This window comes from Colius striatus, chromosome 7 (assembly GCF_028858725.1).
Source record: "Colius striatus isolate bColStr4 chromosome 7, bColStr4.1.hap1, whole genome shotgun sequence".
Lineage (NCBI taxonomy): Eukaryota > Metazoa > Chordata > Aves > Coliiformes > Coliidae > Colius > Colius striatus.
This window is the reverse complement of record NC_084765.1, coordinates 36963605-37251962: the sequence shown is the minus strand read 5'-3', so window position 1 is coordinate 37251962 and position 288358 is coordinate 36963605. Positions and strand designations below refer to the sequence as shown.

At 39.5% G+C, this 288358-nt stretch overlaps 5 protein-coding genes and 1 long non-coding RNA gene across 8 annotated transcripts; 3 read left to right on the top strand and 3 right to left on the bottom strand.

Annotated features, from left to right (window-relative positions):
* Positions 1–104925: 104925 nt before the first annotated feature.
* TMC3 (transmembrane channel like 3) lies at positions 104926–126896 on the top strand. Its single transcript, XM_062000107.1, has 22 exons — positions 104926–105035; positions 106330–106473; positions 107784–107859; positions 111174–111255; positions 111930–112036; positions 113034–113132; positions 113225–113367; positions 114811–114958; positions 115873–115916; positions 116080–116227; positions 117006–117115; positions 117210–117288; positions 117751–117990; positions 119557–119685; positions 120381–120448; positions 120690–120818; positions 121638–121748; positions 122271–122396; positions 123761–123839; positions 124059–124101; positions 125018–125315; positions 126056–126896. The coding sequence occupies exons 1-22, from the start codon at positions 104926–104928 to the stop codon at positions 126894–126896; spliced, it is 3354 nt and encodes a 1117-aa protein (XP_061856091.1).
* Positions 126897–128143: 1247 nt separating this feature from the next.
* Positions 128144–133209, top strand: STARD5 (StAR related lipid transfer domain containing 5). Its single transcript, XM_061999828.1, has 6 exons — positions 128144–128248; positions 128323–128372; positions 128496–128628; positions 129922–130039; positions 131073–131166; positions 131797–133209. Exons 1-6 carry the CDS (start codon positions 128159–128161, stop codon positions 131942–131944), a joined length of 633 nt encoding a protein of 210 aa, XP_061855812.1. The 5' UTR covers positions 128144–128158; the 3' UTR covers positions 131945–133209.
* Positions 133210–135276: 2067 nt separating this feature from the next.
* IL16 (interleukin 16) lies at positions 135277–172710 on the bottom strand. 2 transcript variants are annotated; one of them, XM_061999676.1, is made up of 21 exons: positions 172662–172710; positions 167798–168210; positions 158203–158339; positions 157389–157509; positions 155075–155168; positions 154301–154443; positions 152014–152124; positions 150585–150699; positions 150206–150279; positions 149899–150115; positions 148719–148836; positions 147460–147592; positions 146526–146613; positions 145312–145787; positions 142773–142917; positions 140531–141599; positions 139845–140028; positions 138231–138332; positions 137326–137578; positions 136325–136450; positions 135277–136072 (listed from the first exon to the last, which is right to left on the bottom strand). In XM_061999676.1, exons 1-21 carry the CDS (start codon positions 172708–172710, stop codon positions 135879–135881), a joined length of 4362 nt encoding a protein of 1453 aa, XP_061855660.1. In that variant the 3' UTR covers positions 135277–135878. The 2 variants fall into 2 exon arrangements, with proteins under 2 accessions (XP_061855660.1, XP_061855659.1); XM_061999675.1 differs by having other exon boundaries at positions 142773–142914; positions 149899–150112.
* Positions 172711–197460: 24750 nt separating this feature from the next.
* Positions 197461–203809, bottom strand: CFAP161 (cilia and flagella associated protein 161). Its single transcript, XM_062000307.1, has 7 exons — positions 203747–203809; positions 203504–203593; positions 203106–203341; positions 201732–201816; positions 200794–200952; positions 198507–198580; positions 197461–197647 (listed from the first exon to the last, which is right to left on the bottom strand). Exons 1-7 carry the CDS (start codon positions 203807–203809, stop codon positions 197461–197463), a joined length of 894 nt encoding a protein of 297 aa, XP_061856291.1.
* Positions 203810–212301: 8492 nt separating this feature from the next.
* On the bottom strand, positions 212302–223064 carry LOC104558683 (tubulin polyglutamylase TTLL13). Its single transcript, XM_010203362.2, has 13 exons — positions 222839–223064; positions 221529–221647; positions 220850–220980; positions 220021–220177; positions 219588–219731; positions 217604–217689; positions 217244–217469; positions 216573–216757; positions 215396–215584; positions 214768–214942; positions 214289–214480; positions 212955–213333; positions 212302–212582 (listed from the first exon to the last, which is right to left on the bottom strand). The coding sequence occupies exons 1-13, from the start codon at positions 223062–223064 to the stop codon at positions 212302–212304; spliced, it is 2490 nt and encodes an 829-aa protein (XP_010201664.2).
* Positions 223065–223678: 614 nt separating this feature from the next.
* On the top strand, positions 223679–283097 carry LOC133625847 (uncharacterized). Of its 2 annotated transcripts, XR_009819107.1 has the most exons (5): positions 223679–224294; positions 236181–236324; positions 239252–239383; positions 279860–279996; positions 283018–283097. It is a non-coding gene; the product is annotated as an uncharacterized LOC133625847 (long non-coding RNA). The 2 variants fall into 2 exon arrangements; XR_009819108.1 differs by lacking the exons at positions 279860–279996; positions 283018–283097 and adding an exon at positions 247081–247336.
* The last annotated feature ends 5261 nt before the right edge of the window (positions 283098–288358 follow it).

The window sequence follows — 288358 nt, the reverse complement described above, 5'->3', positions numbered from 1 at the left end:
TCTGTAGTATATCTGCACTAGCAGATGTTATTGTAGTAGTAGAGCTTAACTCAGAGAGAATTTGCAGCCATTGAGTAGTGAAGCAGCTCAGGAGTCTGCATTGTCAATACAGGATCATGAGAAAGTCTGCTTTTTTGTGGTGTTCAAAAAAAAGTTGCTTTTTTAAACCTGGAAATGATTTTTTCATAAATGTAACTCCATTTGCAGAGCTGATTTGCTGTTTCTGTAAAACAGCAGTGCCTGCCCTCTTGCTTACAGCTATACAACCTTTTCTGCAAGTCCTCAAGGGGTGGAGGCTGCAACTCTACACATGTAATGTGACTAAAAAGCAGTTCTGTCCCCATAACTGAATCACAATTTACTCACAGCATGCATATGTACATATGTGTAATAGCACAGGACTGACAGCTTGCTATGGGTTCATACTTTTCATATGGTCAGTCATCACCTGTGTATTAAAATGCACATTGGAGATGGTAGGCTCACATTTGGGATCATATGTGTTCCTGCCATAGGACTAGAAGAAAATTCATTATATATTGGCAATGCCTGGGTTTTGTTGCATAAAATGTTCACATCTGGTCATCTAAATGAAGAGGGACATTCTAGGTGACACTCCATTCCATGATGTGAACGCTGGTGAGACTGTAATAAAGGAAGAGGCTGTAATGACACAAAAGATCAGCCAATGCAGCATATAGGGGGAAAGCAGGATCAAATGACATGACAAAGACAAGCAGAAAGATTTAACCTGCTAAACCTGAAAATAACTCAGGGAGATGATAAAATCTACAGCATGGGTATTGGGGGAGCAGAACTTAAAGAGCAGTCAAGACCACAGAAATGACTGTAGTCCATTTTTATTTTAACCACTTACAGGAAGGTGATGAGTCACCTCTTCCAGAGCTTTTTCTTTTTATTAGTGAGGTGAGCTTCCTGCTATGGAAATTAGAGCCAGCAGAACTGTCAAAGAGACAGGAAGAGTGTGCACAGACATCTTTGTCAGAAGGAGGTGGAGGCAACCCATTTGGCTGGGAAGAGAAACATGCCAGAGGCACACAAGCCAGGGAAGGAGACTGACATTAGCCTCAGAAAGTGAAAAGTAAAAATATACTACCAGAATTTCAGATTCAGAATGGACACAAGTAAATGAAGCAGTTTGTATTTAATTATTTTCATGGATTTCTGAGTGCAGAAAGTTTAACTCGTGAAGCTATTGCTCTGGTAGGTCACTGGAAGGGCAGCTGTTCAATAATTTAGAGCTATGTTAATTTGTTCCCCATTGGGCCTGAAGCTTCCAATTAGGTGAAACTGAATTTTATAGAAACCTCTTTACTGAAGTACAAGCTCAGATTTTCAGGTCTGTCATCTGTGTGCACTTTCTGGATCAGTAGTCTTGCCAGAGAGCTTGGAAATCTGGTAGAAAGACTTTGAAATTATTATTGGTTTTTATATGGCTTTGGTTTTAACACAAGTTTAGGGTTTTTTTTTCCTGTTTTAGGTTTGGGTTGATTTTTTTTTTCAAATTTTCCCACTTGACAGTCATCTCAGAAGTTGTGATAGTTAAGCCCAATAAAAGGTTAAAACACTTGTAAGAAAAATGCAGCCCAGCAGGCTGCATGCATATATCTGCCTGTGTATTGTTTGCCCCTCTGGGGAAAAGGACGGGTCACTTAGAGGCAACAGACTGTCTTCCTTAGCTGAAATGCTTGAGGCTTTGAACTGAAGTGTTTTTATATGTAGATGTGTGTGTTACAAATAGAGACTGTTTTGAGCATCAGCAGTCCAACAGGATAAAGCTCTGTGTAAAACAGTATTGAATAATTGCACATTTCTAAATAAGATTGAATGTTCTCCGTGTCCACATTCTCAAATGTCCTAGAAATTGTTCTCAGAAAACCAACTCATGACCACCTTGTAAATGGTTTTTTTGAGACTTGACTAGGGTTCAAACTGGCACCACGTATTCAAATACTTCACTTTGCAAGAAGCTGGTTTCCATTCTGAGCTTTGCAGATTGGGCCAGCCAAGTTATTGGCCAGGCATTATTCATCCTGACTAACTTAGATTAAACTTGTTATGTTGACTTAGTTTAAGTTAATTTTTTCAATATCCCCCGTTTCTTCAATAACTGCTTAATTTCTTGCAAGCTTTAATTTGAAACTATATGAGTTTATTATTTCAGCTTCCAAAGATGATTATTTAGCATTGAGTAAACAACCTTAGCTGTGCACTTGCTGACATTCCTCCATATTAACTCTCTGGCCCTATTTTATAATTTATAGAATTGCTTTCTAATTGTTTTCATGGGTCTTTTTTAAAATAGCTTTCTTTGTATAATAGATAATAACATTTGTTATAAAATGAAAGTAAATCCAATTAAATCTGCCTTATTGTACTTAGAAAAGATTGATGTGTGTAAAGTCTAACAGCTTATTTGGGGATTTTAATCTAAAAGTGCCCCGCAATAATGTTCTCTTGTGTTCTGGGAACTGGCTGTAATAGAGAAGCTACTGCCTGCAGAGATGCTGAACTAAATTAAAGTATTGTGTCCTTGTATTCTAGCATCTGCCTCATACGTTAATCTCTGGAAAATGCTTGAAAATACCCTAAAGTTGCAGCCATTTCTTTGTTTAAGTTTGAAAGCTTTTGTATCTATTCTCATTAATGCTGTAGTGCAGAAGAGTCACCGTTCAGTAAATGAATTGAACAGAAGCTTCTGCAAACCAAGAACAGATTGCAGTTTTCCCATTTCAGTCTCCATTTTAGTGTTGTTGTTTGTAAAGGATTTAAATTTGAGCTCTGGGGACCTAGGTTTTACTATCCTTGCTTCAACATATGTGTTCTCTGCTAGCAAGTAGCAAAATAGTTGGACTTAAATGTACACTGCAAAAATTTAAACATTGTCCTGTCTGAATGATTGAGGATTTCTTGCCCTACCTTAGTTTTTCTTTTGTTATATTTGCATACGTGAGACTTAAAGCCCAGAGTTTCTTTGAAAAGTGAGTTCTGAAAATGCTTCATCTTCATTGTAAAGTCTCTCATATTTCTTCTCCTTTATAATATTTTCATTCATTCAGCCCTGGATCAAAAACAATACCATGTGCTTTACAATTGTGTATGACATAAATAGTTGAAGCTGTAAGAGCAGCATGTAGTAAACAAACAGACTGTAGGCAGTAATGTATTTGAATACAGAATTTTTATGCATGAATAATCCATGAGTTTATAAAGATCAGTCTGTTAAGAGGTAATCTAGGAACAGAAGAATGCTTTAATTCATGAAATAACTTCTCTTCTCCAGCCTAAAATACAATTCCATGAAATGCGAGGAAAAAACTAACCATGACGTACAGATTTGACAAACTTAGCTCTTGCTATTTCAGAAAATAATGTATAGATCCAGTAGGAAGAGGTCTGCAAATAGAGTATGTCTCACCGAGAGCCTTCTCTTAGCTGCTGATCCGTGCAGTGGTATGTAAGCTGCAGGTGGACATCCTTGAACACAGTTACAGCTTCGCTGATTGAAACTGCAATGGTTTCCAGTTGCTTGACCCTTTCGCCTGCTTGGACATTATACTCCTTTTAGAGCTGCTGGAGGAGCTCTTCACCCAGCCACTACTCAATCCATTTTTGATGAAGTGAACTGTTTAGCAAAAACCTGTTATTTTGATTGTTTAGGAGGTTACATAGATGAGCAGTTTCACTAGTAGACCTGAAGGGACAGTTATGACTGTAGGAAGAATATAATGCGTGTCCATCTTGCTCTGTTCACTGGCCCAATGAATAATTATTGTCATGCCAAGTAAGAAGAGAAATGTCAGGATGTTCATCCTTGGAGTGTCTGGGCAATCAGGGCAGAGTACAGGAAAGCCTTCTATTATATGAGAGAGACCAGAATCTATTTATTAACCAAGCCTGAAAAAATGCAGGTGTTTCAGCAAAAAAACTATTATGATGTTGCTGAGCCTCTCTTCATTGTTCTTCTTCAGCCAAATGTTGAATTTGAATTAAATTCTATCCATAGTTTATGACTGATTTGAAAATTATTGTTATAAGTAATTTTCTTCTCCAAACAACAACAAAAAACTGTCCGTCACCTTCCGTCTCATCTGAGCTCTTTTCTGCCTCTGATGCACATTTCTTTAATGGTTTATAACAATCTCTGTATGCCTTTTACCTTAGGCCTTGTGTACTTAAAAACAATACTTGCAAAGCAGCTCTATTAGGATAAATTAATATTCTAGAGTGCTTGCAATAAGAAATCCTTTACTAGTTTTATGTAGGAATAGTAAAAGCTTGTCATAAAGTACTTACAAAGGAAACAATTAGAAATGTGAAATCAGAAAAGGACTGTGAAGAGAAAGTAATGAAGGGATTAGAAAAATGTGGTGGTGTTTCAAACTGAAGCTCTTTGTATGTATTTAATTAAGAGCCAATAAAGTGGGATTTAAATGTACATAAACTAGACACAGAAGAAACTTGTTAATTTGCAGTCTAATAATTTGCAGATTTTATAATTCATGCAAAGAAAAAAAACCACCTAGAAGCTTTCTCTGCCTCCTAGTAATGGTTTAAACCAGAGGCAATAGTGCAACAGCCCATTAACACTTTGTTTCTTTGACAAGTATACTGGAAAGCAGTGGCTAACACAGAAAGAAACTGACTACTGGATCGTAGATATTAAAGCACCATTTTATCTTTCATATTTATTTTATCTTTTCCTTATCTATTCTTACTCTTTCAGAAAGCAGCCAGTGCAACTGCCTGAGATTTTCACTGATTTGGTGTTGGTAATAAATAAGCACTTGTGCCAGGTCATAAAGGCAGCGATTTGCAGTATCTCTCTGGCATTAAAATCACAGTTGTCAACATCGACAGGCCAAGGACCCAGTCACACAGCTTTTGAAAGTGTGCCTAGAAATTCCTTGGGGTTGTTTTAATTTTTCTCTTTCAGGAGGTTTTAGTCAGTTGTGGTGGATGGCAGGAGGTCAACTCTGTTGCTGTTGGAGTTGACTGTCTGTGAGACAGTTCACAGCATTAGCACATCAGTACAGGCAAAGGAATCAGGAATGATCTGGTTTTTGTTGATGTGCATTTTTCTAGGGTGAATCCTGATATCTCAGCTCCTATCCATTGTTATTATTATTTATGATTAATCAGTGTAGATCTGATTTTATTATCCACTCTGAATTGCACAATATATCCAGATCATATTGTTCAGTGATGCAGTTTTAATGTTTCTTCCTTTAGACCTATTTACATAGCAAGTGAATTGAATTTGGTATTACCCTGTGATATTACAGTTGGTGGTAAATATTTGACTCTGATTTTTCAGTTACTTTTAGCATGTCATTCTCTTGTGCAATATTTTCAACTTTCCTGGGTGAAAGTGTTTATAGAGAGTCTAAGAAATGAAAATCTAGAGAAATTCCAAACATACTTCATATATTTAATTCATTAATTTAGTAATTGGAATGAGATGTTAAATATGTTGTTTTTCTGAACTGATGTTTACTTAAATGAACTATAAATCAGTGTTCATTTTTTTACCACCAGATGTGATATTTTCCTTTGAATTCCATTTTGTATGAATTGACCTTGATGCGCTGCGTTAGCTCCACACTAAACCAGGTAAAAACAAAGAAAATTGCAATGTGATCTTGTCAGATGAAGATGATCCAGTCTGCTTTAATCCTGACTCCAGTTACTGGAAACTGTCTATCCAGTTATATATAAAATCTTGGAGGGATGGTCCATTGAGCCAAATTTCATTATCTGCCAGGTAATTACAGCCCTTGTTATCTTCAGGAGGGAGTTATTCATGTAGAGCTCTGGGCAGAGTAGGGCCCATTTGTATTTGTTCTTCTCCTACAGTGTGTTTGTTTAATCAAACATACTTACCTACAGCTCTCATTTTTCAGCTAGAAAGCCTGTAGCAAGGTAGAGGAGCTGGCATTTGCATTGTGATTCCAATTAAGTTGAAATTAGCATGAACTTATGTTCAGTAGCTGGTGTTTACTGTATGTTGGTTGAAGTGGTACTTCGATAAACTGACTCTGAGGATTGTTATGACATTTCTTGTCTCCATCCTACAATGTGACTAAAATACAATAGTACCATGTGATTAATAGTTCTACCTTGTGCTGTATCTTTTGAGCATGGGGAACAAACCAGATAAGCTTTCAAGGCAACTTTCTTAAAAAAACCAAACAAATAAACCCTCAAAACCTAAAACCTCACACAGAGTAGAACATATACACACACAAAAGTACCCCCTAGATAATTTGAGCATCTGTTGTGGTAAATAGCAAGAATCAGAATAAATTTTAAATGACAGTGGAAATTATTTTTCTCCTTTATTTCAATCCATTTTGTATTTTGTTGAAACAAGGGGTCTCTTGGAAATAGCACACATTAGGAATGCTTAGAAAATACTTGCATTTCATCTTACTAGCAAAACCTAGCCAAAAAAAATCAACATTAAGTATTTCAGCCATGCCATGTGTTTCAGGGATTGACAAAGACTCGATCCTTCACAGATCCTGCAGAACTGAGTCCCTAGCAAGAAATCAATAGGCTTTGGTGACTGAAATGCTTACATTTTAGATGGTCTGTGTCTCTAAAACACATCTCATGTGACACATTTGCCAAGGCTCATTTAAGCAGAAATTGGTTTACTTGTTTATGGAAGCATTTTCCCCCCAAATAAAAGAACAGCAGTTCATCTTGTCAAGAAGTTTTCTTCTACTACTTTTGTTGAAAATGACACTATTTCTCTTCACTGTTCTGCTTTGTCCTTTCCTCCCAAGGCCTGTGAGTGAGTCGACTCAGGCTAAAAGCAGGAATCTGTTGACAATGTAGAGATGCCCCAAAGGAAAGTAAGCCAAGCCTTGGGAATTTACAGCAAGACTTGCTGGCCAAACGATGACAAGCAATAAGAGTAAAACGTTATTCTGGCAAGAATATGCTCAAGGATGTAATTAGTAACAGAAGAAAATATGAGGTATGGAAACATGAAATTGTATGGAACTAAGTATGCAAACCTGGCCTTGCTGTGGGTCACTATTGGTAATTTTTGGTGACTGGGTAGCACCAACTTCATTTTATATTTAACTGCTGGTCGCAATGGCAAATACCATTTATCTCCACTTTCAAAAAAATACTCTTTTGCAGGTTGGCACTGAAAAGGCACAGGGCCTTTGCTGTCTCAGGGTGTTCATCTATCCTGGAAATTCAGCCTTCAGCAACTTCATGGGGACTTGTGCCACAGCTGAGAGCGCCATCTGTGCCAGGACAAATCATGCTATGTGCACGGTCGTATTCTAGCCTTCCTCTGTCGAAGCTAGGAGCCACCTTTGTGCTCTAGTTTTAGAGCATGGCTGACAAGGTAATTTATCTTTTATATATTTCACTAGAGTACTTGTTCAGACAATTAGGTTTTTTTATTGCACAATGTAATTGAGCTTGTGTATCCTTGAAAAAAAAAAATAAAGGTTTACATTCTTCACAGTAGTCAAGGTATTTTTCAGTCTGGTTTTTAACCATTTTAAAATTTTGTTGCCTCATTGGTAAATTTCAGTCACTTGAGATTTATAAGTTTTATTCATTTTCACACAAACATTTACCCTAGGATTAAGCTGGAAATAAATTGCTTCATGTTGTTGCCCATTACTTGCATTCATGAGTAAATTAAAGTTTCTGGTTCCCTGTCACTGATTTTTCAAACATTAGTAATTAAAATTGCAGAAGCTTTTAATGCCAAAGACACATTAGCTTTAGACACAGATTTGGCAGGTAAAATTTAAAGTAAGAATGGCTGTTTCTGTAGTCTTTGATTTTAATTTTACCTTTCAGGTGTGCTTAAAAGCAAGACAGACTACAAAGGTGTTTGCCACTATTTATTAGCATATATATTTAAAACAGGAATGTATGAGATGAGAAACTCTTCAGCTGGAGAGATCTGTGTAATAGCTGATATAAAAAGCTGTTCATCCATCCTCTGTGATTATAACCTGAGAGCTGTTACTGAGTTCATTACAGCAGCTGAAATGACTCTCTTCCAGCCATCATCTGACCACTTTGGTTTTTTTATTTGCACTTACTCTGAAGCTCATTCCTTATGCTGATGAATGTCTTAAAATGGTCTTCAGACTCACCATTGTCCTGTATATCTCCCCATTTCTCTTATGTTGCTACCTTGTGAGTGATTTCTCATAATTACAGCACATTTTTTGTGAAGACACATTGCATCTTCTATCCTGCCAGACCCAGTCCTTGGAGTCTCTGTAGCTGGACAGCAGCCAGACAATATGTTGCAGCTGCTTTATGAAAATCCCAATGACTGAGAGCTCAGTGATGTTAGGACCTTCAGACATATCCAGATGTTGAGAATTCTTACAGGGCCCTGAGCTGCAAAATATTCACCAATTCCTGTGAGTAATGGGTGCAGCCTGTTTAAAGATCATGCCTGTGCTATACTACTTTGATATTTATTCTGTCTCCAGTCTACATACTCTAGCATACACAAGTTTAGAAGGAAAAAAATTCTCTGAGCAATTTTATACTCAACTAAATACAGGCCAAGATGCATCTTGAAATAAGAATAGAGCTGATTAAAAGCTGATGAGATGTATTTTTAGCTGTTTGAGATATTGTTCACATACTGAAGGGCTGGTTCTTGCCATACCCTCCTATACACATAGCTAGATAAGGGCTAGCAAATTGTGGATTTAATAACATAACATGTCATGTGATGGTTTCTCCACACTTGAGAAATTGTCTTAGAAGACTTGAAGCTTGTCTGAAAACTGTTTTGCACTGTTAAAACAGTTTAAAGGAGCTGCCTACCATCAGTGAGTCAAGCCCATTGCGTCTAACAGATGTTTGCTCTCCTGTCTTAGCATTGCATGAATTCACATCTGAGTCTTAATCTGACAAAGCACATTTGATTGGAGTCCTTTGCTTCACATCATTTGCTTTTCCACCCAATTTAGTCTGCCAGATTATGTGCCAACACAGAATGCTGTGTGCAGAGATACCTTCCAGTCAGCATCCAAGTGTCTGAGAGATCTCTCGGCCAAATGGTGTACATGCCTCTTCCCATAAATTTTTCTAATCTGACTTTTGTTAATAATACAGAGCAGGTCAGGAATATCAGTTTGATCTAGTGGAAATGACAGGTTCCTGCACTGGAAGTCAGGACTTTGACTTAAATTCTAGAAGTAGAGAGCTGCAAACTGCTGCACTAGTCAAGGGAAGTTATTCTTCTTGGTGCAACCTGTGCTCCTGTTGTTTACCTGTTTGTCATCTTTGACTATAGGATGTTTGAAGCAAGGTGATTTTTTTTTTTCCCATTTATAGTAATCTGAGAGGTGAACCTGTCCTCTAACAAGACCTTTGGAATTTTATGCACTCCAATAAAAACAATTGAAAATGTGTTGTAAGATACAGTATACTGTAAACACCATTTGCTTCCATGTTCTCCCAAATTTGTGCATCTCATTGGTGATTAAAATGTAAGTCTATATTCTGATATCACTTAAATCTAACAATTTTTATTTACCCCGTGATTTTGTCTTCTTCCTTTTCAGCGTTCCTTAGTGTTCTAAAAATACTCTCATCTTTCTGTTTTTCATATAAACTTTTGGATTGTCCTTCATTTTCAGAAAGTCACCTGGGGGCTCAGTGGCTAGAGGAGCTTTGGGAAGACTTCTGTGTCTGTTGCCCAATCTGTCTTTGCTGTCAAGAAGTGGGCAACATTTATGGCTGATGATGTGGAAGCTATAGGCTGGTGTCCAGGAGGGATTAACTGTATTTGAGTATGTAGCCCAACCTTTTATTCTTTGATGTGATTTTCAATTTCTTTCTTACTGAACACACATTTAATTTTCCTTTGAACTCTCCACTACATTTAACAGTTGGAAACAACTTTCATTTACCAACTCCAATGAAAGATGGCATCCATCTTGAATTCCATGTCTTCTTATCTTTACAGACTTTTTGAAACTATTCAAACTATTTGCCTATTCAGGCTAGATGAAAAAAAATCTCTATGATGTTTGTGAGAACATTTGCTTTCTTAAACCATTCGAAGCAATTTTTATCAGGCCATTTTTCTAGCAAGTTTGTGATCTCATCACTTATTAAACTGACCTCACTAGTTTACAAAGGTCAGACATATTTGTTCCCTACCTTCTCTTTAAGCAAGTGCACCCACTGATGCTTCTCTCCTACTTTCCTTCAAGCTGCATGACTGCATTTTAAGGAAGACAGGTGAAAATTGATCAATCTCTGAAATTCACTTCAGGGTCTATCTGTCTCTTTATTTTACACAGAAGATAACAGATATGTCTCTCAGAAAACTACTTGCCACATTTGGAAATCAGTGCTGAATGCAAGCCTTGGCTGGTACTAGTCTCCGCAAGTTGATTTCACCAACTGAGAGTCTTTCAAAGTCCCCTTCTTTCTCACCTCTGCCATGTTAGTGAGGTGGGGGCTGTCTGTTCTCAATTCCTATTACCTTGTGGTGGGTGAGATATTTCTCTTTTTTTTCCTTTAATTGTTCTGCAGACTTACTGAACATTGCAGAAGAGCTACAGGAGGTAGGTTCTCAGAGGTGAGAGTTGCAGTCGCCTAGGTGTTGAGGCTTAGTTGGTAATCATGGAGAACCTACGAGAGTTGAACTTTACATTTATTAGAGTCTTACTGTCTTCCCAAACACAGTGCTTTGTTTGTTTTCCTTGCTTGGTCTAGGCAGATATCTGAAGTAAGTGTGATGTTTCTCTCTTCAGTTGGGATACGGCTCTGGGAAAAAGGAACATTTTTATACTTTGCTACCATTCTTATCCTAGGTGTGGCCATGTCTAAACAGGAAAGGAAACATCTGTTTGCTTTTCCAGCTTAATTTCCAACAAGGTAATTTCTTTCTTGTTGAGAATTTAGAGTGTTCTATAATTTCTTTGAATAAAACAGTGTCTACAACTATGTGAGTTGAAGTTCCCTCAGCATTTCAGTTTCTTCTCCTGAAAGATATAAGTCCTCTTTTAAGAATCAGTCATCTGTCCATTCCCATTGATATTGGGACATAGTATTTGTTTGTCAAATCTATAAAGCCTGTTGGCTCTGTCAGAAATGTACACATGCAGCTGCTCCTTGGGCCTCATCTGATCCCTGAGCCCATCCATCCTGGAAATGTGTGTCAGTGTGTCACTGCTGTTGACTGGTGCTTTCCTTTGTTGCAGTCTGTGCATCTCTCTATCATTCATGTTGTCTTGGGTTAACTCTGTATCCTCACCATCACCTTTTCTGCTTTTTCCTATCTCTTTTCCTTGCTAGTTATGTCCTATTCTGGCTAACTTTATTGCTTTTCCTGCTGCTGCTGTTTTTATTGAGGAATGGCTCATATCACCTCAGGCCACACAATCACTACTCCTTCCCTTGCTGAGAACTTGAAAAATGTACTTGCAGAAATATTTGAGGATGGGACACTTTGTGCACTTCAGGCCACATTAGAGGCACAAATCCCATCATCTTTAATAAGGTGCACATCTAATATTTCATATAGCACTTGGAAAATTTATGTCCCTGCCTCTCTCTCTCATTTAAGTCACAAATTATGCCTTATTATATTAAGGTTACTGTTGTTTCAGTGCTGTGTTATTTATTTCATCCCACCTTTCTTTTTAACAGCTCTTATCTTTCCTCTTGCCTGTAATGGTTCTATTATATGTTATTCAGTGGCAAAATCCTTGCTGCCTCCGTTGGGCACAGGATCAGTTCTGTCTCTGTCTGTGGCTGTTTATTTCCCCTTGGGGACAGAGGCCTGTGTGCTGTAAAGACTCAATGGAGGGGGTATGGGCATGTTTGCAGTTTCTAGAAATACTGCCTAGGCACATGCTGTGTCTAAATATTGCATTTCTGTAGGTTCAGATAATCAAAACAACCACCTTCTCCCAGCCTCCCAATATGAGTTAGGTAAAGAAATTGCATCAATGCCTCCTTCTTGAGGCATAAGTGTAAAAACACAAGAGCGAAAGTAGTTCAAGTCTGCAGAGTTCCACAGTCCATTTATCTCCTTCTTTGCATTTTTCTTGAAGATAAATTGAAAATGTTTCTTGTATGATTTTGTCTGCATTATCCTTAATCAAATCTATGTAGTTTTCTTATCTTGACTCTAGCTTTTAACCTCTTAAATGACTTTCCAGTTTCTATATATTTCACTGCTCAGCTTCATAATCAGGCAAACAAATCTTCACGACAGGATGTTAAGGTACCCTTTATGTCTGTATACTGTGAGAATCTGTGTTTTCACTGTTAGCACTGTACTGAGCAAATGCTTCAATTCTTGATATTAAAAAGCTAAGTGAAAAAAAGCCCTGTTCTAACTTATGGTAGGTGATGATTAATATGCTGAATGAGGCTACTGCTGGTTTATGAAGGATGTGGCCAAAGTTTTAAAACATGACAGTCTGTCTTTGGGTTTTGTGCTGGTTTTGGTGGCACGTTTGGAGTCACACGACACAGCTAACAAAGAATACATGATTTTGTATCTCAAGTATAACAATTGATTCAATAATATTCAAACTTTTCGTTTTTTCAGGTGTCATTTGGAGCTGCTATTAACTGATAACTGACTAATACAACCCCATATACCAATACAGTTTGGGGAATGAGCTCTTAGAGAGTAGTGTAGCGGAAAGGGACCTGTAGGTCCTGGTGGACAGTAGGATGATCATGAGTCAACAATGTACCCTCATGGCCAAGAAGGCCAATGGCATCCTGGGGTGTGGTTAGTAGGTCAAGAGAGATTCTCCTCCCCATATACTCTGCCCCCTTTAGACCACATCTGGAATATTGTGTCCAGTTCTGGACTCAAGAAGGACAAGGGAGCTGCTGGAGAGAGTTCAGCACAGGGCCACAAAGATCATGCAGGGAGTGAAGCATCTCTCTTATGATGAAAGGCTGGGGGAGCTGGGGTTCTTTAACTTGAAGAAGAGGAAAATGAGGTGTGATCTCATTAATGTTTACAGGAATGTAAAGAACCGCTGTCAGGAGGATGGAGCCAGGCTGTTCTCAGTGATGTGCAATGGTAGGACAAGGGGCAATGGCTACAAGGTAGAACATAAGTTCCAAAGAAACACAAGGAAAAATTTCTCCACTGTGAGGGTGATGGGGCACTGGAACAGGCTGCCTGGATGGGTTATGGAATTGCCTTCCCTAGAGATATTCAAAACCCACCTAATCGAGTTTCTATGTGACCTACTCCAGGTAGTCCTTCTCTGACAGGGGGATTGGACTAGATGATCTTTTGATGTCTCTTCCAATCCTTAAGGTTCTGTGATTCTGTGATAAAGGGAAGGAGTGAAGATCTACTGGATTTACACAACTTCTTTTCTTCCTGTTCCTTTGTTGTAGGTTTGTGTCTTATTTTCTAGAGAGGACAGGGTTTTTTCCAAAGATCAGTGCTTTTCAGTACCAATCTCCTTTGCTGAGTTTCTCCCTTCCACTTCACAACCATTTTTATGGATGCAATGTGCTTAGATTGCAAGCTGTCATTGCAATGTTTGAGTTGTAATGATAGTCCTTGTCACACTACCATCTCAAAGGCTACATTATGGGATTGCTAGTAGTTTTTTCATTCAGACAATCTGATCTCAATTAAGTTACCAATTGCAGCACAGGCCATGTGTAATACACAGAGATGTCAAATCCTAGCTAATACGCTTATATTATTTTATATAGTTTAATCTAACTTCATTTTTCATTGATTTCACTGAAGCTTTATAATTAAACCTGTATCTGACATCCTGGGAATGAAGAAGTGTCCTCTAGACATGGCCAGTTGGATCTTGCATGTTTTAGAATGTGTTTCTGCCTGTCATTATAAAGTTATGAACTGTTTGATCCAGTTGAGTGGACGGCGTTATTCAGCTGACAGCATATTATATGTCATGGCCTATTTGTGAATTTTTGTTTAAGACTCTTTGGTCTGATTGCCTTCAGTGGTTCTTTTCTGTCAAGTCAACAAAAGCTTTTGAGACCTTTCTGCTTTATTTGTATGTCATGACCTAATTCTTTGCACACATTAAAAACTAATCAACTGTATGAAGATAGTACAGCAGTAATACAGTGTATGTAGATAGCTGTACAGTAGACTCAGAAATTTAAATGCTCAAAAATTAGTGATGGTGCTCAAAGGCTAATGATGTAAAATCACCAGGAAGGAAGCTTCAGGATTAAAATTCCTACATGTAGGCAGATGTCTTCCAGGATTTTCATAAGGGTTGTCTAGCTTCTGTTGAAGCTTATCTAAACCAGGGCCTGAACCACTATGTAAATGGCTATTTTTGAAAATCCAGCCAGGTATTGATCTGTATTTTTTGGTATCTGTATATTTTCAAAAGTGTCTGTGACAGGTGGGAAGCCTATATTCAATTGAATGTCAATGAGATTTAGCCATTAGTGATTTTGTATTAGTATTAAGCACTATATACATGTAAAAAAAATTATGTACTATCCCACTTGTCAGAAAAATGGGCTTTGTTTGGAAGTTTAGGGGATTTTTCTCTAGAACCCGAAACAAGTTAATTGGAGTGACTCAAAGTATATAAAGTTTTAAGTTCTTCACAGAAGTGAGGTGCATTAATGCAAAGCTATCAACCATATAAACTTGTTAAGAACATAAAAAACAAGTATTCTTTTCTTTAGAATGTTTTAGGCTACGCATTTCCCTCTTTTTCAATGCCGAGCCAAGTTTTTGCTCTCTGAAGATGTCATTAAAACTACCTCAAAGTGTTTCTGCCTCACACAACCTTATTTTCAGGAACAACTTAAAGGTAAACAGTAATATAACTTGTTATAAGGTGAGTAATTAAAAAAAACAAGAGAAGAGAGGGATTCATGTGCTGTCTATGAAATTATTGTTCTGATAATTGTTTGATGTGTAATTACACCTAGTAATACCTGGTTTAATCTGAAAATAATATTCAGAAGTTGTGGCTTTTTAAACCTTCCTTTGTTAAGAGGAAAACTCCAATTTGTTTGACACAATTCATTTGTGTCCAGGGTTTTTTTGCTAAACTTTGAATGAGCTCCTGCCTTGTGCAACTAGATACATTAACACGGAAGACAAAGTCCTCCATTTTAAGAAAAGAATGGGGAAAGAAGTTGAATGTGTACTTTTCCAAAGTTAATGGCTGTACAATGTATCTGACTACATTGTTATTGTGGTCTCAGCAACATTTGAGCTGTTCTTGAATTCTTCAGAATGTAGATCAGTTCTGAGGTCTGAAAGGGGATAACTACTCTGCATATTTTATTACTGATGGCCCTTTCAAATGACATGTATGTGCTGCCTGACACCTCCATGCTTTAAAGCCTAAAGACCTCAAATATGCAGAAATAGAAACTGACCTTGCCTAGCCAATGTGTTATGGTGGGCTCTTTGTTCCAAGGAACAAACTTCTAATGAGCGTGAAGGAGTCGTAGTGATATGTTTTCCATCTGTCAGAAGTATTTCTGATTCTCAACTGTTGCTGGAATTAAAATTTTGACCACCTGGCACTTCATGTGTATTTAGGAAAAAATACCTTAAGTAATTTAACAAGTATAAATTTTTTCCTAAGTACTTGTACACTTGTAGGAAAGCAAGAGTTTTATGGACTTGAACATGCATTTGCACTTTTTAAAATTTTCTCTGATAATTTCAGGAGACAGTTTAATAAAGTTTAGCTGTCATTTTCTATTTTTATACAAGTGATGACAACAGCGGATGCTGAGGTACTATAGCAGCAGGGGTCTAGAGGAACACACAGGAATAGTCCCATTTAGATTTTAAATGACTATTTGAGTGTTTAACCTTTGTCATCTTTTTCCTTCAGCTATGGGTCTATACGCTATCATTTATATCTCCACAACTGCAATTTGAAGGTGACTCTAAAATGCTGCCCTTTATGACAAAACAGTATGATAATTCACTAATTATTAATCTCAGTATATGCTAAAATGTATACATCTCTAGTATATATATATATATATTATATATATATAGTTTAGGAAAACTCTGAGAGACAAGTAGTGTTAATCTTCTGCAGATTTCTAAATATCAGAAATTACTATGTTCCACTAACAAGTAGGATAACAAGCCTTGAATAAGTGTTTTGATTGAAAAATGACAGGATGTTTTTTGGCTAGCTAGTGTCCTGTTGACCAGGGATCAAAGAATGACAGAATCCCAGAATGTTAAGGATTGGCTTTAGGACCTCTCATGTTATCGGGTGAGGGACTTGGAATTCCACCATAGGGCAAGTATCTTAAGCTGGTAGATGGAGTCTGAGCTTGTCTTTCTGCATTTCTGCTAGAATGTTCCAATCATTCAGTCAGTAGTTTATCCTTGGCTTCCCACATCCAAGGTGACTGCACTAGCTCCCTGGTTTATTTTACCATTACTGAATATTGGATATTTGTGCAAAGGGGAACAATCTGGTAGAAAACATCGCCCAAGTCTTAACCAAAAGAATCCGAATCCAGCAAATAAGGGACTGGAAGCACTTGTTTCTATTTAGACCAAATCTTTATTGGGCTTTGTGCTGAAATTAATACTATTGTCACAAAAAAAAAAGTCTGGACCTGAGAATTTCCTTTTGGAATGTATAGGCTACACAAAAATTCTTGATTGACTTCCTAGTCATAACAACACATAACGTCAAGTGATGAATAGAAAGACACCAGTGTTTTTTGCTACTTTCATTTAATTCTTTCTTTATGAGATATTGCCAACAAAACAAATCTACATGTTTGAAAAATGATAACCTAAAAAAGTTGATTGATTGGTATGTAAAGAGAGGGCTGTAATCTTCACAAGTCACTAGACCTGGAAGCAAATATTTTAATCCGTGTATTGCTGGATATTTTTCCCATCTGTAAACTGAGGTAACAAATTCACATTTTAAAACAGCAAGTTATAGTGTTTCTACTTAACCATTCAACAATTTCACATAGAGAATTCAGCTGTACTTAAATAAGGATAGTGATATCCATAAACATTAAGCCAGTGTTGTTTGGTTATCGACAGCAGATGAATACAATCAATCCACACAGTGGGAGATGCAAAGGGAAAATGTTCTACTAGTTAAGGTGACTTTCTAGTGTTTCTGTTAGACCTTTTAACTGTGATCTTTCTCTCTGTATGTATATATAAAACGTGATTTTCTCTAAATGCAAATTGGTGTTGGCAAAAGCTGTTTTCCCACTAATCTCACTTTGAATCATCTTTGTTTGCTAGAATTTCCTAAAACTCGGATGATTTTTAGATAGTTGCTATTTACAATCACATGGCAAAAACATTTGGTAGTGATTGACAGAAAGTGGAACACATCTCACTACATTTCATTACATTGTTCAGAAAGCCTTACTGCAGATTTAGCTTCTTGTGTAGAGGATGTGTAGCATAGTGTGAGAAGAACACACCCATACCCTTGTTAAATCTTTCTCACGGAATTTTGTGTGCACAATGCAGGAATGAGTGTGATGAACACGGGGTAACACAGTCATCTTTGCACAATGAAGCTTCTTACATTGTACAATCATTAGTTCTGTTGATCCAGTGCACTGCAGTTTTTTGCCTCACCAAGCTAATAATTGGATTCAAATGTTCATTCTGATGTCAAGGTCTGATATTTTTACCTCTCCCATTCTCATAATTTTATTGATTTTTTTTTTTTAAGCCAAGCATGCCATAAATTAGTTAGAAGGCTTATTGTGGAATGTGATATAATTGGCAACTGATTGTTGGTGTAGGAGATTTATGTCTACCTTACAGTAATAGTTTCTTATAATTGGAAACATATGTGATTTTTAGTGTCTAGACTTGGGAACTTTCCCAGGAAGGAGTTCCAGGTGGTTATCTAAGCATAACAGGCCAAATGGCTACCACTTAAAGGCTGCAGACATGGGAAATATGTAAATGTTGCTGGCAAAAGTCATTATTTCATAAATTTACATTTATAAATTGCAACAAATCCATTTACGTTGTAATGACTTGACCAACTGATTTATTTTATAGATTCATGTTAAAACTAGAAATTTGCTTTTCTTGATTGCTTTCTATACTGATACTCCCTAACACAGAGATGAGAAGCACTTCATATGCCTGGATATCAAAAAAAAACTTGTAACAGTGTCATATGCCTAATTTAGTTGCATTGAACTATGAGTGCTTAACTTGAAATAGCAAATAGTTACCTTGTCATACTAATTAAATTAATTCTATGAAATTTGGTTTAGAGTAGTTAAGTTACTTGGCACCTTGAGTTTTGTCTTCATTTACTAGTAGGCTAATTTCTGGAAGGACCTTAGAAAGGAAACATGTCTGGAAGTTGTACAGCCTATTAAAGCATGTGGTGATTTGATATTTTCCTGATCCCAGTTTGCCTTGAACATGTTCTGCACGTTAAAACATCCCTAGAGAAGGAAAGCACAGTTGGCCATCCCAGCATGAATAGTCTGCAAATATTGTTCTGGGACCTGCACAGGCTGTGACTCACAATGAATATTTTCAGCTCTGGTTCTGTACAATAGGAAATATAAAAGAAAAGAAGTAATTTTCTGAGGCCTAACACGGTATGACTTAGTCACTGTAGTTTACACAGAGAACACAGAAGAGCTGTACTAGGAGATGTGAAAAGTCGTCTCAACTCAGTTTTCATGTGCCAGATGGCTGTTGCTTGTTCTTGTTGAATTTTTTTAATCCTACCTGTTAAGATAGCAAAGAATGACATACGTTATCTGGCTCTGTAGCCAAGTGTGTGGTCCAAATTATTTTCACAGAACGCCTGACAAAGTCTGCTTGCTTGCCTGCCTGTCTCAATCATTTTTCTCAACTAATTAGAAAAGTCTGCCAAGCATTGTTGGGCTAAGGCACTAATTATTCTCAAACAAATGTTTCAATTTTACACAAGTTAGGAAGTGTTTCTATTTTGAATGACTACATGCCAAAATGCCAGAGTAGTCAGACCAGTTTAGTTTATCAATATGTCTGGAAGTCCCAGAGGGCCAAAGAGATAAAACCTTTTAAAAGCAAACAACAGTATGCTGTCTTAGGTGTTGTTTGAGGAAATAATGCTGTAATACTGCTTTTAGTATTTCTTACTTTTTAATGAGAAGTAGCAGGTCTATTTTCCTTCTGGAATTGTTTCTTGTGATATTCCTGACTGCACTGATCCTCAGATTGTCTTGGTTTTGGCACAGAATTAAAGGAAGTTTTGTTCTTAGTCAAGCAAGACAGACCTATGTAATCTTTTCTCAGATTTTATACTATGTTCATCAGACGCTTATTTAAGTGTCTGTGGTAGCAACAACATTGGAAAGTCTTTCCTTATAAAACTTTCAGTTGAATTTGGCAATTGGAAGAAACTTAAACAGTTTAAAGGAAGTTTACAGCTTCTTTTTCTAAGTAATGGCACTGTACCTGAACTCCACTCAGAAGTAGTTGTGAGCTTCCAGAGTGCTGTCATCCCATCTCTGATCCTGAAATGTTTAGATCAGATCGATTTGTTTGTGACAAGGTTTACAGTCTGATAGTTTGGTGTGCCACTGAGATACGTGCCTCTGATCTGCTATATGTTTGCTGAGACATCATACTCTGTCATCCCTCTGCCTGTCATTTCCCACTGTGTGCCCTCATCCCAAAAGTTCCTCTGTAAGAAGCAGAGATTTCCATGTTTAGAAGTCTATTTGGCTTCTGTTGGATCTACCCATGTAATAACCAGCAAGTATCAAAGTTTCCAAGAACTGGCACCTTCTCTTCCTTGCAAGTAAGGAGCAACATGTTTTCAGAGAAAAATGGGGGGTTTATATTTCAAAGATGACAAGATAAATTCAACAACTTCTTTCATAGAGATAATTGGAGTGGTTCACTTATGAGCCAACTCTAGAGTTTGCTTTGTAGATACTTGCTGTTAGTTCAAAATTGATTTAATTTTTTAAAGTATATATTAAGAGTAAAGGAAAAATTAAAGAATTAAACTACCAGAATGGCAGCAGAACTTGGAACATTTCATAACTTGATTAGTTTCCAGCAGCCACCTGTGCCAAGGAAGAAAATGTACCTAAATATTGCAGTATTTGTATCTCCTTGAACAGTTACTCATACAAGGATAAATGGGTAGGTATGGTGTGTATTTGAGTAATGGTTTATGTATGTTTTCTTTTTAACCTCCCTCCTTTCAGGGGGAAATATGGAACCTGGTACCTGGATATTTTGTATCATTAGTTGCTGCTTGTCTTTATTTGCACCCACTGATTTGATTACAAATTATCTACATGAATTTTGAGGAATTATGTGTTGAGAGATGTACTACATGGGAAAATCTACTTATCCTGAAAAGAGTTGCCTGTGGACAGTGTTGGCAACTGCTGGCAAAAGCTGTGTTGCAAAGGTACAGGCAGGCAGATGATCTCAAGTGAAGACTTTGCAAATAAAACATTCCTAGTTCTCAAGCGTGATGTAAGGCAACAAGATGAATGAGCCATGAATCCCAGGATATTCCTCAAAGTCCATCCCAAAAAGACATCTTGAAGGTAATGGTGTTATGTATTTTGAAAGAATTTTCCTTTTCTACTTGTTTCTACTTTTCACTGTGCATTCAATGCATTGTTATTTGTTAGATAATTATCCCTGCTGATTTTGAGGGGCTCACTGTCCTCGATGAGGACACAAATCTCAACTGTGACATCAATTACCTAGTTTTAACCAGAAAATACACATTAAATGTACTAGACTTTTGGTAAGCCTTTGTTTCCCTTTTGACATTTGAATGTTTCTGCAGATTCTGTCCTCTTCTGAGGCTTGCAGCAAAAACGAAAGTTCTGGATTTGTGATGTCTGTTGGTGTCTATGCTCCAAGACCAGTAAGGACTTGGTGGAAGGGAGAGTATCAGGATACCTAATCCGGTAAGGACTGGCAATGAGTCTAGGATCCTCCTAACGATGCAATGCCTTTGTACCATATGACATATGTGTCACTGTTCTTGCATTTTAAAGATGTTTTGCACATAAAAACACTGCCAAGCATTGTCAGTGTAGCAGGACATCCTGTCCCATACATCAGGTTCATTATGCTTAGAATTCAAATACATTTTATGCATCTTTATTCATATTTAGGAAGTGATAAAGATGCAAAAGGGAAGGATACATTTTAATGTACTACTTGTCTTATAAGTTAAAGTGAAGGTCTCATAAGTTAAAGTGAAGTTTTCATAAGTTAAAGTGAAGTACCTTAAAATCAGATTTTGTTACAAATGAAATATTGGGTAGAGCGCCTTATATTTCCTCATAAATGAAAGAGATTTTCTGGGATTGATTCCACTGGTATTGATATTGGCACATTTAGGCTAATTCCTAATAGTAGTCCCTGTACTTATCACAGGCCCTTCTGTTTTCATGAAAATGTCCTAAATGACTTGGTTCTCCTTTTTTTATGGGTGTAAAATTTAAATTTATGAATGATCCTCAGAGTTCAGGTTCATGCTTTTGTGCCATATAAATCTTTTTACATGGAAGCTCTTCGTTTTTATGGACAACCACATTTTCTTTAACTGAAAAGCTATACTTTCCATCCCAGAACACTTCCTATTTTGTATATCTACACATGTCAGTCTGCAGAAGTGCGATGGAAATTCAGTAGGAGCAGCATTCTGTTATAGCTATATAAGTATTACATTGTTTTAAATCAAGCAAATTTTATGAGATAAAACCTATTACTCTTCTTTTTCATAATTCTTTGTACAGTTACACTTGAGAGAGACTTAATTGTGCTTTATTTTTTAATTTTATCTTTTTGAAAGAGTTTATTTAGCATTTTCTGATTCCCCTCCCCCTCAAAAAAAAAAAAGTTAAAATATGTACAACTGAAATGAGTTGGAGGAGATTTCCAAGTTCACAATTTTTTCTCAAAATAAAGGTCTTTGAATTGCTCCCTCAGCAGCTTGGCAGTTTCCTCCATTTGCACTGACCAATTAACCATAAACAACTGATTTAATATGGCTTATCATTTATATCTGACTTTTTTTTTTCCCTTAATGCACCTAAATGATGTCCTCATTGAATGTAAGGGGCTGGGCCCTTGATTTGTTTGAGTCTAAGGAGGAAAAATCAGCACTGCCTAGGAAAACAGTAAATTGTTCTTTCCATGGTGCTTGGAGGGCGATGAAGTATCGTCTCAAGGGACTCCCTTTCACTTTGATTGTCTCCCAATGAACCAGTAAAGTCTATGTATTGCATAAAGTAATTTCCACATGAGAAAAGGGTATTCTCTTACATAGGTTAGCTGTAAGCTCACCCTAAGGAGCATGGAATGCAATGAACGTGAGATTTAAGTTGTCAGGTACATGATTGCACATAATACTAATCTAATCACACTCCTTATGATGGAAAAAAGGGTAGACACGAAGAAGATTCAGTGTTCCAGAGAGAGACACTAGCATTGTACAAGCAGCAGGGATAATTCTTTCTGCTTTCTGGTATATTGGTGCTGCTATTGTTGATCTTGTCAGAAAGCATTCAGTCTAAAAGGTTGTAAAGTTTATAGCTCTTCACACTGTGTCAGTGTGCTGTGTACCCCAGTAGGGCACAGCTATGAAAAGTAATTTCTGGAAGATCTTGTCAATATATTTTGTCATTTCATGATTGACCAAACTGCAAACATTAGCTGTGTGTTTTAAAACAACACTTTTGTCTTACAAAATTACAGTGAGGAAACTGAATTTTCTGCTTGCTATAGATGTTTCATTCTACTCCAGCAATGGTTCTTCCTTTTTCTTTAGTAGGACTGTCTTAGTCTCTCAACCTACAAAAGAGTCAGTGTGACGTATGCGATTTCAGCTGAAAATGGATTTGGTTGCAATATATAATTGAACAGTGAAAAGAATTTTTAAATTATGAACTTGATTTTAAAAGTTGACACTGGCATTAACTGTTCTATATTTGGAGCTCCCTCTTTACTGTCTAAAGCGGACATTTATAGATAGAAATAGTGATTTGAATTCCCCTTGTGGGTTTGGCAGATAGATTTGAAAGTTGTTTCATTTTTGCGTGTAATTTTCTTTTGGCAAGAACTTGCGCAGGGGGTGGTGGAGAGGTCAATTTGTCTATGTTTATAGGTGCTGACAAGTTTTCTGAGATTTATTTTTAATTCAGCTTGCTTTAAAATTGCACGGCAGTGAGGTTTTCGAAATACACTGCTGCCAGAGTTTTTCCTGTTAACTTGTATATGTATGCCTGCCTTTATTTTTGTGACTGAAATTGGCTTTATTAATGTGTTCTGTGTTAGAGTTAGACAATAGCTACTTAAATCTGAGCTTTCAAAAGTTCAGTCATCACCATATCTAATGAATTTATACTTTCTGTCATTTTTATCTGTCAGAAGAGCTAACATATTTTAGCAATGAATTCAGTTAGTAAGGTAATTACTTTTTGGATATTTTTTAAAATGTGAGTTTGATATTTGATGATAGTTTAGGAATTTCTGTTTTCTGGATCTGCTTTCAAGGTGGGCAAAATGATTGTAAAAGTCCTGGTTAATTTCAAGTAAGATCAATTTTCCATGTGTTTTTTTTTTTAAAAAAATAAACCCAAGTTTGAGCTGAAGAGCTAATCTTTAAAGCTCTGATTAGCTCCAGTGCCTTCAGGCTGTGTGGACTATTACCAACATGGTTTTATTTGTCATGCAGGTCCTCAGGGAGGGTGAGCAAAGGAACAGGCAGAGCGCTCTCTCACTCTGGCTGTTCATTTCTTAGCCACCATTTGAGGGTATCAGTGCCTTCTGTTGTGTGGAGTGGTAACGCTTTTCAAGCATATCGTTGATAAAGAAAATAGCTGTGGTAATATGTTGCTAGTTGGACCTTCTCTTGGCTATATTACTCTAAAACCAAAAGAGAGTCATTATGTGTAAGGGAGAGCCAATGCTTTCGCCACTGTCCTGCTTGAGTCAGCAGTGTAAATTCCAAAAGACAGTGGGTCAAGTATTGCAACTTCAACATTTCTGTCATGCAAATGCTCTCTTATAATGAAATCCACTTGGATATTTTTCTGATGCAAAATGACTTGGGATGTGAAGTAATTAATGTTTCTGTAGATGTAATTACCCATAGTAGCCTGCACTGAAAAGTAGTTTTAGCCTTTAATCTTTGTTTATACCTTTCCTTTCTGAAATAATACCTCTCCATCCAAAATTAGAAGTATCACTTGACTATGAACTGATAAAAACCAAAAAGCTTAGATTAGAACAGTGCCAGTAGTAGTGGATGGTTACGCTACAGGAATCATAGCCAGTTAAAAATTGGAATTTCTGAAAGGGGGGCTAGAGTCTTAATCTTAAACAGCTCTGGAAAAATTGCAGTCCTGATCTCCATGGGGGAGGAGGAGGGGGAAACATTGATTCAGAAAACATGTGCTGCACTCCACTGTATAAATCTGGATTTCAAAAATAAACTTTTTTTAGCATGCTTGAAAGTTGCTGCTGACTACTGCCAACTAGAAAATTTAATAAAGAGTTTAACTTTGCATGGCCCAAGCCAGCTCTGCAAACACATGCTTTCCAGCTGAGATCAGAATGAATATCTAGTGCAGTGTGCAAGAGCCAGACTGTATGAGCAGGCCTGTCTACATGCATCCCTCATCTGACTTCAGTTATTGTTATGATGGGCATAGTTCCACGGCTGTAATCGCTGTGAAGAGTGTGTCTAAAGCTCTGCTTCAAATTCTATCATGCTGCTTACATTTTCAATTATTTTAGCAAGGATCTCTCATCTGCAAGCTTAATCTGTTTGGTAAATGGATACATTTACCTTCCCAATTATAAATCTTTTAATAGAAGTTATCTTATGCTCTCCTTACATATCTTCTGGTGCAGGATTTTATACCTCTTGGAATTTAGCCCTAGCCATTTTTTAAATAGCTTCTTAATAAAAAGAGAGCAATCAATAGATTGTGTAAAAAGACACATAATTTTCATTAGTTCTTTTTGAGAAGATTTTTCAAATCTAAATTTAGACAGTTGAGTCAGTATAGAATAGGGTAGATGGGGAAAGGAATTAAAAACATATTTCTGTTTTCAGTCAAGAATCCAGCTTTTGTCTAGTGATGTGTGGTAATGAGAGAGGACTAAGTTTGTGCCAGCAGTACATCAGGCTGCATGTCAGCATTTTTGTTTTCAGCCTAGACCTTTATTCTTCTCCCAGAAGGGACTTAGAGTTGGGAAAAATACTTTTGCTTGGCTTGTTTTGGGAGAAATGAGACTTATGTAATGCTGAGTAGCTCTGATGTGGAGACCTGTCAATCCATGTCCAAATCTCTTTAGCCAGTTACATTGTGACTGAGTGCAGTCAGTAAATAAAGGAACTGTTGATACCACAAGCATGTGAGCAGCATTTTCATAAAACACTGTCTCTGGCTTTCCTCCTTACAAAGAAATCTTTCCCAAGTGGCAAACAGGAAGAATATGTTTTGTTTGTTAAAAGCTAAACAGACTAACATGATGCCAAACTGTCAAGAAAAGCTGAGGGAAAAGACAGTATCTTCCCAAGATTTTGGTAAAAGAGGACCAGGAAACTCTGGGAATAGTAAGGAGACTTTGAAAAAATGAGAAAGAGGACCTTAAAATAGAAAGACTATCAGTGATGGCATAGGATAGGAATGAAGACCCATAAAATAGCATACTTTGTAACTTAGGATAGTTCTGCCAAGTCTTTGAATTGTCCAAATGGGAATGAAAATGAATATAATTTTGCTTCTGTTCTTATTGTTTATTTACTTATCAAGTTTTTTAAAAAAAAAAAAAACCCAATGTTCACAAAATGACAAAACATTTGTCCTGGGGGATTGGACGAGATGATCTCTAAAGGTCCCTTCCAACCCCTACCATTCTATGATTCGTCTTTTGCTTTGTGGTCCCAATGCCCTCTTATTCACTGTGAAGGCAAGAGTCCAAGGGGTGAGGTCATATACAGGTATTACTTGGGAAGACTATATGCTGACAGTTCTTGTATGAAGTGATTGTTTCTCTACTGTAAAAAGAACCACTACATACAATGCTTTTGTCTAGAGACAGTCTTGGCTTCTCTGCTTTATGGGAATCATACATCTCCTCAGTGCACAGAACACGTTCTTCTCATTTCCTGTATCTCTGATTACAGGGCACAGGTCTACCTGTCTGGCACATTGAGCACTTCTGGCTTGATTGTAAAAAACACAAATTGGATTACCTCACACAAGCTCTACACCAAAGCACTGCCTGCCCAGTCAGAGGTGGCCTATAGTTGGCCTTTATCGTGAGCCTCCAGTGTTTTGTTTCTCTGGTGTTTGATCTCTATGTTCATCATTCTGACTAATGCAGAGAAAATCTGGACTCACACTTTCATGTCTCTCTTCCAATTATGTTTGTTTTTCTGAAATGAATGATACTGTGGCAGTGGTTTAGTGCTTTAACAAAGTAAATAATGTTTTCAAATGGGTAGACAGAAAACTAACTTGAGCCAGCAATGTATCCTCGTGGCCAAGAAAGCCAATGACATCCTGGGGTTCATCAAGTAGAGCACCTCAACAGGTCGAGGGAGGTTTTCCTACCCCTCTTCCCTACCCTGATAAGGCCTCAACAGGAGTTCTGTGTCCAGTTCTGGGCTCCCCAGTTCAAATCAGAGAGAGAACTTGTGGAGGGAGTCCAGTGCAGGGCTACCAAGATGATCAGGGGACTGGAACATCTCTTATGAGGAAAGGCTGTGAGATGTGGGGCTGGTTAAACTGGGGATGAGAAGATTGAGGGGAGACCTTATCAATGCTTATAATTACCTGAAGACCAGGTGTTGAGAGGAAGGGACCAGTCTTTTTTCTGTAGCGCCCAGTGATGGGACAAGGGGTAATGGGCACCAGTTTCTCTTGAGTATCAAGAGAAACTTCTTTACTGTGAGGGACCCTTGGCACAGGCTGCCCAGGGAGGATGGGGTGTCTCCTTCCCTGGAGGTTTCCAAACCTGCCTGGATACATTCCTGTGTGACCCGATAAAGGGGAACCTGCTTTAGCAGGGGATTGGACAAATAGTCGCTAGAGGTCCCTTCCAATCCCTACTATTCAATGACTCTGTAACTGAAAACCTTATCTTCTTTTATACCTGATGACACAGAGACATTACTAACTATATGATAGTTTTGGGTAGTGCTTTCCAGCAATGTTGTCTTTCTTGTTCTTTATTATGCAAAGTGATGCAATGTGTTTGTATTAAATTCTAGTAAATATTTACACCTGTCACAAGGACCACCATTTGTTGCCACAGCAATCATGGCAGTTGAAGAAGCATTGAAGGAAGTGTCTTCATAGGATCAGCGTAGTGGGTAAGCCTGAAATTGCTCATTCCATGCATAAACTGAATAATCCTGTCTCTTTTCTATACATGTTTCTAATTCAAATGTCTTTTGGCAAGAAGCAATAGTAGAATGAAAAATTAACTAAATGCATTAGGGAAAGGAACATGGATAAACATTAATGAGTTTTTTTCTGAATTAAGTTTTGGGATGAATGGTAGTTACCTTTGAGTAAATCAAGTGTAGTGCATGGTAACAGCAAGACGTACAACATAAATTAGTGGCAGATGGGTAAGGGTAGTCCTAGAGTACCTAGGGGAAGGAAAAATATTCTCTATCCTTATCCGAAATACAGGAAAACCAAATGTTTTTATGTGGCATTTTCTTGGAAGTATTTTGGGTGATCAATACAATTTGAATTAATAACTTTGATTTTAAGTTTTGTTGAATAGATTGTGCTCCAAAACAGAGTATTGCAATGCTAAGCTTCTTGACTCCTGCTTCGACTAGTTTAGACTTCTTTTTATTCATCTTTTTCCTGTCATTCCCTGTTTACAGGTGAGATATAAAAATTTGTCTTCATTTTCTTTCCTATAAAGCCTCACCTCTTCACAAGAACTAATACTATAGATTCATAGATAAAATCCTGCAAGCAAATGCATTCTCTGTTACCATGGGCTTATAGAGATATGGGTGAAAGATTAAGCTCCCCTGAGAAACAAAGTCCCTTTTCTTCATGGAGACTTCAGCTGGAGTCTTATGTGTATGTTGCTGCTTGTGTTTTCACTCCCTTTTTTTGGTTTGTTTTGGTTTACAGTCATGATGAAAAAATGAAATGAAAATAAAAATGAAACAAGCACTAGCCATAGCCAATTGGTCTGTGCACCATTTGTGTGAGATGTTTTGAGGTTTAGCTTTATTGTGTCAATCTGAAGCATGAGGCTGGTTCAAGGAAACAGTTGGCAGTAAGTGTTCTGCTAACAACTAGGCAATTGCATTAAAGTAACACTAGAAGACTGAGAAACCAAGAAAAGAAATGAAATTCAAATGCAATGTCTGCACAACATTCAGAAAAGGGAGGAGAGTTTGCAGATGCTGTGGCTTTGCTGCTTGTTCCTGGAGCTCCAACTGTGTGCTGCTGAAAAAAAATATTTGCCATGAAGAAGAATTTTAGACGTGAACTAAACTATTTTGAAATTCCCATTTTATAAGAGTTTGTAGGGAAAGAAGGAAACATAATAGATGAAGTTTAATGAATTGCCCCATTTTTCAGTTACTCCCAACAGAAACCAACACCCTGGGAACTTTACTTGCCACAGCCCACTACAATTTTAGCTATGGACTTTAGCTATGCAAAATCTACCCAGGAAGTAAAGCAAGGTATAACTTTAGCTATTCCTTGTAGAGTTGAGACTATTCAGATGGAGAGTGTCTGTCTTGGATTCTTAACTGCTGTTCTGTTCTCACATAACTTCAGGTTGTTTTGTCCTAGAAATTCAAAATCCCAGAGTCATCTCACTTAACTGAGTTGTTAAATTTAGCATCATATATGTCCTAGATTCTCAATATAGTCAATGAGATAGAAACATCTCGGAAGGGTAAATTCACCCCTGCACGAGCTGAACCCACCCCAAAGGTAACTCTTTTTTTGTCCACATTGTTGGGAGAAGTGCTTATGACTAGTCTCACAATTTACATGCCTAACTTCCTTAGCTGTATTTAAGATTGTATCTGACCTGACTTAGCTTTTCTTCTTTAGGCAAGATGCCTTGTGGTGTTTTGATATATAAACATTTCTCTTAAAATGTGTGAGAAGTGTATAGACAATGTTTCTGAAGCTAAAATTCTGACTTCAGCTGACTTCAACTAAGGCAGGGAGGGGCAGGATAAAGAAAAGCAGCAATAGATACTGTGCTGTGTATATGTCTGAGAAGTTTGTGAATCTTGGGTGTGGGGACAGACATTCTCCAGTTTTGCAGAGATATGGGTCAGAAAGCTTGCTGTGTAGTGTTTGAGGTTAGAAGAAATTGAGGAACATGAGAAAGATGTGGTGCTGACAGAGTATTGATGAAGGGATGTTACAAAGCCATAGGGCTGTGCTGAGGACAAAACATGAATAAGAGAGAGACATACTGTGGCAGTTGAATAGGGGGAGTTGAGGCATGCTATAAAATGCATTAAGGGTTATAAATGATGTTGTTAACATTTTCCACATTTTCAACAAAATAAATGGTGCAGCCTCATTTTGAATGTTGCACTTTGTGCAATTGTGCAATTCCAAATGTTCCATCTCAAGAATATGATGGAAGTTGTTGAGGTACAAAAGAAACACAGAGGGGTGTGATGGCTTGTGTGCGAAGGATTAGTTTCTAGAAAAGGTGACTAATAAGGGGGAAGCAAGATGTGTTGGAGCTACACAAAGTCAGGAGTGACATGAAAAAAGTGAAAAGCCATTGATTTTTTTATGATTTCTCACTTGACAAAAACAAGTGAAACGATCAGACAACACGTAATTAAATTGTGGAAGCTATTGCTACGGGACTTTGGAGATGCCAAAATACAAATGGTTTCTTAAAGTGATTAGATAAACTCATGGAAAAATAGTTCAGAAAGAGACATTAAAGATACTGGTATAGGGCTGGCCTCTAGCTCAGGAAGTTTCTAAACTAAAGGTTTGCTAAGAATTGGCAGAACATACTCTGTATTTGCCCTGTGTTCTTACTCTTCCCTTAAGCATCCGTTTGGGCTGTTGTCAGAGACAGGATAGCAGGCTAAATGAATCTTCAGTGTAACCCGTCATGTGGCTTCTTGCTAAATGACACAATAAAGGTCTGCCCTAAGTATCTGTACTGTAGCCTGGATGTAATTTAGCTCTGAGAATTCTTATTTCTGCATATATTATTCTTTCATTTAATCATGTGCATGTAAACCAATCTATTGAGCTAAATCCAGGGGTGTAATTATGATTCTTTCTTCCTAGTGTGCTGCCCTGCATTGTATTCTATGTATCATCTTATTTTGCCACTGGCCCTTATTATGTGTATTTTAAACTTGTCTACACAAATCATCCTTTGGTATTTCACTATAGCTGTTTAATAACAATGCCAACCTAGGAAAATTGTCTTTATCTAAAACATTTCTTTTTCTTATTACTATAGCTCTAGAAAATTACTACTAATATGTAGACTCTCATGTATAGGTCTTGCTGAAGGCCATTCCACAAGCCATCAAAAAGTGAAATATAATGAAGCTGATAGCATCTTTTTGGAGTTATTAGTCACATCATTCAAAATACTGTCTTCTCCAGTCCCATTGCTTTACCTTCTTTAGATTAACAATATTTGCAGTCTTCTTCTGGAGTACTGCTGAGAGAGTCAGAAATAAATGGTAAGAACAGTGGGATGCTGTATGCATTCTGTAGCTTTTCTAGGGTTTATCCCAAGAAGGTTTTCATATCCACATGACAGTCACTAGCAGGCCAAGAAGCTTTTGTTTAACATTCAGAACATAAATTGATCTTTAACTTAAAATTTGAGTGGTATTTTCTCTGAATGTTACTCATTGGGAATATCCGCCCATCCCTAAGCATGTTTAGTATATATGGGTTAGCAGTCCCACTGATGCAAAGTAAATTAGTTCTGTCAATACTCTTAAATTTTTATTTCTAATGTGAACTCCCTTGTAGAATTGCTTATACAAATCTGTAGTTATACAAGTGTATTTTCTGCATTAGAGACATTTCATGGGTTGTTTATAAGCAACTGAAATAAAATATTCAGAATTCTACATTCCTTTTGAGGAGAACGAGGATTCCTGTGTCTTGAAAACACAAGAAATAAAACTTCAAAAAAAAAAAAATTTTCAAAGTAAAAAGTTACCATCTTGGTTTATTGGACACTCTGAGTCCCAGGAGTCTGGAAAGCATGAGAATCCTTAAGGAATCAAGGTAATCGTCCATCATTGCTTGCCATGAGCGAATCTCAGATTGAGCTGAAACTCCCACAGCTCCCAACTTCCTGGTGCTTGACATAAAAGCGACAGGATCTGTAAGCACAGTGTTATTTGCAGAACAGGGCAATCCCAGAATTTAAGGTCATGTAAAGCCAAGCTTTTGCAGAAGTCTGAGAAGTAGCCTGGCAGGAAACCAGGCACTCTTCCATTGTGTCTGCTTGTTATTCAGTAGAGATTTCTTGAAATAGATGTTTCCATGACACATAATTGTTTCAACAAATTGGCAGTTCCCAAAAAAATACATGTCCTGTTAGAATACCCTAACCAGCTCTAATTCGGACATCAAAGAGGGTGAACGTATTTCTTCATTCTGGGATTATTACCATTCCATTCCCTTCTCCCTTTTCCTCTGTTTCCTTTTCTTTTTAACTTATTTCCTCTGAAAGTAGGTGCTGTGAACTGCTGCTGCAGGAGGGTGCTGGTTCTGATGTCTTTTATATGCTGCTTTGATCTATGTTGGTACAGAAGAAATCGCAGAGATTGAAAGCATTTAGTTTTTAAAAAGTAAGTCAGATGATTATGAAGACTAATTACTCTTGTTACATGGTTTCACAAGTGACTGCAGGAGCTGCCTGTACTTGCACTTCACATACTCTCTTAATTCTGTTAACACAGGGTCAGCCTCTTGTACAAGCCCATTTTGCAGCACCAAGATTGTGCTTTATAGGTGGAAACTGGGATTTTTAAAAGTTTGTTTTAAAGTGTGTGTAGCCCTCCCCCATTACCTCTGGAAGTGTAGAAGGGTCTTGCCTAGATACTATTTAATACTCACATTTAGCATTTGCTTTTGAAAATCTTGGAAGACTGCCAAGCCAAAGCAAACACTTCTTGTACAATCTTCTCTGAACATGTAGGGAAACCCCACAGAGTCTTTAAAGCTGCAAAGTGTCAGGAAAATCAGGGACATTCATAAAGTTTGTGTTATGCTACAAATATGGTGATATGTGAAAAGCTGACATATGAGGGGGGAAAAAAAACCCAACCCCTCTCTTCATTTATCCTATTCTGGAGTTAGGTGCTGTGAAAACATGAAGAGAGCAACTGTTTCCCAGAGAAGAGAAGTGGGTTACAGCTCAGGGAAGGTTGTTTGTAGGGGACAGAGACCATGAGATTTGATCAAATGTCAAATTAATTTGTTGAAAGTTGGCTTGTGTAAACAGACATCATCTGAGACCTAGCGTGTCATTAAAAGGGTAATAGCAGTCATTTCTTACAGATGGGAAAGTTGAAGAACAGAAAGATTAAGTGACTTCCCTGTGGTGTAGAAACAGGGCACTGACAGAGGTAAGAGAACTGAAGCTTCTAGAATCCCTTTTTTTTTCCTCTGTTGGATAATGTTGTCTCAATTACAGGGGTGAGAACACTAAGAAAACTGAACCCAAAGTGCTCTCTGAGTTCAACCTCATTGCACGCTATTCCTCTAAGAGAATTACTTCAAGGATTACAGCAAAAGAACGTTCTTCTAAAAGCTGTTTTTGATGAAATCCCAAAAGTAGCAGCAGCAAGCAAGCCTTTCCCACTTTCCAGCTTGATAACAAGCCTCACCAGTTGACAGTTTATTTTCTTCCCAACAATCAAATCTTGACTGCAAGAGCACTTGATTCTTGAGTAGGCAATAACAAGCGTAGGCATGGAGTTGTTGCCACTTGTACTTTCATTTCAACAGAAAAGCAGAAAACCAGATTTGCTGAAAATGAATTGAAATGTTTTCCTTAGCCTTCTTCTCCATGTACATCTATTTTCTGTTCGATTTTCTTAAATGGCATTCGCAGAAGTTGACAAAGATTCCCACTTAGTTTTTTTGTCTCTTTCTTTTGGCTTTTCACTTTAGGCTTATATAACAAGGGACAAGGCTTCTCTTTCTTTCCAATTTTTATAGTGAGGTAAAAGTCTTGACTTTATATCTAGGTATGGAGGTGGTGAACAGAGGATATGAATGTGAAACAAAATGTTAAACAGTGAAGTTCTTATAACCTTACTATATCCAGTGAACATAAATGAGGAGGTCAGGGAGCATCACGTAAGACCATGCCCTTAGAAATTAGGTTAAATCAGAGGATGCATTGCTTTGCCTGTGTCTGTGGTATCTAGAGGTCGGAAAAGACCTCTAGAAATTAATGTCAGAAAACACATAAACTACAGACTTACCAGAGTATCTACTTTGAAGGTAAAATAGTACTTCTGTGAAGCATTTGTCCATTCCTATTTCATGCAGTCATTGCCTGTTCCCAGAGTTAAACTGGAAACAAGACTAATATACAGAGATGCTTGCAAGTTTGGAGTTCTGAGTCAGGCAGGGATTGTCACTGTTTTGTATACAGACAGAGGCGCTGAAGTATTGGCCTTGGATCCTGAGGGGTTATTGTGAAGTATGTATGTATGAAGAAGTAAGATTGTGGAAATACTACTAGATGTGTCCAGAGAGATGTTTCCATTCACTGAAGTAAGATACAGTGGTTGGCAGCTACCTCACAAAGCTCCCTTTTTAAAACTATCATGTTTTATGGGTTGGTTGTTTCCAAAAACTTTATAGAAACTTAATCAATAATTAGTTTAAACCACCATGGCTCCATTAATTTCTTAATTAGTTAATTTGCATTGGATGTCGCTACCAACCGAGATCCCAGAACTTCCATAGTGTTTGAATAGAGACAGAACCTTTAAATCTCATCCTTCATTGAAATAAAGCTCTTTTTTCTTCTGTTAACTTGTGTAACAGGTGTTAACATGAGAAATTGATTTACTCTTCCCACAAATTCTTTGAATGCTTCTTCTAAAACTCTTTTTTGAATCATATCTTCTAATATCTCTTGGGGTTTTGTGAAAAAAATCATTCTCTTCAGTATTACTCAGACATTGACTGGGAAATTTCTTTCTCAGTGGTTGGAATCAGAGATAATTTTTTTCCTAGAATATATTTTAGTCTCCAGTACTGCTGGTTCTCAGTGTGAAAGAATCTATTTAACTGCCTGCTTTTTTAGATGGCTTTTAGTGTTGTTTTTAGATTTATACAAGGAGTATTTTGCCAATGAGCCTCTTCATCTTCACCACTAGAATGGTTTTTAATGGACATCCAGTAGTTTTATACTAAGTAGTTTCTTTCAGCTTTATTCTCCCTAGGGAGGAACACACTGAAAGGCTGGAAATGTCAGCAGCTGTATTCACCGAAGGGTTTAGCTGCTACCACCTCCCAGATAAATTTTGCCCTTTTAAATTTCTGTGCTTCTTACTGTTTCCCTCAAACTAAGAGAGCCAAAGAAACTTCCTCTCTGGCATAACACAGATTAGAAACTAAATTAGCAGCTATTATAGATGGGCATTTTTCTATTGATTTCAGGGTGAAATCCATTAAAATTGGCAGAAAAGTTGGCTTCCTTTCTACAGAGCCAACAAAATAAAATAGAAACATGAAGCTGAGAAAAAAGAATAAATGTGTGCAGCTGTGTGGAGTACAGTCCAGCTCAGCCTTTGGAAAGTGTAAGGAGGACCCGGATTTCCCAACGGGGAAGGTATGTATGGCATGGGCATTGCCACTTCTCTTGGCTAATAATTGACATGCATATGAGATCTAACATAACAGTAAACTAGCCAGGATACCCCTCCTTTCCTCCAGAGCATCTAATCACAGGCCTAGTTGGAGACTGGAAAAGAATTAGGTGAATCTTTGGTATTATCCAGCCAGGCAGCTCCTATCTTGCCCTCATAAACTGATAATGTTTGACATTGCTGCTGCTTAGTCATGTGTTTCATCTGAGAAATCACACAGTCAAGTCTGTTCCCAGGCAGATGCATTGCTGATATTAATTTTTATACTTTTCTTCATTTATATGCATCTTGCTGTGACTAAAGTTAACATCTAGATTGTCGAAGAAATTCTCTTTGTAGTAAAACACACCTCACAGCGTATTTTGTTTGCTAGTTGACCTCTCAGGACAAGTTCATCAATATAAATGATTTGGTTTTTTCATGTAATGGGATGAATAAGTTTAGAAACCTGTTTGCATCATTCATTATGTTACACAAAAGTATTACATATTGTTCCTTAGAATATAGCTTCATCCTTCATCCAAGTTCCTCATAGAAAGCAGAGGTTGTGCTTCGAAGTGATAGAATTACACACATAGCTGCTTGATTATAACTGAGATCTTGTGTTCAAAGTTCTTGATATTTAACACTGGAGTCAGCACATCCCACAGCTGTGCAGTTATTTCCAGTGTCAGAAATCAGAGTTTTAGAAAAGAGATTGTATGTCTTGAGTCATCAGCATGGATTAGTCCCCAGAAATGTTATTTAGTGTAATGGGTTATCAAAGTTCATGGTTACTTTCAGAATGCATGTTTTTAAAGCTTTCTGGTAAAAGTGTAATTTGAGATCTTATTTTGGGGACTGATGAAACACACTGACCACCTAATTGCCAGCCTGCATATGTTGTTAATGAGAATATTGAAGGATCTTCAAAAAAAACATTGAAACTGTTTTTGAGTTAGTCAGACATTTAGTCTCACAAGTTTGTTCCAGTTAGAAGGAGAATTCAATGCTGAAGACAAATGTCTTTCATGTAATCCTGTTTATTTAAAAAGATGTGCCAAGTACCTTTTCCTTGAGCATAGGAGGATCAAACAACAGGAGATTGTTTTCAGCTGGTACTCAGACTCAAAATCTCTGTCTAGCATTTTCTCAGTGCTGCATCCCACATTTGCCCAGGCTACATCTGGATTTTCTTTCTAACATTCTGCCTGTCTGTGGCGTTTCTGTTGTCCTTTTTGTCACACCCACACACCAGTCAAATAATCTTTGCATAATTCAAATTCCTGACTATTCTTTTATATTCCTGTTTTGGCCTCTGACAAGCTGTATATTTAAGATCAAGGCTATTTCCTTTACATATATATATATATAAGAAAATGTATTATATTGGTTACAACAGCATCTCAAATATTCTGTTTTTTACTGTAATTTATTTAACAGTGATAAAAGTTGTTTGATATTTTGTGGGCAAGTTGTAACAAAAAGATCTTTTGTGCAGAAAAGTTCTAGAAGTGTGACACTCCCCATGCCTATGGCTTTTGTGAGCGCAAGGAAGGCTGCAGTGGGAATTGTTTGTTCACTAACTTTTGAGTTTAACATTTATATTATCTGAAAGTGAGTGTTTCATAGCTTTGAGAAAATACTCCACTATTCAGCCCATCAGAGTGTGAAATAATAAATGCAAAGGGGAAGCAATGGCTTTAGGTCAAGGTCTAGAAATATTTATACCCAGAGTATTGTCTCTGACATAAGCCTTTTCTTCTTTCAGCCTTTCTCATGGGAGTAATAATACACTGTTGACCAGTGACAGAAAGTGTATCTCAGCTATGAAGAGAGATGGAGTGCTGAGGCTTGTCCACATCCTTCCTGCACCAGGTAGTTTCTGAGAGGTGGGGATATTGCTCCCAGGAAGGGATGATTTGGCCACCAATTGGATGTAAATACAGGTCATTTACTATCATTCCTGTATTCAGGTGTAGCTTCTACAATGTCACAAATCCATTTGCCTTTTGTTAGTAATATTATTGTTAAATAGGTTAGTAATATTACTGTTAAACAGTATTCCTCTGGTTTGTACTACCTGTGAATATGTCCTATCAATCTGCTTCTTGTAGGACAAAGCAGCTCTGTGGACAGGAGCAGGTGTATGCAGTATAAAGCTAAGGTTGTCTGCCCCAAGTCATTGTAGAGCCCCAGGAATATGTATGAATTGTCTTCAGTGGTCTTTCAGAGATTAATTTCTCAAACTTTCTCTTTTCAGCAGTGAGGTTATAAAATAGATGAGTCAGAATTTTAGAAAAGAGAGATTATAGTGATGATGATAATAGATTGTGGCTAGAAACTAACTAGTTCAGATTCTGTTTCATTATTTACAAATCCCAAGCATATTTTAACATAATTTTGTCCAAACAGCAATGTGTTCTTTTATCATGTTCCTTCCCCAGACCATCTTTCCTTCTTATCTAAATGTCCCCAGATTCTTTCATCTCCCTATGGGAAATTGCCAGACGGTTACATAAATCCAGCAGGCAGGATAAGTTTTTCAGTGGCACTCATAACTCTGAAGGCAGGATCCCATCTTGCTTAGAGCAATCCTTGGACTTGCAGTACCAGAATTGAAGTTTCAAATTGCTTTTCCTTGGTAGTTTTAAGCAGAAATAGACAAATATGGCACAGGGCTGAATTTGCTGCATCCATACATACTTATGGATAACTTACTTTCAGCATATCAGATTAGCAATAACCTAAAGCCATTAGGAATGGTTCATGAACATTCAGGCATGCATACATAATTCATGTTAACTGAATACACTTATGTGTATGCTTGTAAAATGGAAACAGGTTGCAACTTATTAGTGGAATAAATGGAATTGCTTCTGTATAGAGTGTTTTATGCTTCTTTCTAATTTAAAGTTAGATCATTAAAATATAAAATTGGCTGATAATTACAATAAATATTCCTAGAATATTTCTACTTTCCAACTAGTACATCTTCCTCTTTTTTTTCTCTTTGAAAACAGTTATTCTATTTCAGATCTTTCAATATGTGCTATAAGGATGTGCTTTTGGGTAACTACTTCTAAATGAAGGCTTGAGGTAAAACGTTGAGTTTTACCCAAGTTAAATCATTTTTAATGGAGATTCAATGAAGGATTGAATTCACTTCAAAATGGCTGTTGCTCTTAGCTGAATTCCTTCTACAATATTATATAGCTTTGCTAATGCTATGTTATTTGAGTCTAGATGGAGAAAAAAAAACCACCAAAACATCACTTTCTATTGTTGTATTGAGTAAGAAAAAAGAAGTGGAAACAGGTGTGTTTTCTGTATAAAAATACGTATGTTTTACAATCAAAATCCTGAAATGGAATAACTCCCAATCATACTTTTTGACCTACATGAAATGATGGACCAGATCATGTGCACCATGTAATTACACCCATAAAACTGTTGGGAAATACAATATATGCCTCAGCACTGCTACAGAACGTGTGAAGATCTTAATATTGGTTTTTTCAGCATTTAAAAATGAAAAATTCTTACACAGATATATTTCTGAGTTTCATTGCAGACGAAAAGAATTATTCCTGTATTTCAGAATGAATGTAGGTTTCATGGCCTGAATTTTTAGCAGACTAATAAACCAGCACACAACTTTAAATCTTATTACAGCCAGTGAAGGAAAAGGGGTACTGTGAAACTGAACATTCACAAAGGTTTTAGTGTCTGACAGTCTTGTTTATCCACAAATTAAAATCTGATTTATTTCAATTTTTTATGTAATTTTTAAAAAATAAGTCATAATAGCCATTTCAGATTTAATTTTTTATTAGATTGACTCAGATGATGTTGATTTAAAAAAAATGTTCATTGGTTACTCTTCAGTTCTGTTCTATCAGTTTAGTACTATTTTATTTTTGTGATTAAAGACCACCACACAGAGGAATTCCATTTCCAAGCCCCAGCTTTTGCAGAGAGTTAACTAAAGTTAAAGCATTTGGAATGACTTCTATTGATTTTAAGATGTATTCTTTTATTGCTTTTCCTCAAAGTGAAACAATTATAAATCTTAAATCTATAAACATTGATATGAGATGCAATACTTTCTATTCTTCTGATGGTCAAGCAATCCTATTAACCGGATTTGATGCATGAAGTTTCTTATATCTCTGTTCTCCTCATTTTGAGTTGAAATAGCAATGGAAAACAAGCAGAAGAGAATTATTTTTGTTGAGACCCACACAGTCTGACAAAGTCTTCCCTTTTCCTTATGTGAAATTACATCTTCAATATTTCCATCTTTCCTGTTTCTCCTTAGAGTAAAAATGTTAACTAATGATTTCTTCCTTACTCAGGCCAGCTTTATGAAACCTGACAGCCAAAACTCCATACTACGTAGCTTTCATGTTTAGAAATGCTCTGAGACATCCTTTTGGGGTACTAGTGTTTTGTGGGTGTTTTATTTAGGTTGGTTTGGGGGTTATCTTCTGGTTTTGTGTTTGTTTTTCTCTTCTTTGACATGAATCTATAAGTTTACAAATGCTTTCTCATGTTCTATTAATGAAGTCAGCTGACACAGGTGCCTGGATGCTACCCGGACATGGCAAAGACAGAAACATTTACAGAAACGGTGAACTTCGAAGGTTGGCTCTGACTTACAGTGTAACTAGCAATCACTGTAATAATCACCCCAATTTTTCTTTACCAGATTGGTTAATAACAACCTGGGATTACAAGGCAATGAGTCTCATGTCTAGGTCAGACTACCCAGAATGGTTAGAACTTTACTTTTTTTATCCTTTTGATGTATGTCATGAAAGTATAGCCTGTAGCTGTCAAATTACATATGCACTGTGAGTGTAGTCTGTTTAAGTTCAGGACTTAGCATCGTGTATTTCAGTTCAATTTATTTTTATATCTCATCTTTCACACTGAGGGTCTGAAAATGCTCAACAGTGAGAGACAGAATAATGAGATAATGCATTACAGAACTGGGTGAGGTGACTTGCATATAGATAGTAAGGAAGGCAGAGGTTGGATTTGAGTGAGAGAAGACAGCTGGATATTAAAAGCAGCAGTAGTATTGATACACAGCAATTCTGATAGGAGAAACTTTAAGGATGTATGGGAAGGGTTTGTGTTAATGTTAACTTCTCATAGGACTCAACAGTAGAAGGAGAAATCTTCCTACATATATGTGCTAAATAATAATTTGCATTACAGAAATTTTTTCTATTATTTGTGTTACTCATGGGAGAAATACAGAATGGATGGAAACATAAAAATCTTATGATAACATAGACCTCACGACAGAGTTCCTACTGAGGGGCTTTGAAGGGATAACATGATTAAACTGTGTGAAGAAAGTAAAGAAATCAAGAAAGGGAGATTTAAGGCTAATTTTAGGTAAAAGTAATCCTGGTCTGAGCAAGAGTAATAGTCACAATATGAAAACAGTGGTAAGCCTTCTGGCAGGGAAGGGGGTGGGGAGGAGAATAAAAATATAGGAGTCTGCTGAGTTAGGTGTCTGGATTGGATGTTCATAACCATGCTGTTTCACATCAAGGACATGGGACTTCTCCTATTTCTCAGAAGCTGCAGTATACAGCAATGCAAATTAAAAGTAGAGTTTCCTGTCATGGGATTTTATCCTGGTTTTGGTAAAATGTGGCCTATCCTGGTCTTGCAATCTTTAGTGAAGTAGTAAAACTGAGTTCTTATTTGAAGAGAGTGGTAGCAGAATGAGGCAGAATATTCTATCTTTGAACTGTTTGATAGCTAAATAGCTGCACTTTCCCCATGTTCCTGAACTACTTTAGTTGCATGTACATAACTTATAAGGTATAACAGATTTGAGAACTATAAATATATTTGCATTAATTGATGGGCCAAGCTGAAACAAGCATAGAAGTTCAGGAAAAAAAAAGTAATTGAAAGAACAGAGCCTTAAGCAGTGAAGAATGGACAGGATTATAAAGGCTGAAAGTAGAAAAAAACTTCAAATATAGAGCTTTTTTCTTCGAAGACAGAATCAAAGGCTGATTGTTGGAACTTTTGGGAAGAACATACAAAATAATCAGTGCTATCACAAGGAATATGTATATATCAGTATCAAAAAACAGTAAGAGTGATATTTAAACACTTAAAATATGGAAGTGTCTCAAAGCTGGGCAGGGAAGATTTAGGAAGAAGATTTTGTCTCCATTGAATATTCAGATAAATAGTCATAGAGAAATGAAATGGTGATTATCTAGCCAAGGGCATGTTGTGACAAGAAAGAACAAGTAAAGGAAATGGGGAAAGAAAAATAGAGATGGAGAAAGTGGGATAAGCAGGATGATGTAATGGAGAAATTTGCAATAGCAGATGGGATGGGCAAGAAATATGTTCAAAATTAATTGTCTCTCCATCTCATCTTTTTGGGACACAGTTGTGCTCATTCTAGAAACAAAAAGCAAAAGTCTTCCCTCTCCAGTTAAAAGTGGTTTTAGAATTAGACCAAGACCTCTGACAAGATACAATCCATCTGTTGAGAGAAATTCTAACAGTTCAATATTTTAAAAGCAATGAGAATCATGTTTATGTCTTCAAAACTTGATGGTGAATTTTAGGATTCTGCTTTTGATTTTTTTCTGCATCAACTTGAAGAACAAGTTTGGACAAGAGGAATAAAAATAGAGTTGTCCTGATTTCAGCTGGGACAGAATTAAGTTTCTCCCTAGTAGCTGGTTGGGTGTTGCGTTTTGGATTTAGTGTGAGAACATTGTTGATAACACAGGATATTTAATTTGTTGCAAAGTACTGCTTACTGTAAGTGAGGGACATCCCAGTTTCTCATGCTCTGCCATTGAGGAGGCACACAAGTTGCTGGGAGCATGGACAGGACAGTTGATTGCTGCTAGGGCATTGGTGTGAGAGGGTGATGAGCAATTGCATTGTGCAGCACTTAAGTTTTGCTTCTCTCTCTTTGTAATATCCTTATTCATTACAATAATTGTCAGTATATCATTATTACTTTTATTATCTTTTCTTTTAGTTACTGTTCTATTCTCAGCACACGAGTTTTGATGGTTTTTTCCAGTTCTCGTCCTCATCCCACTGGGACTGTGAACAAAGTGAGCAAGCGCTGCATGGTGCTTACTTGCTGGCTGGGATTAAACCACGGGGTTTATAGCTACATTAAGGGAGTGTACAATTTTGCTTTTATGGAAAAGTGGATTGTCTCCTTTTTACTTTCTCTGTCTCTATCAGCTGAACATATGAAGACCCATCACAGTGACAATGCCATTTTTTATGGATCTGCACAGAGACTCAAGCTTTTCAGCTTTTTTTAATGGCAAGGCTGGCACTGATCCTGTGAAACTGTTTTGTGAGATCAAGCATATTCCTGGTGGTGCTCTGTTGGTGGCTCTATTGATTGCTAACCTCTATTGACTGCATGTAAGTTATAGTCTGAAGAGTTCTGTTGCTTGTTTTCCATGAGATTGAGTCAATAATTGCTTTTTAGATAAAAAAGCAGATGTCAAATAATATATTATCATGTGGTTCTAGGTCAAAAGCACTTGGGAAAAAAGACATGGAAAAAAGATGAGTTTATCACAGTGGGAGAATACATAATAAGCAACGTACCAAGAAAGAGCAAATGGATCTCTTCATTGAAGAGGAGTTATGCTTCAAAACACACCAAGAGGTTGTTTGGTCTTTGCTTTTTTTTATTCCACTTCCAAAAAGACTTGGTTTTACAAGACAACCTCACTCTGATTTGCTGAGACATGAGTATTTGTGTACAGCTTTCTGCAAATTTTTAATATACACCTTAATATGCAGTGTAGTATGCTGTAAAATTGAATTACTACAGAAGTTGTTTTATTCCCAAAGCACCTTTTATATAAATGAGCTGGCTAGAAATCTTAGACAACTGTGGGGGATTTTTCCCAGTGATGAATTTGTCATAGGACTATAACATAACCAATTATTAAATATTGCTAATATATTATCTACTAATAAAAAAGTCAAACTGTTTAACATCATTATGCTAAGAAACCACAATGACCCCTTAACATAAGTCCTGACATAAATTATTATTGTTTACACAGACTTCCCAGCAGTCCACTAAATGCAGTTTGCCACTCAAAGTTTTACAGCTGAGTCACTTGTGATAGACTATTCTTTTACGTACAGTAGTGATCAGCACACAGATTATCAATGTAATAGTGCATAAATAACTCCTGCTTTCTGCACGGTTTCATGGTGCACCATGTGTTCCAGAAACAGAAAATACATTTGAGATAGTATCTTCTCAGATTACCTGTGCAATCTTGCATCTTCCCTCTACCCTTTATATCAGTAATTTTCCCTTGGTGTAAAATTGTACCATGCTGAGAAAGGTTTTGGATCTAAAAGATTTCATCACCTTTAAATGACATTAAATGGTTGAGGTTAGCTAAAGACATGCACTTTTTGTTCTATGGGGTAGTTAATAAAATATTAACTTAGCACACAGTCTAATATTGATTTCACTGAGAAAGACTTGATTGGTATTAGATAATGATGTTGCATATGGACAGCAAAGGACTTAAAATACCTCCATAGCTTTTTTATATTCATACTGCATTTTCAGCATGTTCTGCAAGTATCTGAACATTTTCCATCTAATCAAAAAGACTATGCCTCATCCCTATCAGAAACCTTTCAGCTTTCCCAGTAAAATGCTTTGGGTCACTGTTTGCAACATCTGTGCTTGGTTAAAGAAAGTGGTGACATATCCTTTGATACTCAGACAAGAGAGCTCTCTAACATACCTTAAAATAACAAAGTCTTGATCTCTTTATCTTCTGGAGAGAGAGTTAAAGAATGCTTGGGACATCCTCTGGTGAAAGCAAAGCCTTGACTTTCTGGGATAGCATTGCTAGCCCAGAATCTGAGCTGTACCTCTACAAAAACATGAACATAGTCAGGAAACTGTCAGGGAATACCAATACTTTGGCTAATGTTAGGTTTGGGAAAAGGAAATCAGAAGAGCAATGTCAAGGTCCAGAGTGTGGTGAGTCAGTCTTTAGTGTCTATCAATGCTGAACTTCTTTTTAGCTCTTTTGTCTATTAAACCACAGATCTAGTCAAAAGAACACATAGAAACAACTTGTCTTTGTTAATTCTATCTCTTTATTGAGATTTTAAGTACATTGTATGGAATAAAGATCTATATAACTGAGGTTTCTCCTAGTTTTAGAGCTTTGTAGTTTTGCAGTAAGCCTCAGCCAGCATTAGGGTAAAGTGGTCATAGAAAATAAATGGTTTACCAGGAGATAATGAAAGCCTAGTGATGGATGGGAACAGGATGGAAACACAAGCAAGAGGCTGGAGATTTCCTGTGTGGCATGTGGTATACAGAGGGCCATAGTTAAGACTGAAATGAACATTGGCATCGGGAGTAGCAACAGAATTCCATAAATAGTGGACTGAATAACTTCCTTCAATAAAGCCTGATCTCCTTGTGAAGAAGTTACCATAGCTCAGTCTGAAACTAAGGGCCTGGTGCAGAAATAATTGAAAGAGAATACTCGGCTTATGCTATATAGCAGTTAGACTAGATGATAGGAACTGTCCCTTCTGGCTTCAAAAATATGACTATTCGTTTCTCAAGGGATCTGCTCCATAAGCTGGAGAACTCGGGGTTTTTTTCCTTTCTCTTGTGGATAGACATGTTTGGAGTCTTCTAACACCTAATTCTTAAAAAAATAAAAAAGATTTGCAAAATGATCAATCAAAAACCTAAAAAATGACAAAACCTAGGCCTTTATTCAGTGTTGGGAAGCCACTGTGAAAAAATAAGTAAAAAGAAAAAAACTATTCTTATCCATAAATCATCCTCGTGGAACCAGTTTTTCTTGCTAATATTAGTAATAGTAACCACATCTGATTTTTTGTTTTCACTGTAGTTAACTGTATACAGTTAACTGCATACTTACCACAGATCTGTGATGCACAAAGTAATCTGGAATTTCTTGCCCAAATTCAGATGTGGTAGAGTTCCCAGGTAACATTTATATGTATTGCAGCTTTCCTGAACTTTACCTACAAGAAGCAAGAGGCCTTTGCTTACATTCAAGTCAGATAGCAAAAGAAAACTTTATTATAAAACTATATTTTAAAAATTTTCCTCCAAATGTAATGAGCTGCACATACTACCTATACACACACACACACACATTTGTTAACTTTTCCTTAAAGACTCAAGGCTTAAATGACTGTTCATTAAGTTTATTGTTTTACAGATGAAGACTGAAGTTTTTTGAATAGAAGTCTACAGAGAAAGAGCTGCCAGTTGATTTAAACATTGGCAGAAGCCTATAGATGGTGACTATCCACAGTGTTTAACTTTTTTGAATGCTTAAGACCACTTTGTGCATTATGATAGATTATCACATTTATTTCCAACTTTAGGCTTTCATCTTCCGTGCGGTGATGTAAGTTCAAATGTTTTCCTGATTCCTTCTGAAAAGTAGGTTGTTTACTTACCATTTCTTTAAAATAATCTGAACTATCTTTTCAGTGATTGGGATGCTTTTTCTGAAAAAAAAATCTATTTTATTTCCCTTTCATAGTTAAAAAACTAATATAAGTTATGCCATAAGGGATAAGGTGAAGAATTCATTCAGGGATATATTCACCCATAAGAAATAGTTGTGACAAATCTTTCCTTTCACTAAGGGTTTCATCTAGTAAACCTTGAAGCTTTAGAAGTGATTACATTCTCCAGGAGGCATGTGCTAATATTGTCCTGATTCGAAGAACCTGAACTGCAGGTATCTCCTGCTCAGGAAAATCAACCCTTTTGTTATTTGCAGCATTGGGCTACACATATGAAACAACTCTTTACTCTGCTGAAACATCAAGAGGAAATCTGATGGGTTGAGACTGGCAAAAGAGAAGTTTGAACAGGGTGCTATGATTGCCACTAATATTCTGGAAAAGGTACTTTGGAATCTTTGACCTTGTGCGATTAAAGGTCTCTCTTTAATCTCTACTTCATTACTTAACATCTCTGGAACTTAATAACATGGTGCTTTGATTCAGTATTAACTCCAAGAGAAAGAGTGCCACCTACTGAACTACGGATATTGTTTCCTGCAACATCTCTATTTGCCAATTTCTCACTCAAATTACCGACCAAAACCTGTGGCTTATTGCAAGAAACATGTGACACTCAAGGCCTTTATCTCCCATGGCCATACATAATGTTGGAAATCCAGATCAGATTATTACTCTTGCTAACAATTTTTTTTTTCATTGTGGGCATTAGAACTTTTATTTTGACAAGCTAATTATAAGAGACTGCAGGAAAAGTGAAGTTAGCAGTCCACACAGCACTACTACTATCTGACCCTGATTTAAACTCTTCTCTACTATAAGAGTGAAAATATACCACTAATGATTTCTTTAGAAATACAGTTATAATTGATGTGATGTTTCAATCTGTCTCATAAAAATTAGAAATGTCTTTAAAAATAATGAAGCCAATAAGACTGTTCATGCTCCTCACTAGACAGTCCAGTGCGTTTTATCAAAGTCTCTCATGCAAAAAATTTCAATTATTCTTCCATAAATATGGATGAAATAAAGTATATTTTTGTGCCATAAACTCTTCTATTCATTCCAGCATGACTGCAATTGCAGATCTCTTGATGATTTTTCTTTATAAAATCTTTCTTTTGGCAAAGCAGAGGGAAAAAATTCCATCTTTAGAGATATGCGTGTTCATTTCCAAAGGAAAACAGGACAACTTCAGTTTTGCACAAAACAGAATGATTTTTGTGGATGCCTTACAGGTAGAAGTTCATTTTTTTGTTTAGAGTTGGTAATTTGGCTTCTCATGGACCATTTGAATTAGAGAATGATTATAGTAACTTCATGGAGCTAACCCAAGTATCTCCAGAATATAAGGCTTTATATTTTAACATGGCTCTGCTACAAAAAAGAAATACTGAAATAAAGATTAAAGTAAGAGCAATGAGAGTCTTTCTGATTGGAAAAAACATACTTGAATTTTATTAAAGTGTTTGCTAAGATTTACATGAGAGTCTTTTTGTGACCTTGTACAAACCAACTGCTTCCTTTGACAGCTTGAAGTCAGCTCCCTCGAGGCAGCTGATGGTCCATTTGTGAAGTTAAGACTGTTCACAGCTCCTGTCACACTTCATCAAAGTCTGCAGACACACCCTCCAAATTTGGCAGAAAATAAAATAAAAGACATGAAAGCAAGTGGAGGAATAATACATAGAAAAAAATGCAGAAGCAGTAAATTACATTCTTTACCTTTTTTTTGTTTTGTTTACATTACAGGATTTAACTGTTACTGTGTAACTGGCAGAGCTGCTCTGTGCATCCAACCTGACAGAAAATGGTCTCCAAGCAAAATCAAGCCCGAACTTGTGTCACTGTCTCCTTACTTCTGTGGTCTAACAATACTAGGAGCTCTTGCCCAGAAAATTCTCACTATTTCAAGAGTTACACATTCCTTTTTATTACGCAGTGTATTTTTTAAGAGCTATCAAAGTTTTCAATTGGCATACTTGAAGAGGAACTAAAAGTCATTCTGTGTGGCAAGTGGTTCTAAATATTCCACATGTTGGACAAAACAAGTTATGACTTAGCCATAACAGAATCTACTCTTAATTCTCTACCTTACTTTTGCACCCATTTAAAGGAATCATCTCATAGATCCACTCTTATTCCTCCCAGGTAACAAGAGCTGCTGCTGTAGCTCTCTACTTTGAGGAGAATTCAAATTAACCAAAATTCTCACCTTGAGCTTGGAGGTCCTGGGTAAATAGGAATTTAAGTTCTAATCTAGTTCTGTTTTTAGATTAACTACAATAGCACTGCTTCAAGCATCCTGAACTGGTTGTTTAGCTTTGGTGAAAGAGCAGCTGACATAACCATTTTATTTTGTGATGAAGCAGAAAATTCAATGCAAAACAAGCTGTTGTAATATGCTTTTTATTCATTTTTTCTTTGTCCTCCTCCATAGTTTCCAGGCTTGGGTTCTCTTCAGGTGAATTCTCCCACTCATGAGAGCTGACAGGTTTCAAATGATGCTCAAATAGCTGGTTCTGATGGAATGGTTACCTTTTCTGTCAAGCATTGACTTGAAATGCACCCTGTCTCAACTATCTTCCATGAGGATCAAGGGCTCAATTCCAGAAAACATTAAGGAATCCAAACACTTGTGAATGCAGTGAGATTACTCACAGGCTTAGTGTACTTAGTACCTGGCTGATTCACGCTCTAATAGGAGGCTCTTTGAGGAGAGGAAATTAATAAGAGGCTTGACTCCAACCTTTGTTAGGTGAAGTTCACTTGTAACACTCTTATCTCTAAATAGTCCATATTTAGGGGATGATTCTATTTATAGAAGAAACTCAGTGATGACAGCAGGAATTTTAATGCATACATTCTTTGGTTTATTTCCTTGTATTGCTTATTTGGAGATTTCTCTTTTCTGATTATCATAAATATGTAGGTTGTTTGAAGTGCTTTTGTATGTCATGCTTCTTACTCTATGCAAGAACAAACTGATTCTTTATTGTTTTTGCAGCAAATTGTTGCTGAGTATAGATAGTGGAGAGCACAGAGTTTTGTGTGTTTTCTTTGTTTCTTTGCAGAAAAATGAAGTGACAGGTGCTTAGCCTCATTTTTCATGCTAGCTTTGCCATGCCATTTTCACCAATAATGAAGGCAGCTGCCAGAGCTTGAGGAAATCAGGCAAAAAATTCAGCTGGCAGGTAGAGCCAGTCACTTTAAGAAATGTAATCTTATGTTAGCAGATGGTAATTAAAAGGCAGAAGAAATAAAATTTTGTCTCAGTTTTCTGCACTGTTACATCAATTAAATCTGCAACAGAAATGCAAGTAGAAAATACGATTTATTTTCATGTGGCTACACAGTGTGATTATATGCAAATCTAATGATTTGTTTGGCAAAGACAATTGCAATTTTTTAAACCTAAATAGAATAATTGATCATTTCCAGAGAGTATGTGTATGCAGTAAATCTTCAGTCTTCAATATGCCTAATGCAATGAAAAGCTTCTCCTCCTTGTTTTCTATTCATTGTTAAACCTCAGATTGGATGCTGCTATCTATGTGCTTCCAAGCTTTCTGTAACACTAGTTTAAATGCTAACAGTTCAGTAAATCTTACTGTGGAGAACTAATAGCTTAGACTTCAGCAAGGGTGCATCCTGTCAAAAGAGAATATCCAGAAAGATTGAACCCAGTAAGAGTTGTTGTGATCTTGCAGGAAAAATGATGTTTCAACTCTTACAAGATTCCTAAGGATTTTCTGTTGTTCTTCTTACTTGCAGGCGTCTGGCTTTGAGGACATAGCCTTATCATTCCTCATATGTTACTACTTATGGCTGCTAGGATCATGAACAACATGTGCAAATCAGATAAAGTGTGAAATAATTACATAATTAAAGCTCATTATGGTAGCAGCAAAACTGAAATACTGGTGCAGCTATGTCACTGTTTCTGTAGCTAGCTTTGATTTGCAGGGCTTTTATGAGTCGTGCATAAATATTCACCCAAGTTGATAGAAATTCACCCAATTTTGAATGTTACTGTGTAGTCAAACTTGAATGATATTTTAATAAATGCCGTTAGTCATTTTTAAGAGATGTGAGGTAGTTTGGTTTAAAATTAATTGAATGACTAGATGTTTATTTTGTGTTTCTGTAACTCCAAGCCGGGTTTGCCACATGTCCTTTCTTACCTCTCTTTCACAAAGTCTGCATTACAGACAATGAGAAATAACTAAGATATGTTGCTTAAAAATGCAGTTCCCAGTTCTTTTGTCCTGTTGACTGATTGCTGATGCCTCTAAGCATAATGGAATTTTTATCACTGAAGCTCCCATTCTATTGAGACTGGTATAGCAAGCAACATTTTTTAAAACAGTTTTTCTTAAGTGCTTAGTTGAGTAGAAATGCAAACACACTCCAAAAGAAAAAGCATTATTTCAGATCAACTAGCTAATGCTACTTTAGTCTTGTGATGTTCCTGCTCATATAAATATATAAAAATAGATAATCATCTAAAAATGGGGGTTTTTATCTGTTCTTATGAGGAACACGGAATAGCAGTTTTGAATCTGAGTTCACGTTTATTTTGCATTTGCCCATGGACTATATCCAAACTTTTGCATTTAACAAAACATGCCATATTTCAGTGCAAGATTTCATATAAATGGCTCTACTTAATAGAGAGAAAAAAACTATGGTGGGATGGGGAATGGGCAAATAATTTATTGAGAGGCAACCATACCTGTCTTGCCAGGCACAAGTTTTCATGAGTGGAATCACCGGTTGCAAGAAGTGGGTGGGTGCCAGACTCTTCATTAATGCAGCATAGCACAGAGAAACCTGTAGGAACAGAATAACATAGAAGGCAAATATGAGGTCACAGCTTCAGATCCAGATTAGACTGGTAGCAACTGGAAATACTTTTCTCTCTTAACATGGCCTGGATTCTGCTGGGTTTATTCCAGGTCAAAAATTTTGCCTTGTACTCACTGGTGATGAGTACAGATGTCCCTAGGTACAGCCTGGAGGTAGTGGCAGAAGCAGAGACTGTAGTTCCTATTACCTGCCAGGGAACTAAACAAGTAAGGTGAGTAAGGATGAACTTCATATTCTTCAGGGCTCGAGTTTTGGCTTTTTTAGCCAAATCAGGTAACAAATCACTTGGCACGTGACTGAAGGAATTACAGTTGTGGATGAGCAGGAAGCAGAGCGGTGGAGTTTGACTACCAGAAAAGCCTCTGTGGTGCCTGGAAAGCAATGGTTAGCTGAGCCTGTGCCTGGGGATGCCCTCTTGCTTTGCTCTTGCCACCATCCTGACCCCACAAACTACTACTATTCCATGTGGTGTGCTACTTGGATGTGTCGGTATCCACAGAGGCTGCAAATACTTTTTACCTAGAAACCTAAGGCAGGGCTGATTTTTGGACTTGACTGAAAGGTTAGGGCATTTAAACCCATACTCCCAAATATCAACTTTGAACTTCCTAGCTTTTGTCATGTTGGCAGCACCACATTATTGAGCCTTAAACATTTTTGAGTGTCAGAGTTCGTAAGGTAAAAATACAAGCATGAGAAAACTTCTTTACTCACTCTTTGTCAAATGGGGGTGCACTCAAATATATCAGTTACTATCTCTTCTTTTCTCAACAGCCTTAACATTGTTCTTGGCAATGTACTCAACCACTGTTAAGACTTTTGCTCTCTCTAGAGACCAACATTTAACCTCTAAGTTGTTTAGCCACAGGTTTTAGATCTGGAAGCTGTATTTGTACTTGGCTTTGCCACACAGCAAGTCTGTAGCAGACTGAATTCCTGGAATACCTGGGGATGTTCATTACTGTCTGAGAAGCCAATACTGTTGCTTTTGATTTTTATCTGTGTCCTCTGAGAAAGGATCTTTTTATATACCCAGAGGATCAAAACCTTTCAGCTAAGGCCTTCCAAAAAATGAATGCTCTATTTCTCCTGCTGGGACTTTGTGTTGAAGAAGGAAACAGATGCTTCATTTGGTTTCTCCTCTTATACAGAAATCAATGAAGAAGTTAACATAAAGTCAAGATTTTGAAAATGTGCAAAGCAAACTTCTTGCACTTACACTGGCAATTCTTTAAAATACTTACACAGCCATAGGAATTTTTTTAGTCTTAATACACTCAATTCGGGGCATTTTGAGGGCCCAACAGTCTTAAAATACTAAAAAGCCTTTCTTGACAAACTGGAGTTTCTGGGTGTGTTGCATCCTTTACAGACATCACTGGTGGTAATAAAGAAAGAAATAATTATTGGGTTCAGTATTTATGTCCTGTCCCTTATGAATTTTCTAAGCAGTTTTGTGCATTTTCAGAATTAAGACAAGAGTGGGAGTGGTGTGGGAAATGGCAGGGGCTGTTTAGGCTGGGAAATGCTGTGGTCTGAAAATAGTATCAGAGGAGTTAAGTAAGATCTTAAAGAGAAAGGTGAAAAGTAAGAAAATAGTTTGGATTCAGTTTGACATTTTCTTTTATAACACTTGCCCTCAGTCAGCTCATGCAGCAACAGTCATTTCTCAGCACAATGTCAGGTACATAAAGAAATGTGACAGCCTTCCCTACTAACCAAGGCTGCCTGCTAGAAATTATCATTCATTATCATTATTATTAAAACTAACTACAAGTCTGATCCCACTCCGGTGGCACTGAAATGGCAAAAGTCCCAGTCACATCATCAGTATAGGCTGAGGCGTGAAGCTTAAAGAAATCCAGTGGTGATCAATGACTATAGTTCTGTTATCATACCTGGGATTTATGTTATGGTTTTTAATGGAGTGTGTTAGATGAGAAGGTGTTAAATAGTAGCTACTGTGAGGAAAATAGTTTAATGTGATGTTAGAATTTTGATATAATGTGTTACCAGATGCAGCCAGTCAGTCAGTAAAGCAGCTTTTCTTGGACAGCATTCTGCTGCAGTGGATAAACTTCCATAATTACCCTGCCACCACAATTAAGAAATATCTAGATCCCTTCCTTCTAGTTTGTTCAAACTGATGAGCAACTGATAAGATGGAGTTTCAGTGCCTGTGACATGTTGTTATCACTTGGCAACGTTCAAATGCAGAATATTTCCAAATCAAATCTGTAAGTCTGAGCATTACTTTGAGGAAATGTGTCAACAAAATGCTGTCAGCTCCTTGCCTCTTGACAAGTTGTACAGATTTCAAAGTACTGTGAACCGTAGCTTGTCCATCAAATCAGCAGATGTCCTTTTTGGCACTATTGGTAGTACAGTTAGGTTGGTGGTTGGCTTTTTTTAAAAGGCAGGAAAGAGATCCTGGTTGTAACTGAGGCCTAAGATCTGGTCTTAATGGAGTCGAGTTGAGCAAGTGGAGCTTCTTTCTGACGTATCTGGCAATGGGAAGAAGGAAGCCCTGAAGATTTTCGTGTTTTCTCGTTTGATTTCAGATAGGGATGGGATGTCCTGAATGACAAGAATGACTAATTGGAAGCTGCTTCTCTCAGCCCTAGAAAAGGAAAGTGTTTAGAATGCTTACTCGGATTATGAAGTGTCACATGTCTTGATGATTCTTAGTGCTGTCATTGTAACATGTAATTTTCTACCATTTCAAGAGGGACAGCACCGAAATAGCATCCATTTTCCAGTCTGAGAAAATCCTCCACTATGGCTAATATCTCCACTTGTTATGAATTGGCTTGGATGGAGAGGTTCAGCTGTTTCTAGTTTACATTAAAAGGGATTCTAATACACAAATTCATCAGGTTTACTGTTTTTACATCCCAGCTTAATAGACTGTTAGACAGAAGCATCTTGTCGTGAGTTGAGAGACAGTAGAGTGCCTTTCTCAGTTAACTACAGGTTTGAATGCGTCTTGTGTGCATCCTGATGCTGTACTTACCTAGTCCCTTTTTAAGCCCACAAGATGCTTTTATTCCCTAAGGCCACTGTGCATGTGCTTCTCAAATAACACAAAACTAAAGGCTCTTTTGCAGGCTTCCTAGTAAAGGTTTGTAAAAAAGACAGTTGATCTTTTCCTCCATATGGATTCTTAAGTATTGCAAAATTTAAACTGATTGAAAGGCCTCTGAATGGTTGTGCCTGCAAGTATATTTATTTAAAATGAATGCACTTTGACTCTATCTTTTGTTTGTAAATTTAAATCCAAGTTCCTTATGTTCTGTAAGAGCTTGCATTTTATTTTTCCTGGTACAAAGCTATTTACGTTTGTCCTTCAGTTAGTCAAAGATAGAAGTCTCTCCCTGAGAGATTAGTTTTTCTCACTGGAATTTCATACTGCGGGATGACAGTCTTCTCTGGCACACAGTAAGCTCACCACCATCCACAATATACATGAAATCATAATCAAAAACAGATGCCTTTGCCTGTTATAAATAATGAGTGCTGCTTGCATAAACCAGGAAAAATCCTTGTTTAGACTGGTCTTACTTTCTCTCTTGGACCTCTCAATTTTCTTTGGCCTTTCGTTTTCTCATCTCTTCTCTGTCTCTTATTCTAGATATTTGCCTAAGGAAATAAAAGGAATGGGGAAAGTAGATCTTGGCACTCTGAATTCTCAGTGGATTACTCTATGGAGTGAAATTAAATACACATGATGTATAAAAGGGAATGGCCTTTTAATTTATAGCAAAAACCCCAGTTCACAATAAATCCACTCTTTCCTGTTTGTTCATGTGCATGATGAGAACATGTCATATGCTTCTGTGAAGCTGATATAAAAGCTCTTTGTTCTGTGCAGGATTATTTTTTTTTTGAATTGGTGAAAGGTTCTATGTCAGTATCAAATAGCAATTGTGGATACACTTTTTAATTGGTTATCAAATGTACTTGCTTTTCAGTACAGTACTATTTCAATAGCTTCTTTTAAAAGTCCTCCCGACAACAAGTTGTCCTCAACTGTGAGATTTCTGAGATGTCAGGACTCAGAAGACAGCCTCTTTTGGAATAATATTTTCAGATCTCTTTGGGGGAAAATTCTGCTCTAGAGATAGATGCCATTATGAATTTTTAGCCCTGAGCAATGCACTTTGCTGGATTTTATAAAAGATTTTCAGCTGCAGTCATCATCATACCAAAACACTTCTTATTTAAATTTTGTGTGCTCTTCCTGACTAAATAGCATATGTGAAATGTTTAGCTTTGTATTCTAAACTTCCAAATTTTTGTGCTGTTCTCTGTTTTTCAGCAATGTATAGTATGACAAGGCAGCGATTGCAAAAAGAGCATTGCACAACAGACAGGTTGCTGCTACACAACCAACATTAAGAGCTCTAGTCCTTTAAAAATGTAAGTACTGCTGGGTTCAAGTTCTTGTCTGAGTTCTTACTGGAGATTGGTAAAGATCTGCCATTAAGAGGCAAGAAAAACACTTTGCTTTTGAAGGAGGGTCAAACAATGTGCTTGGGGTTAACAATTTTACTCCATTAGGGTGTTTTGTTGTGGAAACATGCTTGCGAAGCACACTGCAGTCTGATATCATTAAGACGGAGTTTGATAGCACACCACATCTTGATCATTCTTAGACCATTCATCAGAAGGGCCTTCTAATGAGGAAAGTAATTTATAAAATACCAGCCTAAGAAGGATTTTTGGGATGGGACAGCGAGATTTTGATTTTAAAATCCCAATGGTTTACTGTGAAAAAAACATCCCTTTTTAAAGAGAACTAGCATTTTCTTGACAAAGGTCAACTTTGCCTGTGATAAAGTGGAGGTTGCAAAGCTTTGAGGTTTTCTCTCCTCTTTTTATTTCTTAACTATAAAACATACAGGCCAATTCTAGTACTAGATACTAAAACTATTATTTTACTGTGTTAAAAAAATGATATTTCTTTGGTTTCCTACCTATTAATATTTATTGTTTTTTCCTTTAATGAATGTTTTCCTTCTCTGCCCAAGATCATAAATACATTAGGGGGCAAAGGAAAGTATGATCAGTTTGCCTTTTACTCTCGAGCTTGTTAACATTAGTCACATTAATCATTTTATACAATCTCTCTATTCTTAACAGAAATGTCATCCGATTCAAGCCATTAATCCATTCATCTGAAAAAACTCCTACTCCTGGCATTAAAGTGACTTATTGATACCTGTTGCCACAAAAGAAGAAAAATCAACTTATGCCAGATAGGTCAGATGCAGTTAAACTGGCTCTTAGATTTCCACGCGTGACAGTCAGACTTTGCCTGTCATAATTTTGTCCAGTTTTTCACTTCTCTGGGAATCATTTAAGAATATAATAATACAAATCTAATGAACTGAAATCCCTCACCTTTAACTGCCTTAGTAATCTGGTTTTTTTCCTCTTCAGCAGTGAGAGGGATCTGACTACATTCAGCCATTTATATTTTCCTCTCATTGAACATACAGATGGTTAGCTGGGCAGGGCATGTGCAAGGAAAAGCACAAATTAGGCTGTCTTCACAGACTAGCCCTATTTTTTGTAGCACATTCAACTTTGACACCATTCTCTGATGATCTGATTCTGGGGAATGAAAATCCTACATGCTCAAATAATCACTGAAATTCCTGCTCTATCGGGAAAGCCATAGAGTCTTTTTTAAGCCTTTGTGCTAGAAAGCAGCATGTTTCCTGATAGATGATACCCTTTGTTTTGAATAAAGTCATGGCAGAAATATCACACTGAAAAACTGTCCAGTGGATATCTATACCCAATTAATCATCCATTGGAGAACTGATGCACACGTCACTGGTGATATGAATGCTGTGATGACTTTCCAACTCTACTGGATGTAGCTTAACCATATGTTGAGGTTAATAAAACCAAAACACAAACTGTGCTATTCTCTGGAAGAAGTTTCCCTTTTTTCCCCCTTCTTTCATTTTTTCCTTCTTTTCACTCTGTTGTTTGATTGCTCTGCCTCTGATAAAATGGCAAATTAGCATGGAAGCCAGTTAAATCACTTTATAAGGGAATACTGAATCGAGTCATGGTTGCAACCAGAATCATCTTGTCTAAAAGCATGAATATCACTACAATTTTGCATAAAATCCATCCAGTTAAACCAATCCAAGCTATTTAAATGTTTGTTGTTGCAGATAAATTAAATGCTGCTGATAAATGTTTTTAGGAAAATATCATGCAGTTACTAGATTTAAGTAAATTGCTAAAGGAAGTTTTAAAGGAAATCTATGCTTTTGTGGTCCACCAGCACAAGCTACTTCACTGTAAGCCATCTGTAAACACAGTCTGTTCCTCCAGCGTTTTTGGAGGCTCTCTTCCATCAAAACTAGGCACTGTAACAGCATTCTTGATGGTGCACTCTGTGCATAAATAAGACTGTTGCCATTGAAGCAGTCCATTAGACTGATTTTGTGAGCACACAAAATGTGTAAGCACTTACTTTCTGGTTAGTAATTGTATATTTTACCTAATGCGTTATGTTTGCAATCCTTTCAGTTAATGTCACTTGAAACCAAGTCTAATTCCTCCCAATGCAGTGTAGTTGTAAACCAAAACCCATACAACTGTGGATTTCATCTTAATACATGTTACAGCACTGAGAAGCCTGGCTTAATGTTGCTAATCAGTAGCCAGCGTGGCTGCATAGAGACAGTAAGTGAAGAAAATGAATTCTCTGTTTGTGCCCAGGAGTGTAATGTTGAGAATTTCAGTAGTGATAGCGTAAATAAAAAGCTTATTACAAAAATGACCATTTACTGAGGTATCTAAGGACACTATATTCTCAAGCATGAGTTTAGTTAGCCTCTAGTAGTACATCCAAGTTAGGATGTCTAGGACAATGTAAGCCTAGTGTGGATTCTATGACATACACAAGTTTACAAAGTTAATTTCAAGAAAGTGGATTTGGGGGCACACAATGTGGGTGGCTGGTAGTGCAGAGGACACCTTCAGCTTTATTTTCTGAAAGGTGGTTGTATGTACACGTATAAATGTATGTATCTATGCTTTAGAGGCTGGTGCAGCGAAATGGAATTGGCCAAGAGCAAGAACAGAGACACTACTAGACTGGTGAGGAACAAAGATGGAAAGTAACACAGAAGCAAAAAACCTTGGAGCTGGATCTGGACCAGTTTTCTTTTGTAGTTTTCTGGAGGAATTAACTCCAGCACATCTCATTTTACATCATCTCTGCCTTTCTTTTCTTAAGTCTGTCTTTGTCATCCACTTACTTAGTTGTCCTTCTTGTTGGCAGTTTCAGTGAGGCTGTCAGGAAAACTAAAACCCTCTTCCTTAGTTTTCTAAAGCATAATCAGGGAGCTAAGAGGCCGGGATTAGTCTTGTTAATAAACATGTACAAGAGAACTCCTTTGGAGAGTTTTGTTTTCCTAACTACTTGCTTTAAAGCATTTTCAGCTCCTGCCCTCCCCCATTGAGACTGCTGGAGTTTGCCTCGCTCTCCAGTATGTTGTGGAGGGGAAGAAAAACTAAACTATCAGCCTGCTCTTTGGCTTTCTGAAAGACCTTTTTTTCATGATTTTTGCAGTTAAATTTTTTTGCTTTGCAAGGGCACTACTGAGACATTTGCCATCCCCAGAGGAGCTCTAGTCAATGCTATCTGTTTCCTTCAGGGGATAATATCAGGGATGGTAGCTCTGTCAAATTAATGCACGGCTAAGATCATCATCCCTCGGGCTAGCTAGCTGGCTGGCTTGCCTTGACAAAAGGGATGAGGTTCTCTAGGTAAACAAAAATCCCTGTGTGATAGTGAGCTGACATTCATACACAGTCAGAATCCTTATTTCAAGTTGCTTTAGGCTGTGTGAGAAAACATCTCAACAGATCTTTGGTCGATCTTGACTGGTACACTGGAAAATGAGCAGACATTTGAGCAGGTCTGGAATTTCCACCTGAGAAGGGAGAAGCTACACACCAGCCCATCATGCAGCACGTTAGCCTCTGCCAAACAAGCTGAATGGATTCAGGCTGACTTCGTGCTGCCTGCAGTTACTGACTACTCTGAGACCATTCATAAATCATGGTCTAAACTGTAACCTTTTTGGAGATCTTGAAACTATTAGGTGCACAGATTAAAATAATGCACTGCCACAATAGTTCTACATTGTGTGTCTTGAGGAAAGGATATTTAGTCTTTGCTGGTGGAAGCCTCCATCTGTGCAAACATTATAATGGATGCCATTCTGAAAGAAGTTTGATGAGACAGAACAGAAATAAGTTAATTAGTGATTTGGTTGCATATATAGACACATAATCCCTGGTTAGATGCATTCATAATTTTTTTTTTTTTGAATGGTAGATCTTCAGATATCCAGTTACAGGCCTCCTCCTGATTTTGTAGTCTTTTGGTTTGGTTTGGGTTTGGGGTTTTTTTGGCAGGGGTGGAAGGGTTGGAATAGGGTAAGGGAGGATGTACAGCATCTCTCTCCTCCTCTTCTATCTCTGTTTTCGTCTTCAAGAATAGAAACGATCATTACAGCAGAGACCCTTTGGTTTGCTTTGATAAAAGCATTCAAAAAGATCAAAGAGAAAGTAAGACACAGCTGGTGGCCTTTCCTTGTAAAGCAGTGGCTTTTATGCCATGTCTATGCTACAGATGTTTGCTGGCAGGGCCGTGTCAAGCCAGGTTTCATGAGGAGTTTGATCTCCGTCAGGCAGATTTCTGTAAGGAGAAGCCCTCAGACCAGATGCAATTTTTCTGGCTATGCTGTGTACTTACTTGAAAGGACCAAGCAATAAACAGACCTGAATATGCTCAGTGGTGCAACTGCAGTTTTGTCAGTTTAAAAGGCATTTTCACATAGGAGACCTTGACCTTCCTACTGCAGTGGCACTGACATCCCCACAGTGCGTGGCCAGCACGACCTCAGCCCATGCTAAACAGTTTTCATCTATGTAGCTGTGCTGCAAGAGAAGCAAAGCAGCTAAGACTAAAATGGTTGTATCTCTAATGGCAAAGGTGCTGAAAGAAATGTGGTACAATCACTCTTGGTCTTGAACTAGCTTCTGTTTTAGCTGCTAGTTTAGTCTATACTGGCATAGAAACTCTTGCTGAGGCAGGCTTTTATTTTCAGTTGGAATAGGTTTATCCTCTATTGTTTATCTCATTTGCTGCAAAACCTTTACATAAAAACAAGGCATTAGTTTTTCCCCTGTAGTTGACATTTTAGTCAGTAGAAATCCTGCTGTGAAGATCAAGAGAGAGGAGATGGACCTCTAAAGGCTTCAGAGGCCTTTCCATTTTTGCTGGAAATGCAGCACTTCAGTTTTTGCCGGAATGGATCATAATTCCTCTGTTCTTAAAAATATTTCCCCTTGGTAATGACTTGGCCATATCAGTAATTCATGCACTTAAAAGAATTCCTTTCATTTTCACAATGTTGTTGTTTGTAATACATTTGGGGGAAAGCAGCCTCCAGCTGAAACCCTAAAACACTGAAATGGAATTATGGGCTGCTGAGACTGTATTTGCCAGTGGTAGTGGTCAGGATGCATGTCTGTGGCTAGACTAATACTCAGAACTGCACCTTCTGGAACAGAAAAAGAAATGACTAATTTTTGTAATGAGAGCTGCTCTAGTCTTGCTTATTTAAAATGAGATTTAGGATGTGACATCATTCTCTCCTGCTACAATGTAGACTAAATTAATTTGCCTTTAAATTCATCTCTTACTGTTTGGTTTTTTTCTTGTATAGGCACTAAAGATGGTCCAGAATGCTGATTACATGCTAACTCTAATGCATATTACTGAAATCCACTATTGTGAAATCAGGTAAGAACTCACTGGGTTTGTTTGTTTGGGGTTTTTAATAGGAGAATTGAGTTTTACTGAAAAACAAGAATTTACTGGCATTCAAAAATGCCAGCATCTGTTTGAATGAATCTGGAATTTACCCCTTTCCTGAACTATATTTGCTTTTATTTTACCTAAGTTTTTAAGGTTTCCAGTGTTTATAAGTTTACCGAGCTTACAGTAAAGGATTTTTTTTAAATAATGAGTTGAAGATGTGGTGGGGTCTATTTTCCTCATATTAGTTTTTGCTATCTTTAAAAAGCATCATCTTCAAGCCTGCTTTTGCAACAATATACTTATTTGGGAGACCAATCCAAAGCACTCTGAAATCAGTGAAAAAGCCTCTAGTAGGTTTCATGAGGTTTGGCCAAGGCTTTTTTGAGAACATGAGAATGAAGGCTTTTTTGGTTTTCACTATTGCATTCTTAAATCTGAGTAAGTAGAAAAATGGATTTATTTCTCATAGAAGTGGATCTACAATAACAAAGGACCTGTAGTTCTCTACTGTAAAGGATATAGTTTGGCGAGATGTCTAGCAGGTAACTCTTTCAACATGAAAAATGTAGACAACCGGAATTAACTGCAACCAAATGTACCCTGGAACCAAGGCTGTAATTTATAATACAGTCAAGAATGCATTGCAGACTTCTCAATCGATAAGCTAATGAGAAAAAGGTCTGCAATTAATTACAAATCAACCGGGTCAATATCCTGTAAATGAAAGATATGAAATTGCTAACATTTGGCTGAAACTTCTTTGCCAAGTATATTTATAAACCTAGTATAAAATACAATATTTATAAAAAGAATAAAAGCTCTTTCACTGTTCAAAGGCAGCATTGTAAATGCTTGATTTCCTTTTGCTCTGAAAAATTTGAGACCTGACAGTGACGCATAAGAACTATAAATAGGACTCCCTGGGTGATGCTACTCCTGACTTCATGGGCAAAACCTCTCAAATGATGAAAGTTTGTGGTCAAATGACTCTTCTAGTAGACAGCAGGACCTGAAGCATTCTAATCAGTGGTTTTGGCAATCCAACATCTTGTCACGTTTATGGTGTCAAAACGAGCAGTCGGGGAGTGAGGAGATGGGTTGATACTGGCACTTGAAAGGAGGTCGTCCTCTGTGTGGGTCTCTGACTTCAAACAACTCTATGCCTTTATAACTTGCAAAACTGGGAGTACTACTTACCCAGAATCCTTTTCATCTGGCAGTGATGACTTTTTTAATATATATTTTATAATACTGGTTGTTATTAAAAAGGCAGAGGACAGTCATTTCCAAGAGGGAATAATAGTATGGAACATGTGAATCTGGACCTTTTTTGTAAGATAAATTTATTTTATTACCTTGCCTCATACTTTTTGCCATCCTTTTTGTGAGGGCAACAAGAGTCAGAGGATTGTATTGTAATTATATACAATATTAATGAGACGTTAATTGAATAATAACAATTCTTGAACTGTAACATAGTCTTTGATATTGGAAAATTTTTTTCAAATCGATGGATAAAATGCCCTTAAATACATTGACAATGAAGGAAAAGGTTAGAACTTTATTAGTTAGTTCCTTATCCTGTATCTTCACTGTAGAGGCTGCTGGATTTAATTTTTATCATCACAGGATTTCACAGAGATGTTACTAGGCTTCCCAGGTTGTCTAGGGTTGGTTGGTCCCATTAAAAATATACTAATTCTGTTTGTTGTTACAGAGAAAAGTAATTTCTTTCAATGTGCAAACAAAGTAAACTCTGCCTACACAACGTTCCTGGCTTCACCATGGAAGTCCAGAACCGAGTAACCATGGAAGTTGCTGAGACTTGATGTGTGAACAGAGTCCCTTTGTTTACTTCATCTTTCAGGGTAGACTGAGGTTGTACTTTCCAAGTTAATGAAAGAAAATATGAAAATGTGAAAAGAGAGAGGGTCTGGAAGAGCGTGTAGAAGTCGATGAGCACTTACCTACTGAAAAGAGAGACTTTTCTTTACCAGAGACAAATGCCTGGAGCAACACTTAGCAGTAACTATAAGAATAAGGGTATTTACTAACTTTTAAACTTTCCCAATTCAGAAGTACATTGATGATCAATTTTTCTCTGCCACTGCTGTATTCATTTCTCTTTTTTAAGGAAGCCCTTAAGCCCTTTTCGTTTAGTGATAAAACACTAATAAATCAAGGTCTTTTCATTTTTGTTAAAATGTTAGTATTCATCATTTAGACTACTGTCTGCAGGTTTAAAACATCAGAATGTTTGATACAAAAATATAAACTAAACGTTGAATCTTTTCTTATATATTGGGAAGGATACATAGTAAAAAATATAGCTAAAATATGCAGTATTGTATGATTTTGGAGAAAACCTATTTGACAGCCTACATTACAAGAAATTATAGGAGTGATATTTGGCCACCATAATGATAGCTTCAATTGCAGCTCCAGCTTAGTGCATTCTCTGTCTGACTTCAATGCCACTGTCATCACAATTGAAGTCAAGAATTTTGTGCTAATCATCAAGTTGTTGCTTTTCCACTTCATGAATCCCGATGTCTTTTCACCTTTCTTTTTCACCTTCTTTTCAGGTTGTAATGATTAAGATGCAGTGTCCCCTATGTACCCAAGCCTTCAAATCCATAGAAGTAGTCCCATGAGGACAGCAGTGAAAGAAGTCTTCTTAGACTCTCAGCTGCTGAATGGGTTTCATGAGACTTCCATGAAACCTCTTCAGTCTGGGCTGTGGTTTCCTTTAAGTAGCTCAGTGCTGAGCTAGGCAAAATGTATTAAATCACCACCAACGTAGCGTGTTTTTAAGTGAGAGAAGCATAGTTTATCTCCACAGGAATGCAATCCTTGACTCACAAAACAATTTTGTTACTTGGAAAAAGTGTGGGATTTGTTTCCAGTCGTCTTTGTTCTTTCTCGTTGAGTAGACAGGAACCTCATGAAGTTCAGCAAGGGCAAGTGCAGAGTCCTGCACCTCAGGAGGAACAAACCCATGCACCAGGACAGGCTGGGAGCGATCTGCTGGAAAAGCTCTGCAGAGAGAGACCTGGGAGTCCTGGTTGATAATAAACTAGCGATGAGCCAGCAATGTGCAATTGTGGTCAAGAAGGCCAATGGCATCCTGGGATGCAGGTCTAGGGTTGTTCTCTCCCTCTACTCTGCCCTGGTGAGGCCTCATCTGGAGTCCTGTGTCCAGTTCTGGGCTCCCCAGCTCAAGAGGGACAGACAACTACTGGAGAGTCCAGTGCAGGGCCACCAAGACAATCAGGGGACTTGAGTATTTTTCTTATGAGGAAAGGCTGCAGGATCTGGGACTGTTTAGTCTAGAGAAGAGGAGACTGAGGGGGGGACCTCATTATTACTTACAAGTATTTGAAGGATGTATGTCAAGAGAGTGGAGCGACAATTTTTTCCGTAGTGTCCAGTGACAGGAAAAGCAGTAATGGACATAAACTGGAACACAAAAAGCTCCACTTAAACTTAAGTAAAACTTCTTTACTGTTCAGATGAGGGAGTCCTGGCACAGGCTGCCCAGGGGGGTTGTGGACTCTCCTTCTCTGGAGATTTTCAAAACTTGCCTGGACATGTTCCTATGCGACCTGATCTAGGTGGACCTGCTTTAGCAGGGGAGTTGGACTAGATGATATCTAATGATCCCTTCCAACCCCTACCATTCTATGATTCTGTGACACGTGTTTTCTCAGTCTCTTCCAACAAAATCTTCAGGTTTTTATAATGTATAATGAAATACAGATATTTTAGAGTATTGTAATAGTTCCATTAGTCTAAAAATAGGATGTAAGAAAACAGAACTATTCATGATTTCACCAAAGAAAACCCTTTTTGGCATGGAAAATGTGTGTCACGATGACTGTGTGTTATCACAACAATTAGAATCTTCTGTATCATTTAGCTTTCAGTATATTTTTTTATCCAGCCAAGAACTTGTCCTGCCATGGGTTTTTCAATGTCTTGGTCTTTTCATCTTTCTAAAGTCTCTGATTTAGAGATTTCTGATTTGAGTTGCTATTTCTCACTTGCAGTGACAGAAATATCAGTCAGCGTCACCTGGAAGAGGAAACTATTATATAAATGTCCAAGTATAGATATTAAAAAAAAAAACCATAAAAACCCAGAAAATGAAAGGAAACATTCACAAATAAATAACAAATAAATAAATGAATTATTCTATTTTAATAGAAGGTAATATTAACACAACACTGACAAATATTGGTTTAGTCAAAATGTTAGTGACATCACTGGTGGTGATACAGACATCTGCAAATTACTAGAGGAAATGCCTACATTTCATATTTATAGTAGTAGCACCGCAAAGCTAGGACTGCTTCTATTTCAAACACATTGCAGTTGCTCAGAGAGTTGCAGATGAATTAGAAATGTCTATGAAATCTGTCCAGAAGATTAACATTAGCTGATTTCCATTCAACCTGGAGAAGCACAATCATTTTTTGTCTGCATTTTCTTCACTAGATATTCAAATGAAATTTAAACATATGAAATCTGTATTACTATGAATACATTTTTTTCATTAAGCTACAGAAACTAATTGGCATTGAAATTAGATTTCTCATACAATTCATGAAGTTAAGTCTCTTCAAAAGTCAAAAATGTAAACCAAACACAACAAAAAAACCTCAAGGAAATAAAAACCTGATAGCAGTTTTACATAAAGATGTCTGCATTTTTAGTCATATCTGCATTTAGACAAAGAATTCTGCCCCCACAACTCCACGCTTCCTTCCTTTTGACTTTCTCTTCAGTTAATCACTGAGCTTCCTGAGTACAAATGCATTATGGCAATTACCAGGTTTTAATTTAAATGCATTCCTAATGTATCAAGCCAAGCAGCCTTCCCTCCTTCTGATGCAGCTTTTTGCAGGGGGGAAGTAAGGATGACATCACAGAATATTTTTCTACCTTTGAATTGCATTGCTTATTCAATTATTCTTTTAGAGACAGACTATGAACCTTTTATAGAGTCACTAGCCTGGTAAGTCTATTGACATTGATTGGTCTCATGGCATGAATAAGTGGGAGAAGAAAAGGGTCTCAGTATCATCTTTATATGGAGTTTGTAAGTGATGCAGCACAGATGAGTTGAGAGAGCTGGGAGAGGGAGATGTCTTGAAATAGGAAGCTCGAAGTAATTTGTTATTGTATGTTACATATTGCTATTGCAAGGGTTAGCAATGGTTAGTTAAAAATAAAAAGGAAAGAAAGAGAATACTTATCCTAGTATCAGGCTTCTTATATTTATTTGTTCTGACAACTAAATATCTGTTGTTACTTTGTTCTATCATCTTGGTCAATTCGGTTTAGTTTACCTGGTTGTAAAATACGTTCCACAGTATTGACTTTATTTACTATGATAAGTTCTCTCTTATTAGTTTAGATCCCTTTTGTTCTAGTTATTGTACACTTTTGTAAGAAATTAAAGTCTCTGATTTAGGGAAGGTATTACCTCCATAAATACTGTAAGTAGAAGTAACAAGAAATTCTAGGATGAATCAGGGGAAGTTGGGCAGCTGGGAACACAACTAAATAACATGGTCATTCTTGCAAAGACAGTTGGGAGGTGTTGGGTATTGAACCAATGTTTAGTAATTTATGAATAAGTGTCATATCAGCTCTTTCCTCTAAAGGGATTAACTAACATTTTTTTGACAATTTGTTACAGGATTTTTGGAAATCTTGCAGGTTTCAAAAATAATTGTATAAACTATCTATGTTTTTTATGTGAAGAGGAAAAAGTAAGCCATATAAAATAGATATTTATTAAGAGTGGGCTTTTTTAAAACATGTATTTTATCTAATTGACAGATGGAGAACTTTGTGTTTTCTAAATTAAAACAGCAGCTAACTTGTCATGAATTTTAGTGTAAATTAGCTTTTGGACTTTCTTCCTTGAATGCCCTCACATAATTTCTGGAATGGGTTTTCACAGCTATGTAGATTTATTTCAGTGCTGTATCTGGAGTCAAATACTGCTTACAATTTAGATTTGAAGCTCGAAATACACATATTCATGACTCATACTCAAGTCAGCCTATGACAAAGCACAGCTTTGTTGTTCAGTTCTTATAAGACATCAGTGTAACAACTTTATACATGAGTTGCTTGAAACTAACTACAAAAAGATTTGCTGTACAGAGCACCCTCCTGGATTTTTAAAATTGTTTGGTGTTCTGACACAGCATCTCTTTGGTATAAAATGCTGCCAACAGTAAATATAAATTAAGTGTGTCCCTAGACTGTTTTGTGAAATTACGGCACAACATTTTGAAATGATGCCAGTTTAAGATGAGAGCAAAAGTACTGCTGGCTCTGGATTGCTACTGTAAATGTAAAACATTAAAGTGATGATGAATGAGAAATGGATGGAATTCTATCTTGCCCAGGAAATTCAAAGACTCAACAGGGAAAGGAGGCAGAAATATGTATTGTGGCCCTGGAGTCTGATTTCTTTTCTTTAAATTTGATTCTCCCGTCTGAAATTTGCTGGAAATTAGGGAAGATCAGTAACATTGGTTTGTGTGCACTAGGAAGGAAGGGATTGCTGTAGGTGGTGCTAACAAGTGGTAATTTGGTTTTGGCACTGGTTTTCCTTTGCTCTCTTTTTCCATCTGCTAAATCCCTTTACTTTGGCACTGTTTGGTCTGTGACCTTTTTCTATAAACTATTTTGGGGGTTTGTTAGTCATTTTCTTTCATTGTCCTCATCATCTAACCTGAGTGCTTGACACTACTTAGACATCTTTGTCCAAAGGTAAGGACCATCATCCAAACTGAAGAGAAAACACTTGGCCAGCATTAAAAGCTAAACATCAGCTATTGAGTTAAAAGTAAATAGACTGAAGAGATGGCCAGCACCAGCTTTTTTCCAGTTTTTGTTAAGTGGTAGCTTGGAGAGCCCTCATGTCACAAGGAGACATGAGACAAGGAGAAGTCTGTTTAGAGTTTCACTTTACAGTCTGAAAAATGGTACTTACTCTCATTTTTTCCTTGTATTGATTTCATCCTTCTTCCAAATGTTTCTATTTCTCTTCTTCTAAACATTTCTCTTGCTTTCCTCAGCTGTAAATAGCAGTAGCATGTCAATCTAGCTGCTGCTTAAGTGAGTGATTCAAATTTTTAAATCCCATCCAACACATAAAGTACAAGGCATTATTACTTATCTGTTATTACTTATCTATTATATTCCTAGCAGGATTCCATTTGAGACATTCATTTTAGTTTCTCAATATATTTATACTTCAGAAAGTCTCTCTCCTCTGTAGTCTGGAAATGCAGATGCATCTGAATGACATACAAACAAAATCTGACTTGGGATATATTGGACTGGTACCATTCAATATATTCATTAATGATCTTGATGAGGGAACAGAGGCACTGTCAGCACGTTTGCTGACAATACTAAACCAGGGGGAGTGGCTGACACATCTACACAGGCTGGAGAGTTGAGTGCGGAGAAATCTAATGAAATTCAAAAAGGGCAAGTGTAGAGTCTTGCTTCTGGGAAAGGATCACCCCATGGGGAATGAACAATTAGGGAGTAGTGTAGGAGAAGGGTACCTGGGAGTCTTGGTGGACAGTAGGATGATGATGAGCCAGCAATGTGCCCTCGTGGCCAAGAAAGCCAATGGCATCCTGGAGTGCAGGAGGCCCTAGGAGGGCTGTGGTTAGTAGGTCAAGAGAGGTTCTCCTCCCTCTCTTTACTCTGCCCTTTTGAGACCACATCTGGAATATTGTGTTCAGTTCTGAACCCCTCAGTTCAAGGACAGGTTGCTGCTGGAGAGAGTTCAGCACAGGGTCACAAAGATGATGCAGGGAGTGGAGCATCTCGCTTATGATGCTGAGGGACCTGGTGCCCTTTAGCTTGGAGGAGACTGAGGAGTGATCTCATTAATGATTACAAATAGGTAAAGGGTGGGTGTTAGGAGGATGGAGCCAGGCTGTACTCAGTGATGTCCAATGACAGGACAAAGGGCAATGGGTACAAGCTGGAATATAAGAGGTTCCAAAAAAACACAAAGAATTTCTTCACTGTGAGGATGAGGGAGCACTGGAAGGGGCTGCCCAGATGGGCTGTGGAGTCTCCTTCTCTGGAGACATTCAAAACCCACCTGGATGAGTTCCTGTGTGACCTACTCTAGGTGGTCCTGCTCTGGCAGGGGGGTTGGACTAGATCTTTCGAGATCCCTTCCAACCCTTCAGATTCTGTGATCTGGATAGATGATATACTGATTTGTTCTTTTAATGCTATATTTATATGGCAGGTGAAGTCAAGAGAAGAGAACAGTTTTGTCACTTATGCAGAATACCCTTCAAAACAAAATCTTGACTAATGCTGGTAGAAATACCCGTAACTTCATTCTGATCACATTTGGGTAACTTAATACTTCTGTAGCTGGTACTTTTCCTGGTTGTGTTGTGCAACACACAAAAAAAAAAGTAACATATTTGGGGTGAACTTTATGCCATTAAGTTAGGTGTATCATTTCCTTAAAGTTAACATGGCAAGAGATTAAAAATGTTAATTAATAGATACAAATTACTGCAATCACATCGAGATATAAATTACTGTAATCATGTCCACTTAAATCTTTCAGTGATTATAATGCCATCATTTCAGTGTCATGTTTCTAACAAGATATTAATTTCTTGTTGCAAGTAGTTTTTGAACTGGAATAAAAAAGCTCCTCAGGGAGACAAATATTGCTTTCAGTGGCAAAAAAAAAAAAAAAAGATCTATAAAGTCAAGAGAAGTTACTGTAGGTAGATGTGTAAATCAGGAAACTATGAGTCCATCTTGACTTAACGACTGAAGTGCCATGCCCTCACCACCTCTTTCTTGAAAACAGCTGTGGAGGTTACACTGGGAAATGAGAAATCATGGAGGCACTTATGGCTAGCATTGACTTGTCCCAACCTAAAAGGAGTAGGGGAAGTTCAGAGTTTTCAGAAGAGGACAGCTTGTTTGTACAGCATATAGAGAGCTCAGAGGCAGTATGTTTACAAAGGGTTTAAATTATCATTTTCTCCACTGTTTTATTAGTCCTGGTTTGCACTGGGAGCTTCTGCACTGTAGTCAAAGGAGGGCATTCACAAGTTACAGAAGTTTACTGTGTCAGAGATTGCTTTTGGGACAATTTTAATAAAATAAGGGTTTAAATTAAAAAAGTTCTTCCTAAGTCTAAACTGATTTCCAAACTTCTGATTTGCTTTTACTCAACTCTTTGCTTGATACCATCTCTGACCAATGGTCATTGTCTGGTGAAGTCTTTTCCTTATTTCCTCTTAATGACTGGCCTTGTTCATTGAGAATATGTAAAATAATATTATCACCATATCACCAGGATGGAAGGTGGGAGGGGGAGGTTCACAGACTTTTAATGGCTTAAATTCTGTGAACAACCTTGCCCATGAGAAACCCCTTACATACAATAGTCCTGGTAAACTCAACAGGAGTCCTTATGTGTTTGTTCTCAAACGCTTCATAAGTGAGAGCAAAATGTCAGTCAGTCAGTGTACCTTTCCTACATTCCTCCTATTATTCCATGAAAGACAGCCAGCACATGAACATCAGAAGGTATTTTTAGTTTAATATGTCCTAAATAAGGATTTACTCTAAACAACTGTTTTCAATATTTTCTGTAACTATTAATTATTGAAAACATTTTTAATTTTTCTATTCATGTCCCAGCTTTTAGTTCTTAATATAAATCATCCATAGTGTTCCTTTTTAGTGTGTTCACTTAGTTTTTAACATTTAGAATATCTGTTTATTTCATTTCAACAAGCTCTACAATTAGCTGCATTACTTAAAGTAAATTTATTGCTCTAAAAAGGTTCTGGAATGAATGATTTATCAAAGAATCAAAAATAGCTTAAACTTGTGTCCTCCTAACAAGGCACTGCATATTTGTTTAATTGCAAATGCATATTCAAAGCATAGACAATACACATCTAGGATATTTAACCAAGACATAATGTCTGTAAAAAGCTGTCATTTCTGTCTAACATGAGGTTACTTCACAAGTCACAATTTCCTCCGCAGGTAGTGAAGTTATCCACTTACATTTCTCATTTATTTATTACAATTAGTGTTTTCTTGGTACAGCTGTTTCATGGATACTTGTTTTAATTAATTGATAAAAAAAGCTCTTTTTCTGAAGCAGTTAGTTAATGTGATCACAACAGACCTGTGAGGTTTTATAAGCAAGAATACAAAATTTCCCATGATGTTTTGGGGGGATAGTGGTTTGGTTTTCTTTTTTATTTTCTTAATGGTAAAATAAAAACTAACTGCATTTAATTTAGGCTGATTGTAAGTCAACTCTGTTCCCGTCTACAGCTGCTGAGTCAGTTAGCTGTTCACCCTATAATTAGGTCTCTTCAGCACCTTCCTCCTACATAAATGGGCAGATGGACTTCTGGTTGCTTTCCTGTGGTCACCAATGCAACTGAGGGACCCACTGGAGTGACAGGTATGTGCATTCATTTGGAATTTTTAATCATGGCTTAACACTTGTCAGCTTCAAAGTCCACCCTGTTGGGAAATTAGTGTCACATCATGTGATACAGCGGTTGTAAGTCTGCAAAGAAAACATTGTTTGATTTTATTTGGGGTTTGTTTTTTCTTCCATAGCTAAGGTTCACTGTCTGGACAGCTGTGAGTCAAGCCTTCAAGACATGCTACTTTATCTGATTGGTCTCAGTCTTGATCTGGCACATGAAAGGAAACGTGAGGAAGTTTCAAGCAGAGACCATTTTGCAAGTCCAAAGATGAGGGTGAGGTCAAGTTTGCTTGCATTTTCACAGTGTCTCATTACAAACATAAAACAAAGTGCCACACAGACAATATAAGGTTTAGTGTAGCTGTGGTTTTCACCTTCAGGAGAAGTGCAATGGAGTATTTTTCATGTTCTGTTTACCAGCATCAAGGAAAAAAACCACAGACAGAGCAGTGTTATTTTTTTAAAGGTGACCCTTCTACAGAACAGACATATGGTGACTTTAAGTTTTGACGTTTAACATGAGCAGGTGTTGCCAACATCCTGCAGGAAAATCTTGGCATTTAGTTAAGGAGCAAGTTGTTGTTATTCATGTTACATTAATTTAGCCTATAATGTTACTGTAACTGCTTTCCTCCTGTGGGAAACTATGACTTTCATGCATTCAGAACTGTAGGGGTTGCTACACAAATCTATGGGGTGGGAAAGTACAGGTTTGGGGTTTGTCTTTTTATTTTTAACAATGTCCTTATGGTTATTGTGACCTGTGCGTGAAACTTAAGAATTTCATCCTGCAGGGGGGAAGGAGCTGACTTTGTCCCATGAGGCTCACCAAAAGCATTTCCCGAGCTACACATGAGCATTGTCTTACAAAGCTAATCCTGCCTTTCCCCTGGGTAAACTCCTTTCCAGTCTCAGGGCTGGTTCTTCAGTTTGTAAAAGTTGTCTTAATTCCACCAAGGTCTTGATGAGATTTCCTAATTACTCATTTCTCTTAAAATTTCTGGATCTTAAATGTGTGCATTGTTATGCTGCAATGCTTTATGTAATCAGTTTTTCTTAGGAGAGAATTGTTGGTTAGCTGTACATTTCAGTAAAACCACAGCTTAAATTTTTTTTAGCTGTTGTAACATGCAGTAAATTCTGTGGTTAGAGGAAGCAACATGTCAGGCAAGATTGCACTCTTCAGTGTTGGTTTGTGTATGCAGTTCATGAGGAACTGGTCTGCACGCATGTGACAGCAGTCGGTGTAAATGTTGTATTACTCAAAATCTATCACAGAGAAGCAGAGCTGGGGGAGTTTTTCTCTCCAAAAACACAAATGCGGCAGAGATAAGAACAGATGTGGTCATTGGTTTCAGCTGAGCAACTTCCCTGGAGTCACTGGGTATTTTTGCCACTGGTCAGCAAGGGCGTTTTTGCACTGTGCACGTTCAACTCTGGGTGGAGGCCTTGTGCATACAGTCATGGTAGATGCTTAATGTGATACACACCCAGGTAAAGCACTTTGTTTCCTTAAGCATTTTCACATTTCAGATTTTTATGTACAGCTCCTTCAAATGTTGGGATATAGAAGGTGATGCAGCTGTTTGATGAAGAGTCTTTTTTGAGGTCTTCAGATGTCTTGATCTGAGATTTTAAAAATAAATGTCTGTCATGTAGGTTATTCCATCACTCTAATCAGGTACAAAAGCACAATCTCCATGTTATGTAAATGGCCACAATAACTGACACCTTTCTGAATCTTTTTGGGGATCTCTTCTCAGGGACATAATTACAGTAATTCAAATTGAAATGTAACAGTGAAATTCAAGCGAAGTGAATGATGTGCTGCTAGACAAAACTGGAAAAGATAGAGCACTGATCTGTTAGAAATTAGCTATGGTTTTATTTTATTGTAAATTCTCCAAGATTTGAGTCTGTTTTGGATTTGGTGATGGGTGGGTGGTGGTGTGGTTCTTTTGTCCTCAGAAAAGTATCCTTTATAATCAAAAGGGCACAGTCCTGGGATGCTCTGATCACTTGGATGGTTATTAGGGAAAGCTGTGTACAAGCTGGAACTAAACTAGACCCTCGGTGCAAATCCCCACTGAGAGGAGGATAATACAAAAAGGAGCATGATGTCCTCATGTCTCCTTTGCTTGCCTTAAGAAGAGCTGGGAGGATTTCACAAGGAGTAATGATACGTGCACATTCGGCTATCCTACAGCAGTCAGTACAGAAGTGCCTTCCCATTAGGTGGCAGTGTGTGTTCAAAGGGCTCAATGTCAGCTCTTAGGGTGATTCCTGCATTATTTTTATTGGTCCCTTTAAAAACCCTTTCCTTTACAAATTCTGAGTGCCTCATCATATTCCTATGCTATTCTGTGCTGTTTTCATCATTTTTTCATAACACCGTGAAATCATTTTTAACTCCATGAGGTGTTTTCTTCCAGGGAGGGATGGTCTCCGTACAAACTTATTGTGATTAATCTGCGTCCAGTCTGTTACTGGCTTAATCAGATAGAAATGGATGACATCAGTGAAGCTACTGTATTGCTCCTAACACTTTCTGATGGGATATTCAATACCTGGAAACACCAAGTATCTAAATTTAAATGAAGATCTGTAATATCATTCTCACCTTTCCAAGAGAAAGGGGCAATTCCTATAATATTTGCTACCGTTGGATCTTTATTCCCATTTAACTTCTAGGGCATGCTATATTCCCCCAAAATATGCCACTAGCTTTCAAATTTTCCTCATTATTTTGCAATTTTTTTATAAATAAAAGTAATGAGCTTTTGCCTTTAAGCAGACTTGTTTTTCCTTTTCAAGGCAATCTTTCATTATTGACTTTCAAAGAGTGAATCAATTCCACTAAGCTGCCACACTTCTTATCCTAATTATTTTTCCATTTGCTGTGTTTTTCATTCCACATGTGCATTAATATAACTTTGGTTTTCTCCCTGTTAAAAATAATATTAATACTCATTTATGTCACTTTACATTCCAGCTTTATTAAAGCACTATTGACTCTCACCTTTGTGAGTGTTTGCCCTTGAAGTTGTTAATGTTTGTGATAAACATGCACTTTTGCTGCTATCATTATCTGGCATTACCCATAAATTAACTACTTGAGCTCCAAACCATCTCCCAGTTCACCTAAGGTACTGTTAAGAATCCTCCTCTCATAGCCAGCCTTACATCAGAGGAGCAGGGAGACCAATTCCAACATTTTTAAGAGCTGCATCTCACTATAATCTTGTTTATAGCCGAGAATATCTTCTCTTTAGGTATTTTCTTACTCTTTCTTGGCTGATGGAAATCCTTTGGATATTTCTGATAGTGTATGACCCCTGCATTAAAACATCCCAGCATTCCAAGACAATGGTGACATGATCCTGAATAATAGCTGTAGGAAATTTTTGTGGGTCTTACTGCCTTTTTAGTTCTTTGTGGCAGATCTAATCTTTAGTCCATGCAATCAGACCCTCCTCTGTTGTCATGTCTGTGACTGTGTACAAAAAGAATAGCTGACCAGTAACATAATACTTTTCAGTGATGTATACTTGCGACTTTGCTAGTTTTGAGGTGTGATTACTGACCAGAAAAAAAGTTAGAGGTTCTTATTTTGGCCCTTAGATAAAAATGGCATGCCTTCATAAGCATTTGATGGACTACATGGAAGGCAACATTGTTTGTGTTTGTCTGATAATCTGCATTTTTAGATTATTTGATCAAATGCTCGAGTTTGAAAAGCAAAGACAAAACCAAAAGGAGAAAGTTTTGGAGACAAGTGGTAGCCAGTCTGTGACATTACTCCAGAAAACTTCAGTGGTGTCATGAGTCAATTGTAAGCAGGTTTTTTTGGTTTGTTTTGTTTTTAATATAACAAGGTCTTCCATGTTAATGAAGTTTATATAATAGGGATTCTGTATATTCTGTTGTTGATCTGTAATTGATATTATCCATATTCATACATTTTTACCAGCTCAGCAACACGAATTGTTTGTGTCTCCTAGAAAAGGCCATTTGTTTGACATGCACCATGAGGTTTTACCTCAGTGTAATTTAGCCTTTTTATTCCTTTCCTCTCAAGTTCCTATGGATTCATCATCTGCTGATATTTGTGCTAATGATATATAACATTTTCTAAGGTTTTAGAAGACTAATACTAGTATCTTTTCACTGGAACAGAGGAGATATTTGTCTGCATAACACATTGGGAAGATCATGTAAAAGCTGCAGAATAAGATTTAAAAGTCTTGGCCTAAGGGGGAGAAGGAAGGGGTCATCCCAGAAGATTTTACTTTTGCTACAAAAGGACATGTTGGACTCACATCAGAAAACCACCTATCAATAAGATTTTGTTGGGTCAATATGTGGGGAGATGGGTAGTGTACAAGATGGCAGAGTTTCTCCCTCAGCTATCTCAGAAACCCAAATGTTTTGTTCCCTGAATTCTAATTTTATTTTGTGTTGTATCCAAGATATTAATTCCTTTGCTAAAGTTGCTCCCTAATTTACACATAGATGTGCCAGCCCCCTCACGTTTCTATCTGTCTTAGAAGTAGCACAAGAAATTAGGTTTTTCCTCACTTTTCAATAGAACACAGTAATAGTTATCTTTTAAGCAGCAAACAAACTCATACGAGGGATCTTGCATTTTGGTAGGCAATATTTTAGAAATGAAAGACTAAGGGTCTTATAAAGTGCAATTAAAATTGTTCTCAGTTGGTCTGGAACATCTTTTTCTAAGTATAAGCCAATTTTTTTTCCCCTCTAGCTTAGAGAGAAATATACACTAGATAATACAATACTTGATGCATAATTTCTTGCTCACTGTGAGATGCCTCTTAAATATAGATGTTGAATACATGTACACTAGATAACAGTAAGAAATCCTAATGCAGTCTATACTGGACAGTCATGCCTCTTGTACATTAGTGCACAGAATCAAATAACTCGTCGTGATCCTACAATGATTGTAGAGCAGCTGATGTCTGTGTGGTGAAGGCTGTTACAAATACATATCTATCCTGATGGTTTTACAAATACTGTTTCCCAATTTTGATGCTGTACCTGTCTCTTCCATTTTAATAAGATGTAAATGTATTTTTAAACAGCAGTTGCATTCAAGGTGCTTCTTTAAAGGGTTTTCCCTTGTCTTGAGGGTCTTCTGTTAGGCTGGTTTAGGTGAATGTGGACTTCCAGGAGGAATGTTCACATGTGTTTCATATTCAGCAGTAAGGACTGGACATAAAAGTGTAAAGAGGTGTTACAGACAAAATGCTTAACTTGTTCCTTTAAGCCAGTTGTAGGCAGTAGATACTTCTTTAGCAGCCTTTAAACAGGACTGACTTCTATGTGGGATAAGGATGAATCCTGGGGCCTGTCTTTGTGGCAATATAAATTCATTGTGGCAAGAAAAATTAATTCACTATATTGCCTTCTAGGTCTTTATTCCATCTCTGTAGCAAGATGGAGGATATCCATGCAAGAAAAATCCATCAAGAGATATTTAACTAAATTATAACATCTGACTTGAAGCCCCTGAGACAGGAATTTGTGAAAGCTGCAAGAGGTCATCTGGGTAAGTATTGCTTACTCCCTTATTATTCTTCTGTATTTATCTTCTATCACACAAGATAATTTGGCTTTGCCCAGTACAGCTGTTCTTATGTCTTGTACTCATATTTGTATGAATTTGTTGACACATAGTGGATATTTACTGGTCCACTTTAGTTAGTAAGTTGCATAGCTTTTGTAAATCCCTTATAGAACCAATGGGGAGTGAAATATTCCCACAGGTGTTTCAGAGGAAGAAACCCAGCTTGGGTTCTTTCTCTATCCACTAATAACAGAGGGAGATAAACCAGCTGAGCTGGTAGATACAAGCTCATAGTGATGAGTGGTTCCTCCTCACCCTGGCCTATCCATCAACACTGCACTTTGTCTCTTAACACAGAACATGCAGAATCTGTGGCAAGTCCTGTGTAATGTAAATTTGTGTTGTGTTGTGTCAAAATACCACATCAGATTTAACAGAGAATAACAATCATCATGCAATTACTCCATTTCATAACTACACAGAGAACAAGGCACAATGGGGTTTTTTGTTCGGCGTGGGTGGGTTTTTGTCACTATTAAGCTGCAGTGTAGAAATCACTACATCTCTAGAGCCCCCAAGGGATATCTCTTGACCCTTCTGACTGCTTCTCAGCATGGTGGATTGGGCAGCTCAGCATCTCTGTGAATAGCTGTCATTCTGGTAGCATATCCTTTTGCTGCCAGCATAGTTGCAAACTGAGAGCCCAACAGAGAAACAACGTGCAAAGATTTGACCATGCAGAGTGGGAGGAGCCAAGGACTATGGTAGGTGGGGTGAGGCAACCTCAGTTTGGAGGCACTGGGGTAAATGTTGGTAACTGAACATGCCCTTTGAGCTGTGCTGGAGCTGCATGGTACCTGGTCCCATGGGCTTCCAGCCCTGCCTGTGTTTTCTCACTTTATATGAGAGAATAACAAAAGACTATTTCTAACACATTTCAATGTGGTGTTTTGGTTTTTTTTTTTCCACCTCTCTTCTTTGTCTGGGATTATTCTGAACATAGTTTAAACCCTAGTGCCCTCTTCTGATTTTGAAATAGGAGTCAGCTCTGGGCACACCTGTCCCTGCAGCTCCAGCTCAGCAGACTGTGGCAGTCAATTGAAGTTAGGCAAGCATTTGGGAACACAGATTTTAATTGGTAATCAGCTTTAAAGCCTTCAACGTTTACTCTGATCAGAAACAGGAGCTTAGGCAGAAATCAGTCTTTCCTATTTATAAAAACCACTTTTTTCTCCCCTGGCAGGAGCTGTAGGCTTGATCTGCAGTCCACAGAAGTAAAGGGATAAACTCTTATCAGCTCTGAGCCAGCCCTTAACACAGTAAGTTCATTGGCCAGTAGAGTCACTTGGGCTGAAAAAGGCATGCTATTACAAGATCTTTGAGGAACAAATACTAATTAAGGATAATCCTGTAGAAAATGTTACTTTTTTGAGCATACTTAACGTGGGAAATACTGGTAAGTGATAATTCTACAATTCCTTACTTTTGGAAGGCTTGTCAATGCAACTAAACCAAATTTAGTTTATGTGTACATATATCTCAGCAGATGTATGCAATGTATATTAGGGATCTCTCTTGCACTCAGCCAGCTACAGACTGTATGAATCAGTTAATTCATCATTTCTAGGCCGATGCCTCTGGGACGGAATGCAGCAGCTGCCAAGGAGCACACAGCAGTGCCACACAGAAGTCCCAAGGCACATCCACAAACTCTGCATTCAGTTTCTATTGTAGGGTGATTCCAGGCAAGGCAAAGCAGAAACCTCTTCTTTATGAAAGTTTATGTTTGTTTTCTTAAATTATCTTAAAATCATATTTTTTGCTGATCACCATTTACAAAAATGCTAATAAAACATTTGCCCTTAAGGCACTTGATATTTCCAAAACATGCTAAGTGTTGATAAATCTTCTAACATGGAATTTACTGCAAAATAAGGTTATGAATTTTCATACTACTGACTTTTCTAGTCTGTGTCTGATTATGTTTGAAGCAGCTAATATTCTGCAAAATGGGAGTTGTGCAACTGCAAATAAACATTCTCTACTGAGAAAACTATTTGTTGATAATTTTAGATGGGAATCGTTGAGAGGCTGATGGGCAGATTAACACTAGAGGCCTCTCTAGCAAGAGGTTTATCAACACATTAAGCAACAAAAGGGATATTTATAGTACTTTCCTGGAATATGTATTTTCTAGCTCTCTATTGCCATCTTGAGTCTCTTGCTGCCTCCAACAGAAAATCCAACTTGGGGTGTAAACATATAGAGACAAAGGGAAAATAGATTTCCAGTCCTGATGACTAGAGCCCTCTCCAGTCATCAAATGTAAGAGAAAGAATATTATTTAGCTTAATTAAGATCGTACACATAATAATAAACTGTAGCAAGAGTTTTAGAGGAACACCAAGGCAGTGTGATGTTAGTGGAAATTTGTTGTAAGGTGTGGCAGAATAAGGTTCTTGGAAAGCAGATGAACTCAGGGAAATGTGACTCCTTCCAACCTCTACCATTCCATGGTTCTATGATATGTTCATCACACAGACATCAATGGCAGTGGTTGTTGGAGGAGCCAACAGGTGTGTAGAGAATATTTAGAAGGGGCTAGAGAAATAATGAAAGCACTATCCTACTTGTTATGCAGATGTTTTGATGCCATTCTCTTTGTCATGGAATCACAGAATCTTGAGGGTTGGAAGAGACTTTGAAAGTTCATCTGGTCCAACCTCCCTGTATTTGCCCTTCACAAATTTTTCACCTTCTGAAAATCAGTAAGATAGGACAGGCCAGGTGTTGTGGTTGCTATAAATTTAGTTATGCACTAAAGAAAATCTATAGATTTCAGTGTCCTCTGGGATAGATGAGAGAAAAAGTAGAAGCCTGAGGCCTTCCTATGTGGGCATTTCTCCTCCTATATGAGCTTTCTACTTTGCATTGTTTGGGTTTTGTAACTTTCAGAAGTCTTTTTCTTATTATTCCCTATGCTTCTCCGCTGCCTTATTTCACACTTGGTGACAGTGTTTTCAGTCACTATTCAGAACTCAATATTTTATAAGTAATCAGCATCCCAGGCAGCAGGAATATGATTGTGGGGTTATTGTTACTAATTGAATAAATGGTGAGGGATCTCCTTCCCTCCACTGACTGCTTGACCTATGCTAAAAGTAAGTTGCTAAAATTTGATTCTAATAAAATCTACTGTCCATAGCCATTTTAGAGTCTTGAGTGTATTTGGGCATAGTATTAACAATCCCAGGTACTTTGCTTTTCCAAACAAGAGATACTGTTTTAAGGCACCATTTACACTCCTTCCTAATACATCTTGTAGTAGCTGACACTAACACAGTTTAAATCATACTAGCACATGGTTAAATCTAAACCCTGATGAAAACAGCCAGAGCTGGATTTTCCACCCTGCTTTCTGCTACTGCTCTGCTGCAGTAAATATTGGTACTCTCTCTTAGCTTGTTGATCTGGAAGTTTCTGCACTGTGTGCCAAGTCAACACAACCAGCTTCTAGGCCTTCATGAGTGTTACAGAGGATATGCTGTGGTGAAATATAGACGTATGGTTCATTAATGACAAAATGTAAGCAAATCTTTGTGGGAGGGGGGACTAAATAATCTCTAAAGATCCCTTCCAACCCCTACCATTCTATGATTCTATGATATTGGACCTCGAGACCATTGCTCTGTAGAATAACTGTCACAAAGGCAAAAATGTATGATTTCTAGACTCTGCAGCTGAACAAATAGGTATTTCTCCAGTCCTCTGGAAAATTCTGTTCACTATTTCTTTATGGTTGTGTACTCATTTCAGTGTTTGTGTTGCCTTCCCTTCCCAGGATCTGAGAGGTTCTTCGGATACTGGTTATGATGTATCAGCATTTCTTCAAAAGAAAAGCCTAATTTATTGAATTCTGCCATCTGTAATCTGATTGCTGGACATGGTCTCCCACAGAGGTACACAGAGGTAGTTAGGCACACCCATCTTAGGCTGTCAGAATTCATAGACCTGATTATTTTCAATAACATTCTTGGGAATAATCTTTGGATGGTGTGTATTTGCACTTGTATTGACGTCACCACACTGCTGTAGTGCTGCCTTCAATGCTTCTTTTTATGTATATCCTGCAAGTGCCACATTAAATGATCACAGGATTCTTGGAAAAACAACAGGAAATTACATCATGGTGCCCACAAGTTCTGGGTATTGACTTTTCCACACTTGCTAGTCTGTGAGCCTAAAAATTGTTTGTAAAATAAAAATATTTGATCTTATTATCTGTTTTTGATTCTTGCTTGCATGAAGCTCTGGCCTTGTGCCATTTGATTATGGGCAGAAAAAAAGAGAAACAGAAAAAGAACTAATTAGTGATTTCTGTGATTTTGATTATAGGGATAGTTGTTTGATTTATTTGCTTTATATTCCTAAGTAACTATTAGCAGGAATCCATATGGTCACACTCTGTTATCTGCAAGTTAGTTACAACTTGCATTGAGATACAGCAGAAATGTGTGTATAATAGACACAAAACTTTGGTATTGTTGGACATGGAATAAATAATTGCCTTTTAAGTTTACCTTGGTACAACAGAACCATAAGGAATTACCTATACCAATGGAGAAAAGCTACAGGGAAACCTGTTATCTGTGGCACTGTTCCTTGATAGCTTTACAAGGGTCATCAGCTGTGGAGGACAAGACAAAGACTTCAGTGGAAAATTGTAGAAAATCCCACAATGCCAAGGTCACAGAAACAGGAAGAGCTGGAAGGTTTGTGCTTTTGGCCATCTCTGGGGGGATTTCAGAGGGCTTCTTGGAAGATACTGAATATTCATAGCTGAGAATTCAAAATACTTATCTCTTTGTTTTGCCTGAAAATAGCTTTGCTTTTGAAGATGTGATGACTCTTTCTGGGGTTTTGTGGCTAATTTACCAAATAACTTTCCCCTCTTATGGGTTTAGTTTCCATCTGAGGGATAATTTATCCCCTGGATGCCAGCAATAAACAAGACCTATTATATTATTTAAAGCCTTTGAGCCTCATTTGGATAATTCCTTCAGAAAATTCTCTCCTCATCCAGGATGATTCTTCAGCAAATTCCCCAGACCAAGTTGGATTTTCACCATATTCCTTTAAAGACTCATCCCTGGATAACTCCCAATAAATGTCTTAGTCTAGCAAAGTGTCGGGATGCTGAAACTGTACATCCTTGCCTGGCAGGCAAAGTGCTGTCTCTTTAATTGTGCCATGCTGTTGACAGTGGCTTGCTGTGAGTCTTTGGTGATGCTCCTACCCTTACGCATTCCCCATATATGTTACTGTAGAAGATACAAATACAGTTTTAAACTGATAGTCACAAACCCAAAGAAACGAAAAGAGCAACCTGCCTACTCTGAAACCTGCAATGAGGTCCTTCACTGAGTTAAAATAACTCTGGTACCAGGAACAGTCTAATCTTAACCAAGATGGGGTCAGAACGTGTTATTTTACCCTAAAGCAGGATACTTTACTCAAGCAGTAGATGAAATTAATCTCTCCTGATCTCTCCATTGCGACTTCTGGCTTGCTTCCAAGACTAAAGCAGGCCCGTGTAGCACTAAATTGGGTACTTCAGAATTCCTGCAGTCTGAAAAAAGACATGTCCTATAAATCTTGTAAGTTCTTCATTCATGGCACTTGCAGCTCTGTAATGAAGCAGAGAACAGAATGCGGTGGCAGACCTTGGCAGTCGCATATACTGAACCGTTCAGGAGGATTCAAACCAAGTGCAGTTGCTCTAGTTATAGGGCATGGCCTAGACTTTACCCTCTCTAGAACAGAGATAGAGACAGTTGGACTAAATCTTTAAACACTTCCATGATGTTTTTTTAAAAAAAACAACACAAAACTAAAAAACTCAACAAAAAGTGACCATCACACCCCCTGAAAAAAATCCACCTCTTGAGATGTAAATGCTGTGTATATTTTGTCTTCACAGACACGAGATGTTCAGTCTCACTGTGATTCCTGAGTTTCCTACTTCGTAATTAATTGAAATGGGTTATGGATTTAAACCTTCTGAGTGAGAACAGCCCCTCTTCAACATTTATTTTGTTAAGATAGTCAACATGCATCAAATTCTGAATATGAAACTGATATCAGCTCAATATAGTAATGCACTGAACAGAAAATTCACAGAAATGTATTTAATTCTAGTCTCTCCAGCACAAAAATGCTGTATTTCTGTGCAACTTTGGATATTTGCTTTTTTATTGCTTGTGAGTTTATTTTTGAGAGTTTTCAAGTGAAAACAAGAATTAGTGGAAACTTCTACTGTATTTCTTGAAAAAAATATATTACTTTTTATTAGTTGTTTGATTAAATCTTTTCCCACAGTAGATCTTTTTAGCTGTGTTATATTACCAAAGATTTGATTCACTTGAGGAGATAAAAGAGATCAGTGTGTTTAGTCATAATTGAGAATGAAAAAAAAAATAAGCCTATTTCCAGGGTAAATACTCATGTGTCAGGCAAGGCAAAAAATTTGCTTTGTGAGGTGTTTACAGTGGAAACACTGACTGTTCTTTAGGTAGTCAGAATGTTCTGAACATTGTTGCTAAAACTTAGTTACTTTCTTCTTTGTTTCATCACAGATTTTGTGAAATGTCAGGTGAAACTCCTTCAGAGAATGAACCATCATCCTACTTTATTGTTTTAATCATTGTGAAAGGAATTATTTCATTCACTATCCAATTAAATTTCTGAATGTTCACATTTTAATAGGCTAATTATTTTCCTAATTTATCTACCAAACATTAGAAACACATTTGGCTTCAGTTCAGAGACTATGTCCTAAGTTTCAATCTGAAACAAGTCTATGTAATGGAATTAGAGTGTTTTGCACACACTCAGGTGAGAACATGTAGAGCTGATTATTTGTATGCTCAGAGTTGTTCATACTCATCACCATCTACACCCATAAAGGTCAGGATTTTCACTGGTTAATGGAATTTCCTTAGCAGGATTTAATTGACAGAAATGAAAGTTGCATGCAATGACAGAAGAGTCAGTTTATCATGTAATTAAATTGGTCTTGCACAATATATATTTTGCACAATATAATATTTGTGAGCTGGGTGAATAATTGTACATACTTTCATTGTAGCTCCTGTTCTGTAAATAGGTTCATGTATTTTCCCTGAAATGTGGTGTTCTGAGAATTTACCACTTGGCAGGAGTCAGGAAAGACAAGATTAACTTCTAGCACTATTATGAATCTGTTCAGCACAATTCTGAAAATTTTATCAATAAATCAGGGATTAGTTTAGTTAGGATCCTTTCCCCACACCAAATTAAAAGCCTGAAAAGCATTCCTCATCTTTCTTATCTAACAGGCAATAATAAAATACTTGCTTCTTTATGGAATTACAGATCTTATTTATTTCTACAGCATTATCTATGTAACCAAGCCCAGGCAACTAAATTAAGAGGATTTCTGAAGATGTCTAAAATTTAATCATGTTTTAATTTGGACCTGTAATGAAGATGGTACCAACAAAAAGATTTCTACTAAGTATCAAGGCATGCTGCTAAATAGGAACTTGTTTCAAAAGTAATGTTTTAAAATATGATTCAGTCATTTCATAAAATGTTGAGTCTCAGTTTCAATACAAATGGCTTGGATATAATATAATGTTCTGTTTCCTGTTGGGCTATTATTAGACCAAGAAGACCAAGCTTCTAAGACCTCCCCAGAAATAGGCTTAATCCCAAAAAGAAAAACTGACAAGAAGAATTATTAATGCCCCCTAAAGCTAACTCCTACCCTACAAGACAAACTGAAATAATTCAACCATCTGGAATACTGTCAGTAGTTAGATAACTTATGTAATATCTGGAGTCAAGCAAAAAAGATAAGGAAATAATTAAGTCATCCTAGAGACAATATAATACTTGGTGACAGCTGTGATGTTTAGGAAAGTACATACAGACTAAACATAGCTTTGGTATCATTCCAGGACACCTACAAGAGAATTTTTGTAATTTTAACAAAACTCCTTTAACTGTGATGAAAAGTCTGGTTTGATCCCTTCTGAGAACCACATCTTCATGTTCCAGGATGCACTTGTTAGTCTTAGCTTTTTATGTTTCTAGTTATGCAGTGTGAGTTGACTAGCAAACAGCAAATGTCATATGCCTCCTCATCACCCGGTAAGCAGAAGGTTTGGGTTAAAAGTGGGAGGGAAAAACAGGAAAGGAATAAATGAGAGCATAAGAAATCTGGCAGCATCTGAAATCTGTATGTACAGTAGAGTGTTGAATGACACATTAAGGCAAAGCACCTTAATTATAAATTTCATGTAGTAAATTAAAAAATAAAAGTATTTTGGAAATTAAATTCATCCTATATTGGCATGTTGCATTATCCTGAAGTGACCCTGGGCAGCCAAATGTTCTTGCAGTCTGTCCTTGGCTCCTTTTGCATTATACAGGTTTCTAAGCCAAATTTGCTAAGTTAAACATCTGAGCTGTAAATAAAGATCCCCAAGCCTACTGTGCTCTCCTTGTTCTAAGAGTCCCTTCACAGTATGGCCCCAATTCAGCTAAGTACTTAATATGTACTTAAATCCCACTTAAATCAATGGGATTTAAACATTTGCTTAAATGCTTTGGTAAATCATGACCTATTAAACTGTCTATGTTGGAAATCAAATTGTAATTTATATTGCTGCGATTTCTTTTTCTGGTGTATTACCTAAGACCTCAAACTATATTTCTCTGTAGTCTTCTTTGGACTGAAGCTGTAACTGTTTAAAGGGAATGTGTGCAAGACTCATATTTATCATGTTGAAGAAACAGGTTTTAATTATTTTGGGCATCAGCTTGTGTTGCTGGTAAAGTGAAGTCAAATCAGCTCAGTAAAGAGACTGAATGTTTTTCAAGCACCATCATTTTACCATCATCAAGATTAGTAACATGATATTTTCATTTCCAGTAATGATTGTAAGCCCTGGTAAATCTGGAAACATACAGTTTTTACAGAATGGAGATATATGAAAATATTTGAGGAGGAAGAGAGTTAGAAGTCTTTTCTTCTTTCGATGATTTGTTGGCAATCTTGTCTTGGCTATTTTTTCTTTCACAAATGCAACTAGGATTCACGAGGAAAACAGTCTTTTGTAGCAGAGCAGACATCAAGAAAAGTTGCCAAAAGGGCCATCAAAAATCCCCACTAATCTGATATGTAGGGAAAATATGTCAAAAATAATGCAACAGTATATACTACAAATTTTTTAGAAGAGTCACATGTCACACTACGTCTAGGATGCCCAAAGAGATTATTCTGGCCTTATCACTGTGTTTTTGGAGAAGAGTGAGGATGGATGGTGGGAAAGTGAGGACTCTTCTTGACTTCTATAATGCAAGCTCTCTGCTTACAGTGGAAGTCAGCCAAAAGACAGCTCATATGCCAAGAAAGCCCAAGAGATGAGTGGAAAATATCAGATGCTTAAATTTGGTTTAGATTTTCTCAAAGCTGCTAATACTGATTTTCTGTCTAATTAGTCAAATAAGGGCTGACTTGTGTATAAGAATGAGTTAGCCACCTCCAGGGCACCACTGTTCGTGTAAGAGGATGAGCTAGATGTGGGCTTCTTAAACAACATCAACAAGAGATAATTGCTGTAGACCACATCTCATAATCCTTACCCACAACACAGCGATGCACCGGAATTGCCCCAGTATTGGGATTCCTGAGACAGTATGTTTGAAAGTTACTTTAGGTTTCTATTCTGGGAAGAAATTACTCTCAATGGCTATATTTTCACAACTATGTTTTCCAGTCAAAATGCTATGTCTTTTGTTCACTGCTTTGTTTTTCCTTTCAGTAGCTAGGCTTTTTCAAAGAGATGTCAGTACTTCATCTGTGACCTCGGGAGTATGAGTGGATAAATAAATCTCTTGTGGACATGAAGTGATCTGTCTGTAAGTGATGTTTTTCATGGGCATCTGTAAGCATTCTTTAACATTTTTATGCCTCCTGAAAGATGAGAATAAGTCAAATATGCATTGAGGTTGTTTAAATGTGCAGAATAATCGGATCATATAGAAAGTAATTTGAAGTAATGAAAAGACAAGACTCTCAACTGGGAATAACTTTATGGCACTGATCAACTGCAGAATTGGCAAAAAGCAAACAGGTTCTAGAGAGGAGTAGGTGGGATCAACAAATCCATCAATATTAGGTATCAAAATCATTTAAAGTATACTTGTTCTTTGTGTCACTGGTTTTGCTGCATAATTACAAAGCCTAAAGCCTTTTATTTGTCTGCCATATATATCTGAAGTGGCCTTTTCAGACAGTGGTCTGAAACACATACAGTCAATGAATTTATATAACATACACATATATTACATACATTATTCATATAACATATACAGATATATATTGACCTGTACGTATAACTTACAGAAAAATTAAATACATGCAGGACAGTTTTCTTAAAACAAGTGGCTATAAAGTTAATGTTTTTATCCTTACTATAGTTTAATAGTAATTTAATATGAACATTTTTACCAAATGATGATGCATGCATTTTAATACTACTTTGAAATGTAAAACATTCAAAACAATTAGAGTTCATCTCTGATTGAAAATGCTTGTTATGTTGTAATTGATATGTATAATAAAATTATAACCAGGATTTTTTAATATCTCCAGTGAGCCACAGCAGGATCTGTGAAAGGGGGGAAACTGTAATTTGCTGAGCAGTGAAAGTAACTCTCTTCTTGTACATAACTTGATGATACAATTTCTTTATATTTCTGTGTTCATTAAGGAATCTTTCTTTTGTAACTTCCTTTGTTCCCAAACCTGGATAAAAATTATCACTTCTAAAAATATTGTAATATTGCAGTGTACTTTGTTTCACCTCAAAGGCTGATTTGTGAATTGTACATGAAAGTGTTTCCTGTTTTCATGTTGTTTTTTGAAGCTTGACTGTTTCCCCAAATATTTATTACTCCTCACTTTTTTCTCACAACTCTGAAGTGTAGGTATAAAAACAATGCCCACAGCAGTTTTCACATTCTTTATCACACATTGAATTAAATTGGAAGGGAAAATGGAAAAGAAATTAAATTGCAATTACATGACTTCCTTCAAATGATCATAACTTGATTTCATTTCAAATAGAATAGTAATAAAATATCCCTTTTTTTTCTTGGTGGAAAACTCCATTAATGGAACTGTTTCCCAGGGAAACAAAGTGATTAATTGTCCTTTCTGTTTTAGTAACGAGATATTTCTAAAACAAATAGTTTTGGCCAGGTTAGCATTTGTGTATTGTGCATTTATGCACAGATCTAGGACCTCGACCTACATACAGTATATTCTGAACCTTGTTTTGAGGTGTCTTAACTCTAAGTCTCACACTTTTTAAAGGTTGTAAATTGCAAGGAGGCTCCAAGAGAATCTCCTTCAGATACTATAATTAAAAATAGGAGGAATGTTATACACATCTAGTTTCAGTGACACAGTGACTGAGAGTATTTTTAAAAAAAACCCTAATGAAAAATACATCCAAATGCAAATTTTCATGAAAAGATTCAGAGTTTCAAAATTAGATAATTTTAATATACTGTAATGGTTGGTTTTCAGTTAGAAAATTAAACTCCAGAAATGTCCCCTCAGCTAAACAAGGTTTCTGCAATTTTGAGATTAATCAATCAACTCTTCAATAGGAGCCAAACCTCAAATCCACAAGTATGAAACAGCTAGTAATGGCTATATAAATTGATTTCAGAAGGTTAAATGTGCACATTCAGGGCTTACAGAACAAAGTCTTTATGGCCTTATCCAAATGGCTATCTGCTTGACTCACATTGCTTCACATACACTGTAATCATGCAAATTAAGGGACTGGGTTTAGATGAGGCCGTGAAGTTTGATTCATGCTGGAAAGTTGGATCAGGGAGGTGTTTCTGATGAATGAGGTCCATGGAAGTCTGACAATGAATTGTTTTGTTCACTGTTGGGATAGAAAGGAGGGATATAAAAACCCCAAAGGTATTAAGGATGTGTATGAGGGTAGATTTTTTTTTTGTCTGATGGAAAGGCACATTTAAAGGAAAATAATAGGATTTCTCATTAGATATAAATGAAAATTAAAGTCAGAAACAATATCTGACTTCCACATTGAGGTTAGCATCAGTACTTTGAATAAACTTTAGAAGAATCAGTATGAAAAATGGATGCATGGTAGGAAGGGGATATAAATCTGTAAGTAATCATGCCTAAAGCCTGACTGGGTAGAAATAGGTAGACTTTGGTTTACTATTTAACCAATAGATTTCTCCAATATAGGCATATCAAATGGATTTGAATAAGTGTAAGAATTCTGAATGGCAGAGAAACCTGATAAGAGATGGATTTCAAGCAGGAAAGGGACAGACATGCATTTTGGGTAAGTCTTTTGTAGATTTCCTCTATGGACTTTCCAAACTAAGGCTGTAATTAGATACAGGGTAAAAAAAAAAAGGGTCCTGGGCTGTGTTGACATTTATTATCTGTTACAGAAGAGGTTTCCAGGCTAAAATCAATATTATGTCCACAGAAAATGACAAATAGAGTAAGGGTATATAAATCTCCCTTGATTAAAGTTTTTGCCATACCCAAGCTAAATCTGTTTCAGGTAGGATGAGGTAGAATTTGGATTGCAGATGTTCATAGTAAGACAGAATGAGAAGGAGTCCTTGGCTTAGATTTCTGTTAGGTGGTGTTGATCTCCCTTGTCAGGACAAAGTTTCCAGGGCTAATTGACTGGCCAAACCTTTCATACTCAAGCTTATGTTTGGATTTATTCTTGTGTTCCTTGGCTGGATTAGAGCTTAAGACCTACATCCAGTGTCAAGCTAGGGAGTTGGAATGGCCAATTATCAAAAAATAGAAAATTAAAAGGGATAGATGGTATAGTGACCAGGCACCATGAACAGTAATCAAACCAGCTGAATGACAGTCAAAAGCAGGAAAGATGAAAGGTTTGACAGCTTAATCAACATAAAAAGTAGTGGCTTCAAGAGGTGTTCCAAAAAGCATTCATTTCAAAAAAGCAGAAAGCAAAAAAAAAATCTGATGCTGATGATTTGAATCATCTGCAGCATAAAACTAAAAAGTGAGAAAAACAACATGAAAAATATGAAGGGGGAAAAAAACCTCAAGGAAAGAGGGAATTGTTAAACTTGTTCTAAATTCTTTTTAATAAAGTTTTGACAAATATCAAAGGATTTGCTTTTTTGAAAGGAGCAACATCTTAAGAGTGTTCATGTGCTTTTGAAATGCTTTGAGTGCTTTGACTGAGGCTCTCCTCCTTCAGCCCTAATGCTGCAGTCTCTGCAGCCATCTTGCGGGGAGTCTGTGCATGTCCATTGAAGCAGAGCCAGGGAGGGGCAGTCTTATAGTAAGCAGCCCATGGACTTGGCTTTACTTCCTTGTCACAGTGATTTTTTTACTGGGTCAAAGTGAGCAGAGTCCTATGGCATACATCAGCGAGTAATAACTGTAGGCCCTTTCTCCTTTACATTTAAATCCAGTGTCATGCTCTCCCCCTACTACAACAGTAAGTATGCAGAGATGGGGCACTGGCTGCAGAGCAGCTGAAGGTCCCTTTCATGCTGAAGGTAAATCTATGGTGTTATGGCACAACAATCATTAGAGTTGCTGTTGACCTCCCTAAAGAGCCTAGGAAGAGTGAGCTATGTTTGAGAGCAGCACTAATAGGCTGAAAGACTGAACAGCCCATTTCTTTTTCCTCCTTCTGCCAACTTAGATGCCTTCTGTTTTCCTGTTCTCTGTGATTATACTCATACCATTCCCATCCTGCCAGCTCAACCAGCCAAATTTGACTTGGGAATGGCATTTCTTTTCTTTTCATAACTGTTTCTTCTGTCTTCCCCTCTGTGTTATCTTGGCAAGTTATAGGCAGGCAGAGACCAAGCAAGCTTCTTTCAGAAATAGGTTTGTCCTGGCAGGATGAAATAGTGGAGGAACAGGAGATTCAGTTCACAAATTCTTCTGTAAGGACAGTTAAGGCTTTTTGATGGTGCTGATCCCCGTGTTCTGCTGCTGTAGTGCTGCCAGTAGTCAGCTTTTGATCCAGCATGCATTGTTACATGTTCCAGTTGATGCTTCCTTTTCTCCTCCTAGTATTTCACTGGCAGTTTGGGTCAAAAAGGTAGTCAGAGGCTGTTAACCCAGCCAGATATAAGTATGTTCACTTAGAACACTAAATCTGTTTTTTCTTTGACTTCCTTAGGTGAACCTGCCTACCAGCACTATCCTCTCCTCATGTCAGTTGGACATGTTCCCCTATTCACTTGCCAATAGGAGGATTGCAGTCCTCAGGTTTGTCCCATAGTGCTCTTATTTCCTTGCTATGGTGGGCAGTATGGAAATGGTTTCCTGGTGATTGCTTGTGCTTTTGTTCTAAATATAGAAATGGTTTATCATGGGTAAAGTTCTGAACTGGAAACCCCTATTATCTGTGTGCCATTTGGGGCGGCTGCAGCAAAGGGCTGCCATGAGAACTTCATGTCCAAATCTTTGTGAAGAGCTGAGTAGTTGGAGAGACTGTGGCCTCTGCTTCCTCCTAAGGTTCCTCTGCCTTATGTCCACAACTGAAGGTAGCTCTATCAACTGTGCTTCAGAAATGCATGAGTAGAAAGGATTAAAAGAAAAAAAGCCATTTTCTTGCTGTTTGATAAGGGAATTGCAGTTTACTGTAGCACTCATTTATTAAATGCTCACAGATCATTATCCCCAACAGATGATCTTGCAATGAAAAGGATTAAACAGCTGAACCACCTACGTTTGGGTAAAAAAGCAACACAAATTGATTAAGTAGTTGTCAACCAGACCTGATATGTGGGATGAGATGTGAGAACTAAATTGAACTGTAATTACTAAGAGTTCAATTATTATTGACATGGCTATCTGGATTTTGAAAGATGTTTGTTACTAAAAGAAAATCTACAGACATCTCAACACTTCCTCTGTAACTTATGTTCCTAGGAATCTCTCAAGAATATCTCCTAATCTGATGATTCAACTTAATTTGTTGCTCATATAATTTTTTGAAACATGGATGGCTCATAAACTGTCAGTGAAGATCATTGCTAATTTGGAGATACTCAGATATTCTGAAATCTGGATTTGTGGCACATTTAGAGATGGCAATGTGCTATTTATCATCACAGTGTCAAAGAGGAATTCCTTTCAGATTGGTTTGGATATGGTATGAGTCATAGTACCCTGAATAACTGAGGCCCAGCATCATGCCTGATGCTCTTCCCTCCTAGTTCTTCATGTTGTTGTCTGCTACCTGATGCATTGGTGCATTTTCCACTTATAGAAAATTGTCCCTTAGACACACTTCCCTTAATCAGGAGACAAATGCTTAGGTGTTGCTTTTATACCTTTTCTTTCTATTATGGAATGTCCCATGAGGTGCTGCATTGGCTGGAATGAGAATATTACCATCATAAAGGCATAACTGGCTGACTAGATGAGAGAGTAGAGGAGAGGCATGGATGTCATCTACCTTGACTTCAGCAAGGCTTTTGACAGTGTCTCCCATAACATCCTCATCAGAAAACTCAGGCACTGTGGCTTGGATGAGTGGACAGTGAGGTGGATGGAGAGCTGGCTGAATGACAGAGCCCAGAGGGTGGTGATCAATGGCACAGAGTCAAGTTGGAGGCTTGTTGCCAGTGGAGTTCCCATGGGTCAGTTCTGGGGCCAGTCTTGTTCAATATCTTCATCAAAGAGCTGGATGTCATTGGACAGAGTGTACCCTCAGCGAGTTCCCTGATGACACCAAACTGGGAGGACTGGCTGATTCCCCAGAGGCTGTGCTGCCATTCAGCGGGATCTCGACCAGCTGGAGAGTTGGGCAGAGAGAAACCTCATGAGGTTCAACAAGGACAAGTGCAGAGTCCTGCATCTGGGGAGGAACAAACCCATGCACCAGTACAAGCTGGGGTTTGACTTGTGGGAGAGCAGATCTGCAGAGAGAGACCTGGGAGTCCTGATTGATAATAAACTGAACATGAGCCAGCAATGTGCCCTCGTGGCCAAGAAGGCCAATGGCATCCTGGGATGCATCAAGAAGAGTTGCTGTGGCCAGCAGGTCAAGAGAGGTTCTCCTCCCTCTCTACTCTGCCCTGGTGAAGTCTCATCTGGAGTCCAGTGTCTAGTTCTGTGCTTCACAGCTCAAGAGGGACAGGAAACTTCTGGAGAGAGTCCAGCACAGGGCCACCAAGATGATCAGGGCACTGATCTTCTTTATGAGGAAAGGCTGTGGGAACTGGGGCTGTTTAGTCTGGAGAAGAGGAGATTGAAGGGGGATCTCATTGATATTTACAAATATCTAAATGATGGATGTCAGGAGGTTGGGGCATCCCTTTTTTTCTGTTTTATCGAGTGACAGGACAAGGGGGAATGGAAAGAAGCTGGAACACAAAAAGTTCTGTTTTAAACATAAGGAAAAACTATTTTACTGTGAGAGTGAGGGAGCCCTGGCACAGGCTGCCCAGGAAGATTGTGGAGTCTCCTTCTCTGGAGGTTTTCAAAACCCATCTGCATTCATTCCTATGTTGACCCAATCTAGGTGGACCTGCTTTAGCAAGGGGGTTGGACTAAAAGGTCCTTCCAACCCCTAGCATTCTATTATTCTATTATTTTATGAGAATTTTCACCTTTTAAAATAGAGATCTTATGATCTGAACTTTTCCCTTTCAGGTATTCTTGGTTCCTAACTCATCTATGGCAAATCCTATTAATGTTAAATATTCCAGGAAATTAGTGCATGTCATCTCAAATGATAGAATCCTATTTTGTTACATGCACTTCAGATTACAGTTCTTTTGTCTCTATGTATATCTCTGGATTTATTCTGTTGGCTTTTTTCTTCAGACGTGCAGGTGCCTAATCTCATTGATCTGGTTTCTTTGTATTAGGTCATGTTACAAATTCCAAATCAGGTTACAAAAAAATTAGATTACTTTCTTGTTCTTAAACAGAACAGTTTAAATGTCTGGACCTGGTAGTTAAAAAATGATATTTTACAGAAATTGTCTACTTTGGGCGTGCAGGAGGAGCAGTACATTCAGCATTGGATGCATTATCCCCTTAATTTTATTTCAAGAAGACTTTCCATAGTAAGTAAACAATGGATTAAACTAATAGCCTGAGAAAGTAGCTTTCAGAAGAATTCTCTGGCAGTCGAAGTGTCGCTGTTGGTTCCCACTGTAAGTTTCATTTACCTTCCTCAAAAACTGCTATGAACAAGACATACCACGTGGTGTGTACTCCAAGCTTGTTTTATGATCTGGCACTTGCAATTTATTGATTTTATTATTCATCATTATGAGAAGAAAGAAATGTGTTCTATGACAATTAGACAATGGAATTGCATTTCTAGGAAACACATTAGCCATCTGAATCAGCTCTTTGGTATTTGATGTGACACTGAATATGTTTGCTATACTGAAGAAGTAGTGCTTAAAAAGTTCGCTGAAGACTTAAACAAAAAAACCAAAAAGTAAAAAACCTTCTATTCCTAATGCTTCTGATGGTTAAAAATAATAACCCTACAACCCTAGATGAAAAAGTGATCTTCATATCGGTTTCCTGTGACTTTAGTGTTCTTGGGCTTATTTTAGATTCTCAGTGTTACCTATTCCATGCAATTAAACTAGACATACAAAACTGTATCTGGAGTTGTCTTTCAGCTAGAAGTATCTTGTTAAAAACCATACTGCTAGGAAGTTAGTGGAAGAAACAAGAAGGGGAATAAGGAAAACTATTTAAGTCAAGATTATTGTTATTTGAATGGACTGTACATCTGAAGTCCAAAGTCATACCAATTACTAGTTCAAGAACTGTAATTGTGTCAGAGTTGTTAATCAAATGGCCAATGATAACATTACAAATCTTCCAATTGAAATTGTGATTGTTGAAAAGAAATATCCAGATCAGAACATGTCCTGATAAACTATTCAGGTTTTTTCTTGTTTAGCTGAAATTTCTTCTTTTCAATGTTTTGATTTGGGTTTTTTTACCAACAGATAATCTAATTTTGTGTTAAAGATAAAACATATTTACCCAAGGAAGCAATTGACCCTGACAGATGATATACCAGGCAGGCCCTTGGCCACACGGTGGAGCTTTCTGCTCTCTCTGCAGGAAAAAAGGTCCAAAAGCTCTGGATTGCCAGAACCCTGCAGCAAAGAGAGAGATATTCCGTCCTGTAAGTTCTTTATGGCTATTTATTAGCCAGGCTATTTTCATTGATGTCCAATGACAGGACAAGGGGAAACGGGTACAAGGTAGAACATAAAAGGTTCCAAAGAAACATAAGGAAAAACTTATTCACTGTTCAGGTGAGGGAGCACTGGAAGGGGCTGTCCAGATGGGTTGTTTAGTCTCCTTCTCTGGAGACATTCAAAACCCACCTGGACAAGTTCCTGTGTGACCTACTCTAGGTGGTCTTGCTCTGGCAGGGGGCTTGGATTGAATGATGTTTCTAGGTCTCTTCCAACTATTAAGATTCTGTGATTTATACTTACATGTGTAACAAGAGGTGTGGATGTTGTGCTTTTCTTTGTTCTTTTTCCATAGGTCTGGAAACTGCATCTAACAGTGAAATTAATTATCAATGCATTTCATTTAGACCAACAAACTCTGGTTAGCTTCCAGCATCATGGTTGTGCTCTTAGCTGACTGTGGCATACAGAAAAAGGGAGTCTTCAGCCTATCCATCATCCCTAGATGCATCAAATTCATCAGACATATACATTTATTTTACCACTAAAAGCAGTATACTATCCTCACCCTGTTTTCTCACTGGACTTCTGCCTACAAGAAGCTCATCCTCCAGGCTCATCTTGTATAGTACTTGACTCAGATCACATTGAAGGAAAAGGGTAAGAACCAGCAGCAGATGCAGAAAAATTACTTAATAAATTGCTAATCCTTCCTCATTAACAACAAAGTCCTTCCAGAGTGGATATTAAGACAAAGAGCTTTTGGCATTTATGCATACTTAATGGAACATCTGTGTTTGTGATGGCAGAAGATTCATTGCATAATAGAAACGAAGCCTCAAAGGAAAACCCTTTCACTGATTAAAGTAAGACTTTTTTTTCAGACCTGACTTTCACTGATATTCTTTTTTTAATATTCAGATTTATTTTCATCATTTCTTACCTGTTGGTGGACAAGTTCTCCCTTTAGACATGATTGCTCATGTTGAAGTGATTAGATCATACACTAATAGTTTCAGTGGTTCTATTCTCTTACTTTTGTGCTCTTGAATTAGAATACAAATTTTAAGTTCCATCTACACATACAAATTACAGAGGTTGACTAACTTGGAATTGGTTCAGTTTAGCTCTAGCATTTAAACCAGTTACCCAATTAAGCAAATCAGTATTAGTTACAGCTAATTACTTACAGCTAAGGTGATTTACAAGGGGATTGAACTTATTTAATTAAAACTAGAAAAAAATATTTCATTGCATTGATATAATTTCTGTGTTTAGGTTTCACCTTGGAAACATTTTTAAAATGTGCAAAGAGCTGCATACATTAAAACCTTGAGAAGAAATGCATTTTAAAAATGTGTGAAAATTAAATTCTATGACTAGAAGACAACTTCATGATTATGCCATAAGCTGTAAAAGGACAAGACAGGAGAGCAAAACTAAGCTGATCAGACAAAATTTGTTGTGCAACATTACTGCAGAACTGAATATTAATAATAGGTTGTGAGCCACAATCCTATTATCAGGAATTAAAATGCTTTGCATGAGCTGGACCTTAGAGGCTATCTGTATGCATTTTTGTATAGATGAATTAATTTAGCAAAGCCCATGCTGCCTAATATAGAGTTTTCTGTAACATTCCACCTACAAAGTATATAAAAAAATACCAAGAGACCAGTAAACACAATAGACAAACTCTAAAAAACCCAGTATGTCTCTAACGTGTGCTAGTAGTAAAGAGATTGTTGCCACAATATCTGGGAAGGTCTCTATACTGCTTATATCATTTCAGGTTTTTCTTCTATCTTTTGTGCTCAGTCAATGTCTGTAACCTTGATAATAACATTTAATTCAGCAGCAAAATAAGGCTCATGTATTTGCCTCATGAGGTCCTTGGAGAAAAAGACTATCTGAAATAGATATTACAATTTTTTTAGTATTTACTTAATGTTTGTAAAACATATGTTGGTATTTTTTTGCATTGTTTTTATAATCCTTTTGCACTGAGGGTGGCACACACAAAAGCTCCCCAAATCCAACCACTCAAAAAATCCAAGATCCTCTCTTCAGAAAAATGAGTTTAGAAAGCATCGTCCTTTGAAGATGTGTGTTCTGGGCTCTCTTCTGAAAACTAGGCTATGAACATTTAATGCAAAGGCCATGGATCTGACTTACCATTTTCTTCATCGTGGCTGTGTTCCTCCTGTTCAGTGAATCACATCACAATTCAGAATACTCAAAAGCTCTATAGCTGAGACTTTTCCTTTAGAAACTAAAAAGCTATTATGACAGAATTTGTTTTGTTGACAAAACAAGGGTGCTAATGGATTATTAAATGTCTGGCTTAACCTTACTAGAGATGTTTTCATTGGGATAACTCAATTTAATATAGTATAATAGAATTTTCTAGTATATGTTGAAGTCCAAATGGTGATGTGTAAAAGCAAAGAATGAAAGTCCCTTTGCGAAATCTGCTTGAAAGCTGATTATGTGAATTTGCTATAACCTTATAACTCCTTACTCTAGTGATGAGATAATGATATAATTTAGAAGCAGATGGCTTAGTGATATATGTTTCATTTAGATTCTTCCTAATAGGTGACATTTATTGAAAGCTGACTCTTGAACTGTGTTCCATGCCTTGTGCTATCTATCTGCCTTGGTGCTGTTGGACACTGTAATTGCATTTTGCTTCATTTCCTGTATAATTTATGTGAAAATCCTTCCATGGTAGGAAAGTACAAAGTCCAGATAATGAGAACGTGACAATGTATAAGATTTAAGATGGTTGTTTAGATTGCTGCTTGAACTGCCCGTGACTCAGACACTTTCAAGGTCATTCAATATGTAGCTTAGGCAGCATAGTGCTTTTGAGACTGCTTTAAATAAAAACAGATTTTCCTACTTTAAACAAACATCAGTCTTGACATCCTTATTCCTAGAAATAAAGGTGTATATTACAGGTAGAGTAAGAAGAAATGTTAAATCTTACTGTGTTGAGTTACTGTAGTATTTAGCCACTAGCACGTTGTCTTTGTGTGAACAACTTAAAGAATAGTTTTCTGACAGAGTGGAATGTTTTGAAGTCTCCAAAGCTTTGCTGTTTTGTTTTATTACACTTTCAAAGTTTCCCCTTTGGCAGTTTCTTGATGGTACTTGATGCATTTTTTAACTAATATGTTTCTTAATGACAATTTTTTTTTTCCAATTTAGAAAGCTCTTGTAGCTAAATCATTATGGTGCCAGCTCCTCTGATCACCAGACTGGTCTACATGGCATCTAGAGATAATCAGCTGGACTTCTTTCCAGACTAAGGATATTTAACATCTTCATTATGCGCTGTTGACTCCGAGGGTTTGTGGACTTTGTCTAGGTAGGATTTCTGAATCCTGCTTCAATATTGCAAACACTGTACATCCTTGTGTGTCCTTTCTTGCCATATATTCAATGTGCTAAAAACAGAACTGGGCCACAATACAACAGCCAATGACTATGTTGGCCACTGAAAGGGACGTTTAGTTCACTTTGCCTCCTTGGTCTAAAGAGAGGGAATGTTTCGTATTCCCTGTGGGAAAGCTAGAATACAGTGCAGCTTTCCCCGGAGGAAAAAATCATCCCTCACAGTAAGGATTATGCTGTTGAATGGTAGTTAAAGAACTGATCTGCTGGAAACTAACCTGGCAAGTGGAGAGAGGCAGGGGACTGTCAGAAGTATTATGCAGAGGTGCTGAATTCAAGTGACCATGTACCAACAGCCTGGTACATCTAGCTTTTCTAAGTACTGTGTTGATGCAATATCCTACAGAGCACATGGAACAAGCACATCTCTTGGCAAACAATAATGGGAATACCTGTGTTTGGGATTTTTCCTTGGCGAAATGATGATTGTTGTTTGCTAATGAGTTTGCTGGTTTTAACTGAACAACTCCTAGGTGATGCAGTAAAAGAATTAATAACATTCCTTATGCAATGGATTAAGCTGCTCTGGATTTCCTCTTACATTTTCGCGACCATCTGGTTTATGAAGAGGTTACACAATAAATGCAGGTAAACTAATCTTGCCATTTCAATGCCAAAGGCCCTCTAAAATTGGAGTGCAATTTTAGGCTATAGAATTGAGTGAACGTTACAAAAATATAATGAAAACCAACCTGAATCGAACCAGACTCAAACTTTTTGCATTTCAAAAGTTGAAAGTTCTTTGCTTCCTCATCCTGAGGAAAAAAAAGAGACAATCTTATGGTAGCATGTGTTCCCAAAAGACCCTTAAAAGCATTTATGCAAATTCAAGGTTTTATCTCAGTCCAAAAAGCAAAACTAACTCCAACTCCTGACTATCCAGTTGCTTTTTGTCATTGTCAATTCCTTTAACTTTTCTGCTTAAAATATGGGGAAAAAACATTTATTTATTTATTGAATGTTTTTAAATTATCTTCCTCATTTTCACTGAATCCTAGGTCTGTTTTGTAATGAGTAACTTAAGTCTGGAAAATAATTTGGTTATAGTGCTTTCAGAAAGGTCTCTGTTGAAATGAATATGCCTGTAAGATGCACATCATATTGCTGGATAGACAAAGCTGCACAAAATAGAAGAAGTAGGTACAGCCCATAATACTTGAAAAGTAATTCTTCTTCTAGTGACTACTTTCTTGCTACCTGAAAGTAGAGAGCTACAAGTCACTGGCTATAAAGGCTGCTGTGGCCTGCTGTGCCCCACCATGGGTGCTTTGCTCAGCATGTGGTTTCTTCCTGTGTCTTTAGCCCCTCTCTGCTCTCCTGTTTATCTTTAGCCTCTGTCTTAGCATTAGGCTGTAAAATGCTCTTGACACTTTTCTGAATTCGATATATTCTGTTGTGGATTGTACTGTCACAGAAATCTATATTTTAATAGTCATTACACTCATCTGTGAACAAAGAGTCATCTTATGATGACATAAGATCAGTTAACTGCACAAGAGGAGCTTTTCAAATGTGGAATGTGGAATTTTTTTATGTGGAATGTGAATTTACAAAGACGATTGAAACACAGTGGGAGTATTCCCCTTGATCCAAGTCTGATAAATGTTGGCAAAAGTTATGAACATGTTGAAATTGAAGAGCAAAACTTACTATATGAAATTAAACTGTCCAAACAATCTTATGGGGAAAGAATGATTTAAGAGAGTTCAGCAGATTAATTTTACTCTTATTAAGTGAAGATGATGGCTTTGGCATTGATACCCTGGAAATCCCATAACTGCTCTCATGTCTAGCTGCACATCTATAATATATCTGACTAAACAGGTGAACTGAGATTGTAATTTGGGGGATGGAATGTCTTTCTTTGAAGTCCAACTGGGTTGTCCTTTGTTCGTAGTTCTTTCATCTGGAAAGATCCTCAAACTAAGAGGAGTTTCAATGCTTTCACACCAACTTGGAGGCTGTACAGCATCATTGACTGTCATTGATTTCTGTGGAGTTTAATGTTTTTAGAAGTACTGGTAATTAGCTCATTTAAAGATGCACAAGTCTCCTTCTTCAGTATTTCTAAATATTTTTTCTCTATTTGTTTTATGTACTTAAAGGTCTAGAGAAATAATACTATCTTTCTGGGCTCCTCAGTTCAAGAAGGATAGGGAGCTGTTGGAGAGAGTTCAGTGCAGGGCCACAAAGATGATGGAGTGATGCATGTCCCTTATGATGAAAGGCCGAGGGACCTGAGACTCTTTAGCTTGCAGGAGACTGAGGGGTGACCTCATTAATGTTTACAAATATGTAAAGAGCAGATGTCAGGAGAATGGAGCCAGGCTCTTCTCAGTGATGTCCAATGATAGGACAAGGGACAACAGGTACAAGCTGGAATATAAGAGATTCCAAAGAAACACAAGGAAGAATTTCTTCACTGTGAGGGTTGAGGGAGCACTGGAACAGGCTGTCCCAATGGGTTGTGGAGACATTCAAAACCCACCTGGACAAGTTCCTGTGTGACCTACTCTAGGTGGCCCTGCTCTGGCAGGGCTGTTGGACTGGGTGATCTTTTGAAGACCCTTTCAACCCTTTTGTAATTCTGTGACTGGAAATCTCAGTCCTTCCTGAATTTGCACCTTGGAAATGAGATCAGTAGTGTTGTGAACATTCTAAACAGGGAGATTTTGAAAAGGTATCAGAGTTTAACCGCAGTGGTGGAAAGATAGGTAAGGCTGAGACATCATGACAATGGACAAGCATGGAGAACACAGCCTACCGTTTGCCTGAATTTTCAGTTCACCAATCCAACTTTTTCCTGGATAAGGTTTGAAAATGCAAAATGATCCTGTGGCTCAAACGCGAGGCTTCTTATTACACACGGAGAGCTGCCACTATAAGCTTTGCAGTAAAAGGTTAATGTCTTGTTTTACGTTCAGTTAATGGCAATTGAAATCAAATCTACAATCCCTGTAGTATTCATTCAGAGTAAAAGAAACCTCAGTAGAGCATTTTTAAATGGGCAGCTGGGTGTTCTGGTTGCTAAACTGCTTGCCGAGTGAAAAAGCAAAACCAAAACTCTCTTTGTGACTCAATTCAATGCTTGAGTTCTTTAAAGAGGTCATTGCAGGGGTCACAGGTGACAGAGGATGCCACCAACCTCAGAGATAAGCTCTTGAAGACTGCTTTCTGTTTTCTCTTAAAAAGCTCTCTGCATCCTTCTGTCAGCTGGGCTTTGGATTCATGAGTCTCTTGCTGCTCGTTTTGCTTTTAGTGTTTGGTAGTAACTTCAGATTATGTATGTCATTCCAGCACTGGCAGTTTTAGAGCTATATAAATGTCAGGCTTAAAGTGTCCCTTTGTTTCTAGGACTTTAGGCTTTCTTCTAATAAACAGAAACAAAACTAATCCTCCTTGTTGAAATGTTAAGATATACTAGCTAATTAAATCTATGTAAATCATTAATGTTGGCATTTTAATGGTTTTGGTAGTGTTATACCACCATAATATTAAAGGATATTGCCTTATCTGTGAAATATAGTACTTTCTGGGAACTGCTAAAGATATTAAGTCTTAATCTCTTCAGTATGGTTCCTTCTAATGAAAACTAGAGCATCTGAAAGCCCAGGGAAAAAAAAATGAGAAGTAGGAGTGGTAATACAGGGGGAGAAATAGCTGTGTTTCTCTCCTGTAGTTTTTAGAGTATTCTCTGTGGGATTTTGGATGCTACTGTGTCAAAACCTACTTTCTGAGTGTATGAGAACTTTCCTTAGTGAGATGTCTATCTGCATCATAAGCTTAACATTTCTGCACGTAACTGGAATAAGCAGGCAGCTAATGGCCTTTAGCACATTGGCCTGACTATAGAGGCACTTATTCTCACAGGCTCAGGCAGCAGAATCTGTCCCCCAATACCAATACTGCTGGCCAAGATGCAAAGGAATACATACAACTATAGAAATGTATTTGAACCGACTTATTGTTGGTTTATAATTATATAATAGAAACTACTTCTTGCAGCAGGTCAAAAAAGAATGATGTGGTACAGTGACTTGTTTGAGGTGATGTGGGTACATCTGCAGTACATCTGAGCATCAAAGCTTTAAGGTGGCTTTCAGAACCTCCGTTCATTTTTCCAGCTGGGAAGAGGTGATAAGCCTTCTAGTGGAGATGTCGTTTTGGGCTGATACTTGTTTCTTTTAGCTGTTTGCTTTCATTTGATAAATGGTCTGACATAAAGAGAGGAGAGTAGGATGCTGCTTCTGCCTTGTGATCTAGAAGCCAAACAGGAAAGCTTTTCCAAGGCTGGTGGATTTAAGTGTATACAGATAGTTTGATCTGTCAAAGCTCTAACAGCTTCTATTTTACAGACTTCACTGTGAAAACAATATAACACAGTGTAGAAAAAGTAGAATTGTTATGGTTCATCCTTCTTGGGAAAATGCAGTCCACGTCTTTTAGTCTGCATTGTGGCCAAAGGAGGTCTGTCTGAGAGGTGCTCAGAATGGAGTTGGGACCAGCAAATACACAGGAAAATCCATGCAGTAAGTAGAACATGGCTAACTAGTGTTTCCACCAATGGTTTTTACTAGGCTTAAAAGTCTGCATATTGTGATGAAAGAGGTGGTGCAGAATACAGCTGCCTGGTTTTACTGAACTCTGGCTAGGGTCTTAGGGGCATTTCTTTACCATTTTGATGCTCTTCTGCCTTGTGCCAATGGAACTCTCAGATTTTTAGGGAAGTTTCAAACAAGATACATCTGGGGCTCTGGGCTTTACTATTGTCTATATTTTGGAAATGTGGAGTCATTTTTATCTCTGTTGTCATCTAAAAAAGTGTGGAGTGAATTACATCAAATGGATTTACTCTTTCAAAATTGAAAATCCATGACACTAGCTCTCAGGCTAAAATAACAAGGCTTGTGACTACTGAGCTCTAAAGTTGTTTAACTAAATAAGTATAGTATAGTACAATGGACACAACTATGATCATGGAAAAGTAAAATTTCTTGACAAGTGGTAATATTTTATATTAATTCAGAGCAGAGAGAAAAAGCAGCCAGTGCTCTTCTCTACAGAAAATTCAACAGAGAACTTAATGTTCTTTCTTGTCAGAGGCTGCAAATAAAAGTTAACTACAACAGACCATTGATTTATGTAAATGAAACCCTTGCTGCACTGTGCACAGAGCTACTAAGGAGAGAAAATACCAAGTTAGGAACAAGTGAAAACTCTCTGTAAAATCTTGTTTTCTCTTCCAGGTTCTGAGCATCAAATTGTGTACATAAAATCTATTCATATCAAGTTCTCTTGGTCTGTTTTGCTCTGTTTTAATAATGTGACTCAGAATATACATAACTTATACAATGGAGAAAGGCACTGGAAATTAACTTGACAACAGATGTGTCAAATTATTCATCTGTCTTGGTCCCCCCCAAAAAAATGGAGCAGTCTAGCTTGTCCCAAAAACCCAACACCAGTACTAAAGAGATGCTGATGGAGAGGTGATGTTGGAAATTACTGAACTGTGTCAAAGGACCCTCCACCACGAAAATATGACTGCAGACAAGTACAGCATGTCAGTTTCCTAGAAGTTAATCTTGGATTAAATGGATGGATTACTTTTTGAGTAGACATAGACTGAGATAATGCTACTGTATTTTCTTTGGGAGACACTTGAAACTGAAAACATGTTTTACTCAGTTTCATCATGCACGTGAATACTTTGAGTGAATTTGGAAGTTCATGCCCATATGATGACAGTTAATGATGTAACAATACGTAAACATCATAAAATAGGTACTGAATGCAATATTCCTGTCAAATGCAGAAATGCTATCCTTCTTTAGGGATGAGAAACGAGGCCTGAGTGCAACAGTTTGCCTCAGACTGTAGAGAAAGTGAGAAAGAATAGTTATTTAATAGAGGGTTCTCAAGTTCACAGCACAGGCCCATTTTTTTGTCTTTTAAAGTGATTCTCTGTGTTAAATACACTTTTAGTATCTATTAAATTAATTTCTCAATAAAATCAGTTAAGCAGTACAGCTGAGGAAATGGGAAATGAGCAACAGATGGTGATGTCTTCCTGTGTTTTAGCTCTAGAAATAACTATTATCATGATCAATAACCTAGGCAGTGCTTATTGTCAGCACTAAAGATGATACAGTAATTAATGGAACTGAGCATAATTAAGATATCACAACTATCAAGAAAAAGTGAATTTCTTGGTACTTCCAAAAGAAAAGCCATAAATTTAGGTATAAGGAATGGAGATCATGCAGAGAAGTTGTAGGCCCCAAGAAAGCTGCTGCCATGTGTTCTGCTAGGGCTGTCCTTTGGGAGAGGATCTGGAAATCCTGCAGAACAACATCAAAGTTTTCTCTGTTAGTAAAGGCCAAAATGCAAACTGTCACTTTACCCGAGCAACAACATTCTCTCAAGCACCTGAAGCAAAATGTGTCAATGGTACATCTAGTGTATTCATGGGAAACATCACCCAGGGCAGGCCAGAGTAGTGTGGTGGGACGGTGCTTTGAGGGTATGATTCATCTGCAAGAAGGGAAACTTGGCTTTCAATTAAGGCCCACAGCTGGGCATCTGGCTCAAAAGCACCCTGTGCTGTGCTCTGTCGCTTTAAGGCATGCAGGCACTGCCAGGCAGGGTCCTCTCCACTGCCGGAGCACAGCAGGCAGCAATCCTCTGCTCTGCAAGGCTCAGTCGCTCCCTGCTCTCCACCTAATGACATTTGGCTGCTCACGAGACATCTGAGTGGCGAGCTGAAGGCTTCCTTCCAGCAGGGCAGTTGCACCTGGGGTGGGTGACAGCTGCCTCCATGGCAGCAGCATCGGGCTCAGCTGCAGCAAAAACTGCCAAGTCCTGCAAGAAGTATCGAACAGCGAAGCGGCACACGGGCATCTACACCTACCAGGAGCCTCCCCACAGGTATGACACGCTCCTCTCTCCTGGAGTGCAAATCTGTCTTGTCTAGCACAGAAGTGGGATCTCAGCTTTTCGCTTTCATTTAGACAGTGTGGAAACATGGCAAGGAGAGTGAGAAAAAACACTCTTCTATGTTTAGATGTATTTCAAACCTCTTGACTTTTTGTGTTCTCACAGAAGTCATATTTCATACTGCAACATAAACGCTGCATAAAACTGTGTAATTGCAGTGAGTTCAAGGTATAGCAGGGTAAGAAATCTCTCTATAGTCTTCCTATGTAATTACGCATTTCCCTTGAAAGTTCCCTGTGACAGAGGGAACAAGATTGAAGACCAATGGGTCTGTGGTCCTTTGAATGTTCTTGCAAGGCATGGTTTAGGTTACGACTCATTTTCAAGTGATTAAAAGGTATTATTTTATCGGCAAAATTGCAGGGAACTTTTCTGACAAGCACATAGCAATACAGTTATAAAACTTCCCAGCTGGTGGTTGTTGCAGTACCTCAGATCTCTTGGTTTCAATCAGGGGGAAACAGTCACCACAGGTTTTTAGACCTAAGCCTCTGCAAGAATGAGCGTTGCTGTTGTTTCATATATACAGTACCACGTTTCAAACAGGAAACTACAAGAGCTGTAGCTTAGCAAATGTGGTGACTGCATCAGAAAAAGATGATTAATTAATCAGCCACAGAAATCTGCATCAAAGCACATGAATCTTTTTTACAGGGACGAGTAATTCCTTGGGTGCAGGGTCCCATGCTCCCGTCCTCCTCAGCAGGGAATGGGAACAAAGGATAACTATGATCTAAGCATCATGTTCCCCTCATTCTAACAGGAAAATATTTTACAATTATTGCAATCAAAATAAAAGGCCAATACCATGTGGTAAAAAAAAAACCCAAAAAATAAAAGGATTGTTAAGTGCTCTTTCTGGAAGTGTTTAGACAGTACTTTGTCCCTGAAAAATATACAGTGTCTTGCTAGTATGATGCACAAGCTGGATGGCTGGAAATGCTCAGAGAGGAAAGACTGGGATTTGTTGTTGGGGAGCATGGATAATTCATGACTGAGCAGCAAGCAGTGGGGAGGAAGAGAGGCACATCTTGGAGATGGGGAAATGATCCAAATTATTCATCAACTTTAAAATATTAAGGTCATGAGAGTTTCCTAGCTTGCTGCTGTTCTGTTGCTCTAATAGGCTGGGTCCTGTGCAAATCAACAGTTTGCTGGGAATCTGAATTTTCTGGGAACAATTTTTCTCCTTTTTCCACTCATGGGGCGTATGCTGGGCTGCCAGCAACTCAGACGATGATATTGGTGAAGAAAAGCCTGAGAGTCATGACCCAGAGCAGATATTTCAGAACATCCAGTACCAGAAGGAGATTATGTCCAACATCCGCTGCCGGCCGTGGCCAATGAGGCAGAAGCTCAAGGCGCTCAGGTAAAGATGTTTGCACAAAAGCTTTCAGGCTCATTGACTGTGACAGTGCTTACGGCCTCAGAAGTTATTCAGAAGGAATTGCACACTGAAACGATTAAGAGCTGCTGGGAAAGCAGGCCATGAGGATGCTCGAACAAGACCTGAGAACTGGCTGAAGGTAGCAGGCAGAGGGTGGAAAGTCTGCAGGTGAAGTTGTAACCTGACCATGCCTTTGGCTCCCTGTAGACAGTTACTGCACAGGAGAATAAGCTAGAAATCACTCTTTGACTATTAACTATTAAAACAGCATGTCAGCTATTCAGTGGCCTACAAAAAGGCTGTTGGCAATGCTCAGTAATACATTTCGAAGTGAAACTGTTTTGCTCTGTCCCAAAAAGGAAAAAACAGTAGACCTTTTAAAAGGTAATAATATGTGACAATTGCATGGTATGAGACTAGAAGCTGGTCATAATCTTCACATAATATATTGCAAATGACAGCAAATACTGGACACTTGTAGATTTAAAAGGTACATTCAGTGCAGTAAAAACATGTTTTACACCTTAAGATTGCAATTATTGTAGTAATTATTTCTAAATGTACAAGGAAAGAATGGATATCTGTCTCTTTGGGCCACATGTGTAAATTGTGTCGGGTCTTTTACAGCATGATCTGAGGCCTGCTTCGATTTTTCTTTGTATCTGGCATCTTTCTCTTAAAGTCCTATATGATGCTAGGATGGCATTTTTATTGTGAGGAATCCTCATCAGCACTGGAGCCCTTGTGCAAACTCGTAAGCAAAGGTTGATTCCTCTGTCTTGGGTAGCATCTGTGACTTTCTGCCTTCTGGCTCCATTGATGAGATTTTAGTGGTCCCCATCCATCTTCTGCAGAGGTCAAAGCTGCACGTGACCAGATGAATCTGTGTCTTACAAGAATGCTACACCATATTTGTAGAGGAGGTGTTAGTACCCACATGAGACTAACCAGACTGCAATGGGGATCTTTTTATTTTAATCATTTGGGTTGTTCCATTTTAAAAGGAAGGCTTTGAATTAAAAGGACAAAGAAACAGGAGGAACAGAAAACTCTTTCTGCAGTCAAACTTTTGAATGCTGTGTTTTCTCAGGCAAAATTTTCAGTTGTTTTAAGAAAAAACCTTGAGAGGAAAAGGGAAAAAAAAAAGGTTTGCCTGGATAAGGATTTTATGGTGGGGCAATCCACGACTGCATTTCAGAGCATTTGACAACTTTGCTAGTTGCTGCCTGTGCAGAATAAGAGGCTCCAAGTAACAATATCAATGTTGAATGAACTGTCACTTTCTTGTGCAGACAGGCGAAGGAGATCGTGCTGAAGTATGAAGGGAGGCTCACCAGAACAAGGGGTTACCAAGCTGCTGGGGCAGAGGTACGGCTGCTTTTGCTGAAATTATAGTTCTTTTCTATGCCAACAGTCACCTGCAGTCCTCATTCACAGAAATATATATGCAGTCCTGATCTCCAACTCAGAAACTCTGTACAGGGAGCAAAAAGCAACTAAAAGCTCCTTTTTTGCTTTTTTTTTTTTTCTCCTCCTAATGTGAGTTTACTAATTACATTTTTGCAGCCTAATTTGATGTGTTGAGGGATGGATGTACTTCTATTAATGCACTATAAGCTTCCTCCTCAAATAATCTACATGTATCGATGCCTGCTAGAGGGGATAATGGGAATGGGATACCCACAACACAATGCCAGTATTCTCTGAAGAGCTATTTCACCAGACTCTAGGGCCACAGTTCAATAGTTTAATATGAAAAATGTGTCTAGCTTTTAGTTTGGGAGACAATCCTACAATAGCTTATGGTAAATACATTGTTAAAGAAGGTTTTGCTTGCATAATACTCAAAGAATTTGAATCTAATCTTAGCAAATCTACTTACACCACTGAAAATAGACACTGGCATGAAGTTCTGGAAATTAATAACATGCAGGAAATCATCCCTAATATGCAAGAAAAAGAGAAGAAATCATTAGTCATCTTTAGTCATAGATCTCATCTGGAGTCCTGTGTCCAGTTCTGGGCTCCTCAGCTCCAGAGGGACAGGGAAGTGCTGGAGAGAGTCCAGCACCGGGCCACCAAGATGATAAGGGGCCTGGAACATCTTTCATAGGAGAAAAGGCTGTGGGAACTGGGGCTGTTTAGTCTAGAAAAAAGGAGACTGAGGGGAGATCTTATTAATATTTACAAATATCTAAAGGATGGATGTCAGAAGGTTGGGACATCCTTTTTTGCTGTGGTATCTAGCAACAGGACAAGGAGTAATTGGATGAAGCTGGAACACAAAAAGTTCCATTTAAACATAAGAAAAAAGTATTTCACTGTTCAGGTGAGGGAGCCCTGGCACAGACTGCCCAGGGAGGGCGTGGAGTCTCCTTCCTTGGAGATCTTCAAGACCTGCCTGGACATGTTCCTATGCGACCTGATCTAGGTTGATCTGCTTCTGCAGGGAGGCTGAACTAGATGATCTCTAAAGCTCCCTTCCAACACTACCATTCTATGATTCTATGATCTCAGCAGTCAAGAATATTTTTCTCATGATAATGAGTGACTTAATTCAAAAAGGCAGGATTATAACTGTAAAATAGAATACCATGCATTTTATTCGTGTAAACAAGTGAATGGTTGCATATGTATCTGTTGTTCTGTGTTGGCCCACAGCAAAGGTTAAAAGCATTACTTTCCAAGGTAGGAAAGAGTCATTTTCCCTTGTTCTGCCTTTGCATGGGTGGCAAATGCAGTTGAAGTAACAAACACTGTGAAAATAAATACTGGATTTTGCCTTTGATGTGAGTGGAACTAGGATACTATCTAGAAAGAGTTCTAAAGGTCTACAACACATGTCAGTAAATCAGATATTTGGCTCATTACTTGTTCAAATTCCCTTTGCTGTTAAAAAAAAAAAAAAGAGGCTTTCATTTTAGAGTTCACAAAGAATAAAAGTTTGTATCTAATCTAATTGCTTCTACTGTGTGTACTTGCTTGAAGATATTCAGCACAGGGATATAATTCAGCAGTTAATTAGCAACAGTCATTATGTGTATTCTTTTTTCCTAGCTCAAATTAGGGATGTAGCCATTACATCAGGGCTAAATTCAGCAAATGCAACAGAATGAGCTGCTTGCTTCTTCTTTTTTTTAATTCTAAGAGCTTCATTTTCATGTATTTTCTCAGAAAATAGCATGATGACCAAGAAGACAGAAATTGTAACATAGCAAAACAAGCATTGCGTCAGCAAAATTAAGGACTTAATGGTTGAACTTGTGCTAAGAACAAAATGCAGCTCTAAGTGTACACATTTTTAAACAAGTTTTTAAAATTGGCAAAATACAATTGGGCCTTTTATTGTTTTGACACTGAAAGCACTTTTTCTTTTCAATTGTTGTATATTGTTTATATTTCATTGTAATTTTTTACATTTGTCATTACTGCCAGAGGCCCATGCTCCAGATTCCAAGGCCATAAATTATCTCTTCAAGTATGCAGCAGGCAAGAAAAGAGGTGATAGCTATCTAATTATAATTTTAACAAATATTTCTCCCACATGAACACCTTTGTACACTTTATAAATATGCAGTACAGCCGGCAGAAGCTGTTTGATTCCTTTCTTAGCCTCGTGAACCCTATTTTCAATTGAAAGTAGCAGTCACAGTAATTCCCATGCAATCCACAGCATCTACAACTTCTTTGTTTAATTAAAGTACTTCCTGTTCTTGCAATGAAAAATCCATATCATCATAAAAATTAATTAACTTTGGCCAAGGAGATTGATGATGTAGTCAGTAATTAAAATGTTATTTACTCCTCTTTCATTTTAGGAGATTAGATTGCATGATGTAATACTGACACTGCTGCTGCATATAATATAGTTGGTTTTTTGATATATATCTGTACTAAAAAAACTTTATAATGAAAGATATACAAATATTATTTTTGAGTTGGTACTGTAAAGTTATAGCTTACTCAATTTGGCACACGTAGATTTTGGTTCTTCTGCCACATGGGTGTGCACACCCCAGTGTATGCAGGAGGAGGCTTTCCTCTGACCATACAAAAAATGGAGGTTGCATGAAGTGTCTACAAAATATAATCAGAGGTTTTCTGCAGGTGCCAGCTGTAACATACAGATCTTTGTTTAATACACAAATCTTATTTTTTTCTACTAAGAAGATTTCCTCTAAGGTATTACATTTCTCTTACATTTGCAGTTAGTTGTCTGTTCATTTGTTTGTCCTAGAAATCAAATGTATTATCTATAATGCAGCAGAGTGCTCTCATAACTTACACAGAGCTTAGGAGTCCTGGCGATACCCAGGTTGGATGAACTCTCCTGCCTGGAGTCACTGCCCATCTCTGCAGGTCCTCCCCTCTCCAGTCATAGAGAAGGCAACAGGGAATGGCACATATTGGCTTCCTTCTATTGGCTTCTCACAGTCTTTATGTGTAAAATATATAGATTGGTGGCTCCTGACTGTGCCTTCAGAGGTGTATAAAGGGTGCTCTGCCTCACCTTTGTTGGCATTTGGCCGGTTAGGAGTGTCCTCCACATTCTGTGTGTTTCTAAAACCCACAACGGTTTGCTTTTACCCACCTTACCCACAAACGTGCTCTAAGATCTGCAATTCTATTTTTATTTTCTACATTAAGAAGCGTATTTCTCATTTCTCTCCTCTTTTTCTCAGCTTTGGAGGAAGTTTATTCGTCTTGCATATAATTTTGTGGTAATCTTTATTCCTTGGGAAATGCGAATAAAGAAAATAGAGAGTAAGTATAAAGGTTTAATGATATTGAACAGTAAAGCACTTGCTAAAATGATGAGTCTTAGGGTTTATTTTTTAATTTACTGAACTAAATACTATTTGGGAGAGAGTCCAACACAAACTTTCAGCAGAGATGTTTCCATTTCAAACTTTACTGTTTCTTCTTTTCCTGGTGCCTTAGACACTGCACATTTCTCATTTATTTTCTTGGGAGAAGTGACTTTAAAAAGTCAAACTTTTCTCATTGTAGTTCTGAAAATGCAGCAAGATTTGAGTTTATCACAGTCCATGAGGCAGCATCCTCAGGCCAACATCACCAGATTTGCCCAAGGTTACATGTGGTTGTAATCCACATCACTAGCCCTTTAGTCTTCAAATTTAATTAAATCAGCCCTTAATATTACATCAGCAGTCAGGTCATACTTCTGTGCTTCACTGGAAAGGAAAATGGATGCATAACATTACTCAGCTTAGCAGCTTCTTGTGTAAATGCTGCTGGTAAGTGTGAGATTTCCTCAACAGAGGTTGTGTCATTTTCCTCAATGACACTTTAACATTTGCTTTGCTGTGCTGCATGAATAAGAAAGGTTTTTCTTTTGTTCTGTTACTCAAATCTGGATAAATGATATGAGCTTTTATAGACTGTATAGCTCAGATAACTACTTTCTGTGGTTGAAGGTCATTTTGGGTCTGGCGTTGCCTCTTACTTCATCTTCTTGAGATGGCTATTTGGAATCAATATTGTACTTACCATAATGACAGGAGCATTTGTTGTCTTACCAGAGGTAAGCATGAGCTGTTAATATTTACAGAAGAACGCTTACTGTTGCACTTTCTGAATTAAACAAATACCACATTTAAAGGCATACAACAATTTGAGATGTACAATTTAAAATTAATTATTTAACATAAATTCCCTTACTAAGAGGAGTTTTCTCCTGCCAAAGGATAAGAGATATTTGCTATTAGTGTTAGAGATGTCATTTTGTCAACACGGTACAAATGCTTTTACAGAATATCCGATTACTAAAATGCAGAACTAAATCCTGAAAGCTGTAGTTGGTGTTGAGTACACTCAAGTCCTGTTGGTGTCATTTACAGTCAGAAAAACATACCATCCTTCTCCAGACCCTGGATTACTGTCCATTAGAAATAATTTTCTAGAATTGCTGAACAGCCACACCTTTGTTTAGCTCTCGCATGCAAACAAGCCTATTTGTCAACTTTGTAAAATTATTCATAAATATTATTCTGCCTCACCTGACCTGTGCTTTAACAATGTTATCAGAAAATATGGGAAAATCCAATTTTTCTTCTCACTGGCTAAACTAAAAAATAAATAAATAAGTACCCCCAAAACAAAAAACTAAACTGTAAAGGTATTCACTTTCATCTTTTAATGACAAGTAGATATAATCTTGAAATACTATTTGGAGATCAAACACTGTCATATTTCATTTCAAAATGCTTTCATTAAAACAAGCATAGCTTTCAAAGCTATTTTGTTAGTGGTTTCAGTTGATCTCTGTTTTCATTTCTCAGCCATTTTGAAGATGACTACAGAGCACTAAATTTCTTCACAGGTGGACCATAGATAGCGAAAAAAACCCCTCAACTGGTTTAGTGGAAAAAGAATACAGAATTTCTCATGGAGTTTCTACTTTGAAATGGGAAATGACCCAACACACTCTCCCCTGACAGTACCATCTGTGTGGGTTCTGCTGTGCAGCCTTGGGTCAGATGGGCTGGCACAGCTACTGAGACCTTGTTTCTCTTTCCCAGCTACTAGCCGGAGCACCGTTTGGCAGCACAGTCAGCAAGACCATTCCCAAGGAGCATATTGCATCTGCTCAAGACCTGGACACCATCTGGTCACTAGGGGCAAGACTAAAACCACTCTTTATTGTTTTGCTGTTGCTATGCTGTTGTAATCACTAGTTAGTGCTCTTACTGACGGGCTCTGGTCTTTGCAGGGCTATCTCCAGTACTCTGTTTTGTTTTATGGCTACTACGGTCGTGACAGGAAGATTGGGAAAGCTGGATATCGACTGCCTCTTGCCTACTTCCTTGTTGGAATGGCAGTGTTTGCTTACAGCTTCATCATTCTCTTAAAAAAGTAAAAATTTCCTATTTATTGCTGTTCATAAGCTTATGTGTTCAGGCAATCGTTAACGGTGTATTTATCCCATGTCCTCTGCATTTGTTCCACATAGTTCTATTAATCTCTCCAAGTCTGCTGTTATCAAGGAGGCAGACTGAGATGAATTCTAGCTTGCTCTTTATCTTGCTATCATTTATCTTCACTCTCTTTTCAGTTTCCCAGTCTATAAAAGGAGGGCAGCACAGAAGATGATCTGTATGCTTTGTGTTTGTACGGTGTAAGGTCTGACGCTCATGGAAGTCCTTTCTGTTTTCCTCATTACTGGTATAAATATTGCTCTGACAGAAATCTGTATTTTAAGTGTAATGCTTTCAGCATTATTATGCCCATCTATTGAAATATAAATACAAAAAATTCACCCTAGATGTAAAATCGTTAGCATTGTTTCAGCCAGCATGTGGCATTCCATTTGAATGTAAGCTTCATTTCTTTGCCATTGAAGGGCCAAGAGTAGCAGTTACTCAGGAGAGAGAGCAAGACTGCTAGAGCTGACCATAAATCCAGGAATGCACAATGCTCAGAGAGGGGCAAGGTCACTCTATCCTCTCCTGATTTGCTTTTCCTTTCCCTTCTGGATACCTATTTGTCTGCCACGGTACAGTCCAGGGACATTTTTAGCACTGCCTGTAATAACTCAGTTTTGAATCTGAACCTTCCCTTTTTCATCTATTTTTACTCTACCCACTGGTTTGTGCCAAGGGTCACTGATGTATTTGACACTGATCTACACTTCTGCAGTTTCTGGATGTGATTAGCTCTTCTCCTCTGACTTAGTTCACTGACTCTTTGCTTAGCTGCTTACAGTTCCCCTTTTAACACTGTCCTTTTGCATGCCCTTTCTCTCCCAAGCTATTAATCTTCATTTCTTACTTATTCCATTATTCTGCCAACTTGCCTATTTGAGATGAGTAAGTGGGGTTTTCTTTCTTTTCCCCAAAGTCTGTAAAATGGCACTGGATTTCTATTTGAGAACAACATGTATTTTGAGTGTGAAAACAAACAGATCTCCTGTATGATCAGTAGTTTTGCCTAGCTAGCTTGTAATCACAGTCATAGCGACCTTAATGATAACATCTTCCAGTTGGATCCCACCTGGAGATGGTAAAATGGAAATGTGCTTAAGTCCACAGCTCTAGTGAGATCTGCTTTATTTGTCAGATGTAGAGAATGTAAATATCAAAATGCCCTTCCACAGTGAGTCAGTTCTGCAGCAAGACAAAAGGGAAGTTCATGCTCTGAACCTCACCTTGTTTTATTTTCTTCAGAAAGCTGCCAACAACACAAATTGCTGCAAATCTAGAGGTGTAGACATCTGAAAACTATCATCTAAACCAGTGATTTCCCTCATATTCATGTTTACACACTAAAAACAGTTGAATATCTATGGTTTTTTTGCAGAATGGCAAAGAACTCAAGAATGAGTTTAGCAAGTGCCTCTGATGAAAATTACACTTTCTGTTGGAGACTGTTCTGCGCTTGGGACTATTTGATAGGAAACCCTGAGGCTGCAGAGAGCAAAGCTGCTGCCATAGTTAATAGCATTAGGGTGAGCAACTGACCTTCAAATTATTTCACTTTTTTTGTTAGTCTGTAAGCCATGGAAGTCTCTCCTCTTGTTCCCTTCCATTTCCTATTGTTTTGGTATTCAGTTACAGATGTTTGCCTAGGGGAGGGCGGGTATCATGTCTCTGTTGTATTGCACTCGCATCATACTTGCTGACACTCATTCTGTCCTAGCAAGGCCATTGTATTCTTCATGAGAAGAGATTTATTTAATGCCACTGCATGTGTGACAAGAAGTTAGATAACTATAAACAAATTTGCTTGGGATGAAATTTCATTGAGTGTCAGAATCTAATTCACATTAACAATGTGAAAACAATCATTTATTTCATCTCTCCATAACAAATGGTCCACAGACACCATACAGCTCTCTCAATATCAGAAAAATTGTTTTAAATACAGATGTTTTCCATTTATAGCTTCAGAACAAATGTGGTTTTCATCAAAAGTAATTTATTTCTCAATTTCGTGTATTCTCATTCAGCCATTGAACAAAATTACTTCAAATTATGTTAAGGATACATTCATAAGCTACGGTATTTAGTTATTTCAATGACTGAGGAGAATTTTTAGCAGTTCTGTATCATATTACTGAAACGTGGATTCTATAGGCATGTCCTGCAAAAAGATCTCATGTAAACTTCTGGTTGCACCCCAGTGAACATGCATGAAAGTGCATAAGTATTTGATTACTGTGTATTTGTTTCTCAGAAATCTCCTTCCCTATTTAAGCTCACTTATCACTCCTAAAAAGCTACACAGGACAGGAAAATATTTATTTACTTGCAGTGCCAGGATGTAAAGTTGTTTTGTGGTATATTTGATATTTTCTGTTAAAGATGTGTACATTATTTTTACTGAACACTATTGAAATGATAATGCTGTGTTTCTTTCAAGGAAGCTATATTGGAAGAGCAGGAAAAGAAGAAAAGCAAAAACCTGTATGTATATAAGATCAGAGATGTTTTTCAAAGCACTGCTTCAATGCAGATTGCACTATTAATCTGCTTGTCTCATACTACTAAAACCCATATTAGAAAAGACTCCTGGTGCCATAAAACAACGTACTGTATTGACTGTCTGGTTTTGTTTTTATTTTTCCAGGGCAGTGACTATCAGCTTAAGAATTATTGCAAATATCCTTGTGCTTCTCTCCCTTGCTGGAAGTATTTACATCATATATTTTGTCGTGGATCGATCCCAGAGGTTGGAGCGCACCAAAAAGGAACTGACTCTTTGGGAAAAAAATGAGGTACACTCTCTTTATGCCACTTTTGTGTCAGAAACAGGATTATTATCTCAGGGCTATCTGTAGAAACAGTGTGCACTGAGGTGTAAATTGTGAGAGATTAGATGGGATAAATGAGGAAGATGAGGGCAGAGTGGCCTTTACCTGGATCTGTCTTTGCACACTTGCACCCTCTGCGCTCTGCAGGTGTTAGCAGAGCTGAAATGCACAGAGCAATGCTGCAGGTTCTCATTTTTCACAAAGACCACAGTTCTAGCTAGTCCCTAGGTAGTGAGGACAAAGCACACACTCTCTTGCCACTTGCAAATCTACTTTTGTGCCCAGGATTGAGCTGAGGAAACATTGGGCCACCAGACTACAAAGGAATTGGCTCTGGCAACAGCTGTTGATTTCAGATGGGGGATACTGAATGTTCTATGAAAATTTCCTTTCAGAAGAATGAGCAGATATCAAGAGTAGGAAATTAATAAGCATGGAAAAGCTGGTCATCCATTTCAGAGGAAGATGTTGGCTTCATATTTCATACATATTAAGTTTTCTTTTTAACTAACAAAGTAGTAATGTTAAAGCTACATCTGGAATAAAGATTCCTGAGTGGTATTCCAGATCTATGATTTTGGATTATAACTATTGTTATTAATAATGTCAATAATAACTTTTTTAAGCATTTCCTCTAAGACCAATCACCAAAGCGTGTGCATCAGCAGTATTTCAGTCACCATTCAAGGTGCCACAGAAGGTCTACAAGGCTACAGAAGTGCTATGTCTTTCTGTTCTGTAGGTAAGCGTAGTTGTGTCACTGATTACAATGATTGCCCCTTCTGCTTTTGAACTTGTGGCAGCTCTGGAAATGTACCATCCAAGGACCACTCTTCGCTTCCAACTTGCCAGGTATGAGCATTATGCAGTGCAGAAAATACGTGGAGAACGTATGAGAAGTCAATGGGATAACAATGATGAGAACACCTCTTATTTTTGTTTTCAGGGTTCTTGTTTTATACTTGGGAAACCTCTACAGTTTAATCATTGCTCTCCTGGATAAAGTGGACAGTATGAGTGTCACTGTAAGCATAACTCAATGTTTTCTGATGTGTGAAGCTAGTAGGCTTTATAGATCTAACTCCATTTATTGTGTTATATATGAAGTCGGATGAAAAATCATTCAAAATTGATTAAAACATATTACAGTTTGATTGGACTGTAAGGCCTTTGTAATTTCATTTACAACTACTCATAGTTTTTTAGTATAGCTGGGTCCATATAATGGCTGATGCAACACGATAAATAGATTTCTGTTCATTGTTTAACTATTAAAAACCAAAAAGTCATCTCTTTAGACCAAATATTTCCAACTCCCTGAAATCAACCTTCAGTCCTATCCTTACAAGTCCAATCTGACTCTGTACATTGACATCTACTTAAGTCACCTAACTGCAGCTTGAAAATACATTTACATTGTAGGATGTATAGACATCTGCGTATATGTTCAGTTGAAATAGTAGCTTTCAGGATATCTATTTTTTCAGGACTCTGATGTTAACAACGATGCAAGTAATTCTACCACCTTCCTAGCAACCAAAACCCTTTCTAAAGAAGAAAATTTATCTACAGTTATTCCTGACGTACAAATTAAGCAAAATGGCATTGTCACATTGGGAGAGAGTCACACTCGAGGCTTGATGACCTCTGACTCATTGACTAACAAAACAGTTTCCTTTAAGACCCAGAACCCACAGGATCAGTGCTGGGAGACATATGTTGGCCAAGTAAGTAACTGTTTTATTATGTCATCAATTTATTCCTAATCCATATTTGACAAAAAATTGCCATCGTGTTGTGCTGTGTTCCATTTTAGAGCTTTCCTTTGTATAAATTCCAGAATTTACCTAAGGATTGTGTAGAGAGCAAAGACTACACAAAGTGATATGGCCACAGATACGAGCTTTGTTTCTTGTTCAGGATCTACAATGTGTTTAGTGTTGTACAAATATTATTTTGCCAGGCTTCATCCTCTGTCTTCGGCTCTGCACATGCAGATCTCTACAGATGCATGATACAGAGAAATATGACTATGAAATTGTATAAGCAGTAACATGCACCCTTGTACAGATTCAGATTGCTGCCTGGATAGATGGGGATGGAGACCTGACCCAAGCATGAGATTGTGCTCTTGGTCATTTGTATGCTATCTCTGAAGTCTCCATTCTGCCTCAGTCAACCACTAGAGAACCAAGTGTTCTTCTCTTCTTCAGAGACACAGAACACAACAACAAAAGGTTTCAAAACACTGTCAGTTCTTAGAAATGGAGCCAACTGGGGGGTGGCAGTCCCAAGTACACCTCTTCCCACAGTTGCAGGAAACAATGCAGACTTACTATGACACTTTTGGCTCCCTACACATGAAGTGCATGACATTGTGGCCCTTACTTTGAGTGACTAGCAGTGGTACTAACACCTACAGAGAGCAATTTTCACCGCATCAAATTCAAAAGATGCCATTTGATCCCAAAGTACTTTGGTCTCTGCCAGTGTTGCACTTACATCTTGGGCACTAGATTAAAAATTCTGCCAGTGGGTTTCTGGTTTGCTGACCAATTTGTTCCAGAGTGAGCAATATTAAAAGTCTTGTTTGATCATCTGGAGCAACAGACTGCTCCTTGGTTTATTCACCTGACTCCTGTTCTTGTATGCCTCTCTCCCTATTGCACAGTCATAGGGAGATTTTTAGAATCTGTGGTCATGGGGTTTTTTGATTGGTTTTTTTTTCCTAGAAGGGGCTAGAGATGTTTGGAACTGAATCTGTTCTATCTAATTGTATGTTTTTAAAGCTCAATTAAATGTAGGATAACCCTATTCATTTATAAGCACTAAACAGGTCTCATGACTTGATAATCTACTGTCACTGGGGTTTGGTTTTGTGTGACTAATAAGCATTTCTCTTTATGAAGCTCTTATCAGGTATGTATTACAACAGCTAGTATAATAAAGGATTGGGTATAGCAAAAAAGAACCCCAACCTGTTTCCATTTATCTAGATAACTTTTCAGAAAAGTCATTAAAACAAAAGCTTGACACCATCACAACCAGAGTTTTATTGCTTCAAGCAACAGAAGGCATGCTGGATCCTTGATTATGTTTGTTCTCTTTGCTAGAACAAAGACAAGTAAGGAAAAGTCAAACAGGAAAAGATTGAAAGGAAATAATTTATATATCCAGATCTTATTTTAACCAGATAATAAGCCTGAGCCAAAAATCTAAGTACAAATGCAAAAGAGCCATATGCAGCCCATGTGCTTCCAGAATGACTCAATATGTGTGAATATGTCTTTCAGGAGATGTTAAAGCTTTCAATTATCGACATGATTTTCACAGTCGCGAGCATCCTGCTAATTGATTTTTTCCGTGGACTGTGTGTCCGATACTTAAGTGACTGCTGGTGCTGGGATCTAGAAAGCAAATTTGTAAGTACAGACTTTATTTTATCAAACTAAGATGATGAAGATGGGTAGGCTCCTTCCCACAGTAATGAACAATGGATAGGCTCCTTCCCTTAGTACTGAACATTCTTAAAGCCTTTCAACAGATAAGTTATTTCTTGGTAGCACATATCTATAAAGGCACAGCTCATACCAAGTTTAAATTGGAGAGCACAGACTAAATGCTACAATTGGATGTTTTTCTCAAGTCTGCTCCTGTGGCTGTGGTACAAAAATTTTTGTCTTTCCCAAAATGAGATTGTAGAGCAGTCCCAGAGTCAAAGATGAGAAAGAGAGTATGCAGTTGCTCTCCCCATCCTCTTTTCTGTAGCTGTAATATCAATCCATAATGTAGACAGGGGTCCAAGAAACAATTACCAAAAGCACATAGCCATTTAAGAAAATTATGGTGAGTAATATTTGATTAGCAAGAAGCTGTTGGCATGAAAAGCTGGGGACTGTTCTTTGTCCGTAACTAAAGAAGTGAAGTAAACTACAGAGGAATTAGTTTATTTACTCCTCTGCTGTCTTACTGTGTTCCCACTGCCTGCCAAAAGCCAGTATTTGATCTGGACATATCAGGCTGTGTGCTGTCTGCAAACTGATTCAGTCAAATGCTTCTAATGAATAATCTGAAAGAAAAACCAATACATATTCATCTTACACTGTGTTTCTTGTAGCCAGAATATGGAGAATTCAAAATTGCAGAGAATGTGTTGCATTTGGTCTACAACCAAGGGATGATCTGGTACGTAGTTGATAAGTGATTTTTCTGTTCCTTTGTTGGCTGATGACTAAGTCAATCTGATGATTTCCAATGAAACCTATTCAAGTAGGGGATTAGCAATGCAGTCTTTTATACTTTATTATAATAAGAGCTTTTCTGTTGATAGTAAGCTGTTGTTCACCTGCACGTGTTCTTTTTCTATTAAAAGCAAAAAGTTAAGCTTCTGGCAATACTAAGAACTGACATGGTATTATTGTTCCAGGATGGGAGCTTTCTTTTCACCTTGCTTACCAGCATTCAATGTACTCAAGTTGATTGGACTCATGTACCTGAGGAGTTGGGCTGTGTTAACGTGTAATGTACCACATCAGCAGGTTTTCAGAGCATCTCGGTAAGTCAAAATAAGAACAAAAGATAACAAATAAATCAAATGCAGACAATGGAAGTGTCTTCTGTGCATGGGAATAAAATGCCAAGATATTTTAGCTCTGAAATCGACACTCAGGTTTGGCAGTAACATTGATAGCAAAGGTCTATGAAAAAAAATAGTTACTGAGAAATTGGAGGGTTTGTGAAGCAGGGTAGTGAAAGATACACAGGAACTGAAAAATATGTCAGGGAATATTCACAGACCAATATATGTGGCCTAACACAAATCTTTTTTGTCCAAACAAATCTGACAATAACCTACATGTGTTAACTGTTGCAAGTCCTATGTATTGATGTCTCTTTGGAAGCTATGAAGTACCTGCTTTCGTTTGTTGCACTGCACAACAGATCTCCCTATCGTTCTCCGATCATGACAAGGATCTTCATCATTTGCTGAAAAATGGAAGTAATTTAGGGCATTTTTAATTCTTAAGAATCAGTTATTGCAAAGGTGTTTTGAAGATAAATCAGAAACAGATGCCACTGTTCTGTTTCTCCCACAACACAATCAGGCAGTATGGTCAGTTTTAATAGAACGGTGCTATAAGCCATTCTCTGGCTGCCACAGTGGTATCTGGAAAGCAGTGCAAATAAAATTTTGATCATTAAGAGTCTGTTTAAACTGGCTCTGTTCAGACTTTCTAATCACAACAGAATGATTCTGATCTTTCACAAATGTAGGCCTTGAACTTGTTAGGTAGATACAGTCTTGCACCTTTTATCTTGCCTCTGTTTTTCTCTCTGATTAGTACAATCTGAAACACGTTACACCTTCTTGCAGATCCAATAATTTCTACTTGGCCATGTTGCTGTTCATGTTGTTCTTATGCATGTTGCCAACAATTTTTGCCATCGCCCGATATAAGCCATCATTAAGCTGTGGTCCCTTCAGGTAAGTTCTAATGAACTAATGAAAACTGCAAGGATTTTATTTCACCCTTTCACAACAAATTCATCATATTCAATAACATCCAAATAACCAATTTTAAGAAGTTTATAGATGAGACCCTGTTTTTCTGCTGCCAATGTTTTCCATTTTAAGATTTAATTGGTTGAATATGCCAACATTCCCAGTGAGGCTTGGCATTTTGCTTTATATATATGGTTCAGTTACTTTATGTTTACATAATGTAATGTACCACTGAGTAATCTAGCACATATCACCATCTTGCATCTCAATTCAAGCACCCTTCAAGCCTGGCTAATGCTTTTGTGTGTTTAGAAAAGTTGTTGAAAAACAAATTATGAACAAGTTACTTGTATTTTTTCTCCCTATTTTTTTTTTTACTATTCACTGTGCTGTTACAAAGTACTTTTGGATAAAATTTCTTGTTTATTCAGTGCCAACACTGTTTACCAAGTTGTTCTTTAGATTTCTGACAACTTAATTTTACCTTTTTTTTCTCTCGTGTAGTGGACAAGAAAAAATATATGATATTGTTTCTGAAACGATTCAAAATGATTTTCCCACATGGTTCAACACAGTGATTACTTACATCAGCAGTCCTGTGGTTGTCCTCCCTGCATTACTACTTTTATTGTAAGTACGTTGTTTCTCACAGGCAGGTTACATGAAATTTATTAATACTGGCCTTATCTCTGGCCAGTCAGATGTTGATACTGAGGAACAAGCACTGCATTATTGTAATTTTTATTAAGCATATCTGAAAAAAAAAACAGAAACACCTTATTGAATAAATGGTATATGGATCAGATGGAAAGGGAAAGTGTGTTGAAAAGAGTGCCATCACATTTTCAAAAGGAGTTTCCTGTTTTGGGACACAGGGTTAAAGAAAGTTCACTATATTCTGTCAAGGCTTGCAGTGCTGTTTGTTCCAGGAAGTTTTAAGATCCCTCTTCCCATCAAGAGCTCCTCAGAAAGTAATTTTCTGTTTCCTCATGGTGATTAGCTCAGTTTATGACTGTGAACAGGGCTTAGTCCATCATTCACAGAAGCTACCCAGTCATCTTGATTTCTGACAAGATAAATCAATTACGAGGGTCTGGTCTTATGTGTTAATGTAATATAACTTGCTACAGACTTTCCAGGGGAAGTCCTTTCCTACACTACCTTCTAAATAATTGTTCACAGCTGGGAATTAATATCTTCTTTGAGCTGTTTAAAATGCACTTTGCTCTATGAAGTATCATTTGTCTTGTACTTATTTTTTAATCATTTTTTGCCTACAAACTACAGATAAAAATGCAGTTTGTCCCACTAGTGAGCTTTTCAGACAAATCAAAAAGATCAAAGCAATACCTTTTATTTGTAACTTTTTCCCGTAATGCCACAGCTATGTAAACATGATCATATTTACAAATCTAAGTAGATCCATCGACTGCTTCAAACTGATATCTAAACACATATGTAAATGTTTGTGGTATGACGTCCAGACATAGGACTTTACTTCATCTGAAAGACAGTGTAATCCACTAAGTCAGGCCAGACCTGATTTTGCCCGTGTCAGAGTAAACAAGGTGATATTTCAGTCAACAAAACTGCATTGGTATGAGTGTGCAAATTCAGCTGTAATTGTGTCTCTATTCTGAAACCTTGGACTGGGAAAAAAAGAGAAGAAAGTATTTATCAAAATTTTCATTTTGAGTGTGTCCCAAATTTAAACAAAATAAAAACTAAATATGAGCACAGGGTTACATGCACAATGAAAAGACCTGCAAGAAACACAGGCACAATTAGAACTGCTGTTAAATCTGTTTTCAGTCTAATTTCTTTCTTTAATGTTTGTTTGCTTGGAAGAAGGCTGTGATCCATTATCACAGTATAAAGGAAATGCTACAAAGCAGCAACTGAACCTGTACATCATTTCAATGACCTATAAACTCTCAAAGAGAAAACTGTCAAGAATATTTAATGTGGCTCATAATCACCTCTTTCACTTCTAGCATGCTAATTTATTACCTGCAAAGTATTGCAAGATCATTAAAATTCACCAACAATCAACTGAGAATGAAGATCCAAACAGTAAGTACAGTTCAAAGCACCTTTACATGCAATTTGGTGGGTCTTGAGGAAAGTACCAATTAAATCTCTAAAGTCGCTTTTGGTGTTTTTAAAAAGTAAAACCAATCTTGTATTTATCATCCTTACACAGCAGTGAGGTTTCTCTCTAATCCATAATAATCTACTGCTTCTTATTCCTCTAAAAATCTCTTGCTTCTCATTCATCTGAATGTATTTTAGGAAAGAAGTGAAGATAAGAAAAAGGTGGTTCAGATGGCAGTGGGTAAGTTGTGAACTTTAGAAATGTCACTATGATTACAACACTTGGGCACAAAACCATTTTGATTTGGCACACAAATTGAACTAATATTTGTTTAAATGTATTTCTGTAGAGTCCTTTTAGATGGCTTTCAGCTCAGCTTGGCTTAATTTTGAAAACACTGAAAGATGAGGTGTGGAGTCCCTACCTAATCTCTGCTGGGATCTTTAGCCTGGGAATTTCCCTGATTTACTACCAACCTGGAAGGCATTTCTGATGATTCAAATCCCGTGTCAGACCCTGTGCAAAATTCAGGGGTAGTAGGCAGAAGAGAGGGAAGGGAATGCCCTCTATTCTTTTACCTGAGTAGGTTGAACATTTCATGGGCAATGACAAGATTTCAGACTTGGCTTCTGTATCTGAAAGAAAAGACTTCCCAATTGGCTTCTATATCTGAGGGAATCTGAGCCTTCTGCTTCTTAGATTTTAGCCATAAGGACTGACCATTGAGGGCAATGACATATGTGTCCTATGTGGTTTTTCTTTGTTACAGAAACCAAATTCAGCCTTTGTCTGTGATCAGCCCATTGGAGCCAGCTGGCTGAATTTGGTCACCTTCATATTGGTAGGGGCGTCCATTGTGAACTAAAATGAGGGACTTGAAAAAATGGCTTGTTGCCCATTATGGAATTCTATAGTGCCATGTTCAGAGGTTTTTCTGTGTTCCTCAGCACTCTGTCTGCCACGTATTGTAGTTTGCTGATCCACCTCTTCATTACCATGTCTCCCAGGGTGACACCAGTTTCTCTTTCCTGAACATAGTGGGGTTCTGTTAGCATTGGATCCCCTGAGTAAAGGGTACATTTGAACCACTGCATTTACACAGCAGCTTCTAAATTTAGAGGCCTGGACAGTTCCTGTGCTATTTTCTGTTTTCCAGCCAGAATCCAAAATCTGGATGGGAATGACAAGAGACCAGAGCAAGAAAGTGATATGATCAGCCAGGAGTCTTCTGTTCGCTCCTCAACTCCCCGGAAGAATGGCAGTGTCTTGAACTTTGAATCTCCTGTGGGCAAAGGCGCCAGAATACAAACCATTTCCCAGTGTGTACCCCAAACCGTGCCCTCAAGCGATGTTGCAAGACCTATCAACTCAACTACCACAACTTCAATCTCTTTAACGCCAGCTCCCTCATTATCAAGTGTACAGAAACCACGGAACCATCGCATCACAAACAGGCAAGATTGGTTTGGTTTTGAAATGGCATCTATTCCAGCAGCTCTATGGCATACCATTGTGTGTATTTACAAAACATTTGTGTACTCAGACTGTCTGGAGCAGTAAAACAGCTGGAGAAACTTTTAAAAGTGGTTTCATAGTGGGCACTATTCAGGTTGCTGATGACACAATCTCCTTAATTCTCCCTTAAGAGAGATGGGATTATAAACGTTTTTGAAATTATCTTGTTGAATAAGTTTACACACACCTCAAGCAAAGGTAAATGCTGAGTAGGATACAAACTGATGCACAGTTTGTGCAGGATACTGTTTCCATGAACAAGACAGACACATTAAGAGTGAAGAACCTCTGTGTAGAATGCCTGCACAGGTTCAGTTGTAGGACAATCCATTTTGGACATCAGCAGGCTGATGCTTTAAGCTATCTGATGAGTATTTTCCAAGTGATCAGATAAAGAGCATTTCTAAACTGCTCTCAGAACAATAAGAAAATAGAATGGGAGTGTAACTTGAGGGGCCAATTATCTGCTGCTTTTCCCCAGGAAAGAGAAAATATATCCCCTAATTTCTAGGGTGTGTTTGTCAAACTGGTTCTAAAGATTTGGAACAATGTAGAATCTGCAGCCTCCAGCTTTACAATCTAGTGTTTGACTTCCAGAGCAATGCACGTTTAATACATTTAAATTACATTAACAAATAAGAGTGTATCTCTATTTCCTTCTCTTTTTTCCTTCCTAAAGGTACCCAAGTGTTGTGCATGGCAGCGCGAGCGAACTCTGTAGAACAAAGCCCTACACACCAGTGACTTTCAAAAAGCACAGCGAAGACATTCATTCTGAGCCTCTCTTCAGGAAAGGCATTCGGCAGGTAAATCCGGATGCCCTTGAGGCAGGGGCTCCTGTTTTTGTGGGACGTAGACCATATGCTAGCAGGTATTTTATTATTAATGAAAACGAGTCCCGCAAAAAATCCCTCCATTCGACCTCCCGACTCCAAAGGCACTTCAGAAAGGACGAATCGAGTGACATTATTGAGTTGTATCCACGCAATGTCAGAAGATACGTGGTTCGAACACCACACCAGATGTATTCCCCTCATCCCAGTGACGATGAGGAAGATGAAGAGGAACTTGGGAAAGAATTTAGGAACAGATCCCATCGCCCTCGCTCACTGTCTGATCTTCGCCCAGCACCACGATTTTACATTGGGGAACGTGCCGATGGCCACATTCTTACAAGCAAGGATCTAGCCAGAGTGCATTGCAAATCCTGGGATGATGGTTTTGAGTTAGACCTGGACAGGCCTCCATACGCTTACAGGAAAGTGCACCTGAACTATGCTGAGCCACGCATGAAACCAAAATCAAAGCAAAAGCTGGAGCAATCACTAACAGAATCTGATTCCATTTCCATTGAATCCAGCAGCGATCCACAGAACAGCAGCAATGACCAGTACATTCAGGTCATTCATAGCAAGGAAAAGTATTCAAAATCGGGGACAAAACTCAGCAAAAAGAAATCAAAGAACAGTGTTGATCTAAATATGTCTGAGCCAAATGAACTGGTGTGCTCAAACGTCTGAGAAAATGCCTAAACCTTTTCATGTTTTGAATAGGTGTACATGCAATTGTACTAGCCATTTAAGGTCTATTAGAATCTACAGCAGTCCTTGCAACAACAGTGTATGCAACCACCTGAGGCAGGAAAAGCACAGTTAGCCTGTACCTTGCTTTAATATCAAAACTAACACTTTGCCAAATTTGGGAAAGTATTCCAATTGATTACTTACTGCTATGCTGCTAAAAAACAAAACCTCCACCTACTGGAAAATACAAAGCTATATACTTGGGACACTGCAATTAAACCAGTAAAAACATAGGTCAAAGGATGCTCTCTTTTGTCTCTTTGACACAGCCACAGGTAAAACTGCTTCCATTGAATAGGTTCGTCAGGCAGTCAGCTTCCTACAACTAAGAGTTGTTATTTACGGTACAATTTATGACATCATGGTGTGCTTAGTTTGAACACGGTGTATCTCAAAGCAACCAGCACTAGATAGTTCTGAAGGATTCTAAGGTTATTTAGAGAGTACTGCATGGGCAATGGAGTTGCTTGATTGCAGCAATACGTGCCAGCCTTCTAGATGAAATCCTAGATCTGTTTTCTGGTGAGACTCTAAGCCCAGGCTGATAAGCATCACTGTGGAAAAGTTTCTATCCATAGCCTTTAGAAAACTTGCTTTATTACCTCCTGATTTAATTCTATTCGGTGTTTCACATGCCATTGCAATTTTTACACCTTTTTAAGCCTAAAATTGCTTCCCTCCCACCGTGTCATTTATATTAAAAGCATCCTGGGCGTTTAGCCCCGAACCGCGCTGTCTCTTTCCACGGGGTTCCACCAAACCATGTGGCCAAAGGCGGGACGGACGACTGCAGCCTCGTGTGGCCGAGTAGGGTGGCCGTATTTCGGCAGCAGAACAGTGGAGTCTCCGCCCCGGCGGAGTTACGTTTCCTCAGAGCTGCCTATCGCCTGGCGACTCTTTTCCCCTCAGGCTGCTGCCCGGCGGCTGCCGGAGGGGGAACCGGCTGTCCGGACGAGCCACACCACAGCCTCCGCGGCTGCGGGTTGGCCAGGATGGCCGTGCCAGCCCCTCCGCAGGCCGCTCCTGCCACGAGGCCGCGCTCCATGCAGCGCAGCACCGCCCTCCGCAGCGGCGGCCGGGCCGGCATCAAGCCGCGGCCCCTCAGGTGAGGGGGCGGTGCTGCCATGAGCCCATGGGGGCGGGACAGCACGACGGCCTCATAGGCGGCGGCGGCAGCGGCGGCTCCGCCCTGCCCGACCATGGACTACGCGGCGCTCGCCGAGGCGGCGGCCGAGAAGATGGGGCTGTACCGGCGGGACCCCGGCGGCTGGCGCGGCTGCCGGAGCACGGTGAGCGGCCGGGGCGGAGGAGGGGCAGGGGGGGCTGGCGCGGCGCGGCGGCTCAAGCTTTCCCCTCCCCGCAGAGCGAGGTTTCGGTTTCTTGGAGACCCTCCGCGGAATTCGCTGGGAACGTGTGAGTACGGCCGGCGCCCTGCCGTCGTTTCCCGGATGCCGTTGCGAGGGTTTCCCCCGCGGGGCGTTTGGGGACAGGCGATGTTAGAGCAGCGGGGTTTGGTTTCGTTTCGTCCCACCACAGGTACAGGGGCGAGGGGATGCTGACTGCCAGCCCCCAGGATATCTGGGAATGCATCAAGCCGGTGGCCGGCGGGCTCAGGACTAAGTGGGACCAAAACGTGAAGGACTTCGAGGTGGTCGAAGCCATCAGCGATGTAAGTGCCTTTCAGACTGCGGTGTTGTGTTCAGATACATCGGGCTCTGCAGACAGTTGTTGTGATGCATCATCAGGCGGCCAGTGTTGTGTGCAGGCAGGTAAAAAGCTCTCAAGAAGTCACTCAGCCTCTCTGTCGGGATCAGTCTGACAGTACTGGGATTAAGATTCTTTTTCTTCTTCATAAATTGCATATATTCTCTAAATAACAGCATACATTTCTGAAAGCAGCTGCGTATACATGCTTGGCTAAGTACTACGTATGTAAATGTATAACATTAAAGATTCCTGCACTATGTTTTGTTAATGCTGTAAGAAAAGCTGGGCATAAGATGTTTGTGAGGGAAGAGGAGGTTTGGAGTTCAGCAGCAGTGTTTGCCATGGGCTGTTACCTCAGGCTGTGTGTGTCTCTCACCATGGCAGCGTGTGAAGCTCAGCACTACGCCTGTCACACTACGCCTGGCTGACCTTGGGACCCAGAGCTTTACCCCAGTGTCTGTCATTGAAACAGAGATGATGTACTTGGAGAGTTAGAGATCAAAAGGGCTCTGTATGAGCAGCAGTTTTCGCTGCTGTGGTTATGCAGGCTTTTTTTTATGAAATATGACAGAACCTTAAAAAAAGACATTGAATTTAGATCCCTAAATCTGAAGTGGGTATAGGTGCACAGAGGCAAGCAGGTTGCAAACAGAATCAGTCCCAGAAATGTTTTTGGATGTCTTGGAAAGATTATTTTTCATGGGGATATTAACTAGAAACTGTGATTTTAAGAAGGCTGTAACCTGCCACTTGAAATTCATAGACTTTATCAGGCTTGGCAGCTCTGACCAATGTGGTAGAAACCTCTGTTTTGGAGACCCTGTCACAACAGAGCCTCTTCAGAAGGGGATGGTAGGGTTAAGGTTTCTGCAGTGTATTAAATCTGGTTATTGAGTTGTATCTCATGTGATGTGATCCAAAGAAGTTTTCTTTTTTACCTTCCTGGAAGGGAGAAGTGTTTTATCTGTTCTGTGAGCATAGATGTGCGAGATTTGCTTTTCAGCATACCTTGTAGTACTTGTCTTTAAACAACCTGGGAGCAATTCATTATCACTCATTTTTTCTCCATTATACTGTCTTCTGTCAACACACCATAGCACCTTTTGAGTGTGCTGATGCATTTTGTTGAACAAAGGGTGCAACAAGAATCCTTGATACAGTTTAACTGAAAAGAGTACCAAAAAGTAGAGGTTTCTTTCTGCTGTGCTTTTGAAAGGATCAGCTGACATACATAGCTCTAGTTTTTTGTTTCCAGACTGTCTCTGTGTGCAGAACCACAACCCCTTCAGCTTTCATGAAGATTATTTCACCGAGAGAATTTGTGGATGTGGTCATAGTGAAGCAATATGAAGATGGGACAATGCTATCTGCTGGTAAGATGCTCGTGTTCTCAACTGTTCACATTCTATTGGGAGATAACCAGCAGCTACTGGGAACAAATATAAAATATAAATAATATGCTGTTTAATAGTTGTTGATCTGATCGTGATCAGAAGATGAAATATTAGTGCTCTATTGACTTCGTTATTCTCACAGTATATCATTCATCTTAACATTCAGATAACAATGATATTGTTGGCCTGTGGCTTCTTCCCTTGCCATGCTTTTGAGATTGAAAAAGTATTTAACTTACTGTCAAGTTCAAGGCAGGGTATGTGTGTGCACCTCCTTGTTTTCTGAAGAATTTACAGAACTTTCTAAAAGGAGCTTCCTTGTCCCATTTAGTCTAAATCCTGTTTTAACAGTTTCTAGACTGCCTCTAGAGTTTGATGATGCCACTGAATAAATGTACCACTTCTCTTTATGGAAATAATTATTCTCATGTAGCCAACTAGCACTGATTTTTAAGGGGCTGCCACTATATGGAAGGGTATTTCTTTGTTTTCCACCTTCATCCTATAATTTAACAGTTACAAGTCAGTGCTTTTATTGCCCTACTGTTCAGCTGTTTCATTTTCCCATCCTGTTTAGGAATGCTTTGTCAGGAATTTGTCAACTTGCTAGAGTGCAGCTTCCCAGCAGTCAAGTGGCTTGTGTCTCTGGCATGGATTTGTTGGAAGGGACTTGAATGCCCGCTCAAGAAAAGCAATACTCTCACACCACATGGGTTCAATGAACCTCCCTCCAAGTGTCTTGATGCTTAGTTCAGAGCTCAGTAACAAATGCTTCTAAATCCAACACTTCTTTCATTTCTTCATTCCATGGCCAGCGTAGTTCCTTTTAATGTTCTTTTTCTGACCACATGTATGGCACAGTTCCACATTTAAAAGCTTACACTGTTGTTCTTAAATATATTCTCATATTCTTGAGAAGAGTTCGCTTCTCAACTGGTACCAGTTTGAGTACCAAGGACTCTTTCCCATCTTCTGTGAAAGTGAAAGTTTTCTTGAATGCTTTTTCTTACAGCTACCAACGTGGAACACCCACTGTGTCCTCCTCGGCCAAATTTTGTAAGAGGCTTTAATTATCCCTGTGGCTGTTTCTGTGTACCTCTTCCAGGGTAAGAAGAAATCTGTTTGGACTTTGTGTATTGTAAAGCCCTTTTTATCCATTTTCTGATCTGGTTTTGGCCACATGCGTTCTGTAGCTTTTTGGCAATAGCACATTTCTGTCTTCATTTGCCTGGTAATCATTATGACCAAGTGCCCTTTTTGCTCTCTTTTGTGCAATGAATTAGTCTCTTTTCATTTCCTAGAGAGAAATCTTTAACGTTACAGGAACCATCATCATGGTAGGATTCTCTTTGATCTCTTAAGCAGAGATTCAGCAGAACATTCAAGTATGGCCTTAATTTTTGGTAAATGAGTATCCAGTTGATGATTACATTGCCATAATACTTAAACAGAATCATGGACCTAACTAGTTTAACTGTAATTTGACTTGTGGAGGTAGCTACATTCACTGAAATTTAGAATTAATGTCTGCTGTTTGTTTAAAAAAAAAAGAGTCCTCTAAAAATATCTCTCATCAGACATTATGTATAAGATTCATTGTAAAATTCTTAGTATGTTTAAACCACTGGCTACAAAAGGCAGTGTGAGGTTAGTGGTTGGACTTGATGATCTTAGAAGTCTTTAGCAACCAAAACAATTCTATGTTTTTATGAAAATCACTTGCTTTGTCTTTGCAGGGAGCCAGACAAGACTCAGCTCCTCAGTTTCTTTCAGACTGACCTTGGTGGCTATCTTCCCCAGACGGTGGTGGACTCCTTCTTTCCAGCTAACATAGTTGGATTTTACAGTAACCTGAGCAAAGCTGTTAAGGGATTAAAAGCATGACAAGACCAATTGCTGACATCACCAGCTGAGGGCAGGGAAAAAACTGGCAGCTTCAGGGTAAAAATAGGAAGTTGATGTACAGGAATTTTTTACCAGTAAAGATACTTAGGAAAGGTGAAAGGGGAACAATGAATTGAGTAAAGTAAATTTTTAAAGCAGCATTTTCTACCCGTCTCTATGCAAGGCAATGCATTCTTTTCTCATGCAATATCTGTTATTTTCATAATTGTAAAAATATCTCACCAGAGGCTGGAGGAATCCTGGTGGGGGGAAGATGCACATACTGTGCTTTGTCAGTGTCTGCATGGAGGGCCATTGCTTAAATCCGGTCAGTGCTACAGCGTTAACCAGATGCAGGTCAGCCCTGTTTTGTCTCCTGTGGAACAATGTTCCTTCTCTAAAATAAGAGGTAGTTTTTGCTGCCAGCATTGTAGAGCTGCTAGGATGCTTCAATGGGTCCACTTCTATGAAATGGTAAAAGTCAGTACAAATTGGATTGTGTGGAGGGCCCTCTGGTTTGTTCCATCAGTCTTCAGTACTAATGATAACTATGCCTTAAATGCTGTGTTCTTTCTAAATCAATATCTGGCAGTGCAAATCAATTCACAGGTCTGTGGGCTGGCAAATAGACACTCTTTTTCCTCTCTCTACCAAAACCAGTGACTTCTACACTGTCATAAAACAAACCACACTGACGTAGTGGCAATAAATGATTAAGCACTTTTCTTGCCATTTTTTAAACTGCACATGTATGTGTTTTGGTCTCTTGTGGTGAAAGGTTTTAACAGGTAAATAATCTTTTCTGTGGCTCTCTTTTGACAGGCCATAAGGACATTGTTTTCTTTTTTTTTCCTTAAGACTGATTTGCCTCACAGCAATGTCTTGAGAAATCCGCCCCCCATCCTGTGTGCAATGATGTGTCCAGCTTTAGAAAATTTTCCTGGTGCTGGTTACTACAGGAATTTCAGACATTACTATAGATTACATATAAAAGGAAAGCTAATTGCTGAATTAGGAATTTTATATGCAGGTTGTGATTTTAGTGCTGTAACTCAATTATTTAACAAGGTTAATATGCTTTTCTTTCTGTCCCTGCCTTTGTTTCATATTTAGTATCGGGCATGGACTCACACACAATGTTTGCCACTGTAAATCTCACCCTGTGGATTTTTCTAGGAACCAGTTTTTAATCTAGTCTCCTTTGTGTACAAAGATGTGAAAACTTGTATGAGCGTGATGAAATAAATATTTTTCTGCTACATCTTTCTGGTTTTCCTGGATCATCATTTAAAGTGGTTCCTCGTGTACCTGCTTTGCCAGCAAGGAAACTAAAGATCCTCATGAGCCTCCAGCTCCCGAATTCAAGGGAAAAGTCTTCACTCCCATTTCCACTCCCCACTAACCAGGTATAAGAGTGTTCTGGTGAGAACACTCACCTTCCCACCTTTTTTTGCCCTTGGTTCATCCTTATTTCCAATTTCTGCTTTCTGTACTTGTGAAGAGTAACAAGTGCACTGAGGAGAGATTTGGGTCCTGATGTAATAGAGACTTGTATGTACTTATCTTGTACTAAAGTTGTCAGGCGTGAAATGCAATGTCTCAGCAAGTCTGTGCATGATTATGATTGATGTAATTAGCAAAAAGTTACAGGAGAGGAGTTCAGGTCACCACTTACTTTTGCAGACAATAGGGCTTTTTATTAACTATGTGTTATATATTTAATGTTTTTGTATTGCTTTTCCCTGGAATAACTTCAGGATCCCTTTTCTGAGTACTCAACATTTTTTATCCACAAGGAACTGAGCCCTTAATGTTCAGCCTTCAGCCCTGCCAAATTGGAGATGGAAATGCCTTGGCAAAGACAGTCTTGTAACATCTTGGAGGACTGATCATTGAGACACTGCCTGTCACACAGCACGTTTTGACTTGGGATCTTGGCAGATGCCAGGAAACGCAGAGGCGTGCAAAAACTGAACAACTTTGGAAGTGAGAACAACACCTCTGGAAAAAAAAACCAAGCCGAGATCAAACCTGTTGTGGTTCCATGCCAGTTCTTAAACTGGTGAAACGTAAGAGCTGTTACAGATGAGGACACCTTCAGCAGATGACACTGAAGTAACTAAGGCGTTCTGTGCCATGGCTGTAGCCAAACCAGTCTCTGCTGTTAAAGTTGTGCAGCTGAACAGGTAATAGCTTTAACAGCACTAAAGAGTGCAGGCTTGCTTCACTGTGCAGAAATCATTCATGTTTTTCCTATTGGTGGTATGGGCAAGTGGTTGAAAAATCTGAGTCTTTATGTGCACCAGGCCTTAGACTTTGTTAAGCCAATAATCCAGTTTAAACCAATAATCCAAGTTAATATAAATACAAGAAATTCTACAAGGAAATAAATATGCAGAGAGTTTCAGGTAGGTGCCACTTACAAAAGTGTACAAAAAGATTCCTTGACACAGTTTTCTCCTGTTTGGGTTGCTAACTCGTTGGTAGAGATGGTGTTTTGAGGATAGTTTGGTTGGTCTTTGGAAAAGACAGCTCAGATGGTAAGGGGTTTGGAAGTGTGGGGGCAGATAGCTTGTCAAGAATGTTCCTCCAAGAGTTAACATGGAGTTGACTGGTGAGGAAAGGCCAAAGCAAGTTTCATACCTGGATCCAGTTAATACCTTCCGATATCTATCCTACTTCTTTCTCAACTGCTGTTTCTGTGACATCATTTTAACTGCATGGAGAACAGCTTCTGAACTCCTGCAGTTTGTGGTTTGGTGAAATTAAGTAACTAAAGAAAGATGCAGCAAATTCTCAACTGTGGGAAGGTGAACAGCCAGAGACAGTAACAAGTGCAGCCATCTGGCTTTCAAGGGGCGAGTCACTATGTCCATCCTGACGCTGCATCTCTCCCTTTAGTGAAGTAGGTCAGAGAAGACCAAATGGGTGCACGAGATCTTCTTGTCGTAGGTGCAAGTGCTGCTGCTGGTAGAATTCCATACAGTGCTTAGACAGCTTTGCCAAGATGCCAATGGCAGCATCTGAAGCATAGATTTGTCTCCTTAGTGTTTCCAGAATCAACATTGGGATTCCAGACTTTTCATTCCCAAACACTCTCACTGGTACTTTTCCTTACAAAATTGACACAGAGGCGTTTCAAAAAAATAGATGTGGTTAGAAGGTAAGAGTTGATTCTAAATGACCTTGTTATGCTTCTGCTCTAGACCTTGGAGACACTTGGCCAAAGGAAAGTTACAAGAACCTCTGCTTTATTACACCCAGCTTCCTGCCTCACCTTTGCAACACTGTGAGACACTCCTTCCCCTCCTCCACCTTGTATTTACCTGCTGGAGTTGAGATGGTTCTGTCAGTTGCTAGTAGAAAGTTACCTTGGGTTTTGACTGCTCTGGCTGTTCTGTGGTTGGAATAGCAAGCTGGAGTTTTCCAAAACTGTCATTTTGACACACAGATTTTCAGTCCCCTTTTCTCTGTCTTATACACATTCTCTAAGGCTTTTCCTTTGCTGCAGTGTTTATTTGTAGTTTTGTAGACACGTTTTTATCTCTGGGGAAGGTAGGGCAGGGAGCAAGACTTGTAGAGTAGAAGTGAAAACTTACCACTTGATATGCTCTGATATTTTTCTTAGTTTAGTGGCTTAGAATTGTAGAGAGCTGTAGCTGTCACATGTTTTATTACAACCAGTATGTTGTTAATAAGGTCATTATTTCATAATTCTACACTTTGCAATATCTGTTTCTGAATGGTGAAATGAGAAGCATGCACATTTTGTGCACATATTGTTTTACTCCAGGCAGACTGCTCTGTAAGTGGCAGTAGGATTATGTGTACTTTTCATAGGTGCTTTCTGAGGACCTTGCTGTGCTTGCCAAATGGCTGCAAGTAATAAAATCCTTTTTTATTTGGAATGTTGGCAGTAATCTGGTTCCTCCTCTTACAAAGTTTCAGATGACCTGGTGGTAACAGATCTTGGATTCTTCCTCTTGATAATAGCTGTGATGGGCCCATCAGGTAAAGCCTTGATTATATTCCACGCTTCAAAACGAGTAAGTCCTTGCATGGCAGTTGTGTGCACTTGTAATAGCTCATCACCAGGCTGAACAGGGCTGCTTTGTTCTAGTGCAGTCCCTGAAAAAAGAAAAGGAATTTCCTTTAATTCTGTGTGTGGAAGGAGTCTTTAAGGTATCTTTCATTTATTAAGGTTCACCAACATGTTTTGTATAAACCACCTGGCCTAAGCAAGCAACAAATTACTGGCACTGCACCTAATAATGTTGCATTTACCAAAAAAATGACATTTTCATGGATGTAAATCAGCAGTGAACTGCACAAGTTTGTATCAGCTAAGAACCTACTGTGTTCACATTTAAGTGTGTTTACCTTTAAATATCCTGTTAATGATGATGGGCTTATCTCCATGAATAGAGCCTTTCCCTCCTTCCAGGCTGAATCCTAAACCAGCAGGTGTTTTTTCTAGAGTTACAGTGCAGATTGTATCTTCAGTTGCTGGGAACAAATGGAAAGTTAGCAGATGGGCTAAAACATCTGTTAGAAAATATGAACTTCTCTTTTGTTTGCAAAGGCCCCATAAACTGCCAAATGAAGGGAAAACTATAACTTTTAATTCCTTGTTCTGTCATTTTAAGGCCCTCTGGGAAGCCGAGGGGAGAAAGTTGTGTTTGAATTCGTGGCAGAATGGAAATATAAAGATGAAAGCTGGTGACATTTGTTAGAATTTTAAAAATCTGTTCAATGAACAAAATTTAAGGTAAACATATTTGACTTGATGTTAATTATGAAACTGTTATCAGCCACAAAGCTGCTAATGTTTATTCACAGTATGTAAACAAAGCGACAAAAGTACACACCATGCTTTAGAAAAATAGCCATAAAAAATCTTAAGAACGTGACAGGTTCTGCAAAAGTTTGACCTTGCTATGTTTCAGATGTAGCCACCTGCTATATCAAACAACAGCATGTTGTTTGCTCAAACCAAAATTCTCTTTCACAGAGAAAAAGTCTTGTAAACTAGAATCTAATAACATCAGAATAAAGAGTCACTGTTCACCAAGTTGCCATTGTGCCTTCAATTAAATGTGTCACTGATCTCTGTATGTCTACAGAAATTCATATAGAGGATCAAGCTTGGGTTTTTTTTCAGAGGGCTTCTTTATTTTAGAAATCTGTTACTTCTTTCCCATTCTAACAAAGTTATTCCAAATGTCTGGTTTGGGAATATTTTATTAACCACACTGTCTTTAATCGTGGTTTTTAGATTTACATACCCAATGCTGAGCTGCTTTATGAACCCTGGGATTTCAGGTGATGAGTAAACACAGAACAGGTGGGGGCTGAAAGGTAAACCCACTGAACTTACTCACCAGACTCTTGTGAGGAATCACTTGCTACTGAAGATGTACTGGAGTTGATTGAAACATTGAGGGGTTTGTCTCCATCTTTAGCTTTTCTAGTGACAACAACAGCTTGTCTGGGTTGTCGTGCCTGTCGCATGATTGCTGAGGCATCACTGTGAGTTGCACCTTTAAGAGACTTTCCATTAATGGATAGTACTTCATCCCCTTTCTGAATAGTTCCTTCCTGAGATGCTAGTCCATTGGGAAATACTTTGTGAACCTGTTGAAGAGCCCAGCCACACAAAGAAAGAGGAAAAAAGGACAAATCACTAAATTACTCAGTTAATACTATTCAACATGTGCCTTTTCCATTCTTTCCCAGGAATAAGTTGCTTCTAGCATGTTTCAGGACTGAGGACTGAATAAACTTGTACAGAGAATTTTGGTGCACAGACCTCCTCGAGCAGCTAGGCAATATGTTTAGTGCTAAACCCTGCTGCCCATGGTGTGTACCTTGCCTTAGGCTACTTCCCAACCCTCTCACTGCTCTGCTAGTGGGAAGAAGAAAGCATGAAGCTTGTCTCTAGCTCCAAGAACCCTCACCTCATTCCTCCTGATCACCCTGCATGTGAAAATGGTATTGATTACTTCTTGATGAGGGCTGTGTGTTTTTCTGCCTTGGCTTTCAGAGCTGTTGTGGCGTACAGTGCCTAAGGAAACATGACACTACTGCCAATCACCTGGAGAGGGCAGCTCTGTGCAAAAAGATCCTGTTTTCATGCATTAAGGCCATAATTCTTCTGTCCATCGGTACAGCTGCCTACTTTGCCTATGGTAAAAGCCAAGCTTTGCAGTAGGAAACCAATAAGTTACACATTTTTAGCTAGAATAGTTGTTTTGGGAGTATCTATTTTAAGGAATACGATACTTACTGTTATCACTTTGTTTTCTAGATCAATGCCTCCTGCCAGACTGAATCCAAGCCCAGTATCTTCTTCTTTATGCAAAATTGTAACGTGAATGTCATCAAATTCCTAGGCAAAGACAGAAATAAAGTCAAGAACTTCCCAACATTTATGTCAAGATGACTGGAAAATTAGCATGTTTTGTTTTTGTCTTTTGTGCATTTTATAATGAAACTTGGTGGCATAAGCATAACACTGTTGGCTTTTGATAAAACTTACCCATCAATTGCCTATTTTTAGAAAATGCTATTCCGTGTCTAAAATTGCTCAGGTTTGGTTGTTAGTTGGATCTAGACCATAGTTTGAAGTATATTAGAAAGTATAGATATGTACTGTATGAACAGAAAATATTGCTGAATTTTGTTAGAGGACCTTTTAATTGAAAAGGTGAAGTTAGCATACAACTCCCATGGATGCAAGTGTCAGCTTAGAAATTGCTTCTCATTCTTATTTTGATTTTTTTTTAAGCAATGTTCTTCAAACAGGTAGAGCAAGCTGTCTCTGTGTTACCCCAAAGATGAGTTTGTATAAGGTAGCAACTCCTGTTTAACCTAGTTTCCTAAGGAAACATGGCATTCTTGGCCACAATTTCACAATCGTGTTCAATGTGTGAAAAGCTGTAGTTGCAGCTTTTGATATTGTGTCTTATTTCCTTCCACTATTGAATTCAACCAGCTGTAACCAGACAGAGGTTGCAGCAAGTAGCTTCTCAGAGATCATCCCAAAAATTCCATGAAAACAGGCAACTTAATATGAGAGGCTAGTGTCTTGTTGAGGGCAACATTGCAACATAGCTTTTACTGCTAATCAGACCAAAAATATTGACATGGGATGTTCATAAGAAACACAAATTGGTACAAAACTTGGCTTTTGTAAATTCTGTCAAACTGCTTTTTGATGGCAACATACTAGCAAAGTCTGACAAGTCAATAAGAGTTTGTCTCTGGCATAAGAATATGTCTAGCATTCTGTTAGGTAGACATGCCTAACATGCATGGGGGACGTCACTGCAGTTAGCTGAAAGGGAAAAACCATATTATCTTAAACTCACTGGTGCATTAATGCAGTTGTGCTGCTTTTGCAGAGCTTCAAATATCTTAACACAGGAAGCCTGTAGCTGCCACTAGAGCCAAACTGATTTCAATGCAGAGCTCTGGATGCTAATCTGGTTTTTCCTTGAGTGGACAGTTTTCAAAAGTGTTTGCAGTTCTGATGCACACATTTAACATTGATTTTTACTTATTCTGACCTTTACTGCAATTCTAAATGAATCCAGTAAGACTGAAGGTTGCTTAGTATCCCAAAAATGAGGCTTTGGGTGTCTCAGACTGGCAACCCAAATAAAAACAAAGACTTCCAAACTATCAGTGCTTACTTCTGTGTACACTGACCTTACCTGAAGAATAACTGTTATCCCGTTAGTTAAATGGGTATTACTCTTAGTTATATGAAGACTTCAAGATTTTTGATCAGAAGAGTTTGATCACTGTTTCATTTGTTATAATATCAAGTGGCAAAAATTAACCAGGCATATTCACTCCACGGCTTTCTGGAAAACATGCCCAAAAAAAGCAGATTTACCTTTAAGGTTGCTTCGTCTAATGATCTGACTTCCTCTATAAGCTTGGCTAACTCTTCAGGGGAAAGCAGAGAGATGACAGACTGCCCTGACACACCGGATGCTTGAGGTGAGCTGTGTTCCTGTTTCTCTTCCTCTTTCTCGTTGTCTGCTAGGCTCACAGTATATTCTCTCAACTCGGAGAGACTGTCCCATTGTAATGAGAAGAAAAAAGAAACTGAGTTATGAAAGAACATCTCCAAAAAAACCCATAGCACAGACATTTTTGCAGCAGTCATCTTTTGATCTTATTAGCACTTAACTGGGGCTGTAGCTCCCGTAATAATTATTACAAACACATACATGTCTAAATTAATCACGTTAGCATAACAGAAGTAGGATCCATGACATAAAAGAATAAGAATAATCTCTTGGTCCCTGGCAAAAACAGACTTAAATCTCTCTTATCATGGTGATGCTAGAAATATTCCTCCCCAAACAGGAGCAACTTTGAAATATATGTATGCTTATATAGTATAAATTAAAAAGAATTGTATAACTCATTCAACCTCCAGGCTCTAAAAAGTCCTTAACTTAGTCTGTGCTTTACTATTATGTGCTACCAGCTTAGAATGTTCATCTGTCAGCAGATCAGCACAGATGCTCACCAATGCCGACCTGTAAATCTGATTTTTAAATAGTGTCTTACTTGAGAGAAAACCCAGTGTCCTGGTGATGATTCTCACTTGCAGTCAAGAGAGAAGTCCCGTCCTCCTCCACAGAGGACTGAGACAATGTGTCCAGGGTTTCCCATGTGCTGTTTGCTGAAGAGGCTGGAGACTGAGGAAGGCAAAGCAGAGATTTCATTAATGCAGATGACACCTGGTTACTGATGGAATAGATTTTACTGCACTTTTCATCACATAGCTTCATCATCTCACAAGACTGAGTGGCAGTAAGTGGGAAGCTTCGTGATCTCAGGCTGTGTGCTTTTGCTACTGATACGAGATGGGACGTTGCAATGACTTCTGTAGGTAGGAGGCTCAAGGAGTTTTGAGTGTTGGCATCGTTGACATTGTTGCTTTTCTCTGAGCTAGCCACAAGGACTTCCCTGGGAGAGGAAGATCTATCTAGACTCTTTGTACCCATGTCCACAGGAGACTGTTGGCTAGTTTCACAGTACTGGATAAAGGCTGGAGCTGCTTCTGACCCTGTTGCAGTGGGAGAGTGTTCTTTCTGGACTGATGGTTTCAGGCTGAACCTTCGGTGTGTTTTTTCAGGTGACTGTGGAGCACTCAAGGATTCAAATGAGCTTATCCTTTGTTTTATTGATGATCCTCTGGATAAACTGGATTGCAGTTCTTTGCTGGAAATACTCTCAAGATCAGGAGGACTTTGATCTGCCTGTGTTTTTAGATCTGATCTTGCTTTCCTCAGTCCTTTTAGACTTTGGCGAAACCAGGCTGGCTTAGGTGCAACAGGAGGACCCTTTTTCACACTGTCATTTTCATCCGATTTGAGCGCTTTTGAACTGACTATTTCTGATTCTGATTTCTTCAGAGCTGCCTCTGAGCTGCTTCCATTTTGATTCTCTTTCTTTGTGTCGATGCTAGGTTGCAAATCTAAGTGGACGTTGTCTTCACTCATGGTAGGATTAAATAAGCTTTTTATGCAGTCGGAAATTTTAACCCAGGGATCTTCTGTTGTTGTATCAAGACTATATTCTACCCGTGCTTGTCTTTTAAGTATAGGCCTCTGTATTGATGAAAGTCGACTCCCTGTGTTAGAAAAAGATTGATTATAACCAAGCCTCTTCCTGTTTCTCAGTCCTTTATCTATGCATTGTGATTAATTCATCAAATTTGAATTTCATTCAAGCCTCCAATAGTTTTGGGGGTTTTTTTTTAAGTTTCTAAAAAGGTTCAACTTTTTTGAAATTCACAAGCCTTGATCTACAAGTCCAGGTTCTTGACATTGAAATTGACTGAACAGAGATTTTTCCATGCTTATACGTAAAATCCTTTTTCTAAAGGACCTGCAGTTTCTAAAGGTAACTTGAAATTCTGGGATGCTGAATTCATGATATGGGCTGTAACAGTCAAAATAAAAAGGTAAAATTGCAGTGTGTGCAGCCAAGTGAAATAGCTGATGTTAATTTTTTCAAAGAAATATTTGTTTTTCCCAACCTTTATAAGTACATCCCACTCTAAAAGGACTCTCTCATGAAGGTCTTTGATTAATATCATGCATCTTTACATTCGTGCAGGCATTTACAGTTGTGTTTTTGTAGTTAGTAAAAACTTAATTCTAATATAGGGATATTTTTTAGATCACAGACGGATTAAGTGTTTTAATGTTAGACAAAGTGGAGCTAAATGACAGCAAACTTTTGTTTGTGTATTTGAACAGTTACTGGAATTTGCTTCAGCATAAATAAAAAATAATTTTAAGACATTTTTTTAGTGACCTGAGACAGAAGTTACAGAATTACATAATGATTTAGGTTGTAAGAGACCTTGAGGTTGCCCAGTTTCCTTAACACTAAGTTTCCCATATTCTAACCAGCACAAGACACAAACTTATTTTCAGTGGTTTGTACTATTGCTACACTTCAGCCTCGAAATTATGTGTAAAAATATCCTTTAGAAATGCTAAAACTAACCCTTAATATCAAATTTCTCCATATAAATAAGCATCTGAAGAAATATAGGAACAACAACAGCCTTTTTCACAAGAAATCCTCTATTCTTCTTCTTATGTAGTTTCCCCTTTTTCAGAGATTAATCAATAATTTGAAATTTCACTTGCTTTCAACCCTAAAGTTTACAGGTATGGTTTGAAGCCTCCATTTAAAGAGAAGGGTGAAGTCAGTCTGAGACCCATTTTGGAATCCAAACTAAATGTTAGGTTGAGAAGCAAAAAAAAAACAGAGTTCATGGAATTAAACATACCTAAATTTGTTTTTCTTTCTTGATCTCTATCCGCTGGAACAGCAGCAGTTATGTGTTCAATATCATGTGTTGGAGGAGAAGTGGTAAAGACACTGTGGGTTACCTCAGTTTGATGTCCCTCTAGCATTGGTTCTCTGACTTCCTGCTGAACAAACAGGAAATAGAAGTGTGTCAGAATGTAATTATACAAACCATGCTATATAGTAATCTGAAAAAAAATCCCATCCATGTTTTCATTTGTTTTTAATCTGAAAAGGAATACTGAATAGAAATCAAGCCTTCACTTCTGCTTGGGATATTAATTTATTGGGACTTAATTTATTCTATATTTGAAAAGAGATGGCATGATATTTTATGGTTACACTTGTAACCAGACTGAAAAACTGCAATTAGCACTAATGATTAGGTTTAACAGTAGAGTTTATAATAAACTAAAAGACCACTTACTATAATTTTAGGTTTTTTGTAAAATCAGCCATTCAGAACACTTTTGCAAACCATTCAAGCAAATTTCCTCCAACTTCATATTAAACTCTGCCCTTAAGTACAAGCTAGATAAGCTAAATCATTCCTGCAATGTCAGAACTCTCCCTTTCTTGGTTTTGCGGGTAAACATAGGATGAGAGGATTAGTTTGAAGTTGCAGAAAATGCCATTCTCAGCAGCATCAACATATGCTCTGGAATTACTTGATTCCTTTGTAACCAATGATGCCAAGTTACCACGTGCTTTGCTGCAACACTGTTGTTTTGCTGAGACATTGTCTCTGCTGTTGTAGTTAAGCTTTAGGATTACTAATAGGAACCAAACCAAAACAAGACAGAGAGTGAAGGTCTTGAAACATATGACACTGTCCTGAAAAAAATCAAGTAATTGAAGAATTTCTTAGCTTTTCTGTAATGGGGTCATGTTTCTCATGCAGCTTTCATTCTAGGAAAATGTTTCTCCATCTCTTGCTTACTAGGATCTTTCTGTAAAGTTGCAATTGTGTTCCTGACGTCATATCAGGCGTTCATTAAGTGAAGTAGCCAATTTGGGAACACTATGAACATATAGGAATGGCAGTTATGCTTACCTTTTAACTGATGCAGTTTAAAGCACAGTCAAAAATATCAATTAAGCATCCCTGGATATCAAAAAGCAACCTTACAGTCTACAGAACCCCCTTATAAAACTCTGGTATGCAGGCCTCACTGACTAAAACAAAATGTTTAGGGAATAAAGGTTAAAATAAATAATTTTTGAAAGCAGTAATAAAAACTTCTCTGAATGATCTGGAATGCATCCTGACAAGAAACCCTCTCTCCTAGGGACTTAAAAGAGATATTGTCCTGAGATATATAGACCGTCGTACTAGAGGAAGTTATCTTCATCAACAGAACTTTTCTTTGACTTCATCAATCTTAATAATCTCTTCTAATAACTTAAAGTAACTGAGTAGTGAAGAATAATAAGTTGCTTGCAGGTATAATTACAAGTATCTGTTTCCTCAATTGTACTTCAGAAAGGTGATTTTTCTAGTAGGGGTTGATGAATATTTTTCTACTGTTCTCTACTTAGGAGATGGTTATATAAAATACCTTAAATGAGGTGTTGAATAGAAACTTTCTTGGATATTAACTTTATAGATGAACTACAGTCTGAGCTGTATCGTTTTACTTTGACATTTGCCGTTTGAGAAGTGGCTTAGTTGGCTGGGGGTTTTTTTTGCATTGCACTAAGATCTGTTTCCACTGGCATGTTACTAAACCCAAGGAAAGAGGTCTAATTTTTCAACAAACCACAGCTTTGTTTCAACACGCAGATCTCACAATCCCTCACACTCATGCAAATGTGAACTGCCATCTTTCTGTTCCATCTTAGATAGGAGAGGGAACTGAAATTTAGTAACACTAAACACACACACTCAGTTTTTAAATACTGCAGCTCATCAAGAAATACGTATGTGCCTTGCAATTTAAATGAGTTTGTTTAGTATCTTCTAGTCTCAAGGAATGTATCTGAGCCCAAGATTACCTGCTGTACATAATGTTAGTGCTTCCTTCCTATAAAAATCCACAAAGAAAGAAATAAATGGTTTCATAACTTCTCTACTTCATAAATGATTTGACTGTGAGTGTCAAGGGCAGGCTTAACCATACCAAGGTGACATCAGAGGCTGTGCAAACTCCTCCAGCCCCAGCCCTGGGCACATCATTGTTCCAGTCACACTGGAGCTGAGCCAGAGAGTATCCGATACCACCAGTACCATATGTTTATGAGGAGTGACAGTGAAGGACTCAAATTTATTCTCACTGGGATTTTAACTCAGATTCCTTCATATGAAAGAAAAATTCCTTCAAACTCTAAACTGGTTTCATTAAGATACGTGTGTTATTTTCAAAACAGAAGAGCCTCATCCCCTTTCCCCAGTCCTCACATACGTAGACACACTTTGTTCCCTGCCCTTCCTCCTGCCATCAGACAAAGTCTTTGCCTTCCTCCTTCCCTTGCCTCACAAATATGCAAATACAAGAACAATTTTGCAAGTTTTGTTTTACCTGAACATTTGCAGAAGGTGATACAGCCACTTCTGATACAAGGTTTTCTTTTCTTTCTGCATTACACTGGTCACTACATGTACAGTCTTGCTTAAAATATTTCCTTGGTGGAGGTTTGGGCTTTGATGATTTAGGCTTTCTAACGAGGATCTCTGATGATTTCTTAATGTTTTGCAAGGGACGACTTCCCTCACTACAAGTAGGAGGGGAATTTCTCTCTGAATTGTTACCAGAAAAAGAGTACAGCAGGCCAGGTTGTGTGGTAATTGGTACATCAATGCTATGTACTCTTGGTTTCAAGTCAGCCAGTTGGTAGGCAGCACCATTGCTACATGAAGACCTGGGGTTGTAGCTGCTGTCGCTGCTGGAGCGGGTCATTATCTTCTGTGTCCTACGGTTGCAATGAGCAGCATTCCTTTCCATATGCTTTTCACATGGGTGTCTTCCATGCCAGCTTGTTTCTAGTTTTTTTACACCTGTATCAAGAACATGTTCAAAATGCCCGTTCAGTATATGCAGAGTGCTTACTTCTAAGAGTTAGATGATTAAATTTGTAGCTAAATATCATCATTGTTTGACACAAAGGTGTGATTTGTGCATTAAAGGTTTATAGATGAAAGAGTCAACAGTTATGTTTTTGGACAGCAAAATAATGTCACATTTTCCTAAGATGCATATGTGTATATATATATTTATTAGCAGTATAGTTTTACTGGTGATGATTCTGTGATCCTTTAGAAGAAAAGAGGGTAATAAAAGGAGTGTCATTGCAATGTGTTACTATGGGAGGATGTCATACCTGAACTGAGTGAACAGCTCTAACAATGACTGCATTTGCCTTTCCTCACAAGGGGATTAGCAAGCTGTTTGTCCCCAGGACACCACCTGCATTGTGCAGTTCCTTGCTAGCATAGTCCTGTCACCTGCTGACAGTTGTTTGAAAAGCTTTAAAAGGAGGTTAGGAATTAGGAAAGGATGAACAACAGAGAGGGAATGTTTGCACAAAAATTTCTACTGGCAATCAGACAGATGTGATCTTTTCTGGTAAAGCTTCTTGGAGGCATGTTAGGAGAGTTATCCTGTAAGAGACTCTCTTCTTTTCTGCTCCAGGTTACTTGACTGTTACCAAGAATTCTAATACAGCATGTACTCACCCTACTTTCTTTTTTTAAGTCAAAACTACCATGTTTCAGTGAATGCACTTACTCCCTTACCTTCAGTACTCCATTGGTGTTTCTCCTTTCCAAATCTGTTGTTTTCTACAGCTTGTGCTACCGCTTCTTTTAGCTGTTGTTCAGACACCTAGGAAATATGTCATTATATACTCATGAGATTGCTGTGGAGGGAGGAGTAACATTTAAACATTTTCTCCTTTCAGAAAGGTTTCCAAGTCCTGCAAGTCCTCTAATGGAAACGAATTGAACTAGTTATATCACACATCAGCTGTTTTTAAAGCTAAGTAAATACACACCATTATATTTGTACATATTCCAGTATAGATGAAGCATATCTGTGGCTATGCTGTTAATATTGGCTGTTAAGATAAAATGGGATTTTACAAAGATAAATATTCTTTTGCATATTTTACTAAAAGTGGAGTTCTCGATATACCACTATAAGATTATTTAATGCTACATTTTTGTGATAATTTATGTAATGATTTAAATTTGATTAATGATTTATGTGGTATTTTGTATGAGGAAGCATTTTGTAGAAAAATCTTGCAAGAATAAAATTTTTACTTTAATATTAATTTTATTATGAATATTGATATCATTTTAATTACTGAAAGATGGGTGTATAAACCTTTCTTTCTTTTTGGAAAGGTATGGTCCCTCTTTCAAATTATTTTCTTATTATTTGAAATTCTTTCTTGCATAAGAAATATGTATCAGTTTATTTCTTAGATGCTCTTTCTGTAGTTTCATTATTCACGCCATAGAATCTCATGTAAGACTGTCTCAAGTGATCTTCAAACCTTCCATGACTATATTTAAGGTCATGCATATCTCAGGTTTGCTCTGTGCAGTGATGCTTATAAAGAGATCTGCATCTTTGTTATCAACACTTTTCCACCTGCTTCCTCACTCAGTCTTTGTTCTCAATATGTTCTTCACTGAAAGTCAGAAAGAATATAGAGCGTGCTACCTGTGGTTCAGGGTGTCTGCTGATAATAATCTGCACTGCACCAGGATCACAATGGCTTAGCACAGCATAAACTTCATTAAGAGTCGTATTTTGTACTGAAGTTTCATTAATTTCAATAATTTCATCTCCACATCTACAGAAATAGTAGAAAAAAAAAGTGAGGATATGAACAAAACAGATTTTCTCCCAACCTTGTCTCACCCATGTGAAAGTACACGAGAAGTGAACTCATGTGGTTGACTTCTACTTTGATCACACATTAAATCAATATATCTCTCTGTTCCCATTACAGAAAATGGAATGAGAATGAGTTGGACACCAGGGTTCTTTTGATCTAGCTGCCTTGTTGCGTGCAAACTTTGAGCTTTCTTCATATTCAGCTTATGCACACTGTGGTCTTTCTGTTCAGCTCAGCTGCTGTTCCCACCTACATCTTCCTTCCTTTCAGGTTAAGACTTCATTTTTCACAACTTTATGATCTGCTAGTGGTAAGGTTAGAAAGGCTGTTGTGTTTGTGCAACATATGAATAACTTAATAGAGAATTTCTAATGACTAACTATTGTAATACTGAAAACAGAATCTTTCTAGATAAAATCCAAATTTGGCCCATATGAAAACTGAGCTTGTTGGTCTCTGCTGTATTGCAAATGCCCACATATATTAAGAAGCTGACTGAAGGCATTGATTCATATCATACAAGCTTCCAAATAGTTTAAGACTGCAGCTCTTTCAGCTAAAGTCTTAGGCATGTAGAGAGGAGGGTTACAGAGCACTTAAATCAAAAGCCTTCACTGAAAATGCTGTGTACTATTCAATTAGAAATATGTTCAACACTATTAATTGTTGATGAATCTTGCAAAGTGAATCTCCACACTCCCACTAAAGCTCATTTCTGCAAATCTGTATTTCTTTTGGGCAAGAAGGGATCGACTTGGAGGAGCTTGGTCAAATAAGCTAGGTTGTGCTATACATTTTGGGTTTTTTCCAGATACTTTCTCATTCTGCTGCATACATGTCTAAGACCTTCAAAGCTAGCCCAGCCTGGGTAAGAGACAATCATTTCACTGGATTGCCAGATATCTTGAGATCCCACATATCCTAAATACCCACACTCAAACCCTCGGAATGGAACATCTGCTTTAAACTCCAAACTCTCAGAAAGCACTAAGACTTCCTGCCAAAACAGGTCAAAAATAAACCAATAAAACAGGCCAATGAAAAGCTTGTGGCATGACACAGACACTTTTTCCCATCCTACCTGAGTCTCCCGTCCATATGTGCCACAGAGCCTGGTGAGAGGGTGTGAATAAAAATCCCTGAAATGCACTGGAAGTGTGGGATGCTGCATAGCCCAATTCCAAGGCCAACACCTGGCTCTGAAAGAATGAATTTTTAAAAAACACATGTGAAAAGCAGTCAAAACAAATCACTGGAGAGACCTTTTATAAAGCTGTCTTCAATTTAATTATAATTCTTCCTATACAAACCAAAACCCAAGTCTTGCGTTTATGAATATTTTACATGCAATATTAGCTGCTGCTCCTGCTGCTTTTTTCTTTCTTTTTCTATTCCTCCCCTCCTCCCCCATGATTAAAGTGAGTGCACACCGATATTGCTTGTGGAGTTCCGAGATTTCTTTACTGCTGTGTCACAAACACAATGCAATGCAGGTTTATTTTCCAAAATATCTGTCATCACAGAAGAATTCAAATGACTTTACAATAGACAAACTAGAAAAAAACCCCCAACAAAAAAACCCACAAAAGGATGTGTGGCTCTTATTTGCTTTATTATCTCCATCTGTTTTCTGCTTTATATGAAACAGCTTAGGTTTTTGTGAATTTACCCTCTTTGCTCTGGACAATCACTCTGATGTCAAATCCCATACTGTGTGTTTGGTAAGTCATATTGTTACCTCACAGAGACTTTGTTTTATTTGTTGCTTTGATGTTCCCATATTTAAAATTTGTTTCATTCTGCCAGTGATTGGTTATAAATAAAAGATATTGATAGTTGTAGAGGGGGTAAATAATTACAAGTAGATATAGATGTGTACTTTATTATTTGTTTTTAAGCCTTTTCAAGAATTAAATGAACTGCTTGCTTAATTGTGGCTAAGAGTTTCATAATCTGCTTAAGAATTGGTAGTTGTTGCCAAGAGGTTTACTTTTTCACATGAAGGATATGAATATGACTCTAAATCTGGAGTGGAAAAAAAAAAAAGAATTATTGCTTCTTGAGGACAGATGGTGTCCAAAATCCTGCTGTTGACAGATAGTTCTTAGCATTGAAAAGCAGCAAGAACTAATTTAGTGTGTTAAAAAAACACCTTAGTTCAGAAAAAGAATTAGATTAGTGTGGAAAGACATTCAGAGTGCAAATGAACAGTGTTTTGTCAGTGCCCTCTTTGCTGGTTCTCAGTTAATTTTAGCACTTACCTTTGTTTAGGGTAACTTCCATTATGACCCTGTCATTGGGTTTTGTAGCATTTAATGGGAATGCTGCACTTTCTGAACTGAAAGAGCTGTTTTCTTTGCTTATACATGTACTGGAGCTCAATGACTGACACAAGTGGGGTGACAGACAGCTGGAAGCAGAATGAGGCGTGCTGAAGCTTGTCCTGACTGTAAGTGTCAGAAGACCCTTTTTGGCCTGCTAGAAAGAAAAGATAATGAGTGAATAGGTTGAGTTCACATGCATGCTGTGTGTAAAGACAGAAATTGTTCTAGAAGGAGAGTACATAACCTTGAATTTTTGTAAAGCATCGTAATGTGTTAATCCATGCATGGATTCTCCATTCAGTTCCAGGATTTCATCCCCTGTTTTCAAAGAGAAACATTGTACTATGTTACTATGTGACCTGATCTTGGTGGACCTGCTTCTGCAGAGGGATTGGACTAGGTGATCTCTAAAGGTCCCTTCCAACCCTACCATTCTATGAGTCTATGTATCATGCAATAAGCTACATGATACAAATGTGTACTCAAAAGGAGCTTTGAAAATACTATAATGGATACAGGTGTAAAAGTCACTTATGGCTCACTTCAGCTTCACTTTAATCTGCCTTTACATATCATTCTTTGCGAATTGGAGTGAAAAAAGGGAGACAAGAGGGATTTCCCACCTTCTTGTAGCCTTCCATCAGCAGCAGCAGCTCCACCAGGAAAGATGGTTTTGACGTAGATGCCTATTGGGCCATAAATACTGTCTTTCCCTCCAACAATACTGAAGCCCAAACCCTAATTTATGGAAGAGAAACAGGGTGTGAGAGTCTGCATCCATTTTTCATAACAATTCATTTTCAGTTTCTTCTGTGTTACCTTTGTGGGCAGTACTAGTCAACAGAGCAGTATAGCCCATGAAAAAAGCTGTCAGCCACATACCTCTAGTAAAAGCAAATGAAAATGGAATACGCTGATGTTTTGATTTTTGTTTGTTGTAATCAATTATTTCACTATTATAAGCACACAAGAAGATGTCTAAATTCTTTTTTTTGTCCTTGAACCAATAAGCAGCCTGGAGAGATTATCCATTGTTCTTCTAAATTTCCTTTCCCATAAATAGGATTGATAAAAAATACCACATAAGGTTTTGATATTACTACTAATTTAAGACATACAGATGAAGGTCTCATGGAGACATTTCTTTTATTCTTTGCTAAACAGAGTTAAGATATGTTTTAAGCAGAACCAATAATCTTTTATAGGTAACCTAGGTCAACCATAATCCTTCATAGGTAGATACTTCTCCTTACTGATTATTTACCTTTCCTCCTCTTATCTAAAAGTCAAACGCTACCTGCTACCCTTAGATGGATATTATAAGACCAGTTCACACCTCTGAAGCCATTTAACATCCTTCAGATGAAAAGTGGAAGTACTGTGCTGATGAAATGCTCATAGGCTCCCAAAATGCAGACAACAAACGATTACTTTGTAAATGATGATGATACTTCATGGAATGTTTTCTGAGTCACCTCACAGTTTAAATAGTTATTAAATATTCAACAAGTTCAAAAGCTGTGTGTTTAAGTCCATAGCTTCTGTATTCTCTTTAAGCATCTTCAGTGACATTACTTTTGTTGATCAACAATCTTCTATTTTTCTCCAGACTTTCCTGTGGGTTTTTTGGAAATGCTTAGTGTGTTGGGTTTTTATATTGAGGTGTGCCTGGTAGCTGTTGTTTTCCTTCTCAACAGAACAGTCTTTATGACTCAATTCTGACTTGAGGCAAGTCTCTATAAGCTTGCTGTGCTGATGCAGCTTACAGATAACAGAGTATGAATTCAAGCCTACCTCCACCTGCCAAAAAAGGTAGCAGTGAATGTCAGTGTTGGTGTTTCTGGCTTGATGTGGACATGTTATTGGAACCTGAAAACTCTACTTCAGAGAAGACATAGTTCAGAAGCTTAAGAAGCAAGTGAACGATAATTAATCACTCCTGGCAAAGCCTGGGTATTAATTGTGAACCTAGAATTAGCAATCTTAATACTTGAAGTCACTTCCCTGCACTTTGCAAATTATATGTGTGAAATAAAGTAAAACTATGGTTACCTTCCCTTGTCCTTTCATCAGTACGACGTTAGAGATTACTGAAGCCTGTGAGCCGCAGGATGTGTGCACTAGCTGTGCTGTACTTAGTGATCTAGATGGCCTCGAAATTGCCTGTGAATGTAAAAAAAGAGGAAAAAGCATTTTAATGGAGAAAGAGAAGTTATTTGACATAAATTAGGACAACTTGTTTATTTAAAATTTTTCCTCTTTGTAACTGATGATACTAAAGATTTTTCTTTAACTCAAGTCCTTCTAATTTTCAGAAGCCATTTGTTACTCAGACGATCGCCACTCACTGAAATTGTCTCACAGTGACTAAATTAGAGTGAACCTAGAATGTTGACCCTTGAAGTGGTGTGATAGTGTAGAAAGACATATTTGCTCTCACTCGATTCTCCATGCCAAAATCCTGTTGGTGGCCATTAGGGGTCCTAAACAAGTATTATTGTATTTGTCTCTAGGAACTGAACTAAGAAACAAGAAATTCTCCTTCCTTCATCTTGCAACTACATAATTTTATTTTGGGACAAATAAAACCTTTTTGCATCATTACCCCCCAAATATGAATTAATGCTCACGAAAGTTCTTCTGTGAACTACCCTGCACTATCTCTGTTAAGCCACACGTAGACTTCATTCTACATTGAAAGAGGTGAAGCGCCTCCTTTTTTGCTTGGTAACCAAGATAAGAAAATTCTCGTGCTTTTCCTGCCTCTGTTCCACAGATAGTGGATTTCTTATCTCTAGCCTCTGGGATCTGACCCATTTTAATGAAACTTTGATAAAATACTTCATAAAAACCTCCTTTTGAACATGGATTTGCTCATTAAAAACTAATTTAAGCATTAACAAACGTCATTAACTAAAGCTAACTATGCACAAAGTTCAGCAGGACAAGAGTTAATTGTACTTATTACAAGTCTAAGAGAGTTCAACACTATTTAATGCAGCAAAATGAAGCTAACAGGTGTTGCAGTGTGTGGAACATCAGCCAGAATTTCAGCTTCTGCATATGTGAGAAAATAAGTCTCAGTTTTGACACGCAAGCAAGATTATTCAACGTGGGATTGGGAACACGTTTAAGAGAGAAATGTCTGTGAAACAACAAAAACATGCTCTCCAAAAAGTATGGAGAGTACACTCTCTGCCAGATGAGAGTGATTGTTCATTTCATTGTGGGTTTTCTGAATCTGAAATTGAACGTTTTCAAATTTCTTTTTCTTCTGTGTGAGGAAGTATAGTTTGTATTTCTGTGTGTGGTGGGTAGTGATACTCAAACACGGATGCCACCGAAGAGCCTCTGTCAAAGGGCAGCATCTGCCCCTGCAGCACCTTCAAGCAGGAGGAAGCCCAGCTAATCCCTAAGGGTCTGTCTGTCTGCACAGGTGGTGTCGTGTTGGGGTCTCTGCTCTAGTTTGTCTATCCTGACCCCATTAAAGTGTGATATCAAGCTCTGGTGCCTCCAGGGCATGGGTCTGGCCAGGAAGAGACAGGGGAGCAGCAGCGAGTCCCCAGCCAGGCCTCTGGCAGGGCAGGAGGAGGCAGCTGAGGGTGAGGAACTTCTTCTCCATCTCCCCTCTTTGAGCCTGGGGATTTCAGCTATAAATACCCACTCCCTCTCTACCCTGCCCAGCCTCCACTCTCCCAACCAGAGATGAATCACATGGCATCCATCCAGAGAACCAAGAGACTTGCCAGTCTCTAGTCTACATTAACAGGGTTTTTAGAACTTGTCTGATTCGCTGTGGGGCAGCAAGTAGGATGCCTCTCGCAGCCAGCACAGCGACTACCAGCCACAAGGTGAGTCCATACCTGCTTGTGGCCATGGCTGGGCCAGTGGAGGTGACTCGGGAGGCTCGCAGCGGCGGGGCCCAAAGCTCCGGCCAGGTTTTTATCAGCCATGTGCACAGAGCATCTCCATGGCCAGCAGCAGCGAGCTGCCCAGGATGGGCCTCTTCAGCGGTGAGCTCTGAGGTGGCTCCAGGTGGCTACCAAGGTGGTGCAAACCACACAGGGGGATTTACACACACTGTAAAACCTGCTGGGGCAAGGGGAGGGAGAAGCTGCTGAAGAAAAGGGGTTTTGCTTGCACAGAGCCTTTCCCACTCTTCTACACCTCACAGAGGTGGGATAGAGTTAAAAAGTGGAGGAAGCAGAGTGTACTATCTTCCTTGACAAGGCCTGCAAGGAAGGTAGGTTTTGGCAAGAAAGTGTCTGCCAAGGTCATGGACATATTCTTATTGGACACAGTTTTGTCTCTTTTTCTGGTGGTTTCCTGTAGAACTTACTGGGGTTTTCCTTCCAGAGCAGTCTAGCTGTTGGGAAAGAGATTTGCGGCTGGTGTGGAGCATGTGAGGCTGCCGGTCTCTGAAGGGTATTGCTTTCTGGAGCCCTGCACAGTCCATCTCTTCTATCCAGTAAGGATTTATACCTGACAGATGTGGAGAGAGAGGTTGGATTATTTCTTAAGCATTGGGCATTTCTGCACATTCATTTTACCAGGTAAATGTTACTTAGAAATATTTTTCCTCTTGTAAATCTCTCTGTGAAGGGAGTGATCTTTTGAGTCCTCACTGTGAGGATAGCCATTAATGTTAAACATAGTAAAAAGCAAACATTCCATACTGAAAGAGCATAGGCCTGTTTAGAATACACCTTTAAAAACATATAAACCACTGGGGCACTGGAAGAGGCTGCCCAGATGGGTTGTTGAATCTCCTTCTCTGGGGACATTAAAAACCCACCTGTCTGAGTTCCTGTGTGACCTACTCTAGGTGGTCCTGCTGTGGCAGGGGGGTTGGACTGGGTGATCTTTTGAGGTCCCTTCCAGCCCTTATGATTCTGTGATAAAAGGAAATGCTTAGGGGCAGAACCCCTGATTGCAGGATATTGTGAATCTAAAAGCTGATGCTTTTATGCATCAGTAATCCTTAGCTATGGATGCCAGACTAAATTTAGTCAACAGCTGCAGCTTCTTTCAACACTGCAGTACCATCACACCAAGAGCTGTGCCATGCACTCTCTGAATATTACAAGAGAAAAGGTTACTTTCTGCAACTTACTGGTCGAGTTACTGCGAGTCCTTTGACATGCAGCTTTGCCGAGTAGAAAGCCACTTTGTCTCTCCAAAGACCTTTCTTTACAGGTTGTTGTTTCCTAAAAAAACAAATTAAAAATTCTATTCCTATGCAAGAAGTTCTCAAAAACGATCTAAACCTAAAAATAAAGTATCTCCTAATTTGGCTTGCACAAATTACATCCTGAATACTTGTAACAAAATTAATTATTATAAATAAAAAGGATGATAAAGGTGAATACAGCTCATGTTGTAAATATGACTATGACTTGTCAAAGTAATAAGATAGCAATGGTTTCTATTCTTTAGTCAAAAGAGACAAAAAAATTAATTGGAAACCCCAGTTGGTTCACACAGACTAGTATTTTAATGTTTGGAAAACATTGTAGCCATGCTTCTCTAATCTCTGGAGATAACTGATGCCTTTGAGTACTCAGTTTCCATCACCTTAGAAGGGCATTCTTTTCAAAAGAAAAATTCTTAGGCCCAGATTTGCAGTGGTAGATAGGATTCTGATGGTATCTGAGGGATAGGATTTAACCAAAATACGATCCAGATGTTTAAAAACCTTTGAGGACTATACTTCAGCGGTCTACAAAAATTCAGCTCCTTCTTCTTGGAAACTTTTAGTTGCTTTTGAAAATACAGCTACTAATTCTAGCATTTAAAATCTTATGTATAAAACATTCAGGTTTCTAAACGCAGGTTTTTAGAACAGTTTGAAAACGAATGATTGCATCTGGATAATAGTTGATGTTAGGAATAGTTTCCGGATGTGTATACTTCCTGAAAGTCTTGCATCTATTGGGACATGGGGAATACCATTGAACCTGAGGGAATCATAGTTAAAGGAAGAACATTACTAAATACAGACAGCATGTGGAAACTTACTGAAATACAGTAAAACTCAAAATATAGAAGAGGTTTGCTCAGTGATATTCTACAGGGGCTAAGAAGGCCCCAGGGCAGCATCAGAGCACAATCTATATATTCTAACCTGTTTGAAGTTAACTAAGGCAAAGACTTTCTTCCATAAGCCTAGTTTTAGTAGTGCTATTTGGAGATACAGGAACTAAGAAATTATAATTTTCCTCTTCAACAGCAGGTGGAGGCATTGCCAAGTAGCAAGATCTGACAAGAGTTTTCCAGCCCCAACCCTCTAAGGAGCTCTTCAGAATAAGAAATGCAGGAGATCCTTTAAAAGAGATTTTGAAAATGATTTTGCAGTATTTCTCTTACCAAGCTCAGTAGTTTGAAAAGCCTTTGCTATTAACCCTGAATTATTTTGGTGCAGGCTTGTCTTTAAATGCACAGTTCAGCTGGATGCCTCTTGGTGGTACTATGCCAGAAAAGTATAATATAGTTAATTTCTGGACACTTGGACATTTAAAGCAGAAAAAATAAACAAAAGTCTCAGCAGAATCCAGCAGATGTGGGTGAGACAGTTTGCTGCTGTCCTAGAAAAAGGTACTCAGACCTGACAGTAGCTCCAGCCAGGGGTGTTTTCTCAGTCTAGGATCATATCAGAGCTTTCTGTGTGACTTCATTGCAGGTAAGAGGAAGTACCTTTTTCCCTGGAATGTCAAGATCTAAATCCTTCAACAGATCTCTGGCCAAGTTTTATTGTCTTCAGAGGGATAAATATGTGGTAGAAGACTAACTCTGTCTGTCATCCTTGGGATTTCTCTAGAATTTACAAGTGGAAAGCCTTTAATGCCATCTATTTTGGGGTGGAGATGAGTGGATAAGAAGCCTGAAATTAAATGTGTGTAATCCAATACATCCAATCTGTGAAAGTTTGAAAGGGTTTTCCATGAAAGATTTGGTGATAACTCAAGATTGATGACCTGTTAATGCTGTTCCCTTTTCTCTATGGAAAACTCCAGTAATGTTCACCATGGGAATTTCCTAGCTATAGATCCTACATCTACAAAACTGCTTCAGTACTGGGCCACTCTCTGGCTTCTCAATTCATGGATCTTCCCCTAAATCCATCCTCTGGCTTTGCTCAACTTCCAAATAGAAAATTAACATTGGCAAGCTGTGTGTTTCCAAAAGGAGGGGTTGTACAGCCCTCACTAGAATTTCCCAGGGTTTTGGCCTCCCCATAGCCTCTGTCTATCTGGGAAAAAGCTATGCTGAGAGCCACCAGAGTCTGACCACAAGAGGTTTGGGGTTTTGTCAGGAAGAGCAAACCCATGTTATTCAAATGTCTGATGCATAAATTCCTCTTCTTTCTCAAGCAAATGTTGTCAAATGACTGCACTGTTGGGGGAGTGGACCACAACTTTTGTGCTTACTTTGCTAGCCATCATCATGTTCATCAGCCGTGTTGTTGGGTGAGTAAGAGATTCAGCCTGCTTGTTAAGTGATTGTCCATTTAGTGTTAGCAGTTCATCCCTTGGGCTCAGACAACCATCCCTTAAAAAGAAACAAACAAACAAAACGGGAATATGCTTATTATTTTAGAAAGAACAATGTGGCACTGTCGTGCTACATATCTCACTAAGTGAAGAATCCACTGCAGTCCTCCCTTTGCCTTGAGCAGAGCTGCCATGAGGTGCCTTGATGTGTCATGCATTCCTTTCCCTGCTAGGATTTTTTTCTGTTGCTACTGTCTTCTGCTCAGTCCTGGTGATCAGTGGCTGCCTTGCCACATATAGCTTACATCCAGGTAAAATATTCCTCCTCTCTCACCATCTTGCACTTGTAAGTTGATCAGAGACTACATGCTTTATTCCCTTTTGGGAGCTTTGGCTCAAGTTGCTTTCCAGTGGCCTTGCTAAGCTAGTGACATCATGCATTGCTTTTTAATAGGGCAACTAGGAAAACGCTCCTTTGAAGACACAATGTTACATACAGTCTTTCATTCTTCCCAGTTTTATTTCTTAGTATAACTGAGAAGCATTAAATCCCTGAATGGTCACAGTTTTGTTTTACGAGAATGTGACCTGCCTTTGCAACTGGGAGCGTGGTAAGAAATGATTCCCAGACATCACTGCCTCTCTCTGAAACTGAGCTTCAAGGCATAGCTGGTCACAGAAAGTTGGTCATGCAGAATCCATGCAGACAAACAGCTCCTTAATAAGCTTTCTGGCTCCATATGTACGGTACCTGTGTTCTGTGGCTCCAGCAGGCACGTGGCTGCCTGTGAACCCTTTCCAGAGGGATGCACATTTTGGACTCCTTGAGAGCTTGATTCCTGAGCTGCTGTTCCCTGTGGTTGTACACAGCCTGCAGATGCAGCTGTCCTGATTCAGAAGATGAAAGGTGAAAGATGAAAAAAAAAAATATACCAAGGATGTTGAAAGTTATTTGAAGTTATCTTGAGCCTTTTTAAGAAATACAGAAAATGTTCTTAGAACCAGTTTGCTTCCAAGTGAGACAGGAATAGGCCTTTAACATGTGCAGTTTTGAAAGAATAATTGTATTATAGAGTCAGTGTTAAAAAAAAAAGTTGTTTTCCTTAGGACTCAGTGGCTTCAGGCTACAAGAGGGAAGTATTGGGGTAGAGAGCCCCTTTGCATGGAGGGGAAGAGACTAGATAATAGACTTTTCATAGTAATTGGATAATTTTTGCCTCTGCTGAATGTTATAAGAAAAGACAGGGAGGAAAATAAACATATGCCAGAAAAGGAAATACTCTGGAAAACAGAAGAGGTCTGAATGGAAAATAAGTGTACACAAAACACTAGAAGCTCCACCCCCACTGCTGATTTGTTAAGTGGGGGGGCAGGGAAGCAGAGAGGACTGCAACAGCAAAAGAATCTTTGTCCACTCCAGACTGGTTGAGGTTGCTGTAGTCTGTGTGTTGCATCTGGAGGACTAATTGTAAGCACATTTTTAACACAGTTATGAATCATTAACATGTGGCCTCACTGAAAGAGAAATATGAGTAAGTAAAGCAAAGAATGGATTGAATAAGCACATGAAGGACGACATTTTTGTTTAGGAAATATACTCCTGCAACACAATTGTATGAACACTTAAAATTTCTAGAGAGACAAGGAAAGCTGGAAAGTTAGCACACAGTTGCTTTTTCATTTGCTTAGTAAATCTCCTAATTCAAGTATTCACTTGTTCTGCTCCCAGCTGAACCCACCTCCTCTGCCCTCGCCAGCCTCTCCATACTCCACAAAGTGAAGAGGGCTCTCAGTGTATCCTGGATCCAGGCTTGTTCCCAAGAGATTTGTATGACTGAGGTATAGATTTCTGAAGGGGAGGCAAATTTCATATGTTAGGACAGGCCACAAACAACAGCAGTGGTCAACTGTCTCTATTGCTCCTGGGTCTCCTGGTCAGAGTGGCATTATTTCCAGTAATCTGTAGTCCTCTGACAGAGCAAGGAAAACTCTGTAACCACCTTCTCTAAAGCTTCATTTCTATCCTAAGCAGAATTCATCCAGCTCTGGGCATTGGAATCTTTATGCCCTTTCATCACAAATCAATAGGGATCTCGTCATACCTGACCAACAGCAAACACAAATTTCAAATTTATATCAATAAAGGTCATTATCTTCCAGGGTGGCTGTTGAAGCCTGGCTCCCATTCTGAAATCTGACAGAGTAAATCTAAGGCTGTGAATGAATGAAGTATTTAACTGGGAGCTCTAGGCTCACTACAAGCTTGGATAAGGGCTATACTTGTATTGACTGGCTTGTTAACTCTGTGGGTTTGCTTGCATTCCAGATTGTCTGCCATTAATGAGGAGCGTCTGAATTTTACGAAGCCTGTTTTGTTCATGGAGTGCTTCTAGTGAGTAACATGTAAGTGTATAAGCATGGAGATGATTCTATTTTAAACCAGTATGTTTGAACTCTAATATTAGTTTTGGAGCTCTGTATTTACTTTTCACCCAAAGTAAATATCTTGGGAAACATATACTTGAAATCAGCACTAACTTATGTTCTTTTTAATCTTATGGCACTGCTTTGAAATCTTCACTATGGTAACAAAGATTAGGATTCTGATGTCTTGCAATTTCAAATCTTGAGTGACAAAAAATGTGAGCTACTTTGTTTGTTTACATTGGTCCTTTGTCCTAGGTATCAGTAAGAAATTACAGGCCAAATTCTGGATCCATGAAACATCCTTTAAACTCTCAGGGTTTTCTATTGGGTACAGTGCTTTTTCTGAAATATGAGAAATGGAAGACAGATATTAAAAGCAGGAAATTATTTTGCTATTGGCAAAGTATCTTGGGGCATCAGCTGATTGTGGATTGGAGCTGTTGTGAAAGAATAATTGTACTATAGATTCCGTGGTTTCAAAAGTTTTTCCCCTGTTTTTTTCTGTAGTCAGAGTTCAAGTTTGGACTTGTCAACTTCTTTTCTTAGGAATCTTTACCCTTGTGTATTGTGCCTTTGAAACACCCATATATTCTCTCACATGTACTGGTCAGGCTCAGACACAAAACTTTTTGGATAGCTGTTCTCCATTCTTCGTTTCATTCCTAATTTTACCTTAATGGAGTTTTTTTGCAGACTATGTGCAGCTAATCTCTGCTAAGAACACAGTCTTGTGTTCTTAATCTCCCTTTAACTTGTTCATAGTCTATGGCTGCTGTGTTTTATGGTGTTTATAAAGAGTCCTCGCAATTAATTGTCCAAAAGTGATTTGTCTCTCATCAGTGTCACACGACATCACAGAGTGTAGAGGGTTTGGCTGTGGGGTTTTCCACTGCAGCATCATGTAAGTCCTTTGGGGAAGATATTGTGTTTTGTACAATGGGACATATGCCAGGCTGGAAATTCTGGGTTGCATTGGGCCATACATGTGAAATGACACGAAATTAAAACTGAAATGAATACTCTTCCCAAGAGCAATAAGTTGCATGCACTTGGTAAGAAGGAAAGCAAAGGTTAAATCTATTGTACGTTGCAGAAAAATCTTGAGAACAATTTTTGTTTAAATCTGTAGTCATCTTACTAAGTTTAGCTACATTTCAAGTCAGCTCTGTGTGTCAATCATTTCTGCAATTCATTTATGTGAATTACTTAACATTTTTTAAAAATATGTTTTTATTGGGCTATAGGGATATGTGGCAAGTATCTGTATTTGTCAGCATTGTGCTTTTTTAGGTCCTGGATACAGATCACTACATTCACATCCAAGTTATTGCAACATGACAGAAAATTAATAAAAGCTGTTCTTTAGAAAAATAACCATTTGACCAATTTATGTGCCTGCAATCAATTTGGTTTGGGTTTTGTTCTTTAATATATTTGTTTCCTGTCTCACTACTTAATGTATCGAAGTGTTGCTTATGGTTGCAAGAGTAAACACAGTGATTGTTTTTGCAGTCTCCTCCCTTTTAAAGTGTCCTGTTTGTTTTGAAAGGTGATTTATAGTTCTGAATAGTGAACGCTGAAAAATTGCTACAATATGGTTGTCAGGTTTGGTGAATGGGCAGGTGGATTCTAAGTGTATGTTTCCTTATTACTAGAACATATGTTTAAATGCTTATTTGCTGCTAGGGAATAAAATCTCTGTGCTTATAAGGGGCTTTGCCACCGAGTGCTTCAAGTCTCCAGGGAAATCTTTATCTGTCTCATAGTATCCTCTCAGTGCTGTGAAAACAAATTGAAGTCTGTAGGAATGCATTACAATCAATATTTTTCTTAAAATGAATCTGCTTGGCTGAAAGATAAACTTCAAAAGTAAAGTTCAAGAGGCTCCTTGAGTGCTTTTTTTTTCATTTGTCACAGGTGAGAGTAGGTTAATTTTTCCTGTGTTCAGTTCTGGAAAAGTAATTTGCGTGTCGAGGCCAACTCTCTCCTCCTGCTCTCATTTTTTCTTGCCACACAAAATGCTAAGCTTCTGAGGATGTTTTTCTATTTGCCATTTAAAAGATTTCTTTTTTTCTTCACATTCTCACTAGATGTTTCTAGCCCAGAGTCACATCGTGAAACATCTAATTCCAGATGTTGTTTAGAAATAAGGGTAACCATGGCATCTGTGGAAAACTGAACAACTCTTGTGCGCTCCTAACTTAAGACACAGTAGTTAAATTGTCTGAAATGAAGTGTTATACAAGACTAGTTCAAATAAGGTCTTTGACTCAGTTAACCAAACAGATGACAATGAGCTTTTTGACTGGTGGTAAAAAAACAAAAGAGAAAGAAAATCTAACAACAGTACAATAATGAATTTAAATATTTAGCTTTTCTGGCCTCCTTACTGTGAAACAGCTGGGATTTCCAGGGGAAAATTTAAGAGAATACAGTCTTTGGTAATTTTGTTACAGAAGCACTTTTTCCTGCACCAGTTTTAACAGAGAAAGGGCCAGAGTGTCTCTGTAATGACCTGACATGACTCCACCAACTCCGTCATAACCCTAGCTGATGTCTTGGTCTTTCCAAATATTTATAGTAAATGTAATTCATTTTCTTAGCAGCATATTGCCTTTGCAACTAACAAAATGGCAGAAGCTAAAAAGTCTTTTGATGGTACAAGAAGCGGGACATGGGGTTAAGGTTCTGCCCTAGACAATTCAGCACATCAGATGTTAGAGATGGACCTTTCCTGCCATCACCTGGCCTTTAGTGTGTTTTTCTGAGAGTCTTTGCCCTGGCCCTCATTTGGCAGCACAAGCTGTCTTAATGTAACAGCCTCTTTCCCAACTTGCTCTGGGGATGATATGGAGTTGATGTCACAAAAATCAAGAAGGCCAGGAAGACAGACAGAGAGACCAAGTAGCAAAAGGGAAGAGAACACATAAATGTCTAAATAAATGCCTTTTCCTCTCCTGGCTTTGTTTTTCCATCCTGCCTGTAGGCTCATGTTTGAGAAATTAGGATCTGTTGCCATAACACTTATTGGAGTATCAAAGTGCCAGCTAACTGGTATTTGCATAAAGGCTAGTTAATAAAAATGGATTCTAGTGATGACTACTGGGAAAAAAATGACCTTTTGCTTTTTTCCTCCTTCAAAGGGAGCGTTAGGGACCAAAGGAAGAAAGGATAGAGAAGTTTCTGGAACTAGAAGTTTCATGGACCTAGCCATGCACTCAGATCATCTCAGATCCAATGTCTGCATAAAGAGTCAAACCTTCCCTAGTTTATTCTGGATGCTATCTCAACCCTCCTACCAGCCCCTCTGGCTGGTAACTCTTGATGCTTCCCAGTGTGTTGGTGGTACAGGGAAAAGTTAATGGAATGCTTCTTGAAGTAGCTGTCAAACCCAGCAGAGACTAAGAGCTGATATTATCTAGTCCTATCCGTGCTCCCTACAGCTGGCACGGTTTCAGACTTTATAATGACACGAGGAAACAAGGCTGTCTTTCACAGTGCTATGTCAGTGCACAAGCTATCACACACTGCTTACAATTTTTCTATTTTCTTTTCCTTTCAGGCCACCCAAAAATTGCTGATTTTGAGAAGCAAACTGTAAAGGAAATCTGCTTGTTTAGACACGGACAAGCTGGCTTTCCAGCTCTAACCTCATACAAGACTAAGAGCACCTCACCTTGAAAGCTAAGTGGTCTGGGATCTGGCTGAACAGATGACACCCAGGTAATTCAGGATGCTTTAGATGCAATGACCAATAGTCAATATGAGTGACTATTGGAACAGAGAAATCAAGTGAATTAAAAGACTGATCATCTGTTTTCATCATCGCTGACAATACATTAGAGAAGGGAAAAAAATCTTTGCTATTTAAAATATATCATGAAAGGAGATACTTTGAAGGGAATGTACAGATTAATAGATCAGACTAAGACATTCTTTCCCGTGTACTATCTCAGCAAGCATAAGTTTTTGTGTACTATAATGTTGTGATACAGCTTTTCTTTAGTTTGCTTCTACTTACTACTTGCTTCTATTACATTTCTGTACAATCAGACAGGCAAAAGGAGAGAAATAGCTGTGAATTGTGTGGAATTACAGCCCTTATTGAGAACATATCTACCTGCCTTTCTGCTAAGGAACATGTAGATGAATGAAGCTGCTGTTGAAATGCACAAAACATGCTGAGGACACAGAGAAAAGGAAGAATGTGACATTTGATAGGAATTAAGGAGCTGTTAGGTAATGTACTTTTCTACAGATATGATTCTTTCACTGCTCCTAACTGTTGCTTTCTTCTCCCCTCACTTCACTTAAAGTATTCTATATTCAACTGTTTCCTCTTTTCCTGTCTTTAATTACACTCTGTCTTCTCCCTCCGTTTCTCATTCCTCCATTTCTCATTCCCCAGATTATCTTCCGTTTTCTTTCTTCCTCTGTATGTCCTGGCAGCAGACTTTCTGTGCCAAAAAAATGACTGGAAATAGGACTCCAGCAGCAAAGTGCAGCACCTGTGGCAGTAGGGTAGGCTGAGGTCAAAGAAGGACATAACCACTAAGCACTGTTACACAGGGCCCTACGTGACACATAGTGGCCATGTTTTGGCAAGATGTAAATAACCAAATGTCTGAGGTCATTGCATAGTTCACATGGACATAGCATGGACTGAAGTTTTTGTCCTGAAGGTAGTGAACACTGAATACTTGTTAACAGGGTCCTATTTAAATCTTGTCTCAACCATGGTTCTTTCCACCCATTACAGTTTGTATACAGACGAAAGGTCAAAGTCCATTGAGCATGCCACTGTGCCACATACTTTTGGAAATAAGTTGCCTAAAAGAAGCAGTTATGAGCTGAAATCCCTGTCATTTGGTGCTGTCCATATATCATCATAGTAAAAGCGACAGGCATCATTCCCGTTAAATGATATCCATCCTTTGCCCTTTTGGTGCACTTGTGGTGTAAATGCAGACTATGGATGTTTCGACTTAAAACAAAAATATCTGTATGGGTACAAGTCAGGGTTGTTTTCATCTGTGGCCAACCTTTGCAATATTCCTCACAAGAGCCAAATTTACCCAAGATACAAGGTTGTGGTCCCTTCACTCATACATGCTAGCACTGTGCTACAGGTCAGATGACTGAGGAGCAGTGACACCAACTTTCAGTCCCCCCCAGTTAAAAAACCTGTGCCATATTTTGTTGAAAAGAATGAAAACAAAACCTAAAATGAACAAAGCCTTCTGAAATTCTCCGATGTATAAAAGGTCTGAGTTCCAGCTCAAAGTCTTTTCTCCAGGCAGTACAATAAGAACAAAGTGATTCTGTGAGGATTCTCTGTAATCTAGCATAGGTTGTGCTCACGCTGCAGTGCTTCCCTCAACGGCTACAGCAACATTTTCTGTTGATGTTTCATTGATGACATGATGTCTAGATGCCCTCTCTTAAAAAGTTCTCCTCTTATCTCTCATTTCTTTAATGTAAGTAGCACCTAGTTTCTCAGACTGTGGGACTCAGAGCTGTTCTTTGGGGTTCTAGAGATTTTGGAATCAGGAAACCATGCCTCTAATACATCTGCAGAAGTCCTGAAATGGTTTGATTTGTTTGTAGTCTATTGCTTATGGTGAATCCCATGCAACTGGCAGAGTATGACCCAGAGAGATACTTAAGTTTTTGAACAGAAGACAGGAGCTAGTATTTGGAATACTGATGTTCCAGGTTCTCCCCTAGCTCTGAAGAAGAAATGCACAGGGAGCATTAAATCTTGCAGCACTTTTAAACATTCCTCTTTCTTTCCAATGTGACAGCAAAAATTAAGTTGTTCAGTTGTGTGGGAGTTACTAACACCTTCGGAGTCATGCTCAGGGATGCAGGCACTGGAAAGCAGAAGAATACTGAAATATTCTCAGCAACACCATGGAAAGAATGGAATCAATTTTCTTGAACAAAGACAAGGATCTTTCAACTCTGAGTCATACATCATGAATTTTTAAGTGTCACATGGAGAGAGTGAGTGTTAATCTGGGGCATGTCTCCTTTCCTAAAGAGAGAGGTTTTAAGCTTAATCTCTTGAAAGCACATGGTACAGGAAGATTGTTCTGATGGGTTTATGCCATATAGAAGACAGAGATCACTGCTTTCATAACGTAAGGCCAAGCCTCAGCAACAACAGTGAAGGAGAAGGTCAGCATGGCTGTTACCAAAGTTCATCCTATTTAGTATGCTAAGATAAGACTTTTTAGAATTGCTCACTGATCTATAACCCTGAAAGGTATGGAAAATTATCAAGTAGCATCTCCAGAGGTTTATATTGCTATGAGAGCTCTGGAGAAGGAATTTAATGTACCCATTTTCTACAATGGCAATAAGCAATCCAAACACTGCTGTAAGGGATTGGGTTGCTGTCTACTTTATGTCACCATCCATCCTGGCTCCTGGCCCATCCTGCTCAGTGACACTAACACTCCAGCCTAAGAGTGGATTTATACTCTTAGCACTTATATTTTATCTGTGCAATGGCATTGGTTATGAGATTTACTCTATTCCCCAGATCCCTATTTGAGCTGCTTGACAGTTAGAAAAGCAAAGGATCTAAACTTTGCAGGAAGGTACTGGATAGTTTCATATGGGTATGGATCACAACAGTTATTTGAGCCCTGCATATTTTGAAGGTATGCAAGCAAGTAGACTGAGACAGCTGACACACAGCAAAGAAATTGCTTCAGCTTTGTTAAAAGAGAAGGGGGAGTCCACAGAGGCCAACTCCTCCTTCACTCACAAGAGGAAAACAGCAGAGTGTGTATGGACTGTTTCCAAAAGGGAGGAGGTGTTGAGGTTTTGCAGGTGACTGAGTGTATTTTGGGACTTGGGTCAGTGTCACCTATATATGTTTTCTGTCAGAATGTAGCAGAAAGTTGATTTGGTTTTGTCCTTATACTGAAACTCTGCCAGAGCCTAAAACATCTCATGACCAGAACTCTTGTCTTGCTATAGTCTTTGCAGTATTAGGCTGCATGCTATGATCGTTAGCAAGAAACTCAAGGAATAAGGGGGGATTCTGAGTTTCAGTAGAACTGTTTCAATGTAGAGGTCTAGCAGCCATTTTTTATTAAAGATATGTAAAATAGAATGCATAAGAAATCTTTTTAGGTGAAAGAATCAGTTCTTTTACATAAGTCACTATGTGCACAGATAAAAGGTGCACAATGAGGGAGGTGCCAGGAGGACACAAACTGTTTTAAAGGATGTCATGCAGTGATATCACATTTACACATTACGTCAACAGGTAGAAAGTGCAAACACTAGGATATGTAACTGAAAAGGAACTTTCTAAAGGCATCTAAAATATGTTTCTAAGACTGAAAAAATAGTCAGATCATTAGGGTTAACGTCGTTACTCCTTTATTAAAGAATAATGTAATATGAGGCTGTGAAGACTTTTTATAGCTCTAAGAAAAAGTGACATCTCTGGTGGTTTTAGAGCCATCTCCTTCCTCTATCAGAGAGAATGAACATCTGCTGAATCTCCTGTGTCCCTCAGGGTGTTGATATAATTCATGCTTGCATAGCTTGTGAGATCTCATGGTATTACACTTTGCAAATGCACTTTACTATAGTGACAGTTTTCTATTTTGAGCTGAATACTATACTGCAGGTAGAAAGCACCAGCTCTGCTAGTCTGAATACACCGAGTGGCCTAGCAGTCACTCAGTTCAGTGGAACATCAAACAGCAGAGGGTAACAGTACAGTAGGGAAGCTAATAACATTTTCATACTGTTTATACAGAGCAGGAACACTGCAGGCTCACAGGCTCTGAAAAAGAAACCAAGTAGAATCCTGTGTTCCTGAGAAATACTAACTAGTTCCATTTAGAAACTACTGCAATGGGAAACATTACAATATACTGCACCAAGCTGCTTACCTTGGTGAGGAACTTTCTTCTCATGTTGTTGCAGTTCTCATTAGCTGCAGCTTTGGACTGGACCATGCTGGTGATCACACGTGGAGGATCGGGTGGACTGTCTTCTGTCTCTGATGTGAACGGCAGTTGTGTTCTAGGACAGCAGTCAAAATCCTCTTGACCCCAACTGGTAGAGATCTCAAAGGGATCAGGGCATTTCTCATCAGGACTTGACCCATCGTCACTGTTTTTGGCATTGCAAAGTATAAGTGATCTTGAAATGGAGCGAAACTTCCTTGGCTTCCTGTTGCCAGCATTGCTCTTTCGATCCATCTTCAGGGAGCTGGTGGTGCTGCTCTTTTTCCTGTCGTTCTCCCATGTATGCGGCATGGTACTTTCAATAACTTTCTCCACTTCTCTGGTGCTAAATGTCATCCAGGAAAGGAAATATAAAAAGTAAGTTGTAATATACCCCACTTTCTCCCACTTAATAACCTACGCTACTGAAAAGCTCTAATGAGTAAATCGAATCAACAGAGCCTTTCAGTCTGCGAACAGCCACGTGATATCTCATGACTTGCTAATTCTGTTTCTGTACAGTGCTCTACTAAATTCTCCTTCACCTTTTCATTCTCTTCCCGTGCTCCCCAAGCACAATGGAATGCTTTTAATAAATGTTTTTGATGCTTCCATTGTGCCGCTTCCTTTGGGCTTCTGCTGAATTTGCATGTTGAAATCCCCAATTGAAAAGGAAGATACTTTAAAAGCATTATTCTATCCTCCTAACATTATTCAGAAAGAGGAAGCTCCTTCTGAAGTTTGATTCATGAAACCGCTATAATTCAAAGAAGATTAATCAAATTGTCGAGGTTAAGTTCCCTGCCTGGCACTTGTGATTTGTAAGTGGTTTAGCAAAAGTAGATCTTAGCCATGAGAGAGTACAAATGTCAGACTGCTATAAAACTCCTACCTTTGCAGACCAGAACTCACTTAAGACGATGCATTTAACAGTAACGGAGAGATCCAGTGAAGCACTTAAAATGTGAATATCTGATTAGGGATTGAACTCTATGAAGGAATACTGCTCCAGTACATCAATCAGAAAGTGTCCCATTACAGAAATGGTTTGTTGCAGCACGATTCAACGAACAAAATTAAGAGAAAATGGAAGAAACGCTGTACAATGAAAAGTTGGAGCCTTTGTAAAATGAGTAAAGTAATGAGTGTATTAAGATAACAAAGGGGAGCTTTGTTAAACTGCTTCCTTTTTTCTCTCAGAAAAGATTTTCCAGAGTATATTTTGGTAGGTATATGCCAGTGCTGAAATTTCAACATAAAGGAGTCTAAAATAATTACTTTGACTTTCTTACTGGATTTTATTATCCTATTTATTACACAAACTTTTCTGTTCTCTTCACAGTATGCTGCCATTCTGGAGAAAATATCTATTGAAACTAAAGGATTTGCATAAATCACAGCTGCTATAGGTGTTATACACAAAACTGAAAATCCATGTTATTTGAAAAGCACTTCAGAAATATAGTATTGAGGGTAAAATTGAGTACGTTTTACTCTAAACTGGGTTGTTGTGTTTATTCTGAGGCTTTCCCCCCCTGCCTTTATACAGAATTGGGTAGGTATCTTTGCACTTTGTGCCTGAAAAGTCACTGGTGAAACAGAAATAGGAGGAGGCAGATTTTCTAAAGGCTCCTTTCACCCACAACAATAAACACCAGTCTGAAAGTCCTGTCCAAGCCAGATTTGTATAATAAATCCAAACCAGCATTAAAATGAATCTCAAGGATTATTTTTCTTTTCTGCCTTATACAAATAACCAGGGAAAACAAAAGCAGGTTATCAATACCCTGCCATTGAGCACCTGTCTAAAGGAGCTACATGGCATTGCTGGAGAAATACCCAGTTTAGTGTGAATCTGAGGTTGTTTGGATATGTAGAAGAAAACAAAAATGTACATAGTTTGTCCAGAAGCAGCAAAGAGGTCTCAGAGAATATGTCAAGTTCCTCTAAACTGATGTGTTCTCGATCTCCTGTGGATTTCTACTTCTGTGGAAAAGTCTGACCCCACTGGATAGGAACATTGGAACCAAAGTCACTGCGCTCACGGCCTCCCCAACACTGGCATATGGGAAACTTTCAGGGTCAAACTGAAGCAGGATATTCTTCATTCCTTTCAGTACACAGAATGCTCTACTTTTTTCTCTTTTTTTCAGAGTAGCCTCTCTTATGAGTAACAAGATTTGCAACCATGTCTGAATGAAGCCACAGTATGAATGTAGGGCTGCCCAACAGCACAGCCACGCTCCCTTCCTGGGATGCAGAGCACATGCTGAATAAAAGGACATCTAAGCCTATACATAAGGACAAAAAGGACTGAGGAGATGAGGAAAGGTGTGACATGGAGCTCAACTTTAACACATGAACTTTGTGATTCACATAGGGGTTTACCTCTCTAGGACTAATTTCCCCTCCTGCACTATTGAGAGACCCTACTTTTCAGAGCCTGTATGTAGTAAATTATTTTGAAGCACAGTGATGAAAAGTGCAATGAATTATGTTAAAGCAATAAATTTGAGAACTGAAATAAGTAGTTACTGTTGGTGGAATTTGGAATCACAAGTTGGAGATTTTTTCTGTGCTTTTTTGTAGATTAGGTAAAAGCTGACTGACATTTATCCCTACTAATATGTAAAGACTTTCAATGTTGGAAGATTTTGTTTGTTTGTTTTTTAGAAAGAGACATTGTTTAGTGTTTGGTAAGCCTAAAGCTTTAGTCTAACATGATATGGATGCATCCAATTACAGGTTTTTTAGTTGGGAAATCCCTGTTAGAATCCCCAGTGCATTAGGAAATTAATCTTGTAAAGCTTCATAGAATCATAGAATCATGCTTTTCTTGTGTATCTGAACGTAGGTAAAATTGCAATCTGGCCCATTAGACCAGAATGTGAAGCTGAAAATACAATAGGACAGCTAGGATGATGGGAACTTCTGCAAGAAACTCCTTTCAGCACCTGGGCAGGAAACAACAGACTTACTTGCTTGAAGGTGTGTGGAATGCACATCACTTGAAAGTCTGCCATAGGGATTGGTATCACAGAATCTCACAGATTCTTAAGGGTTCAAAGGGACCTTGAGAGATCATCTAGTCCAACCTCCCTGCCAGAGCAGGACCACCTAGAATAGGTCACACAGGAACTCAGCCAGGTGGGTTTTGAATGACCCCAGAGAAGGAGACTCAACAACCCATCTGGGCAGCCTGTTCCATCTGTGTATCCATCTGTGATTCTGGCAATTGCTGTTAGATGTTAACAACAGGAATGTCAGAAATGAGCCCAAGTTGCACATTCACATCTAAACAATATTGCCTATGGGGAAAAATTAGAAGAAATAGCACTTTTCATTCAAGGATTTCAATGTTGTACAAATATTAACTGCACTCTTACTTCCCCAAAGAGAAAAAAAAAATCAAAGAGTTATTAAGCACATGGGTATGCAGAGGACTTGATAGCTTAATGGTCAAAATACAGCTCTCTAGGAACTGGCATGCTATAAGGAAAAATAGAGAGATGCAGGAGCCCTTTCTCACTTTGCCTGAAGCTGCTGAGCTTAAGAAGTGAGCACTGTAATCAGTATGAAACACTCCAAGAGGTGCCTCTCTATGCTAAGCATCTGGGATGCTGGGAACACGTAGAAGCACCTGTTGAAACAATGAAAGTAACATTGCTCTAAGTGCATTCTGCCATCCCACCTGCCTGCAATGTTCCTGAGGAATTATACCTCATGCAAAGAGAGCATTTCTTTTGTGCTGCTGCATCAGCTATTTCCTCCTCCCCCACCCCCATCAGAGCTCCATTAGCTTAGCTTTGAAGTTTAACCCTGAATAACTTACCTAATGTCTCAAAGCAAGCCAGCGCTGAGGTGAAAATAAACCCAGTAGACCTGAAGACTTCCAGTTAAATACTTGCTCTAAGTATTAGATCACAGCCCAAGTTTTAACTAAGGCAATATCCTTTCCAGAGCTGCTGATTCAGGATTGCATAAGTGACAAAAATACAGGAGGTACCAAAAACATAGATGAATTTTCCAATAAAAATATCCAAAAATGTTATTTTACATAGAAAACAATATTACAAAGTGCCAAAGAAGCTTTATAATTCATTGCCATCTTCCACTAAATTTAATTCAAGGTATTAGTGGTAGGGACAATTACTTCAAATCCAGTTCCCCAAACTGTTCATCATTTCCTCCAGTGTACTCACTGCCTGTCATTTTCTCTTGCCATTCTTATACCTCCAGCATTCCTGATGGAAGTTGTCTGTGGTTTGTAATGCAAACCAAATGTTCCTTCTCTGTTTCTTTTTTTTATTCCCTCAAGCTTTATTTTTCCAGCTTTAAGTCTAAAAAGCCCTAACTCAGTCTGTCTTCTGCAAACAAAATACATGATTTGAGCTGTGCCCATTTGGTTCAAATTTTTGGTATTAAACTGAGCACTTACAAGACACAAATAATTTGGTGTAGCTCCCAGACTGAATGCAAATGCTCTGCTGTTAACCAGACAGTAGGAGAGACAGAACTTTACCAGCAAGAACAAGATGAGTTTTACATTACCAAGTGCTAAGAGCATGGAATCTTGCATCTCTTTTTATCTAGATCTTGTGATCTTTGTCAGATTCATTACTGAGCAGTACTATTAGCACTGAACTATTGCAGATGTCTATGATTTCCAGTCAGAAGAAAGAGTTAGAGATTTGGAAGTTTTCTAAAAAAAAAAGAGGAAGAAATTCTGTGAGAGTTTAATTTACTGTTAAAAAAAAAAATTAAAACACCTAATTGCAAAAGAAAAATTCAAAAGGAGGAACTTACAACAGCGAGGCAGACAAACCTGACTCCTGCAGAAGGCTGTTCCTCTTCATAGGCCTGGCAAAAAAAGACAGAGTGAATAATTGAAAACACACTCTTCTGGTGTCACGTGACTCAGTTTCAGTAATTCTGCTCAGTACATTGGAACGGAGCTATTGTTTCCTAATTGAAGAAAATGTCAGCAAGGATAGATAAACAAAAGCAATGGGATGCAGTATTGGGGAAACTGCTTCCAGCAGGCTCCCAGCTACCCGGAGAAGGCAAGACCATAGACCATTTAAGGAGCTTGTCATTTGTTTTTACCCATCGCTCTCCAGCCCTAGGATTGATGGGGTTCAATCTACTTTGGGAGAGGTAGCAGGGCAGCCAGAATCTGCTAATCAAGTGCAGGATTTCCTGCTGGAGGCTGAGATGGTAAGCACGTTTCTTGTCATTTTTAGCAGATATTTTAAGTGTTAAGCTAGTAAAAATTTCATAGACCACTTCTGCTCCAGGAGCTGTGCATCATAGGAGCCACTTTTGAATGCCAAACCCTTGTGTTGTTGACCATGAAGTGGCATGTTCCCTTTAACCTAAAGATTCTGAACTATTCTCTCCCTTATGTGCTAGACTGGAAGTTTGTGATCCAATCTGATCAAGGACTCACCAAACTAGTTTTTTTCCATTGAGCATCCAAGACATTAAAACTATGCCATGAATTCCAAACTGCCTCAATTACACCTTTCATTTGCTGCACAGTAACTGGTTCACAGTCTATCCTACTATTGTGCCAACTCTCCCCCAAAAACCAATGCCTGAACTACATCCACCATCAATTGTGGGAGCAATGTCCTTAGGCATGCCTAGCTGTTTTTCATTGATCACACAGATGGATGTGTCAGTTGCCACCTGTCAATTCTCAGTTCTGCTCACACGGACAAATAACAAGGTTGCTGCAGAAACCTACTTTCTCTCAGTGAAGCTGTGTGATAAGATGTATAGGGAATTTTTAAACTTTTGAAAAAGTTGCAGAAAAGAAAGAATTACCTCTGAAACCACTAACATCAGTTTATTCAAATAGTGAAGCCTCTCTGGAATGCTCTCACAAACTGTAAATCCTTTACTTTTCAGGAAAATGTAAACAGAAACCTGTATTTTATACCTTGGGCCTGTCTGGTCTTGGAAATGGTCAACAAGAAAGTACTTAGACACCTACTGCCCTCAGTTTTCTGTGGCTTGAAGGTCTTGGTATTCTTGGTCTGTCACTGAACTTGCAAGAGAGAAAGAGAATGTATAAAACAGGTTTAAAATGTTTCACTGATATGGTCTCATGTTTAGTGGACCTGTGACTTGTAGATAAAATGTGCACCGTGAAGACAATTATCCACCCCATCAGAATGATGTACATACTGGGGGGAAAAAAGTGGTGTACAGTGTCTACAGGAGCCCTGAAACACTCTGTCCCTGATAATACAATTATGACTGGCTTATATTTCAAATAGTTACAAAAAGAACATAATTTGACATTATTTTCCCAACAAGTTTTCAGAATATTAGTTCCACAGAGGAAACCTGTTGCAAAGGGCACTTTTAACCTGGATCACTGGATGACAATCAACATCCCACTCTTTAAAATTGTAATCTTGTAGAAGAACCAGGATTTAACACTATTTAGTGAATAACAGTTACCAAGTAGTTTTCCTGGAACAGAGGAAAAATAGGGACCTGACTTTATGTTTTAGGAAAGAACTCCTTACCTGATCTAGGTGGACTTGCTTTGTCAGAGGGGTTGGACTGGATGATTTCTAAAGGTCCCTTCCAGCCCCTGCCATTCTGTGATTCTCTCTATGAATAGAGAGGACAGTAGCCTCATACATAAAATGGGGATTTATAGGGCCAGTACTGTAAAAATGAAATGTCAGTAAGGAACTAAAGCCCCACACTGTTTACCCTTTAACCATCTTACACTGTAACACACATGTTTTTGTTCAACAATAGAGAACTCATTCACAAAAAATCTCAACAACCTCAGAGTTTTGATCCAAACTGATTGAGCTGGAAGCTCAAAAGCATTGGAAATCTTCCTTTATTTCTTCCCATTGTCACATGCTATTGCATTTCCTGACTATAGACTGAATATTGTAGTCCCTAAACCACTGGGAGTTTTATTCATTCTGAATCTGGACTTCTGCCAGAGCCAGCAGCAGAAACACAAATATCACAAGGAGGGGCCGTTTTTTCATGTTGTTTCACTCCAACCTTTTGCAGTTTTTTCCGTCTTCTCTGTACAATAACTGTTCAGTGCCCAGTGGTGAACAGAAGAGCAGTTTTTTTAGAAGCCAAAAGGAAAAGGAGGGAGAAAACCTCTGCTGTGCCTGCCATGTTGCACTAATGCTTTGATGTTGGATACTGTGGACAATCTTCATTACTTAGCTCAGAGGTATTGTACCAGAAGAAGAGCAATGACCACTGATCAGAGGCTGGAATTTTCTATTAAAAGGCTGCAATTACATGGACTTTCCATTGCACAAAGGAGCTGTGTTGGTAAAGGTTTATGAGATAATAGGTACTATAAGGAAAATCAGCTGGGTTTCTTTATTGCCCTCTCATGTGAGGGACAGGAAAAGAAGAATGCAGTAAAATGAAGAGAGTTCAAATAAATGAAAGGAAGTACTTGAAACATAAAGCATAATTAATATGTGGAAGAAGAAGACAGCAGAAATCATGAGCACTTTGAAGTTACCTGTTTTGCCTTTGATTTCAGCAGGACAGAGATTTCACCTCGAGAGATGAGTTGATGAAAATCATGTCTGTAGTTAAAGGGAATCAGAAGGGGCACATGCAGAAGGGGCAGAAACTCTTGCTTCAGAATAAAAGTCAAATAGTACCATTCACAAGTACAGTGATGCTTCTGCTGTGGAATAGGGTCCTAGTTGCCACACAATGGATTAACTGGAGTCAGTGTCTACTGAAGGTGAGAAAAGAGGATAGAGGAGCCATTGAATTTCTTTTTTATGGCAATTCTTCTCTTCTGCCTGACTAAAGTCAAGGTGTATCTGAAACCATAGCGGATACAGGAGCTGATGCCTCTTTCCCCCAAATCATTTTCCATATCCAAAAGTTTGGATTCTAGAGGACAAATATGCAGACTATTCAGTACTAAATATTTTGCCTGTTGCTACTGGTGATAACCTTTTCCAAAAAGGAGTGTATAAATTTAAACAGAATGTTAGCACTGGGCAAAGCAAATGTAAGTAATGATGGAACTCAGTCCTGATCTCCACCCAACTCCAAACATTGCTTGTGTTAATAGGTAAGAAAGCCAGTAGTTTGGAGTGTTATCGTTTCTGTCCTATCTTTACATTGCTCAGCAAACTAATTAACTACTTTTGCCTTAAACACAGTCCTAATTTTCACAGTTTGCCGTATTCCAGACAACAGTTATGTTGCACGGGAAGATCCATCCTCTCATTGCTGTGAAGCCAGGACTGGATTAGTCATCTGTCTTGGGTTTCACAACTTTCAGTCTGCCCTTCCATCAAAACATAGCAACATGGCACAGAGTCACCCTATAAACACGGTTAATCCAGTATCCTTCTCCAGCAATGGCTAACAGCAGTTGCTTCAAAGGGATTACCTTGTTAGAAAAGAGGACAGAGCTGGCTTTCAGGCTTTCTTCCTGGCTTTCAGGAAGAGTTTCTTCTGAGTACTTTATTGATTAGAGTAGGCTGACGCTCTGAGGTTTTGTATGTGTTCCAAAATTGTCGAAGCATTTTACATTATGATTGGACAGTCTTGTTTTAGCAGAAGCTACAGCTGTCACATAATAGATAAGTATTGTATTATGTCAAATTAGGTAAATCTCTTTCCAATCCCTTTCATCACTTAGAAACTAACTTTTGCCAGGAAGCATAAAGAATTTTTTTTTCCTTCTGCAGATGAAATGGATCCTGTGTAATGTAACTGTAATTTACCCATTTCTGGCTCCCATTAAGCTTTTGATTTCAAGAGTATCCAGAGGCAATGAGTTTCATGTGTTAGATAAAAATGCACTTCCTTGTAATTGTTTTAAATTTGCTGCCTCTAAGATTTGTTCAGTTCTTGTACCAGGAAAAATATACTGATTTTCAGGTCTCCATAAAATCCTTTTCTCATTGATCTCTGTACTGATGTCATCTTCTGTCTTCTACATACTTTTGTCTTTTTTCTGTTCCTTCTTTCTCTCAGCCCCATGCTGCTTTCATGTGTTTGGATCTCCTCCTTTTTCTTGAAATCCTTTTTTAAAGATCCACTTCCTTTTGTGAACTTTATTACCTCACTATTTCATAACAGTACCCAGCTTTGCAGCCTTCTAGATGCTCTTCCAGTGAATTGTCTTACAGTTAATAAAAGTTCCTAGACCTTGTCTTCCCATATATATGTTTTATGTCGCATGACATGCTCTCACACTCTGCATGATTATTAGCCTTATTCTGATGTCCCTACTTGCTGCAGTACCTTAGAGATAAGCTGTAAAATATTGCTTCTGTAGTTCCATGGAAGAGGGTCTAATATTAAGTGTACATCCATTAAAAAGTATTTTTACCTCATCCTGAGAACATATCCTGGAACTCCATGAAGAATATGTTTGTATACACAATGCATTGTTTACAGAAAAAGCAGTCCATATTATCCACCTAAGTACTGTGTTAAGAACATGTGATTGGAAAAGTACAACACTATCAGTATAAAGAGCATTTGACTGTAGCCATGGTGTGGTGTATGAGCCATAGCAAGAATGGTCCTCTTTTAGCAAAGTGTTGTGGGTTGTGTTTGTTATTTTAATGTTTTTGTACTGTGTATATAGATCATGCATAAAAGATTCTGTTGGGCTTAGAGAAACACTATAGAATATCTGTGTCACCTATGAAGTTGCTAAATATCTGAAGAAACAGTCCATCAGGTTTTTTTTAAGCCATTGACCGATACACAGTTTATAACTTACTGCAGCACCAGAGAAGTAAAAACACTGTGAGCTCCCCTGGATGGTGTCATTCTAATTTAAAACAAATATTTTGAAAAGTTATGACTTTACCTCTTCTTTCCACATTTCCAGTCACATAATGTTCCTTTTTCATCTGACTTTGCATTCCTCTTGATTTATATTCCCCTGAACTGTAAGCTGACATAAGGGGCCCTTTAGGGTGAATGAAAGGAGAATTATCAATTGCCAAAACTATGATTTATCAGGGAAAAAAAAAAAAGGTAAGGGGTGAAAAAATGAACTTTCTTCATATAAAAAAGAAAGAAAATTTTCTCTGTATTTTTTCTATAGTTCACTATAAAAGGTGTATTTAGAGCTGTCTGGTTTTACATTTTATTGTGAGTCTATGTTGGATTCTGCCATATTCATTGCTACTGCCATCTCCTTCACTCCTTGAACAGCCAGTTATGAGTGAATGAAAGTACTGACAAGGTGAATATATTTAGTCTGTCTGAGTAACAGTGGCAGAATTTCCTCCATATTTTACATGCTGATACAGGCACAACTTTCTAAAGCAGCTTATTCTGTCCCACTGAAGTCAGAGGCTTGTTACACTTGAGCATTTCACAGATAGCATGCATGGCTCTGTCTTGGTTGCAGGTTTGTTGGTTTGGGGTTTGTCATTTGGTTTTCAATTTGTTTTGGGGTGTGAGGGTGTTGTGGAGCTTTTTGGCTTGTTTTTTGGTTGGGTGGGTGTATTTTTGAGTGGCTTGGGGTTTTTTTAATTGTCGTTGTCACTGATTGATGAGGAATTATGCAGTCTCTTCTCTTAGATATTTATGCCTGAGTAAGATGACTTTGCCATAAGTACAGTTGTCATTTCCACTGTAAGGTTTTAGAAGTAGCTACTTCTGAGATTTGTCATTTCTGGTGCCTGGCAGAGGCAAAGCTACTTAACACAGGCTGCTGCTTAACTGCATGAAACAAGTCTTGAGGACCCTTCACATTTCTGCTAGTTTACTTTATCTCTAAGGCTGTGACAATCAGAATGAAGTGGAGCAGATGGTTTTTATTTGTGGTGTTGAAGATAACAGCATAAAGCTCTAATGGCAGCTCTCTTGCTCTTCTGCAGTACAGTAGTTTTTAACACTAATCATAACTCACACCACATATGTTGCTCACTAGCCCTGTTGTTGACAGCAAGACTAGATTATTTTACAGGTTTCTCATGAGTGAAGCAGTGTAATCTGTCAATAAAGAGCTCCCTGGTAAGATACAAAACACAATGCTTCTGGTACTCAAGAGATCTGATGACACCTTGCTTGTAGGTGTGATAGAAGCTGCTGGAGTGAGCTGTAGTGTTCTAAACAGTCCAGGATCTAGTGTCTTTGAGAGATGACTTTTCTTCCATGTTTTGAAATCACCCTACACCCTCAGAGCAGTAGCTAATGTTAAATAGCTTGGAACTAGTGACTGAGGGACCTCAGCTGAGAATTCCTCGTCTTGGGTTTTGTTTTTCCTACAGAATTACTCGTTTCAAGCCTCAAAGTTGTTCTAATTAACTAATCTAATTAATCTGTCAAAGAAAATATTAACTTGTAATTCCTACACTGGTGGCAATAACTTCTCCAACTAAAGCATATCTTTTAAGATAAGCACCAAATACAAGTGTAAAGATGTTATTCCACCAATCTTGAAAACTTGCCATACCCTCAGCTAGATTGTTACACGGGTTAGTTACTCTTTCTTTTAAACATTGTGTCTTGATGCTCATTTTCTTTTGTTTCTGTATTTGTCCAAAAGAGCTTGACTATTACTGTTACAGCACAATAAAGGCTCAGGATCACTTACCCAGAATTTTCTGTGAAGGTGAATATGGGAGGCTGTGGGGTAGGAGGTGTCATGGAACTTTGTTGCATGACCTGACATTTCTTTGCTTTTGGGTTTTTGTGATGACCTCAGTTTAAACGTTGGAAAAATCACTGTTAGGTCCACAGTGTCTGTAGTCCAGGGCTACCACACTACCAGTAGCTAAGCTCCCTAGCATTAAGGAGTGGAAGGGATACCCAAATTCGTAAGAAATAGGTATAAGTCAGATTACAGGTACTGTACTTATTTTGCAGCTGATGGAGGGGACGAGAGCAGCTATGCAAATGGACTGTCTGACGGACTTTTCTGCCGTCAGACACACGGCTATCTTGTGGGTAGGCTCTGTGGAAAGGCTACCTGGATATGCACAAAGAGCTGGTATGGCTATGAATGGGTAAACCAGCATGTTGAGGCTCACACAATGCCATGTACTGAGAGCAGCCACCAAATGACCCTGACATTGGAACAGGGATGTCCTCAGAGACATCAAGTTTTCCAGTGTCCTTTCTTTATGTGGACTCATTTTGGATCCAGAGAATATCTAATAATCTCTCTAGAAGAATTAATGCTACATCTTTTGTTTCAGTTTGGCTTTTTGTGTCACTTACAAAAGAAACAGCCTCTTCTGGAATTTAAATGCAAAATAATTGTCCAAAAACATGGTCCGAGACAAGCCACCAACAAAGCCCAGGATTTCTGTTCTGGTTCTTTCCTTTTTCTTCGTCATCTATTAAACTAATTCTAAACCTTATATTTTAACTCATGGCACGCAACTTAAAAGACTTGACTCAAACAGACACTTGAGAGGTAAGAATATCCAGACCTTTGGGGACTGAATACAAGAACAGGAGTTTTAAAGTTGTTTTTCTGATTTCTAGCTAAAACAAATGACCCTAAGTGTATAAAATGAGTAGAAGAAAAGTGGTAAGACTTTGACAATATCAGTTTAGACTCAACATTAATCTTGGGCTAAGATGTAAACTACTTATAACTGAACCTTACCAACCACATCTAAGACATGTCACTCACTGTAAAGCAGTAAAAATCTGCCCCAGCTCATTTTCTGACAGAACATTCTATTCAGTCTAGAGATCTCCTTCCAGCTCTGATAGTAACCTGCTGTTTTGACCTTACACAGGTTTACTTTCCCTCATTTCTGAATCCTTGTCTTCATCAATGAAAATGAGTTGTGGCTGTCACCTTTCTTGAGCTGGGGATTTCTCTGACAAAAAGTACTCAAAGACAGTAAATTTTTTAATGGGACATAGAACAAAATGATTAAAAACTACACTTAGAAAACAAAAAGAATTTGCTGGTGTCAAGTAATGATATCCCACACCAACTTATCTCATCTTACACAGAATCTCATCATATACAAAGTTTATTCCATATGAAAAAGCTTGCAAGTGATTTTACAGTGTGCAATATGTGTCATATTGTAATATAGACAGCATAAATATTATAACAGCACTAGGCAAATAAAAGCAGCAGATCCCACTGCTGGTGCTCTCTATAGCAAAGAGCTGTAGAAGTGGTGAAGAGGCCATCATCTATTGGGTCGATCCTTCAGCATAAATTGAAGCAATTTGGCAGCCCCACAGCTTTATGTCATCTGTTCACAGCCACAGGCTGGCACAGTGAGGGAAGAGGGGAGTTTTGTCCCCACCTTCACTCTGACAGCAATCTGTAGGCTCATACTGTGTGAATCAGTTGCTAATGAGGCTCATAATAAAGGATACTATAAAGTGAACACTGCATTAATAATGCTGGCAAGGTTTCAAGTCTACAGATGTTATTTATAGTATATGACTAAACAAATACGTATCCCCTTTGAGGCTGAGACTCTGGAGCAATTTACTGATTTCCTGTATAGGCTAGTTCATACAGAGATCCAAGTAAATAGTGCATTTGGACGTCTTGCTTGGAACTAAGCTCTGAAAATGTAGTAGATAATCATATTAATGTTTAATACTAAAGTGGTTTGGAAATGTGTATGTGTTTTCAGAGGATTAGATACTACCCCTATCCAGATCTCACAGAGAAATGCATTTTTCTCCCTCGTTTCTTTAAAGAAAAATGAAATATTGAAAGAAGATTGCCTGCAGTCACACAGCAAAGTTGAAATCAGTAGAAAGGTTAGAAACAGTTCTGGAAAAAAAACCATCACGGACTTAGCAAAAGCTAAAAAGAAATCCCACAGTCTCTCTTTTTTATGTGGTTTTGAAATTGATTTGTTTCTTTGATTTATGAAGATTAATTGCCAGTGAAAGAGATTTTCTGGATTTAAAATGTTTTAAAGTAATGAATCATTTGATTTGTGATTTTGTCTCTTTTCTGCCTCGTACAACATTGCAGGTTTAGAGAGGGGCCTTCAAAACTGAAGAAAGCTATGAACTCACAAATATCTCTGGTTCACTCTGCTGGCTTTTATATGTCTCAGGATAACTAGGAGGAATATTATACAGAAAACTAAAAGTGTCCTAAATTAAGGTACTTCCATGTAGACCATCTCTGTTACAAATCATAGTGCTAGTTATTGAACAACAATAATTTACCTCAGATTTCTCATATAATTTAAAAGCAAGACAGTGATGACAGTGAATAGACAGACATATACATAGTTTGTGTAACACTTCTGGTCTTACCTCTTATCTGTTTCCTCTTTTAAATTCTCTAAAACAGTTGAAAGCCATACATACTGACACATAAAAATAGCTGACTGCACAATGCCTAAATAATTTGCTATAAAAATATCACTTACCATTGCCAAGTATCTTCTTATTTAAGCCCACTGTTATCGTGCCTTCTTGGATATGAAATACGCAGCAGAGTCAATTCCCAGGGTGTTAAATACTTGACAAAATAATAAATGCACTCTAACTCCACAGTGTTTGGATATTTGACAGTAACTCCTAAGCATTCAAAGTGACTACTCAATATAACGACTTTGTCTCTGCAGAAAATGCTTTGCTATTTGCCAGCAAATCTTTACTGCTTTAGATTGGGTATTTCTAACTACCGCCCTACTTGCTAGGCAGATGTGTATAAAAGAGATGTTATTTCACTGAATCAACCACTGAGATCGTAACCCTTTTCCTGTACCACAAACAGAAATGTAAAACCTCAGACTTTCCTTTTGGACTTTTACTGACTTGTGTCTGTTGTGAGAAAGCAAAACACAACTAGTCCAAGGGCTAATATATGGAAAATGTGTTAAAATATTTTAGATCACCTCATTGCTTCTCATTCCTCCTCGTTCCTGCAATTCATTGGTTAACTGGCTCGGTCTGTGTTTATGTAGTTGCATGGTACAAATACAACACCTAAACTTCTCGCCCAAAGTTGAAATGATTCATTTATTTCTTTCTACACACACACACACACACACACACACCCCTCCCAAAAAAAAAGAAGAAAGAAAACACACAGTGCTCATTTAACCCAAGTGAGTGAAAACGCCTTTCATAAGGTCTGCAAGGGCTTTGGGAGGTTTTTCTTTGGTGAATAAAGTCTGTGTAGTGGAGGGAAGAGTTTTGTCTGAGGATGACAGAAGTCAAGCAAACAGACACAAACTAGAATCCTTTTGCTATGTGAAATAAGACAATAGTAAAGGAGGTGCAATTGTTACTCATGTCAGATCACTAGAGAGGGATTCATTGCTCTGGGGAAGCAAGTGGAGGCGTGAGGAGAGAGGAGGTATTTTTGTGAGGGCTTGTAAGACTTTGCTAGTGCTTTGTGCTCTGATGTCATTGGTCAGCATTTATGAGGTTTTGTGAGGTAATTACTCTAAATAGATGATATGTAGCCTTTTTGTCTTCTGGGTGCTTATACAGCTTAGATAATTAAATGTTACAGCCACAGTGGAGAAAGCACAAGCAAAACCATGGGTGAGGGCCATACTTAGAAGAGGAAAACAGGACCGAGTAGACATTTCATCTGCTCCTTTTTCCATACTGCAGAGAAAAGGGCTATGTGATAAGTCACTGCTCCATTCAGGTGATACCACCCTGATATCTGATACTGGTTGTGGATCCAGTGGATCCACTGCTAGAGTGGTTTATGATGGCTAACCCTTGTTCTCCTGCCCCTGCCCCAGTCAGAAGTACCTCTGGCAAAACTCTGATGTGACAGTGTTATTCTGCCTTTGTTCATCATCCTCTCCAGATGGCTATTAGACTTAATCAAATTCTAACCCTAACAGCTTGTTTCAGGACCACAGCTGGAATCAACATGTCTAGACTAGCCCTGATTTATTCCTGGCTTTCAGACCTGTGAGCATGCTACTATTCCATATGCTTCCTCTTAGAGAGGTAATAATGCCACTTCACAGCACAACTGTAAGTCTCCTTTTTTCTTCCCCTTTTTATTGTAATTACAATTTATTTTGTTTATGTGGGAAAATGTCGTGGCCTTGTTCTGGACAAGACTACTGCCAATTCTGCTGGACCAGAGCAAACTTTCAGCAAACAAAATGAAGTTCACGAAGGAAATGGTTAAATATTCTGACTGCCTTCGCTGTCACAAAAGATGCTAAACACATTTGTAAGTTATATAAAACTGCATCAGTTCATATTTTCCCCTCCTGGTTTCATGGCCCAGAACAGTAAAAGGACCTTGTGACATCTCTGGGCTCTCAAGAGTTTAGTAATAAAAATAAAAATCCTCAGCAGTAAACAACACTCCACACCCTCCTGCTGCTGAGCAAATGAGTTTCCCATTTTCCTCACTTATTCTCAGACTAAACAATGCTAAATTTACAAATCTGATATCTATTTATAGCAAGCACTGTACTCTAGGAACCACAGAAGTTGGTGTATATTGTTGTCCATTATCCACGGGACAGTTTTCAACCTGGCACATCAAGTAACTAGGAGAGAAACATCCTGCCCTAATTAATATCTGAGCAATATATGCACTGAGGCATGCTACAGCCCTGGGCTGGGTGGTATGAATGTGTGTGTGTTCCTCTGCTGGAAAATTAACTTCTGGATTTAGATTTTCTCCTTTACTATGAATAGTAATTGATAATGTTGACAGCATCATGTGCTTCTGTCGCCAGACTGCAGAACATGGGGAGGTGGCCTGCTGTGCAGGTACTGCAGGAGATGCAAGTTAACGGATGTCCAACAGCGCTGATAATCCTGACAGCAGACGCTGAAGGAGCTAAGCTGGTGAGCTATGCCTTCAGTGAGGGGAAAGTGGGCTAAAAAGCCATGTGAGGAGCAATGGGGTAATTGGTGAGAGGCTGTGGAAGCAGCAGAGTACAGTATGAAAGCACAAAAGTGCAAGGCACGAAGAGGCAGAAGGGATTAAAGGAGGAAAAGTTCTCAAATTAGGATGCTAGGCTTAAACTGAGGAAGTGGATAAAGATTAAATAGGAAATACTGGATATAGGTATCAGCTAAGCCTAAACCAGATAAGATGTGGTACTGGATTTGGCCCAGCAGACTGGGCTTGTGAGAGAAGAGGGAAGAGATTTGATGAGGATTTGACCTTTTCCCTTTTTCTGTGGAGCAGGGGGGAAATGATACCCAGGCCTCATGCTCACAAAAAACTCATCCACGGTCTGTATGCTGCTTTTCATCATTCATCTCAGTAGATACAACAAAGGTCAGTGCCTCTCACTATCCTTGTTTACAAACTAAGGAACTTAAGACCAGAGAAGCTGTTTAGAGAAAAAAAAACTTTGAAGGATGTCACGATTCTGACATCCTGTAAAAATCTTTCACTTCATAAAGTTTATCTATGCTCTTAATTTCCTTTAATTCTTTTTCCTAGGTCACTGCTATTTCTTTTCAGATAATGAAAAAAAATAAGCCAATCTTAAAATGAAGAATACTGATGTATTTGATGGTGATATTATTTCTAGTACTATTCTCCAGTCCATCTTTAATATAGCCTGACATCTTGTTTGCTTTCTTGACAACTACTGTGCACTGAGTAGAAGTTTCCAGTAAGCCGTCCACAGTAACGCCTAGAGCTTATTCTTGAGTGATTTTGCAAACCATCAGTGTATATGAATAGTTCAAATTGTTCCTTTCAATACACATTACTTCACACTTACCCACACTAAATTTCATCTGCCATCTTGTCCAGCCCTTTCATTCAGGGTTGGGTTTTTTTAAAGTTGTGGCTTTTCTGAATGATCATATATAATTTCCCAATCATGCTGTCTCTGCTATTTTATGCTTGCTCTCCAGATGAGTAGTAAATATATTCAATTAATGATAGTTTGGGGATCTCTGCTTATTAACCTTCCCAGATGAAAATAACCACTAACTTTTAATTTTTTTATTCATTCTTCACTACTTCCCAAGTCACAGTGCTTCTCTTTTAGCCATTATTCTCATGTATTTATTAAATCATTGTATGGGCAAGTACAGCCAGAGTAACATAGGCAAAGCTAGCATTTACCTAGACCAGTAGAATGACAAGAGAGAGAAACCTGAAATTTCAATGCACAAGAGTCCTTTCCAGTCTCTCAAGAGCAGTGTGAAATATTTGTTAACAGCTGAATTGAGTAAAGCAGCTTCCAGGTGTCTCTAGTCTTACTCCTGATCCCAAGCACTTTCTTTTGTGTATCCAATCTCATCTCTCTGTCTTCTCCTCCCTGCCTCCTTGACTCTAGGGAACAGCTGGTGCTGGTCTCAGGTTGCTCAAGTACAGAGAAATGTGGATAGGAGGGAGGTTAGAGGATGCAACTCTTTTCTCCAGCTAGCCTCAGGCCACCCACCCTCACTGTGGCCCTGGATGGAGCCTTGAAAAGTGAAGCATGTGCCAAAAAAGCATCAAAGGGAAACAGCATCCTTACTACCGAATAAAGCCTCAAATGAGCCACTCTATGTCGAATTCTGGCATCCACTCTTTTTTAGCGCAGATGTTAACAAGGTGGGAAGAGGTCAGAAAACTATTATAAGAAGTCTGAGGAGCATGTTTTGCAGTAGGAGTCTAAAGAATTTGTTTTATATTCTTCCAGCAGATTGTTGGAATGTGATTTTTTTTTTGCCATCTGTGTACACACCTTCATGAGACAAAATTCAGAGGAGTGGGACGTGAAGACAGATGCATTTGAATCAGAAACACAGCTAAATGAAAGTTCATCATTCAGGTAATTAACTTCCTGGAATGTTTATTCTGTTCTATGCCATTTACTACAGCAGCAATGTACTGTTTGGGGTACAGTGGCAAATCTCATTTCAACAATTAATATTCCCAATAACCAATTCTGGGAGCTACATTTTCATTTAAGTCTTCTTTCAAAAAGCCTGTCCAGCCATTCATATTTTGCATTGCTGTTCTTCTGGATTGGAATAACTTCATGTAATAAGTGGTAAAATCAGGTAAAATAGATTCACCTCACTAATGGCTTTTGTTTTCTAAGTGAGGCTACTAATTATAACTTACCAAGTGTTACTCTGGTTGTACCCAACATGCAAACACTACATAGGTTCATGAATTTTGAAATGTAAACCCAAAACCATTTTTATTCCATAATGAGTGGCTTTATCATGCCCTGATCTTTTTGCAGTAACAGGAATCCTATGAGGCACTCTAAAACACTTTTTCAAGTGAACTTTTTTCACTTTGACCAGCGAGGGAGAAAAGTATCAACACAAAACTTCCTGGACTCTTATTGAAGAAGATAACTTTGGCTATATTTAACTACTAGATAGTAAAGATGACCATTGTTTATTTCTGTGGGGAAAATTACCTATGTTCACCTGCAGAAACTTAACATCATATTGTGTTCTCCCCAGGGACAGATAGCTCTGCAAGTTTAAATAGATTTTAAACAGCTTTAGTTTGTGTCTTCTTTGTCTCTGTAATTTTGTTTTTGTGGATGTGTTTTCTGAATTTTTTAACAACTCCCTTCCTTGCCTATCAGCTCAGTTTCAGCTTCATTATCCCACTCTCAGGAAGCCTGTCTTAACCAATAATGCTGTAATGTTGCAGACACAAGGGCTCTAGGTGATGGATACTCTCTTCATGACAGTTAAACAAGAGGATGGTGCTCACTTAATCTCACTGTTCATTTGCAAAAAATACTGCCCTACCCTGGCATATTATTAAGCTCTCTTTTGTAGAATAGCTTAAAAAATGTTTGAAAAATCATTATTGTGTACTTATACCAATTCTGGCAACATCTTTCTTTACAATGTGAACCTTGTGTTATTGCAAGAAACCTACAATTGCTATAGGTTACTTGGCCTAACCAAAAAACCTTCATCGCTTGTTGTCTCACATGTAACAACTTCTAAAGCCAAACAGCTAGTGGTTGTGCCAGGTAACAGGCCAAATATGTGGTATAAATTGACTTTGCCTCTGTTCTTTCTGTGATGAATGAACATTCTGTTCTCAGAAATAATTGCTTAGATGAAAAGGTTACACACATCAGCCATATAGTGCAAATGGTTACTCCCCAAATCCCTGTTAAGCTAATTTCATAGGAAGCAGGAATTTGTGTTGGTGTTTCTGAATGTTGTATAAAGACTAGTGTTCAGTAGAAACCATTCACTAGTCCCAAAGTGTGATACTGTTTAAAATCAATCAGCACTTAAGGACAAAATTCCATGACCGCCTGACATGGTACAATCAACCATATAGTTAGATATTAATTAGCATGGGACAGAGGAATAATGTTGAATTACAATTACCTCTGGAAGCATCAAAATTTTCAATGAGTAGTGAGAACAACAAGCTGTGCTGTTTCAAAGTTCATAATTGTAATTATTGAGATAGCTATGTGGATCCCTTTTAAACAAATTGTTATTTGTATCTGAAAAAGGAATGTAAGGAAAAGAGAACAAGTCTTGAGAATTTTTTGGCTGGATAGCTTGATAATCAAAATCAACAAATTTGTTACTTAACCTGTGACACTTGTTGCTGTTTGAGGGCAAATATATGCAGACAAATTTCATGGTACACTTTAGAATGTCAAGACTCTTAAGAACAACGATGACATTTCCTTTGTAATATTTCTGTGGTGTTCTTGTGAGTACCCACACAAGCATCCACAAAATATATTTACTGTAGGGTAGAGTTATGCTTATTTATTAGGGAGAGAATCTGATGCAGTTATGGCAAGTGAGGGATGAAAAGGCATATGATACATGGATGAGAAAGTATTCTGTTCTACACTATTACTTGTATTAGCTAGGGAAATGAAAGGAGTTTGGTCTTTGAGAAATTAACTGGAGATACAAAACCCAAACATAGGGGATTTTTGGCCTGGCTTATCCCTTTGGTCCTCTATTATGATGACATATGTAAAATGGTGGCATAAAAACAAAAGGCAGAGTTAATTATTGCCCCTCACCTGGCTGCATCAGTTTACAATGAGTGTAAGATATTAGTTCACCCCTCATTTTTATAATTATGATCTATTATACATTTTACTTCACAATAGGGATAAGCAGGTATTTGTAATGCCATGCAGCTATTTGACCACCTAACCACTGGGTGACAGCCTCAAACTCTGATGCTTGACTCAGTGCTTACCATGGCTGACCACTTCAAGCATTTGCTAGGCTGGAGTTAACTGCACTAAGTCCATAAGTTTGCAGTTTCACACTCAAGACTTTCCCCAGTATCCTGGTTGGCTATAGGCAACAAGGCAGGAGGTACTCTTTAGTAACTTTTTAAGCTGCCCATTCTGTTAGAGGGTTTGAATTCTGATGGATTCAACTCTTCCTTCTTTGGAATTCCAAAAATGGTTTTATCAATACCCAGCAACCTGCACCAATTTTTAATGTTTGTTTGATTTAAAATCTAAACATGTTCTATTGTTCATAAATATTTCTATACAATATGGTGACTTCTGCTAAAATTCCTGGCTTGACCCAAAGCTGATGTTTCAATAAGAAAGTTTAGAACAAATTTCAACTGCCCTTTTGGCAGCAAATTCACACAAAAAAAAAGTACAATAAATTAGGACCTTATCACAGAACTTATGCCACCACGGCTAAAAGTTGCTTTTGTTGTAGTTATGAACTTTTGACCACATCATCAAGTGATCTTCTCAGCATGTTCCAGAGAAAATTATCACACTAACTGGCTTAGGAGGAACAAAGAGCACAGCTCATAAATTGGCCCATCTCTAGGCAAATTCTCAGTTTCTCTGAGAGGCTGTGTGCAGAACCCAAGTTAGATGGATTTCAGGACACAACTGTGCAGCAAGCAAAAAAAGGGAATGATGATGGATAATAAAAAAGGAGGCATGATGAAACAATAAGTGTAGCTAGAATGTTATTCTGGATTACCATGTGATGCTTTGGAGCCATTTATTATCAGACCTGAATATGTCCCTGACCACTTAAGATTACACTGAAAGACCTAATTAGTTCAGTAGTTTTGAAAGAAACCAATTAGTAGTATTTGATGAGGGAAGATTGTTGTCCTGTATATGCTGAACTACATGTTCTTTCTGTGTCAGCATTAAAGTACCCAGTATGTATATATAGTGCTAATTAATTTTTTTCTATATGTATATTTATAAAGAAAAAATATGCTTCTTTTTGTGGTCTGTTAAATTCACTGGTTACTTGCAAGACCATAATACATCTTGGGTGTTCTGGCTAAACTGATGCTGACAAAATTGTCAGCAAAAAGACTGGAAGAGCTGATGAACATGAAACTTTTCCCCAAACAACTGCTCGGTTGTTTCTGCACGATATAGAAGAGGCAGAAAGCCCAAGCAAAAGGAGTGGTAGGAAACCAGGGAGGAAGGATAGAAATTGCTGTCTGCTATGGATTTCACGAACTGCTGCTTTTAATCTTTTAGAGACCTTATAACATTAAGCCTTGCTAATTAGCATTTTAGGAGTTTTAAGAGGTTTTCCTTTGCTTGTTGCCAAGTTTCTTGCTTCCATTTTTAAACATTTTTGTAAATTCTACAGGTAACATTATCAGACACTGCTAAAGGACATTTCTGAAAGTGGTTTTCTTAGACTAAGTTCTCCAAAGGTATGTTCAACCTAATTCCTAACAGTTTTAACAGCAACAAGCTGCAGCAACAGATCTTTTGTTTCTCAGGACTGGTATCACTTTTGTAAATGGGACTTGTACTAACAGTTGCTCAGGTATTTTTAACTAGTATGCCATATAATTAAATAACTAAATATATATAGATATAAATAAGTACTGCTTCATATAATTTTTATTCCCTTCTGTGGTTTTGTCAGACCCACAGGGACAGCGCTGTGGTCTGTGGGCTCTTCTCCTAGCAACTCCTATTAACGTCAGAACTACTTGGGCAGCTGTATCTTCATCCCCTACACTAAGAGTTTACTATTTGGCACAAGTTTATGTGTAGATTTCATACTGTTTCTCTGGTTATTTGCACCAGGTCTACTTCAAATTCTTGTCATCTTACAACCACTTTTAATAACAGCCTTATGCGATTACTTTACTGAACTTCTCTGCTGTAGGTGCTTGGATTTGGAAAAAAAAAAATGAAGATATGGTCTCTGCTCCAAGGAGCCTATAATTAAAACAAGACCAGCATTATAGAAACATATATACTAGCTAGCCTGTAACTGGATGGTCTGTTTAGTTTTGTTTTGACGTACTGTACGAAGCAGCATTTAACAGATGTTGGGAAATTAGCTCTCTGAGCTTCTCATATAAACATATAGCAGAGGTGCATGTGTATGAATGAATTTGATCATTGAATGTGGGTACTAATGTCATCAGGTATTTTTTTAATGTTTGTGTCTATTCTACTGCACTTAGAAACTTCTGAAGAGAAAGGTAAGTGATGCTGTTGTAGCAATGCTTTCTAATGCTGTACTGGTGTTTCTCTTCTGTTGCATAAAAGATGTTGCCTTGTACAAGTCCAGTAGTGAAAAGGAGGAAAAAAAGGGAGGCCGGGGGAGGGAGCAGGGGAAGAATCCATTATTTCACTGCATACCCTCTATACACAGTATTGACAAAAAAAGCCTCCAATCATCACGAAAACAAAAGGTTTGGGGTGTCTCCCTTGGTCTTTATGGCAAGTTGTCCTCACTGTAAGTAATGCTAACCCATCATGCAGATCACATAGCTGACATTATTACAGATGTTAATATCCCCGCTGAAATAGCACACATCCAGCATCGTGACACATCTTTCCACTCCTCCTCTTACCCAGGGGAATGCAGTATTGAGGATTAGATTCCCTTTTACTGTTTCCAGGATAAAGTCAAACCAGCATGAGCGGGGAGCTGGCAAATTGTGGCCTGATGCTCTCTATACTGTACACAGACAAGGAAATAAGGCAGGTCAAGCAGAGAATGGAGGGAAATCCTGGGACAAAGCCTAAACCAGAACAGAATTAGAAGGGAAGTATAGCTGGCAAAATGTCAGAGATTTCCTAGTTTCCACTTGTATTTAATGTATTTTGCATTTCACATCTGTATTTTTGTGTGGCTGCCTTAGTTTAGTTTTCATGCATTAAAAAGTCTTAAGTGTTTCTAAAGAAACAGCTCTGGTCTTAAAAGAACATTTCAGCCCCCTTCAAGTTACAACAAATGTGCAATATTAATTGTGTGAATGGGCACAGATGTTATCAAAATCATGTTCCTACCTGCCAATTCCACCAATTATTCCAGTGCTGGGATATTTTCTTCCACTGCTGTGTGTAATTTCTCATTGTAAACTTCTCTGTGCTTTTCTTTTTTACCCTCAGATGTTTTATGCAGTTATTAAATCTGCATATGGCCACCTCCTCTGATCCGAGCTATAACAATACTTTACAATAATCACTGAAAGTAAAAGCAGCCTCTGAAGATACTGATGTGATTAGGGTGAGGGGCCAGGGACTTGTGCTGAGTGATAGAAGAGTGCTTTATAACCACAGCAAATCAGTAAGTTTAGGCTAGATGACATAGCAGAGAAGAAGTGATGTGGTGTGACATACACGTTGCAAAAGCGTGCAAAAGAGAGGGAAATGAACAGGCAGATTTCAAGCTGGATTTTCATTTTCTGGTGTTACCAATGTGTGAGTTAACTAGTTAATTATTATGCTTTTCTCTATTGAGTCTTTGAATTCTCTGTACCCGTTCTTTACTTCAAAAACATGCTGCTAACACATGCACAGTAAAACGTGCAAATGTGAGTCCCCCCTTGTGCCTCAGGCCCATGAAATGCACAGCACTAAATCGAACTAATACCCCCCCTCCCTCAGCAAGGACTAATAGCTCAGGATCAGCTTCATGCTAACAGCTTTTGAGCTGCCTGCAATGGAGGCAAAGTGAGTTTTATCTTCCCACAGTGTACTTCGTAGAGCTATCTATATTTGGAAGAAGCATTAAAAGCTTTCCTAATACATGATTTTGCCTTACACTGGTATATGGCAAAGTGCTTTGCCAACAAGGCAAGTATCACTGTCCACATTTCATGATATGCAATACTAGGACAGGCAAGATACAGTGCCTGCCCTCTGCTACACAATCCCAGAATCACTGAATATTTAGGGCTGGAAGGGATCTCAAAAGACCACCCTCCTGCCAGAGCAGGACCACCTAGAGTAGGTCACAGAGGAACTCATCCAGGTGGGTTTGAATGTCTCCAGAGAAGGAGACTTCACAGCCCATCTGGGCAGCCCCTTCCAGTGCTCCCTCACAATGAAGAAATTTTTCCTTATTTCTTTGGAAGCTCTTATGTTCTACTTTGTATCCATTGCCCCTTGACACAAGGGCCAGGTCTGGAATATGGTTCAGATCTCCATTGCCCTACCCACTAGACCATGTTGTATCTCTAACTGGTAGTTGCAGGAATTTTCAGATTCTGCACTAATATTGTGTCCCATAAATCTTTATATTAAATACCATGTCCACAATGGTTACATTACAAATACTATAGGGCATTCTACACAGCTTGATTTTTTTTTTATAGCTCAATACTTACAAAATCAAAGCAGAATGATGTTGCTCTTTTGTGAAAATGTGCAGAATTTTAATCTCTGTAAGCTGGAGTAAGTAATAACAGTGCCTCTATAAAAACATGCATTGGCTATCACACATCAGGTGTTACACCTTTACGTAAGAAAGTGAAAGAAAAACCTCCTACTAAGTATGTTTTGGTCAGAAATTACTTAGTGTTCCAATTAGCTTTAAGAAGTTGATCGTATGCAATACACAGAGTTCTACATTTTTCTATCTACCTTTGTTGTTTAACTTTCCTTTCCAAAAACTTAGAATTAATCATAGAATCAATCATAGAATGGTAGGGGTTGGAAGGGACCTTTAGAGATCATCTAATCCAAACCCCCTGCAGAAGCAGGGTCACCTAGATCAGGTCGCACAGGAACATGTCCAGGCAGGTCTTGAAGACCTCCAAGGAAGGAGACTCCACAACCCCTCTGGGCAGCCTGTGCCAGGGCTCCCTCACCTGAACAATGAAATAGTTTTTTCTTATGTTTAAGTAGAACTTTTTGTGTTCCAGCTTCATCCCATTATCCCTTGTCCTGTTGCTAGCTACTATAGAAACAAGGGGATGTCCCAACCTCCTGACACCCACCCTTTAGATATTTATAAATGTTAATAAGATCTCCTCTCAATCTCCTCCAGACTAAACAGCCCCAGTTCCCGCAGCCTTTCCTCATATGAAAGATGTTCCATTCCCCTGATCATCTTGGTGGCCCTGTGCTGGACTCTCTCCAGCACTTAACTGTCACTCTTGAGCTGAGAAGCCCAGAACTGGACACAAGACTCCAGATGAGGCCTCACCAGGGCAGAGTAGAGGGGGAGAAGAACCTCCCTTGACCTGCTAGACACACTCTTCTTGATGCATCCCAGGATGCCATTGGCCTTCTTGGCCACGAGGGCACATTGCTGGATCATGTTTAGCTTATCAGGACTCCCAGGTCTCTCTCTACAGAGCTGCTCTTCAGCAGTTTGACCCCCAGCCTGTATTGGTGCATGAGGTTGTTCCTTCCCAGGTGCAGGACTCTGCACTTGTTCTTGTTGAACCTCATGAGATTCCTCTCTGCCCAACTCTCAGGCCGGTCGAGATCCCACTGAATGGCAGCACAGCCTCTGGGGAATCAGCCAGTCCTCCCAGTTTGGTGCCATCAGGGAACTCACTGAGGGTACACTCTGTCCCCTCATCCAGGTCGTTGATGAAGATGTTGAACAAGACTGGCCCCAGAACCAATCCCTGTGGAACTCCACTGGCCACAGGCCTCCAACTCGACTCTGTGCCATTGATCACCACCCTCTGGGCTCTGTCATTCAGCCAGCTCTCCATCCACCTCGCTGTCCACTCATCCAAGCCACACTGCTTGAGCTTTCTGATGAGGATGTTATGGGAGACGGTGTCAAAAGCCTGGCTGACATCAAGGTAGATGACATTCACTGCTCTTCCCTCATCTAGCCAGCTGGTTATGCACTCATAGAGGGATATCAGGTTAGTCAAACAGGATTTCCCTTGATAAACAACTTGATAAAACATTAATAACATTTCCTAGCCCAGAATTCAAGCCCAATTTAACTTGGTTAGCTTTTGTGGCATTGTACAGAGATACATTTGGATTTAAACATTTCAGGTTGTTTTACATATGTAGCAATAAATTCACTCTTTAGAAAAACATGGTGCCATCATGTGGACATATCAAGAAGTTTAAAAACCAATTTTTAAAAGAAGAACTAGGCAACAGATAAATATCTGTTTTGGTATCACGAGTCAGCTGATATAAATCAGCAAATATAAATATGCATCACGTGATGCTATATTATTGCAGAGATCTGTGGTTTTAAAACGGTATTAAGTAAGAAGAAAAACTGACAACAGAATCAGGAGTTGTTTCAATCCTGCTTATTGTCCAACAGCTCAGGAAGTCCTTTCCCATGAGCACAGACTGACCAAGACATACATGAGCCTCCAAGCCACTTTTCATCAGCAAGTCATTCCAACATGAACTACTTTTTGTACTCATTTCTGTATCTGTTCCTCTCTTTGGTTTTCCTGTGAGATTTTACAAAACTGGGTTTTGTACAGCCTGGGTTGCTTCATTTCTGCACAAATGCACACACACACTCACACAAACTCTCCTATCCATAACATTAGCTGGCCAAGGCCCTCTGCCCACGCAGTTCTCATTCCTGCATGAGTTCACAAAAAGCTTTGTTTCAGCAATAGTTTTGGTTTAAGGCCTCTCCTTGTTTCTTCAGTTTAACCCAGAGGAAAGAGACTTTGTCAGATTCAAAATAGCTCTCCCTCATACCAATAAATGTCCACAATGGCCGAATTAGAAACACTCAAGCAGTTGTAAATTCTTCTAGTTTGCTACTTGCAAAATCAAAGCAGAGTTATATGGTGAAAAATGTGCAGAATTTTAGTCTCTGGAAACTGGAGTAATAACAGCGCTTCTATAAAAATATGTATGATGTGCCACATATCAGGTTTCATACCTCTCTACTGAAAGTGAAAGAAAAAGTCCCTAAATATATTTTCCTCTATAATACCCCACTTATAACAGACTCGCGAAGGTTTCCACGATTCACAAACTCTCTGTGATACACTCCCCCAAAGCAGACCTGTATGTCACAAAACAATAATGTATCTCCTTCTCTGAGACACTGTATGCCAAGCGCTATTTAGTTGATCCTGCAGTCTGATTTAATTTCTATCAAATAAGGAAAAGTACTTTTAGAGCCTTGCCAGTGGGCTTGGAACAGACAGTCTATATGGGATGGAGCTTGAAGAAATGCTTGGATCGGTTCCTTCCGTTGTGGAAGCTCAGTGGGTTTGTTTTGTTAAAACTTAAAAGGCTTTATTTGACCTTTATGGACACGGAAGATCTTTGGAATCTATTCTGAGAATGGAGACTTATGTAGTGTTTTATTCAGAAATTCTCCTTGTGCAGCAAGCCCGCTCTTGTGGTACAGTATGAAATGGAACATGTGCACACGTGGCTTTACTAAATGGATATAATAAAATGTCATACATCAAGAAGACACTCTGGTGCTCTTTCAGCTTCCATAAAAAGACAGCTAACTCTATGAGATAATAATATCTGGTTTTCATGTCTTTGCATCTCATGCTTGGTTGATTCTGTTGTTTAAGAAAATAAGAGTTTCAGCTGAAGTTTCTACCATCCCTGGGACACTTGCTTCCCTATGAATTACCTAGTGTCTAATTAGGTATGAACATAGATGGCTTTTTCTCACTGGATAAATTTACAGTGTCTCTGTTTCTCCTTTGGCATTTACTTTCATTAAACTTGTGGGGGCTTAATTTTCTTTGACAATTTCACCTTGCTGTCAAACACAGTAGAAATGATTCTGGATTGAAAAATTCTGTAGGTGGGAGGTGAATGAGAGATGGTGATACATGGAAAAGGCTGTCAGAAGTCTCTTACCTGTATCACCATGACCATGGTCTTGACTACTTGGCATTTAAATGTTTAGAATACATGAATAAATGTAAGAAGCTTCAATTTATATGTTTTCAAATTAATTCCCATAAATTAGAAGCCAGTCTCAAGATAAGAGACCTCACTTGTGATGTTTTTAAAGAATTGGCAACATTGTGCTGGAAGAAGCTCAACAACCCTCATTCAGATGAACTTTAAATGTCAAAGTATCCCATGACAGCTTGCATGAGTTTGGCTTCCAGTGTTTTGGAAACTGTACACTCATCCTTTTTAACAGTGTGCACTGGTTTGGCTTTGGAAGAATTGGTTAAATACACTGTGAAGGCCAGAAATTTAGTCAAAACCTATTGGATTTCATGGATTCTAACATCTTTTGCCATCAGTGAATGTGAAAATGGGAAAACAAACCCTTCCTGATGTGTGAGGGTTTTATATGTTGTGCATGGTTCATCAAATTTTCTTAGTTTTTGCCCACTAAATAACCTTGATGGGTTAATGAGATCATGCAGTACTCCTAATGGTAGAGTTTCACTTCCATTTCTAATAAACCAAACATTTCCCAAACTAATATCTGAACAGAAAAAACAAGAATAAGAATCTCATCAACCTCTGTCAGCTGTAGTCTGGGCTTTTTATATTCTATGTCTCTTTAGGAAACTCATTCCTTTCAATCCCCTCTGGGAGAGGGCTGGGTCTGTCAATCATTGTACCATCCTCATTGCTGGGATTTCCTGTAACTATTTCCCAGTAATTCTTATCTTCTTCAGCTTTGTGGGAGTCCAAATAAGTATGACAAATGACTTCATATTCTTTTCCAAAATAGGACCTGCAAAGTCAAAGAAAAGGGGATGGGCAGGGGGGACTTAATATATACAGAAATTCAGCAAGTATGCATTAGCTGTGGATTGTTCAAGCTTCTCTCATGCTTTTCATAGCTTATTCAGTAATATCACCACACACTTTCAAATATAAGGCCCTTACAAGAAACACAATAGCCCACTTTGTTTCCTATGTTTTCCTATGTAGAAGGCACTGATACACCACCACAGTATGTACAGCCTGGTTAGGTTCTCGTCACCATTCTCATCACTGTATCTCTCTGACTGAGGGAGCCTCTGGCAACGTAATAACTGTTCCAGTCTCAGTCAGATCTTGCTGAGAATTTAATGGGGGGAAAAAAAATTGTATATTCCTTAACAATGCTTAATCAATATTAATTTAATGCAGACATGTTAACTTGAATTGTTGGATTATGTTCCATTAGTTGAGAAATTGATTCCTATAGACATAAGCAATGTAGAGTTTTATGCACTATGTTTTTATTTAGTCTTCTTACTCCTTACCCTTCCTAGTATACCATTTTTTTCTTAAAAGAAAACCTCAAAACAACTGTAATTGTTCAATATATTCAAAGGGAGAACCATCAAGAAAGTAGAGAAGGCTATAAGCATGATATGATATGAATTAAAAATTAAAAGCAAACACACACAAAAAGCTGAGCTGATTGTCTGAAGCATCCCAGTGGCACACATTACAGCCCAGAAAGAAAGAAAGGGAAAGGAGAAGGTGCTTTCTGCATTCTTTTCCATTCCCTCAGTGCTTTCCTAAAGCACCTATCTTACTTCTTACAGTAATTCTTGATGTCGGTACCTCACTATGCACATCCCTGACAGTTATTTTCTTACCTTGTCCAAAAGATCCTTGGAACGGCTAAGCTCCGATTAGTGTGGCAGTGAGTAATAATCACTGTAGAGTTTGCCTGGGGTAAAAAACCAAACACAAGCAAGGGAGGACACTTGATGGACATTTTTACACTAATTTTTAACTATTCTTATTCCAATTAAATGCTTTTATTTACTGCTTAGTGTAAACCTGCATTGCTCTGTCTCGCTGAAAGTACTGTGTGTTTCTAGTGAGGTATTTGACACCCTAACAGTTCTCAACACAACTGCCTTCAACAGCTCACACCCAACAAAATGCTCAGCCGTCACGTCAGACTCACTCTCCTGTTCAATACATTGTTCCACTCCTTTGTGCTGGGCACTTATTAAAGCTTACCTTTCTTCATATTTATTCTCAGGTCTCATTTTTAGGGGACTGTCACTGTTTCTGAATTACTTCCTTAAGCACTGTTGGTTTGTTTATCCCATTGGTCATATTTAATGAGCACACTCACTTTTTACATGTTCTAGTTTAGTGCTCTCCGTCCCTATTTACATCACTAAGTCCCCTCGTTTTTTAGACCTTTTCTGCACCTGCCTTTTTTCCCTTTGCTGTCTTTTTAACATGTTTTCCCGTTCTCGATTCCAGCCCTTTGCTACTCAGACGTCTCCTTTGGACCTGCCGCTGGCCCTGCTGCAGGTGCCCCCGCGCCTTGAGCCCGCAGGGAGCGCGGCTCGGTGCTGCCGCCTGGCGGACACCGGCCGCAGTGCGCTCGGCGCTGCCGCCCGATGGTCACAGGCGTTATTGCAGGTTTCCGCACGAGGTTTGCGTGAGACCGCCCGCACCTTGAAGACAGGCCAGCGCGTTCAGAAGCTGCCGCTTTCCTCTTCAGCCCCGTGGCCAGCCAGGTGGGGTGCCGCCTCCTGCACCAGAAGCCCTTCTCTGGGACAAGAAGCTTGTGGCGGATGCCAGGGGAGCCGGGCACGCCTGGCTGGGGGCAGCTGTCCAGCAGAGCAGCCGCTGTTGTGCCGTGCCCCAGGAGGAACGGCAGCAGTGCCCATCTGTTGGGAAAGCCCTGAAGAACTCTAGGCAGTGAGTGGTAGGTCCTGCTCCCCCATGCCTGTTCCCCTCAGCTTCCTGGCGCCTTTCCTCTCTTCTCATCTGTTTTCTCTTCACTTTCTTCTTCTATCATCACTTCTTTTTACTCCTTCATCTCTATTCTTGTTACATAAGTTCTTTTTTCTTCTTCTTTTCTCTTTGCTTTTCTTTTTTTCCTTTTTTCCTCAACACCCTTTATCACTCCTCAGACCTACTCTTGTAACGAGTGGTTTACTTGTTTATTTCTCATCTTCTTTCCTTTCATTTTTTCTTCTTCCATCAATGCCCCTTTTCACTTCTTGTCTTTTGTTTTCTTTCTTTTTTTCTCCTTCTTGATATTCTCTTTTTCATCTCTAAATCACATATTTTCTGCTGAGCTTCTCTGCTTTATTTTTCTTTCACCCCTGCTTTTGTCATATCCTTCTTCCTAATCCCTTCTCTTAACATGTTGTTTTGTCTTTAATCTCTTCTCACATATTTACATCTCTCATTTCTTTTGTCTTCTTTCTGGCAGCTTCTGACCCTGGCAGCAGCCCCTGTGTTCATATGCAGCAGCAGCAAGATCACAGCAAGGTTTTCAGCTCATGAAAAGGTCAAAGGTCGATTAAAGGTCAACAAGCAAAGGGCAGTGGTCATCTAAAAGTTCAAAGGTCACCTAAAGGTCAAAGTCTCCCAAAAAGTCAAAGGTCACAAAAATGAGTTGCAGTTTAAGGCTGTAGAGGAACGGTTATATCTGTGACATTTTGTTCTACACTCAGCATGCCACACGTGGAACAGGAAAATACTGCAGCTGCTTAATGGATTTACAAAGGTTAAAAACAACACTTACAAAAGCATCCTCTTATCCACAGGATGCCTGTGCAGGGGGTTCTTAATACTTTTTAAATGTGATGTACAGGACTTCTTAATTAATCACAGCTCCTAAAACTGGAAATGGAATTTAGTGCTCAGAAGTCCCGAAAAGCAGATTCCAGGGATTTCATAGCAACTGAGCAAATCACCCTCAAAATGAACACCAGAACTTAACACTTGTATATGCAGCTTCCCTGGATAAAGGGGTTGTTCCCTCTCTGTCCCGCCTCCTAAACTTACAGTTCAGAACTCCCATAAGGAAAACATGTGAATGAAAAGGTCACAGCCTTTTTTCTAAAGTGCTCCATCTACTCTGTCAATTACAATTTCATAAGATTTTCTACAATGTGAATTTCTTACAGGAACTGGAAATCCTTCATATTCCAGACGCAGCTGTGGATCCAAGAAGGCAGCTTGCCAGCAAGTCAAATAGGAAAGCACATCTGTCAAAAATACTTGCTGAAGGTAGGATTTTTTAGCAAATCTTAGAAATGATTTATGGTCACTTGCTAGATAAAACTGTAAACAAGAATATAGATTAAGAACAGTGTAAATATAAAAGAAATGAGATATGTAATTTTAAAACATATATTACAGTACAGATGATCAGTCTGCCAAGCTAAAGGCACACATATAAAATCCATGATATAGATCTTATACTGTTTACTACCTCATTAAATAGCTATTCTCTATGCAGATTGGTGAATGCTAATTGAAAATGGAATTTACATCCCAAAGAGTCTCTCTCACCCAAGTGGTTGTTCAGAGAGAAAGGTTTTTCAAAGTTTTGATTTTCAAAGTGGTGACTTTATGTGCATGTGTAACATGTCATGTTTTATTCACTTCTAATTTGCAGAGGGAAACAATGTTAAGGTTTCATAGAAATTTGCTCCCTCAGAGTGATAAAATAGTGTTTTACTTCATATACCTATTATCTTCATGAGAAATGCAATCATCTCATTTTTTATTTCAAGTATCTCCTTCTAATTATGAATTCTGTCACGATTCACAAGCTAATTTTAACTTCCTTTATTCTTTTCTTTCTTAAAATCTCCCTTACCCAGTCATTCTGGCTGAAAGCCTCCTTGACCTGCACACTTGCTGTCAGGCAAGTTGCATAAACTTTCCAAATAGGTATCATGTATGATTCAGAACCAGCTCTATAAAGCTAAGATCTTGAACCATTGTACGCCTTCATATAGACAGATAAATTAGTTGCACACTACTGTTATATGCTACTATTGACCAGTCCCTACTATTCTATGATTCTATTCCCATTTGCAACCTTTTTGCCTTACCATTTGGTCAGAAAACCCTCCTGTTGTCCCAAGACCAAAGCTTTGCCCAAACCTAATCGGTTCACCCACTGCACCTCCATCAAGGCTGTTAAAATTGTGACAAGGAAGAAAGAGACATTTAAATAATTATCTTTGCTATACTTTCATTTGTTTGTTTTGCTCTATAGTTATGTCTTGTGGAAACACTTTGCACTAAGTTTAGCTTTAAAAATAGGTAAAATAACTGAAAAGCAATTTCTTACTTGACTTACTGGTTAAAATATTTAACAGAACAGAAAAAGACTGTATTGATTACTTCTTCTGATGTACTCATTAACAAGCAGAGTGGAAAGACAACATCCAAAGAAAAATTAACTGAAATTCAGCCCTGAGGCCTCCTTCGAAATATTCTTAATACAAGCATCTGAAAAATCACAGACCAAATGCAGAACAGAGTGTGTTTGTGTGTGTTTGTAACTTAACATATGTTGTTATTAATAGAAGCAACTGATATTCAATAACTTGGTTCATTCCATCAGCATACATGCTAATATAGCTCTATTTCCAGAACGATTTTTGTATTTCACACTAAAGAAACACTAAATTAAGTGACAGGCTTTCATTTTCTTACATTCAGTATAAAAAACTTATGTGGCTGATGAATTTAGTTAATAAGGGACTTGGTGGCATTCAGTGACAACAGCTTTAAGACCAGATAGCAGCTAAGCAAAATTATTTTGATGAGATTTATAGAAGGCCTAAATTATGCTTCTTTCTTATGTCTAACCCAAAGTGTGTTGCTCGATCAGGATTATATGTGTTCATTTGTACTTTTATGGACTATTATTGTTAAATCCATGCACTCAGGCAGAGCATTCACTCTTGAGCAGGATCTTGTTCTTCTATTTCTACTCCCACAAACAGCTAGAATTAAATGTCTTGGAGAGTGAGAATATACAGTTTGGTGAGAGGGTTTTAGGACAACAGAAATGCTGCCTGTTTCATGTACAGCAAAAGCATTGACACAAATTTCTGCTTCAGAGACCTGATCTGCAAGAGAGTGAGTACTAGTGCTAAGTGATATTTGGGTGTAATTTGTATTCTACAGATGAAATATGACATAAAAAACAGCTGCAGACATTACCAAATGATACAGCAAACTTGACTCTGTTTTCACACTACTTGTAAGCTGATTTAAACTTCCTTGGAATTATTCACAGCAATATGTGGAGCAGCATCAAGCTTAATGCATAACCCAAGTTAAAGACTCGTTCTTAAATAAGTTAACCTCACTTAAATTCATTTGTATACTAGCAAACTTCACTGCACATTTCTCAAAACAAGATACTGAAAGCTAAAATAATAATTAAAACAATTTTTTAATAAAGTACCAACCTTAGAATACAAAAAGTATTTCGACTCATAGGATTCACACTCTTGACTGCACTAACTCCATGTGGGGCTTGCAAGGATTCAGCTGAATATAGGGATGTTTCATCCAGATTAATTGCCAAAGTCAGACCGTCACAAACGCCAGAGGAATTATCCACTGCAGATTTGCTGCCTGGGTTCAGAAGCATCACAGTGTCTCCGAAATGAACATATCCATCCTTAGATACTGAGAGCTGTCTCTAAATGAAAACAGACATTTGTTTACAGAATTATTTGAACCTACTGTCAGTATTCTTGCCTTTAAAGGTGCTCATCTGTAGCATTCGTGATGCACAGAGAACACTAATAACAGCCATGCTATGGAGACATAGAGGATTGACATAATCATCTTTAGAAGTTACCTTCTTTAAAAGATTATCTTGAAGTTTGTTTATTTTCTGTATTAAAAGCTCTCCTCGTTCTCTTTTATGCAGAAATTCCCTCAAGCGTTCCTGTTTGCAAAGGAGAGAGGGGGCAGAAACGTTATCCAGCACTAACAACTGCAGGTTTAAACTGGATTTAAAGAGCTGAACACCGTGAGGTGAAGAGGCAGGCGAGGCTCTCCGGGAGGCAGGGGGGAGAGCAGGGCCCGGCTCCATCACTACCTCCTCCAGCCGCGCCTCCTCGCTCCAGTTGCCGACGAGCACGCCGGGGCTGTAGGTGGCCATGGCTGCGGCCTGGCCCGCACGGCGTCCGCCGTCGCCATGGCGACCACTCTAGCTAGCGATTGGGCGCTGCTGAGGCAGAGCCCGCCAACGGGCGGAGCGAGGAGGATGAGGGCCGGGTCTTTCTGCTCGCTGATGGCGGGGGTGAGGGAGCGAGCTCCGAAAGCAGGAGCCCGGCTTTCCCTTAGAGCAGGTCGGCTGAGCCCCTCGGCTCACTGCAGGGATGTACTGAGACAGTGGGAGTGGCAATGCTGCTGAGGGGTTTCTGGTCACCCGCCTGACGCCTTTCAGGCATCTACATGAAAGCACTTCTCTTCCTGGGTCTGTCATATGATTATGTAGTTGCACAAATGGTCTTACAGTTGCACAACAAGTCTTAGCTTGGGGCATTATTTACACTCAAGTAGCCTCCTACAGAATCACAGAACAGTAGGGGTTGGAAAGAACCTCGAGTGATCCTCTAGTCCAACCCCTCTGCTAAAGCAGGTCCACCTAGGTCAGGTCACAAAAGAATGTGTCCAGGCAGGTTTTGAAAACCTCTAGAAAAGGAGACTTTACAAAGTCTCTGGGCAGCCTGTTCCAGTGTTCTGTCACCCTTACAGTAAAGAAGTTTAAGTGGAACTTTCTGTGTCCCAGCTTTTGTCCGTTACACCTCATCCTATCACTGGATCCTACAGAAAAAAAGTGTTGTCCCATCCCCTTGACACCCACCTTTCAAATACTTGTAAGTATTAATGAAATCCCCTCTCAGTCTTCTCTTTTCCAAGCTGAACAGTCCCAGTTCCCACAGCCTTTCCTCATAAGGAAAATGCTCCAGTCCATTGATCGCCTTATTGGCCCTGCACTGGACTCTAAAAGTTCCCTGTCCCTCTTGAACTGGGGAGCCCAAAGCTGAACACAGGACTCCCGATGAGGCCTCACCAGGGCAGAGTAGAGGGGGAAAAGAACCTCCTTCGACCTGCAGGCCACACTCTTCTTGGTGCATCCCAGAATGTCGTTGGCCTTCTTGGCTACGAGAGCACATTGCTGGCTGATGGTTAGTTTGTTATCAACCAGGACTCCCAGGTCCCTCTGAACTGCTCAAGGAAGTGCAACAGCTAAATGCAACAAAGGAGGTCATGACACCAACACTGCAGTATTGGTGAATATTGTGAATACATTAGTGCAGTGTTTTGATTACAAACCTATTTTATTTGTTATTATTTTATTTTTTTGAATGTTTGGTGGTAAAACAGGGTGCATGAATATGCTGCATGTTTATTTTCCAGATAGCCAAAGCCAATAAGTTTCAGTGATGGAGTAGATCCTTGCACAGGACATTTAATCCCTTGACATCAGCTACATGTTGTCACCAGACAGTTTTGACAACAGTTGATGTGAAACCTGGCTCTTCTGTGGGTTTTTTAAGCCAAAAGTTATTACATCAAAAGTTACTCATCGCATCCCACAGCTCTTGGGGACGACATACAATCCATTTTTGTTCAGATGGCACCACTTTGTGGTCAGTTCTGGTAAGTGACGCTTTCCTCAGCTACGTTAGAAGCAGTGCAGAAATAGTTTTGTTGAAATAGGGAAGAAGCTTTGTTCATCTTAGCTGAATATCAAAAGCCAGAGAAATTTTGGAAGTATTAAATGAGATTTTAAATCGTAAGTGTTGTTAGAAAAAGAAATTTGTTTAATTTCCTGTGTTACTAGCAATTTCTGTTCATCACTTAAAATTACATTCATGCTTTTCACAGAGCAAATGTTTTGATGAGGGTTACTGATTATTCATAATGGTATGCAAATGATAAAGTAGATTTATCCCAATTTTGTTCAAAACTGCCTATTATAAATAATTTACTTATCTCACTGTGCAATGTCTAAGAATTTTCAAATATTTTGCTTGTTTTCTTTCTGAATTAAGCTACTTTGAAATCAATATTTAGTAATAAATCATTGTTATAAAACTATGCATTATACTGAGCCATATTATGAAGAACACATGCACTCTATCTCGCTGTGTGTGCAGCTAATATATAGGTTCTGTCAAAAATTTCCACAGTTTTCTGGCCTTGTGCTCTGTCTCTGCTTAGTTACTTAGAGATTCTGTTGCAAAAGTTACATAGGAAGAGATATTTGCACTCAAAATATACTTGTCTATATATATATATACTCTTAGTAGGATTATGCTGTGACTATCACCTGGAAGGCTTTTATTTCTGATTGGATACTATTCCATGAAAACAAACAGAGAGAGCTGTCTATAAACACATTTGTAAATTTAGCATCTTTCCTGCAGAAAAGGTTACAGGTCTATTCAACTCAGCTCAGTTTCCTTTTCAGCAGATAAAATCTGTGTTTACTCCTAAGAGTTGATTGTATTAATAATGCAAATGGTGTGAAGATGTACTTGTGAAAGAATTGGTCTCTATTTTGTGTGTAAACTTATGCCAGCATACAAATTGACCAGTCTTAAGAGTATATGTGGTTTACTGGAAACATTAGTATTTTCCTTTTTTTCTTTGAGTCTTTGTTAAATGAAATTATAGCCATTGTAGCTTCAGAGACTCCCTCCCTACTACTCTAGAGGTACAGCTCTTTTCCCCTTTCTCTTTTCTCTTTTAATTTTTAATGAAAGAGAAATAGATAGTTTAAAAGACATAAAATAGTATATTGTCTAAGCCCTTAGTTTATAGAAAACTGGAGTGGACTGATTTAGGCTTTTAATTGCCCTAAAATTGTTGGTAGTGTGTGAAAGTGTAAATGCATTGCTATGTATCAGTACTAGAAATTATCATAGTTTACTTAAATCTAGCAAATAAAAAAGGTAAAGGTCTGAATGGATGTGAACAAAATTTAAGTCCCAGGAAGAGATTTGCATTTTTAGTTGGAGGAAGTGGCACAGTATTAAGGTTTTTTGTGAGCATTTCCTCTTATATGGCCTATTTCATGGTGAAAAACATGGCTTTTACATGTATGACTGCTGTTTGGCAATGTATGAAATTCCATTCACTCTGAAATAAATATTAAAACAATGTTTCCTCATATGCAAACTGGATTCAAGTATTTTTAAGACCTGCCCTCAGTGCTTTGGGAGAGTATATTTTTTTCCTTGTCTTTTGTTTTTCCTGTTGAAAGTTGTGCATGTGCCCAATTTCATTAGCAATATAAACTAAATAATACTGCACAGGAGCAGAACATGTTCTTCCAGATGATTTATGTTGTTATTATATTTATTATATTAAATATTATATATTTCTTATATTATTATTCTGACACATGCTATGAATCAGAGCATGGCTCTCATTTTTCTTTGCTGTAATTAGGTTTCTGACCATTAAAATGATTAATCTGCTTGTTAATAATATAACTACAGTTTCTTATTCTAACCTATTCCCCAAACACTCATCTGTTCACAGCCCAAGAAGAATTAAGTAGTTAATGCGATAAGATTTAAGGATTGTTGTTTTGCTACATGCTTGTACTGATGTCTCTCATTTTGGCTGTGAATTTCAGTGTGGAGTTTTCCTGTAATGCTTATTATTGAGGAGCAATCAACCTGCTCATGTTGTACTAATTTCTCAAATTTAGTAGTCCATTAAACAGACCTTTCAGTTTACCTTGTACAAGAGAGGGGAGTAGGATGCTTGTGTCTTGTATTGTCAATTAGTTTGCTGATGTAGGTACAGAAGTGGAAAGTTTCCTGGTATTAGATTTGGTTGAACACATCCAAAATTGCTATCATTGCTCACTTGGTGTTTTATAACCAAAAGGTTCTGCTAGGAAAAGGTGGAAAGAGGAGGGAGTCATTTGCAATGTGTCTAAGACTGCTAAATACTTCCAAATTAAAGCAATTGGAGGATTTTCTCTTCTGACTGGCTGAATATTATTCTGGAGGTGCGCTTGAAAAAACACTAGAGCTCTGAATCTCTCAAGGAAAATGTCATTTCAGGAGCAGTAAATCATGAAAATAATACAGAAATGTTATAATATATCCTCAAGGAATCATAAAATAGAATCATAGAATGGTTTAGATTGGAAAAGACCTTTAAGATCAAGTCCAATTGTTAACCTAGCATTGCCACATCCACCACTAAACCATGTCCCTCAGTGCCACCTCTACATGTCTCTCATATATCTCCAGGGATGGTGACTCTACCGCTTCCCTGGACAGCCTGTTCCAATACTTGACAACCTTTCAGTGAAGAAATTTTTCCTAATATCTAATCTAATCTAAACCTTCCCTGGTGAAACTTGAGACCGTTTCCTCCTGTCCTATCGCTCATTACTTGGCCTCCAATTCACTACAGCCTCTTGTCAGGTAGTTGTAGAGAGTTATGATATCTACCTCCTTTTCTCCAGCCTAAACCCCAGTTTAAACCTCAGCTGCTCCTCAACCAACTCATTCTCTAGACCCTTCATCAGGTTCCTTGCTCTTCTTTGAATGTGCTCCAGCACCTCAGTGTTGTGAAGGATCAACATTGTATTTTGCAAAGAGATCCATATTAGCTTTGAAGAAGCTAGAACATTTTCATTGGCAAGAAACAGCTCATCTGAGAACTAGTGTGTTTATTGGTGCCAGCAGAAACACCATTAACAAAGCTATATTGCTGCTTATGTCTCTCTTCACAGGGTTGTGCACTATGTATGTCTACCCTCAGGCAGATTAAAAATTCTGATTTTTCAAGCTGTGGGGTACTTGTCCAAGGTATCAATGAGGCTGACCATGTCATTGGCTAGGCAAAAGCTTTGTATTTAATGTACGTGATACAATCTCAGATGACTTCAAGGAATCTTAAGGGTTGGAAAGGACTTTGAAAAATCACCCAGTCCAGCTCCCTTGCCAGAGCAGGACCACATAGAGTAGGTCACACAGGAACTTGTCCAGGTGGGTTTTGAATGTCTCCAGAGAAGGACCCATCTGGGCAGCCTGTGCCAGTGCTCCCTCACAGGGAAGAAATTCTTCCTTATGTTTCTTTGGAACTTCTGACTTGTACCTGTTGCCCATTGCCCTATCGTTGGCCAGAGTCTTACTTGAAAAGACTTTTCCAAAGTGATGTTCCACCCTACTTCCAACATATTAAAGTGCGTTGGATGTACTGAACTGCAAAGTTCTGTCATCACCCACAGGCACTGACATAAAATCATTGTGGGTGAGGCGTGGTCCTATTTATAACAAGTGAAAATCAAGTCATTGTCTATGTACTGCTCTGTTTAAACTTTGGTTTCCATGATTACTGATCCTTGAGATTTGGAAATTTGCTTTTTGTTAGCAATTTTTGTGTATAAAAAGCAATAGTGTGATTGTCTGTAGGGAAAAGAATAAGCTTTACACTCCATGACTTTACCTGACTTTGACTGTGGAGGCTGTTCAAGCATGCAGTCCTGTCAATGTGAACCTACTGCTCTTGAAACTGAGAAGCAATATTTTTATGTGTCCTCTTTTGAACCCAGATCGTTCTGTTTCTTCCCACTTTAGGACTAACTATAGATAGCCTTGCCTGTAGCACGATCCTTATCTTCTGTTGTGAATTGCCTATGTTCATCAGTCATGGCCTGGTTGTGTAAGTTCCCTCCTTTTTGGATTTTACTTCCCTGTGATGACAGTGTTAAGGTAGAAAACAGTCTGTTCCCTTAGTTTTCCATAGCAGAAATAACTGCTTCACTCTTGAAGCTGTGTAATGACATTTACAAATAACACTAGAGGTGCACGTCAGTCCATCTTCAAACCTTTGCTTCGTTTGCTTGTTTGAAGCTAGTATACCCTACTGAGCCCACAGCAGAAGTTTAACTGCAGTAGTCAAGGTTTAGAGATAAAGAAAATACTTTGGTTCAGATCAATCTGTATGTTACATAAAATGAACTGTTAAGAAACAGGAAGAGAATCTAATTTATTTATACCACAAAACATGAACCTGTTACATATTTCTGACATAACAAAAAGGAATATGATGATAATTCTTTGTCCTAAGGGGAAATGAATACGTGTCTTGTAATTGTTTTTAACATTTTGTGCCACCATTGCAGTGTTGGTGGTTTTGTTTTTGATGACCTTACTCTGGCAGTGTATTTATGTTAGACATCACAGCCTACAGAAAATATTTTATGTGTCTGAAGATGCTGGCAACTGTTCTAACTGCAGAATGTGAACGTTTCTTTGTTGCTATTAGTTAGTAAATTAACACTTCCTAGTTGGTAGCTTTTCTTTGAGCTATGAGGGAGAAAAGGTATTTTCAAAATAATGCTGAGGACTCAAGGGAGAGAGCAAAAACATTGTAATAAGTGACAAAATTACTAAAATGGTCATTGCAGTGTACAGTGTATTTACTAGTCCAAAGTGAAAAGCTGGACCATTCATTCTTTGAATACCTGTTCTGAGGAGAAGTAACTTCCTTGATGAAATAACTTTTAAGTATTGACTAGTGTCCTCCTTTTCAGTGGAATGGAATGACGCAGAATCAGTCATTTTTCTCCAAGTTTGACTTCAGTCGCCCTGAAAAGAAGTGTGTAAAAACAAGGATTGGGGCTCTTTAAGCAAAAGGCAGAATATCTTGTCAGTAGGAATGGTATTTTGTGCTGTAGGATGAGAGTGCTGCTTTAACAGTGGGCGTGTCACTCACATGGAACCTTGGGCAGCTCCCACAAGGGACTGTCTGTACTCCCTGAGTAGCAAAGGGAACCCCGACAGCACCACCGATTGCATTCTGTCTTTTAGATATGGGGAACTCTCAAATAAGGTTCACTTCAGAGTAAAATGTGTTTAAAATGTGTTATTTGTATTCACTGAGAGAATGAAAGCACAGCTTTCCCTCCTTCAGCAATGTCTCTGACAGCAGAAAGCTGTTTTCAGTAATATAAGCAGAACTAATTAGAAGGGAAGGATACATTATGAAGATCATCAGGTCATGTGCATTGCTATTATTTGAACTTTTGGGAATCTGTCTAGGAGAGAGGAAGCAGATACACAAAAGAATGCACAGAGTCATCCTAATCTGTTCATGCCTTACTTGGTTCCTAAGAAAATTTATTTAGTCTTGGTAGTAGTTACAGAGCAGTAAGTAATATCAAATAATGCAGAAGTTTCAAGACTATTTAGCTTTTTAATTAGTGCTTTCATGTAGAAAGTGAAACCTCAATTATATTTTAGCAACCTTAAGCAGTAGTAGCTATAGGGAATAAGAAATGAAAGAAAAAAGTTAGTATAAAAACTTATGGACTATGTTCAGCAAGAGAAAAGCTGATACATTTTTCTTCTTGTTGCAAGGTACACCACTGATGTAAATAGAATTATATTTGCTTAAGATGATAAAGATGCTTACATAGAATTATATTTGCTTAGGATGATAAAGATGCTTAAGATGGTAAAGAGGGTATGCATTTGCATTTATCTTCATTTTACATAGTCTTTTGACATTAAGAACTATTTTCTCTCTTACAAAAGTCATGAAGAGGTGGAGTTCTTTATGGAGAACAATCACTAAATCCACAAAGAACCGTTTAATCTTGGTTGATTCTGGCAGCAGTCTTTGGCAAAACTTAAAGCAGCAATGGTGCCTCACAGAAGACTGGCGTGATTTCCCACGATGTAACAGGGTATGTAAATGGTTCAGTACAGTCAACTTTGAGATAAAAAAGTGATGAATAGAGGTAGTCATGGAGGAATGCAAATTCCAAAGCTTAAGAGTACAAATACGCAAATAAGGCAGGATGCAGGCTTTTCTGCCAAAATACTAGAGAATGTGCAAAATAAGAAATATCAAAGGACTGGTTAAGTTGACCAAGTTTCATGTGGTAATTGAGGCCATTTGCATATGTACTGACTTTGGGAAACTAATAATAAATTCAGAGAGGAGAAAGATGAATTAACCTTGAGAGACCTGCTGGATCAGAACATTGGCAGTAAGGAGAGAGACAAATTTTCCTCTTGGTGGCTGGATGGAAGAAAAAGTAGCATTCTTCTGCTTCTTTCAGACTCGAGGCATGAAGAAAAAAATCACATCTGACCATGTGGTTCTGGTTGATAAGGAATGCAGTAGTTTTATGATGAGAGAGAAGGAAGCTTTAGAGTAAACATATTTTTCCCCCTCCTCTTTTCCTCTATTGTTCTGCTTCTCTCAAATTCCAAATTTCCCTCTTTAAGTTCTCTCTTAAGCCGTTCAAGTGCTCCAGCCCGGGTGCTTGTGCTGCAGCCGTGGTTCGTCGGCAAGTGCCCATGGGGCTGAGTGCAGGTATCACCTCTGCCATGTTCCCTGAGCTTTTCATACTGCAGCTGTGCATGGCACTGTCCCGCTGTGAGGCACAGTCCTGGAGTGAGGTGCTGTCCTGCTGTGAGGCATAGTCACAGTCCTGAAGTGAGGCACTGTCATGGTGTGGGGCACCCTTATGATGCATGAGGGCTGCACAGGTGATGGGAAGCTCCTGGAGTGCTGAAGATGCCACCCCCTGTGGCCTTCCCTGTCCTGGCTGGGGACCCTGGGCAGCAGATGCCTGCATGGAAGGGCAGTCTGTCAGCCTCACCTGCAAGAGCGCCGGCAGACAGTGGGAGCTCTGCGGGTCAGCAGCCTGCTGCCTTGTTCCGGTGTGTGGCCCTGTCCTGGTGTGGCCCTGTCCTGGTCTGAGGCACTGTCCTGGTGTGCTGCCCTGTCCCAGTGTGAGTCACTGTCTTTGTGTACAGCACATGTGTGCTGCACATGGGCTGCAGAGGCAACAGGAAGCTCCTGAGCTGCAGCGGGGCTAAAGATGTCATTGCTTGTGGCCTTCCCTGTGCTGGCTGGAGACCCTGGGCAGCAGCAGCCTGCATAGAAGGACAGATTATCAGCCTCACCTGCAAGAGCGTGCAGCAGACACTGGCACCTTTGTGGGTCAGCACCCTGCTCCATGACAGTCCAGGGCCCTGCAGCACCCTGGCACAACTGCTCTGACCATGCTCTTCCCTTTTCAGCCCCTAAGGCTGCAAAGGGCCCAAGCCCATGCAAGGAGAGCCAGGCAGGGCTGAACTAAGGTGTGGGTGTAGCCCTGTGGGCAGGGCTGGTAGGAGGGACCATGGGCACCCTCCAGGCTCCCCAGGGACATTGAGCTCCATCCAGCCAATTCACTCCTCCTACTCCAGTAAGCCCAGGAACACCCGGAGCTCCCAATCATCTGCCCACATCTGCTGCTCACTGACCTGAGCCTTCGTGACACAGGTGCTCAGAGCTGCTGGAAGGGAGCATGTGCTCACTGCCTTCAGTCTTGTGTCTGGCGTCAAGGAGCCACTGGCCTCTCACCTGCAGCCCTTGGGGTTTGGTGCACGCTGTCTGGCTCCGCAACCAGCCCATGTCCTGCGCCAGGAGGCCCAGATGCACATTCTGCTGTGCATGGTAAGGGTTTCTCAGACCTCGAATGAGGAGGAGGCCCGTGATGTCAGGATCCAAGCCATCTGGATGCAGGTTGTGTTGGAACTGGTGTCCTGAGGGCCAGACTGGACCTCTCTGGAGTGAGGGCGGGACCAGCGTCCTCAAGTCATGGGTGTCATGGTCCCCGAGCACATCCCACAGACACTGTGGCTGGAAAGAAGAAAAAAAGCCATGGCTTAGCGATGGCTTAGCTCCAGAGGCCTTGGCCAGAGACAGAAAGGAGTCTCCTAGTCATCACGTGAGCTTCCTTCTTGCCTGGTTTTAGAGCTGGTTTGGGCATTGGTGTGATAGCCAAGAGTCAGTTTGAGACAGTCACACGGGTCTCCTCTAACTGCAGGTCCAAAAGCCAGTTCCCTGGTGGAGTCCCCGCAGAGCCCAGCGTGCTTCAGCTGCGCACCCCGGGCCAGGCTGGGACACGGCAGCAGCAACGCTCAGAGTTTACACTGTGGCTGTCGCAGAGTGACAGTGAGTGAGGGCTTAGCACAGGGGCTTTCAGGCACATGCAGTAGCTCATCACCTTCCCCGCATCGGGGGTAGTGTAACATAGACAGCAAGATGTTTAGGGAGAGGCACAGTTTGTGCAGTATCACCCAAAGACTTTACGGGTTTTTTTCTCCAGACTTCCCTGTGCTTCCCTCCAGTCCCTCTTTGCTGCATATGCTCCCTTACCATGCTGCTAGCACATTAGTGCTCCTGGCCTACCTGGGATTTCATTTAATTTGGTGAGTAGAAACACACAGCTGCCCTGAAGTAGCACCTCATGCTCTGCTGTATGCTGGGGACAGCAGTGTCCAAAGAGCATTATAGTTGTGGTCTGTCCTGGCGAGAGCAATCTGCTGGGCAAGGGTGCGTGGGGGCTGTGTGCAGCCATCTGGCAGAGCCCCAACAACCCGCTTTGGAAAGGGATAGAGTTGGTACATGTACAGAAACCCACATACACAGGCAGTATGTTGAATCCCATTGAACTGAGCAACACTCGATGCCCATGGTGGGTTCCTCCTGCCAAGGGCTGTCTGCTGTGCTGGCCTTGCGGGGTGGGTTTGGGCAGCCTTTGGTTACCTGGTGCCTGGGGACAGCTGGGTGGGTTTGGACAGCCTTCAGTTACCTGGTGCATGGGGATGGCAGCGCAGCATCTCTGTGCGTTGTCTGGTCTATGTGTCATGGGGAGTAGCTGGTAGAGCTGATTGATGACACCAAGGCGTTGGATAAGGTTCTCACGCCCCTGAAGAGCAGCCACTCTTCTCTTTTCCTCATGTTCTATGATATCCTGGGGTTGCATCGAGTTGTATTGCTGTACCTTAGGGAAGAAAGACCTGAGTGACAGCAAAGTTGAAGCAGTAATGCACAAGAGAGACAAAGAGACAATGCCACAGATTGCCCTGAGACCAAAGGAGAATTCAGGGAGGAATGGGACAGATAGCCTCACGAGAGCCACAACAGGAAAAATACAACACTGGTGCTTGCAAGCACCTCCCAGCCTTGTAGTTCTGTTCCTTGTCAGACACCCATAGCGCAGCATTGTTCCCAGAGCCATGTTGTTGCCTCCAAGCGTCCTGTGGACAGCCACTGACAAGAGCAAGGTACCTTTCTGTCCCACAGCCTGGTGCTTCTGTTGGTTGTAGGAGCTGTAGTTTTGTTATGTATCTGGGATTTGTCCCCAGCTGACTGTCCATGCAGGTCATCTTTCTTCTCCCTTTTTGTCTTCATGGTAAGAGCTTCCCACTTTTCTTTTTCCATCTTTATTTTCTCCAGTTGCTTTCTGCCATGCAACAGTAGTCTTAGTCACTGGTTCAGTAATGGCCATAACAGCAAAAGGCTATTATGAAGCCTTCAATCTGAGGATATTTCAGCACAGTCAGAAGTTTTGTAGGCAACAGACCATAACAGAGGCATGCCAAGAAGTAGGCCAGGGGTGCAGTTAAGGCAGACTCTCACCACTGTTAAGAAGTGCCCTTGAATTAGGCTGTGCCTGCCAGAGGCGACATGGTGCCTCCAGCATCCAAAAGTCACTGGAATATTGCATTTGCCTCTCAAGGGTACACATGAGAAGAAGTAGCATTGCTGTAGTGACACAGCACATTCACTCTGCTCTCCTTCCAGCTCTCACCAGCTTGCTCACAGCTGTAAGCAGTGGACTGGCTCCCCAGGGATCAGAAGCCAGTGGGCTCTGTGCCACCCTGTGAGCAGCAGGGTTTCCGCAGTAGCAGCGCACCTGGCACACTCCTCTCGTGCTCTGGAGGATGCTGTCTCCTGGAACACAGAGCTACTCTGCTTGAAAAATGCCTCATACTTCTCTGTTCCAGAGGCTGGGTAAATGCGCCGGTAGCCGCCCAGGTGCGAGTTCTCATACTGCTCTGCCTGGGACAGCCACGTGGCCTGGTTGTTCTTCAGCTCCTCGCACCTGCAAACCAGGAGAAATCATGGGCAAGGGGCTGTGATGGGAGCCTCCAGGTGCTGTCATGGCTAAGGGACAAGGGCCGAGACAGCACTTTTCCCTGCCTTTCCCCATTTGGGAGCCCGTTTCATACAGGTGCAGTGCAGGAAATAGCTCAAAGCACACTTGTACCTCCTCTGCCTGCAAAGTGCCGGTGAAGCATTTCCAGAGCCTGCTGCCCAGGCTCACACTCTGCCCCTCAGCCTTTTCACCCAACTAACCCAGTTACAAGAGATGTTGAGTTAGGATGTGCCTATTCCTAATAGGCAATACCTGCCCCACTGTGTGCTGCCCTCCGCTTTCCTAACTAGCAGGGACTCTGGAGCAGCCCAGGCCACGGAGGCAGGCAAGGTACAGGGCTGACACACTCAGCCTCTCCAGCCTGGAGTTCTCTCAGGTCTCCAAGTAGAAATGGGAGCTGGAAGGAGTTCCTGCCTCATCCTGCATAGCAGGAAATGCCCAGGCAGCAGGCTCAGCTAACACGGCCTCCAGAGGCCTCATGGATTAATGAGCCATGAAAAGACATGCTGACAGAGAAGGCAGGGGAAAGCCTTCAACCCTAGGAAAGGAACCCTGTTCTGGAGTAGAGCTCAGTGCCCCCAGGTGCTTTTGGTCCCTGAAGCAGCCCTATGGTCCATCTCTCGAGCCTCCTAGTGAGCCCAGGGCTGCTGGCACTGCCCAGTGGCACCAAAAGGCATGACAGGCAGGCACAGCTCAAGGGGGTGACTGTACAAGGCCCCGAGCACCTGGCATTTCAGCCCTCTTAACACTCAGAGACATGCTCTTGCTTTTCTTGCACGATGCAGATGCCTTGGGAGATCCCTCCTCACAGGCTGTGTAGTGCCACAGCCTCAGGGAGCTTTATCTGGAGCCAGACAGCCTTGGTTTATCCCACTTGGCCACGTCACACTTTTAACTCACTGGATACCTTCAGCACTATGGGGAAGAGCAATACCTGGATGCACGGAGAGTCTGACGGGGCTGGAGGAGCCGATCTTTTACCCGCTGTTTGTCTTCCTTCAGCACCTTCCTTTTGTTACAGGCATGCACGTTTATCAGGTTGATGGTGTCACAGAGAAGAGCATCCTTCACCTCTTGGTCTAGGCTAGAGTCCGTGGCAAAGCTGGGGGAGTGGTTCACCTGCCAAAACAAGCAGGTAATGTAACCCAGCAGCTCCCAGCAGGCACCTACCACACATTTCCCAGGGATATTCAGCCTGTGGCAGGACAGAAGGTGGGAGCTGCAGGTGGCAGGGCCTATCTGTGTCTGCAGCATGATGCCCATCTGCACCATGGGTCGCTCAGACCCTGCACCCTGCAGGCATGGGGCAGCCAGCAGAAATTCAGGATTCTTTTAAGGTCAAGGAGTCCCGAGGCTCAGGAAACTCCCTGCTGTTTGAAGGGCATCCAGGGAACAGGCACTTAGGTCCTGCTCAGCCTACAGAAGGTTGCTTGGCTGCTTGTCTTCAAAGCCTGTTTACTATTGTGAACAAGGTGGCCCTTTTTAACCAAACAAGTTCTGCTTGTCCCACAACCCCTCATTCTGGAGCCTTCCCCTGACAAGCCAGCTCTTGGCTGTCCTCTGCTTCCAGAGGTGCTTCAACACAGCAGGAGACTCCTTCCTCACCTCTAGCAGCCATGGCTTTAACTTTCTGTCCAGCAAAATATCAAACCCCAGTATCTCAAAGCAGGCGCAGCTGGTCGTGTGGTTTAGAAAGCAGCTTTGGTAATTGTGCTTCAAAACAGGGTAAGCTGAAATAAGAGTCTTTATAATAAGATCTTCAATATCTTCCCACAGTTTTGTTGTGTTGTAGCTGTTGTCCCTCATCCAGGCATTCAGGGTGGACAGTTTCCTGTGTGGACAACAGCAGGTGATAACAGTTGACCTGTGTTACCACGTTTGCCAAGGTCAGATGGAACTAAATCAGTGTCCCAAATGCAGCTTTCCTGCAGGATGTGCACAGGGCATTGCAGTACAAGACAATACCTCTTACTGCCCTTGGTGTCATCCTGGATGAAGTTTTCATTGCTTTTGTTGATAGCATAATTGGTCAAATGCATGCAGATATCATCCTGAGAGAGGAACCACAAGAGACTTTCATTCACTTTTAACCACAGAGCACAAATAGAAATACAGCCCCATTAGCACTAATCTAACCACCAACTTTGCCCACTTCTGTCTCCATGGCAGTGACTTGCAGCAAGAAGTTAATGATGCTAGTGATTCCCCTCTTGCAAAAAGTTGGAGCTAACAAAGCCATAGCCTCTCTGCCCCACTGTCCTTATCTCTGGGGGAAAGCCCAGAGTCAGCTCCACACATTAAGCTGCAGCCAACTTCTGCAAATTCTTCCTTTGTCTGTGCAAAGCAGAAGACCTGTCTGAGACTTGCCCGTGTCTGAGTGAGGGAAGGGACATATATATGCAGCTCTGTGACCAGTGGATAGTAGCCAGAAGCCTGGGATCTCTCAGGGCAGCCTGTCACCCTAGCACAGCAATTCATGGTTACAGACCCTGCTCTGGTGGCATTTTACAGGTTACAGACCCCTTTCTGGACACAGACATGGATGCACTTTGCCTTCCCAGTTCCCCTCCCTGTCTCTTCTAGGCTGCTCCAGTACCATCAGATAATCTCCACACCCTTCTTTTCTGCCTGAAGCACAGGTAGACAAGGAATGGTTTGGACTTTAGTACTCTCCTAAAGGGCAGAAGCAGGAGTTTTGTCCAGAAGTGCCATGGAGTCTCTGTCTTTGAAGGTTTTCAACACCTGACTGAGTGAAACTCCAGGACACCAGATCCCAATTTCTTGTTGACCTAGCCTTTAGCAGAAGGTTGGAACTAAGGCCTTCTAATGTTCCTTCAAAGTGAAACAACTCCATGATTCTGTGATAATGCCAGTTCGCAGCCTAAAAGTGGGATCTGGGAGTAGATCTATGTCATGGGTTTGTGAGGAGCTACTTGGGCTCAGTAATAGGGGGAGGGGGTTGCAGTGCAGCACCTCTAAAGAGTCCTCTTACTTTCCCCCAGCTCTAGGGTTTGGACCCACCTCCAGCCTGGCTGGGGGTCATAGGATCATAGAAATGTTTCAGCTGGAAGAGACCTTTGAGATCATCAAGTCCAGCCTTTGTTCTAGGCCTATCAACCACTAGATCATTGCAGGATCCCCTCTGTGATAACTATTTAAGAAGGGAAATTTCAAGTGTGCAGGAGGTGGTGGAAGGGAAAGGCAGGATGGAGGCGATCCTGCAGTCGGGAGAAGCAATGCCAGACCACAGACATGCTTGCAGCCCTGGTGAGACATAGAGACCCCGTGACTGAGCGGGTGAAAGTTAGAGACTCCTGGTGAGAATGTCAGACCCCAGTCCAGTCTGAGCGCTAGTGCAAGGCTGCCCAGTGTGTGGGAAACCCTGAGCTGGAGCAAGTGAAAGCTGGCCAGCAGCACTTCTCCTCAGGAGCGAGAAAAGCAGCAAGAGACATCAAGAAAGAACTGATTGCACCCCCCCATTCCCTGACCCCAGAACTGCTGTTGGCAGGGGGAGGAGTTACTAACACTAGGCTCAGGGCTCTGAGCCTGGGAAGAGTGGGCAAAAGGGGATCTTAAAGGTCTGGTTGCACTAGTTTCCCCCTCCAAGCTGAGTAGCCTTCTCTATTTTGTCCAGGATCATAAGTGGCAATTAAGTCCTCCCTGTCCTTTGGGAGTTCCAAGGTCTGTGGTACTTAAGTCTGATTGTGGTCTTTTGTCTCTGGATGAGCCTAAACCAAGCCACCACAGTCTACTTCAGGCACTCCCCAAATACTTGCTGTGAGGAAGAGGAGGAGGTAAAGAGGAAGGGAAGAACAAGAAAGAAGAAAGCTGGGTTCCATGAAACTCACAAGTCCCTGTCTTTTCAGGGTCTGGAATGCCCCTAGGGCAAATCAGGGACTACACCTACAGATACTCTATTATAAGGTTTTTTGAAACCTGCCTTTTTTGCTGGGTTTCTGCTGCTGGGATCGACATACTTCATGGTGGCAAAGCGGGCCAGACCCTCCTTGTAGAGAAAAATCCTCAGTGGGTCACAAGATGTGACCAGCACGTAGATACGCATGTCAAATTTAAAGCCATCAATAAGGAAAGGCTGTGAGAGAAAAAGGCAGGAGACAAAAGCATGAGATAAAGAGGCATTGCTGGGCATGCTGCTGACTCCCCAAGGGTGCTGCTGTATCTGCACTGCTTGTGCTGCTGCTCAGCAGCTCAGCAGTGAGGAGAAAAGGAAGCCTCTGCCAAGTCCCTGCCGTGCTTCAGGCACCCTAGTGCTCCCGGCAGAGCAGGAAGGTGAGGAACAAATGATACAGGGAGGATATGGGATGCTGGAAGATCTAGGGGGTTGCAGTCTGCCACCAGTATCTGGAGACTGTTCCCATTACCTTAGAGATGTACTTCTGACAGATCATGTGCTCTCCGTGTTTGATCTTCTCTGGATTACACATTATGGAGATGCCTCTCCCTTGGCAGCCGCTGTTTGGTTTGCAGATGAATGTCCTGGCTTTCCTCACACGCCTGTAGGCCTGGAAGTCTCCATAGCTGTGCAAAGAAGGGTTGACTGTTCCAAGAGGTAATAAACAGTCTTCAAACTCTTTCACAACAATTACTCAAACTATGGTGCTGCTGTGGGCCAGTCCAGGCCAAACTTCTGCAGGAGAGGAATAGGACACCTACTCCTGACCTACGGCACTTACAAACTGGCCCTTGTGCAACCTGACAAAGCTCTCCCAGTTTCATCTTTTACTTGCACACAACTCCACCTCTGCCAGGAGGTTCTTAGGAAGTGGTCACTGTGATGGGCACTGACCCAGCCAGTGGGGAAGGAGCCTGTCACATTGCCCTGCAGCTGCCTTGCCCCTTCAGCCTGACCTTTCACCGAAAGACCGATTCATGCTTCCCACTTGCCCACTACCCTTCGACTTTCTGGCTGGGATCCTTTCCCCACACTCAGCCCTTTGGCACACAGCCTGCCCAGCAGCAAGGCAGACACGGCAGAGAATGCTGTTCCATGGCCTAATTCAGTATAGTTGGAAATAAAAGTGTTTGAAATTAGAAACATGCCTCATCACCTCACTGAGTTCCAGGGAAGAGATGAGCTCTGAGAGCCACCCCCCCACCCCGCCCAGACCAGCCCTGGCTGTCAGGCTTAGAGGCTCCTGCTTCCCAATTCCATACTTCCCGCTCTCAGCTGCATTAAGGCTTATCACTCACTCAGCTGGCAAGCACCAAGTGCGGGGAAATATATTGTACTCCTTGGGGAAGAGCTTGTGCATGCGGTTCAGGTTGCGAGCCAGCAAGTCCTTACGGCAGATCTCGCTCATGCCTGGAAAATGGTTGATTTTCTGAAAGAGTTGCAGATGAAAACCAGAATCAGCAAAGGAGCATCTGGATCCTCCTCGAGACCCAGAAACACCCCACGGGCAGAGAAACCAGCACACAGAACAGGAAGCTGGCCCTGTGGCTGCCTTGAACATCTGCTGAGGGACTAGAGTGCACCACAACTGCTTTATCTGAACATGAGCAGTGTGATTTATCTGCTCAGTTCATCTGGGCCCTGAAGCTCTCCCTCCCTAGAGTATCATAGCCTCAGGGAGGGAGCTGTTTATGATCAAGGACCATTTATTTCACACTACATTAAAGAGGCTGGTGGCTTTTCACTTCGCACTACTGTGTTGCTAATGGCACTGTGCCTGGGACACAACAGAAGTAAAGGCTCATGAAACTGCACCCTCTGGAACCTATGCAGTGGGGGCAGGGGGTTGGGGAGGGGCATAAATGCTAATTTAGACAGTTCTGTTTCATTCTGCAACACATTGTTCCGCTAACAGCCCCCATCTTGCCATCCTTCATGGGCTCGTTCTCCTGGGCAGCTTTTCTATGAGCTATTTACCTGAAACCTTTTCATTCCCTTGACATGCTCCAGAGAGATCGAGCAGTCTGTCCAATACACTGTCCACTCCTCATCTTCTCCCGCCTCTTTCAGCCCGCAGCGCCGTGCTGCCTGCCGCACTGCACCAAACCAAGAGGGTGTAAGTACCAGGGCCTGTTAAATCCCCAAAGTAACCAGGGACAGAGCGTGGAACAAACCTCTCAGGGCTGCAGTTCCACTCCAAGAGGCAAATGTATTGGTGGGACCCTTCAGGAGGCACCAGAAACAGAAGCTCCACCTGGTTATACTCACCCCAGCCCCTGGTTGCTGGTGTACTGGGAGCTACCAGCCCCCAAGGTCCATATGCCTTGGGGTCCCTGAGCACCTGAACTACAGTAGGCCCAATTCAGCCACGGGGCTGACACCACATAGGCAGATACAGCCTTCTGAAGGCATGTGCTTGATCTTTAAAATCCAAAGCTATTTGGCAGCAGAATGTACAAGTTCTGCAGCAAAAGGTCACTGCTGTGGCAGCTGGAGTTAGTGCCAGTTCTGAATTTGGCCTCTCACAGGGCTGGGGAGGTGGTGATGGTCAGTGCACACCAGGAACTGGTACAAAATGGTTTTGGCCTCTGAGGTGCCCACGCTGCCACACCACATCTTGTTGCAGGTCCCCATCCATGCCCCATCACCAAACTGCCCATGCAGTACCCATAAAAAACATGTTCCTGGCACAGCTGACCAGGCTCTGACCTCAAACAGCACTCATGTGGTTGCACTGCTATAATAGTCGCTAGCAAATTTGCTAACAACATCCGTCAAGAGCCAGGAGTCTGCTTTTTTTGCAGCTTATGGCAGCAAAGAAGAGCAAGACAAGGGTGACAAGGTCCCAGAAGCATGTGTCACCAAAGACAGATGTCAAAGGGAGAGTTCCTGCCTGTCCATCACCAGCTTTGCATTCAAAAGTTGGGAGCTCTCCTATCATTGCCCTGCACACAGGTACTGGTCCTGCATTCTAACTGTCCCCAGCTAAACCCCTCTCACAGATTTCAGCAGAGATGTGGCAAATGCAGACACATGCGTGGATTGGGAGCTCACAGTGCTGTGGCACATTTTGTGTCTTTTTAAAGCTGAGGGCACCTCAGCCCCAAGTGTGGAAACTCTGTGCTTTTCACGGAGACCCAACTTGCTTGCAACCAGTGAATACACAAACTCAAAGCAACTGTGTGAGGGACATTGGTCACCAGCATGTGTCCTGGACTGAGCAGGGCAACAAAGAGTGTGCTGTAAGAGGGCTGATGCAAAGGTACCCAGCAACATCTCTGACTTACCGCTCTCATATTTGCAGTTGCTCAGGTTGATGGAGGGAACACTGGAATTGAAAGAGACACGCAGTGAGGACAGGACCAAGGATCGCCCCAAGAGGAAAACAACCACGTTCCTGCACAGAGGGAGCACAACTTGCACTCTAGAGCTAAGGAAAAGTCTGGTCTGGAGCCAGGGTGGGCTCGGCAGCCGCAGGGCAATGTGGCAGACAGGCCCTTGGATGCGCTGCATTGGGATCACTGGGGCAATCCAAGGGAAAGAGCCTTTAGTTTCTGAGACATAAGATCCCTGTAAAGATCTCTGGGGCCGTGGTGGAGGGACACGGCTGAGCATCACCCATGGCGCCCGTGGCGGCGGGCAGTGCCGATCCCGTCGGCACAACCCGGCTCTGATGTCTGACAGATTCCCCGAGCTCCGGCCCAAACGAGGGCACAGCGCTGCGGGAGCGCACGGCTTCGCGGCTCACCCGGCCGCCTGCACTCGCCTGCGATTCGTCCTCCGCGACGGGGCCGCCTCCTCGTCCGCCTGCCCTCCCGTGGCCGGGCCCTCCCCGCTGCCGGCGCCCGCCTCCATCGCGCCCGCCTCCATCGCGCCCGCGGCCTCGCTGTTCCCAGGGTGACGGGACCGCCCCGTTCGTATGACCACACGGCCGCCCCGTTCCCATGGCGATGGGGGCGGAAGGGCCGTTCCCGCGGCGCTTGGAGGGGGCCGTTCCCATGGCGACGGGGCCGCGTCCCCACCGGGAGGGCCCCGCCCCCTGCGCCGCGCAGCGCCCCCTGGCGGCCGGTGGCGGGGACTGAGCCTCGCAGCAGCGTCCGCGAGCTCCCGCCCCAGGCGCCGCAGCGCCGGCGGGACCGGCTGGTGCTCCGCGATGTCCCGGAACAGCGGTGCCGCCGGCAGCGGCAGGTACCCGCCAGCTCGCACAGAGCCACGGTGAAAGCCTCGCCCGCCTTGGCGCCGAAGCCTCAGGCAGCATCGGCATCCCCCGCCCGCCCCGCAGCCCCGCAGCCCCTTCTCCCGGCGAAGACGTTGTAGGGCAAGCCGGCGTCGGTCAGGTGCTCCGCCGCACGTCCCGGGCAGCGCCTCCAGGCCGGCGGTGTAGAAAAGCTGGTGCCGTGACAGCGGTCAGGAAGCTGAGCCGCCTCTGTGGCCGGGCCAGGCAGAGGGCGTGCAGGTGGCTGAGGGAGGCACAGCCCCCCAGCCCGTTAAAGCCCAGGTGCGGTGTCCAGCGTCCCGCGCAGCAGCGGAGCCGGCAGCGCCTGCCCCAGCCCCCGCAGCAGCAGGACGTGGCTCCGCTCCCGCGGGCTGGCGGCGCTGGTCGGGCGGCGCGGAGCCGCCCCGTGCGGGCGGAGCAGCATCTCGCCCGGGAGGAGCCGGGTGAAGCTGAAGGCGCCGGGTTTGAAGGGCTGCCGGAGGCTGTGGATGTTCTGCGCTCGGCGCCTCGCTGCGCGTTGAGCTGAGGTACCAGGCGCATGGGGCTGGGCGGGATGCGGGTGGGCAGCGGGCCTGGGTGGTAGCGGATCGGGTCTCGCTTCATCCCTCCAGCAGCGCCTGGTCAAAGCAGGAGGTGAGCGCAGTGCCTGGCTCAGCCCCCTCCTGGACTGTTATTTGAGTTGAAGGTATAACTCTCTTTCCCTCTGGGTTCTTTTGAGCTTTCAGAAGCTCAGCCAATTTATCATCTTCTGAATTGTACTCTGGTGGTGTCCCTATCACCCGCTATCTTTCCAATATTTACCAGAGTATTTTCAAGTCAGTGGGCTTTGCAATGCATTATCGTCACTTATTTTGGCAAAGTGACTTTCAGTAACAGCTCATGTATCTGAGGCCCATGCTTAACAGTTGAGTCTTGTGAGTTCAAAGCTCTTCTTCTTTCCAAACAGCCCCATGAGCATGGACAACCTCAAATACAAATTTACAGTCAGTCCAAGTGTTATTTTCCCTTCTGAAAGATCTAAGGCCCTCAGTGAGGCTATCAACTCAGCCTTTTGTGTGGGTACCTTGGAAGGTAACACCCATGATTTGATTACCTGGTCAACTGTGGTTACAGCATACCCTGATAGATGTTTGCCTTTGTATACAAAGCTACTGCTGACTGTATGTAGTTCCCAATCTAGGTTCTGCAACAGAACATCTTTGAAGTTGAGTCTGCTGGAATACACTTCTTCAGTCATCTGCAAACAATTGTGCTCTGGTTCTCTGTTTGGTCAGTCAAAATAAATACAACTGGGTTAACTATAGTACTTGTTTTAAGTTGAGCATCATCTTGTTCCAGTAAAACTACTTGGTATTTCAGCATACAACATGGAGATAACCAGTGGCTTTCTTTTTGTTCCAGTATTGTAATCACCATCTGAGCAATATATATAATAATTTTTTGCCCCATTGGGAACTTTTTGGCCTCTCATATTAATGACAAAGTGGCTTGTTTTAATTATTTAAATGCTGCTTTGAGTCATTTCTGTGATCCTAGCTTCTGAATAGGCACTCTCAGGACAAGCTGTAGTCTTTCATGTACAAATAATTCAAATGTTTTGGCTTTTGTTTTGTTGTTCTAGGGATTTTTTTTCCCAAATGTAGGAACTGTAAAGCTAGGACTCTCATTAAAGCCCGTTCCAATTTATGTCAGTCCATCACCCATAGGTGACACCATCAGGAATAGCTTCCCTGGTATCTGTTGTTACAAGAATGTCATCCACATACTGCAACTGTGTTATTCTCGTGGATTTTTGCCATTCTTCTAATTCCTTGGCCACCTGATTCCCCAAAATTTTGAATGCTTGAGGCAACACAGTCCAGGTATATGTACTTGAATTTTCCCTTTATTGAAGGAAACTTGTGCATTGAGCTTACTAAGTGTCTCTCTCTAGCAATGGCACAGGGCAGTCGGGTATATAAAGAAAATAGTGGATTAACACCCACTTTACAGATTTCATAGGATGAAAGAAAAGCCTTTCCTCCTTTCTCCCTATGGCACCAATACTAGACAGGCTTTGTTTCATTAAAATGCCTTTGCAAGTGTTCAAAACTGAAGGTAGCTCCAGTATCTACTAAAAATTTTATTTTCTCATTCCCAAACTTTATTGTAACCAGGGGCTCAGCTGAGGATGATTCCCCTAGTCCCCTCCATGCCTCAGCCAGAGTCACTAATCTTGTGGCATGGTCAGGAATTAATCTACCAGTCCCCCTACCTTTTCATACATTCCTGTTTCTTGTATCTTCTTTCCTCGCAAATAGCACATTCCACAAGGTGGAGTTGCAGAAAAGGAGGTGTCTCTTCTTTGATTCCTTATCTCTATTATTAAAAAAACATCCATACTATTTTAAACACTTTTCCCAAATCCCTTGAGTCTTTTTCCTAATTTTTGAAATTGAGGCTGAATGTACCATAGAAGATAATTGAACAGTCTCTTCTATTTTTTTTCCACGGTCCAGATGAGTATATTTCCTGGCTTTTAGGCACTCCATGAAGGCAGATAGGAATTCATTTAATTCTTGTTTAACTTCATGTAATTTGGATCAATTGATAGTATTGATAGTCTTTGGCATAGAGTGTCTTATAGCAAATAGTATCCATCTCTGATATCTTATTAAAAGCCTCTGGGATCCTGGCTGGTTTGCAGCAGAAAAAATCTGATTTATCACTCCCTGCAAGTCCTCATTAGCACTTTCTGCATTCCATCAGAAACACACATATTTCATCTTTTTACAAAAACACATCCTGCTAGCCTTATCCTCTGGATCTAAATCAGTTAAAACTGAGGAGATTTACAGTGACTATCTAACAAATCTAGCTATTGTAGAAGTAGAGTACCAGTTCCCACCCAATGCCAGCAGTTGGATGTTTGGAGACTCTTAAGAGAATCTGAGGTTCACACACACACCTGCTGCCAACTCATTATTAAAATTTTGGATATTTGTTCCCTTGTACATTAACAAAGCCTGTTCCAATCTTTCCCCATAGCTGCTGAGGTGTTTCTTTAGCCTCTGTCTATATTAATTCAATTTACTTTTGTTTCTTTTTAAACTCTAATCACACCTATCAGATTTCTGACCATTGTTTGACAAATTATGTCTAGCTGTTTGATTATTATAATCCCAATTAGAGTTGTCTTGAGGCCAGACTGGTATATATTTATTTTTTTATAGAATTAATCCTACATTCCTGTCAATTAACTTCTCTTTCTTTCCAGATAGAACAACTTTCAATGACATATTAGCATCAACTTCAGATTATATCTTGAACAACAGTAAAAAAATAATGACAGACATTGATTTCTCACACATAGAACACTAGAAGGCGTTAAAACCTTTCATGCACACTCACACATTGTCTGTAAAACATTTCACACAGGCACCCTGGCTTCACTCTCACTGTTTTGAGTGCTGGAGAGTTTTGTACACTCTAACCAGCATTAATCACAATGTAGTATTATCTTTTACTCCTTTTCTCAATAACAACAGTAATCAACTATTTAAGTTGCTACCTCTCAAGTTGTTTTCTTTATTCATTTATTTCTTTTTCCTAATTCTCTATTTCATGGAATCTATCCAGGCTGTTTGAGAGTTCATAGGCACTTCAGATGAGACTCTACTGTTAGAAGTATCTTTACTGATAGGATTTCCTGCAGGTACTTACTGAATATCATACATATTCTTGTTATTTTATGCATCATTATTTGTAACCACAGCTATCTTCTCCTCTCCTCCATGTTTGTTACACTCTGTCTAAAATGTAGACCACAATAAAATTAAGGGCAATGCCTTAATCTACTCTGAAAGGTATATTGAAAATCTTTTGCTTTCTTACCTAATTTTTAGGAATATCTCCCATTTGGGAGTGTATTTATAACATTATTTCTGTACCAATCTTCTACTGGCTGCATCTTGCATTTTATAAAGTATAAAAGTGACTAGATGCAACAATAGGCTGTGGAAATTAGGTGTGGCCTTTCACAGATTACAGGTACTTCCCATGGTAGGGTGAAGTTTAGCTAGTTTTTTTCAGAACAAGATTACATGCTTTCCTACTTTCAGTAAAAGTCTTTCTATTACACAGGCTGCACTGACTTATAATGATTTTTAAATCTGTTTTTCTTATCCAAAAATATGAAGTCTTGCCAAGAAAAAAAAAAGAAAGCAAGGAAATCAATCTGAATAAACATGTATTTGAAAGAAGAAATTATTGCAATGTAGAATGTGTCTGGTTCCCCTTTCTGTGCATACCTAGGGAAAGTGTGCATACCTGTGCAAAACCAGAATCTGCAGAAGGAGTTGTTTGGAATAGCCCTGGCCATTGTAAACTTCTAACAGAAGCTGATCAAAGTAATAAGCTTCAGTCTGTAAAATTGTGAGGGATAATTCCATTCCCATCAGCAGGAAAATATTCTAGAAGCCTGGCAGCATCTGTTACTTAATTTTTTTTGCATGTTGTATATTGTGTTGTTAGGAATGCTGCATGATTCTAGTTAAACTTGGGAAGCTGGGGGACAGCTTTGTTGCTTTAGTAACTTCTGCTGCTCCTATAAAAGGTATATACTTGCATGCCAACTTAGCATGCTTTACTTACTACTAAGGTTCACTGTTCTCAACTTCACGTAGTCTGATATGGACCAGTCACTCAGTTTATTCTGTTGTTAGCCTTTGTCCAGCTGGTAAACTGGTAATCCTAGCAAAGACTATCAAGTGTACCAAAAATTAAACTAGATTTTTCTTCAAGAAGTAGTAAGAAAGATATTAAACTATGATATTGTTCTTACCTTAATAACAGACTAATGTAATCATCATCTGCTTATAGTGCCTAGTTGTGGTTTGCTTCAGAGCATGCTCAAGATTAGCTAAGGGAAGTTGAACAGCTCAGGAAGGCAGTTATTTGTTCTTTACAGGCAGAGAAATTGAAGTAGAATGTCTGTGCTTTACAGATAAAGATATTGAGGTAGGATGAGCAACTACCTGATACAAGCCAATCATGAACTTTGAATTTCTATGTTTGAGAATACAGAGTCCCAATAGGTTTTGAAGGCTCTCCAGCTGAAATTCTTTGCCTTCTCAGTATGTGAAGTGATAGTAGCAGTACAGCTCTCCAGCAATGCCTCTCATCACTCTGTTACACTTAGCTGCAATTTACAATTGTCTATGTAGATATAAATACATAAATTATATTTTAATCATTCCCTCAATTTTTCCTTTCTCACCAATAAATACTTCACTTTAGCTCTGTGCTCAAGTGTTCTTTTCCTTTTCCATTTCTACCCAACCTTTTCCCCTATGTATTTCATAACGCGTGTGTCTTTCTCTAACAATAACATACCAGGGAGATGTGTAATCCTTCCAAATGGGGAAATAGTTTTTGTAGCCCAAAAATTACAAGTTGGAAAATAGGGAGGAAATGTTATGCATATTGAAAACTCCAGGAGTCTGGGGACCACAGACCAAGCTACCAAAATCCAGTGAGTGTTCCTTTAGAATTCATTTACTTTGATTTTCTCAAATTAAGGTCAAGCAGCATAGAGGACCAACTCTGGATTGTCATCTTTACATCAATGTCAGCTCTTACAGCTTTAAAAGGCTTCAATCTTCCTCATATCTGAGACAAAACCAGGATATTGGGTACACTAAGTAACCCATGTGCATGTGAAAACATGGACTTTGCTGATTTCTTTTTACAATTACTACGATTGTTGGACAGGCTGATAGAATCATGGAATCACAGAATGGTCGGGGTTGGAAGGGACCTCTAGAGATCACCTAGCCCAAACCTCCAGCTAAAGCAAGTTCCCCTCTTATCATGACACACAGACAGGTTTTGAGAACTTCCAGAGGAGACTGTACACCCTCCCTGGGCAGCCTGTGCCAGAACTCCCTCACCCTCAGAGTAAAGAAGTTTTTCCTTATGTTTAAGTGGATCTTTGTGTTGCAATCTATGCCTGTTACCCTTACTCCTGTCATGGGACACAATAGAAGAAAGTGCTGCCCCATCCTCTTGACATACACATTTTAAATACTTGTAAGAGTTAATGAGATCCCACTTGAGCCTTCTCATCTCCAGGCTGAACAGCCCCATGTCCCACACCCTTTCCTCATAGGAGAGATGTTCCAGTCTCCTGATAAGTTTTGCATTTTTTGGTCAGGTATGATAACTTAACATCTATGTTATCATTTTCATTGTTAGGAATACTTGCAGTCTTGAAAAGACAAGTGAACTTCTGATAAAAAAGGGTTTTAAGGGCAGTTTTATTCCACTATAGTTCATAATTGCTTAATGTTTTAAGGTTTACCTTTCAGTACAGAATGGCTAAATAGTACTTGGAACTGCACAGATTATTTTATGTTATAGCTGGACTAACATCTTTTCTATGCCTATACCAGTCCTTAGTGCAAAAGGGAAAAAAGACAATTGAAAGCACTGAAGTAAAAAATCATCCTTATAATAATTTTTGTTTTCAAGACTATAACATGAAGTGTTTTTGTGCTTGTTGCTAGAAGCAACTTGCTAGTAGCAGATGGAATCTTACTGTGGTCTTACTATTCTTTTCAGCGACATGTTATTCTCCTGTACTTCAGTGTTGTTGTAATCCCTAGGCTTTGATATGATGGTATCCTGAGTAATATATTTGTATATTTTCTGAGAAGAAGTAGTGAGCTGCATTTTTTACCTCAGCTACCTAGATAGCACAAAGGCCTAGAGACAAAGCAGGCACATACAGGGATGTTGTATGGACATAAAGGGTAGAGGTGGGAGGTTTGGAAAGGGAAGTTGAAGTCTGTAAATGAGATTCAAAGAGGAGATGAAATATGATGAGTGTCAGGCAAAGCAAATGATAATTCCAGCAACCTTGTGGATAACAAGGCAAGGATTTCAGGAAGGAAGAGGCGGCAGTGAGACAGAATGATTTTATTCAATCTGGTCAAGAGCAAATAGTGCCTTGGTGCTTTTTTACAACAGTAGATGTTCCAAAGCACTCAAGTCCTTTGAAATTGATTTGTGCTGCAGAATACACTGAGTATTTCTAGAGATTTGCTGAAATAGGAGTAGGAAAATATTTTTTTGTGAGAGTCAATCCTGCAAATAAGTGTAATAGCACCACTAAGTAATTAATGCCAAATGTGTCATCAAGCCTTAGTCACTGAAAGGAATTTAGGATGGATCCCTGTTTTCTCAGTGAATAAAATACTGTTTCAGCCTAATTAGACTCATTTTTACTGAGGACGGTGGTTAAATTGTATTAATAATACCTCCCACTTCAATATTGTGACAAAGAGAAGAGAACATATAATCAATTGCACACACAAAAAAAGCAACATCCATCTGTGGTGTTTTTAATTCTTTGTTGGATGGTCGAGTGAAAAGCGTGTTCTGTTGGGCAGATAGAAATGCAGATATTCAGTCTTCAGTGGGTGACTGGTAGTTTTGTTCAGTGTTCATGGCCACACTGTTTCCCATCCTTGTTAATACCAGGGCAGTTCCTGGTAGGAGGTCTACTGTAGATAAAGCTTCTCTGCCTGTATTTTCACTCTTGTCTTTTAGACCCTCTGTAAGCTAGTGAAACGTGCAGTCACAGTCTCCTCTGAGTTTGCACCAGTTTTGGCTTCATTGAGGTTGGTAAAGTGAGTAATGTAAAAGGTCTGAGGTATGTTGAAATTTTTGTTATGTATCTCAAACCAGTCTGATGTGGTAACACCATCTTTAGAAAAAAAAAGAGTAACCTTATTTATTAACCCTGCATCCCTCCAGCTTCTTCTCCTTCAAAAGTGGTAACTCATTCATTGCATTCAGTGATCCTTAGAAAACAGGGCTATGGGTAATCATAGAATCATAGAATGGTAGGGGTTGGAAGGGACCTTTAGAGATCATCTAGTCCAACCCCCCTGCAGAAGCAGGGTCACCTAGATCAGGTCGCATAGGAACATGTCCAGGCGGGTCTTGAAGACCTCCAAGGAAGGAGACTCCACAACCCCTCTGGGCAGCCTGTGCCAGGGCTCCCTCACCCCCACAGTGAAATAGTTTTTTCTTATGTTTAAGTGGAACTTTTTGTGTTCCAGCTTCATCCCATCACCCCTTGTCCTGTTACTATCTACTATAGAAAAGAGGGATGTCCCAACCTCCTGACACTCACCCTTTGGATATTTATAAATGTTAATAAGATCACCCCTCAATCTCCTCTTCTCCAGACTAAACAGCCCCAGTTCCCACAGCCTTTCCTCATATGAAAGATGTTCTATACCCCTGATATCTTGGTGGCCCTGCACTGGACTCTCTCCAGCACTTCCCTGTCCCTCTTGAGCTGAGGGAGCCCAGAACTGGACACAGGACTCCAGATGAGGCCTCACCAGGGCAGAGTAGAGGGGGAGAAGAACCTCCTTCTACCTGCTGGCCACACTCTTCTTGATGCATCCCAGAATGCCATTTGCCTTCTTGGCCACGAGAAGTAACATGTTATGTTTTCTTTATGGTGTGCATTGCTTTAAATGCAACACTATATATTGTGAAAGTACCTAGAATCTGAGGCTGCATTGAAGTGGTCAGTGAGCTCATGGGCAGTGAAGGAATACTAGCCAAATCAGAATTGAGCATAAATATCTTTAAAGCTTTTAGCCTTGCAAATTTATAGAATAAACATTTGTTTCAAGGCTCCAAAAAGCAGAACTGTGCTAGTTCATGCAATTTCTGTGTACGTTTGTCAGTTTGTTCATTTGTCATTATATCTGCTGGCATTAAATTCATATATTATTGTTAAGTCAATTTTTATGCAAGGTTTGGTTTCTGGTACTCATGAGTACAGCATCTTCAGCCTTTTCTTGTTGTGAAAAAGATTTCAATCCTAAAGTGTCCTCTTGTGAGACCTGAGTATACCTGAGTCTTCAGAAAAAGTAAGAGCAAGACCAGAAGACTTGCAGATTCTCAATTACATTACACATTTCTGGTTTTCTATTTCAGTTTTCACTCATAGTGTCAAAATCATATGTTCTCAAAATTGCAGAGCAAGGAACAGAAAAAAAATAATTTGCTTATTTTTTAAGTTAGTTTGAAAGATGCTGATGTCAGTGACCCTTTCACATGCATGAGCACTGAAGAAACTAAGAGTTTTAAAACTCATAATCTTCTTAAGTTTCAGTAAAACTTCAGTAAGCCACTGAGCTTTCCCTGGAGTAATTCACTATCTGGGCTCTCTGTTTTGCAGATCACTTTGCCCTAGGATTATTGAGCACTTTCAGCTGGTTTTGGAGATAATATAATTTTAGTGGAAGCAATATCTCCTGGTAAATCCTCTGGGTACATTATGTAGGTATTTTGTCCATTGAGATTTTTATCATGTAGGAAAATGAAGTATAGTTCATAGAATTACAGAATCATAGAATGGTAGGGTTGGAAGGGACCTTTAGAGATCATCTAGCCTGAACACCCCTGCAGAAGCAGGGTAACCTAGATCAGGTTGCACGGGAACTAGTTTATATCTGTCAACCAGTTCTAGTCCTACATGTAGCTTCTGTGTATTTTTCTTCTAGCTGTTGGAATAAAGCTGCTGTAGACTAATTTATGAGCTAGACAGTATGCCAGCAAATTGTACTATGTGGCCATATCTAAAATAGGATTTATAGGATTGACATCAGACTACATGGCTCAAATATCAATTCCATGTGCCATTCAGTTCCTAGTGACTTATAAACTTTGCTTGGTCATTAGTTCAGAGTTGGGTTCAGTCCAAAGAAAGAACTCAGGCTAATACCATGTCAATTTGTGGGCTTTGTAAAAGGAGGTGCTGTGAACAGCCCACTTCCCAGAGAGAAATTTTGCAACAAATACTGTCAGTTCCTGCATTCTTGATTATAATCTCAGTGAGGGAGGGAGATATTGGATTGGAAGGTACAGTCCCATCAGGCCAGGACTGAAATCTCATGGAACAATGTTGTGGAAGAAATTTCTGGTTTTAAAAGAAGACTTGGCTTCTACTTCTATTCTACAATGACCTCAAGGCAGCTGCTAATTCATTTGGAAAGGTGAAACCACAGACAATTCTGAATGAGCCAGTTTTAAGAAATCAACATTTTTCTTCCATCTTCCATTGCATTATAAAGGCACAGATTTGATAAAGCTGCTCAGCAATTTATTTTTTTATATCTTTAAAAAAATTGATTTCTGGTTTAGATTCAAAAAAGTGCAAGCAAGTGCTCATCCTTTGACCTGGAAACCTTGAAGGGAACCCTCTTACACATGTTGTCAAGGTCTAGCCAAGTGACAACAAGAGACTTGTCAAGCAGGGACCCCTATTTCTGGGGTTACCTACTGCCTAGGAAAAGGGTTACTGGAGAAGATGGAGGTGACAGCAGCAAGAGCATCTTGTGGGAGAGGATGTGATAAGAGAGGAATTGATACCAATTTTTTTAATTAAAATCAAATGTCTGGAAATGGCCATTAGGTCACGATACAGTGTGTGAGAACAACGGCGTCTAAGAAGAGAGTTACCTACATTAGCATTTTGGTTTTAATACATGACATTTTAGGGGGCAAACCCAGTATATTGGAGCAGTTTGCAGGATCATTTTGGCACACGTGAATTAGATTGTTCTTGAGGAAAACTAAACAAGAAACTTCACTCTAGGTTTGCATCTCATTTGCTCCAAGCCTTGATGGGGACATTGCAGTTTGTACCCACGACCCATCCTTTGGCTGATGTAAAACTGGGTATATGGGAAACATTTAATCTGAGGACCAGACTAAATCTAGTCTGAAGTGAAACCCTAGAAAAGTAGATTGTATAATCTGAGGACCAGACTAAATCTAGTCTGAAGTGAAACCCTAGAAAAGTAGATTGTATAAGCATGAAGGTGTGAGAACAAATTGTTTTGGTGTATTGATCCACTCCTATTGTGCCCAAATTACTTACTAATTTGCATATAATGTATGTTGACAGACTAGAAATTGTACAGTTTTAGTTTTATCTTTTATTCTCAGAATTCCTTTGAACCTCTGCTATAGTGCTACATCTCTTTCTGGAAAGGGATTGGCAATGCATTTGCTCTTTAGTAGAAAGTATCCAGTAGAAGGATTTCTGAGTCTTCCACTCAACCGTAGGTTCAACAGAGCATGTTCCAAATCTGCCCTAAAATCCTGGATTTAAGTGTTCTGTAATTTTACAGCTGGAAAGATGCACAATGGAACTGTGTCATCCTTGAGATTCCCATACAATCACTCATTCCTCTACTTATCATTCTATTTTCCTCTCGCATATTGTGGTCTTAAGGTGATTCATTTAAACAGACAGAAGAGAATAGAATACCACAAGGCAGAAATCAATCTGTCTGCACAGAAGCTATTTTTAAAGCTGTTTAGAAATAGCACACACTTTTTCCTGAAATGTGTTCAAAGAGCATCATTTTATATGACAGAATGGTGAGTGTGCTCACGTAATTTCTGTTGGGTATTTTGGAATTCAGAGCAAACAGGAGCTGCTTGAGAGCTAAGAATTGTGAAAATGACCAGCATGCTATAATTTCCATTAAAATGATGTGTTGGCAGCAGATTAACATTAAAAACTCTGGCAGGAAATTATGCTTAAATCTGGGAAAAACAACAGACACTGAGATCTTATGTTTGCTTATAAACATGGCCTGAATTCTACTGGTACATGCAGGGCAGTTTTAGTGATGTCCAAGAACTCTCTGGTGACAAAAAAAAGCAAGATTTTTGAAATTAGGATTTAAATAAAATGCTACTAAATCTGATTGTGGGGCTACAGAATCTTCTATTTCTACCCACTGCATTCAGATCCATTAAACTGCAATATTCCCCAATCAGACGTGTAGCAATGCTTCTGGTTTGCAAAGCCAAATGAATCATACAGAGATGGCATACTAACCAGGTCTCAAGGGACTGATGTTCTTTCTCACTTCTGAAGAAAATTAATGATTACTTTAAATCTTATTCCAAAGATTCATCTGGGTTTGTAATCCATTTCTGTCAGAACAACAGCAACGGCACGAGCAGAAGCTCTGTTTTATGTTAATACCCTCTGTCTCTGAGTAGTAATCATTGAAATATTTAGGATCACAGAGTCTCAAGGGCTGGAAGGGACCTTGAAAGATCATCTAGTTCAACCCCCCTGCCAGAGCAGGATCACCTAGAGTAGGTCACACAGGAACTCATCCAGATGAGTTTTGAATGTCTTCAGAGAAGGAGACTCCACAACCCATCCGGGCAGCCTGATATACCATCAATTTTCACAAAAACTATTCATCTGACATCTGCTTATAGTTCTTTTCTAGTACTCTCTTCGGATGGCCACTCACAACTGTTTTCTGGCAGCTCTATATTGTTCTTAACATTCTGCCTTTTCTGTTTGGCTATTGCAGAAATGACTGAGCTGGCAAAACCTCTCTGGGGGACAGATGACAGCAGCATCTAAAAAGCCCAGAATTCTGAAATGAATGTGTTGGAAGGAGGAAATCAACAGATTGCCCAGAATCACACCTGAGCCATGCAAACGTCAACCAAAGGTCTGAAAACTCCTCTGTGACTGAGTTTTATTTCAAGGATCTTTTAAAATTCAGTTTTCACATACATACTGTTACAAATCTGTTAGTAGCAATTGCTGTGGAGGAACCAAGGCCTCCTGGACTGTGTGTGTTGCTTTGCCATCTTTGTAAGAAAGAAAATCTTACCTTTTTTATTCTTTCAGAGCTCATGTTTTCTTACCCAGTGACACAAGTACTTCTGGCTTTTTAAACCTGCATTGTGGTTTTAACTTATTTTCAAGAAGGAACCAATTTACTTACTAATGATTGAAGATGTTTGATAATGCAGGGTTTATTTATGTTTTTCCAGCTTGGATCCTACCACCTCATGTAGGAAGATGTTACAAGTATTATTTTTCATATGATATGAGTGCTGGAAGTCAATTAGTAATCTGAATTTCAAGGTCAACACTAGTTTGTGTGCCTAGACATCTGTTGGTGCTTGGCAGTGCTGATCTCTGCAGGCCAGAATATGGGTTTAAAAAGACAGCAAGCTATGGAACCTAATCATGACTTAATGGCATACACAAAGTGACAGAAGATATGGTGCTACTGGGAAAGTAGTCCATTCTTTTATTCCTCAAGTAAATAGGTTTGCAGCTTTCAGGGAAAACCTATGGTTAGGAAGATGTAGAACAAGTGCTTCTAGAGGGTGGGGGGGAAGCCAACCTTGTTTTAAAAATGTGGACAAAGGAAAAATAGCCATTAATTTATCAGTTTTAATTAGTATCTAAATATAAATGCCAACTTGGCCTCTCTCTGCAGTCTAAATCCTCATTTTGCTGTATTTTGTCTGCTGATAAGAACTGGAGGCCAATGAGGCAGCTGCTAGGCAAGCATTTCGATGCAACTGTTCCCTAGTGAGTGCTAGTTTGCCTGGTGGGACCTGAACAAAAGTACTGAGCCCACTTCTATGTTATGCTTTCACGTGGAAGCAAAAAAAAAAATCTGACAAAAATCAGCTCAGAATGTGCCATTTATATGCCTAAAGCAAGACAAACAATGGTAAGAGGATGCTGTGGATCCATTACAGAGGTTCCTCTTTACACAGACCAATTTCAAAGGATTTATGCAAGCTAAGGAAAGACCTATTAGCTAAGCATGCAGCACAGAGCAGTATGATTTGTGTTGCTCCAGCAGCCCAAGGTTGGTGGCCTTGCAGGCTTGCCAGCCAGTATTTTCTTTTCCCAAATTAGAAGTTGAGTGTGCCAATAGTAGGTTTCCTGGTTAATTCTGTAACTGTAAATTGAGGGAGAGCCAGGTGCCCTGGCCTCATCCAGATTCAAGATGGGGCTAATCAGTGAGCCTATAGTATCTCACTGCCATAAAATTCAACTGGAGCTACTAACCCCTGGGTGCTGTACAAGGGGTGCTGGCCCTTTGGTGAGAGTACACTAGAAGTCAACCCCTCTATTACAGCATCTGGGTTTAAAAAGAAAGTTTTGCTTTGCAAAAATCTAGCTGATTAAAAAAAACCTGCAGTCAGCATGTGCAATATCAAGAATGGAAAATGTATGCCATAGTTAGAAATACTTTCTTGCTTTGAGACCTCCTTCAATTGTGAAAAAAGAAGTAAATTAATTCTGATACTTGTCTACTTCTGGATTGAAGCATCAGCAAAGTTTCTTTTTCAGTTCTTGATAGTCCTTCAGGACTCATGTGACATATCCTCAGTCGCTATCAGACACCCGTTTGTTTTGTACGTGCATGAAACGATGGCTCATGAAGTTTGGGGGTATGGGATGAATGTTACACGTTAGGTTGCTGTAGCCTGCTGCTAATATTGGAACAGAATGAGCAGCTCACTTCCTGGAGGCACCAGCAAGCTTTATTTGCAATTTTTTTCCAGTGGTATCAGACATGTGGAATAAATTATCATAAATTGCTTGTGATTAAATGTAAAGTACCAGGAGGATTTGCAACAGTTAATCCCTTTATTTCTGGGTTCTGTGAAGAGCAAATTAAGCTGAAGACTGATACATAACTGGCTTTCATTAAAACTAATGCTCTTATACTACAGTATTGTTTTGTTTAATTATGGAACATAATTTTAGAAATTATAAGCTTTAGGAATAAGGCAGTTAGCAATGTGTATTGGTCTGTAACTGCTGTTGCTCTGCACAAGTAGCAAAAGTGATATTAGAAACATTAAGACCTGCTTTGACATTTTGTAATAAACTAAATCTCAATTTGTAATGATGTATTTCTTGGCTATGGCCAGAAGCAGAATTTCCCAGTAAGTTCTGCTGAAAGGTGATCTTCTGTTTCCATGTATTTTTATTTCAATGAAGTTTTAGGAGACATTTTTGCTTTCAGTTTAACTAAAATCAATGCATTTCTGACATCTGAAACAATTTCCTGAAGTACATCTGAGTCTATGTTATGTGCCTAGTGTATGGCATAGAGTGAGACAAACATGGAAGAGACCAACAGAACCAGTGTAGTGTGGAGATTCTGTGCTGTAGTGTTCTTGAATGTGCACTGATTCATCCAGATATCAGGAGAATATCTGTTTCCTGAGTTTTAATTATAATTGCAGCTATTATTCACTTCCAAAGACAATGAAATATCAATAGTTCCTCTATGACCATCTCTGTGTATTTTAGTTATTGCCTGTTTTGGGGAGAGACATGAATGGAGTGGGAGAACCGGAGAACTGCTCTTCAGTGATGTATCACTCTAAATGAGCCCTGTTTTACTGAATAGGGCTACTTTTTGGTTTTTCTCTTGCTGTTGAGAAGTGAAACCCTGAAGCAATTCTGTATTTAAAGTAAACTTGTTTCATTATTACCACTACAATGCAGAAATGTGAATTCAAGGTGAACAAAAAGAGTAAGGAAGCAAAGGAAAGTAGACATACTTAGTCTCTCATTTGATCCCTTCTTTCTTCCTCCTCCTTTTCCTTTTAGGTATCTACCAAAAGAACAGTTCTTCTTGATATCTGGAATGTAAATGCAACCACATCTTGAGATCTAGACAGGAGTGTGCTATCAAGATGGTGTTGATGTCCTCCAGGCAAAGAAGAGAGTTCTGATTCACTGGTAAATTCTCAGGGTTCATACAGCAGTTTGATCCTTTTGGCTAAGCACATTCTTCCCCCATGACTTAAGTAGATTATCTACATGGCTACAAGAGTTTGGAGGTAAACCTCTAAGCTTGTGGTTCCATGAGGCAAGGTGAGCTGATCTAGTAGTTCACCACTGCTAAACGGATAAGCTTGTTCCTTTGCTCTCAGCTAACCACATCCAGAGCTGACTCCGTGTCTGCTGTAGTGGAATTGTTTCATGGAAATGTTTGATTATTGCCATGGTTGATGCAAGGGGCTAGGGCAGGACCACAGCAGGGAAAGGAGGAATGGCATAAGAAAGAATGGAAACAGAATATTCCCCCTTTTTATGTGTGTGTTTGTTTTGCTTAAATGCTTGTGAAACTGCACCATGAGATACAGCTCTTATTTATTTGGAGTTTTTATTGAGGAGGAAAATAGAAGGGTTAATTGAGAAAACTGGAAAATACTTTGTTGTTAAATGGAAAGCTAAAGGTAGTGGGAGAGCATGGGGGATGCTTTGAGGTGCTATGTGTTCTTCTTGTTTGCTCTGTTTATCAGTAAACATTCTTTTTAAATAGATGCCAGGCTAATTAGGCAAGATCTTTTCTTCAACTCAATCACATTTCTCTGTGTGTCAAATGGTACCTTTGAAGCACTGACTTCTGTATGAAGGATCAAAGACTGGCATAGAAAAAGGGGAGAATGTGTGTCCACATCCTTCCTAACAAGGGAGGGCACTGGGATTGCAAGGAACCTCTGAATTAGGGCCTGTGTATATTTTCTTTTTCCCACCTGGAAATTTGTTTGCTGGAGGAATTTCAGTCCTTTCTACATTTGTCCAGGATTTATGGCTGTTCAGTGGATGAGGCAGGGACACTGTGCAGCTTGGAGATCCCAGATACGTTCACGTTACATGTTAAGAGCAAACACAGAGTACATTTGCAGTAAGTCAGATGGGTTTTGGGCAGCATCACAGAAGCCTGCTGTGGGGCTAATATGAATATTTTCAATTATTTCAACATGATTCAGAAGCGCTGGGCTTAAGTATTTCATAATAAGCACGAACCTTTCACTCTGTGAAATCTTGCAAAACATGACATGAAACGTGAAACTCTTCGGTAGAGAATTGTGAGAGTGTGGGACACAGGACTAGGAGAGAGTGGAAACACAACTGGTAGTATCAGTATATGCAGTGAGGCTGGCCAAAACACAAAACAGGTCACTTTTTGTAAAACAGAACTTGCCAAGGGTATATTGGAGGTGAACATTTCTGTGCATTTCTGTGAACATCAGTTCCACAGAAAGCAACTTCTCCTGGAAGGCAGGATTTTTTTCCACTTTCCCACAAATGTTTCCCGATTGGCTGTCCCATCTTTTCAGCAGGTGCACCACATTCTCCAGCACTGGCATGCAGTTCAGCATGTCTAAACCCCGAGGGAGCAATGTTGCTTGAAGTTTTTGCTGCACAGTTGCTGTTCCAAGGCACTTCACACACCCTTCCCCACGGGACCCACCCTGTCTTACTGTTAAAGGTAGTGCACAATCAGTAGCAGTGTCCTTCAGTAAGATGGATGTGCTAATAAACTAAAGACAACAGGCAAAGGAAATACTATTCAGAGGCCTTGAAGTCCCTAGGGCTATGACTCAGATTTGGGACAGGGTGCAAGGAATTGCTTTATTTGGTATCTGTTGCCTTCTCAAGTGCAGTGTCATAGCTAAAAGTGAAAGACTGATGTACTTAATCCTTTTGTCCTTGGTTTTAAGGGTGAGGTATGTAGATTGTATTCCTGTTAAACAAATAGAGTCATACAAGGTTTTCCATGTTCTAGATGTAACTTGGCAAAGGCTGAGGAATCCAGAATTAAGGCTGCTTTTGCAGACATGATTAACTCCAGCGCTATTGCATGTAACACAGCTACGGAGCTTAACATGAGCCATCCAGTGCCTACCTAGTGCTGTGTAATGGGTTCAGAATACTAGTTCAAGTGTTCTGATTTAGCATGGGACAATATAAATACCTCACAGTATCTGAAACATTTCTAAGAATGTGGCATTTGCAAGAGAGCAAAGTAGAAGTGGGTGCCCTAGCTGCAACTGTATCAGAAACTACCAGTGTATTGTGGCATGAGAGTAATCATAGTAAAATCAGAATGATAATCCTCTGACCTGCCACTGGTTTGCAGGAGTATTGTGGCTGTTGTTTCTGAATTCTTGGCAGAGAATTCTGTGCATCCTAAAACCATTCCTTCAATCAGACACCACATGCTTTAGGTTATTTAAAGACATCTTTATTTGATTCAGTCTTGGATTAATTTTATAATGGAGAAAGAGTTCATTAACAAACAAAGTAATGTTTTTATACTCAGAGGTTTTCCAGCTAGTGGCTCTTATGAGAGGTAAATCATTTACATGAATGTGCTGAGATCCACTGTAAAGCTTGTAACCCACAGTGAGCTTTTGCAGTAAGTACATTTTTGCTTTCTTCTGACTGCAGCCAGGACTGAATTTGCAAGTACAAGCACAGCACATGTGTTGCTGTACTGTTATTAGTTGGGAGTAGGAGTTGCTGCACAAACTCTAGGCAGGGACTTTGTGTTTGGTTTCTTAGACTGCTCACATGCACTAATGATCAAAACGGAATACTGGGAATGCTGCACTTAAACTGAGTCTGACAGGAAGGATTAACCAGGACAAACACTGACTTACACTTGACCTTGAATGTTTCTGAAATATACAAGTAAGAGGAGGTAAATATTGAACGAGGGACATCCTGATCCCTTTTTTTCTGACCCCACTATATAGCAGGAAAGGAGGGAAGTTACTTTTACTTTTTGTTAATGCCTAAGGATCTGAGCATGCTCTGTCAAGCAGGATACAGAGCAGACTGCAGCTCTGTTCTGTGTCTGTTAAGGAAATGAGCCCCACCTCAGCTAAAATGGGCAAAACAACCTTAGTAAACAGAGCACTGGGCAGAGCTTACACAATTAGCAATTACTCCATGAAACCCACGCTGGCCATTGCCCAACTTTAACTGAACTTTTATCCTCCCACAGCATTTTATTTAGAAACTATTTTTGATTTTAAATAATAATGCTCACTAGCAACACCCAGCCTGGAGGACATGAACTCCTCTGACAGCTATTCCAACTCCTGATCAATTTTGGAACAGCACATGCCATCTCTTCTAACAGAAAGGATGAATAGTCACTGACTAGCACTTAATGTCCTATACATCTTCATTAATGAAAAGGAAACAAACTGCATCTACAATGCTGTATTGTTAAACTTGGTCCTGCACAAAGGGTTCATTACAGTCATTGTGACAATGCATTCTTCATGATGGAAAGTGAATATATTGGAAAGCTGTCAATCAGGGAACAGGCTGAAGCCCCCAAAATCCTCTCTGTCTTTAGACTGGGATCAAACTCTGTGCCAGAGACAAAAAGTATTGTGCTGATTCTAGTTTATGTGAGCAAGATTATGCCTTAGTTTGCTTTCAGCAGTGAATCTCATTTTGTAATTTGACCCAAAGAAATTGAACCTTTAGTCCTCTGCTCCTTCTAATGATGGCTCAGAACAGCTCCTGGGAGTGGCCAGAAGGTATTAGCAAAAAATCTTCTTGCTCTGTGACAATTCTGGAGTTCAGAGTAGCTGGGAACATGCCAAGAGCTACTTGAAACAGTATTAAGCAGTATCTCCTTCCTTTCCTACCAGCATATTCTGCTCTTCACAATCCACAGACTTCCCAGCACTACCAAATGGCTAATTATGCCATAAATCTAATTATATTGCAGTCATGGCCACCTCTTTTTGAACACAGAATCGAAAGCACCACCTATCAATAGGAAGAGATGTAAAGAAAATATGAGAGCTTGATACTTTTCTTTTGTAATCCAACTGCTTTGGATGCACTGAATCAATAGGGCTATTCCAGCACTGAGAATAAGGCCTGCTCATGTGAATACGTGCTTGGAATCCCAAGCTCTGCCAATTCATGCTGGCATGACTAAAGAGATTCCTGTTTCCAGCTCTCTGCCCATTCTCCTGCTAGATGCTATCAGGCCAGTGGGAGGGGTGGCTCACTGGACAATGTTCCTGTCCTGAGAAACCACAGTCTGGAGCAGAGAAAGCTGCCATGAAGTTCAGGTTTTACTTTCTAGTGAGCATCGGTTGCTGGGGGCTCTGATTCACAGCCCTTGATGGGTTTTGACTTCAGCTGCTAGAAAAGTTACTATCCCACTATCATTCATAACTCCAACAAGAACTGTCATCAGAGCTTCCAATCTAATCACAGGGGGTTAAACTCTGTTCTTCAAAGCTGTGGGAAGTATGGATCTGTCAAAATCATTGCTTACATCCAAGGTCAAGAAAGTCAACTAGCCAACGTGTATTTATCCACACACACACAAGTGCTTTTAAATAAACTGCTGCTAGATAGCCATGATCTCCCAGTGAGTGTTTGATTCCTATATGGTTTTAAAATCAAGTTGGTTTTGTCAGCAGATTGTCAAATTATATAGTGACAGTTTTTCTCAACAAGAGAAGTAGTAGCAGAGCAGCATTTTGGGAGACGTGATTTATTGCACACATGTTACAGAGGAATTTTCTCTGAAGGTTATTAATATTTATGCTTTAAAATCTTCTGGAGTCTTTTACTCAAGAAGGATATAATAAGAAAATTTTGAATGGGTGCAGTTCTGTGTCAGTGTGAGGCAATCTTTATTTTTGTGGGGAATGTATTTAAAAAATAAACCATTGGTCTGCTTGAGAAAAATAATTTAAGAGCTATTTTGGGAGTAGAGTCTCCAAATTCCTATCCTTTGGGTGTAAAGGAGGCAAATGGCTGGATTTGCTGAATAAAAACTTATGCCAGTAGATAAGTGTTTGGAATTATTTTGACCGTAGCCAGCAAATATATCTCATTGCTATGGTTTCAAAAACAAACACCCACCAAAGAACTGTATCTGACAGAGAGAAAATAATTAAGGGAAATGGAACAATTTGCAGCCTGTGTGAAATTCTTCACATTCTCTCACACAATTCAGTAATTTAAGGAGAGAACTCTGACCTTGATGTGGCTATTCTGTTTGTGTTCTTGCCACTCTTACAGTAGCAAATAGGGTGAATATTACATATAAATAGAAAGGAACTTGAGATGTAACTTCCTACTCAGAACCATTCCATCCCACATTTTTTTTGGGATGGATGAGAAGAGGTTAGAATCACATCTCTGCACTTGAATGCAAGAGTCTAGTTTTGCTTTTGAAACCAAGTTGATAAGAGTTTGGTCTTTATCTCTGATTTAGATGTAGTTAAAGACAACAGAGCTTCCCAAAAGTGTCTCACTCTTAAGAGCTCTGACAGTTCAAGTTTAATGGGATCAACTGATTACTAAAGCAAGTAATGCAGTTCTATACCACTAACATAAAGAATCTCCTATAAAATGTGTTCATATGATTTTAACCCCAAATATTTTTAATTAAAAATAACAATCAAAGGAAGAAATTAAAGAACTCTAGGTCCAGAGTTGGATAACCATAAAAGGAATATAACAGTCAGCATAGCTTTTAGTATGAAGGGCACAGCTCACACTGAAATGGCTAATGGCTGATGTCCTTCCTCATTGACGCATGCTGCAGCTGCTGAACCATCAACGTTTAGAGCCAGACTGAACATTAAATTAATGGTAGTATTTTTTTGAGAACAGTTGGTTGTAGAGAGCCATTCACCATCATCTCTTCCAGGACCTGAGGTGACCCTTCTTAGTAGGGCAATCTTAGAGAGAGGAGAAGCAAGGGTAAGAAATAGTGCAGCTGTCCTGAAATAAGGCACCAATTTTCATGAATCCAAACTCTAAGATAAAGGTGACACCCCTCTCACCCTCAAAACCAACAGGCAAAGAAACTCCTCCAAAAAATCTCTGTAGGTAAGAACCTTGATTCTCCAGTCTCTTATTTATAGTTTTCTGCTCAAGACTGAGCTCAGTGAATTGTTCACTTTGCCATGAGTGATTCTATGAAGGCAAGCTATATCAGCAATTGTAATGTCCCTCCTTCTCCTTTGTCTCTGGAAAGATGCAGTTTCTCTTAATAATTCTGAAAGATGGTGCATATCCAAGGGAAATACATCCTATGATCTGCTAAGAAGATGCAATAATGAAATAATACAAACCATATATAAATTCCTCCTTCAGACGAATGTGAGTGTTCCTTCCTCACATCCCATCATTTATTTGGAGAAACTGGATCAGGAAGGCTGAAAGATATGAGAAACTATAGCAGTGGAAGAGCTGACTGTAATCAATTCCTCACAGTGAAACCAAATGATAGGTGCATAATTACAAAGTTATTGTGGAATGAAGCAATACAATGATGCACTTCCAAAATCTTTTGGGCATCAGCTTAGATAAGATGAAAAGTAGAGTGCCATATTTAAATTACAGTTCATGGATAGTCACAAACTATGTATATTGCACCTGAAAATAGGATAAAATATACCAAAATTAGTTTTCAAATAGTTTCTTTACTTGGCCTATATATTCTAGAAAAGTAAACCATATAAATGCATTCCCCACCCCCAGGTCAGCAGTAAGAGTGACATCATGTAAAGGGAATGTACACAATGCCAAAAGTGTCCTGCTGGTTTGTATTAGCTTCCCCGGTCAGGCACATCTTGTATAGCCCTAGTCAGGCTTTACTAGTCTGAAAATAGAGTCTATTTGAGCAAAAAGTGAACTAAGAATTCACCGTGGAGAGAAGCTTCTCTGCACCTAGCAAAGAGAGAGTAAAGGTCATTCCTCTTCTGACACAATTAGTCTGAGCTTTTTTTGGTACAAATTTAACCACTCCTCCTCAAAAATAGTAACATAATAAAGAGCAGAATGAGAGATAGGAGATAAAAGTTATTATAAATAGTCTATCTAAGTTGCCTCCTTCATCCAGACAAATGTTGCCACGCTTCCCAAAACAGATGGAGACATTAACCTGGGAACTAAGGATAAAGTGGATTCACAGACAGGAAGGGAAAAAGAAATACTTATGTGACATGTTTAGAACAAATGATGGGCCATGTTCAGGCCTGGTAACAGAGATTTCTCACAAGGTTTGTTTCTGAGGGACTTGCTGGGGATTCTCTGCAGCTGCTGTTACACTAATGTGAGCAACAAAACCACCCATTTCTTGATATTAGTTGGAAAAGGTTCACTTTGCAAGGATGGATTTGAAAACCTCTGTGCTGAGAAGAGAGCGTGGGGTGGCATTTCTTCCCCAAATACAAATTCAGCTTCTGATATTGGTAGTAGCAGCTCTATGTCTGACTCATTGTGGAGCTGCTATAGATGAAATGAAAGGCAACTTCAGTATGTTTTCTTTTCCCCTTCCTGAAGTCCAGCAGCTACACAATCTCTTCTGAAATATATGTATGCTATAATAGTAGCTAACTTACTTTTAATTTCATGAGATCCTGTTTGACTTAATCCTGGACATAGCCAAAAGAACTTTTTGTTAAGTCCCATAGAGAATCAATTTTTGACTCCTTTGAAAGATTAACTTTTCAAAAACATAATCTTATCTTAAATTTCTAATTCTTTTGGCAAAATTTTGAGCAACACAGTGAATGTGTATCTGTGGGTGATGAGGGCAACAGCAGTTTAATGGTAACTCATTTAATGTGTCACTTTTATCTCCACAGATTAAAACTGAGCTGGTGACATTAATGGTGGAAACATCATTGTAGTTATCAATGGGTGCTTTGAAAAATTGAGGTCCTAAGGAAGATTAGAGAACAGAAAAAAACACCCCAACCTTGTATTTGAACTCTGTATTTAGCAAAAGATCTCAGCCTCCTAGTAGGAGGTATATTGAGCAGACGGGTTGGTAGACACATAGACATCTGGTTTTGTCTGTCATACAGATGTTTAACTTGACTCCTTGCAGATTAGCAACTAGATGCCAGATTTTTTTCAGAGGATCAACTTATTTAAGAAAAACTGGCTCTTGTCCATTCCTATACCAAGTTCAGTGAATGAGGCAGAGTGGCTGTTTTCACTTCTTTGATGCAGTCCCAAAACCCCATTCACTTTCTCCCTGATCTGGATTTAGACAGGAGAGAAAACAATCTTTGCAGCTATGGTAGTGTGGTTTTGCTTTTTCTTGTGGTAGAAACAGAAGATGGAGCAAAACCAGATGTTGCTGATGTTCAATAATCAAACTTTGTAATGTTTTGTTATTCTTCAGACAATGTTTGTTTTTGATAGACTGGCAGATTCTGTATGCCTTTATTTGAAATAATGTTGTTCAGTAGTTCCAAGATGAACTAATACTTGTTTATAAATATATTAGGATTCAGCTCTGCAAAATTTGAGGATTTAACCAAAAGTTAAACTGTAGAAATTGCTGTATAACAGGCTGCTCTTTTCCAAGTTGTAGAGAGCCATAAAGTAGAAGTACTTTGTGCTCTGGTAATAGATGTCATCTGAGAATCTTCAACAACAGTGTCAGCTACACATGAATAACGAAATGCTGAGACTGAGTGTGAAATGCAGACTCAGTATCAGTAGGTTAAATAAATTTGGTCTGAGCATAATATTGTCATTGGTGTACTTTTCTTCTGATGCTGTGGGATTGCAGCTGGAATGACCTGAGACTGCTGTCGAAGCCAAAGTTCTCATGTTTTATTTTTGTCTGGTATTGCAACCTGACTGCCCTGTCGAGAGCTATCACTTGATTACTTTTGCAACATCTTTCTTTCCTGTATGGAATCAGATCTGTAAGAAGCTGAGCAATGTCACCTAAATTAAAACATAAATTTATAACCATTTTAAAAAGACAATAGACAAATGTTGATATGATTTTGTTATCTTTAATCAAGAAATGTGAGTGCATGCAGAATGTAATATTTTGTTCTTGCTGTACAACACAGGCTGGTTTTCATTACTTAAAGTTATAAGCAGTCAAAATGATATTAAAAAGCTCTTTCTAATACTGTGTTCTATGAACACAAGCTGCACAGTCACCTTACTGAACAGTGCATTGAAAACACTATTTCTACTGTCAGAGTGTACTTGTCCTGAAGAATTTATCACAGGCATCTCTATTTTGTGTTAAAGAAACCCATGTGAAGACTCTGAATTTGTGAATTTAATGTTTTATATGCATAGAAAGATAATTCTGCCTTCAAATTGTCAGACATTACGATTTAAAATGAAGCTACTGGACCACAATGACAGCCACTCCTAAGTGCTTTATTTCTATGTGTATGCTTGTTATTTAAAGGGATTATCTTTTTCTTCTTCTTTTTTTTTTTTGTTTAAAGAAGGAGGAGGTGTCAGGTAACTGTAGAAAAAGGAATGTGTTTATATTTGAGATGAGCAATCCTGTCATGCTATTTCTAAGTCTGGTTTAATGCAGCATGTTTTCATACGTTTCAGAGAGATGGTAAAAAAGAGGGGAAAAAAAAATCAACGAAAACACAGACAGAGCCAAGTAAATGAAATAAAAAATGAATCAAGAGAAGCCTGTGTGTAAAGAAGCAAAGTGGGAAAATAAAAATTTTAATGCAAATAAGTGTCTGTGCCAGTCTACATTTTAGAGACTGCTCTGTTTCAATGGAAGTTCAGTTAGTAGAAAGCCAGAATTATTAAAACTAAGAAAAGGGAGTCATTCTTTGAAAGTAATTTAACAGATGGAAGAAACAGGTCCATAAACTGTAGCAAGTTTTATGAACACTAAATATAGTTTGAGAAGTCTGAACTGCTCTTTTAACTCTTAAATATCTTGGTTTCTTTTGTACACTTGTAAATCATGACAGTGCTTCAGTTATGAAATGTGTAACTCAGTGGATTTCTCCTAAAATGACAGTGCTGATTTTTTTTAAGTGTTCTGCGTGTTCATATTCCTTCCCATGTGATATGATTAAAACCTTACCACTTAATGGTGTGTCTCAAGAAATGTTGTGGCATCTCCAGACCTATTATGCAACCGTCCAGTAGTGTCATCATATTTAGCTATGACCTGTTTGAGGTGTTTCAACATCTGCCTTTAAAGCTGACGTGTAGCTGTAAATGAAGTATGGAGTTTGAATTGCATTTTAGACATCCCCAATGTTTTGCCTGAGTTAACCAATCTGCTGCTATGACATGCTTAGTTACAGTCATGTTACTGGTTTTTATAGGTGTGGTAGATGTGAAGCTATTGGGTCCAACCCAATCGTTGGAATACCATATGGTACCTGGACAGAGTGGTAAAAGTATTATACAAATGTGTTGAGTATTTTTGTGTGGAAGTATTGATTTTTGTTTAGTGGGTGGCTATAAGAAATGAAAATTTGGAGAATAATGCTGTAGACCTGCATAAATGATCTCCCAAGTGAGCAGTGCTGCTGTTAGGACAGGGGCCTGCCTTCATCCTGAATCTGCATGGATGGAGTCAGCAGACCAGAGGCTCAAAACAATCAAAGGGTAATTGCCATTTGAAAGGCAAAATGGTTGTCCTCTTCTTTTCATAGCTGGACCTAGAGAATTATCACAGTGAAGCCCCTCAGAAGACCAGGGTGCTGGAATATACAGCTCTGGGAGAGGATAAGGAGAACCAGCTTGTCACCACAGTCCTGCACCTTGAAGGAGTTTGAAAGGGTCTATCACAGCCAGAGCTTGTACTCTTAGCTTGAGGAAAATCATGAAGTCTTGCTCCTGAACAGTCATTTTGCTGAGTGCCTCTAAACCCGTTTTTGCAGTCATTTCAGTTAGTAAGTTGACAGTCAGTCAGCTTCACTTAAAGCCATGAGTTCAAGCTTCACTGTCCTCAATCCTGTGAGGCTGTCTGGAAGAGATGGCATCTGCTCCATCCTCCCTCCCTGGTGTACTGCAGCTCCCCATAGACTCCAAACTGATGGCTGAATGCCACAAGTTACACCTCTGAATGTGTCATTACTGCGATTTTACTGTAATGACTGATTTGCTATGCAAGTTTGTGGTTGCACTGTAATCAAAAATCCATATGGCTTGAGGGAGACAGGATAGGCTAACCAACATTAGTGTAGGGTGAATTTGAACCCTCAGATGTTGAATTGTCACAGGAAATATTTGGCTTTCTTTTAATATGCTAGACAGTAGATTGCCTTCTTGTTCTAAGCAGAAAAACTGATATTGAATTGTTGTGTGTAAAGAAAAGAATTGTTTTGTGTTAAAGACTTTGTTGTGTGTTGAAGAAACTCAAAGAACTAAAAGAGAGGAACAAAAGGGCAGTCATACAGAAGGGATATCTGAAACAAGAACCAAATTTAAAAAATGATTAGCTGTTTACTGGCCAAAGAAAACAGGTTTCTCTTAGACCTAACCTGCCTGCTCCTCTCCTAAGGCTCATATACCAACACGTGGGAGCTCCATGGTGGAAACTTACATTTCATTCTGTTTTGTTTTATTTGGCAATTGTGTTCTTCCAACCTTATTGATTTTGGTATTCAATATTTTAATGCTGCATCTCAAAAAAAATAAGTTACCTAATAGCACAGTCAACCAGTCCTGCAAAATAATACAAATATCACTTCCACTTAATGATGTGTGTGCAATATTTCCAGTGACTGGCCCAGAAGAAAAGTCTTCTTTGCAATGTACTTGACCCATGAAGATCTAAATTCATATCTCCACAGTAGATACTTGACAAAGTTACACTGACTTGTACAAGTATCATCCTAATTCTTGTTTTGCAATCCATTCATTAATGATCTTGTGATAATACAGCATTTTTGTGTTTGCACTTTTTTGGGGTAAAGTGGCACCTGATTTAGTTTTCTTAGAAAATGAGAATGGCCTTACAGCCCATGGGCCCATCTAGTTGAATATCCTGCCTCCAAAACTGAACCACTACTGACAAATCTGCCATGATTCCTGGATATGGAAAACAACAATATCAGAAGCTGGCATAAAATAATTTATCTATCCAAAGTGATGGGCCACCAGACACATATGTTACTGAGGAAAAAAGACTGACCTTAACAAGAGAGCAGAGAGCATATTTTCTCAACAGCAGGCAGAACCCCCAGCAGCACAGGATCCTTATTTTGTGGCTCATCAGGCAGAAGGATGGCAGAGACAAAAAGACCATGGCCAACAAGCTCAACAATAAATTACATGAAGAGTTTAAGCCGAAGGAGAAAATCCAAGTGTGTTGCAAACATTACTACTTCAGGATCTAGGTCACTGCAAATCAGTGTGTTCAGTGTCAACAAGAGAAATCTATTAAAAAAAGGTATCAGGGAAGAATAAAAACCAGAATGAGAATATATGATGCTTCTGCCATCTACTCTCCTGTGTTTCAGCTATTTTTAGGTCAGAGGATTTCCTGAACCTGTAGTGGTTTGCCTGTAGAGGAACCCTGAAGTATTTATCTTCCAGGTGCTTGTTCATACTTGTCACAAATTCACAGATTTCTTGCATCCATAATATCCTTTAAAAATTAGTTTCACTATTGGCTGTTACATGATGAAAACCTACACTTTTGAACGTGGCTCCTTGTGTCTTCATTTGTTTATAACTGTTTCTTGTGCTGAAAGAGATAGCAAACAGTGGTTCTTAATCAAACTCCTTTATGTCATTAACGGTTTGTAGCCTTCTCTGAAGATTCCCAGCCTGCCTGGTAATCTTTTATATGAAACTTCTTACAAGTCTTTAATTGTCCTTATTACCTTTCTCAGAATCTTTGCTAGTTCTATCATAACTTTCTTCAGATGAAAGGATCAGAACTGCACGTAGTATTCAGGGTGAAGACGAGACGTGTATTTATATGGTGACAAAAAATATGTCTTGTTTTGTTCTGGTTCTTCTTTCTTAAGCTTTTCTATATAAATTCATTTAAGAGATGGGATTTGAGTGTTTTGCAAAGAAAAAGGTGAAAAAAAAGGTATTTTGGGCCTATGTTAAAAAGCTTGGAGCATAATAAGACTTGGATACCCTTATTATCCATGTATTCTTCAGAAACCACAGAGCTTTCTTTCTGGAGTATATAATTTATTTGGAATCATGGGTCCAATTTTCAAATGTGCATTTGTACTTGAATATGTGTATTTCCATGGTTTGCTCATTGATACATGCATTTTTTTTTTAACTAAATACTCTCCAATTTCAGCTGAATTTCTCCCTTAAAAAAATGTCACGTACCTTTTAAATCTCTAGCAATAAATCTGTATAAATTGTACTTGAGAAACCTGTGTACTTAATGCTGGCTAACATGTGGCTTTTGCAGCTCTTTTAACTTGCTCCAGAAGTGGCAAAAAAAAAAAAGATTCTGTTAACATGTTCATTTTGTTCCACAGGATGTTTGGGAATTGGAAAACAATGTATTATTCTAATCACTTCTATAGGTTTTCTTCCATAATCTCATTGCTGCTACTGGGCTCCCTTGGTGAAATCGACCTATTACCACTTTCTGTGGGTTTTTTATGTTCTTTTTTCTTGACCCTGATTCTCTCAGACAAACCTAAATTTTATCATGTTAATCACTTAAATTATATTGTCTTCTCTACTTTTCTTCAGGGCATAAACATTTAAGCCAGGTTTATCTAGATAGCATATATAAGAGTAACAGTTTTGAGACAGAGTAAGGAGTTTGTTAGGGTAGTTTATATGAAATTTCCACAGCTTTGACCAGACCTTGACCAACTCTTAGCAAGCCAATTTAGGAGTGGTTTGAGCTACGTCTGCTTTATGCTATGAACGTATACTTGGATAGATTTTCTGTAGCTCTTTGAAAGTCTGGCCTCTGTTTTATAGAGTTCACATTTCTTACAGTTGTGAAAACAGAAGAAAACGATCTAGTATTTACCTTGCTCCTTCACATGCCAAACATCTTAAATTGAAATAATTTGTGTATTGTAGTGACTCATTCAGTCACAGAAACTTCACTTACTTTACTCACATGAATGTTTTAGCCATTGTAATACTTCTTTGAACTAGTTAAGTGTTATTAACCTCATTTTACAGCTGAAAAACACAGAGATACAAGAGACCGGCAACCACACTTTCAAAAATTGCCTCTAAATCATGTAAGTGCAAGAATTCAAGAGCCACTTTTTGAATGTTAATGTTGGTCATTTTTGCCAGTGCCACCTAGGAAATTTAGCAATTTTGGCAATGTATCTTCTGAATCTTGCTTTTCAGTTTTATTTCTGCCTTAAACATATTGTCTCAAAATGAAAATAAAGGTATGCTTTACTTCACTAACAGCCAGACCTACCAGGAATAAATAATACAATACTGATATCATTGTGCTAGCAAGTGCTATGCTCCAACCATTTATTTAATAGTGGTGTTATTTATAGAAAGCTCCTTCATGTGATGTTGTTGACACAGATGTCCCTCAAACTCATTCTCTTTTAAATAAAGGTGAAAGGCTAAGGAAAATATAAAAGAACCCACCTTTAATATTTGAATTCAACAATAACAAGCAGGGTGTGGCTACTCTGAAAAGCATGGCTTGTCAGATGCTTGGGAGAGGGGAAGGGTGGGAAAGCTCTCTGCTTACCAGTTCCACAGTCTCGTTAGTAAAAACACGTCTGACACCAGCGATTGTGGCCTGAAAGATGCAGTTCAAATGGGTGTTGCTTTCAGTGCCATGAATAAAGTGTCTTGCTAGTATTTGGAACGTAGCCATGGAATAAATGGTTTTACTGGCATTAGTGTACTTAATGTTTGAGAAGATGTGAATGAAAACTCAAGAACTGTCACCCGCATGTTTAAAAAATAGGGTTACCTTCTTTAGACTGCTTTTTTTCCCCACAAGGCAATTGTGAGGTTCTTCACATAAAACCTACCCTGAAAGTTGCTCCTTCATGCTCAATTTTCTGTACTTGAACTGGACACTGTGGTATTTTCAATGTCTCAAATCAGATTTACAGGCTGCAACTTGCAGAAAATGTCTGTGTCTCCCATTCCAACAGCGGCTTGATAGTAAATGAAATTCATAGGAATGTGGGCAGGTCAGGGACAGAAAAATGCACATTTTACACATGGATAATCCTCCCTGGAATAATGTGAAGGTTTTGTTGTCTGTTTGGTTTTTGTTGGTATTGTTTTGAAATTAGAAAGTAAAACTCTGAAGTTTCTGTGAACTGAAACTTGCAGGCTTAAATAATATGTGTTTAGTTGAAATCAACTTAGTCAAAGCTAGAGGCATCCTAGCCCTGGAAAGAAAAAAATCACATATACTTCTACCCAGAATAGACTTCCAGTAACCCACAATCACCCAGAAAGTGCTCTCCAAAATATGAGGTCACCTGGAACAGGCACTTGATTTTTTGCGTTCTCCTTTTATTGGGGTTTATTCATTTAGTTCTGATTCAAGAGAAGTTAGAACATAAGAAAAAAATATTAGTGCTCTATAAAATCACGGCCAATGCGCTTTGCTGTTCCAGGAGACTCTACCAAATAATTTCCATTCTGTCTTATCTAGCTATGAAGAGTTTTATTCTGAGAAAAGGGAGTATTTTTCAGAGTGTGTAGCATGGTTGAGTGTCTGCCATAAAACAGACTGTTCACTCCTCCAAACATGATACAAGCAAGTTGTAGTGAGCCTAGTATCTAGACAGATTTTGTCTGGGCTCATTCAGCACATGGAAAAAATATTTCATCTCATTTCTTCACCAGCTGACACCACAAAGCCATTCCATTTATTTTTCCTGACATGTTGTTTTGTTGTTCGATACTGGATGTAATCTCCCCTGACTTTGGAGCAAGCTGGTAGGATTGAGCAAAAGCCTTTCATTTTCTCAGTTACAAGGAAAAACGAGATCATAAAAGAGAAAGTTAATTACCAAATAATGATTAGGCTCCCTGTACAGCAACATCAAGCACACCTGAGGTAAAGGCTTGCTAGCCAGATACTGTACAGATATTTCTTTCACTTAGTCGTGGGCTGCCAGCTTGAGAACACTAGCAGCATTGCTAATGGTACAAATAACACTACTTCCCGTCTGTCTCATCTTCAAATCAAAGCAGGAAGATCAAACCTCTTTCCAGAGATAAGCACCACTTAGGAAAAGGAAAAAAAAAATAAGCTCTTCCACATCTCACAGAAGTTTGTAGTGGTTCTGGATGGTGAGTGTAGGAGTAAAAATCCTATTGCTGTCTTAGACAGGAACCAGGCTTTACTTGAATGAGACACATGTTTCAGAGGTATGGAGGAAAAGGAGGAAAAGTTGCATTTCAAAGATGTTCAAAAAGGTTCAAAAAGCTTGAGTTACCACTACTTTTTTATCTCTGTGGCTCTCTTCAATCTGGCACCCATGTCATCAGCTAGGAATTAAGCAAACCTTTTTTCACACTGATCCAGCAAATGTTTGCTTATCGGTTTGTCGAAATGCTGCGTAAGCAGCACCAGAGAAAAGAAGTAGGGGTATATCTCAACAAAAAAGTAAATCAGTGCTGGGAAAGTCCAGGAAATGCGACCATGATAGAGGATCCTGATAACATGAGAGCAGAAAACCTGCAAGCAGAAGCAAGTCCATCTTAAACATAGGACCACGGGTGCTTCCCCTTCCAGTGGATTCTATTTTGAAGGCGTTGGCAAAGAATTTATTTTAAGACTATAGCTCCTACTCTTATCAAGGACTAACTCTGCAGAGCCATCACAGTTCCCCTGAATCCACAGCTAGCAAATCAAAGGTCTTTTCCAATGTGTCTTATCAGGACTGCTGCTTGCTTGCAACTGACTTAGATGGGTGGCATGGAATTACAGACCTTCTCTTGTATCTTTTATCGTCTGTTGTGAACCAAGATGTCTGCAAAATACTTAAGTATCTGGTCCTCAAAATTAATTTCTACACAAGAGTGCCAGTAAAATGTGGTCACTTAAACAATCCTGGAAACTAATGCAAAAAGGGAGACGAGGTGGGTAATCTCTGATGACTGAAATTGTTAATCAACCATGAGTTAGCTGTGAGTCACAGCACATCAGGAGCGCAACCATGGGCCTCGGGAGATCTAAGTTGAGTTTCCTGCCCTACCATAGGTTTCATTCTCTGAAGCTGGGCAAGTAATTTAATCACTTTTGGCCATCTCCAAAGGGGGAGGCTTTTTTCCTATATTTTTCCTCTGTTGTCTTTCCAGACTAAAGGCTCCTAAAAGGCGGCAATCTGTCACTACAGTGCCTAAGCTCTGTGCAGCCTGATTAGACATGGGGCCCCTTGCACACCGTCATCTGGCAAACACCATAACACAGTTCATAAATAATTATGTTTTACAATAGCCCTTTTCTTCAATTCCAAAGGAAAAGACATAACACACTGTGTTAAAGGAACAACTCTCATCTGGTAATATTAAAAAATGCTCTGAACTGCTCTCTAGTCACCCCAGAAGTCAGATGAAGTTGTAAACTCCCTTTCAGCAAGTTGGTGTGATTTTTATCCTGAGCTCAGGTTTGAGCTCAGAAATGTTTCCCCTGAAGAAAGCTACTTTGAACAACTACAATGTGAAACTAACTTCTTAAAATGATCACGGGTCTTCCAGGGTTTCGGGTTTTGTTCCAGTATTTTTCAGTGCCTTTTAGCTTGATAAAGCCTTTCTCATTTGAATTCTTAATTTAAGAGGGGAGGAACAATTCAGCTATTTGCAAGCCCATTAATGCAAGGTGATTTATTGCACATGCACAGTGGAATGACAGCAATGACTCTCCCAACTGTCCGAGCACAGAGAGCTGTTTCTGTCAAATACTTATGGTATGACTGGACACATGTTCAAACTGAGATCTTTGTTTAGTAAATATTGAATATTCCCTAGTCCTTTACATCCTGTCATCATTTCCTTTGCACAGCTTGCAGCTGTAGTTTCAAGCCAATGTACAAAAGTCATTGGTGAGGCAGCTTCCTAAGTGTGTTTAACTGTGCAACAGAGACCTTTTTTGATTGTTTTTCCTCTCAGCAAAGTTCTTGGAGTTCTATAGCCTCCATCCAAACTAGCCTACGCCAACATCTTCTGTGTAAAACTTGTAATCAGTAGATTCCTTCATCATTCACTTAAGAATTGTGAATATACTGTTATATACAGGTAAATATATACATATATGTGTAAATATATGTTAAAAAGTAGGGCATTTGGCTCTCATGTAGTCAGTTTGTGGTTCTGGAAAACCACTGGCTCTAAGGTGGAGAGAGCTAGTGTATTAACATTAGCTTTTTTCTCTCAGTTTAAGGAGCAGCAGCTCAAAACACTGTGGTCTAGACTGTAGAATACCCAACAGCAAAGCAATTCCTCTGTGTAGGCCCACGTGCCTCACCAGGCCTCTTAAAAGTGGTGGGTAGAAGGGGATGTTGGCTGGCTCATGAGTGGTCACAGGCTCCTGTATGTTGGGCAGGGATGGGAAAAGGGGGAAATTGTGTAGTGGTGGAGCCTTGTGATAAGGAATGTATGCTGAGTTGTGTGAAGCAGGTGGAGGGTAGGAGAGCCATTAACTCTGGGTCTTCACAGGCAGGCCTTCATAGGTAATACCTATCTATGTGCTGGTTTTCAGTGCAAAGAGGGAAACCAGCAATACCACAGAGGGTTTTGAGCTGTGGGCAGAGCATGCAAGTCTGGGTTGAAATGTTCCTTCTTTTTTCCCTCTCAATTCATATTGAAATGGGTTTTTTGTATGATTTTTTTCCATTATATTGTCCTCCTGTATGTTTCTGTTGAGTTCAATGTGCAAATGATTAACACCAAACCAGAGTTAATTAATTGAATAGTAAACATCTGTGGTAGGGCTGCTGCTCCTCTCAATTCTCACTCTCTTTTTAAGCTCTGCCAGAAGGCTGTGGCTGTGTAGGGCTAGGCAAGAGGGGCTCTAAGTTGGGAAGTGTATTGAGACTGTAAGCACCACTCAGTTATGCTATAGAACGACTCTTACAAGGTACCAGGACTCAGCTAAGTGGCCTAGAGCTTGAAGGTAAGTGTTATTTTCACTTTTTCTGCCTTGTAGAATTTATATGCTTCAAAGCCACAGGATGAAACCTGCAGATTTTTAATATATTTTAATTCAGCATCTTCTGGGACTTGTTTTATAAATGGTGCCAGAAAGGCTACAGAAAAAGTACAACAAAACCCCAACAACTAACCAATCAATACTTTAGCTGGGGTAAGAATTCATGCTCACTTCTCTGGAAAGACTCCCAGGGTAAGCACAACAACAAATGGTAGAACAAGAGGAAATGGGTTCAAGTTGTGCCAGGAGAGGTTTAGATTGAACATTAGGAAGAACTTTTTCACCAAGCATTGGAATGGGCTGCTCAGGGAGGTGGTGGAGTCTCCATTCCTTGAAATATTCAAAAGATGAATAGCTGAGGTGCTGAGGGACATGGTTTAGTGATGGGCTTGGCAGTGTGAGGTTAGTGGTTGGACTCGATGATCTTAAAGGTCTTTTTGTAGAATCATAGAATGGTAGAAACAACTCTGTATGTGGCAGGCAACATCCTATTTTCCAACTTTACCAACTCAAGTCATTGTGATCCTTCCAGAGATGATTTTTTTTTCCCAGTGTTAAGACTGTGGAGCACTACATGTTTTCATGGATTTAGAAGTCAAAACCTCTGGCTGAAGTGAAAATCATTCTTTTGACAGAGTAGCTAAAGAAAGAAGATAAGTAACACAGCAAGAGAAGCAATACATTTGCAGTATCCAGGCTATCAAACCAATCTTTAGCTCATTCCGTTTCAAATTACCCTAATTAGATTTTGTAAATGTAAAACTTCTTTTGAAAAATTACTTCAATTCCTTATTCCAGGGAATTGGCTGGAATTTGATCTCTTTCTAATAGCTTTAATTTTTTTCCCTTTTACTTGAATTCATTATGATGTCATCAATAAGTACAATAATCTCTATCTTCTGCCAAATACCTTATAAAGTGTTCTTTGTCTTCCAGAGGGTGTGGAGGGGAGTTCTGTTTGTTTAAAAATTAAGTGAATTAAAAAATAAAATGAAGATTATGTAGAACATGCATTTTGATTAGACAATCTTAGAGGCCTTGTTGAGAACTAAGGATTGTTTTATTGGTCTTCCCTGGAAAATGGTTCTTGCCAATTCATTTACATCGCTGATTGTCTCCCTGAAATAAAACTGCTTGAAGGCTCTGATCCTAGATGACACCCTGAGGCTTCACAGCCATATCTGCTCATGGGAATTTTAGCACAATATTCCCCCAGGTGCTACAACTGGGTCAGCAGCTCTCCTGGGCGCTCGAGTGCAGACGGGGCTGGGTGGGAGTTGGACAGCTTTGGCACTGCTCACAGCAGACACCATCCAGAGTACAGGAAGGGAATATCCATTTACTTTCTCCAGGCAGATTATGGAGTAGGAGCAGATCAGTACAATGACTTTTCTTCTCCATAGTTCCCCAAGGCTGTAGCTCAGCTGGAAGCAAGGGTGTATGAGTCAGCAGTCTGTCTCAGTCCTTAATGTGTCTCTATCATGTACACCATTTAGGCAATAGAACTGTAAATTTTTTGCATTCAGCTTCACTGCCATTTCCAGAATAAAATGTCAGTGTAGCAAGAAGGGTAGCTCAAACAGCACAGATTCTGAGGAGTAATTCTTGTTTTTATTTTTTCTCAAGAAACTGTAGCTTGAGCTTTCTGTGTTATCTGGCTCTCCCACCTGTTCCAGCTGCACTAGCAGGGTTTTATTTAGTTTACAAGGTTCAAGGTTAGTCTGAGGTTGGGCTCAGACCATGGTCAAGAAATGTAAACATGCAAAAGGCATGTGATATGAACACATTTGGGAAATGCCATATGGTGTTCTTCCTTCTCCCCGTCCTTGCTAGTGAAAGCTCACTGACAGTGAATCCTCTAGGAGAAGACAGATAAGCACTTAGACAAAACTATTAAGGCTCAAGCTCAGATGAGAGTTTATCCCTTATCTGAAGGCCTTAATCAGGCAAAACTTAAATGGGACTGGTGTTGGCAGACTTATTGTTTTTGCCATCTTTTATGAATCATGCCAAAGAAACATTGTCTCAGTTCTCTGAGAGGCATCCAGGCTGCTTTGACCTGTTTATAGTGGCTCCTGGACTATGTCTGCATTGCATAGTAGAGATACCTGTTCTGGCTACATGAATGCCTTCTCCAGAGCCAGAAGCAATGCAGCTGTGTGCTGCTTTGCATAAGACTAATTGTCATGTGCTGATATGTCTGTGTGGTCGTGCTCTGGGCAGTACAGTCCTACTGCCTTGTTCAGGCAAAGGGGGGTTAACTTTTCTGCCTTGGGGAGTACAAAGCTTTACTGTCCTCGTGCATTCCTAGGATTTCTCTTATAAGAATGCAAATGCTTCAGCTAATTGTTGTCTTTCAATTCAATAGGAGACAAAACTACATCCATCCCATCAGAGAAATCAGCCTTCACTGCTGCTAGCAGTGCTGAGCTAAGGTCCGATAAGAGATAACATTCCAGTCAAGTGTGGTCCAAGAACATGGCTCATATTCTCGCTCTAGAGGTCCTATTTTGAAAGCCCAAAAAGCCCAACATCATGTAGGATTTCTCTGGAAGCCCCAGCATTTACTGAGAATGGCAGCTCTTGGTCCTTTTCTCCTCAGGTACCCTACTAACCCAAAACTTCCTCGTTCCTGCCTTATCACTTTCCAGACAGCATCTCCTCTCCACCAATAGTGTGTTGTACAGGCTCAAAAAAAGGGCAAGAGAGAAGTGTTTCAAATGTAATAGAAGTACAAAATTCACAGGGCAAATTTTATTTTTCTGCATGTTCCACTGAATTCAGCAAGAGTTTAATTGCAGTGTCCATTTTCCTGAGCTGATATTAAGGGACTCAGTTCCACCACCAAGCCTCCTGTGCAGCGTGTGACTGGCTGGATGGTACCTCATACATTTTCCTTTGCAGAACTGGGCCCCTGTTTGTAAATCCTTAAAGTTTAAATTTAGTTTGTTCCTTTTTTATTTAGTTTCTCTTGCCTGAAAATTCCCCATGGTAAAAACTGTGCTTGCTCTTATCTCCTTACCTGCTTCCTCAACTGCAGTGTGGACACGCAGGCCCTTCGCTGCTCCCAGCTTTCCCTGGTCCATTTGTGTTGTACCTCTTGCCGCCCTGGTGCGTGTGGATAAATCACAGAGGTGACCTGTAGCCACTTCAATCAAGATTAAAGTTTCTGTTTGTAGCCAGTCAGTAGTCAGCTCACCAACTTTTTTTCCTTCATTCCTTCCCAGCTTGTCTTTTGACACTTCGAGGTATGGCTCTGTGAGAAGTTGATCTGCATTTGATCCCACACCCATTCTGCGTTTCTGTTTCTTTAGCTGTGATCTGACAACTGTGTGTGGGTTGTTAGAAACTGAATCACTCACACAATACAACAGCTATACAGGCAGGGACAGGAGAAGGAAGGAAGAGAGCAGAAAGCTGTTAAATTGGCTTCATCAAGTTCTTTTGGAGGATATACCTTCCTTCTCTTTATGTGTGGCTTTCTCTCTGTCTTTGCTTACCTGAACAGTCCCACCTGTCACATTACTTGTAGATCATGTGTCTCAATCAGCTCTTCACATTGTGTGTGTACAGATGTATATATCTCACAATAATAGAGCAGTTTTCAATCTTTCTCTTGTACACCTCTTCACCAATACAGAGAAAAGAAATGTACTACTGAAGCATGCAGGGCACAGAAAATGAGCAGCAGGTGAGGTTAAACCAATCACAGTTCTGAATTGTAAGGATGATGTGTTAACAGGGCTTTTCAGGCGAGTGACTTGGCCTCTGACTGCTCATGGGGATGCTGGGTGGTGGAATGATAGAATTTTCACATGACCAGAATTTCATTACATCATTTGTTAGTATCTAGAATATCACAAGGGAGTTCTACTTTATTTAACATAGTAAGAATGAACAGCTGGCTGCATTACAGTCCTCTGTCAGCGGGGATACAGTCAAAATAGATTAGTCTAGTTTAAAAGTCAAATTACGTTTTTGTAGGTTGGCCAGTACACACCATGAACGAGCAAAACATGAAAAGACAATTCAATAGTGGAAACAAAATGTCAAACATAATGAGAGGCTGAGCCCTATGCAGAAGAAATGCTGGCATGAAAGGCGTTAGAGGGATCTAACCTATTTAAGGGGCATAGCTAATAAAGGTATCTAGTTTCCAGCACTGCTCTGTTGCCTAACAGGACTGTAGGCCAAGAGTTATATATGATACAATGTTTAAATCACTATTCTGATAAAATTATGATTTTACTTGCCTGAAAATTCCTGTGCTAAAGATCTCAGCTGTTAGCTCCTTTTAAGACTCTGTGAGTTTAGCTTCGCAGGGACATTTGATCATTCCCAGCTACTGGCATTGCCTGGTCTTTGAGAGCTGCTCCTCACCACCTCTCCTGCCCTTCCCTCCAGCTGTATCAGATGGTCATTGCTGCTGCTGCAGTGAGGACTTCTCTGCCAATTTTGATAAGTATAATACAGAGAAGTCTAGAACCATCTGCACACCAGCACTGTGAGATGTGTGGCAGAAGCTGGTGAGTGCAGTTACAGCCTCTCTAATGGCAAACAGACTACACTACATCAGCCTCTTCTATCTCATTCCTTCCTGTGTGGCCTTGGTTGAGTTTCCTAATTTTTCTAAGTCTCAGCTCATCAACTTGAGAATTACATTTAATCATGATTTCCTCACGTTTTGACAGACAGACAGAGTTCTGTGACCTGTTCCATAGCAAAATATAAATACTCTGCACAAACTCCCATTCTCATGGGATTTTTAGTGAAATTTATGGAAGCACATACAGCATTATACAAGTCAATAATAGGAGGAAGGAGACTCAGATGTCACTTCTTACATTTGTGGTATTACCCACAGACTCTTTCAGAGCACTTTGCAAATGTAGTTTTACAAAGGACATTGTGTTCCCAGCATAGCTATAAAAGATCTTTCTGTGGTATTAAAACATGGGGTTGACAGGAAGCTTTGATGATTTGCCTGATTTTTTTTTTTCCTCTTGAGTATGCATGTTTCTATGTTGCCATTTGTATGTCTCTAACAGCCAACAGAATAACTCTGTCATTAGCTTTTCTTGCCATTAGGCACAACTAGACATATTCAGCACATCCAGTCTTACTGCAGCTGATTTCTTTGGGCTTCAGTTGTTTGCACTGCTTTTCTCAGAACATCCTCCAGCTCACCTGTCAGTGTGCTTTGGAGACAGATGGCCAGAATGAAGCGAGAGTTTCCAGATTTTGGCCTTACAAACCATGGAATGAACAACCAGTTGGGATTTTGTTACACATTTAAATGTAACTTAGTCATACTCAAATGCCCAGATGAAAAGGGGTTCAAAGTTGGGAAGGGAAAAACAGGAAAGCAAGATGCAACAATAGCCTAGGGGGAAATGCTCTCCTCTGCCCCAGTGAAAGTGAAACAAAATTCATTTTTACCGTTCCTTCAAAACAAATGTAGAGACTGACATTTTCTCATGGCCACTGATGGGGAAAGGGAGGACTGAAGGTGGTACGGATGGGTGAAATCTGCATGGTGCAGAGACTCTCTGCTGCTTGGGTCCATAACTGACAAATGTACTTCTGGAAAGGGTAAAATGCAAAGGTTCTGCTGTCCTTCAGCAGGAAAATCATGTCTCTGCCTTTCAAGTAAGAGACCTTGAAACACAAAGCTGCTGTTCTTAAGCACAGCTTCTAGTGGAGAGGTGTTAAAATGGTTTATTTAGGTAACAGATTCTAGTCATGTTCCCATCTCAAGGAAAGTGCCTACTACTTGTGGTGTCCTAGCTGGGAAGGCAGGCAGCAGTAAATGCATGTAATGGCCACTAAAGGAGGGAAGAGAACAGTAGGTTGACTCTGCAGTGCCTCATGACTGGAATGATGCCCTACTGCATGTTGGCTCAAACATTTCACATTATGAACACCCAGAGGACACAAATACAATAAAAATGTTTATTGTCTTCAGAATAATGGAGAGAGAGGTTTAGAATGGGTTTTGTGTGACAGCAAATGATGTAACTAAGGCTGCACTATAATAACAATTGAGACGAGCTATTTTTAGAGTCCCCAAACTCTTTGACAAATTCTCCTTTCAAACTGTCTTGCCTCTTGAAACAGGTGATTTAAAAAAAAATTGTATTCACAAAAGCCCTTAAGCTTGTTAAATAAACTGTAGAAAATTACCTAAAACACATATCCTGATTCCAGGTTGCATCATTTAACAAAAATAAGTTAGGCAACACCACAGTAGGGTGGTAAAAAGTAGCTCATATGTAGCAATCTCTATGCCTACTTTGTTTGGCTAAAGCGTAGCTTAACATTTAGTTTTGCCTAAAATTGTGGATCCTAAGTATTCTAGCACTGAAGAGCTAACATGTATTGCTTGATAATTCCCTCTTTAACAATTTGGCATGGCCATTACATTAAGGCTTGGATGTAGCATGTCACTTTTTTAACGTCTGCTGTCAGTATTTCCTGAAGTAAACGTTTTGCTCTACAGGGATAAACTTCAGCATGTGCTTAATTGATGTGTTGAGTCAGTGCCTGAAACAGTTTATCTCCCTGCAAGATTCCTGTAAAATGCAGTGCCATGATGGACATTTCTGGGGTGCTCTGGTGCTCACAAGAGTTGATACTCAGTAAGCTGTCCTATCTGGGAGGATACCCAGTAGCTAGAGTGATAGTGCTAACTAGCCTGCAAGTAAATATTTAATAAACCAGACAGTCTTTCAACCTTTATGCTTTCATTATATTTTCCAGACACCAAAAGTTTAGTTTACTTTTTTCAAGAGGCACCACAAGTATAAACTAGAACATAACTTTCTTTATTCTTTGTAAAAGTTATGTGTTTCATTGCTGAAAAGCAGCATCAAAACTGTACGCAGGATATTGAATTTCATGCTGTTAAGGGAAAATGATCCATCTTCCCTATGCAGCAAGCATTACGTCACAAAGGGATGGAAACAAAGAGCTCTGAGGGGATAGGCAAGCTTCCCTCCTTTCACAGGAAATGGGTGAAGCCTTGCTTGAAATTATTATTCAGACATTTTGTGCTGTGAAGGAAATGTCTCCTGATAGCACAAGCTATTGGTTTCCTGTTGTGAACTAACAGTTTTGGCATAACCAAGAATGGACAGGAAGGGCAAGTGATTGGGGGTCATTTGAAGAACTTGTTCTAATGAAAAGACCAGCCCAAGCAAGCAGGAAGAAATTGGACCTGAAAAAAAAACCCCACTGAAACGAAAAGGGAGAGAGGGGGAAGAAAGAGAATTAATCACCGATTGCTACAGTATCTTTGTGGGAATAAATAACAACAAAAATAACCCCACATCAAATTTTAGCAGGATTAAGAGAAAACATGAGGGAACACTGAGCAGGAAGTACTGTGGGGGGAAGAAAGCCCTTTGTATCCTACCTAATTAAGAGCCTGATTCAACAAATATATATCCGGCTTCTGCACTGAGGAAAGCAATTTTTGGAAGTTTTCACAGATGGGGAATTGGCTTTTTTCAGCCAGGACCTTATAACACAGGCACTTTCAAGTGTTATTTTTCAACCACGGTGTATAAATAGCACTGCCAGCAGGTCCCTGAAACATTGGCCCATCCGACTGCTCGTCCTGCATTCGAAGCAAATGCACACAAAGGGAAAGGCACACGTGACATTTTCCTATCTTGGGCCTTCTTCCCTACAAGAGCAGCGAGGAGATAGCTGCCCCTTGTCTTTTCCTGAGGTCTCTGGGGATCTGTGCCATCTTCACGGGCTGGCTAAGGCAGTGCCAGGACTACTTTTATGTTTGCATGATTGCCTTAGTTTGGCTCTTGCTCTTGTGGGGACTGTAGAAAACAGGCTGGTGCCTGATGCCTTACTACAGCTCCAGAGGCCATTTAGACCCTTTCCCCTGAAACACATAAGGATGGCTGTGTTGCAGGTGCCTTTTAGGCCTTGAATCTTACTTACAGGATTTCTTTTTCCAGAGGAAGCAAGTAAATTTAAAAATCTTTATTCAGTGTTGCAGACTTCTTTTTAAGACAGTAGCATCCATTTCATTTTAAGCATTCAAAACATTTAAAAGCTATTTTTAAAATACATGAAACCTGTTGTTTTTTGTGTTATGTGCTTTTGGCAGCGAGCGTTAGCGACCTTGCAAAGATGATTTTGATTGTATGGAAATTGAAGTTGTAGAAAACTGTTTCCTACTTAAGAAAACAAAACATGAAAGGATTCACTTTGTGTTTGCTCATTCCTAAAAGGCCTTTCCTAAAGTGTTTTTTATTATGCCAAACCCACAACAGTTTGTAAAAACGGGCCTGGATTTGGATTTAATTTAGATAGAATTTTTAAAACCATATACAACAACATTTCAGCTTTCTACTCTTAGAAAAATACAAACTTCAGTCACATTTAAATCACACTTTTTAAAAACATCTTTTAAATATTTTTGTTTCCATTTAAGTCTGCCAACATTACCATGGAAACCCCCAAAAATAAAGCCTTTCCCAGCCTTGTGAGAGCACACCTGCAACAGCAAGAATTGCCTGTCAAAAGCGGCTCTCTTCCATTATTGGTGTTACCTAAGGGCATTGTTTTGTCCTCAGTAGGATTTGATATCTCCAAATTTATTTAAAGTATACTCTTAGAATTTATACAATGTGGACTCTTGCCATGCACCAGTAACAAATGTCTGTTGCAATTCAGTAGCACTCTCTTTAGTATACTATCTCAGTTTCAAGGAAAAAACAACTCTTTATAGGCTGCAGGACTGAGATTGGAAGCCCTGAAATAACGCAATGAAATAAGCACTCATCTCAGTGACATAAACCCATGTCAAATGAAATCCTAATAATCTGTCTTAATATAATTTTTTCCACTGGCTTTATAGGGACTTGGATCAGAATTACAAAGAGAATTACAAGAATTCATCTGCTGGTAGCAGAGAGGTGGAGTATGTTTACTAGTGAACAGTTAGCTGCTAGGAAAACTGATGTCTTTAGACTCTTCAACATTGCTAACTTTATACACCTATATTTTTTAGTTACAGAGTTAAATTTTAAGCAGATTGAGTTTAAGTTTTAGAATAGCAACTCATTCTGTGCAGCTCTGCAATTAAAACATGTATTTAGATAATTACAGAGGTTTAACTCGTATTTTTTCCAAGCAGATGGCAGTAACAGTGGCAGAACTGAATTCAGATAATGTGGAAGTACCTATGAATAGTATTTCAAGACAATATTCTTAAATAATATTTAAAACCCCTCACATATCATAAATAGTATTTAAAACCCCTCACACTTTTTTGTGTGTGTGTGCCTACTGTCTGTTCTTAGCTATAAGAATGGTATATTCTCCTTGCTAAATTGTTAATTTTCCAGTCTAAGGCTTTTGATTTGTGTAGCTTTCTGCAGTGTAGTGGCAATCTGACAGTGAGTCTGCATCAGAAATAAGCACCACTGGGAAAACAGAGATTTCTTGTTTGTCTGTTTTGCTTTACTAAGGAAAGACTTTCCACAGGTCCCAAACTCAATGAAAAATTGAACTTTAAATAATGTTTGAAATTCACTTTTGTGTTATTAACAATAATGCAGAAAAAAATCTACTTTTTTGTTGTTATTTAAGCATGCTGAAAAACTTCATTTAAATGCATTCAGGTCTTGCCTAGATTTGCTTTTCACTGTTTTAATGAGCAAACTCCTTGGCAGAACTGTTTGTCAGCACAAACAAGCCTCAGAAATGCTAACTGTAATAGCTGCGTGGTGTGTCTAATACCAAATGATCCCTTTCAAATCAACAGGACATTTTGAGAAACTAGATGCTATTCCACATGAACAGGAGTGTCAGACTTTGTCTCTCCATGAATATTAAAGAACAAACAGAAGGAACAATTTCAAACCTTAAACAGAGCGTTTTCATTACAGAGCTGATGAATCAGTGTCATGACTGTTGCACACTCTCAAGACTAGAATTTCACCAGAACACGTGTATTTTGCAGGGCTGAAGCTTCCTGTTGTATACATAAACAAATGTCACAGAGAATTAGTCTAGTTCTTATGAGAAGAAATCTTCCTGGAACTGCACAGGCACTACCAGCAGGAGCAATGGTCATTCTCATGTGGCCAGCTAACCCTAGTTATTGACAAAATCTCTGTCCTAATCACAGCGTTGAAGTCAACCTTTGCTGAATTTTCCACGTTTTAACTAGGGTATTATCAAAGTTCTGGGTATTTGTCGTCAATGAAGTTTCTGTGTCACAAGAGAAATGTTTCCCCAACAAATGCTGATTTAAATATTGTACATTTCCACTGCTTCAATTTTTGCTCTGGGCAATGGAGATGATATGACAGCTTGTAGCAACACTAAATAATCACTTATGGTGCTCACCAAGGAGGTGGTTGTGTTTTGGCATTAGCATTTTGGTGTGTATGTTCATTGATGCCCTTTAAAGTGGACTGGTGTTGCAGATGGGAGTAGAAGTGGAGAACTTGCCTGTGAAGGTGGTGGGTAGGAGCAACCAGATTAAACTGGAAAAGGGTTATAAGTGGTTTGAGTTCTGCAGTGGCAAACACTGTAGAAACTGCAGATAGATGAAATGCGTGAGGCACTTCCATGCAGGGTTAATTTTTTGGGAATGAAGTGGAGAAACAAAATTAATTGTAGTGGAAGTTGTAAACTGGCACAGATTTGAGCTCAGTCATTGTAAAATTATTCCTGTTCCTTTGGCTGGATGCTCTGTGCAAGCTGCAGTTCCCCCTCCTAAAATGCTAAAATCACTTCATTTGTGCATGCTTTCTGGAACTGATGAGAATAAAACAGCATAATACCATTCCAGCTCAGTAGGGAATGATTGTAACAGAAAAGCATTTATTTATTTGGTGTGAATCATTCTGTAGTACATCTCAGTTTTATACTGAAGGGGAGGTTTGTCTTTTAATGGTTTACTTAAATAGGAGAGGAATCAAGTAGTCTCTGGCACCTTTACTTTGCTAATGCAGCTGACTCACACCTCATTTTATAGTGCTGATGTATTGCAAAAGGACATCTAGGACAGTTTCAACTCTTCTAGTGTTTATTGTTACCACTTCAAGTCTTTGTAGTTGGCTATCAGGAATGATGGTCAGTGTAAACAACAAATAATATTGCAATATGGGTATCATAGAAGGTTACAGGAAAAGCCACCTCTTTTCTTATTTGTAAAATCAGTGTCTATTAGTTCTGCTTGCTAGTGGTTTTTAAAATGAGCTAGACCTTAAATAGCCACAGTTTTGTCTAAAAATAAAGCAGATGCTCTATGAAGAAAGTCGTCTCTTTAAGAAGACTGGCCAGTTGTGGAGAGGTTAACTTAGTATTACGGTAACCACCTGGATTTAATTTTAACTATATTAAAAAATAGTGTCAGATTAATGAAAACTTTCAGAAAAAGAACTTAAAAACTGTAGCTGTTACAAAAGTTAAAAAAGCGAAAGCTTTACCATTAATTTCTATCTCTGCTTCTTAATCTCAGATTAAAAAGATGTGTTGAAGTAGACACTTCATTTTTCTCTGTTTATTGCATTTCCTTCTCCCGCTCCTTGATTTGAATTTCCTCCATGAGTTTGGCCCATGTCAGTGTGAAGTGGTGATTTGTGTATTAAGACTGCAGGACTCCTTTCAATCCTTTGAAAGGTAAAACCTCTCCAGATTCTACCTGGAAAGTAGAACTGGGTTTGCTTCCATACCACAAGGGCTAGGCACTTCTCCTAATGCTGGTCTGAGGAGCAGAGCTGGAATTCCATTTCCATTATAGCCATGGACTGATCTATGAGAAAGGACTCGTGCTTGGTGTGCCCTTATATCCGCTGTGTGACAGTGACTTCAAGTTCCCAATCCTAATGCTCAGTTACTGGAGAGAGGGTTTCTTCCTCAGTTGGCTAAGGGCTCTTACACTAAAGTACAATAGCTTTGCCTTTTGGGGTTTTTTTTGAACTAACAGTTCAGGTCAGATTCCTTTATTCTGGTTTACACACATACCAATCAATCCAAAATGGAACTAATAACTGTATTGTAGCTAGAGAGGAGCAGAGTTTGCAGGAAGAAAACACATATATAAATTTTTTATTAGCTCAATTAATATAATTGGAGAGAACAGGCAGGCTTTTGGGCTTAAAAGTCCTTTCACTGGGTCTAAAAGGAGTGGCAGAATCCAAGGTAGAGACTAAGTTAGGCTCAGTTCCTCTTAGTTTAATCTAATTATGTTAGTCAAGCTACTTGAGAGATAATGGTACTTAGCATGTGTAGAGAAAAGTTCCCATCCATATTACAGCAATCATATTCTGCTGGGAAAAGTTACACTGCAAGGCAAGCTACACAAGCCTGTGCATCAGTTTCCAGAGACCTCCTGGGGTCTTTGATTGCTGATATGCATTTAGTCACACTGGCAGCCTACACAGCACTTACACCCAGCCACATGGAGTACAGGATCTGCAGCGTTCAGAAACACCCCGTGTGATGTTTGCACATTGGGATCCACGGAACCTGTGGCTTCATCAGTGACTGTCTCAACTGCTGAGGAAGCCAAGGCTGAGAGGAGCCCAGTGTCTGTGATTTAAGGAGCCCTGTTGGGACTACTCTGGAGTCCCTCCCTGAGCTAGTGGATGGATGAGATTCCAATCAGGCAAATGGATAGATTACCAATAATTCTTGTTGTTTGGCCATCTGGATGTACTGCTGCTGCCAGGCTCATTTTCCAGCTTGATGACTGTAATGAGTTTGGCAATTGCTGTGGCTGTTCCCATTCATTCTTTTAACAATTTCCATTACCCTGGCCAATTATTTTTGGGGTCCTGGCCTTTTCTTTGAGCTACATGTTTTTATGTTTCAAGATCTCTGAACAGTGATTTGTACAACTATGTCCCTTTGGGGCTGCTCCTCATCTTCCTGGAGCAGTTTTACATACAGCAGATGCCTTTTGAACTAGCTTGTGACAAAGTGACTCAGACAATGCTGCTCTAAATAACCTTCCTCCAGACAGTGAATAAAAAGGAGACAAGTATCAGCTCTTCATTTTGCTGGACAGGGCATGCACACTAAGCATACAGTCAGATGGAAAAAAACGTGGGTTCGGTAGTGTTGTCAGTAGCAGATCCCAGCTGCTCCCTCTGAACACACAGGGACTCCCCATACAGGAGTGGTTTCAGCTGCATTTTACTCTCTGGTTTGGTCTATCTTCAGTATTTTGTCAGCCCCAACAGGCTGAAGCAGGCATCTTCTTGTGTATTTTAAGAAGAAACAAAAGTTAGCAAATACTGAGAGAGTCTATACAGGCACTTGGAAACAAAGCCAGCGTTACAGGGTACGCAGTTGCCTTTTCTGAAACATTGTTCATTCTTTTTCTCTCAGATCCATACACACTGTCAGGCTCACAGCCCACTGGGGAGGAAAAAAAGTCCCCAAACGTACTTGAAATACTAAACTAGTCCCAGGAGGGGAAACCTAAACAAACGCTGTCCCCCTTGCTGAACACACCCGATCTTGCCCTAATCTAAACACCCACTGACATTCTTATCACCTTCTGCCAGCAACTCTAACTGTTCTATTGTTAGGAAGTGAGGCTTACACTGCTTGTACAGGTTTTTACCACCTCTGTACATTGCATGCCTCACATACTCAGCCAGCTGTGTGCTGCTGACTCTTAGAAGGGCTCTCAGACACAGAAAGAGGTTCTGTTTAGAATTACTGCTGTACCAAGACTAGGTGGTGACTAGTGGTGACTGGTCATTAGGTCACCACCGGTGACTGGTGATATCTGTTGCACAAGGGGCCAAACAGCAGACAGATTTTTGCAGAATATCTTTTCAATTACATGCTTCCCATTATCAACATATACTGGTGTATGCATGTACCATAAGGCATCTCTAATTACCACTGCTACATCACAAAGGCAGGGTCAGGTAGTCTTAGATTCTTGATACAAGAAATTATAGTAAGAATTAAAGTGGTACTTGGTGGAAATCATCAGTTACCACTAGAGATAAAAGCATTTCAGATGCTGTTTCCTCTGAATATATGCTTAAGCCTTTCAAATCTTTGAAAAGCATGTACCAGCTCCTCCCCATGACACAGCTGCACTGTCTCCAGAGTTTTTGGATTCAGTTCAAATCTGGTTTTCACTATGACAAGAATTTTTGCTGACACTATAGCCAAGCAACAAGAAGAATGCCAGTAACAAGACAGACAAACAAAAATACCTTAGAAAAAAGGTAAGGATGTAAAGCCTTGGGAAAGGCTGGGTAAGTTTCCAGCACAAACAGGACCATAGCTATAGCCCCAGAGGTTTGAGAGGGACACTCCTAGAAACAGTCTTTGAGATACAGCTCAACTTCCCTTTTCTAGGTGGTCCTAGCAGACAGCTTGGATCCAGACTGTCTACAAGTGCTATATGTCCTTACATGTCAGCCTGTATTAGAAAGATCATAGGTCTGTCCAGACTCAAACGTATGGTATCCTCACCAGGGCAATGGGAAAAGGGAAGTGAAAGGATCAGGTAGTCATAGAATCATAGAATGGTAGGGGTTGGAAGGGACCTTTAGAGATCATTTAGTCCAACCTCCCTGCAGAAGCAGGGTCACCTAGATCAGGTCACATAGGAACATGTCCAGGCAGGTCTTGAAGACCTCCAAGGAAGGAGACTCCACAACCCCTCTGGGCAGCCTGTGCCAGGGCTCCCTCACCTCAACAGTGAAAGAGTTTTTCCTTATGTTTAAGTGGAACTTTTTGTGTTCCAGCTTCATCCCATTACCCCTTGTCCTGTTACTATTTACTATAGAAAAAGGGGTGTCGCAACCTCCTGACACCCACCCTTTAGATATTTATAAATGATAATAAGATCACCCCTCAATCTCCTCCAGACTAAACAGTCCCAGTTCCCACAGCCTTTCCTCATATGAAAGATGTTCCATTCCCCTGATCATCTTGGTGGCCCTGGGCTGGACTCTCTCCAGCACTTCCCTGTCCCTCTTGAGCTGAGGAGGCCAGAACTGGACACAGGACTCCAGATGAGGCCTCATCAGGGCAGAGTAGAGAGGGAGAAGAACCTCCTTCCATCTGCTGGCCACACTCTTCTTGATGCATCCCAGGATGCCATTGGCCTTCTTGGCCACGAGGGCACATTGCAGGCTCAGATTTAGCTTATTATCAATCAGGACTCCCAGGTCTCTCTCTGCAGAGCTGCTCTCCAGCAGATCACCCCCAGCCTGTACTGGCTCATGGGGCTGTTCCTCCCTAGGTTCCTTGTTGAACCTCATGAGGTTCCTCTCTGCCCAACTCTCAAGCTGGTCAAGATCCTGCTGAATGGCAGCACAGCCTCTGGGGAATCAGCCAGTCCTCCCAGTTTGGTGTCATCAGGGAACTCGCTGAGGGTACACTCTGTCCCCTCATCCAGGTCGTTGATGGAGACATTGAACAAGACTGGCCCCAGAATCGATCCCTGTGGAACTCCACTGGCCACAGGCCTCCAACTCGATTCTGTGCCATTGATCACCACCCTCTGGGCTCTGTCATTCAGCCAGCTCTCCATCCACCTCACTGTCCACTTATCCAAGCCACACTGCCTGAGCTTTCTGATGAGGATGTTATGGGAGACAGTGTCAAAAGCCTTGCTGAAGTCAAGGTAGATGACATCCGCTGCTCTCCCCTCATCTAGCCAGCTGGTTATGCACTCATAGAAGGCTATCAGGTTAGTCAAACAGGATTTCCCCTTGGTGAAGCCATGTTGACTCCCCCTGATGACCATCTTATCCTTCATATGTTCAGTGATAACATTCAGGATGAGTTGTTCCATCACTTTTCCAGGGATGGAGATGAGGCTGAACGGCCTGTAGGTTCCTGGGTCGTCCTTCCTGCCCTTTTTGCAGACTGGCGTGACATTGGCCTTTCTCCAGTCCTCAGGCACTTCGCCTGTCCTCCATGATTGTTCAAAAATGATGTAGAGAGGCTTAGCAATCACATCAGCCAGCTCTCTAGGATGCATCCCATCAGGACCCATTGACTTATGAGCCTTAAGCTTGGCCAACAAGTCTTTAACATCTTCCTCTTCCACCCAGAGCCAAGTCCTCTGCTGTCCTGGGATCCTGTTATCTTTGCTAGACTGGGCTTCCCAAGGGTCAGCCTTGGCTGTAAAGACTGAAGCAAAGAAGGCATTCAGTACTTCAGCCTTCTCTGCATCCTCAGACACCAGGGCACCCTCAGCATTTAGCAGCAGGCCCACGTTCCCCCTCACCATCCTTCTGCTGCTGATGTACTTGAAAAATGCCTTATTGCTGTCCTTAACATCCCTGGCTAAATCTAATTCTAGAAGGGCTCTAGCCTTCCCAGTTGCACCCCTGCATGCCCTGGCAATGTTCCTACACTCTTCCCAAGAAGCCAGCCCCTGTTTCCACCTCTCATAGATGGCTGCCTTCTGCCTGAGTTGTCCCAGCAGATCCTTGCTCATCCATGGAGGCCTCCTGCCTCCTTTTCCTCCTTCCTTGCGCATTGGGACACACTGATCCTGGGCTTGGGGGAAGTGCTGCTTGAAGACTGACCAACTCTCATTGGCATTTCTGTCTTCTAGAATCACATCCCATGAGATCCATCCAAGTAGATCTTTTAAGAGGCCAAATTCGGCTCGCCTGAAATCCAGGGTCACGGTCCTGCTTTGTGTTCTGCCCCTTCCACACAGGATCTTGAACTCTACCGTCTCATGGTCACTGCAGCCGAGGTTGCCTCCAACCTTCACATCCCCACCCAGGCCCTCTCTATTCGTCAGTACCAGGTCCAGCAGCACACCCCTCCTTGTTGGTTCCTCGATCATCTGCAACATGAAGTTGTCGTCAACAATCTGTAGGAACCTCCTGGACTGCGTGTGCTTGGCTGAGTGGCTTTCCCAGCAAATATCAGGGTGGTTGAAGTCCCCCATGAGGACCAGGGACTGTGATTGTGAGGCAGCTCTCAGCTGTTTGTAGAAGGCCTCATCCACATCCTCCTCCTGATCAGGTGGCCTGTAGCAAACTCCTACCACAATATCACCTGCCTTGCCCTGGCCATTAATTGTTACCCATAAACACTCACCCCTTGGCCCATGAGGTAATGCTCAGAGCCAGCTAGCAGGATAAGGGTGAGATGCTTGCAGCAAACTTGAGTTTTCTCTGAGTATTTCAGTTAGCTCATCAGTCCTAAATTTGATCCTAGGACCTGACAGAGAGTTTAATTTAAAGCAGTTCTTTAGGGTGTACTCATCTCACTGAGCTTCCCTATCCACTGGATTGAGTAGACTCCAAAAAGTCACACATCATGTACGCACAATTTCACAGAAAATGCAAATACACACTTTAAACACTGCATCAGTACTGTGGGCTGCATTCATAGCATGTTGGCAGCCTACTTAAATACTAGCATTTTCTTTTATTAAATGTCTATGTAACTTATAATGGCCAGCTAACTTCATCAAGATTTTCATCTTCCAAGGCTGAAACACTTGTATATACATCACTATTTCCAAAGACCAATAGCAGAAGAAAATGGGAAAAATCACTCCCTCTAGAGAAGGCTCCTCTAGGCTTTAAGGACACATAACTTCCAATTAAATACAGGGAATGTGATTAAAGCTCAATACTACCACAATATATGTCTGTCTGATGAGGTGCCTACAGCACTGCTGTAGCATTACAAACACGCACCAGTAAATCCACCTCTGAATGCAGTTCATCTGTCTTGGGAATGAAGTTCATCTTTCACAGTACAACATGGTTTTCTCTAGACAGAAGGAGAAAGAAAAAAAACATTTATCATTTTTGTGCCAGGCAGAGTTGGAAGAAACCGGATGAAATGTGTATCATTCATCTAAGGAACAAATCCACACTACAGATTTGTCTGGGAGACAAGTGAGTGAGATCCAAAAAAGCTATCAATTTCAGAACAGGAGGCTTGAATTCAGTCCAACCAGAAAATGCACGCTAAGTAGCATCCATTTATTCATGATAGTAATGGCTTCTTTTAAAAAGCACGTGTCCTTGATCATTTGTGTTAAACATGGCATCTACACCAACCAAACATTCCCATCTTTGTGAGTGCAGACTGTCTGCCAGCTCCACAAACGGTTGGGGTTTTTTTTAAGAGCTACTGCACTAGGGCTGTTGCCTGCAGAGCAGGTTTTGTATGTTCAGCCTACTGCAGTCATTAGGTCCGAGTGCACAGTAAATGGAATTCACAAGCCTTTCCAAGACACCTCCTGTGTAAAGCCCTGAACAGACAGTCCCAGAAGTGAAGTAAGGAACAACTTCTCTCTCCACCCCTTTGGGCAGCTCACAGAAATGCTTTTAGCAATACCTAAAACAACAAAAACACCTAGATCCCCTTCACTGGGATTGACAGAATGGAAATGAGAAACTGATTAAGTGGTGAGCTAGCTTCACATGCAGAGAAACTTCCAACTTTCTTTCCTAATGACTTGTTTTCAAGTGCTTCGTTTTTGCTTGTATTCCACTAAAAAAAATAAAAAGCCTTGGCCCATGAGTTCTCAGTGCCTACACACATGAAAGCTGTGAGAGGCCTTAAATGACTTCAGCAGGAAACTACTGGGAAGGGGAGTGGTCTGTTTTCTGACAGTCCCATTACACATTTCTAGGAAAAATCTTTTCAAGTTCTGCATACGAAAATGAAACAGGATTACAGCACTGCCTCTCTCTTGGAGACAATCACAACAGTGCTGTGCCTGCTCCCATGCTGGAGTCCTGCAAAGTAAACCCCTTCATTTTCCTTGCTCCTTCTCTCTATCTCAGGATCTTGGGCTCAAGAACAGCTCTTTAGATTGAAGACATTTTTAGCATCAATGCATTTAAAGTCTGCTCAAATAGGACCCATGTTTATTTCAAGTCACCTTGACGAATACTTTGTTCTGCAGTTGCATTCATAAATTCATCTGCCATTACCCAAAACCCTCACAAACTGTTTAGTGAGCTCAGGAGTTTTCCACTTAGCAGCGATGACAAAGCACTGGACTACTGCAAAACCCATGATGGAGAAGCTGAGCAATAACAGACGCCAGCCAAATAGATCACTGGGGTGGAAGGTCATCCTTGAACAGCATTTCCATTTTTCCCCTCTTGGTAAATTGCTCTGGGAACAATCCTCTTTTCTAGCATAATGTAATCAAGAATTAGAAAGTCACCACCACTTACCCAGAGCTGTAATTCCTGGCCTGACTGGCCGTGTTGGGAATTTTAACTGATGTCTCCACCCAAGCAGCATGTGGAACCAATGTAATGGCTAACACAATTCAGAGCTTAAAATGGAGTGATGCTGCAGCTCCAGCTGTTTTTGTAAGTCAAAACAAGAGATTTTTGGAAGCATTAGAGGAGAAATAGAAACAGAGGTGAGGAATGGCTCCTAGTCTGATGATATACACTGAGGAATATGTGAGTGACAATGCAAAAAGCAAGACAAAAGTAACACATCACTAGGCAGTGTGATGCACTGCCATGCTTAGGACCAAGACAGCAACAAGAACGTGGTGACTGGTGGGACATACTTCAAGGGAAAAAGGTGCATTATTTTTTATCTCTGTTTTTAGAAAAAGGTACAGCCCTTTACATATGGAAAGGTGAAGATAAATAACAGCCTAGGGTAGACAATAAAGCTTTCATTCTAACAAAGAAAGGTTCACTTTAAACAGACTTGGCCCAAGTGCCCTTAAAAGGTTCTCAGAGTGCTCTACAATTCTGTTCTTTATCAGAGAGCTTCATCTCCCTCTGTATTGGCTTAATCCAAGCAAACTCTGGAGGGGCCTTTTTATTTCCTCAGAACTTAGCTATACTTTTTGACCAAACAAGTTTCCACCTTCTTCCCTCATCCTGAAAAGCAGAGACCTGAAACAATAACAAGAAGCATTTATTACTGAATGTATTTCCATGTAGGTCCCTGCTTATAAGCAGTAGTTCTCAACTAGCTGCTATTCTGATGCAGATTTTTAGCAATTTAACAAGTATTTAGGAGTAATTTGGAAAATCTACTGTCTATCCATGGCCCCTGTTTAATGGTTAACTGCCTTTCCAACAGACTGTCTTCCCAACAGTACTTATTATCCTTTGAGGGCAAGAAACATGCTATTTTGAGGAAAACACGTGGGGAAGAAAGATCAAGACTTAGGAAGGAGTCTCCTTTGTGTGTGTATTTATACCTCTATACCTCATACCTGCATCTACCACACCTGATCCTTATCTGTCTGAAAGAGCCCTCATGGCTGTGCCATTCACTGAGATCAAGGCAAAGTTCCTTGTTTTTAGAGTTTACCCATCCAAACTAACAGGACAGACAGGATGCTAGAGACAAAGAATTTACCCAAGTGAGAGGATGTAAACTTTGTCCCTGTTGAAAGCAAGAGCTGATTTGCTACCAACATCAGTGGGTCATATTTGCACAGGGTACTTGCTTTGTATTTGGAAAACAAATTTTTAAAAAAGCAATGGAAAGGATTTGAGAAGAACTAAAGAGAGGTGAGATGATCATAAAAAGCTTCTGGAAACAAATGTAAAAGGCTGTTTATAAAAATAAATACCCCAAAATCTGTGTTTCTTTAAAAACCCCAGATACCCCAGCTTCAGGTAATGCAGTTCTTAACCAGCATTGCAACTAACCCCCTCACAACATGCTGGACCTGCACATCCCAATTTCCTACCTGCAGGTAGGTCTCACCTTGCCAACTAGACCTAGCCAGGGCCATTTTTGCTAAGCATATTCTAAAAGTCTTAAATTCCCAACTAACATGGTATGAGAGAGACAATTTTGTACTCTTGGAATGGTGATAAAATTAAACATTTGGAAAATCATAAGCTTCAGGCTTGCAAGAGTCCTCAAACACAGTACTACAAATGCAACAGCCTTTAAAATTACTAGGTTGCACTCATCATCAGACTGATGCAAAGCAGTAGCTCTTCTCCTCAGAAATAAATTTATTCATCATCATTGCACTCCTTCATTAACCAGGATTATTTCATTCCAAGGAAGAATTCATATACAGTCAGTATTACTGAAGCACATAAACAAGCTGAACCCTCTTCTAAACAAAATACCTTGTTTACTGTTGATTTGCATTCCCATCCTACAGTGTTATTTTAGAAACTGTGCAGTAAGCGGTGCAATAACTTAGTTACACAGCATCTAAAGAGCAAAAGGGATATTTGCTTGTTTTGCAGTCCACTTCTGAAAACCAAAACAGAGGCTTTCATTTTGTTTTCTCTTGACTGATAAAAAAAATCCACTCTGCTATTTTTTGGCATAAAAACACGTTTAAACTGTTATTTTTAGCTAGATTATGAAGAGGAGGAAGGAAGGTCTTCACGCATCGTGTAGGTTATAAATTCTTTTGGCAGATCATAAATAGCCTCGTTCATTTTTAAAGTAATATTCTTGAGAAACAGGGGCTAGTTCAGATAGAGTTATTGAAAAAGAATTTTCTTACAGAATATTCCTATAGATGTGCTCTGAACATTCTTTACACTTTATTCTCTTGACAGGATGGATTTTCCCTGGATGTTAGTGATTCGTGGGAACTCCACTCCAGTCCAATGCTGTCTTACAAGGAAAGATGTGCAACATCTCACAGATCACAGCCTTTAAAAGGATCTCAAACCACTCAGCAACTGCATCTTCTGTAAGTGAAATCAGTCTATCATATAAACTCATCTCACGGGATGGAATGTCCAATGGTAATATTAAATGAATGTTAACAACAAAACCAGGTAAAGCTATGAGTAAAACAACACTTTGGGGAAAAGCTTTGAGAAAGTACTTAAAGTTAGGTTTTGGGGTTTTTTTTATGTCATATTAGACACATTTACTAGTTTTAGAAGTCTCTTTCACTCCAGCTTCTGAGTACCATTGTACATTTCCAAAGCATATTTATAATCCATGGAAAGTCGTCTACAGCCCACCTTTATTTTCAAAGGAAAAGGGAAAAATACAGCAAAAGCTTCAAAGATGTGAATGAATTATTTCCTCTCCTTACAAGTGCAGCTTGTGCTCTCTCTTCTGTAATGACACAGTACAGAAAACAAGATGTAATTAATGCAATTCCTTTGCCAAATGAGTGGGATCTTATAAAGAATTGGCACATAATTCTGATTTGAGCTTTCTTGTCTTAAACAAAACCAAATGTAATACGGAGCATTATAATGCACTAACAGGGTCCTTCAACAGATTCTTTTTATTTCTCCCAGTTTAAATGACTGCAAAGTGCTGGGTCTGTAATCAAAAGAATACTCAGTGTTCTGAACAGCAATATTGATGCAACCAGGCATTTTTGTGTGCTATGATACAGTCAAGTAAGTGAACCAAAGAAGAACATTTGGCTTTTTGTTATCTTACGTTCCAAGATAGGAAAGAGTGCCTTTTCCTCTGTTCTACCCCAATTAACAGATGTAGTTTTAATCACTAAAATGCTCACAAGTTTCAGATTATGACTTTGATATTTAGTGGTAAAGATATTTTTCAAAGACAGTTATTTTCATCTTAATTATTTTGAAACTGTTCATAAAAGGCAGGTAGTCAGGGAATTGGAAAAACACATCAAGTAGGGGTTTGTTTGTTTGGGGTTTTTTTCCCAGTTGGAGAGGAATTTAAGGTAATTTTGGATAAATAAAACACCTGTGGCAAGAAATTTTAAAAGAAGCCAGTATAGAAAAGTTATGAGAGATGCATCATAGAATCATAGAATGGTAGGGTTGGAAGAGACCTTTAGAAATCATCTAATCCAACCCCCCTGCAGAAGCAGGTCAACCTAGATCAGGTCACACAGGAACATGTCCAGGCAAGTCTTGAAGACCTCCAAGGAACGAGACTCCACAGTCTCCCTGGGCAGCCTGTGCCAGGGCTCTGTCACCCTCAATCTATAGATTTTACACAGCAGTGTAAATTCAGATGCTGCTTCTCTGTTACTGAACTCAAAATTGCAGATTCACTCAATACACAATGTTAGCAGAACAGTATAGGTAGGGAAATGCCACACAAACTCCAAGTGCTCCTCTGTTGGGAAACTGGTACCTAGCGTTGCTGCAACTTTAGGCTAGCCACTGACATACATCTTATGATATCCAGCTCACCCACCACCCCCTGAGCTAAAAAACAGCTCATAAACACCTGAAGTTAGATTCTCCTTTTTTCTGAATAGCATTACAGCTCTTTGACAAAGTGTGTGTGAAACACAGTTCCAGGGAAGGTGGATTACAGGCAGCTCTTCAAGACCTATTTTGAAAGGGTGTATGTGGTGGAGGTAGCTAGAGTTTTCATACAGAGAGAACAGGAATGTTCCTAATGTGATGTGGACCTTGATGGCATGAGCCATCTTTTACATATATGGCCTGCACGGGGATAACATGCACAGAGTACAAAGGGATCTCTGTTCCACATCTGGGTGTTGCATTAGGAGCAGAGAGTAGCGGGAGGGAGGTGAAATCCATGATTCTGAAGTGAAGGTAAGGTGCCATCTGGCAATGCTAAGAGACAAGGTAGAGTTGGGTCTCTGGCTGTTTGCCAGGCAGGGTATGTGCGAGGATAACACGAGCTTTTAGCCCAGACAGAAAGATCAGAGTGGTAGGAACAGTATTATAGCTCATCTTTGTACTTCAACTGCAAATTTCCCAGCTTTACAGAGTTCAGTGAAACTCTACCACAACATCCTATAATTAATTTTAACAGCACAGGCATTCAAAGTCCATCACAAATGACCAGGTCCACAGGACATCCAGACACATAACTCCAACTGAAAACCAATAGGAGTTAAGTTCCTAAATACTCTTAAGAGTTCTGATCAGGTGGTTTTTTTCCCTTAAAAACTATAAATTGCACCCTCACTTAGAAACAAATCTCTCTTGCTCATAGCTTTTTTCAGTCCTGTATCTCACTGTAACTCTTCATGACTATTACAACCTGCAGTGCCTGTGTATCTGAAGTTCCAAAGATAGTACTTGTGTCTCTGGAGCTTGTGCTACTCACTTCAACAACTGCTCTTCAGGCTGTTCAGATGCTCCCAGCTCCATGTACAGGCTGTTGGGACAAGCTCCTCTAATATGGCAATCACCAGTCACAAGAGGAAACAAGATTACAGATTCTGAAGGAGTTCATGCCTAAAGTCAGTATTAAGGAAGTTTCGTGCAGATAGTTTTGCTCAGAGATTTTTCTCTCAATGCCTAGGACCCATCTCAGCTTCAAAAAAGTGAGTTTTTAATTAGAAGCAGAGAAACAATAGCTCACTTGAACATGAAAAAAGAATACACCCACTATTTTTCCATGCTCTGTAATTTAAAAATAGGTCAACCAATTAGCTTTAAAGCTTTCAAAAATATTAAACCTGAACTATAGAGCTCAATATCCTTTTAGTTTTTTAAACCAGACCCAGAGATTGAAAGTTTCAGACTAATGGCTACTTTAAGATGATAAAAGGGGATAAAGTTTTTGAAATATGAATCCAACATTGCCAGAACAGATTGATTCCATAGTAAATTTTTAAACAGAAACTAATTTTTTAAACATGGACTAAATTTGAAGCCTTTAAGTAAGACTGGAGCTTTAACTGTATGCCAATTCAGAAGTGCTACAGGGCCTATAATTTGTCACGCCGCACATGTAGACCTACCTGATTTCTCTCCTTTTTTTTTCCTATAATATGCATGTTCAGAATGCAAAGAGGAGCCCAAGTACACCTGGACAGCATGCCTACCAATTCAACAGACTCATTCTATTTAACATGAACCAGACAAAATCAACACATACTGAAAAACTTGACTAGGAAATGTTTAGTTTTATTTTACTCTGTACTTTAAAAACACAGTTTCGGAGGCCAGAGTACTGTCTTGACCATATGGCAACTCATGACAACAGAATTGTACTTAGTGTGACGTTGACTCCCACCATGTTTCCAAGCACCTTCTGCATGAACTGGAGAAACACCTTGTATACACTGTGCAGGAAACGGCAGGTCCTTCAGCTCATCAACACCAGTGCTCAACGGGCACTGTTCTTTTGAGAAACACAGAATGGTAGGGGTTGGAAGGGACCTCTAGAGATCATCCAGTCCAATTCCCTGCTAAAGCAAGTTGCCCTTGAACGGGTCATACAGGAACATGTCCAAGTGGGTTTGGAAAATTCCAGAGAAGGAGGCTCCACCTTCATAGGAAAGACGTTTCTCCTCATGTTCAAGTGGAACTTCCCGTGTTCCAGTTTATGCCCATTATCCCTTCTTCTGTCACTGCGCACTCCTGAAAAAAGGCTGGCCCCATCCTCTTGACACAAGCTCGCTATTTATAAGCATAAAGTCCTACAGTGCTGATAACTCTCCTAGACTCCTTGGTTTGCCTCAATTTCAACCAAATGAAGATTCACACTTGCTAAAATACAGACCGAGGCCATCCAGACCTTTTCTGGCTCTGCTGCTGATGCTCTTCTGCACTACAGCAGACTCTGTGAACTTAACTGACTGAATGGGCTGAAGAGTGAAGCGCTCCAAAGGTCAGGGGAGTAAAAGCAGTTTTAAACCACCCTTGCACCAGGTGCCAATGGTATGACTCGTGAACAAACTCAAGGCTCCATGTTGGCAACTGAGAACCTAACGTCAAACCTCTTCTCCTCACTGGCTCACTTAAATGTTCAGAGCAAGGAGCTACACACGAGCTACCACAGAGACTCTGGCTCATCTGCCAGCTGGTTAAACTTCAGGGACACAAGCAGCTCATGGCAGCCCAGTAGACCACAGAACCACATACTCCAAGTTATTTCCAGCAATCTTAAAGGCTACTGCAGTCTAAGTCTGTTCTGGGGTTTCCATTTGAAGTCCAGATCCCGTAAGAAACGCTACTGTGGGATTCAAGGCCATCTTCTCTGCTTTTCAGGATTCTCTATCCTTAAGACTAAAGTTCAGGTTCCTAAACTGCCCAAACAAACATGGAGAAAAACTGTTGGTTAAAAATCTTGGTAGTTAAGTCAAACCTTGCCAAAACCTGTCTACTCTGAGGTATCTCGTACTTGCAGTCACTTTACCTCAAACTAATTTGATTTTAAAACCGAACTTAAATGACTTGTTAGTAATCACTTTTCAAGTATTTATTTATTTTGTTGAGAAAGGAAGGGAGGGAGGAGAGAAAAATCAAGCTATTTAGCTTTCCAAGTATTTAACATAAAACCCAAAAGAGCTCCATCTGGCAACCAGCAGGATTTCTAAACAATCTAAATAGTATCTACATAAGAACCAGGCTGTCTAAGGAGTAAGACAACTTCAACTTTTACAGCCACGAGAAGCCTTTATTAACATAAAAGGAAATTATAAAAATTAAGTTAGAACAGGAACAAGAGTCTGGCAAGCTGACAAAAGACCCCAGGAATCTCTGCATTAATCTTAAAACGCTGCTTTTGACTTTGTCAGAATATAGCATCATGCACTATGTGGTTTTAAAAAAACAAAACAAAAAAAAACCCCTGAGGTTCAAAGGATTCTAGTACAATAAAACCAGCTCTAGGAAAAGATTCCGATTAATTAAAGTCAATACAGAAGTCCTCACTTTGCAACACAAAATAACCTCCAACATTTTAACATTGTCTGTGGAAAGTATTAATTTTTAATTACAGACTTCATTGAGTCATGGATGAGGCCATTCATGTCCACAGATGTCTATCTTCATTAAAAAAGTGGTTCAGAATACAGCTCCTAATTATGTTAAATATACCTTTGAACTATTCTTCTATTAAAAAATATATATAATTAGTAATTCCTAAGTAAATAAACACCTCTCAGAGTATTTAATTTTCCAAGTTAGTCATACGAAGGATCTGGCCTTGTACTTCATGCCAGGCCTGTATATTTTTTGGTTCATTTGTGAATGACCCAAATCTGGTGGTGGTTGTTTGGTGTCTTCTGTGAAATATTTTAATGATCTTGATGCTCCTGTCGAGTTGCCACTGGAGTTTTCTTTCAGTTTCTTGGCAAAAAGTCAGACTGAAACCAGTAGTTCTCAAAAACCCCCTGTTATGGTGACCCTGTGAGGACAGGGCAGCCTTGAAACTCTGCATTTTTGCTGTCCCTGCGCTACAGGAAGAGAATTTCTATCTTTATCATTGCCCATCTGGCACCTTTCACAGGCAGCAAGAACAAAGAAGTAAAATGTACTGGTCCCTGCCATCTGCCTCTGCTTGTAAAGTCTATAAAGAGCCTGTCAGGGAAGAAAATTTTAAAACCAGCCACTTAATTTCCCACCAAACTCTTCTGGCAAGTACACATTTTTGCCTGTATTTCTTCCATATCTTATAGCAACCCTAGAGACCCATGGTTCCCTATAGCAGCAGAGCTACTCGACGCAGAGCACCCCAAACGTTCCCAGCCCCACATCTTCATCCACAACCATCTGACAGCCCTGAAAGAAAGGCTGCGCTGTTTGAGATTTACTTTATTGGACCAGCCTTTGTTTTATCTAGAATAGGAAAATTCCTGTGGGTTTAATAGGAGGTATTACCCTACAGATTTTCTCTGGTTCCACCTCCTTTCCCATCAGCCACATCTCCTCTTGCTGCAAGGCTTCATACACCATGTGTTGGCTTGACCCCTTCTGTCTCTGACAGAAGTTTGGCCAAAAAGAGCAGATTTTCTGCTACTTTGATCATTTCCTGTGGTAAAAAGTGAAGGGAATTATCTGACCCATGGTCTTTTTTCTTCTTTTTTCCTTAGTTTTGAAAAATAACATGGATTTACATTTGCAAATTCCCTGAAATAGTGTACTTGCTTTTCAATAACATTTTTGCTTCTAGTTTACTGGTTGCCTTAAAGAACTTCTTCGTTTTTTAGAATCAGAAAACACGCTGCTCCCAGCTCAAATTCGGAGATTCATCTGCTGTGTTAAATCACTAACCAACTTTACTGTGAAGAAGCGGCAACCAAAAGGTAATATCTAATTCACAGACAATACAAAAGTGACAATTTCTTCCCTTTTAAAAAATACTTACTTTTAAAAAATAAGCTTATTTCTCCTTTGGTGGGGACAGTGTTATTTTTGGCTACAAATGTACATTGTATAATGTATTCAGAAATAAGTTAACCCTTTTATTAAGTGCACTATTAGAGGAGATCTATGACATGGGATATAAGCACCCTGAAACATTGTTTTCCTTTGTCAGAATCACCAAGGTTTCGGATCAGAAAACACTTCTCACACTTGTCTGAGCCTATGTTGAAATCGTGACGCTACCTGTTGACCTAAATGCTGTAAGCACTTGGGCAACAAGGGCCTAGAGCACAATGCCAAGTGATAATCCTGCACTCTGTAAACTAGTCCATTATATATTTCTTCTGTCCCACAGAGTACTAAGTAAATGAATCACATGAATACACCTACTGAAATAATGTCTTACATCGGATTTGCTATAGGAATACATTCCAAAGAAGTTACGGTAATATACATTTAAGTCTTTATAAATATGGCATTACAGCATTTAAAATACATGGTGCGTCACGCTTAGTAGTGAAACCCCACTCTTTCAGCTCAGCAAATGCCACAATGTGGATATGTATACACAGAATTTTTCCTGTTCATTTACTCAGAGTACACAAAAAGTTGTACATGTTTGTATCAAAGGCCTTTTTTTTTTTACCCCCTGAACTTTGCTGTGCTAATTATATGACTAGCACAGATTTTGACAGGTACTCTCTTGAGCTCAGGCTAGGGAGCACATGGCTCCCTTTGCGTGAGTTCTACTCTGGAAAGAAATGCTGGAACATTTTGAAGAGTTAAAATTCAACGCTACAGTAAGTTACTTTGACGAATTTACTATTTGTGTATAGCTTTTTCTTTTAATCAGACTTAACTAAAATCGTGGCCTGGCTAAATGTCATGTTTCATTTTATAAAACTGAACCCCCCAAAAACCTCCCCACCTCAAAAGCAAAGGCAGACCTAGAGTAGTCCTTTTTCCTTTTCTAACTCTGAAGGAAAACAAAAACACATAGTTACATATGTGTGTGTGCACATACTTCAAAATGTAATCAGAAAGGGAGCAAGAATCTGCAGTACACTTGTTGAAACAAAAACTGCACTAAAGCACTAAAAACAATGCCTTACCACAACAAAAATCAGCATTATCATCATTAACATATTGCCTTTCATATGCAGAGGTAATAAGGAGACTGCACTGTGATCCACATAACCTCAATAATGTATAAATGAATGAAAAAGAATCTAATTAGTTCAGCAGCACCAAAAATTATTAAGTAGAAACATCAAAAGAACCAGGGGGGAAGCTACTTTTTTTTGGTCAGACATGCTGCAGAGCTGCCCTTCAGAATCCTTTGGTTTATATCTGGAAGCAGGCCTCACAAATGTAGGTCACGGTAACTGAAAAGGACTGGAGCTAAAGGATGCTGCCCGCACCCTGCCCGAGCAGCGCTGCCCCGCAGCCTCAGCGCCACCTCCCAAGCACCACGCCAGGTTCTGCACCATCACAGATCCCTGCAAAGGAAGGGTGGAGCCAGCTCCTCACTCCTGTCTGAGGCCTCAGAAGATAGCACATCCTGAAAGCATTATGTTTGCTACAGTCCTTTTCCCCTCCTTCCCCCTCAGTACAGCTGCGGAAAAGAAGGAAGGGTAGATTGGGGCGGTATCTGGGCTCCCACAGACATGCTACCAGGGAGGGAGATACAAAGGACAGACCAGCAGACGACCACAGATGCACAGGACCTCCCTGGAGACAAGCCTTGGCCTCCTATGAATCCCTCCAGAGTCCTACAGCTGTTCCTGACATCCAGATGGGAAACCGTGTGCGTGTGCACATGTGAGAGCCTCCGAAGAAATACCTGCGGAGGCACCCAAGTCCCGGGTACAACGGCGTGCGCATGTATTTATTTATTTATGAACAAACAGGGAGAGAAGTTTTATACTACACCACAGAGGTGCAGGCAACCATGCCTCTGCAGCATACACTGCTAGGCTTATATTGCACCAGAGATAACACAGAGAGAAAAATGACACCCCACAGGAGCGC

Coding starts and splice junctions, on each gene's coding strand:
- TMC3 (XM_062000107.1), top strand. CDS start 104,926: ATGGCAGCAGCATCGGGCTCAGCTGCAGCAAAAACTGCCAAGTCCTGC. Junction 113,368..114,810: donor TTCATCATTCTCTTAAAAAA/GTAAAAATTTCC, acceptor GTTTTTTTGCAG/AATGGCAAAGAACTCAAGAA. Junction 117,116..117,209: donor CTTCGCTTCCAACTTGCCAG/GTATGAGCATTA, acceptor TTTTGTTTTCAG/GGTTCTTGTTTTATACTTGG.
- LOC104558683 (XM_010203362.2), bottom strand. CDS start 223,064: ATGCAGCGCATCCAAGGGCCTGTCTGCCACATTGCCCTGCGGCTGCCG. Junction 221,648..222,838: donor CAACTGCAAATATGAGAGCG/GTAAGTCAGAGA, acceptor GGTTTGGTGCAG/TGCGGCAGGCAGCACGGCGC. Junction 219,732..220,020: donor GTCAGAAGTACATCTCTAAG/GTAATGGGAACA, acceptor TTTCTCTCACAG/CCTTTCCTTATTGATGGCTT.
- IL16 (XM_061999676.1), bottom strand. CDS start 172,710: ATGAAGAGGAACAGCCTTCTGCAGGAGTCAGGTTTGTCTGCCTCGCTG. Junction 154,444..155,074: donor GACTCGCAGTAACTCGACCA/GTAAGTTGCAGA, acceptor CACATCTGTCAG/GTATAAATCCTTACTGGATA. Junction 146,614..147,459: donor GCAGACACCCTGAACCACAG/GTAGCACGCTCT, acceptor CATATTTCCTAG/GTGTCTGAACAACAGCTAAA.
- CFAP161 (XM_062000307.1), bottom strand. CDS start 203,809: ATGGCCACCTACAGCCCCGGCGTGCTCGTCGGCAACTGGAGCGAGGAG. Junction 201,817..203,105: donor AATACTTTTTGTATTCTAAG/GTTGGTACTTTA, acceptor CAATTTTAACAG/CCTTGATGGAGGTGCAGTGG. Junction 198,581..200,793: donor ATGAAGGATTTCCAGTTCCT/GTAAGAAATTCA, acceptor TTTTTACCCCAG/GCAAACTCTACAGTGATTAT.
- STARD5 (XM_061999828.1), top strand. CDS start 128,159: ATGGACTACGCGGCGCTCGCCGAGGCGGCGGCCGAGAAGATGGGGCTG. Junction 128,249..128,322: donor GGCGCGGCTGCCGGAGCACG/GTGAGCGGCCGG, acceptor CCCTCCCCGCAG/AGCGAGGTTTCGGTTTCTTG. Junction 131,167..131,796: donor TTCTGTGTACCTCTTCCAGG/GTAAGAAGAAAT, acceptor TTGTCTTTGCAG/GGAGCCAGACAAGACTCAGC.